Genomic DNA, 236,304 nt, shown 5'->3' on the forward strand with positions numbered 1-236,304 from the left:
GGAACAGGCTGCCCAGAGAGGGGGTGGGTGCCCCGTCCCTGGGGGTGTTCAAGGCCAGGTTGGATGGGGCCCTGGGCAACCTTGTGTAGCTCCAGGCCTGGAGGTTGGTGTCCCTGCCTGTGGCAGGGGGTTGGAGATCTATGAGCCTTGGGGTCTCTTCCAATCCAGACCAGTCTGTGATTCTATGATTCTATGACGACTTTCAAAAGCCCCCTTTCTAGTAATGAAGTAAGAAAAATCAGGGTCTGAGTGGCTCCACAACTGGTGGGCACACAACTGAGCACCAAGGGAGTTGTCACCAGTGGGATGTACTGAGATGGGCTCCACAGGCATCTGCTCCAGGACCTGGATGATTAAGTAAAAATGTGCATTTTAAAGTCATGGAAGACACCAAGTCCAAAGGGTCTGTTAACATGTGAAAAGACATACCTGAAATTCAAAATTTATTGGTAAACTTGAGAAACAAAAAAAAGGATAATACTCAGAAGTGCTTGGGCACCAGTAGTGCTGTGTGGAACATCTGGCTGGAGAGCAGGATTTAGGAAGAGATGGAGGAACACATGAGCAGCTGTATTCTGCTGCTACAGAAAGACCACACTACATACAGAATTCTATAGATGTGTGTTTTCCCTGCTAGATAGGAACCACAACCCTGATGTTGTTGTGTAGAACTGGGGGGGCCTCAGCCAGTGCTGGGATCTAGGCTTGGCCTCTGCATGTCAAGAAAAACATGGGACAGTTGGCACAGAGGAGAAATGAAGGTGACTGGAAGTCTAAAAAGCTGTGGGCTGTTAAAGTGACCTTAGAGAAGGAGGGAGGGGGACAGAAGCAGTAATGCTGAGTGCTTCTTCAAAGAGGGAGGATGTTGTGTGGTCTCTGGGGCAGGCAGGATGGAAAATTTGGGCTGGATTTGCTCCAGGGATGATTGGAATTAGCTGCTGGGAAAGTCTTCCTAAGGATAGCTAAGCACACAAAATGCTTGTCTTGAAGACTGTTAAGTGTGTCTTTATTGGTCTTACAGAAAGACAAACTTCTCTTGAGTTTCACATAGACTGAGATCATCTGTCCCTAGGGTATAGGATGGACCAGGCAGGTCCATAAGGACCCCAGTGACCTTCTGACTGTAATGGTGAAGCACTCAGTCATTTGCCAAAACAATTTAACATGAGCTTTGTGCTCCCAACCCTGTGCATAGATGAAATCATTCATACATAGTCACACTTGCATGGCTTGAGTGTTTGGCTCTGTATGATACCTGCCAGCAGAAAACCCTGTGAGATCAGCACAGGGACCATAAAGAAGGGTGGGGATGGTGCAGGGACAAAGAGCAGAGCTTCTGCCCCACTGTGAAAATGCATCCTGTGGTTCCAGGAGGTACCATCTGGCTGAAGCCCAGAGACTTTCTGAAGAGCTCTACACATTTCCAGAAAGAGTTGCATTTCTTGCAGTGCACAGAAAGGCCAAGCTGAATGTCCTTCACAGAGCAAGGACACCAAAGTATTTCAGATGCAGAATTTAAAGCATTTTTAACAGCCCATTCTTTACTCACATTCATTATTTAGATCTGACTCCTACAGAAACCTGACTATTTGTCCTTATTCTTAAAGACAGATACCAATGCTGAGCTGGAAGTTTTTAATCTCGTATGTACTTTGAGTTGACCTCTGTCTCTTCTCCTCATGTGAACACTGAAATACAGGAAGACAAATCCAGAGTCTGCATTCTGTTCTGCAGGGTACAGAGGCTAAACTCTTTCCTGCCATTGATAAGCCAGTGTAATGCAAGTTATGTCTTTATCTCACTGGGCATCCATATAAGGCATATCTCTTTGTATCAAGAGTACTTTATACCTCCTCAGGGTCCACCCACTCTTCCCTAATAGCACCCTCAGACCTCATCTAACAGTCAACTATTTTTGATAAAGAAAGGCCACCTCTAAACTGCATGCTGTTCCTCAGTGAGCATCCTGAGAGTTACATGGCCTTTACTCCCAGAGAAGGCCATGCCAGACCCATGCAAAAAGCCAGCCCAGCTCTGGAGGGGCTAAAGCAGCAACTGGCAGAGGAGCACAGTGGCAGCGTGACGGGCTGTACTTTGAATTAACCATCCCAGCTCCTTAGTCCAGCACACCAGCTAACTTGCTCTTGCTGCCTCAGTTTGCTCTTGGCAGGGTGTGGTGTGTGTCCTTTGCTCTGGCAAGGCTGGGTATGTCTGCACAGCATGGCACCATCAGACAGAGGTTCGTGCTGAAGTGACAGAGATATTCAATATCTCCTGCTCAGGAGGGACCCAGCTCAGCTGGAGACATTATTGTGTCCTGGTTACCATAATCATCACACATGCTGAAAGCAAATATTCATCTGTCAGCCTCCAAATTTTCTACAGCAAAAGCTCAACAGGCAGGGATGAATCCCACCCCTGGCTGTACCTCTGGGTTTGAGGGGGTTATAATGGTTTAAATGGGGCAGAATTTGATCTCTCATATGCTGCCTGGGGTGGGGGAGCAGATACAGGAGCTTTCCTGGGTTCAGCTAGTAGAGGGTTAATATTCACCAGCAGTTGGGGTGGGACACAGCCAGGAGAGGTGACCCAAACCACCCAAAGTGATAGTCCATACCATGAGGTCATGCCCAGCATAAAGGGGGCTGGATGTGTGGGTTGGGGATGGTCTGGCTTCAGGATGGCTCTGAGCTGTACTGCCTGAGCTGTGTAGTCTGCTGAGAAGCTGCATCATGTATCACCAGTATTGTGTATTTTGCTGTTGTTGCCATTTCCCCCTCCCTGTGCTGTCCCAGTAAACGGTCCTTACCCCAAGCCACTGTCGCCCCATCCCACTGGGAGTGGGGGTGAGTGAGCAGCACACGGTGCTCAGCTGTGTCTGGAGCTGAACCACAACAAGGGGACACTGAGGGTTCCAGGTAGAGCCAGTTGTTTAAGCCCATATTTCTTATTTGACAGCTTCTAATGTGTTTATTCTATTTTCTTCCTCAGGTAGAGCCTCTAAAGGTTGCAAAGGAGAATGTAGCCCTTGCAGAGTCTGTAGATCATAGACTCACCAAACCCCAGGCTGGCTTTGGATGGAACCTCACAGCCCCCTAGTGCCCCCCCTGCCATGGGTGGGGACACCCACACCCCCCTCAGCCCAGGGTGCCCCAAGCCCCATCCAACCCTGCCAGGGATCCAGGGGCAGACCCAGCTTCTGTGGGGACCCTGTGCCAGGGCCTCCCCATTCCCCAGGAAGGATTTCTGCTTCAGAGCACATCTAAAACTACCCTCTGTCAGTATAAAGCGATTACCCTTTGTCCTACCACTGCAAACCCTTGTAAAAAGTAAAATGTAATGGAGTAAAAAGGATGGAGACACTGTTTTCTGACCTGAAGCTGGGAGGGGAAATACAGGGCAAGTCTCATCCTGCATCTCCAGGTACCTAAGAAAAAGCCTTTTACCTTTAGAACAAGTCTGAGCTGCAGCCTGAATTCTGGAAAACAAAATGACTGATGGGGACCTAGGAACCTTTGGTATTTTAGTTCTCATTTTACAGTATCCATAGGCAATTAACATTCTGCAACCTCCTTTAGAAGCTCTCGTGCTCCTTTAGAAATACTCATGTTCTTTTGGGGGAAGCTGACAGGCTCTGCCAAGTCGCTGCGTCACTTCAATTCAAAATGTTCAGATTTGCTGTTATCCAGTCTGGAGAAAATAAACAAAATCTTCCTGTTTCTGAGGCACAGTCTAACTCTGGGGGTGTTTTTATAGCCATACTCCTAAAAAACACAATGGGAACTGGGGATTTCTACTGTAGGGTTGCTGTCACACAATAGTTCCTTGGCTGTTCCAAGGAGACATGCAAAGGGAAATCAATCCAATGGGGGGATTTGTTTGGTAGTGGTTTGGGTTTGCTTCTTCTGATGCCTCTGTTTCAATTTTAAATTAAGAAGTCAAGTTCTGTTTCCTCCACAATAACTCCTGGGGCACTTGGAAGTAGCTTAGTAGGTGTAACAGCCTAGAAAATGGAAGTTGAGTGATCATGAAGAGAAAGCAATGCTAAAAATACTTTACTATGTGTACAAATAGACTGAGGTGGCTACTGAACTTTGAGGCCAAAAAAAGAGAAAATATTTGGTAAAATAAAATATATTTCTTTAAAAAGCAGTCTCCCCTGCCAACTTGTCTCTCTGGGACTTGATGCTGCCAATACCCCTTTTCAGTGTCTGTGGGGACAGGACAAGGGGCAGTGGCTGCAAGTCAGAGCATAGGAAGTTCCCCACCAACATGGGGAAGAACTTTTCCCCAGTGAGGGTGAGGGAGCCCTGGGACAGGCTGCCCAGGGGGTGTGGAGTCTCCATCTCTGGAGAGATTCCAGCCCCGTCTGGACGCCGCCCTGTGCAATATGAGCTGGGGAGCTGCTTTGGCAGGGGGGTTGGACCCCAGGAGCTCTCCAGGTCCCTTCCAACCCCTGGGATTCTGTGAAAATCACGTGAAGAAAATCTGTGGATATTTTCTTTTCTTTTTTTCTTAGGCTTTTCTTAGGCTAAGTGGTCCTTCAGGATTAAAAGGTGCAGACACACTTGTCCATGCATACAAAGGGGAGATACCCCCTTTGACAATCTGGGCTGGAGAGGACCATGTGTGGGTGCAGGAGGAGGGATCAGGCTGCGAGCAGAGCGTGGGTACGATGGCATTCAGCAGCATGAACTGGTTGCTCCCCTGAGTGCTCCCCAAATTAGAAGATGAAGGGCTGCAGTACCTCCCTGATAATAGATTTTCTGAGAATCCACTATCTCTAAAAGAGACTGAAGCCTTCAGAAGCGTAGCTCAGGATGAGCTATGGCCTGCTGCTGTCACTTCTGAGTTTTGCTTAATTTTCCCAATAAACTTATAGACCTGAGAACCTGCGACTGCACACCTGGGGTGAAGGACTCCAAGGCTGTATTTCTCATCTCAGTCAAAGCTATTTCAGTCAGATCCATTTCAGGACCTTCAACTTGAAATGCTAGGGGGAAAAAAAAAAATCCATAATGATTTCTCCTGAAGAAATACACCAAAAATAAAATGAAAAATAGAAGACAGGCTTCACATGTGGTGCCAGGAGCTGAATGCTAAAGCCCCTTTAAACAATAAGCAAAATGTTGTGCTTGTCTCTTTCTCAGTCATGCATCTTGAGCTGCCTGGTGTCCCACCTTGGCGTGCCATGGTGGGGTTGTGTTTGTGTGAGCTGCTGAGCACCAGGTGACTATAGGATGCTGTCAGTGTGTGGCTCTGCTGGCACATGTCCCTGTCCCCTTGGATTGTTTGCTTTGTGCTATGTGACATGGAAGTGCCTAGTGTCCCTCTGCCCACCAAGCACCCATCCCCTGTGTCCCTAAGCTGTGTGTGAGCTTCAGAGGGGCATCTTCACACAGGGATCAACACCACGGAGACATGGGCTGCACCAGACAGCCTCTGGTACTGGTACTGGAGGCTGTCGTTACACTGATCTCTGGGGAAGGCTTCTCATGAGGGTAGGAGTAGATGTGGAGTCCAAGCACTCAGTGTCATGCAAAGAATGAGCAAAGTCTGGGAAAAGCTGTACAACCCTGGGCCAGGTTTGGTGCAGAGTGACTGACAGGCAGGACACTGAGCTGCCATCCAGAGAGACCTGGCCAGGCTGGAGAGCTGGGCAGGGAGACACCAGATGGGGTTCAACAAAAGCAAGTGGAGAGTCTGGCACCTGGGAAGGAATAACTGCTGGAATCAGGACAGGCTGGGGGTGACCTGCTGGAGAGGAGCTCTGCAGAGAAGGACCTGGGGGTCCTGGTGGGTGACAGGGTGGCCATGAGCCAGCAGTGTGCCCTGGGGGCTGAGAGAGACAATGGGATCCTGGGGGGCATCAAGAGGAGTGTGGACAGCAGGTCACAGGAGGGGATCCTCCCCCTCTGCTCTGCCCTGGTCAGGCCCCACCTGGACGCCGCCCTGTGCAGTATGAGCTGGGGAGCTGCTTTGGCAGGGGGGTTGGACCCCATGAGCTCTCCAGGTCCCTTCCAACCCCTGGGATTCTGGGATTGTGATTCTGTATGGCTTTGGGTTTAGGACTTCTTGGTCATGGCAAGGTGTTTGCCTCATATCAGGAGAAGAACCCTCTCCAACACCCCTCTGCTCTGCAGGTTTCCCAGCATTTCTATTTATGGGTGATCACAAATGTTCCTGTTTCTGGAGAGCTGCTTTTTCCCTGAGCTCTGCTGGTCTGCCCTACCTGTCAGAGAGGTGCTGGAGTCTGACAACCAGCAGAAAATTCCTGCCTGGCTGGATTTCCTTAGCCAGCTTTCACTTAATTAGGTCCTCATTATAGTGTCTTTGTCCAGAGAGCACCATGCACATCAGATTCCTCTCCTGACTCACAGATAGTGGGTTTGTAACCTTTAAGCAAACACTTTTATAGATATAGATATAGATATATAAGGAAAAATTTAGGAGGGAAATGACTTTTGAAGCAGAATTGAAGGGGACAGGGTGGCAAGAGGAGCATGCCAAGCAAATTTTGCCACCAGGCTCTCCAGAAAGGGAAACTGCTCTGAGAGCATCACTTGGTAGACAGACTAAATGTGCTGGGGAGCCCAGGAAGGAAGAAATCAAGAGGAAGAAGCTTTCACATGGCAAATTGAAAGGTCTCAGAGCAAATTCAGAATCTGCTGATCCTGCCTCTCACCTTGCAATTTCCACCCTGCTTCTCTCTTCACTGGCATGGCTTTTTCTGATAAATCAAAGGGTTTTGTCTGCTCCCCTGGGGGATTTTGGCTTGCTAGAAGTAGAAGGGATGTGACCCCAGCAGCTCCAAAGCTCAATGCCACACTGCAGCTCTGGCAGCATCTTTTTCTTTCTACCTCTGAGCTGCAGAAGGGCATCTTGGCAGCCCAGGGCAAAGGGAGTTAAGTAGGATTCAGGGATGCAGATGACTCTGATGGGTCAGAAGTATTTAAGAGCGAATTAGAGACACAGTCAATTCTAATTAAAGCATGTGTCTGTTTTATATGGGCACCAAAGCTTTTTGAGACCTCAGATACAAAGGGAAATTGAAGAAACGAGGAGCCAGGAATGTGAAGCATGTGCGACGTCAGGCAGAATGGTATTTCATTCCCTGGGCATTGGGTGATGCAGTTTGAGGCAAGAGGCTGCGACACAGTGTTTACTCTGGAGAGAGAGAGAAGGGTGGGAGGCAGAATAAGAGACCTCTCAGAGGTGGCAGGGGAGGGGGCAGCATCGTGGTCCTGGCCTGATGTGCAAACACCGACTGCCCTGACTGGAAACCCCCCGGGGTGGGAGGGGACCTGCTCCTAGCAAAGGTCACAGGCAGAATCTAGTTATGGTCAGTCCCTTCCCATGGGAGGAAGAGGAGCAGATCACCCCAGGGGATCTTCCATTGTGGGTGCTTCTCCCCACACCAGGCACCCTCTGAAAAACCTATGTATTTGTTGATGAGATGCTTGGGGGTCCTGGTGGGTGACAGGGTGCCCATGAGCCAGCAGTGTGCCCTGGGGGCTGAGAGAGACAATGGGATCCTGGGGGCATCAAGAGGACTGTGGCCAGCAGGTCACAGGAGGGGATCCTCCCCCTCTGCTCTGCCCTGGTCAGGCCCCACCTGGAGTCTTGTGTCCAGTGCTGGGCTCCCTGGGATAAAAAAGACAGGGATCTCCTGGAGAGAGTCCAGAGGAGGCTACAGAGATGCTGAAGGGCCCGGAGCATCTCCCCTGTGAGGAAAGGCTGAGGGAGCTGGGGCTGTTCAGCCTGGAGAAAAGAAGACTAAGGGGGGACCTTATTCATGTTTATCAATATCTTCAGGATGGGATGCAGGGGGAAATGGGCAGCCCCTTTTCAGTGTCTGTGGGGACAGGACAAGGGGCAGTGGCTGCAAGTCAGAGCATAGGAAGTTCCCCACCAACATGGGGAAGAACTTTTCCCCAGTGAGGGTGAGGGAGCCCTGGGACAGGCTGCCCAGGGGGTGTGGAGTCTCCATCTCTGGAGAGATTCCAGCCCCGTCTGGATGCCGCCCTGTGCAATATGAGCTGGGGAGCTGCTTTGGCAGGGGGGTTGGACCCCATGAGCTCTCCAGGTCTCTTCCAACCCCTGGGATTCTGGAATTCCTTTGGGGGTGCTTTTCCCCACACCAGGCACTCTGAAAACCCTATATATTTGTTGATGAGATGCTGCTCCTCTCTGGTGTGAGACCAGCATCGCCTCCCAAACCAGGTGCCATCAATGGCCAACTTCACCTTCACTCTGACAGGGAGTATTTGATTGCCACTAATTGTTGTGCCACGTTAATCAGGCATGTTTTGCCTTTCTAACAAACCTGCTAACTCTATTTGCCTGCCTGTTTGTCTTCTTCCTATTAAAGAGTTTAGCAGTCGTGCTTTCTAATTCTTACTGCTCCTAGAAAATAGATTAATACACAAAATAACATCAGAAGCAGCAGGGATCTGATAAACTCAATTGGCTAAATGACTGATGGCAGTGTTTGTTCCTAAATCAGAAATCATTATGTGAGGTACAGGATGAAATGAACACTGAGGTTCAATGGTGTGATGGCTGTGTGTGTGTGTGTGTGTGTGTGTGCAAACGTGTGTGTGTCTGTGTGTGTGTGTATAAGCACTCATATGTGTGTGTATATAAGCACAGTTCAGCGTGCCAATATATATTTCTTCTGAAATGATGTTCAAACAGTCAAAGTAGAGACAGATGTATTGAAAATATAAATGCAGGGCTTAATAAATATTTTATCATCAAATATTTCAAAAATGTCATCTTTAAAAACATGAAAATTCAGCCTCAGGAGGACCAAAATATTTAATCACTCTCAAGAAATTCTTAAAAGGGAATCTCTTTCTATCAGATTCCTTCTAAATAGAAGAATGAATTTCCAGGTGCTGTGAGCTATATTTATTTTAATCAAAATCAGTCACTCAGTTAAAGGAGATAGAATAATCAGTGAGGTCATTATTAAGTGAGATAACAACTTCTGAATGAATGCTCTCATTAATCTAATTATAAAATGGAATAGTATCTTACTAATCAGGCTGTTAATTGAATCACTGAAAATGTAAGGCTGTAATCACAGTTATTTGAACCACACCAGGCTCCCAACACCGATGCTGTGGGAAAGGAGGACGAACCACGTTCCCCGCAGCCATGTGGGGACAGCTGCCCCCCTGTGCAGGTGCACACCAGTGCTGCAGGGTCCAGACAGTGGAACGTTACCCCCAGCTTCACAGAGCTGAAGACCACTGAAAAGTTGTCTGAAAACCCAATAATGATGAAATCTGCACGTGGCAGCACTCTGCTCCTCGGGCAAGGTCTGTGTTTAGGGGATGCCCACCAGGTGAGGCTGATGGTTCCTTCTGTGTCTCTGCCTCATGCTTTACTTCCACTTGTTGCCACATGCCTTGGACATGAAGCAAGACCCCATGAGTGTTCCCAAGCACCAAGGATCACCAGGACCTCCAGCAAGCCTCATATCTGCTCTGCAGAGGAGGGTTCATGGCTGGGGATGTTGGATTCAGCACGTTCAGCTGGGTGCAGATGGGTGAGGAGAGCTCTGAACAGCCATCAGGACTGTTTCTCTCTGCAAAGCCTGGTTTGGGATTCACAGCCAGGGCTCCTGCCACTCCAGCTTCTGCTTAACACCTTTACATTATACCTGGGTGTAATATACCTGACATATTATACCTGACTTTATATTATACCTGGGTTTAACGTTATGACTTGAAGACCTTGGTGACCTTCATGCAACACACCAGGCATGTTCAGATCCTGCAGTGCTCCAGCTCCACCTACCCCAGGATGATTTGCTTCCATTTCATGGCATCTTCCCATCTTCTGTGTCTGTTATACATTGAATTAATTTCTCAGGGGGTTTCAATTATCCAGGTAATCCATCCCCTTGGCCTGCCCTCATCAGGGCATCAAACCCACCCTCCCCTGTCTTAGCAAGACCCACCCTGTCTGTCATTGTGAGAAAGCAGCACAGGGTCCTGGACACCACAATGAGCAGAGGCTGGCAGGACAGCAGGGAGTGGGTTTCTCAGGGGGTCTGACCCCGTGTTTCCTGCAGATCACAGGCAGTCTCCTTCACCAATTTTTCCTTCAAAGTTGGTGATGGCTGGTGATTTGCCAGTGTCAGAAGTCCTGGTCCATGTAACACAAGGTTGAGGGTGCACCAGTAAGAGCAAGCACACACACACGGGGTACTGACCTAGCACTGAGGCATATTGATCAGATATACTGAGTCTTCCACAACCTGAATTGCTAAAGGGACTTGTATTTCCCACTGCTAAGGGCAGGCTGGTCAATCATCTTGCAAAGTGCTGGCAAGTCTGGATTTTGAGGGTGCAAACAGCCAAGCTTTGTGGAAGTCTTTGTGTCTCAGCTCTAAAGCTTTCATCCAGCCTTGCACACAGGTATTGCTCCTCTTGGCAGCTCTGCTCTTTGCTGCTTGCAAGGCAGGACAGTCCGAAGCAGAAAATGCTGCCAGTGCATCTCACCCTAATCCAAGTCACCCAGTAACTCAACAGTGGTGGCTCTCTGAGCTTGCTCTGCTCAGGAGGGAGAGCTAAAAATTCTGCATCTCTAACTGATGCCAGGTGAATGAGGAATGCTTGCTTGTTTTAAAAGGTGAACTAACAAAGATACACACTGGAGCTTGATGAAAAGCTAAAATGACAGACCCCTGAGTGAGCTTTGCAAACAGCATAACAGGCTTTTAAATATTTTAAATATTGTACAAATGGTATAAAATCCCAGAATCCCAGGGGTTGGAAGGGACCTGGAGAGCTCATGGGGTCCAACCCCCCTGCCAAAGCAGCTCCCCAGCTCATATTGCACAGGGCGGCGTCCAGACAGGGCTGGAATCTCTTCAGAGATGGAGACTCCACACCCCCTGGGCAGCCTGTCCCAGGGCTCCCTCACCCCCACTGGGGAAAAGTTCTTCCCCATGTTGGTGGGGAACTTCCTGTGCTCTGACTTGCAGCCATTGCTCCTTGTCCTGTCTCCACAGACACTGAAAAGGGGCTGCCCATTTCCCCTGCATCCCATCCTGAAGATATTGATAAACATGAATAAGGTCCCCCCTCAGTCTTCTTTTCTCCAGGCTGAACAGCCCCAGCTCCCTCAGCCTTTCCCCACAGGGGAGATGCTCCAGGCCCTTCATCATCTCCGTAGCCTCCTCTGGACTCTCTCCAGGAGATCCCTGTCTTTTTTATCCCAGGGAGCCCAGCACTGGACACAAGACTCCAGGTGGGGCCTGACCAGGGCAGAGCAGAGGGGGAGGATCCCCTCCTGTGACCTGCTGGCCACACTCCTCTTGATGCCCCCAGGGTCCCATTGTCTCTCTCAGCCCCCAGGGCACACTGCTGGCTCAAAATATTTGCAGCTGTATCACCAAGGACTGCTTTGCAAGAGGAGAAAAGGTTTATTTCTTGCCTAGGCATTTTCATAAATCCCACCCAGCATCCTTCTGCATATTCAGTCTCTAAATTCCTTTAAATTCTGACATAATAATTTATTTCCTCGAGGGTGGAAAAAAAATGAAAAGAGAAAATATTTTTCTCCCACTTATTAACGCCTGCTAAGAATTTTCACAGCTATTAGGAAAAGCACAGAATTTTATTTCTCTTCAGCAGATACAGGAGTCAAGTGATGTCCTACCAGACATGTTTTGAAATTTCCAGTAAAAATACTTTGCCATAAATAATACAGAGAGTGTGGTACGTTACAACAGTCACTCTATTTTTTGTTGTCCATATTAATGTTCTATAGCCAGGTGCATTCAGATTTTGAAATATGATATACATTGAAGTTTAAATTAAATAAGAAAGGCTACTTAGAACCTGCTGCAGAAGTCTTCCTTCCTAAAAAAAAAAATGTCCTTAGGGAAGTGGAGCATGTGAGGAAAGAAGAGCAGAGGTAGGCTGAGGGATGAGGCTGAAGATAGAGCTTGTTTTCTAGAGCAGGAATAGACATCATTCATAGAATCAGAGACTGGTCTGGGTTGGAAGGGACCCCCAAGGATCACAGAGCTCCAACCCCCTGCCACAGGCAGGGACACCAACCTCCAGGCCTGGAGCTGCACAAGGTTGCCCAGGGCCCCATCCAACCTGGCCTTGAACACCCCCAGGGATGGGGCACCCACCCCCTCTCTGGGCAGCCTGTTCCAGCCCCTCACCACTCTCTCTGGAAAGAACTTCCCCCTAGTATCTAATTTAAACCTTCCCTTCTTCAGCTTCACTCCATCCCCCTTGTCCTGCCAGTCTCTGCCCTTTAACAAGCTGATTCCCCTCCTGTTCCTCTGCTCCCTTCAGGGACTGGGAGGCTGCAATGAGGTCCCCCCACCCCCTTCTCTTCTCCAGGCTGAACCACCCCAGCTCCCTCAGCCTCTCTCCATAGGGGAGCTGCTCCAGCCCTCTGAGCATCTCCGTGGCTCCTCTGACCCCTCTCCAACAGCCCCACTTCTCTCTTGTACTGGGGCCCCAGCTCTGGACACAGGACTCCAGCTGGGGCCTCAGGAGGGCAGATCATTATTTTATATGTTCTTAGATGAATAGTAAGAATTAGTCAGGTGGTTTGAAAGAAGTGCTTGGGTTTGAGACTGGCCAAATCCTGGAGGACTCATGTTAGCAAATAGAAGTGGCCACATGATGGGGCATCAGATCTGGTCCTGCACATAGAGCTCCTCCTCTCTTGGCCCCTGTTCTGCTTCCAAGCTCTTATTTGAATTTTCCATTAAGAAGAAATTTTCAGCCCTTCATAGCAGCTCTGCATTCCATAATTCCATGTGTGATGCCAGACTTGGACAACATCTCGATCACGAGCTCAATGGAGGATGAATTTGCTGAATGACTTTGGGAATCTTCATGAACATTTTTGGAAAGTCATATGCCTGAGTTAATAAAGGACTCGATGTCACCCTCCTATGATACTGCACTGATGCACATCACTCACTAATATTGAAGTCACTGTCACCCAGGCATTTCCAGAGGAGACCAAAGCTTCAGTTCAGGAACATTAGGTGCAGTTTCAGAACATTGAAATTCAAGATATGAAACCAGGAAATGGAACCATTAGCCAAGATATAGGCCTGATTGCCCAAATCAGTGCTAATATATAGAGAGGATTATAAGTGCAGGTTTCTCTTGCCAAGCTATGCCCCAGACCCTGCTGAAAGCTAGAATGTTTCCATGGAAAGCATCCAGAGGCAGTGGTCCAAAACCTAAACTGATTTCATTTGGCTTGTTGAGGGAATGGGCTTCCAGGCTGTGGTGGTTTGAGATGGTTTTATTCTTATTGCAGTCATCTACCACAATCACCTCTGGTCTTTGGGACTTGGTACCATTTGTGGGTTAATGCACAGCCCAGTATCTGAGGGTGGAAATGTCACCATCTCTAACGTGTTGGAAGATCTCACTCAAAGCAACCTGACTTGAACTGTCATCAAGGTGCCATGCAAACAACTTCCCCCATCTGATGGTGGGGATGAATAGATCACACAAAAGCTAAAGATGCCTCAGAAGGGATTGCTGAGGCTTGGTGGAGTCTTCATTGCTCATCAGGCTGGTCTTTGACTGTTGGAGTGAACAAATTCTTCTGCTCATTGCTTGGTCCCTGCAGTGTCAGAGCCCTCATCTAGCTAAGCCCTGATGCTTTTTGGTGTGTTTGCCATTGTGTCCCTTGAGTTCCTCTGCATTGCAGCACTCATGTGAAGGAAACTATGGATTTGGAATAGAGTCCTTCACCATCTAGCATGGCATTCACAGATGTTTCATTAAGGTCTAATCCAAGGAAGTCAAAATCCAAAGCTGTTACACTGATCAGGGGAGAGCATCCTTGGGCAGCACTATGGAGAAACACCCAGCTGCACTGTCTGAGGATGAACACAATGCAACACAACACAAACAAACCTTCCCACAGCGTTTTAGCATCTGCTTCGTAAGCAGAGGAACAGCACATGACCTGAACTCCAAAGCAGCAGCTTAGCTCAGGAGTGAAATCACACAAAACTACCATTCCCCTTGTGCAAAGGGGAAGCAGCACCCCTGTGTGCCTGTCCATGCCCCTGAACTGGATCACTACAGTGGTAAGGAGTGTCCCACCAGTACTCTCTACTCCCCAGCAATCAATGCCTCCAGCCCCACTGCAGAGCCCATCCTATACCTTAGCTTATCCCACTCCTTCACACCTCACCCCTGCCCCAACCCCACCCCACCTGCGGATCCCAGCCCTCCAGTGCTCCTGGCCTTCCCCTATCCAGGGCAGCCCCTTGCTCCAGGCCTCCGTGGAGATGTCCCCTGCCTGTCCAGCCCCTCACATCCCCTGGCCCCACCTCCCCTCACAGCAGCAATGCTCTGGCTCCTGCTCAGCTGAGGGGTAACCCAGAGGTGGGATGCACTGCAGAGACCCATGGAAACTGCCTAGAGCCCACAGCAGCAGCCAGAGATGCTCCACCAGCACTGGGCAGGCACCAGAGTACTGACACCACAGAAACATTTCTGCAGAAGGCACTGAAAAGGCACTCAGGGCCAAGTCCTGGTGTGTTTGCTGCCATCAGCTTATCTGCCTCACTGGAGTGGGTGTGTGTCTGCTAGATGAAGGGTGAAGCACTTAAGATAAAGAAGAAAATCCACCATTATTAAACATTCCCTTCCACCGTTTATCAAATCACATAATACTGATACTCTCACTATTTTGCCTCAGGAAAGGCACGGTGGGATAAAATTAACAGTGATTCTATATTCATTGCAAGCTCCTAATTAACCAGGCTGGGCCATACTGCTCCAGCCAGATAATTCCCCAATATTTAGCCATTAGTTCTTTCCAATTTGGCCTGCTGCTGCTTCTGGCAAGTTTTGTCTCATAAACAATTATGCTGAATGCCAGATGTCCCAATAGACTGCTCGACTTTCACTAGCAGCTGTCTCATCAGGCCAGTTTTGCTGGAGCTGGGGAGACAGTTTGACATTTGACATCCGTGTGTGTATAAAGCTAAGGGTCAGCCAGAATCCCAGCGAGGACTTTTAATTACAGCAGCCTCACAGGCTGAACACACACACACATCCATGTCACAGCTAGTTTCTGACAAGCCAGCGCCCACGTTTCGTGCTCCAAGGAGACCCACTGAGCATCCCAGCTCCCGCCATCCTCTCCTCCAACTAAAGTTTGATTCACACAGGAGAAGGATTTGGAGATGGTGACCTGGATATGTGGACTGGGCAGAGTATGTGTCAGTGTAAAGTTGGTATTTTGCTCTGCAGAAAAGTAAAATTAATATGCAGAAAGCAGAGGTCTGGGTGGTCAGCTCAGCTATCCACTGGTGAGGAAGAGCCTTGAGGAGCCACAGCTCTTTTCCCTGCAGATCCCCAGCAGACCCATGTGTAGGGTCATCTCGTGGGCAAGATTTACAGCTCCAGCATGGGATGTCCCCAGTCCACCTCCATGTACAGCGGGGCTGAAACTGGAGCTCTGGAGACTGCTGTGTGGGGCACAACAGCAGTGGATGTCATGGCATCATCCTTCCAAATGTCACACCACCATCCCAGCCAGGTGGATTTTGCTGAGAGTCCAGGACTTGCCTGATGGGCAGTTTACCCCACTGTGGGAATGTAAAAAGGTGCTGGGGTCAGAGGGATCCTCCTCTGTGCCCTCCCCCAGGATGGTCCACCCTCCATGCAGCTACTCTCAGATTTAGGGATCTCCCCCAGCTCAGGACCAAGGCACTCAGCCACATTTCTCCAGCCCTTCCTTGGTGGACCAGGGGATGTGACTGCAGCTCTTGCCCCAGGAACACAAGTGAGGTGGGCTGAAGAACCATTTCATTGTTTGTTTTAAGGCAAACTTCACTAAAGGGTTGTGTATTACATGAAAAAACTTTAATAGCTGAAAAGCCTTGACTCACATTAATGTGGAAGAAAGCAGTTGCCAGTCGAAATTCCCTGGAGAATCTCCTCAGGAGATTCAGAAGGGAAGCAAAGAAATGTGCATTTTAATATAATATTCTTTCAGATTCCCACATAAAACACTGCATGTTTTTATGCTCAGTGTGGCAGCTTACTTTTATTTTAAAATAAACAAGTGTGGGTTTAATGGAAGGGCACTTGTTGACAGACACATTAATTTCTCACTGGAGAAACAGAGAAAAAGCACAGGTAAATTCCTGAGACGAGTGTATTTTCAGATAAAAGGCTAATATGAAATGGTTCATATTCCTGAGTTGCTGGTGTAAGTAGCTGAGATGAATCGATCGAGGTGGAATAGTCCAAGCTGCCTCTAGGGCAAATATTGTGGTGGCACCAATGGGTACTGACTGTGGAGACGTGGGGGTGGCACACAGGAAAAACAAATTCTTATGAGATAGGGTTTGGCTGTGATGTTTTGCTGTGATTTTTAAGCAAGTTGAGAAATAGAGGAGCTTTTCTACTCTGCTGTCATTTCTAAAATACTCCACTGGTGCCCACCCCTATCTTACCTCATACACCCAGCAAAGAGAAGTTAGGAACACTTGCTCCTAATCATGAGCATCTCACAGTTTAGGTCCTATTCCTGCTTTTTGTTGTTTGCAGAAGAACACCAAGTCCCTTGAAATGGCCTGGGATGCACTTCTGAGAAAAGCTAAGTACACCTCTGTGATCCTTCCAGGTGATCATCCTTTCTCTGTCTCTTAAATGAGGGTCATCTTGGAAAGAACCAAAGGGACATGGCATTTCTTGGTCCTGACACTGGAGCTGTTTCAGTACAAGCAGAGAGGCTGGGCACCTTCCATCGAAGTCCACATCAGCCCCTGGCAGACAAGATGCAGTTCATGATACGTTTCTTCAGACTGGACCATTCCTGATGTTCCTGCCTGTGTCAGGAAACAGCTTCTCCACAACTTTTTTATTGACAGGGAGTGATCCAGCACTGTGCTTGGATTTGAATAGCAGAGCCAGTCACCAATAAATTACTTTATTTTCACAGAATCACAGAATCACAGGGTTGGAAAAGACCTTTGAGATCATCAAGTCCAACCATTCCCATCCTAAGCTAAACCAGATCCCTGAGCACCTCATCTACCCTTTTTTAAACACACCCAGGGACGGTGACTCAGCCCCTCCCTGGGCAGCCTGTGCCACAGCCCCACAACTCTGCCAGGGAAGAACTTTTCCCTCACATCTGCTCTGACCCTGCCCTGGCACAGCTTGAGCCCATTGCCCCTTGTCCCATCTCCTGTCCCCTGGCTGAAGAGATCATCACCCACCTCTCTGCACCCTCCTGGCAGGGCAGTGGAGGTGGGGAGGTCTCCCCTCAGCCTCCTCTTCTCCAGGCTGAACACCCCAGCTCCCTCAGCTGCTCCTCAGAGGATTTGCCCTCCAGCCCCTTCTCCAGCCTGGTTGCCCTTCTCTGGACTCACTCCAGGACCTCAATGTCCTTCTTATGGTGAGGAGCCCAGAACTGGACCCAGCACTCGAGGTGCAGCCTCACCAATGCCCAGTCCAGGGGCACAATCCCCTCCTCAGACACGCTGGCCACACTATTTTTGATACCAACCAGGATGCCATTGGCCTTCCTGGCCACACAAATGGAGGGCTAGTTCTGTTATCTGCAAATAAGGCTTTCAGTTTCAAAGGGCAGAGGACAATAAACCAAACAAACTAAGATGACCACCCTGAGCAGCTCAGGGATATAAGTGGGAATGTGTTGAAATCAAATATGCAAAAGTATCTGGCAAGTACCCGAAGCAAGTGGAAAAATCCTGGAGAATTGGGCTCTGGGTTTAACACAATCAATTACTTCATCCAAAAGCCTGTTAGGACCAAACAGAGAGGCTGTGGGGACAGGAAGAAAGATCTGAGCAGCAAATAAACCTGTATCTTCAATCTCAGAAAGTGTAGGGAAAAAGTGAGAATTGGTTAAAGTCAAGCTGAGTTAAAACTGAATTGAAGGAGATTGTAAAGGGCTCATTCGTGTCACGAATGAAAAGACAAGAAAGACAGGGGTTTGCTGATCAGTACCAGTGAAGATTAAAGATCTTCTGGATATAGCCCCACAGCCACACACATAGTTTGTGATGAAGAAAGCCTTGAATGCAGATGCAACAGCGGGATGCTGCCGTGGATGAGGTTATGAAACCGGAGCTGATCACGTCTGTGGAGGAGCAACTTTTGAACAACTCAATGCACTGGAGCCAGGGGACCTGATAATCTCAACCCTGGACATCTAAAAATAACCTGAACATCAAATTGCAGGTCCAGTAACTATTATTTCAAATAAATCTCCGAAGTTGAGGGTGGCACTGGAGGAACAAAGAGTAGGCAGGGGAGTTCCCAGGGCAAAGGAAAAGAGCGAACTGTCACCTATCAGATCCCTGCAGTATCTGAGCTGTTAGAGCCAATTTGGACAGAGAAGAATTAAAGATGTAGGTTAAATGAAAAGAGGTTAGAGCTCAACATGGGTTTATTAAGCTAGATGGTACAAGTCTAACCTGATAACTTTGAATAAAAAAGTGATTTTCTCTGTAAAGAAATGTAGTGCCTCTAACCACTCACACCAGAGGAAAGCTTTTGATTGTGCATTATATAGGAAACAATTATCTCAACTACAGTAAGGGACAGCAAGACCTGTCTGAAAAGGTATTTTGGAGACAAGTTAGGGCAGAGCTATGAGGGCTGGCTGGAGGGAAACGCTGGGGAAACTGTTCCCAATTCAAGTGTATATAAAATCTTTGTTAACAAATAGCACAAGAACCAGCACAGGACATGACTGTGGAAAAGGCAAATGTGAGGCTGAGATGGTGTCAAGCAAAGTCAAGAATTACAGGTGTGATGTGGCCAGACACCCTGGTCATCACCCACAGACTGGCTTTGGGCTCTCCCAGAGGCACAAGGGCCACCAACTGCCTGAAAAGAAGAGATGACACCAACTTCTGTCCCCACAAAGCAAGCTGATAAAGGGGGGGTGTGTGTCTGTGTTTTCTCTAGAGACAGTGGGGGGAAATAATCCCGTAGGAGAAGAGTGAATTTGGGGAAGGGGAGCAGATGTGTGTCAGATGTGTATTAGAAAAAGGTTTGTCCTGCAAGCAGTGAGCTCTGAGCCTGCCCCCAGGGCGATGGGGTGCACAGGGGGGTCTGAAGGGATATGTGCCATTCACAGGGGGCTGGTCCCTGGTGGTCTTTGCCCCATGCTTCCCAAACCCTCACAAATCTCATATTCACATCACAGTCTCCTCAGGATGTAGCAGCTCAGCCCTTCATTTAAATTTTACCTAGTGTTTGCTGATTCAGCAAAAGCCACTCCTGGGTGTTCTGACAGAAATTCTCTATGGTTTCTCTACCCTTTCCCATCCAAGCTGTGACATATCCCTTCCTTCTGAACACATATCAGACCACATATCATATGATGACATATATGTGTTCCCTCTGAACACATATCCTATATCTGGTCCACTCCAACCTTGCTGTAAGCTCACCCATACACCTTGCTCCAAATCCTCACCTTGTATTTTCCCAGCTGGTTCATCTCATTTGCTCACTGTGCAATAACTTTTCTGCTTTTCAGTTCTTTCTCACCACAAATGCTCTGGACATGTTTTCCAGCCTATTCAGCACATTCCTCAGCCCCCACCCTTCCCTCTCTGTCTTATCTTCAACTCTTCTCTGAAGACTCATGGTAGGGCTTCTCCAAGAAGCTCCAAAGCCTGTCCTTACTGTTCCTCAGCAGTCTTACACACACTTATTTTGAGACTGCCTTCATCATGGCAGATGAGTTTTGTGACTCTCCTTACATGATGCTGGTGTATTTGTCTAGCAAACCAAATGCCAGATTTATTAATAGTACCACAAGAAAAAGCTGATCACAGTTTTTACTGTATGTCTCCACGTGAAAAATCTTCTTGCTGCAGAAGTTGCTTCCACATGGAAAAGTCAACTGGATGGAGAAAAACTTTCCAGTTCTATTTCCAAATCTGTCATATTCAGCCTTCCAGTATCACTGTTGTAAATATTTTGTCTTCTAAATATCTCCCTGGATAGCTTGGCTAGCTGCAGTGCAGTTATACCACCTCCTTCCTTGACATACTCAGGGTGCTGGGTATTTTTCAGCTGGGCAAAATCCATCCAGCATTCATTGCTCATTGTCATCTTCACAGCCCTGAGGATATAGCAGTGTCCTGTTGGTGGAATTTCTTATGAACACCTCTTCAGCTCACCCAAAATGTGGCTGCTGGAACAGTGACTTCTGCAAAGAGGTGAATTAATCAAATCCCAGGACATCCTGGTGCCTGATACAGGGCAGGTTTCAGAACTGCCTTTGGTAGCTGTTGTCTCACCACCTGGCTGCCCAAGGCACTGCTTGCCAGGGGTAGATCCCTCCTTGAGCATCATTCATCTCTTTACTTCAACATTTTCAACAGGAGTCCTGGCTGATTCCAGGCTTTGGAAATACAAGTAGGGAAAAAAAACCTGAAACATTATTTTTTACCCTAGGATTGCTTTCTCCCAAAGTTTCTATTAGTGTTGGTCTTCTGAAATCTGTTACTCAGTTCAGGAATAACTCCCATTGCTCAGTCAATAGCTCCCTCATAAGTGGGAAGATGAAGGAGAGGGACCTGGAGAAAAGCCTGTGATTACAAGGGCACCCACCAGCAATGAGGACCAGCACCACCATGGTGTATCTACCTTCACCCCTGTTTTTTCTCAGTGAATATTATCTTCTTAATCAATTACATAAACTTTCTTTGCTTTTTATTCCAGTTCAACTTGCAATTTCAAACTGGCATAGTAACTAAGATAACACTAATTAGGAAGGCAGTCAGGTACACACCAGGGTTTCAAGATGAACTTTGTGACTTAGAGAAAAAAATTCAAACAGAGGCCCTTGTCTACTTTATCTGAGTCATTTCATTCTTATTCTCAGGGCTTGTGCATTATCAAGGCACCTGTATGGCTACAAGAGGCTAAATAGAGAGGGGACCATGTCTACCTTTGTGCAGGTAAACTCAACAGAGCATGTGGGAGCAGGATGTGGGGTGTATTCCTCAGTGAAAGGCTGGGTACCCAAGCTGAGTCCATCCCAGCAGGAGATCTCTGCATCCTCTGCACCCTCTCAGCCAGAACAAAAAGTGGCCCATTTACCACAGCTGGGCTACTGAGGGTCAATTTTATCCTGAAAATTTTCCTTCAGCATCTTGCAGTCTCAACCACTGTGGTTACCTTGTGCATGTTAAACATTTCCAATGTCTCTGTAGCTGGAAAAATGAAGGATTCCCCCCCCACAAACAAAATAGTTCCATGGTAGGTGAAAGTTCCTGCATGTCTGGTGATAATGAACCTATGTCTGTCACAACAGCGATCTGCTCAGAGCCTACTCACTGATTAATGTCAAAATAACCATCCCTGTGCTTTTTGCATGCTTGAAAACTTTTCAGGACGATGCTATCATCAGTAATTATTTTTTTTTACCCTTAGATTTATACAATGTATTAGAGTGACTTTAAAATTTAAATGAAGATGGAGCTTAGGACATAGGCCACTGTCTAATATATTCACTCATCTGCATATTACAATTCAGAAAGCAACAAATGATCATTTATTTTTATTACAGGAGGAGCTGGCAGAGCTGCTTTATGCTTCAGGTTGCCTGACAGCTCCGTTTTAAAACATTGTTCTGAATTGCTTAAAACCTTGTCAGATCTTGAGCATTTTGTCTGAAACTTTCCAAGCTGAGCTCCTGTCTCAGATTGATGCTTTTATAGATACTGTTTTGGAAACTGAATCTCAAATAGGTCAATCATTTCTTTGGCTGCAATTAAGGGAAATGGATTGCTATGCTGATGTTTAAAAGCTCTTGATGTTGTTTTGTTGAATAGCTCCTGGTTTGGAGCAACATATGAAGGTTGGGAGGGATGGCAACATGGTTAGGTATGTGTTTTCTTGTTCCTGTGGATAACAGGCAGATTTAGATGTATTCTGGACCACAGGAAAGAAAAAAAGACTTATTTCTTACAAGTTCATGATGATGCAGCTAAACTGTCTGAAACTCCATCTGCACTGTACATGCTGTCTGCAGAGCTGGAGCACACATCCACGATGGCAAATCTTGTCTCCATGTGCAGAGGTGAGGATGGGCATCCCTCCCCTGCATCCCCGTGGTCCTCATCAGGGGGTGGGACCGAAGGGCACAGGGAGGAATGCAGCTGGGATGTGTGTGGCTCCTGCATGAAGACTCACAGTGTTCCCAGGACACACAGGTCAGCAGTGCCTCAGAAAACAAGAGTGAGTGATCACATGATGGAGATCTTCTGCAAATGGGTGTGGGAAAAGGGAAGGTTTTAACTTCTGTAGCCCCAAAATTCACCAGTCACCAGTATTTCCAGGGCCCTGGTGCAGGTAGCAAGGGGAGGATTTTTGCTGGAAGATGTTAGCATTGCTACTAAAGCTCCATCCTGTTCTTTTCATGTGGACATGCAGCTGATAACTGGGTCTTCCCTGACAATGCCAAGGTCAGGCTGGGCAATCACAGCCATCCTTCCCACTCCAAGAACCACACAAGAAAAGGAAACATAAGCAGGAGGGTGCAGCTAGGGGCTCAGATCCCCACTGCTGTCCTGCTGCCACCTGGCAGGATGGGCATGGAAACGCCCAGAGCCCTCCTGCTCTGTTCTCACTGCTCTGATCTCCCACAGAAGGGAAAATCTTCATCAGCAGCCCAAAGCTGATTCCTTAGGAGGGGGACAGGGGACAGGATGGCTTGGCTGGATAGCCATGTGCTGTGGAGGGCATGGGAATTGCTGGGGTCTCCACTAAAAAATGTGGTTTCACAGAATCACAAGGTTGGAAAAGACCTTTAAGATCATCAAGTCCAACCATTCCCATCCTAAGCTAAACCAGATCCCTGAGCACCTCATCTACCCTTTTTTTAAACACACCCAGGGAAGGGGACTCAGCCCCTCCCTGGGCAGCCTGTGCCACAGCCCCACAACTCTGCCAGGGAAGAACTTTTCCCTCACATCTGCTCTCACCCTGCCCTGGGGCAGCTTGAGCCCCTTGCCCCTTGTCCCAGCTCCTGTCCCCTGGCTGAAGAGATCATCGCCCACATCTCTGCACCCTCCTGGCAGGTCAGGGGAGGTGGGGAGAAGGTCTCCCCTCTGCCTCCTCTTCTCCAGGCTGAACACCCCCAGCTCCCTCAGCTGCTCCTCAGAGGATTTGCCCTCCAGCCCCTTCCCCAGCCTGGTTGCCCTTCTCTGGACTCGCTCCAGGACCTCAATGTCCTTCTTATGGTGAGGAGCCCAGAACTGGACCCAGCACTTGAGGTGCAGCCTCACCAGTGCCCAGTCCAGAGACACAGGAGGTTTCCTCCTCCCAGGATCCTCCCAACGAGCAGGGAGCTGCTGGCAGGATGGGGAGCAGGGATGATGCTGGGGCTGCAGCAGGACACGCAGAGGTTTGCTGGGGGCTGAAATGCAGCTCCTGTGTGTTCCCTGCACTGACACACCTTGGTACTGAGACACCACAAACCCACTAATTAGAATTTTCTTTCTGCATTTGGCTTTGGAAAAAAAAAATTAAAAATGTATAAGCCCCTCTGTGCTGCATATGTATATTTTATTGCTGTATAATTGGGATCTTCATTAGTTCCCTGGGTGGTGAAGTGACAGGCTTTTCATGTGATACAGACACTAATGCATTGCGATACAGATCTCTCTGGTTTGGGGTTTTTTTTTCTTTCCAAGATGCTCCATCCTACACACATGCAACACTCCCTAAAAAGGGTTTATGTACAAAGGCCCTTTTTTGGGGGGAATGCTATCCACTGCAGCATCACTGAAAGACAAGCCTCTGATTGCAGCAGAAGCAGGGGCGGAGTGGGGGGGGGGGGGGGGGGAACATTTGGAGATGAGAAAGTATTAATCATGTTAATCCCAAACCCCAGGGTATAATTGCTGCTGCTCTCAAACAAAATGTTACTTTTATCTAAATTACTAAAGTGGGAAAAGTGCAATCCAGTTTAATTTAGCACTGGTGCTCCCAAGCAGACGTGCAGAGCCAGGCTGCAGGAGGGAAGGTGCTGTCAGGGCTCTCTGCAAAAAGCCTCTTTGCTTCAAGGTTTTCCAGAGGTGGCTGACACAGCTCCACCAGGGACAGGAGGGAGAGATGAGGGGGGAGTAAACTTCTAGGAGGAAGGCCACCAACTCTGTGAGGGAAAGGAGGTTCTCAGGTCTCATCTTTTCCCTTTTTTCCTGACAGAATTCAAGACCCTCATTCCCTGAGGAAGCTGAAGGAGGCTTTGCACTGCAAGCTGCTGAGAGCAGCTTTCAACCAGGGGTGCTTCATGTTCCTCCTGGTGGCTCAAGCCTTTTAGAAGCTGGTCACTGACTGATGATTTCTCTGCTCTGGGGCAAAGAAAAACCTGTGGCCCAGTAATGCAGCACTTTACTTTCAGGCAGAGTGTGCTGAAAAATTCACATCACCCTCAGAGGGATGTTGCAAGTCAGCTTCATAAGGCAGTCCAAACCAGACTTTGGGTATCAAGTCCCTGGATGCAGCAGCATCTCCCTGCTCATCTCCCTGTACGCAGAACACTGGTCATCTCCTCTGATGACCCCTCTCCCATTTTTCCTTCACTCTAGCTCATTAGCCTAGTGCCCCTCCAGGACAGGGCTGGTCAAAGCTGAGCTCAGATCTCCACAGATCTCATTTCTCACCTCTAAACACAAAACCTGTTGAGGGCTTTGCAGGTGGTGGAGGCACAACTTAGACATTCTGTGGGAGGAAAATAACTGACGAGATGGTCTGGTCGTGGTCAGAGGTGGTGAAGGTCATGGCACTGCACATGCACAAGCTACCTACACCTCTAAGGAGCTTCATCTAATAAACTGCTGAGAATGTCAGGGAATTGACTGGATGAGATTTGGATGCCTCCCAGATCCACAGATGACTGACTCACCATGCAAAAATCTGATCCTGTGTTTATTATTTCATGTGGGTTTGAGTTCAGTGGGGTTCTGGTGTCCTACTACATCAAATGTCTTCAATTCATTGTGAAAAGCTCTTAAAATAAAAGATAAAATATACTTATGCAAGACGTTGTTTTCCTGACCAGACCCATGTTCTCACCTGGACCAAACAGCCTGGTAGAAGGTGCTTTCCACTCAACAAACAGTATGAAGAGTGAAGAGGAAAGTCAAGTGACTGTGCAGACACTGTCCTATCCTCAAAGCATGTGTCAGTGATGATAAGCTCATTAGAACATGGATTTACTGGGGAAGAGAAACCTCCACACCAAGAAATATGCTCATGTCACTGCTGAATCAGATGTGACACCAGCATACATTTTAAAAGTGCATTTTTTAATTCTAAAAAACTCCTGACAAATACGTGTCCCAGTTTTTTTAAAGCCTTGATTGTATTTTCAGTTCTCTAAACAGAATAAAGACCAGCTTTTTCCTTTGTTGTAGGAAATTTTAATTCCCCCTGCCCACTACTGTAATTAGTGCTTCTGTTGCAACACCCAACAGAGAAACCCTACTCCATGGAAGTCCCCCAACTTGCATCAGAATGGGATGGAAGACAGGACAAACCCAGGTCAGACCCTCCCCATTACCTGTCCCTGCCAACAGTCACCCTGGCACACTCAGGAAACAGGACAGACACAGGGTGGCATTTCCCCTGTGAGTCTCTGCTGCCAGTGGACTGTGGCTCAAGGATGTTTGGCTGAATCCTGTTCTGCATCACTGTGTCTCAGGCAACATCCTTCTCATCTATGGATCAGTTTCCATGCTTTCTGAATCTGTTTGTACCTTTGGACCCAGTGACATGCTCATACCCCCTGCTATAAAGTGTACTTACTCATTCTCTAATCTTTCCCTTACTGGTTTAAAACTTCTGCCTGATAATTTGAGATGCTGATTGCAGAGGTTTGTTTCTGGGAAAGCAGGGAATCAATGTTCTCTTCTCACTGTTTCTATGCCACCCACAATTCTGCAGGACTTTGTCCACCAGAGTCTTAACTCTGCAACCACCCTTCCATGTTGAAGTGCAGTAACCACCTAAATTTTCCTGCTGCAGAAGTTATTCTCAATCTCTGGTTATCCTTCTTGCCCATCTCTGAAGCTCTTCCTGTTTGCCAAAGCATTTTTGGTGCAATTTCAGTAGGAATGTAGATTCAAAGTCAGGTCATTCCATGGATTTACACACAGAGGAAGTTGGTTTCTGCTCTCTCTGAATGCTTTCTTTGCTCCCTAACATTTCCTTTGTGAGCACCAACCAAGGATTGAACTGATGTTCCTGAGAACTCTTGATAAGGATTAAATCCTTCTACATCTTCATATCACATATCTTTATATCACTCTTGGCATGGCATGACACATGTTCATACCTTGTATTAATACTTCCCTACCCTCCAGCAAAGGCTCATCATACCCATAAATTACCCTGGAAATCCCCCAGGGCTGCACTGAGTGTCTTGTAGTGCCTGGGAATTGTTTGGTATGGTGAGACTTGGCTGGGGAAAATGAAGCCAGGCTAAAAATTTAATGTTGTAATTACTGGATTCCACTGCCCAGGGAGGTTTCCTCACAATTCCACTGTCCAGGAAGGTTTCCTCACACTGTTTACACTGGTAGCAGATTCCCCTGGTTCCAGCACTACTCTTTTGAGACATGAAAGTTTTTATTCCTGTATTTTTTCATGCCATTTAAGTGGCATGTAAGGACCATGTAAGGAGCTTTCATTTTACCTGATAACTGCTTTGGGGTCAAACTTCATTGAAAGCTTTTTGGAAAGCCAAGTACTCAGTGCTACATCTGTTCCCACCTCCAGGACCTAGGGGTGCTCTGTTGGTCAGTTTTGGATGAGACAGTATCTTGTTCTGCCTTATGTACCTGCAGCTTATTTTGCTCTTGATTATACTGTCTTCCAGCTTTCCTTGTAAGAAATAGCCTTCCCATTTCAAAGCCTTATATATTTCCCATTCAACTCTTTTTTATAAATTGGCAAGAATTTCTCCACCTTCTATTTTCTGGTGCCCAGGTACATTGAAGTGATGGGTTACCCAGCACAGTTAATAGAGTGGAATGTCAATGTTTGATTCCATTACAGCTCTTTGGGAAAACACCATCTGGTCTGGATGAATTTTTATTATTCAATTTTTAATTTCAAGCCTAAAATATAAAACTGTTCCTTAGACTCATCCCTTGTAATGAAAATTTCCCATGTGGGAACGTTACTAAATTCTTCTGTTTTTTAACTTTCCTGCTGTGCCCTTTCTTCCACAGTTCTCCCACTGAATACTCATCTTCCATGAACTGTGCTAGCCCTATAGCATATACTCATCTTCTAATGCATGAAAAAACCTGTTATGGTTAGTTTTAATGTCTTCAGCAAGTTCTTTCTCTAAGATTTTTGCCCACGTTGGTATAGTTTTACATTAACTTGCCAAAACTTATAATCCCCATTTGAAAGATACCCTTTTAGTTCTAGTTCCTTCTTTTATGCTGCAGTATAAGCATGGCCAGAATTATTTTTGTCCATTTAAAGTTTTCTAATAATGTTCCAGAGCTTCTAATACAATGTCTTTCAAAAGTATCCCCACTACTTTCAATCGTTTTACCCTTCTAGCCATTCCTTTCAATTCCCTTTTAAGTAGGCTCCTCATATTTTTTGTAGCTTCCCTTTAAACTTTATCAGAGTGAATTCTGCTTTTTTTCCCCCCTCTCCTACAGAGTATTGAACTTCAGTCTATTACGGTCACTCTTGTGGAGCCACTTTTTGATGGTTAGACCTTGAACCAGGTCTCCTGGACTGTTCCATACTAGATCAAAGGTTTCTTCTCTTTCCTATTCTCCTAAGAAAGAGTCACTTATGCTGCCTGGAAATGTAGTCTCAGCACCTCACCCCTTTGTAACAGTCACTAATCACCATGGGGGTAATTGAAGTCTACTTTTATTGTCGTGTTTTCTGCCCCGAGAGACCGATGAATATTATTCAGTGCTTGATGACCCCCGTGCACCACCATGGAGCTGTCATCTACCCACAGAGTGCAGCATACAGCCACTCATACAGCCACTGTGCCATCTCTTCAGACATATGCCTGGAATTTCAGGCTCTGGGAATTACATGCTACTTATTGAGACAGTCAAGTTCTTTACCTTGTTGACCTTTAAGATCTCTCTAGTCTTTCTTCTCCACTGATCATAGAATCCCAGACTGGTCTGGGTTGGAAGGGACCCCAAGGATCACAGAGCTCCAACCCCCCTGCCACAGGCAGGGACACCAACCTCCAGGCCTGGAGCTACACAAGGTTGCCCAGGGCCCCATCCAACCTGGCCTTGAACACCCCCAGGGATGGGACACCCACCCCCCTCTCTGGGCAGCCTGTTCCAGCCCCTCACCACTCTCTCTGTAAAAAACTTCCCCCTACTATCCAATTTAACCCTTCCTTCCTTTAGCTTTAATCCATCCCCCTTGTCCTGCCAGTCTCTGCCCTTTGAACAAGCTGATTCCCCTCCTGTTCTTCTGCTCCCTTCAGGGACTGGGAGGCTGCAATGAGGTCCCCCCACAGCCTTCTCTTCTCCAGGCTGAACCAGCCCAGCTCCCTCAGCCTCTCTCCGTAGGGGAGCTGCTCCAGCCCTCTGATCATCTCCCTGGCTCCTCTGACCCCTCTCCAACAGCCCCACATCTCTCTTGTATTGGGGCTCCAGCTCTGGACACAGGACTCCAGCTGGGGCCTCAGGAGGGTAGAGCAGAGAGGGACAATCCCCTCCCTGTCCCTGCTGCCACCCATATCTCATGCCAGTTAGTCTGCTGTTACTATACAAATGATGCCCTGTACAAATGTCCCACTGATTACTTGGTACTGTCAAGTACCAAGAAGGTCTGTTAACTCAACACCTTCCTTTGGAATTGTCTCTGGTTCATGTATCTTAATTTTTAAAATTCTAGCATTCAAATAGATAATTGCAAATATTTAGATCTTGGTTTCCCCACCATATTCTTAAACACCATCTCCAGCCAAGGTCTGTTTTGGCCTCTCACGGGCACATTCCCCTAATTCATAAAATTACTCAGTTTCCAGCAGGTCCAGCTCCTGATCCCATATGCTTTTTCTTCACATATGCTTTGAGGCTTTTAATTCATCTGCTTTATACTTGGTTTTGAAGACTTGGGAAAATACAGTGTTAAGATCTTGCTACATAAATATCCTCATTAGCAAATTAAACTTCGTGTCTAAAACATCTCTCCCATTCCTCCTGGGGTCAATGGTACTCACACAGACCACCACCATTGACTTCACTTGTCACCAGGAGTCCACCTTACGAGGTCTGCAGCTTTGTGTAATCACCCCATGGTTCTCCCAGAGTGGCTACCCAAACATCCAACAACATGATCCTCCCCACTGCATCCCCTCTCTGGGACACGACACCCTACAGATGACATTTGGTTGCATCCATTGGGCAAATGTCCCTCATCTCTTGGATTTTCACATACATTTCTCAGACAGCAGTAACAGAAGAAAAATCAAAATCTTACTGGAAATATGAAAATTATATGTGTGTTTTGCTCGGGTTGGTTTTGTTAGAAGTTATTAGGAATGAATGTAACAAATTAATCCTCAAAACCAACTAGCTGCAGCTTTCTCAAAAGCACTTGATAAGATTGCCTGAGAATTTTAATGTCCTGCCAATAGGTTTTTTCCAGCAAAAGATAATTTAGAAATTGAACCAAACCACTGTAGAAAACCCTTGTGCTATTTCTAACAGATTTGGGAAGATCAAAACCCTGACCAGTTTCACTGGGGAAAACACTTTTTTCTTCTATCTCTTTTTTTATATGTTTAATACTATAAGATGAACTGTTGGTTTACCTGAACCAAATCACCAAGGAGTAGAAGAAATTAAGCCTGGAGATCGAGTACCAGAAATGAGTCTGTGTACAGATGAGTTACTCCTGATACTAGGACCTCAGGAGAATCAGATGCAGAAGATGTGGTGGAGGGATTAGGAAATTATGAAAATTTCTTAATAAGCCACTAATGTTTAAAGGGGAAAATTTTACAATGGACACAAAATGTGAGCAGGTGGAAGGTTGGCTCTCAAAACATCTGTCATGTTTAAAACAGTCTTAGTATGTGTGTGCTGCCCTGACCTTGCTGCTGCCACCAGCAGCCCACTGCAATAGCTCAGTCTGGTGGTTAGACACTGCAGTGCACTACCAGCTTTCTGCAGAAATGGGCAAGGCTGGTGCCAGTTCCCTGAAGCAGCTGGAGCCATATATGATGGGCTGTTTATTCCATTAATGCTCAATTTCTTTTTCTCTTAGAAATTAAATCTGAACAGTTTGTTTTGTAGAAATGTGCTCTATGATTACATACCTACTTACCAGGGGAATGTATTCCTGCCCCTCGATGGCTTTTGAACTATTCACAGGGGTGTTTTTCTTCCCCCACTCATTATTTCTGGTGAATAAGCCATCACATAAGTCACTTAGTATTCCTTTGGCTCCATGACTGGGTGACTGAAATGTTTATAGGTAGGTGAAGGGACAGGCTGCCCAGAGAGGGGGTGGGTGCCCCATCCCTGGGGGTGTTCAATGCCAGGTTGGATGGGGCCCTGGGCAACCTTGTGTAGCTCCAGGCCTGGAGGTTGGTGGCCCTGCCTGTGGCAGGGGGTTGGAGCTCTGTGATCCCTTCCAACCCATGCCATTCTATGATTCTGTGATTTTCAAGCTGGCCAAGCAACCACACACAGAATAAATGCCAGTGCAGGCGTACTGCAAAGGGACTCATGGTAACATTGCTGCTTGCTGCTAAAGAAATTGGAAATACACTGAAAATCTCACAGCACCACACAAATGTAACATCCTGCATACAACTGGGGCAAAAAATGCTTCTTGTTTGTTTTGTTTTTTTTATCAGAGACAATTTTAACATTAACCAGTGTGGAATTCGAAGGGGTCATCAAAGAAAAACAAATCTGGATCTCCAGGTTGTGTGAATAAGCACAGTTCAGTCCATGGCCACATCATCGGACTGGCACTGGTTTATATACCTGGGAACACATCCTTAGGAGAGGATGTGTTCCTCTTCCTGCATGGTCCAGGAAGAGGTTCAACTTCAGAAGACGTGGGACTTCTGGGGGGGAGAGAATGAATCTGTCTGTGGGCCCTGACAGCAACATCTGTCAGTGTGGAGGGGAGGTGTGAGCTGGAGAAGGAATGTGAAAAGAGGTACCAGTGGGATGGGAGAGCATTCATGCCCAATAAGTGGTCTCAGATGCTGAACTGCATCGCTCCCACCGAGATGCTGGCCTGCCAGCTCTCCAGACACCTCTGGAAGCCCTGTGGAGCAGCTTGGGATATTAAAATATCTTTCCTTAGAAGAGATCCCTTTACCCTTGGGACAAACAGATGGGAAAGCAGTTCTCCACTGCTGTTTTCATTCAGGAGGTCCCATTGCCTTGAGACCCACCCCTCACCATGAGAAAGGGCTTTGCCCCTGCAAAAAGGCAAATCCTTAGTGTTTGGGTAGAGCATGTCTGCCAGTAAGGAAGCCTGGGCCTGAACAGAAGCTATCATGTGACAGAGGATACTTACCTTCCCTCAGGACTTTGTGCCAGTGTTTAATGACCTCTGTTGTTAAAACCTTGTGTCTTATTTAGTCTGAATTTCTCCAGCTTCAGCTCCCAGCCATTAGTTCTTATTATGCCTTTCTCCATTAAATTAAAGAGCCCTTTAGTACGTGGCATTTTCTCCCCATGAAGGTACTTACACACTAATCAAGTCACCTCTCACTCTTCCTTTCTACAATCTAAACAGATTGTGCTTTTTAAAATCATTCACTGTAGGGCATTTTCTCCAGTCCTCAAAATTATTTTGTGTGGCTCTTTTCTGAACCTTCTCCAGCTTCTGCACCCTTTCACAAGTGTGAACATCAGACTGGCATATCATAATCCAGGCTCAATATGAGCACTTGCCCATGGAGGGAAGAAATCTTCCCTTACTCATCCCTGTGTTAACATACACCAGACTACATTCAATCTTCAGGCAATAGCAGTTTACATTTACTCTCTTGCCCACAATAATCCTCATGAAATTTTTTCTTTTGAGCTCCTGTTTTCCAGGAGGTCCTTTCTGCCTTTAGATGGATAATCTTGAACTTGGCTTCACATTGATACATGGGAATGGGCCCCAGGGATCACAGTCAGGGGCATTGCAAATACGTGCTGCACCCAGACAATATGGTTCTCAAACCTCCCAGTTCCAGCAAAAAAAAAAAGGAATTTAGACTTGTTTGGCAGGATCTAAATGTTATAAAACTATGTGGGCCAAACATGTGCTGTTTTTTCTAGGTGTTCACTCTGTGGTGATACCATTATTTTGCTGAGGATCCACGCCAGCCTCACTTGCTGAGAAGTAATTCATGTTAACTTGCTACTCCAGCTTGAATACCAACATATTGCTACTGCAACATGTATTAAAAATCAGCATTAGAATAAGAATTTCCACTCAACTTGCTTTTTCAGGATGCTGAAGTATAAAGTGAGAGGTATGCCAGTGTTAAAATGTTTGCCTTGACATACATTTGCACCGGAGACCTGGTGCCTGCTCATGCTGTCTAGGTGCCATTCTGCCATTCAAATGCATATTCAGTTTGGGTGTCTGGAAAGGAAAATAGGCACCTGAGGTCATTCTCTGTGTCATTTATTTATTTATGAAACAAGGTTGATGTGACCACGATTGGGGCCCCAATACAAGAGAGATGTGGGACTGTTGCAGAGGGGTCAGAGGAGCCACAAAGATGATCAGAGGGCTGGAGCAGCTCCCCTATGGAGAGAGGCTGAGGGAGCTGGGCTGGTTCAGCCTGGAGAAGAGAAGGTTGTGGGGGGACCTCATTGAAGCCTTCCAGTGTCTGAAGGGAGCAGAGGAACAGGAGGGAAATGGGCTTTGTTCAAAGGGTAGATAATGGCAGGACAGGGGATGGATTAAAGCTGAAGGAAGGAAGGTTTAAATTAGATATTGGGGGAAGTTCTTTACAGAGAGAGTGGTGAGGGGCTGGAACAGGCTGCCCAGAGAGGGGGTGCGTGCCCTGTCCCTGGGGGTGTTCAAGGCCAGGCTGGATGGGGCCCTGGGCAACCTTGTGTAGCTCCAGGCCTGGAGGTTGGTGTCCCTGCCTGTGGCACAGGGGTGGAGCTCTGTGATCCTTGGGGTCTCTTCCAACCCAGACCAGTCTGTGATTCTATGACTAAGAGCACAATAGAGTGTATGTCACACAGGCTCATGTGAAGGTGATGGGCCGGGGGGGGATTTGAAACTACAAAGTTACTTGCTGGTTCTCAGCTGAGTAGCTCCTGGAGAACAGGGTTTTCATGCAGTGCTACCAGCTCAGAGTTTCTTTAGGCTTCTCTCTCTCTCTCTCAAAAAAAAAAAGTGTATGTATGAAAAGCATTTGTAATTATCATACAGTGCAGCACATTAGCACAGATACAGCTACAGTCCTGTCACTTTGTAGTGATAATAGTATATTGTTGGTGTTGTGTTTCTCCTACAATGACAGCACTAAAGGAACGCTAATGCCTGGCAGCCCAGATGCAAAGATACAGCATATTTTACTACAAATATGGGGGATGGGGGTAAATACAATGGATTTATGCTGTGTACAATAAACACTGTTGGAATAGAGCACAACACAGTCTTTCCTCCTCGTGCCATAAGACACGATGAACGTTCCATGAATTACAGATCCCAATTACTGCAGAATAACACAGCAGAGTGAGAACTGTATTGATCACGAATTCAAATTACAGAATAAACACATGTTACCATCTCACTATGTAAGGCTGACATCAAAGACCTATGGGGATGGCTGAACAGGAGAAAGAACTATCACAACAGAAGAAAAACCCCAGACTGACAAATTTGCAGCCCCAACTGCCAAGGAGACTCTACTAGCTTAAAGCTTCTTTTTGGGTCAGGAGGGTGTGAAGGAACCCCACTTTTCCTTTTTTTCTGCCCTTTGCTTGAAACTCTGGCCCCTTTTAGTGTATCTTTGAGCATTTGGCCACAGTTGCTGTAGGGTCAGAAAGTGGAAATGGTCCTCCTGTACACTCATGAGATTCCCTTGGGCCTAGATCAGAAAGACCACTTTAGAGATAATAGAATAATAGAAGCAAAGAATATCCTGATCTGGCAGGGACCCATAGTGATCTTGGAGGCTCCAAACAGTGCCAGCCAAGAAAGAGCATGGGACAGAGGGGATTGTCCAGACACTTCTTGAGCTCAGTCAAGCTCGGCGCTGTGACCACTTCCCTGGGGAGCCTGTGCCAGTGCCTGACCCCCCTCTCAGTACAGAACCTCTTCCTGACATCCAAACAAAACCTCCCTGGTGCAGCTTCATGCCATTCCCTGGGCTTCTATCCCTGGTCACCAAAGAGAGGAGATTGGCACCTGCCCCTTCACTCCCACTCGTCAGGAAGCCACAGCCACTGGAGCTGTGACAGCCCCACTGCATCCATGACCAAGCAGCAGAAGCCAGGAGACCTGGAGGTGACATTGCAGCCGAGTGCTTCTTTGGCCTTGTGCATGAAGTGCAGGGGCAGCCACCGGACCAAAAGTTGCCCCAAATCGAGCAGCACGGTGCAGGGAGCGACGTGTGTCCACAGCCCTGCAGCTCGGCCTCCCTCCTAAGGGAGCCCAGGTGTCCTGGCCGTGCGGGAGCACAACCGGCCACCCACTCTGGGACGATGCTGCCGCCTCCCTGCACAGCCTGGCTGGACGCTTGTCCCCCTGGGTGTCAGGGAGGGGCATTTCTTTGCTGAGTTCACTGACTCTGGTTTGCAAGGAGCAAGGGGTCGTGCTGCTGGGCTGGCTGCACAGCTGTGAAGAGGACACAAAATGTGTCAAGTGTGGTGATGCCCAGGACGGGCACAGAAGGCAGAAGACGCTGCAGAGCAGAGCAGAGCCGAGGCACGGAATACCCCCTCCCCCCATTCAGGCGCCAGCTGGAAGGTCAGGCCTGTGCGGGAGGTGAGCGTGACAAGCCACGCCATGACCAGCGCCGGCTGAGCACCGCCATGTCCCTGAAACCTGGCCACGAGTCCAAAGCAAAGGCAGGACGCTGCAGCAGGAAGAGAAAAGCAGCAGCTGTCAGGTGCCAGCAGGCTGTGAACTTGTGCTGCCCTGTGGGGAACAGGCGCGGGCTTCACACAAGGCCCAGGAGTCACGGCCTGGCTGAGGTTGGAGGCAGCTCCACAGGTCATCTGGGCCACCCGTCCTGCCTAAGCAGGGCCACCCAGAGCTACTTGCCCAGGACCGTGTCCCACTCAATGGATCCTGTCCATCACCACTGAACCCTCTCCAAACTCCATAGGGCTCCGGAGGTGCTACAGACACCGTCCATCCTGCACAGCCCAAGGCAATGGATCGCGTCCATCGCCGTAGCCCCTCTCCTGCCAGACAGGCCCCATAGGCCTTAGGGCCCAGAGGAGCTGGGAGGAAGAGATGGCTGAGACCCAGGAAAAGGGGGGGAAAGCAGCACAGCTGAGGGTAACGATGCAGCCACGCTGCTGATATGCTGAAACTACACAGGCTCTTACATTTTTATGTCTTTATTCTCAAGGAGAGGAAGGTTTTCCAGCACTGAGCAGGGTCTTCTGGTCCCCATGGGGCTTGGTACCCAGCCCTGCTGTTGTCCCAGCGCGCCTTCCACCAGCTGCCACGGCCGCCTTCCAGCATCACCGTCGGGGTGGCTTCTTGGTGGGTGGAGCAGAGTCCGTGGAGCTGCCAGTCTTCCTCTTGCGAGGGCGCCGGGGCCTCAGGTGGTAGCGGCTCTGGCCCTGGCTGGGGGCAGGGGCACCAGCCGCAGCCTCCTGCAGCTCCATGTCCCGGTCTTGCTCCCCTGGGCTGGGAGTGGGGATGGAGAGGGAGCAGCCAGGACCCCCCTGAAGAGCAGCGCTCGGTGTGCCCGGGAGTTGGTGGGCACCCTCTGCGACCGCCCTGCTGGGAAGGTCTGGTGTGGGCACCAGAGTCCCACCTCGGGAGACAGCCCAGCTGGTGCTGGCCACGGGGCTGAGCTCCTGGCTCCCTTGGAGGGCAGCCTGGCTGGTGCTGGCCACGGGACTGAGCTCCCGGCTCCCTTGCAGGACAGACCAGATGGTGCTGGCCTCGGGGCTGAGCTCCTGGCTCCCTTGCAGGGCATCCTGGCTGGTGCTGGCCTCGAGGCCGAGCTCCCGGCTCCTTTGGAGGACAGCCTGTCTAATTCTGGCCTCCATCTCCAGCTCCCGCCTGTCCCGGGGCCCAACCCAGCTGGTGTTGGTCACCACCCAGTCCTCACCGCTGACGTAAGCGCCAGTGGTGGTGGTTCTGGCCACGAGGTCGCCCTCCCGCGTCTCCTGGATGGCCACCCAGGTCCTGCTGCGCACAGGGCTGCGCTCCCCACGCGACTGGAAGGACGCAGAGTACTCGGGCTGCTGGGAGCTGCCATCCGCCCGGCTGCCCCGGAGCTGGAGGTACCCTGCTTCCCTGTCGCACCGCTGGACGGCGACGTCGATCAGGTCGCGCACGAACGGCCTGGCGCGGCTCTGGAGGTAGGGCTGCAGCGTGTGGGCCAGGCTGTCTGGATTCAGCCCAAAGACAGGCAGGGCGCACAGGATCATGTGCTCCAGCATGAGCGCCTGCGAAGGGTCTTCCCGAAAGAGGCGCCCCAGCTCCTGCTGCAGCCAGGGCCGCAGGCGCTCGCGGAGGTGTGGGTAGGTCAGGAAGATGTGCGCCCAGTCTGAGGGGTAGAAGTTGCCCACCATCTCCAGACTCCAGTCGCGTAGCGGCTCCTCACTGGGTTCCTCTGGCTCCTCTGGGGCAGCAGGAAGGACCTCTTGGAAGTGGTCCCCCCGCAGCGAGTGCCGGATGGCCGTCACAGGCCTCTTGCAGAGGGGGCACTCGGCCTTGATGTTTGTCCACTGCCGGATGCAGGTGAAGCAGAAGCGGTGGAGGCACGGCACGGCGCACGCCACGTTGTCCCAGGCGTCCAGGCATATTGCGCAGCGGTACTCTGCATCCGTGGCCATGCTCAGCACGCGCCGGGGTGGGCTGGGGAGACCTGCTGGGGATACTGGAGCCCTCCTCTCCGAGGCTGCAGCGGCGAGTGTCTCGCTGCAAGAGGAAGAGGCGCCACGGTCACTGCCTGGCCCAGGGAGGGCTGGAAGAGAAGCCCAGGTCCCTGCAGAAGGAAAGCTGCCCAGGTGCCCAGGGTTCCCAGTTCCCCCCAGAGCTCACCTCTGCTGCACGAGAACGCCTCCTGGGAGCCCCGGCTGCCTGAAGCAGGCAGGGCCGGGGACAAACCTGTGGTGTGTTTTGGGATGGGCGCTGGCGGCTGCCGCCACCAGTTCCCAGGGCACAAGCCCAGCACTACCCAAGGGCTGGCTCCGCACTCCAAGCCTCGCACAACCGCTCGGCTCGAGTGAAGGCACCAACTGACTGGGAGATGCTGTGCGCCCACCTGAACCACCAAGGCCTGTGATGTCACCGGGCGTGGCGGGGGGATGCCATTGGTTGTGGTGGGGTGATGTCACAGGCCCTAGCTGGGGCCATGGCCAATCACTGGGGATCTCACCCTGGTTTGTTGACAGAGGATGTTACTACGGCCCATCGCTGGGTGATGTCATCGTTTCTAGGGGATGTTCCCCCTGAATCCTGGAATCCCAGAATCTCCTGAGTGCAAAGGGACCCCTAAGAATCACCAAGCCCAACTCCTGGCTCCACACAGGGCCGGCCAAGCCAGAGCATGGGACTGAGGGCATCGTCCAGACGCTTCTAGAACTCAGTCAGGCTCGGCGCTGTGACCACTTCCCTGGGGATCCTGTGCCAGTGCCTAACCCCCCTCTCAGTATCATGGGGGTAACAGTGTTTCTCGTTGTCCACTGTTTGGTCAGCTATGAGATATGAAGCTCTGTTCCATCCCTCTGCTTTTTGGTCTCTCCATATTCACTCCACGTGTGACACTGTTTCATCTCCAGCTAGAAACTCAGACTTTGAGGAGTAGCCACTCACACAGAACATTAGATTCTGATGGGATTTATCCTTGGTAGAGCTGAAGGGAAGAAGGAAAACAAAAGCTGGTTCCCCTGCTGGGTAGTCCCCTCCTGCCGCCTCTGATGAGGAGAGTGCGTGGAGTATCCCTGCCCTGCTCACGGCCATGGGACAACCTGTCTCAGTTCGACTCAGCTAAGCAAACCTGTGGTGGTTTAGCCGTGGCTGGAGGCCAGATGCCCACCAAAGTCACAGAACCACAGAATCACAGGATCACAGGGGTTGGAAGGGACGTCCAGAGCTCATCGGGTCCAACCCCCTGCCAAAGCAGCTCCCTAGGACAGGTCACCCATGTCAGCATCCAGATGGGTCTGGGATATCTCCAGAGATGGAGACTCCACACCCACCCTGGGCAGCCTGTCCCAGGGCTCCCTCACCCTCACTGCTGTACCTCATCCATCTGTTCTGCCAAGTAACTGAGAAATACCAACCATACATTTTTACAACAGTTTGTAGACACTGAGAGTTTTCTACAGCACACAGACCCTGGTTCTTCTACCAAACATTCACCTTTCTCCCTCCTTCATCCTATTTCTACATTTTCAGCTGCCGGCAAGGTCATCAGGAGTTGTGAGGTGGGTATAGATTCCCTACTTTCTCCTGACACTTGATGCCAGCTGTGCTATTTTTGTAATACTCTCAGAGGAAACGCACCTGGGAGCAGAGACAGAGCCCAGAAAATATAAATCCCAAAGGTGTTCAGCTATGTCCAGCCACAAGGCCCAGAAACAGGAGGTTGGAATGGCAAGGTATCCTGATTGCACTCACAGATGGTCCAGCTTCCTCCATACTCCTTGGATTCTAATACCAGTGTTTTTCTTCTTTAGTGTGACACAAAAGCCACAATGGTCTAAAGAGAGCAGGAAGCAGTGAAGAAATGCCAGACAGCTGCTCTGAACAGCTTTGTACTCAGTCTTTGATGGCTCTACAAAAACACTCACTTAAGTGTCGCTGTTGTCTCTAGGATCTTCACTCTGGTGACTCTCCATTTCCCTTCAGCCTTGCCTGGCACACTCCAGCTGCTTGGTAACTCCATGTGCCATTGGCTATGGCAAAGGAAGGGAGCACAAGACATTTTTAAATGATTTGGCTCTTCTATCTTAGGTGAGGTCTGCCCTCTTGTGCTCTCTGAGCCAGGGGCGTCTCTCTGCACCTCACCTGTGAGGTGCACCATCAGCTCCTCTGAATTTCTTCTTCACATGAGTTTTCCTTCCTCAAGGATCAGGTGAGGTTGTCTTTTTAGGATCTAGGTAAAACAAGGTATCTTGGCATCCTCACCATCCCGTTGTAAAGGATGCATTTTTCAGTGGTGAATCAAGGTTAATTGTTGAAATTCTGGCATTTTCCAGCTGCTTTGTCACACAGGGTCACTTCTTTGGCACCCTCATGCTAAACCTTCATCTTGAGACACTGCTGCCAGGAAATTCATTATTTAACCAGTGCGTTTCAAAGCAAAGTCCAGGGTTCTCTGTGCCATGGCCTCTGACAGGTTTTCCAGCCAGCTGGTGACATTTTCCTCCTGCAGCTCCTGCAGCTCAGCTGAGGAGAGCTGCAAAGGGGAAAACACCAGGCAGCTTTCCTGACGTGGGCTGTCTGAACTGCCACAAGGTTTCCAGGTTCAAAGAGGACTGAAGAGATGGAGGAGCTCCATGTTTGCTGTGCAGATGTCCACTCTTCATGCTGACACAGATGAGCACCACAGTTCCTTTGCCACTTGTCTCAGCTGGAGCCTGCTGACCTCTGCATACGTTGAACATAAACATGAAGCAAAGAAATCTGAAATGAGTAGGTACTCAGTAGTCTAGTGCTGCTCTACATGGCCAGGGCAGGAGGAGAGGACATGACACAACAAATACCATGGCTATTGCAGACAGTGGGTGTGCACATAGGCTGTTACATTGGAGGGATGTCACAGAGACCTTGCCCACCAATGCCACCCCTTGCTGTTGCAAACTCAGGTCTCATTTCAAGGTCCACCAACTGACTCCTTTTGCCAGGCTGGGTGAAAATCGGGTCAGCAAATGTGTCAAATGTCAGTGTGCAATGCAGGTGAAACCAGCACATCGCCAGGGCATGTGGGTGCATGAGCTATGGGGGTGGCCAAGCACCCCTGAAGCATCCTGACCAACAGTCCAGATGTGTCCCAACAGGTCTTGCAAGCTTGCTGACCCCCACTTGCTTCATGACTCCCACGCCTTTTCCCCTACATGATGCAATAATCACTGTCAGCCTGTGATTTCTCCCTGCCAAGCATCTTAGTGCTGGAAGACCAAGAGCACCCAATCTCAAGTTAACATCTGGATCAAAATGACAGCTGTTGGATGCTTCTCACCAAGTGTCCTTGTACATTTTCCCTCCAGAAAGATGAGGCAATTGCAGCTGAGCTGTTGTAGGCAGTTTTCCTTAGCCCTGAAGTGATGGTCTGGGGAGTAATTGGCCTATATTATGTCTAACTGCTTGGTGTCTTTGTGGACAGGGTGGCCAACGGACATACACAGCCCTTTGAGGTCATGCCCTTACCCCCAGGTAAGGGATTGGGATTTGGGGAGCCAGAACACTCAAATCATGTTTCCTTCTACTGCAGACCTGGACTTCAACACAGGAGATGCTCTTGGCTGCTCTGTCCTCCTCTCCATGGGGTGTCAGGTGAGTGCCCACTTTAGGACATGTCTGTGCCAGGACCATTTAAAGTAGGGTGTCATGTCAGCACGGTTCACAGAATCACAAGGTTGGAAAAGACCTTTAAGATCATCAAGTGCAGCCTGAAGAAAGGTGCAGCATGGACTCATTTTTCCATGTCAGCCAGGCCTCTTCCAGCTTGCTGCAGATAATGAGAAAGAAGCTGAAGCTCCTTTGAAATAGGTCACTGCAACCAACCTAAAAATGCCTTTGCATTGGTTGAATTGCTTTAACTGGACCAATTTAACTCTACATGGTAGCAGCAACCTAAATTCTCCTAAGTGAGAATTTTTGTTTCTCCAAATGTCCCAGAAGATGAGAAAAATATGGGAAGCAACACATCTCAGTGATCTTCATTGAGATGTATATCCTGTAAGTACCCTGTAATCTCAGAGACTATACTGAGCCAGAGAATTACGGTGCCACATTTTGTGCTCCTATAATTAAAGTGTTTCCACTGTAAACTCAATTTTTAGGGCTTTATAACTTTTCTTAAGAGAGTGAACAGCAATGACCTGTTTCTGCATTCTAAGCAGGTTTTAAGGTCATTATGTGAGTGTTAACGTTCTGTTACAGTATATTGTAATGAAATGAGTCTTTCAGTGTAAAAGCATTTCACAGTACTGGCAAAAATGAGCATATTCATCTTAATTTTCCCATCTACTTAATTTCAGGAGCTTTTATAATTAAATGTTTGGTTGCACTCACAAAATAGAAGCAGCAAGTCCTTGTCATCATGAAAACAATCCCATCCCATCTGCATGCTCTGCTAGGGAGGAATGAAAATAGCTTTAGTGGGAACTTCTTAAAAGCCAAATGATGATTTTTCCCATGCTGGAGGAGCAGATGGGTGTTATTTTCTCAACATACTCACAGGCATTGGATGCTGCTCCCCAGCTGGTATCCAGCAATCACCTGCTTGAGAATCATGCACTCTCCAGGGTAATTGCATGTTTTCCTGCACTGCTGGGTAGAGTTTTGATACAGAACCAAGAGTGGACAAACAACCCCAAGGGAACTGCCACTCCTGAAGTTAAAACAGAGCTATGAGGAGGTGGTGAGCAAGAAGCAGAGTGCTGGTCACAGGGATCACCCTGCTTTTCACAACTGCACAGGTTGGACCAGGACACACAGACTCTTCTCTGCTTCCCACAGGTGAAGGGTGTGAGCTACCACACATCACATCACCACCACTGGCAGATGGCTCTTTTCTCTGGGTAACAAAACTGCCTGGGTGATCACAAAGGGTCTGGCCACAGATCTGGGTGATCACAAAGAGTTACAAAACACATGAGAAGAGTCTGGTTCATGGTCATTACCTTCTTCTAGAAGGACACCATCATATTTGGTAGGGTTCCCACTGGGATCGTTGCCTGGGGGTGTGACTGCTGTGGCATTTTCTAGCCTGAATTTCTTTTCCTTTAGGAAACCACCACTGCAGAGAAAAGTAAACTGTTCCCAGATATGGGTCTTGCAACACAGTCACCCTCCTGTGACTGGTGAGCCCACAGCTGGAAATCATATCTCATTGGGGTGCTCTGCTAGGAAAAAGTTGTTGACATACACAAGTGGGAGAGAATAAGAATGATTCAAAGGTTGGAAAATGGTGTTATAATTAAAAATAACCACTCAACCTTTTCTGTTAGGCCAAAGATGTAACACAGATTTCAAATTTCAAATTCTTCAATGGGGAGAGGAGCTCAAAGAGTGAATGACTTTTGGAGAGAGAAGGAAAAGGCAGACTGACAGCCAGCAGTTAGAAACCAAAGACAGACATGTTTAGGTGAGAAATAAAGTGCAATTTTTAATAGTCAGGTAACTGATCATGGAAATAGCATGCCTGGGGGCACAGTGCTTTTTCATCACTTGGGGCCCTTAAATCAAGTCTTGCCATCTTTTCAGGGGTATTAAATAGAAGTTATGGGTTTGAGCTATAAATTATTGGTGAGAGCCTTTGTCCTCTGTTAAGCAGAAGGTCTGACCAGCAGTTGCAATGGTTCCTCATGGCCTGAAGTCCATGAATCCTTGCCTTTCAGCTGCTTTCTCAGTCCAATGACGAGAATATTCACATCTTCCAAATCATATATCTGAGAGAAGCTGAAGTTCTTATGCACGGTCTTGAATTGCTCTGCTAATAATTAGGGCTGGATTAGCTGGGTCAAAAGTATCTGGCTGACCATCCAAGTCAAGGAGTTCCTTGCCACTGACAGGACTGTCACCAATGCACCCTTCCAGGATGGTGGTCTTGCAGCAATGCTCCCCCTGCACCCTGCACCTGGGGACCTGGTGAAGATGCTGCTCAGATGTTTGATGTCACCATGCCAGTTCTCTCTCTGTTTCACACACACCTATATAGGCACATGGTAAACATTGCAAAGGAGCTTATTATGACAGGACATGCATTCCAACATCATTAGAGCAGCCAGTCTTACTCGTTTTACCAAGAAAAGCTTGGAATATTTTGATGTGTCTTCTTGAAGAAGATAGAGCACTTCCTGAAAAATGAGGTGGTTTATTGACAGAGGTCAGCCAGGAGCAGGCAGAGAAATGGGGTTTATTCCAATGAGTAAGAAAAAGAGTGTGAGGCTGGGATGAAGTCACTGAACAACTCTTCTTTTCATCTCCAATTCTGCAGCCTCTGTGTTTGTGTGCACAGTGCCACTGAGGTCACAGCCAGGATTTCCAGAACAAGTGTCTCATGAGAATTAGGGGTTTTTTTTCAAGGAAAGTAAGAGGAAAGCAAATTCTGAGCCCTCCAACTCACTGCTTCCCCCAGCCCCACACCTCCTCCCTTGAGCATCTTTGCTCTCAGCAATGGGCTGGCTGGGTGTTACTGCAACCCAGTGAGAAATGCTCTCACGCTGAAGGAAGGCATCACCCTGTTCCCTGGGCATAGAGCAAAGAAAGGAGTAAAGGAGAGTTTGTATCCAAATGCAGGGGACTGATGGGTGCAGAGAGGGGGCTGTCTCAGGGTATAGTCCTGCCTGGGTCTGGAGAAGTTCACACTATTGCCCTGGGCTCAGATGGGCAGCAGTGCAGAGCGCAGCCTTCAGACATTCATCAGAGTTCACATGGTTAACTGAAATATTTCTGCTCCTACAGCTTTAATTCATTCAGTGTAGTTCAGAAGCTTCTGATAATAAGACCTAATTTATAATTAGGCTTTATCAGTAATCAGTTAATTTATAGAACCCTAATTCTCATGAAGGTATTTCAGAGGCTTTGCTTATTATATTGTGGAGCTAATGCCCATAGACAACCAAATCACAGTGATAGGATGGAAACAAATTTCAGGGTAATCCTGCTCCATAACGACTCCAGTTATTTACTTCAAGTCTCACTCAGTGGGTGTAACACTGGGGATCATTATGCAAGCAGCCAGGGACAAGGGTGGTTCATTTGAACATGTCAGGGGTAGTGTACCAAGAACAGGTACTCTTCCCTGTGTGTTTAGCCAGCTGTCACCTCCTGGGGATTTCTGTTCTGAAAGTGAGTCCCCACACAAGGGAAGATGCTGGATGGTGACAGGTATTATCACCTCCAAGATTTAATTAACAGCCCAAGGAGAACCACAGAGAGCTGCTCATAGGCTTCAGATCTGGTAGTTCCAACACTGCCAGTCTGGATCAGCAAACAATTCCCAACTGGTGGGATATTTCTAGTAGAGCCAATTTCCTAGATGGACAATACCACTCTTTTCTGGGTCCCTGGGATGCATTCCCAAATTGTTCCAGCCTTTCCTACAACCATATCACTCTGTGAACCCATCTTCACCTGCCCATCACCTCCACGCTTTCCAACCTGCCCACAGCTCTGACTCCTGGTTTCTTACCTGGATAGCACGCTGCTCTCACATTGTTCCCTCCAATGCACTGGGGAAAAAAAAAAACCCCTCCCTCTCTACCTCTCTGATCTCTTTAAAATCACATCACTGGCTATTCATGCTCGTTTCTCTTCCAAATGAAGCTCAATCCACAAATGCTCTCATTATATACTGCATATTAATATGCTTGAAATGTATTAGGGCCCACACCCTGACAAACCCAGACTGTTGCCTTGCAGTGCAACGCTCCTCTTGGTTCACTGACACTTCTCAGGCCCTTAAGCCCTCTGAGAGCTCCTAGCCAACCAGCTTCAGTGAAATTTCAATTAACATATCTGAGCAAAATCTTATATCCTACGACGTTGCCAGAAGGGCTGGATTAAAGCATCAACCTGAGCAGCTCACCCCTGGGCTCTGGGACTGAGTGGCCATGTGAAAACCTCACTGTGAGGAGTGTGGCCACCCCCAGCAGTGACTGGGTCAGTGGCAGGCTGGTGAGGGCAGGGTCGGTGAGAAACTCACCATCTCACCAGAGACCTGCAGAAGTCCTGCACTGGAGCATCGGGTGATGCTGCCCACATGGCACTGTGTGGCTGTTGCAGCACAGCACGGTCCTGCCTTCAGCTCCAGGAGGAGGAAGAGCCCTGGATGGGCGGTGAGCCTTGGTCTGCATCTTCCAGTCTATCCCTCTAGCTCCTGACTTGGGTTTGGTCTTGTCAGTGCCATCACTGTGTTTGTTTCACTCAAACTCCTCTGTGAAGAGAGATTTTAGTAAGTGTTTCATGGCCTGAGCTCCAGCAGCTGGGAGTCACCATCTACTTTGTCCTTCTTCAATGGGCACTTCTTTCCCCAATGTCCTTGTCCCATACCACTGGCCCATGGGTTATTTCTATTCCCCACATGTGCAATGTCAGTACAGCTCACCCCGTTGTTTCCCAGCCCCTGCCTTCTCCCTTTGAACTCCACCATCCCTCACTCTGATCCTTCCCACTCCCCAGTCCACTTCTAGGACAGGGTTCTTTTATCCTCAAATCTATGAGCCACCTTCTCCTGACACTACATCAGCCAATTCTTCTTCCTTGTAATTGCAGAGGAGCTGCAGTCTGTTGTACTTTAATTAAAGTGTATTAGTAGTGGCATGTTATTGATTTACTATACATTTGCATTAGCTGAGTACGTTACACTCTTATCTGATGGGCAAAGGATTGATACAGTGCACTGAGCCTCCCCAGTGAGATACAGATGCAGAAAGCCCACCTGAGTAGATCTGCAGAGTGCTGACTGGCTGGCAGCAGCCTGTGTAATTGCCAGCCACAAATCCAGATGATAAGGCATGAAGTTGGAAAAACAGTTTTATTTAGACTGGCAGAACGTTCCAGTCAAACTCTTCCACATTTCATGCTGCTGTCTTCATTTCCTTACTCGCAGTACAGAAAAATGCCTTGGCTTGTGCCCACTCACACAGGGTGGGAAGAGCCCAGCACAGTAAAGTGAACAGAAAAGTACAAGTTCATCCCCTCAGAGCAGGCCCACAGTGTGTGGGAACTGCAGGATTAAGGTCCATGCCTTATGGTCCTGTGACTGTTAAGATACCTTCTGTAGGCAAACCTGGTTCTGTCCCCATCCAGGTGAACAGGCAGGTCCTGTGTTCCAGCATGTTACTTCACCAGCAGCACAGCTTCTCAAGAGCCAGCTTGGTACCACACCAGAAATGGAGCTCGTTGCTTCCTCTTCCCATCCCAGAGATGGGGACACTTCAGTGTCTCCTCTCACCCAGTCAGTGTCCCCTCTCTTCTCCATCACATGCAGTACTCAGCAGCCTATTGGAATGGCAAAGGGAGGGAGGGGACATGGCACATCTCAGTGAGCTCAGTGCACCACATGCCACACAGATGAGACAGGTTTGGAAAGAGACAGTGCTGAGACTGGTCGTTCTGCTGTGATTTCAGTTCACAGCCAGGCTAGGGCATGCTGAGCAGTGGGTGGCAATCAGGGCTCCATAAAGGCTCACAGCTTAGCACATGGAGCTCAGCAAGCTGCATTTTACAGCTTTTGCTTGGTGTCATCGTCATCTGTTCATGCCAAGCCAAGCAGGAAGTCCTGCCCAACATGGGATGGAGCTGTAGAGTCGATCTGCACATCCTTGTGGAAGCATGAGGTGGAAATGCAGCTGTTGGCCTACCCATGAACATGTGGGCTGCCTCAGAGAGGCAGGGAGGAGCCCAGGATGCCACCAAGCTCCATCAGAGAGTCAGTGGGTCTGGCTTCCAGGGGTGTCTGAACAGGATGTTACCCCACAAGAGTCTGCACAGGGTTTCCAGTCCCACATGCCCTGAGGACGGGCAGCAACAGAGGCAAATCACAGTGACCCCCGCCCAGGAGAAGCACTTCTGCTCCACAGCAGGGTCTCCATGTAGTCTTTACCATCAAGGTCTCAGCACAGGGCTTTTAGCTCCAGTGTGCCAGCATCTCTGACTGGCACTTACACATCCCCTGCTATAGGTCAAACCTTTCCCTGCATGGCATCTCAGAGACAGCCTTCACATCAGTCAGAGCAGCAGCACATGGCCATGGTCAGCACGCTGCTCTCACAGTCCAGCAGAGCCACTTCTCTGCTCTCTGCTTTGCTGTGGAGATGCTCATTTAGCAACAGCTGCAATCACAGGAGGTGCCCTGGCTGCCCTGCTGTGGCTGACAGACCAGCACACAGGCTGCTCCAGTACTGGAATGTTCCTCTCCTCCTGGCTGCTCTGAATATCCCAGCAACTCTATGAGCAAGTACCAGCAGTGAAACCACATCTCCTGTGTGTGCAGAGCCCGGAATTCCCCATGCTTGGGCCAGCAAAGGCACTTCCCTGGAAAGAACCCTTAACCAGAGCAATGGTTAGTGTTAGAACTGATTGAAATTTGTATCCTAAAAAGCAGATTAATCAAGATCCAAAAGGGCCACAGAGCTGTATAATTTTCAAAAGATATTTAGGGGTTGATGAAGTACTAGAAGAAAATCCTAACTATATTTTCTGTTCAAATCTATTACTAATAATTACCACACAACAACATTTTTCATCTACTGCCCAAGGGTTTTTAAAAATTTTTAAAATTTTTAAAATTTAATTTTCTTTCCAGAAGGACTACTCATTTACAGGTTTATTTTATCCAGGTGGCAATATAGCATTCATCCATAGAATGCACCTTAGGAAATCCAGCATACACTAAATAAAAAGATACAGTAGCAATAGTCTAGAAATGTGCAGAATTTCTTTTTGCCAAGCTTACATGAGCTCACAGCCCAAGACCAGGAATAAACCCCATGTTGACTGAATGCTGACTGCTGCTCTGGTCCCTGCATGCATGGCAGAGAATCACAGCATCACAGAACAGCCTGGGTTGGATGGGACCTTGGAAATCATCTTGTTCCAGTCCCCTTGCTATGGGCAAAGACACCCACCACCAGACCAAGCTGCACAAAGTCCCATCCAGCCTGGCTTTGAACACAGCCAGGGAGGGACCATCCACAACTTCCCTGGGCAGCCTGTGCCAGGGACTCACCAGGAAAAAGTTCTTCCTGAGCCAGTGTTAACCTCATGAACATCACAGCCTTGATCAACAAACCCCTCAACTGAGGAAGCTTGACCTCAGACTCAGGTTTTAGGAGGGCTCCTAAAAACAGTGGGGCAACAACATCAGCTCCCTAGATTAAATGTATGAGGGTTTGTGGCTGGTCTGGGAGTGGACACCGGCTCTGTAGGTAACACTGTGCACTGGTACAGCACTTCTGCTTCTGGCCAGGGTGGTCTGAACATGAAGCTGAATGTTTGACAGCTTTAAATCTCCAGAATTTCACATGCACCTTCTGCCTTGGGGGAACAATTCAGCAGCAGAAGCAAACCCCACCCCACTGGAAAATCCCAACACACATTGGGAAGTCCCATGGAGCAGGTAAACAGCAAAAAAGCTCGTGGATCTGCCTGTGCGATGCCACTGTGTAGAGTCCGCTCTGCCCAGCAGGCACCCTGCCCACCCAGCCCACACACATCCACAGCATTTCCATCCTTACTGTGTGTCAACATTCCACTCAGTGGGCAAGGGGGGGGGCTTAAGCAGCATCCAGAGCTGCTGCCTGCTCCCTGTGGTGTGACTCGAGTCCTCACAGGGCTTCCTCACACCTTGGCCATCTCATCCCTGTGGTGGCCTCTTGGTGCCCAGCTCCTCCTTCCTTTTCACAGGTCTGTCAGTGCAGAGTCCAACTCCATCTACTTTGCAGAGATATCAATTAAGTGACAGTATTCTAATGCTCAGACACTTGTAAATAAACAAATCTCCAGGGTAATTCAAAAGAAAACTGAAACAAGAGAGAGTTGGCCTATATTAATCTCAACTAGTTCTGTATGTATGCAGAGAGCACATTTCCGTAGGGGAGCTGTTTCACTGGCTGACACAGATGAGCTCAATATCTCAGCCCCTGTTCTTCACTACAGATGTGGCAGCTCTTCAGTTTGGGGGAGTTCAGAGCTATCTGCTCCCACACCTTTGTTTAAATTGATTCACAGTGGTGCTTGACTGACCTCACTGCATGAAGAAGCTCAAAGAAAATAAAAACATTAGACCTTCATTAGAAGATCCAAAACAAGCATCCTCCACACCGTGAGCATTATCCATCCTACCACCTGCAGCAAACTTCCCCCTGTGCTTCACCTGTGCCCATTACCACGGAGTCCTGTCTGCTTTGTGGGTGCAGGGACACGTGTACTGCTGCCCCAGTGAAGCCCAGACCAGGAGCGCAGTGTGGAGCAGCTGTCAGGTTTGTGACAGACACAAAAATAGGCTGGGGGAAGCACCCAGCTAGAAACTCTGCTGGGACACTCATGCTTATAGAATTCCAGAATCCCAGGGGTTGGAAGGGACCTGGAGAGCTCCTGGGGTCCAACCCCCCTGCCAAAGCAGCTCCCCAGCTCATACTGCACAGGGCGGCGTCCAGACGGGGCTGGAATCTCTCCAGAGATGGAGACTCCACACCCCCTGGGCAGCCTGTCCTAGGGCTCCCTCACCCTCCCTGGGGAAAAGTTCTTCCCCATGTTGGTGGGGAACTTCCTATGCTCTGACTTGCAGACATTGCCCCTTGTCCTGTCCCCACAGACACTGAAAAGGGGCTGCCCATTTCCCCCTGCATCCCATACTGAAGATACTGATAAACACGAATAAGGTCCCCCCTTAGTCTTCTCTTCTCCAGGCTGAACAGCCCCAGCTCCCTCAGCCTTTCCTCACAGGGGAGATGCTCCAGGCCCTTCAGCATCTCCGTAGCCTCCTCTGGACTCTCTCCAGGAGATCCCTGTCTTTTTTATCCCAGGGAGCCCAGCACTGGACACAACGCTCCAGGTGGGGCCTGACCAGGGCAGAGCAGAGGGGGAGGATCCCCTCCTGTGACCTGCTGGCCACACTCCTCTTGATGCCCCCCAGGATCCCATTGTCTCTCTCAGCCCCCAGGGCACAGCTTTCAGCCCACACCAGCTTCTCTGCTTGTCCCTGCGCTGCTGACATCTCTCCACCACGCTGCATTTTGGTGTTGATTGTAAGGTGTTGATCTGCTTCCTCTAACTTGATACCTTCCTCCTTGTGTGATCCCATTCAGAGATATTCCCTTCCCTAATTTTAATCCCTGTGTTTCACAGGCCGGTTGTAACTGAAGTAACTATTTCAGCCTCCATGAGAACACTCTCTCTTCACAAACTTGTACCTTTTCCCAAAATTCTCTTGGAATGAATCTGTTTTATGTAAAGTTGGAGGGAATTCAGTTTGGCGACATCTGCATGAGGAGAGAAGGGGAAACACATACTATTTTCCTACCTTGGAAAAAAAAACCCAAACCAAAAAGCTCCTACATTTTTCATACCATGCAAACAGCTCTAAAATCCTGAAAGCCTGCATCCTACCTAACCTGCCACAGCTGGGACCCTACAGCTGGAAGACAGCAAAGATGTAGAGGAGGAAGAGGAAGAGGAAGAGGAAGAAGAAGAAACATGGGGCTGAGAGTTCTGATGTTGTTCATTGGCCACCAGTGGGATAAATCAGGAAAAGGGAAGGCAAGGCTGTGGAACAGATACAGAAACCCGTTCAGGCACAGGTAGAGCACTTTCCTTTCAGGTCCACAGTTTCTACAGTGATGTCATCCTGCACACACCCCCTACCCACCTCTGTATATTCCGTGTTTTAAAGGACCAGTTGTTCTACCTCAAGGCAAATAAGCAAGTGCAGGCAGATGATGATGATGGAAAGGGTGCTGGGGTGTGTGGAGGAGAAGATGGATTCAGAGGAACCACAAAGGTGACAAAACTTCAGCTAAGCAGTCACAACATGGGTGACTTGTGATGCAAACATTGGTGTGCCTACACAGCGGTGTTGGTCCAGCTCATCTTGGTGACACACACTGGTGTAGCTGGTTTAAGCTAAAGCTAAATGACATCTAATTGGCTAAAAACAAAGGAAACTTGGTCCCCTATTTAATGACAGGATTCACAGGCAGCCAGCCTTTCCTGACCTGAAGATGTTGGTTTTAAGCCACACAATGGCCCATATGATGGGTTCTCACCAGTTTGACACAGTTCAAAACGTTTTGGCGTGTGCTGTGCTTGGGAAAAAAATGGTTCACAAGATGTGACACTCCAGCTGAGATAAGTAAACCCAGACCTACCAAATTACTGCAGCTCCAGGAGTTACCACTCATCAGCTGAGCTCCAGGAACTGGCCTCGTGTGTACCCTCTTTGAAGTGCAATGTACTCACGTAAGCCACCCTAAGAGGCTTTAGGTAGGGATTCTTGTTTGGGCAAAGCTTCACAATGCCTGGTGCTGGGATTGTCAAGAATTAGCTGGTTGCTTTGCTAATATTTTCCTTCTGTCCTTGCCTCCAGTTGAGTCTCTGCTTCATAGACTAGCTTTAAACAACATCCCTGAGCTTTTATCTGCAGGTGACAAACAGAGGCATACAAACTGGATTGGCAGGAACACAAAGAAGGCTTTCATCTCATCACTGCACGAGGCACTTACAGTAACTTCTCAAGGAAAAAAGAGATTATGCATCAACATTGTGAGCATAAAGACAATTTAAAAGGGATGTTAAGAAACTTCATGTCAGGAAAATATAGAACATCTGCAAACAGATGAGTATTCAGTAATAAGCTACGTCAACAATCCTGGAGGAAAGAGCCCGATTTCTTGCAGTGACAGGCCCACAGAACATCCTGACAAGGATTTTAGCAGGCTCAAGTGCTCCTTGTGGTCAGAAAACTGAGCTGTCTGTGTGACACAGGGAGGGGTGTCTGGCTGGGCTTGTTTCACCTGCTCAAAGCTCTGTGCTGCCCATCTCTGTCCCATCTCACAGAATCACAAGGTTGGAAAAGACCTTCAAGATCATCAAGTTCAACCATTCCCATCCTAAGCTAAACCAGATCCCTGAGCACCTCATCTACCCTTTTTTTAAACACACTCAGGGAAGGGGACTCAGCCCCTCCCTGGGCAGCCTGTGCCACAGCCCCACAACTCTGCCAGGGAAGAACTTTTCCCTCCCATCTGCTCTGACCCTGCCCTGGCACAGCTTGAGGTCATTGCCCCTTGTCCCATCTCCTGTCCCCTGGCTGAAGAGACCATCACCCACCTCTCTGCACCTTCCTGGCAGGGCAGGGGAGGTGGGGAGAAGGTCTCCCCTCAGCCTCCTCTTCTCCAGGCTGAACACCCCCAGCTCCCTCAGCTGCTCCTCAGAGGATTTGCCCTCCAGCCCCTTCCCCAGCCTGGTTGCCCTTCTCTGGACTCACTCCAGGACCTCAATGTCCTTCTTATGGTGAGGAGCCCAGAACTGGACCCAGCACTTGAGGTGCAGCCTCACCAATGCTGGGTACAGGAGCATTTGGTTCACCCTTGGTGCAAGGTGATGGGAAGGTCCATCCCAAGACTGCGACAGCTGCTGTCCCAGGAGATTTCTGGACCTGACATGTAAGCTGCCATCTGGTTTCATGGCAACTTATGGTATTTTGCCACCTTGCTTGGCAGGGTTGGGTTTCCAGGAAGTGTGAAAGGAGCAGCAGGATGATTGCAGGCTGTACTGTACCCCTGGATGACACTGTGCTGGGCAGTGGTACACAGGAGCATGCAGAGGGATTGTTACTCTTATAATAACCCAGAATGACAAGGGAGACTCAACTACAAAATAACAAGCTGACTTAAATGTTTATTAGTCAACTAATTAATGGATAACTAATGGTAATACATGTTTATTTCCACTTGTCAGTAAACACAACTTACAGTTCTGCAGCTGAAGCTTTAGGAGTGCTGACATCCATCAGGGACGCACTGAACTGAAGTCATGCAGTAGTGCAAACGCTGCCAGACCTGCCAGGGTGCCTGGGTTTCCCTGCTGTCTTCACCTCTTCAGGGCTCTGTGCTCTTGCCTCTACCAGCTGGATACAGCCTGTGTGCCAGCTGGTGGGATTCTGAACTTCTCTGAGATGTGCCTCCAGCTCAGCTTGCTGCCTTCTGTCAGTGGCGAGCTGGCTCGGAGGTTCACCGTGGTCCAGGGTGTCATCACCAGGTCACCTGAGACATCCTGAGGTAACCCCAACCCTTCCCCACCACAAAAGGCATTTCGCTTGTACCTGCACCGATGTCCACGTGGGAGTCACAAGTGGCCTCCTCAGGCAGAGTCAGACAAGTGGCTGTGTGATATTGTTTGTAATTCACTGTTCCACACACCTCCTCCTGCTGCCCTGTGCCAGGATGCCAGCTGGGACAGGCTGTCCTGCACTTCCTGCAGCTGCTCTTCTAACACTGGGCAACAGGAATGTCCTGTCAAGGGAGCCTGGGGGAGCCAGTGGATTTTGACCTGTGCTACACACACTGTTTTACCTCCCAAGCCTGAGGCCAGCAGCTGCGCACTGTCACCGCTCCTCTGGCTTTAAGATGAACCCATGGGATGTTTGGGTCTTGGCACAGTCTGGAGCCTGTCCCACCAAAGAGCCTGGCTGCTGTCCTGAGGAAGGGAGTTCAGTCCAGCTCTTTGACATCCCAGTGTCCACTCAGTATGGTCCTGCCTGTCACAGCCCCAGAGCTCTTCAGTGTGGGCATCTAACCCAGGACTGCAAAATCCACTCCAAAGTCCAAGTGCTGAATTTCAAGCACTGGTTTAGCAGTGGTTGAAGGTGGATGCTGGGAGAGCCAGAAAATGACGTAAGGCAGAGTTAGGAACATTCCCTTGGTTAGGAAAGCCAGGAGTCCTGGCTCACGGGATATCATGAGATCTCTGGAGCAGTCCATGCCCAGGTTCTGTAGAAGAAACTCAGTGAAGATCCTGTCACCTCCAGCTACTTGTCACCCCCCATTTGTCTCTTCCACTGTTGCTCTGATGGTGGAAAGAAATGCGTTACCTCCCTAAGCCTGCAGTGGGTTTGATATTGCTCCCACTGCCCCTGAGACTAGCAGGGCTGGTTGATGGGCAGGAACAAGTTGCTGGGGAGGTGGCCAGATGTTTTGCCACTTCTTCTATATGAAGAACTAGCAAAGAGGACCAGGAGAGCTGGAGGAGCAACAGCAGGGAGGACACAGCTACCCAAACCATCTCAGTGCAAGCTGCTTCCTGCTTGAGTTGGCTCAGCAGAGCACAGTATTTCCACTGAGATGTTTTTAACTGCAGTGGGCATGAAGGGTGTGAATTATCTGACTCACAGCAGATGCCTGGTGCTGTTTTAAGCACCTAGATGTTTGGCAGTGATTCCTCTCGACTACCCCAAACACCAGCAAGATGCTGTTGCTGTGAGTGGCTGCGTTTAGCACACTCTGTGCAGAAAGATGTCTGCGCCGTCTGCCACAGGCTGGCTCATCCTGCACAGCCCAGGGTGAGACCTGCTGAGATTCACCTCTTCAAGATCTCTTCCAGTCCCTGCTGATTCCTCATCCACCTACTGCTACTTGTCAGAATAGCCATTTCTCCCCAGCTCTGGGGTTTTTTGTCCTTAAGGAGTGCCTTTACATGAGCTCACACTGTGATAAAGTGATGCACTGCCTGGACCAGGCTGGCTTGTGCCTTCCCAAGGACACACAGCTCTCCAAGAAGGCATGAGATGTATCTGTGTCCTCCAAGTGCGAGGGGACTCCAGCTGACTGTCCCCATCCAGCCTCAGCAGTGGCATGGAACTGGGCTGCAGGAGGGAGGGCTGCTCAGCACGCAGAGATAACCAAGCTGCAGTTCTGCTTTTGGCAGGGTCTGGTCCTGAGGGCCATGGTGCTGGATGGCTGGGGGTGAGTCCTGGGAAAAGGGAAGACCCCTCAGACGTCTTCTAGTAGAAGTGACTTGGGACAGGTGTGGTGGAAGAGGAGCAGTGTGTGCAGAACAGGGTATGCAAGAGACTTGCTTGTGCCTGTGTCTGTGAACGGGTTTAATGGCTTTTGGGCACCTTGTGAGCATCTTTTAGATGTACATGGCTGCTGATGTCCCCATGAAGCAGACTATTTGGTCTGCTTGGGAACCTAGACTGGTGAAAAGCCTTTTGTGGGCCAGCTAGTCAATAAATCTGGACAACATAAAGGCATCTAGTTTGGCAAAGTCATCTCTCTTCACTTGGAGAAATTCTTCCCAAGATAGTTACACATACAGGCACTGAAACACGGATGTTTAAACCTCTTCCCCTATGTTAATGGTTTGGGGCTCTTCCTTTCTAGACTGAAATGATACAGATGAAGATCTTAAGTACATGGTCCTTCCTGCCATCAACTGCCTTCCCCAAGTTTTGACTGAATTTCTACTTAATGAATCCAGCTTTGTCATTTAGGGGATGTTCCGGCAATAAGATATGACAAGGTGTGAATTATAGTACAATAATTCATGCCTGGAGCATTGTCAGGCACAAGGCTGAGAGCTGAGTGCCGTCCATGCAACTCAGCGTGAATTATTGCACCATAATTCAAGCCCTGAGGAAACAATAAGGGACCAGCCAGAGACTATCAATATGAAGGGGGGGGGGGGAAAGGGTTTAAATCTATTAATTTTATTTAGGTTGCCGGATTAAAAGGAAAAAATACCCCCTTTGCAACACTCCTGTCTGCCCATCCCCATGTTTTCTTTGCAGAGAAGTCAAATTAAAGGAGAAATAATCCCATCTTACCATGAAATGGGAGAGGGGACCAGCCAGGCTCCTGGAGGGGAGTGATCAGCTGCAGGCAGAGCAGCTGGCAGCTGGCAGCTACCTGCTCATTTCTCCCCCTTTCCTGCTTTAAATATTCAGCACCTGTCACTGGGTCCTAAAGCTCTTTACAAACTTTGCACAAAGTCTGAGCAGGGATCGGTTCCCTGCCAGGGGAACAAGGCTGAGCTCAGGGGAGGGTGCAGATGGGAGTCAAAGCAGAAGGTTGGTTGCACACAACACAGAGGTGCTGAGGGTTGTGTCTGCTGCTGAACCTGAAGATGAGCATCCCCTTCACCCAGAAGAAGGGATCCTGAGAGAGTGTGGAAAGTGAGGATGTCACAGCAGAGCCTCAAGTCAACCCTTGGGCTTCTTCCATTTCTTACTGCTTGTGACATGCAGCAGACACTCTAGAAAAGGGTTTGCTCAGCGTTTCAAAGTCTGGGTTTGCAGTTTTCATGGAGTCCATCCACAGAAGGTCACACCTGAGAATTTTATTTTATTTTTGAATCTGAGAAAACTGCCCTGAGTTTTCCTGAGCCTCCCCACAAACATGTTGCAGTTCAAAAATAAACCAGCCAGTTTTCCAGGGCTCTCTAAGAGGTGATCTGCCTCCAGGAGCCCCTAAAAGCAACTTTATTGTGCAGTAGACATGACAGAGGAGGTGGGCAATGGTCTCATCAGCCAGGGGACAGGAGATGGGACAAGGGGAAATGGGCTCAAGCTGTGCCAAGGCAGGGTCAAGATGTGAGGGAAAAGTTCTTCCCTGGCAGAGTTGTGGGGCTGTGGCACAGGCTGCCCAGGGAGGGGCTGAGTCCCCTTCCCTGGGTGTGTTTAAAAAAGGGTAGATGAGGTGCTCAGGGATCTGGTTTATCTTAGGACGGGAATGGTTGGACTTGATGATCTTCAAGGTCTTTTCCAACCTTGTGATGTGATTCTGTGGAGACAGTCAGGAGTGATGAGCACACTGAAGCCAGATAGGAAGGAATATAAAGAGAAGAAATAGTTGTGCCATCTTATCTGGCCATAAACGAGAGGAAGTGGTGGTTCTCCCTGTTTCAATAAGCTGTGACATGTGCACAGTACAACGTGATGACTAAGGTGGGAAAGGGCTGTTGTGAGCTGTAGGTGCCCTCACACCCCATGCTGGGTGCACCTGTCTGTAGGGTGTCAAAAGAAAACTTGCCCTTTCCTTCGGGACGTTGCTGTGGGAGGTGGATGCTGGAGACCTCCTGCAGGCAGCAATAAAACATCAGTGGCATCTCTAAAAATTATACATGATAATTTCCTAACACAAAAGGGATGGCACCTAACGTGAGGTAATTCTATTTTAGATCTTATTATGATGGATAAAGATGAATTGATCACTGAACTAGAAATCGGTGGTTGCCTAGAGACCGGTGATCATGACCTGATTACATTAATTATGGGATAATAAAAGACAGTCCCAACCAGTAATATATACCTGGTGCTCCTCCCTGGATCTGTGAAGCTGAATAAAGAGATGAGGGGAAACTCACTGGGAAGAAAAATAAGCATGTAAGTAAATGAGTGAAAAATGAAAAGTTCCCCCTAAGAATTGACAACCTGGCTAAAAAGTTGTGTTTCCACTATAATTTTGAAAGAATGGTGTTTGATTTGGAGATCTTGCTAGGTGAAAATGAAAGCAGCAATTAGAAAAAGACACACATAAAGAATGGGGAAAGAGGGGAAAAAAAAAACTAGTAATCAAGATAATTTAACATTTCTGAGTGGTAGAAAATTGATAAGGGAAGCCAAATGCATTAAAGAAAAATCTAGCTGATGAGTTATAGATAATAGGAGCTGTTATTATCAACAAGAAAAAGAACCCTAATTGTGGTATAGCCTGACTACTTGAAAAAGACAATAAAAGTGATAAAATTAGATAATAAAATTAATAACAGTGACAGAGAGAAGATCCAAAAATGTCAGAGTGTCATTATCTTGGTCAAGCAGCTCATAAGCTCCTCGGGGCATCGGAGGAAGCTGAAATGTAGAGGATCTACAAACCACCCTTTCCTTTGAGGGCTTCATGGCAGCGTGGCCAAGGGGACACTGCACATCGCCCTTCAGTCAGAGCCTCACCACTGACTCATGTTCTTCCTGAGCCTGTCTGTCCCTGTGCTTGTGGTATTTAAAAACCCAGGTCTTCAAAAGCAGGGCAATTTGCTGTCTCTGGCTTTGTATGGGTTCTGTGTGGGGACAGCTGCTGGCTCCGGGCCTCTGCTGCAGAATAGTTTGCAGAGAGCAGACAAAACTCGGGTTGGTTTTAATCTAAACCCCAGATTATTGGTGTAACTGCCATTCTTGAGACAGCTGAACCCCCTGAGGTCTCTGAGATATTGATCCTTGCACGAAGCAATGAAGCAGAGAGCAGGATTAGTGTCGGTCTCCGCTGCAGCTCACACGGACGCAACAGAAGGTTCTCTACACGTAGGATGGGTCCCACTCCCAGCAAAGCCACAGCCCTGTCTCCACCAGCACCCTGTCCATGCCCAGCTCTCTACCAGAACTTGTGAGCAGGTTTTCCACCCATGCTACTACAGCCATGGACACCAACCTCATCCCTGAGCTACATCAGCTCCAACACCCCACTACTATGGGCAGGGGGTGGGACGATGATGGTTTTGATGGTGTCCCTACACAGGACCAGCATGAGACAACAGCCCCATGGCACACAGGGAGCTTGAAAAATGGTTGGAACTGGATTCAATCTGCAAACCCACAACTGTGTCACCATCCCACTGGTGTGATTGTGCAATTGTCCTGCTGTGAATGAGCGAAGGTGGATCCTGCAACCAGCCACAAAGCTCGATTTAAAATTTTACTACTATTTGTTGTTTGCAATTCTACTGTTTCAGGAGATCCCTCTGAGGAACAGGGTGTCCTTGCCAGCCTTTGCTCCAACATCAGATAAGAAGGTCCCTGTCTCTCTACTAACTGGCAAAGGAGGCATGGCAACTGCTTCACAAATAAGTTCTATTTAGTAAAATCTGAAGTTGCTGATTTTTGCCAAACTGTTCAGGTCTGGATAATCCAAATGAACCCAAAGCATTTCAGAATCATAGAATGGTCTGGGTTGGAAGGGACCCCAAGGATCACAGAGCTCCAACCCCCCTGCCACAGGCAGGGCCACCAACCTCCAGGCCTGGAGCTACACAAGGTTGCCCAGGGCCCCATCCAACCTGGCCTTGAACACCCCCAGGGACGGGGCATCCACCCCCTCTCTGGGCAGCCTGTTCCTGCCCCATACCACTCTCCCTGTAAAAAACATCCCCCTAATATCCAATTTCAGAGCAGGCTTCAGTTCCACTTGCTGCAGGGGGAACTGGTAGCAATGCTGCATGCCTCAGATCTGGGTGCCCTCTGCCTGATGGACCTCTGATGGCTGTGGGACCCTTCAGCTTTCGGTGCATCCTGGAAGGTATCAACATGGGCCTGACTTTCTTAGCAAATATTGAAACACAGCAGTGCCCACATGAGCAAATTGATCTGCAAAGGCTTTTGAGAAGATTCAGAAGTCTTCTTCATAGAATCACAGAATCATTTAGGTTGCGAAAGACCTAATTAGGACCCCTATGAGGACAGGCTGAGACAGTTGGGGTTGTTCAGTCTGGAGAAGAGAAGGCTCCAGGGAGACCTTAGAGCCTATTCCAGTCCCTGAAGGGACCTACAGGAAAGCTGGGGAGGGACTTCTTACGAGGGCATGTAACGACAGGACAAGGGGGAATGGCTATAAACTGGAAGAGGGCAGATTTAGACTGGATAGAATGAAAACATTTTTCATTGTGAGGGTGGTGAGGCCCTGGCACAGGCTGCCCAGGGAGGTGGTGGCTGCCCCTTCCCTGGAGGTGTTCAAGGCCTGGTTGGATGGGGCCTTAGGCGGCCTGGGCTGGTGAGAGGTGGAACAAGATGGTCTCTAAGGGCCCTTCCAACCTGAGTCCTGTCCCTGTGTGCCACACTGACATGTCTTTAAATGCCCTTTCCAGGGGTCCCAGGCCCAAACATGGGGGCAGAGAAGCCAAGACTGACGCTTCCCAGCCACAGGCCAGCATATCCCCCACAAACACCACCCTGGGCAGGCTCAGCCGGGCCCACTCGGGCCCACCCGCTGCCATTCCTGAGCTCATCCCCGAGCTGTGGCAGGGGAGCCCGGGGGACCCCCAGGCCGGAGCCACGGGGCGAGGGCCAATCTCGGCACCCACGCAGGCCCGGTGGAGGCGGCGGGATCCAGAGCTCGGTTCGTGGTTCAGCCCCTAGGGGGGGCCGGGAGCCGCGGTGCTGCGGGATGCTCCGGGGAGCAGGCGGGGATGCTCCCGGCCCCCATCCCGCCCCCGCCGGGGAGCATCGTCGCCCGGGAGGAGAGCTGACCCTGCGGGGGGGTGTGTGATCCTGGCAGGGGGAAGTGTTTGCCTTGCTCCGGAATGTAAAATACAAGGTTTCCCGAATGCCAAAAAAAAAAAGAGAGGTAATTTAAATGTTAAAACATTTGTGATTGCATAAATTGCCTGTATTATTCCAATTGAAACTGTAGTGGGATTAATCTGACCTTAATAGAATACTACTAATAATTTATATTATTATCTTTAATAATATTAATTCTACTTAATTTTTTTCCCATTTACTTTGTTCATTTGAGGGCAGCTCCATTGAGCTGGGGAGCAGTTAGCTCTCGGTGTGCGGCAGTCACTTATCATTTGCACAAGTGGGGATTCCGGGAGGCAATTTTCAGAGAAATAAAGATCATCTTTCAGTGAAAGGAACTTTAAAAAAAAAATTATAGTATTAAATGAGTAGATATTAATGTGTCATATTTAGAATATAAAACAACCCATAATCTGCTCTGAAGTCTCTTCCACCTAAACATATACTTCTTTTTTTTTTTTCCCCTTCTAGAGGGCTCTTTTATTCTGCTGTTTAACTTATTAGGCGCTACCATTCCAACTGTTAAAATAAAATTGTTAAAGATCATAATGTCAGGGAAATAAAACCCTTGGCAGTGTGATAGTGCCTTCTGAGCAGAGCATCACAGTTTGTTGGTGATGAATCGGGATTGCGCATTTCATTAGAATTTATATCACAAGCCAAGGGATGAAGCATTATTTCATTAAGTATCTTGAAATTTCACCAACCTAATGAAGCTGTCAAAATTCTATTAATAAAGCACTGGAAATATTTATTTGTTTGTTTGTTAGTATGTGTTTGCTATTATTTAATGTTGTATTTGCAATTTGTTAATTTATGAGCACAGGCTCAGCGGCGCAGCAGGAGGGTGGATGTGGAGGGCTGGGAGAGGGGCTGGTGGTGAGGGGCTCCCAGCTTGGCAAAGGAACTGAAGGGTCCCACATGGGTGAGGAGCCGCTCTGACCCACAGCAGGATGGGGCTGCTGTAGGAAGGGGGAAACACCACATACTGCCAGGGCACGGGTGCTGGGGGAAGGAACGGGACTTTCTTGATCGAAGCCCGTGTTGTTGTGAAACCAGCACAGTTGGGTCAAGGAGAGCTACATGCTGCTGCTTCATTTCTAAAATGCATCTTTAATGTGCCTTTTTCTGATTAACTGAATTTTAGCAATTTTTTTTTCTCAGTAGCAACTTGAGCAAGAGCTGAGGAACTTTACTGGTTATTCCCATGAAAGATATCCCAAGTTTTACTGAGTGCCATGCCATGAGGACCCACAACTTCTGCCAGTTGCACAACGGGACTGGGCAGAGCCCAGACTTACCCAAAGAGGGCCAGCAGCTGTGGCAGGATTATGAATGACAACACATTACACTTTGGTCAGGCTCTTTGTCTCGATTAAGCCTGTGGAAGTTTACAGGTGGTTGTGAGAGGTGATGCTGTCTGTGTTGGTGCAGCACAAAGGGTTTCACTGGTGTGCACCTGGGACAGACACATTACTCATGCACAGTGAAGCCGTGAGTGGATCGTTTGGAGCACCCTAGATGAGTGCTAATAAAATTAATTATACCATCTCAGCCATGTATGTAGTATTTTGTAAAGAATAGGCAGAAAATCTGCCCCTTCTTCAAGCTCCCATCCCATGGCCCATGTGCAACACACTGAAGGTGTTGTAACAACTTCAATGGACAGATTACATTCATTATTCAAACTAACTCTCCCAGGTATCTCTGGACGCTTCGTGTTGCTCTGGAACATCCACAAACCTCCAGAGCTCGCTGCTCCATCAAGATCCACTCCAGGTGAGCAGCAAACACAGGCTGGGCTTGCACTTGTGATTTGGGGGGGCACGGGAACTGGATGGCAGGCAAATCCCTATGGGAAACGGAAGGAAAACCTTGCAAACCAGCCTTGCTTAATAACCCTTCAGTTATGAAGTATAATCTCGTAAGAGACCATGCATTGTAAAGTAAATTCTCTGAGTGAAATTTATATATAAGATTTCAGTGAATATTAATTACAGAAGAAGGTTGCAGGCTCTGCATTATTCTGTTAATAGGATCTTCTGGAAAAAAAAAAGAAAAAGGAGACAGGTCTGACACAATGCATTAGATTTGTTAAAGGGCCGTTTTTTAATTAGTTTTAACTGGTAAGTTAATTAATGAATTTGCAAATACATATCCAGGACATGTATTCGATACTCCAAAAGTAGATGCTGGGATTTTGCAGGGAATACTCTTTAACAAAGAGATCGTGTGCCTGCCTGAAGTGCAAAACCCAACACAGCCATAACTAGGGATCCCTAAATACTGATTTCCATAATTACACAATTAAAGCAGAAAGACTCAATTTAAGGCATGCAAATATTCTTAATTCTGCTCTGCCATGACACTGTTAGAGAAGAGACAGATGAAGCTGATTATGGGCCCAGAAAGCTACAATTCCTCTCCAATGCTCAGTCACTGGTTGAGTGTTAGAGCAGGGCAGAGGCAGGATCTCCTCGCTGAACCGCCTGCGCTTCTTTTAAGCACAACTTTAACTTCCAATTCCTTCCGTTTATACTACTTAGCATGGGGATCACTGCAAATCACTTTAATCTAATTTACCCCAAAATAGTGATGATACATCTCCCGGTATAAACTCCTTCTTAACATAACATCTCTCTAGGAATATCAATACCACATACGATTTTTCAATTAAAGCAGAAACTCAGCCTTTTCCATCTGAGGAACGCTTTGTTATCTTTCTCTAAGCTTACAGCACCTGATGTGTGGATAAAAAAATCTGTCTTCTGGGGATTTTCAGCTAAATCTATTATTTAAATCCTGTTTATTAAGGTTCTTCGCTTCAGTGTCTGAATTTTCTTGGACATATTTTCCTGCTGAATGCAATCCTTGGCATAAGGCACATGCTGAGCCATGCCCCAGGCATGCAGCCCTGCTGCCACCCGTGTGGTCCTGCCACCCCTGAACATCTCCTGGGGTTATCAGCCAGGCTGACTGCACCCAGAGTTTCCCTCCATGTGATGGGACGTTCTCCTTCAGTCCAGAGCGTATTTCCCAGATGAGGCAGAGCTGCTCAAGCCCTGCTTCCAGCCCTTATCATCTGAACATCATCCCCAGCAAAGCCTGTGGGAGGGCAGGTGGGCTCCAAACATCCTTCTCCCATAGCAGTCCATGAACTTTGAGCTGCTTCTCCATCTGGTGGACCCAGGAGTGGGGATCTGCTGCCATTGCCCCTCCAAATAAAGGCAGGGTGGATTCCTGCACTGGGAGGTGGCCATAGCATTATTTGTCGGAGGCAGAAGGAAGCTCTTTGTTGTAGCAATAAACCTCTCACCGTTGGCAGAAATGTGTTACATGGTCATTAAGGAGTGGGTAGGAGGTGCTGCACGGCCTGGGGTTTGATTGCTTTGCAGTTTGGTCGGGACAGCGTTGTGTTTGTACAATGTTAATGCTTTTAAAACCAAAGGTTTCTTTTTTACATAGGTAAAATACTGGCTCACGTGTTTATAAACGCTCCCACATCCTTGCCTTTGCTCCTGAAATTCAGCCATGTCCTGAGCTGCATCCAGCTCCGTCCCCTTCACAAAACCACTGTGAACAGGGGCAGCAAAGCACTGCATGATCCGAAATCACACCATCAGCTCTGCAGTCTGAGGCTGGGGCTTTCACCCGAATTTCCCCAGGACAAGGGCTTTCTCATCACCACACAAACAGCCAAGGAGGTTTTGATGTGCATGAAGAATCTGCAGGGAAAAGTGCGGTACCGAAACCCAGAGGGTCTGGGGGCTCCTGTCCCACACCGTTGGCTATTTGGGGTGTTACGGGTATGGACCCACTGCAGAGTGCAGCATGTGTTGGGTGTGGGATCCCTACAGACCCTTCAGAGGGACCTGCGGGCACCAACAGCACGTGGTGCCAGCAAAGGAGGCGACGACAGGTGCCCCTGTACTCAGCACTGGTGAGGCTGCACCTCAAGTGCTGGGTCCAGTTCTGGGCTCCTCACCATAAGAAGGACATTGAGGTCCTGGAGTGAGTCCAGAGAAGGGCAACCAGGCTGGGGAAGGGGCTGGAGGGCAAATCCTCTGAGGAGCAGCTGAGGGAGCTGGGGGTGTTCAGCCTGGAGAAGAGGAGGCTGAGGGGAGACCTTCTCCCCACCTCCCCTGACCTGCCAGGAGGGTGCAGAGATGTGGGCGATGGTCTCTTCAGCCAGGGGACAGGAGATGGGACAAGGGGCAATGGGCTCAAGCTGCCCCAGGGCAGGGTCAGAGCAGATGAGAGGGGAAAGTTCTTCCCTGGCAGAGTTGTGGGGCTGTGGCACAGGCTGCCCAGGGAGGGGCTGAGTCACCTTCCCTGGGTGTGTTTAAAAAAAGGGCAGATGAGGTGCTCAGGGATCTGGTTTAGCTTAGGATGGGAATGGTTGGACTTGATGATCTTAAAAGTCTTTTCCAACCTTGTGATTCTGTGAAGGATCACAGCTAGGAAAGGAAGGAGCCGATCAGTGCTGACAGGGACAAACACAATCCAGCGCTTCCTTTTGTATAACCGTGGGCAAACATTTCTGATGAGCTTTAACGCCTCGGAGTCAGGCGAACAGACAGCGCCGGGGTCAGGAGGGGTGAAGTGGGGATTTTATATTTCTCTTTCCTGGTCTCACAAATATCTTTGCAGATAGTGATGATTATAAATAGACCGTGTGCCAGTTCCCCATTGTGGTTTGCCGACTCTGCCTTATTTATGGCGGCGCACGAGGAGCACTCGGCATTTCACCCCAGCGCCCGGCTCGACTTGAGTGGCTCAGACATAGAGCTCAGACTTTGCAGTGGGCACTGAAACAGAGGGATCCCCTGCGTCCCCTCAGGACAACCTTTGGCACAGATGTGTGAGAGCTGTGGTGGCATCAAGAGGATCATGTGCTCTAGTTGTACTTGAGCAGACGGCTATCGATAGCTTCCCCCTCTGAACTACTGAGCACAGGGCCCTGGGAAGGATCCTCCAGTGAGGAACCTCATCCTGGTGAGAGAGGGCTCCCACCGGGAACCCTCCCCTGGCTCCTACCAGGATGAGATTCCCAGTCTGCTGTGACTACAGAGCTTCCTTGGCAATGGGGAAGCATTGCTGTTGCCTCAGTTTACAGGTGGGAAAGCCACCAAGTCACCTGTGACAGGAACCTTGCTGGAGGATCCTTTCCAGGGCCGTGTGCTCAGTAGTGCTCAGTGCCTTATGCAGAATCCTCCTCACCTGCCGGGCTTTGCCTCCAGTGTCATGGCTTCATCCCCAGCTGCACTGCTGCAAAACAGAGTTGGCCATGCAGTCCAGCACAGCATCTCCCCCCGACTCATTCACCCAACTGCCTAAACACCACAGCTCAAGCAGAAGTCTACCCTGCAGCACGTGAAGTTCCAGGGTGCTCCATCACCTCGTGCGAGATGCCCTGTGGGCTGCGACACTCATGCAGAACAGAAGCCGTTTGTGCTGCCTGACTTAAAACCACAATAGGGGGAGAGATGTGAAAGCAGCACACCAAAGGATGATGGAGCTTGCAGAACCAGCCCTTGTACGTATGTGCACTGTGGCAATCTTCAATCATATTACCACACTGGTTTATTGCACCTGGGCCCCGACCTCCTCTGGCACGTGGGAGAGAGCTCCCACCAGGAACCTTCCCCTGGTTCCTACCAGGATGAGATTCCCAGTCTGCTGTGACTACAGAGCTCCCTTGGCAATGGGGAAGCATTGCTGTTGCCCCAGTTTACAAGTGGGAAAGCCACCAAGTCACCTGTGACAAGCCCGGTGCTGCATAGATGCTGAGGTCCCAGGCTGGGAATTCTGCAGGGCTGTGAGTCCTGCCCAGAACGGGAATGAGAAGAGGAAAGAGATTGATCTTTATTGTAAAGATCTGCCCTGGTGAGGCCTCATCTGGAGTATTGTGTCCAGTTCTGGGCTCCCCAACTCAAGAGAGACAGGGAAATACTGGGGATAGTCCAACGAAGGGCTGTGAACATCACTAAGGGAATGGAGCACGTCTTGTATGAGGAAAGCCTGAAGTGACCTGGGTCTGCCTGGGAGAAGACCTGATCACTGTGTATAAATACCTGAAGGGTGAGTGTCAAGATGTCTCTTTTACCTGCTGCTGAGTGATAGGACAAGGGGCAACGGACATAACCTGGCACAGAGGAAGTTCCACCTCAACATGAGGAAAAAACTCTTTCCTGTGAGGGTGGCAGAGCACTGGAACCAGCTACCCAGAGAGGTTGTGGAGTCTTCATCTCTGGAGACATTCAAACTCCACCTGGATGCGTTCCTGTGTGACATGCCCCAGGTGAACCTGCTTGGCAGGGGCTTGGGCTGGATGATCTCTAGAGGCCCCTTCAACCCCAATGATTCTGTGAAAGCCAGTTTTGAAATGTGGTGGGAAGACCTGCCAGCTGGCACGAGCTGGGCAGAAGTTGTCACCCAATGAAGGTCTGAGGGCACTAAGAATGTGAGGATGTAGGTTTTCAGGCCCCACTGATCATGGGCAAGTTCTGAGAGAGAAAACAAAAGCAAGGCACCAGTGAGGACAGAAGAGCCTACCAAATGCTGCCAATGGCCCAAACGCCCGGTCCTAACACGCAGGAGAGGCCACCTCATCATGAGACTTCAGCCTGAGTGACATGATGAGTATCTCATCCCACCAGGATGAAAACACCCTCAGGAATTCCCTAGCCCTGCTCAACAGAAGTTATCTAAGCTGTAATATCCCAACTTGTATAAATTCTGTATTCAGCCTCCCCCTGACAGGACAGCGGTCAGTTTTTAGGCAGAAGGGTCACCTCTTGATGCTGTCATGTGCAAACAGCTCCAAACCCATGCTCAGCAGCAGCAGCACGCGCTGGTTGTAGAGGGACAGTTTCACCAAGCCAACCAGCAGCCAGATTCCCCGTGAGAAGAGCTTCAGACTCCAAGGTCTGACCAAGAGCTGGCACCTCTCTCCTGCGGGTCCCAGCACACAGCCCAGTGTGACAGCTGCGTTGGCTGGGCAGCCAAAGTGGACTGCAAGGCCATCACATGGGAGAAAGACCTGGCAGTGTCTCTGGCAGTTTCCTGCTTGCCACTCCATTCCTGCATCCCATGATGAGAAGAGATTTGGGTTGAGGAAGCCTGGAGAGCTCTAGAATGGGAATGGGAGCCAGGGGCAGGCTATAGGTGTGTTAGGGTTCTGCCTTTCAGTAGGGGGGGGGTGATGCACGCTTGGCCAAGTCACTGTGACTGGGGGTGGATCCTCCATAGGTGAAGGTGCGTAACAGCACCCTGAGGTTGCTCCAAATGGGCCCTGAGAGACCCAGGTACGCACCGGGGTGGGGATGTATTCTCTCCAGGCTTGGACTTCAGGAAGGAGGCACTGAGCCGGTATCCCGACGGCTCTTGAGGTTCTCCCTACGTGCCTTCTCATCCTGCAGGCTCTGTCAGAACAGCATTCCCCCCCAAACCTTCCTCACACTTCATTCTTAACCCCCCCAATGTGCTTCCACTGGTCCATGGGGGGTTCCCTCTGGCTTCTCTTCACCCCAACACAGAGGGTCAAAGCGCCTCACGAGTGGCTTTTGCCTCTCAACTCCCCACGTCCCTTCTAAGCTCGGTCGGAAAACATCTTCCCTTGCCCAACATCTCCACCAACTCCCCTGCCCCTTTGTTTTTATTTAGCTGGGTAACGACGTTACGTGGCTGCGCAGCGCTTTGGGATGGAATCTGCATGGGAGATATTAAGATAAATAAATCTGTGCTCTGCAAGATCTTCGAAGCTACCGGGGGTTTGGGCAAGGAGAACGAAGCCGGCACTCGACTGGCCACCAATTGGCTTTGTGGAGCTCTCGGGACAGCGGGTTCTACGGCCCAGGGCAGGGAAATACCCATCAGTTCAGGTTATTTTGTTAAGGGGAAGGAAAGTGCTGTCTGTGGGATCTTCCTTCATTTTTTGGGGAGGAAACCAGCAAAGTTTGCTGTGTGGCAAGGAGTGTGCCAGCACGTGCTGAGGAAAAGCTCTTTGCGGAGGGAGATGGGTGTCGGGATGAGTTTCAGATGAGGCTGGGGAAAGACTTTCCCCCCCATTCTGCATCGTGCTTAGCCAGCTCTCCAACATCTCGGGGGGGGGGACGACACACAGGCACCCCGCAGCTCGGGGCTGAAGACAGGCGGTGCTTCGGCCGAGGGGCAGGGGGAGGGGAGCGCAGGCTGGGGCGATGCTGCCCAGGCCCCACGGCCGGTCCCTCGCTGCTCTCGCACCCCGATTCCCCTCGCGTCCCGCTTCGCCCCAGGGCCCTTCGCCTTCCACGGCCGCAAATCGCGACCGTCCCTTCCCCAGAAGCCGGGGGAGAGTCGGGGTGCGCTGCCGGCCCCCGCGCTGTCGCCCCAGCGCCTGTTCGCCCCCTGCCCCGGGCCGGAGCTCTCCAGGCCAGGCCGGGGCCGCGCAGGTGAGGCTGGGGGCCCGACCCCGGCGCTTCGCCCGGGCTTCCCGGGAACCGGCGGCGGGCCGGGGTCCGCACCCCCCCACGCCCCCCGCATCTCTCGGCGTCGCCCGCGCGGGGCCACCCCACGGGGGGCGCCGCGGCGGCGGCCCCACGGCGCGGAGCGGCCCCGCTCCCGCCGGGCGGCGGCGGTGCCCGGCGCGGGGCCGGGCCGGGCCGGGGCCGCGCGGGGGCGGAGGGCAGCGCGGGGCCGGCCGGCGGCGCGGCGCGGCTCCCGCGCCGGGCCAGACTCAGCCCCTTTCTCCCGCCGCCGCTGGCTGCGAGCGCGCCGCGGCTGGAGCTGCCCCCAGAGCGGCTCGTGATGGCGGCGGCGGCGGCGCGGGCTCGGCAGCGGGAGGCGCCCGCCCAGCCCTGCGCGCCGCGCCGCTAGCGGCAGCGCCCGTGCCCGCGGCGGCCGCCCCGGCCCATGCCCCCGGGGGGAAGGGGGGCTGCAGCAGCCCGGCGAGCCGCCCACCCGCGCAGCGGGGGCATCGCCCCCACTCGCCGCTCCTGGGAGGGCGGGAAGGAGGCAGCGGCGGCGGCGGCGGCGCCGGCATTGTGCGCGGCGGATCGCAGGCCCCGGCGGCGCGGGGCTCGCCTGCCTCCCGCCCCAGCCTCATGAACCGGCCGGACGGCTCCGCTCCGGCGGCGGCGGCGGCGGCGGCGACGACGGGAGCGCAGGTACAGCGGCGGCCGGGCGGCGTGTCCCCCGGGGGGAGGCGGAGGGAGCGGGGAGGAAGAGAGGGAGGGCGGCAGCCGCAGCCGCCCCGTCGCGGAGCCCCCGCCGGCGGCGCTTTGGCGCAGTGCGCGGGGGGCGCCGCCGGGGCACGGCTCCCCCGGACCGCCGCGGCCCCGCCGCTCCCCTCGGACCGGGGCGGAAAACAAAGCGGCGCCCAGCGGCCATGTCGGCGGGGACGAGCCGCCGGCCGCGGCCCGGCCCGGAGCCCGCACCCCGGCCCGCCCGCCCCCGGCCCGGCCCGGCCCGGCGCCGCTCTCCGGCGGGCCCTCCGAGCAGCCTCTCGCCGCTCCCCGCTCCCCTTCCAGGGGCTTTTTCTTCCTCTTTTATTTTTTTTTCCCCTTTATTTTCCCCTTTCCCCCCCTTTAATTTTCCTCCCGATCGGTAGTTTTTTTTTTTTTTCCCTTTTTTTTTTTTTTTCCATTAAAACGACGCCACCTAGGGGAGGCTATTCCGCCAACCGGGAGAACAGGAGAAAATTAAAATTGGGAAAAAAAAAAAAGAAAAAAAAGAAGGAAATATTCTGCTATTTCTTATTTTTGAAGAAAGTTGAGGGCTGGCGGGGCTGGGGCTGGGGTCTCCCCCCCTCCACACACACACACTCAGCCCCCTTCTCGCCCCCGCCAATTCCATTCCTCTGCCTTGGGAGGCAAAGCCCGGCTGGGATGTAAATGAAAATTAAGCTGGAATTTGAATGAATTCAGGTTTTTTTTCCCCCCTCTTACACACACACACACACCCCATCCCTCTCCCCCTCCTCAAACCCCTGTATCTGGAGGCGAAGCGGAGCAGCAGAGCGCTGGGCAGGGAAAGTGATTCGACTTTGGGATGGGCACCCGGGATGGGCTGCGGGGACTTGGGGAAAGTGGGAGAGAATCGCTCTTTGGAGCAATTAGGAATTGTACTTCATTGTGATTCCAACTTGTGCTGCTGGCTGTGCTCTGCCAAAAACTGATGGCTGCTTTTTTTTTTTTTCCCCTCTTCTTTTTTCTTTCTCTTTTTCCCTTTTTTTCCCCCTTTTTCCCTTTTTGCTGCAGTGCCCAAACTTATTTGTTTCCACCCAGGAGTTTTGCAGGAAAATCCCAGTGCAGAAAATTTGCTCTGGACACACCCAAATTTTTTTTTTTCCTTTTTTTTTTTTCTTTCCCTTTTTTTTCTTTTTTTTTTTTTGGGTGATTTTGGATTTCATGCAAAACTGCCCTTAAACAATGAGGTTCCCCACACAGCCCGGGGAAAACACCAGGACAAGAGAAATTAAAGATGTCAGATTGATTTTATTTTTTTTTTTAGTTTTTTTTTTAAATTTCTTGGCTCTTCTGCTGGCTTCTGGCATAATTAAAACACACTTTCCAGCTTTTAATTTCCTATTTCTTTTGTAATGAAAAAAAATTTCCATAGTTGGTTTGGTTCCCCCCCCCACCCTTCCTTCTTCTTTTTTTAAACCCCCCCAGAACTCCAATTACTGAGGATCACACAACTCAAACACAGGTTTATTCTAAGGTCCGCCATGATATTATGAATATGCATAATTAACAATATTGGGAAAAAAATAATTGCAGATTTACGGATTTTTGATTTGATTTTTTGTTTGTTTTTTTTTTTTTTTAATGATTTTAAAACCAGCAAAACTAAACTGCCTTTAAAGGACTCAGCCCTGATATTTTTCACAATTTGAAAATCCTTTTTTCTCCTTGACTCTCCCTATAAAAACCTTCCTGGAGTTTTAAGAAAAATGAAAAAAAAAAAATTGAAAAATTATATTTTTTAATTTCTTCTTAATTTTTTTATTTTTAATTTTTTTATTTTTAAATGCTGTGATGCCCTTATTATTTTACTCTTAAGGGGTGCCTGCCAATTCTGGACTGTGCACACACTGGTTTATTATTGTAGGGTTGCCCTTGAATACTGGGGGTCTTGGTATTGATCTTTTTTTAAAAATAAATAACAAAAGAGCACTGAAACAGCCATTGTTTCAAGGGGAAAAAAAAAGAAAAAAGCAATATAAGAGAAATACATGGCCTTTCCACCCAAAACTGGGGGAGGGAGAGGGAGGGAAAGATTAGGTCAACATTGAGTTTTACCAACCTTGACACAGTCTCCTCTCTAAAATGGGGACAAAATAGCAAGATGGCTGGCTCACAGCTGCAGCAGGGCGCTGTGGGGGTTGGTTGTGTTGTTTTTTTTTTTTGGTTTGATTTTTCTTTTCTTTTCTTTTTTTTTTTCTTTTTTTTTCTTTTTTTTTTTTTTTGGAAAAAGGCATTTTTCAATTTGGACCTGAGAAGTGAGTTTGTGGAGGTGCCAACGCTGAAAAGGCAGGAAAGGAAAATAAATTTCAATCCAGGATGAATTTTTAAATCTGAAAAGTTTTAGGGTTTGTTTTTTTTTTTTCCTATTTTCTTGGGTTTTTTTAATTTTTATTTCGCTGTAACTTGATATTTGCTTGAAATCAGGCAGGGGGGGTTGGGGAGTTGAGGGGTCGGGGGCTGTTTTTCACCCTACTTCTCTCTATTAATTCCACGTTTTGGGTTGCTCAAGGGGGGGTTAAAGGGGGGGGGGGCGATGGAAAAAAAATTTCAGAGCAGGATAAGGAGAAAATACTCTAAAATATCAACTTTGTATTTTTATTTTTGAATTTTTCCCCCCTCAGTCCCCCCCCCAAAAGGACCCACCCTCTTCCTGAATCCCTTTTTTAGCAGATAATGAGTCCCAGGGTGCTGGACCAGCAGTGGTGCAGTTAGTGCAGGGTGGCACTCAGGGGTAAAAAAAAAAATGACACGTGATGCTCTAAATTGGATTGAATAATCCTGGAGAATATTTTATTCCTGGCTTCATCCAGGAAGCTTTAACCTGGTGGCTTTTCCATGCTTTTATACTCCCGAGGATTCCCCTCCTGGAGCTGCTCCCCGTAACTTCCACTCACTCCACTGTTGAACCCAAAGAAACTCTTGGGCTGTAAATTTTTAATTAAATTTTTTTCATTTGGTTTTTCATGCATTTTTTTATTTTTTCCCCCAAACTGGGATCTTTTGATGCTGCTTTTTCTCTGCCCAGCCCCACACTCTCACCCCGAGAGCTGGGGGACCAGCATCATGGGTGTGCTTTGGGGTGGGGACACACACACACACACATGCCTTTGATGGGGTGCTGCATTTTAATGACAAATAATTCCACATCTCTTCAATTTTGGGTCACAGCACCAACATTTCACCCTTCTGTCTTTAAAGTTTACATCCTAAAATAGAGGAATTGGAACTTGGGAGGCCCCGGGGTTGGATCTGCTCTAACCTGTTTTCAGCTGTTGTGGGGAATAGGTGGGTTTTCTGTGGCCACTTGAATTGCACGTCTGCTCTGCAGAGAGGAAAATGCAACGCCACAGTGCTGGGCTGCAACTTGTGGGGATGCTGTCATGCTGGAGGTGTGCGCACTGCAACCTTTACGAGCTTTAACTCTCTGTATATCAGTTTCTTTTTAAACAACGGCTTCCATTATACGTGCTGCCGGTGATGAAAAGCCCCGCTCGAGGTTGTAATGGGTTTCTGAATCTAACCTCTCTGCGTGCCAGTGTCCTTGCAGGAGAAACCTTCTCCCTCTGGAAAGAAAATTTTCATAATTTTTCATTGCAGGCTGATTTCAGGGTAATTGGGGTTTGCTTTTCTTTTCTTTTTTTCATTTTTTTTTAATCTTTTTTCTCTTTTTTTTTCATTTTCTCTTTTTCTTCTTTTCCTTTTTTTTCTTTTTTTTCCTTTTTTTTTTCTTTTTCTTTTTTTTTTTTTTTTTCCTTTCCCCTGGAAAGTTGATCAATATTTATCATTTTAAAAAATTGCTGGTTGGCAGCCTGGAAGGGGGATGGGGAGGAAAGGAGCCCAGCAGAGCAATACCAACAGATTCCTTCTGACCTAGCTGAAATACATTTTTATTTTTAAAAAAAGAAAAATTTCAAGTACCTTATCCTCAGTGAGGACGAAAATAGAAATATTTTCATCCTGGGATGAAAACAGACATAATATTATTAAAGTAGTGGATAATATTTGCACAAGCGCCATATAAAACCTGATGAGCTATTCGCAGAACTCTGGAATCATTTAAATATATATCACTGCCATAATGCAACGCTGTGAGGAGTTCAGTTCATGGGTGCAGTCACGTGGCCCTGGTGATGCACAGTCAAGTTTGCAATTGTGCACGTGAATTAGTGCTCTGAAAATTAGATTAATTTTTTTTTAATTAAGTTTTTTTGGGTTTTTTTGGGGGGGAGGTGATAAGGCTGTGTGTGAATTCAGGATTTGGGCTTCCTTCTTTGGGTGCTGCGCCTACTGAGGGGTCATTTAGACCTTCCCACTGCAGCGTGGTCAGGCTTGGTCCTTGGTCCTGGCTGCACGGCTCCCCACTGCACAGCTCCCCATGGCACAGCTCCCCATGGCACGGCTCCCCCATGGCACGGCTCCCCATGGCACAGCTCCCCCATGGTATGGTTCTCCATGGTATGGCTCCCCACTGCACGGCTCCCCCATGGCACGGCTCCCCCATGGCACGGCTCCCCATGGCACAGCTCCCCCACAGCACGGCTCCCCCACGGCACGGCTCCCCCATGGCACAGCTCCCCATGGCACGGCTCCCCCCATAGCACGGCTCCCCCATGGCACAGCTCCCCACGGCACAGCTCCCCACGGCACAGCTCCCCACGGCACGGCTCCCCATGGCACGGCTCCCCCATGGCACGGCTCCCCATGGCACAGCTCCCCCATGGCATGGCTCCCCACGGCACAGCTCCCCCCATGGCACAGCTCCACGCCTGGCACAGCTCCCCCATGGCACGGCACCCCCTGGCACGGCTGCCCCAGGCATGGCTTCCCCCCGGCACGGCTCCCCTACAGCACCGCTCCCCATGGGTCCTCGCTGGCTCTGGATGGGTGAGCGGTGCTGGCACTTGCACCTCTCAGGGTCCTTGGCATTGAGGGTTGAGCTGCTGATGGTCTCAGCTGCAGCATCTCAGGCATCAGTCAGATTTGGGTAACATGGTGCTGATGTTACCCAAGTGTGGTCCCCAGCCCAGGGAGCTTCTGTGTGGCTCCATGCGTGCCTGAGGTGTGTTGCACGTGCAGAAGGTTTGCTGGATCCCACCCCAACCTGCTGGTACTGTACTGGGTGCTGCGAGTCACTCCAGTTCCCACTCAGCTCCCTGTCAGTGGTTACTGGTGTGCTGGTGGTGCTGGGTGCTCTAGGATGGACAGGGCCAGTCCTGCCGGTGTGGGGAGCAGCCCACGGACACAGCTCCAGCCAGAGGTGCTGTCTGCAGGGACTGTGCGAAGTGGGGACCAAGAAAGGGGAGGAGGGTCTGGGCAGGGACCGTGAGCGTGGCTGGAGGCTGTGGCTGCTTTTTGGTAAGGGACAAGAGTAAAAGGCACCATGAGAGATTTATTTCTTGTCCTTTCTGAATTTCTGAGCATCTAGTGTTACGTATATTTAGACTTCCACGGTTATGGATTCCGTTTGGCCATACTGAGTCTTCTGGGGAAGAAGTTGCTAATTTTTAAAGGTCTTTTATGGATTAATTGCTAGTCATCTGCCTCCTTTTTGCTTTTGTTTGGTTTCTTGAATGTCTCTTGATTATTTTGTACTATGTGATGCCAATTTAGTGGTTAACTAGTATGCAAACTACATCTGGACGTGTTGACTTTGCATTAACAATCATTGATTTGTCTGGAGCGAGGGAATAGGAATGAATGATGCTGTTTACCCTGGATCCTATATGAAAAATAACCATTTGCGCTGTGTCTTCCATCAGTGGCACATGGCTCCGGTGTGACATGTCACAGGAGCTCTGCCTCATCAGTTTGAGAGCTCAGTTTTTAAGCCATGGCACCTGGAGTGGGAAGAGGGACCCGGGAAGGCAGTGGCACGTGATGGGTGGTGGAGGGGTTGGCTGGGGGTCTGGTGTGGGAGAGGCACCACACGTGGCTCCTGTGACCTTGGTTAGCTCTGGCCACAGCAGGAGTGGGGTGAAGTTGTAGCAGAAAGGGAGTGGAGAGAAATTAATACATAGAGCACATCATATAATCTGTGTTGTAATATGTAGCATGTGTTGGATAGAGGGAGAGCTTTTCCCTTGGGGATATAATCAAGAGGAACCCAAATGTAATAACTGTAAATAATAAGCAGTGGATTGAGTTGATGGGTGGCTTCAGCAACAGTATGTTCTATGTGAAGCCTCTGGCTGTGGTGGGCTTGGGGTCTGGATGGAGCAGAGTGTGGTGTCTCCTGTCCCCATCTGGTCTCGGGGAAGCTGAGATGTGCCCTAGCTACTGCATGTTCAGGTGAGCCATGGGCTGTAGGAGGCACTGCTTCCTTCTTGTGTCTTCTTCAAGAGAAGGGAAGGGCTGAAGGACGTGCCCTACCCGTGGAGCGGATCCCTTCCCAAGACACACGCATGCTGGAGGTCCCAAAGCTGCTGAGCCTTCTGCTGGGGCAGGGTGTCCATAAAGGCAGGGTTGCTTTATCTTGGTCGGTGTGGGATATTTAGACCTCGTATCCATCCTCTCCCAGTCCTGGGGCTGACTTGCTGTCTCCCATTGAGTGTGCTCGTTGGTGGTGGTGGGACTGTGGTAGTGGATGATGAGCATTGGTCTTCCTTTCAGCTGATCTTGGATGTCTTGGCTCTTCCCGGGCAGAAACTGCTTTGCTGGCCTCTGCAATGTGCATTTGCTGGTCAAATACCATGATAGGTAGAGGTTGATCCCTGTGATGTGGGATCTGTGTGCCAAATGTGAGTATGCAGATTTCTATGCAGTTTGAGTGTGTAAATGTGTGTGGAGGTGCTGGGCAAGTGGTGTGATGCCTTCTCTGAGCTACTTGGGTTTTACTCACTTCAGTGTCTGTTGCTCCCAACTGCAGCAGTGTAAGATGTGGCAGAAGAAAGGAGGTTGAGTAGAGCCAAGTCCTCTGCACGCTTTGGAAGCACAACTGCAGAGAAGTTCTGGTGCAGAGAGGTGCACTGGGGGAAGGATGCAGCATTGGGGTGCGAGTTGTGTAGAACTGCTATTAGCAGATTAGACTCTGTGCCCCCACTTTGGCCACCCCTGTGCTCATGGAGAACAGGTTCTGTGTGCAGTTGGTTGGCACGTAGCACAGTTTCACTGACGGGTCTGCCAGGGCTCGTGCCAGCTTGCTGGAAGCCTTTGCTCTGGCTGGGATGCTGTGTTAGGTGCCTGAGGGAGTAGGGGTGCTATTGGGGGGCACAGGGCACATTGTGCCTCCCTGGGGAGGCTGAACCAGCTGAATTCCCATGCTTATGCCTCTGTGGATGTGGATGGGCCTGGGTCAGGGCAGGTCACTTGGACGAGGTAAGGGCAGAATTTCATGGTCCTGCCAGGTGATGGAAGTTGGGGTTGGTGGGGCTGTGCTGCCAAGGCACTCTTCATTTGGTTAGTGTCCTGTAGAGCAGAGATTTCATTATATAGGCAAGGCCTTCCTCGCTTGTCAGGTCAGCACTCCTGCTCGTTGTGCAGCTGTATGGGGCTGGTGTGATGTGAAAAATAATGCTGGAGGTGGAAAACAGATGACTGGAGGTTTTGCCTCTGCTGGTAATGGGCTGACACAGGGAAATGTCAATGTTGGAGTGTGGAGCAGAGTCTGGGGGCTGCCAGAGACACCAAGGAGTCTGTTATGTATGTGAGGCATCAGTACATGTGCACGTTTGTGTGTATGGATGTGTCTGAGTCTGGGCTCCTCAATGGGCAGGGAGCAGAGCTCCAGTGAGTGTGGGATGCAGCTCAGCGCAGCTGTTGGTACCCTCCGTGCTGGTTTAGAGATAAGGGGGGGGGAGACACCTGGAAGATTCAATATCTCAGCCAGTAAGAGAAGTGGGAACAGACATGAGAACAAGTTTGTCAGACCTGTCCATCAGCAGCTCTTGCTCAGCAGCCACGATGGGCCAGACACGGTCACATCCCGGTGCTGGTGCCCCGCTGGCACTGCTGTGTTGTTCCCAGGGGGTTCAGCTTTTAATTCTCGTTGTGATTTCATTTTACTAAATGCACTCAGGCAGCAAGGAATTTTTTTGAAAGTTAGTTTTTCGCTCTGAGTGGGTGTAGGTATCCTTTCCTGCCCAAAAATAGCAGCAGAAGTGAGTTTTCAGAAGTTGGGTGTGCTTGCGTTGAAGGCCCGTCATTTAGGTTCTGCTTCCAGTATGCTGAGAACAATTTTAGTACGAGCATTTAATTGCTTTCGACCTATTTTTAGAAGCATTAAACCTCAGTTTTCAAAACTCTACAGCCAAAGCCTGGTGTGGGAGAGCCAGGAGGGCAAACTGGAGGAAAACACAGAGCGACGTGGGTTGACCATTTTGGAAGCAGAATGTGGATGTGATCTTCAGCCAGGGCTCGGGGTGCTGTGGGGCCTTTGGGGTGCACGTGTGAAATAGAGCTGGCTGTATTTTGGTGAAGGTTTTTTTTTCATTTATTACTCTTTTAATTGCTTGGCTGCATGAGGGGAGAATGAAATTTCAGATTTGTTCCATTTCTTGCGTTAGTTTGGAAACTGAGCTGGGAACATCCCAGGGAGCAGCGTGTGAACGGCCCTGGTGGGTTTGTAGCTTGAAACCCAAGAACAGCTACTGCTTTCTGGCTGTAAATCTGTCACTTGAGGGCCAGTGCCTTTCAGTCTGGGCTGCAAACCCTGAGCTTTTACCGGCATTTGTGATATTTGTAACGTTGAGGGTGGGAAGGGATGGCTGTAAGGACATGGAGTAATTATTTGCTGGAAGGAGAAGACCTTTTTGAACTTCCATATGTATTTTTGAAACCCGTGTAGTGAGACACACCTGGGTTTGGATCAGGCTGGTTGCAAAGGAGATGTGGAAAGTCCTGTGGGAATCAGCAGGATTTCTCTTGGCAGTTGTGTGATGCCATCAACATGAGCTCATGTTGGGCCCTGGAGGTGCTCAAGGGGGATGCTGGTGGCAGCGACACAGAGGGATGCAGTGAGACCCAGCACTGGGCAGTCCTGCTGGGGCTGCCGGGATGGGTGCTGGTGGGACCAGTGTGGGCAGGCAGGGCTGGAGATGGGCTTTGCAGTGAAGGGATTAATAACATCAGGAAGACTGTCTCTGGTGCATTTGATTGTCATGTGTAGACTGCTTTGGGCATGTGGCTTTGGCTGTCTGGTCATGGTTCATACCACCAGGGCATGCTGCGTATTAATTCAGAGAAGGGATGGTTTTACCTTCTTACCTGTCTTTTAGAGGTCTACAGATGTGGCTGGTTGATGGTAACAGCAGTTAGAATGTTTCTCCTTACTGGGGTTTGTTAGGACACTGCCAGAGACACAGCCTTGGAGCTGCTGTAAGCCAGGCAGGACGCTGGGTGAGAAATAAAACAATGTAAATACATCCAACTAATGGTGTGAGGTGGAGGCAGAACACATCTGGAGCAGGTTTGCAGGGTCCAAGTTGTTCACACATGGGCTGAGAGCAGCGATGCAATTCCAGCTCCCAGAAGAGGCTGGCAGATGTTGGAGGGGTGTTGTAGGAGTGAGTCCTCTGGAGCATCCTCACTGGAAGTAGCAGTGCTGTCCATCAGTGAGAAAAACCACCCATGTGTAGATGTGGCACTTGGGAACATGGCTTCATAGACATGGTGGCGTTGGCTTGGTGGTTGGACTTGATGACCTGAGAGGTCTTTTCCAACCTTACATGAAAATTGAAGCAAAAGAAGGGACCCTTTTCCTGAAATCCAACGCCTCGGTCTAAATTGGGTTTAGCTGGTAAAAAAGAGATTTGCTGAGAATGCTCCATTTGCTCCAGGTTCCTGCTAACATGGAGAAGATAGCATCCACCTTGTGGATGTGTTTGTGTGATGCATAAATGTTTGTGCTTTCCTCTTTCACCGGGAGCTCTTTGCCCTTCCTACTCCACACAAACAGTGTTTGTCATCGTCCTTCATTACGTGATATTTAAAATGTATAAAATGAAATGTTCCTGTCTACTTCAAGCAGACATATGTCTACGTTTTACAAATTAACCTAATTAAATATATATGTAGAAATTTATGATATTCAGCTCCTAGCATAAGGTAGGTAATTAACATCCATGGAGCCAGGGAGGAATTTTCCATTTGTATCTTGACTTTTCCTCATAGGATGTGTGGTTTGGGGTGGATTTTTTTGTTTTTTTTTTTAAATCTTCAATCCTTTAATTTTTGTTCTGCTTAGGAATTCATTTAGGGACCAGTCCTACAGGGATTTGGGCTTGTGGTTAAATTTCCCCACAAGTAGCTTTGACTGGAGTCAGTAAAATGGTACCTAATTCCTGTCCTTCAGCTCTCCCTTCGGACTCGGCAGGACAGAAGGATTTCGTTCTGTTCAGAGACTATTACCACGAGCAAAATACCATTCTGGAGGAAAAATGGCATTAGAATATTTACATTTTTCAAGCCTCTTCCTTCCTCCCACCCAAAAATAGCAAAAAAAATTGTCTGTCTCCTCTGGATTTATGTAAATTTTCAAGTGTTTGGCCAACGTTGTTTCCAAAACACAGCGTCCCTCCACCTTAACTCTCTCTGTGGCAAGAGAGCCCTTACACAGCAAGCACAAGGAGTATTGTACTTGTTGTGTAAGGATGTTGTACAAGGTGATTGTCCCTCTCTGCTCTGCCCTTGGGTGGCCCCAGCTGGAGTCCTGTGTCCAGAGCTGGGGCCCCAGTACAAGAGAGATGTGGGGCTGTTGGAGAGGGGTCAGAGGAGCCACGGAGATGATCAGGGGGCTGGAGCAGCTCCCCTACGGAGAGAGGCTGAGGGAGCTGGGCTGGTTCAGCCTGGAGAAGAGAAGGCTGTGGGGGGACCTCATTGCAGCCTTCCAGTGCCTGACGGGAGCAGAGGAACAGGAGGGGAATCAGCTTGTTCAAAGGGTAGATAATGGCAGGACAAGGGGGATGGAGTGAAGCTGGAGGAGGGAAGGGTGAGATGAGGTATTAGGGGGAAGATTTTTACAGGGAGAGTGGTGAGGGGCTGGAACAGGCTGCCCAGAGAGGGGGTGGATGCCCCGTCCCTGGGGGTGTTCAAGGCCAGGTTGGATGGGGCAACCTTGTGTAGCTCCAGGCCTGGAGGTTGGTGTCCCTGCCTGTGGCAGGGGGTTGGAGCTCTGTGATCCTTGGGGTCCCTTCCAACTCAGACCAGTCTGTGATTCTATGAATATATTCCATTAATACCTGTTTCTGTTTAGAAATACTCAGGAATAATACATTTTAGTTTATTTTCTACCAGGGAGTTGGGGTTTTGTTTTAATATTTCAAGTTTGATCCCATTGTAATAGCTTGCTATATTAATAACCATTTGGTCGCTTTTGCATATCAACAGTTGACTCCTTTTTATTCACAAAAAGCCTTTTTTGCCCCGTAAACATCCCCACTGTTCAGTCCCAGAAGGTCCTCTGTCTTAGCAAAACCAACAACATAAATGTTGTTCCCAGCTCAGCTATTTTAATGATCCCACAAACCCAGAAGAGCAGTGGGGATTTGTTCAGAAGCAGAGTGCAGGAGCACGTTTTGGGCAGACTTTGCAACTTGGAAACTTTTTGCCCATATTATTTTTGTTTGAATTTTCTCAGAAGGTTTTTGCAGCGACCTGTGAACCCAAAGAATTTGGGACTGTTCTTTCCAGAGGTGCTTTAAGAGTTCCAAACCTGACCCAAAGCTGACTTGAAGAGTCAGGAGACCCAGCGAACACCCTGGCTCATTTTCTGGTGTTGGTGTGAGCACCGTTAATAATTCTGCATGAGGAGGGTGAGATGTTGGATCAGAACTGCCTTTCCCCTTCTGACCACCTCTATGAAACCATCCTCCAGTGTTTACCTTCAACTTTCTGCATTGCTGGTTTGTCCTGTCTCAATATTTAAGGCAGAGGAAATGTTGCTCTAGGCCCTGGTTTCCAGCTCGGTCCCTGTGCACAAGATCTCTGGTTCTGTGCTGCCTCGGGTTGAGCCTCCTGGTTTCTCCCACCCTCCCTAGATGTTTTTCTGCCCTCTCCCGTACAGGGGATGCCTTTTTAGGTGAGGTGCTGAAAGCAGCAGCAGCTTTGGTTCCCATTCCTCCACCACCAGATGTTGAGTAGCGAACAAGTACATGTGTTAGAAGACAAAACCAGCACCACAAACTTCTTCCTGGTTTCTTCTGAGCCTGCAGCCTTGTCTGCAGGGCAGGTTCTGTCTTACACCTGTGTCCTGTGTCCCTCCAGGTGCAGGATAGATGATTTAAGATAGATGAATACAAAATATCCCTCCAGGATACAGGATAGATGGCCAGCAGGGACAGGGAGGGGATTGTCCCTCTCTGCTCTGCCCTCATGAGGCCCCAGCTGGAGTCCTGTGTCCAGAGCTGGGGCCCCAGTACAAGAGAGATGTGGGGCTGTTGGAGAGGGGTCAGAGGAGCCATGGAGATGATCAGAGGGCTGGAGCAGCTCCCCTACGGAGAGAGGCTGAGGGAGCTGGGCTGGTTCAGCCTGGGGAAGAGAAGGCTGTGGGGGGACCTCATTGCAGCCTTCCAGTCCCTGAAGGGAGCAGAGAAACAGGAGGGGAATCAGAATCAAAGGGCAGAGACTGGCAGGACAAGGGGGATGTATTAAAGCTAAAGGAAGGAAGGGTTAAATTAGGTATTAGGGGAAAGTTTTTTACAGAGAGAGTGGTGAGGGGCTGGAACAGGCTGCCCAGAGAGGGGGGGGATGCCCCATCCCTGGGGGTGTTCAAGGCCAGGTTGGATGGGGCCCTGGGCAACCTTGTGTAGCTCCAGGCCTGGAGGTTGGTTTCCCTGCCTGTGGCAGGGGGTTGGAGCTCTGTGATCCTTGGGGTCCCTTCCAACCCAGACCATTCTAGGATTTACTAATAAGAGCTTGATTTTCCGCTCTGGCAAGTACAGCATCCAGCTGTTTGTGTCTCACCTCTGCCTCACAGTGCTGTGCCCACCCTTCGGGGCTGCTCGTATCTCGTCCCCAGGACGTGATAGGGGTTCTCAGTGCATGGTGCTGTGGATTGTCAGTAGCCCAGCATTACCCACCCCCTGGGCAATGATTTGGATAATTGCAGCGTCTGGAATTTATTTAGGTAAATAGCAGCATGAAAAATATTTGCTTTCCCTTCCTTGCTTGTGGGGTTTATTTTAGGGGTATATTTCTGGGGTCTGGGAAGCAGCAGCCAGCCGCCCCACATGCCAGGAACCCCCGGTGCACCGCAGGCGATTGTCCCGCTGGGTCATCCTCCTTTGCATCCTGTCCTCCTGGGGTATCCCTGCAGTCCCATTCCAGTTGGGCACGCCAGGACTGGGCACAGTGCTGTGCCCACAGCTTTATGCATCGGCACATTTTCTGTTTCTTGACTCATAATTAGCCGCTGCCTTGCTGGCTGTCACCGCGCGCGGGCTGGCGTGCTGGAGAGGCGCCCTCAGCGTCTCCCCCATCGCTTTTCTGAATGCTGATGGTTTATTTAGGTACCCTGATTTAGTGTGTGTTGTCTTCTGTGCCCCCTCGGTGTGTTACTTTCTCCAAGCCTCACTTGGATGGAGCAGATATCTGCAGGACCCCACTGTGATAACGAACTATTCCTGCCCTTTATTTTCCATCTTCTAATCAGCTGTTAATCAATGAGATTATCCTGTGCACATGAGAGTGTTGTGAGGGTACTTGCTGTAAGAGTGTTCCTAGAGGAATCTTGTCTGATGCTCTGGAGATGCAGGTATGCTGTGTCGCCTGCTCGCCCTTCCAGCTTGTACCTTGACCCTTGCCAACTGTCCTCCCAGCTTAGCAGGAGCTCAGCACTGTCTACAGAAGCAGTATTGATGCCCAGTGGTTCTTTTTTTATTAATTTATTTTTAAAATTCCTGTTTATACCAATTTTTCTGCTGCAGAGATGCAGCTCCCCAGTTCACAGCTCCTTAGGTCTCTTCTGTAGCTCCTCTGTAACCGTGGGATCACGTTGGTTCCTTTCTAGTTCCTGGGCACTGGGGTGGATAGCAGTGATGTGGTGGTAGCTGGGTGATTTTAATAGCTTAATGTCATTCACACTTCTGGATGGCTTCTGTTCCACGCTGTAGATTTTTATTTCTTTTTGCTGTTCATAGAATCATAGAATCCCAGACTGGTCTGGGTTGGAAGGGACCCCAAGGATCACAGAGCTCCAACCCCCTTGCCACAGGCAGGGACACCAACCTCCAGGCCTGGAGCTACACAAGGTTGCCCAGGGCCCCATCCAACCTGGCCTTGAACACCCCCAGGGATGGGGCACCCACCCCCTCTCTGGGCAGCCTGTTCCAGCCCCTCACCACTCTCTCTGGAGAGAACTTCCCCCTAATATCCAATTTAAACCTTCCTTCCTTCAGCTTTAATGAATTCCTCCTTGTCTTGCCTGTTAATTTTGCTAGACAGGTCTACTCTCCTGGTGACCCCGCAGTGTGCAGCAGGGACTCTGCGTATTCCTGATGAAGGAAGAGTCTGGAAGGGGAATTCATGAGCACTGGGGCAATTTTCATCCTGTGGTTTTATCTTTCTTCAGTGCTTGATTTCTATATAGTGGAATCTGGCAGAGTTCTGGTGCTTGTGTGTGATGTTTCAAATTGGGTTTGGTTCCTTCAGTGACCAGTTTCTCAGAGTCTTTTTCTGGCTTGTTTTTTTATGGCTTTCATTAGCTTCCTTTGTAATCTTAATTTCTTTCTGAGGGTGTCTATTTGTTTCTAATGGCCTTTTTCAATCTCCAGTTCAACTATGGTTATTTACTGAACAAGCCCCCCTTGGTAGGTGATAACGATCTTCTCTTTTAAGGTCTCCACCTCACCTCTAAGTCCTTTCAGCTGCTCCATTAACACTCTTTTAACACATACTCCTATTTAAGTATCATTTTCTTTAGCTAAGTGTTAGCTTGGTGGACTCCTTGTGTGGCTTCTCTGTTCTTTGGGGTTCAGCAGGATGGGCTCTGCAGCAGGGTTTGGTGGTTACCTCCTGGGTCACACCTAGGTGTCTGGCCTCAGAGGGTCCAGGAGCAGCAGGTTTCAGGGTGGCTTGAGGGGCTTCACAGAGCCCAGACCTCCATCCTTGGTTTCCTCCTGCTTGTGCAAGGCTTGCTCTCCATAAGCAGAGAGGACTCAGACAGCTGTGGTCCCAGATGTGTGCTGGTGATGCGGGCAGAGGTCCTACATGGGTCCTGGACCATCATTGCTGTGCTGAACCTGGTTTCACACTTGCAAGTCTCTGTGGGGTTAACAGAATTCTCCTCTCACCAAAATTCCTGCCTTGGCAGGGGCATGCAGCCTCTCTGGTGTTCCCTGGCATTTGAGCATCCTTCCCTGCTCACAGATGCTGCTGCCCTTCTCTGCCTTCCTCAGATGGGCTTCTAGTCCATAAAAGTTCCCTGCTACCTGTTGGCATAATGATGGTGTTGAATTTATTGGGCTGTGCTTTGCTTTCCCACCACAGCTCCACCCTTCCTGCATAATTTGGGTATGGCCTGTAATGCCTTGAGTCTTTTGTTTCCTACCTGAAGTTTTATGAAGGTTTTTGGGGCTGCACTACATTTATGACCTCGTCAATCGAAAATGCTTCACATAAACTGGATGTTCTCCTACCCTTGTTTGATTTTATCAGGCTTTAGTTTAAATAGGCCTTTATATGCTGGCATCTGTTTTCATTTTGGTTTTGATGGCATCTGGCTTTCCTCGAGGGGCTCCATCCCCTTTGGTGTAAACCCTCCTTCAGATCACACCATGCATCCTTCAACCTGCCCCTGTCATAGAATCATAGAATGGTCTGGGTTGGAAGAGACCCCAAGGATCACAGAGCTCCAACCCCCTGCCACAGGCAGGACCACCAACCTCCAGGCCTGGAGCTACACAAGGCTGCCCAGGGCCCCATCCAACCTGGCCTTGAACACCCCCAGCGATGGGGCACCCACCCCCTCTCTGGGCAACCTGTTCCAGCCCCTCACCACTCTTTGTGTAAAGAACTTCCCTCTAATATCTAATTTAACCCTTCCTTCCTTTAGCTTTAATCCGTCCCCCTTGTCCTGCCAGTCTCTGCCCTTTGAACAAGCTGATTCCCCTCCTGTTCCTCTGCTCCCTTCAGGGACTGGGAGGCTGCAATGAGGTCCCCCCACAGCCTTCTCTTCTCCAGGCTGAACCAGCCCAGCTCCCTCAGCCTCTCTCTGTAGGGGAGCTGCTCCAGCCCTCTGATCATCTCGTGGCTCCTCTGACCCCTCTCCAACAGTTCCACATCTTTCTAGTACTGGAGTACTCCCCAGCTGTACTTGTACTCCCCAGCTGGAGTCCTGTGTCCAGAGCTGGGGCCTCCCGAGGGTAAAGCAGAGAGGGACCTCGTGAACCCTCACAAAAAGGTTCTGTGATGGTCCCAAGTTTTACTTCTTCAGGATCTGTTTTGGCCTGTGTCACTCGCAGGGGCTTTTTAGCAGAGGGTGGTTGCTGCTGTGATATGAGAGCTGTACTCTGGGTTTAACATTGCTCTGAAACTAGGATGCAGCTTGTGTGGTGCAGGACCCTGCGCTGCCTCCTGCCTCTCCCATGCCCACCCTCGAGCAGGGCTCACGTGGGAGCCGGGCAGAGCTCGGAGCTGGGTGCTGGTGAGACTTAGACAAGGCAAAGAAAAAAAGGGGGGGGGAATAATTAAAGGAAGAGATGACAGTTATCCTTGAGTTAGAAGTTATCAAGTGCAGAAAATTGATAGAGGAAGTTAAAAACACAAGGGAAAAAATTCTGTGGCTGTCAGTGCGAGGAACAGTAGGAAAGTATTTGTATTAGGAACAAAAGAAATTCTAATAATGGTTTGTGTAGACTTATCACGACTGAGGAGAGGTAAAATGCATAATAAAGCAGAAAAACTAGACATGTTTAATAAATATTGCTGTTCCCTACTTGTAGGGAAGAAGCATGATATGCTTACAGCCCCTGTGCCGAAGAGCTGCCAGGTCCAGCGTTAACCAGGGCGGGTGCTGAGCACCAAGGCAAGGTGGGAGCATTTTCCTGGTGGTGGTCCCTGGGGACCCCTGTGAGGTCTGATCCGTGGGTTTCCATCTTTTCTCTCCTCCTGTGAGACTTGGATATACTGGGAATGTTCCAGAAGAGAATTGTTGAATGTAGTTCTGTGCCATCCTATCCTGACATCAGTCTGGGGCTGAGGGCTGACAGAGGAGCGCACAGAGCGTCAGGGTGATGGGGATATCATGTTGAATTTGTCCTTAGTGATGGAGGATGTGTCATTCCCCAGGCTCGCAAAAAGTGTGGGTGTCAGGCACACAAACACCCTCTGGTAGCATCAAGCTGGTGTGAAACAGGTTGTGAAGGGGACTCAGGTGACCCAAGGATGGCATCGCCTTTGGCTCCACCGCTCCAGCCCCACAGCACTGGGTACTAATGGTCATGTTGCAGGCACCTGAACATGAAGGTGGAGTAAGGAGGGAGTGCAGCTGTTCAAAGGGATTGTGATTATTGGCTCATCCTGGATGCATGAGCTTTGTTTGACATGGTGGTTTGTAGGATCTGTGCCTCTGGAGAGCTGGAGGGAAGGGTCTTTGGGATGGGGAGACCAGAGAAGGAGCAGAGATGCCAAACCAGGCTTCAGGGTGGGAAGGGACAACCGCTGCAGCATAAGCAGTTCTGTGGGCATGGGGTAATGCAAACCACGGGGGTGCAGAGCAAGAGTGATGTGCACACAGCCTTTCTCCTCTTGCTCAGGCTTTAATACAACATCCCCATTATCAGCTTGATCGCTTCTGTAAGAGATGTTGAAAACTTGGAGAAGACACAGACCGTGTGAGTGGAGCAAAGCAATTTGAGGAATCAAAGGAAATATTCCTTGGTATTTGTTCCTGAACATTTGAGGATGTGCACCTAAATATTTTGGGAAACTCCCTGACAATAAGTCTGGAAAAAAAGCTCCTGCTTGCTGATTTTTATCTTCACAGAGTCAGTTCTCTGTGGATTTAATAAAGGGGAAAAAACATAGCAGGTACCAGAACCCTTCGTTTTACCAAAGTGCAGAGCAAGAAACAATACCTGGAAGCTGGATGCAGACATTCAGATGAGCAAATGAAGACACAGAAATTTTCAAGACTAGGAGGTGGAAATTTTGAACAGGGGGAGAGATGGGCTGTTAGAGCAAACTGCCACGGGAGGCTGTGGACACAGCTCAGTGCTGGTGCTTATTCTCTGTGTCTATGGAATATGTGTTTCAGAGTTTTCTGGCAGAGCTTAGCAGTTAGGCAGGGGAGAATTGCTGTTATGTGACAGAGAATAGCTATTCTGTGGTTTAAACAAAAGATCTCACTTTCTGTCTCGCTCTTTGGGTATCCTGTTTCCCAGTGTCCAGTAGCAGATGGTTGGGGAAGGATTATAAGGAGCGGAGAAAATACTGAGGGAGCCTCCCTTTAATATCCTCTCTCTCCCTCCTGAATGGCCCCTGAGTTAGTCCTGCTCACTTCCAAACCCTCAGGGATGCTCCCAAAGCTCCTCTTCCAACGCTGAGCTGCTGCACGTGCACACGCCCCCCCAGCATAAGCCCTTGCGTGAAACCAAAGTACTGGGGACTGTGTTTTTCCCCCCTAGTAGAGATATAACTAATGAAATTCATAGGTAATCTGCTGTAACGCTGAGCACAAAAGGCTATTTGTTTACTTTTTCAGGCAGGAAATGATAATGAGTAAGGTAGTTAGGGAACACATGGGACACAGTCATTAATAATCTGCTTAATATTCCTAATGCGAGAGCGATAGGCAGAGCGGTGCAGAGAAGGGTGCCTAGAGCAAGGGAGAAGAATATGGATTTCTCCTCGTGGTCTGCTGGAGATTTCGTTCCTGCTCCCAGATATGAGGGAAATGTGTTGTAGGGGAAAGGGAAAAAAAAAAAAAAGGAGGTATTTACAAAGTGCTGTGGAGATCAGAGAGGAAATTTCCCCTGGTTAACTCTGAAATCAGGCAAAAAGCAGAAATGGAGCTGAGGTGGCTAAGTGAAGATGTAAACAGTATTAGAAGCAGTAAGCAGTAGGCTTTTAAGAAGTATAAACAGTCTGGTAAGGAGGAGGATAGGAAGATCTATTAAAATAAGCAGAAGGCAGTTAAAAGGATAATTAGGAAAGCAAAAAGAAATAGAGAAGATCTAATTGCTAAGAATATTTTGACTTCAGAGGGTTCTTTAGATATATTTAGAGCAGACAGAAGCTGGCAGAGGAAACTCGTCCGCTGAAGACGATGATAGCAGTTGGAGGCAGGAGATGTGGGAGTGTTTGTAACAGAGCTGTTCAGTGCCTGTGTCCCAGACCCAGGTAGTGGCACATGCTGGCAACTCTCTGATCACCAAAGCTGGTGGTTATTGTTTTTAAAGTAAGAGCAGCTTGCCAAGAAGCTTGGAGTCTTCTTGATGTACAGCCAGTATGGTGTGTTGCCGCACTCACCTCCCAGGTGGGGAGGTGATCCATCCACCGACAGTCCTGAAGGGTTGACCTTCATGACTGTCAGGTACACGTGTATATATATGTGTGCTTATGTCTGTGTATGTATTGTGTGTGTATATACATAAATACTGTGGACAGAAACACAAAGCTTGTTGTCTAGAAGGGGATGTTCGTAGTAGAAATGGCCATCTTTACGTGTGTGTTGCGTGCTTTGCCTCCACAATCTTCCCCAAGTGCAACAGGCACGTAAATCAGAGAAAATATAAGGTAATGCCACAAATGAAAGGCGTTCTGGCTACAAGTTCTTAAGTCTTGTGCAGAAAAACCTGGGGACAATTGATGCAGTTACTTAGTAAGCTCACTAGATTGTCTTTTTTATGGTCGACAGAAGTGGCCTGGAAGCTTTGATCAGAGTTGCTTTTCTCAGCAAGCTGCCCTTGCAGTAGAGCTGTAGTGTTAGGAACTCCTTTGTATCTGTAATTAAAAGCCGTCTTCAGTCTTGATATCACACTGTGGTTAATGTTTCATTTAGAAAAGTGGGTAGACTTTAACATGCTGGGAAAGTTGGTGATTCTTCTGGTGGTTGATGCAGGGGCAGGCGGGTCTCAGGGCTGCTCTTTGCCTGATGTGTGATTTGGGGAGTAGGATAAGCAGTTTTGTTCTGGTTTTTGCATCTGAGAGGGAAGATTGCCTGTGTTACTGTGGTAGGTGAGTTGTCACAGCTTGCATCAGGGAGGTGGACAACCTCTCTTATGTCCATGCTGCATTCCTGGCTGCTCAGAGAAATGCCTGGAGTCCAGGGTCTGAATTCCTCCTTTTCACCCAGCCACCGTCATCATCTGAATTTCAACAAGTTTGGGAGGAAATCAGCGACGTTTCCAGCGGCAGCAGCTTGTGTCTCTCCAGTTGTGTTCCTGGGGTGCTGTGGTTGCAGGGGCAGGGCCTTGCCAAGTGCTGAGTCTCTGTGTGGGGAGCGCTGGGCGGCTGGTGTCACATCTTGACTGGAGGGCGGAATTCGCCTTGTCGGGAATGCGACCAGATCCATTGTTTGTAGATTATGGCTGGTCCCTTAACAACATTACAACACTTAGAGTGTTTCAGCCTCACAGCCTTGCCCGCCTGTGTTTAGCTTGGGGTTGCCAACTCCAGCTGCTTGAATGAGGAGTCCAGCTGTGGGCGGTGATGCTGTTGCTCTCCATGCTCACACCATGTGTCATGGTCCCCAAGAGGCCCTTGGCAACCTGGTCGCTGTTCCCTTGCACATCCTTTCCTCACGCTGCAGGCACTGAAATAGTGAGATCCTCCTTCAGCATAAAGGGGCTGGTGGGGTGGGCAGTGCCCTGGATTAATGGTACAGGCCTTGGACGTTACTGGCACAGAATCACAGAATCCCAGGGGTTGGAAGGGACCTGGAGAGCTCATGGGGTCCAACCCCCTGCCAAAGTAGCTCCCCAGCTCATATTGCACAGGGCGGCGTCCAGACGGGGCTGGAATCTCTCCAGAGATGGAGACTCCACACCCCCTGAGCAGCCTGTCCCAGGGCTCCCTCACCCTAACGGGGTAAAAGTTCTTCCCCATGTTGGTGTGGAACTTCCTATGCTCTGACTTGCAGCCATTGCCCCCTGTCCTGTCCCCACAGACACTGAAAAGGGGCTGCCCATTTCCCCCTGCATCCCATCCTGAAGATACTGATAAACATGAATAAGGTCCCCCCTTAGTCTTCTTTTCTCCAGGCTGAACAGCCCCAGCTCCCTCAGCCTTTCCTCACAGGGGAGATGCTCCAGGCCCTTCATCATCTCTGCAGCCTCCTCTGGACTCTCTCCAGGAGATCCCTGTCTTTTTTATCCCAGGGAGCCCAGAAGTAGCTAGCCCATTCCATGATGGCAGCAGGATGGCATTCTTTAAGCTGTTATGTTTCTAATGGAGTGGAGAAATGTCCTAAATACTGAATACTTAAGTTTTCAAATGGGATTGGAGAGGTTTCATATCGGACATTATTAGCCCAGATAAGAACTTATCGTCTTAGCAGGGAAAGAGCTTGTGTAGAGAAGGAGCTTAGCGTTGGCATTGGGCAAGTTCCAGCAGGTCCGGAGTGGATGTTTTCCATGTGCCTGTACTGTTACAATATTAAACCACTTTATTTTCACCTGCATTGAGTGCTAATGAGACCAGGGTGTCTTTGGGTCTGAATGGGGTATAAAGCAAGGCGAGAGCACACTGCATCTGTTGTCTTGCTCTGCTTTCCTCTTCTCCTCAGATCCGATGTCCCGCAGCATTCTGTTCTGTTCGACCAAATTGTGATCAGAGGGAAATGGCAATTTGGTTCAAGGGGAGAAAAATGAAAGATAAACCCTGATATGTAGGAGATATTTATGCAAAAACAGTGTAATACACCAGCAGGTGTAATTGCTGGCAAAGAAAGTTGTGTGTTGTACTGGGAATGAAAGGAAGGGTAGGAGTGCTGGAGCTGTCGGCCCAGACAAAGAAGAGATGGAAGCGAGAGATCTGATGGAGGGAGCGGTTTGATAAGGAGATGTGGTTACTGCACCAAGCCTTGCTTGTGCCCGAGCTGGCACCGCTGCTGTTTTCAAATCACAGCCTGCTTTGGAGAGGAAAGTGAACATATTGCTTGCGAGCCTGCCTGCAGCAGAGGACTGCTCTCGTTCCAACTTCTCTGAGTGTGTTTACGTGGTGCAAACTCAGTAGCAGTAACTCGTTTGGATGGAGGATGAGAAGACTTTGTGGTTGGGGTTCAGATGTGAGAGGACATGGAAGTACCTAACAAAAGTCCCTGGTCCAAGGTGGCTTGTTAGACCTAGGCTGCGTTGCAGGAGGATCAGAAGTACATCCTGTGAGTAGTGAAAACTGACATTTTGGCAGACATGGCCTTGAATTCCTTGTTTGCCCTGCAGTGACCCCAGGGTCAGCCGGACAGTTCACTGCGTCCACCTCAGTGTCAGTGCTGCAGCTGTCGAACTGATGCTGCCCAACATGAGATCAGTTCCTCTGCCAGTGGGAGCAGTGACCAGGACATGAGGGGTTTTGCATGGTGTGGAGATGTAGGTTGGAGTGGGAGCAGACCAGAAGAGGTGACTTGGTTCTAGAAGTGCAGAACTTAAGCTGTGGCAAGAGGTGGCAGGGCTTGTTGTGCAGCTTGGCTTGGCTGGGCTGCAGTGCAGCACTCTTCTCTATCACTTCTTCTGGCTCATTACTTGGAAAGTGAAGAACGTGAACAAACCCTAGAGAAAGTTTCAGATGGTGTGACCTGCCTCTGTTCCTCTTTGTGAAAGATAATTGAGCGAAGAAACTTGAAAAGGAGATTAAATCTGTTGTCTAGACTGTGAGAGCTTCTTCCTCTGTTTCTGTAGCCTCATTCTTGGTATTTGCTGTGTTGTGAATACACATCCACCATCAGCCAGAGAAGGAGGGATCTCACCAGGTGTGCTGAGAGGTTTCTCCTGGTATGGGAGCAGCAGAGATGGAGGCTGCTCCAGGTGACCCTGCTTTAGCAGGGAGGTTGGACTAGATGATCTCCAGAGGTCCCTTCCAACCCCTGCCATTCTGTGATCCTGGTAAAGCTGATTTTAACAATGTGAGCTGAGGCTGGGAGGTTTTATTCCCAGGCAGTAAGAGGTGCTCAAGGAGTCTGTGTGGTTTGTGTGTCTCAGAGTAGCCCAAACCTGTGTCAGGTGCAGGCTGGGCTGCTGGTTCGAGGTTCAGCTTGGGCAGCACACCTTGGCAGGACTGGTGCAGGAAGAATTCTCAGTATCCATGTTGCACATTTGCCTTAAGTGCCCTTCTTAGCTCTGTTATTAAGGCCCAGATCAACCAGGCCTTGCTTCCTGGGGTCCTGTCAGCGTGTTCAGATGGAGAATGGATTTCCAAAGCCTGCAGTTGCCACTGTGACAGTGCAAGAGGGACCGAGATGTACTGTAGAGTCTGAGGGGTATTTCAGCAGTGGAAGTTGTGCCGGTGATACAAAGCAGAAGACTGAAATCTGTGTTCTCCAGAGATGCTCATGGAATCTGTCAGGAAGATAAAATCTCTCTGCTGGTCCCTCTGCTCACTCCCCATGCTTCAGTGGGGAATGTCCCTCCCGTCAGCCCAGATGCAGATGTGGGGGGAAAGGAGGAGGCCAGAGAAGGGAGTCTCTGACAGTACCTTTGGCTGCAGCAACATCGCTCTGGGATGTAGGATGCCATGCTGGGATTCTTTGATGTCAGGGGAGCTTGCTCTGGGAGACACAGACACATCCCTGGACCTCAGGACCTGGCAGAGGAGAGGTAGTGAAGTAGGTACTTTCATTGTAGGACTGGTTGAGGTGTATGAGACTGAGGTGTTGCCTGAGGTGCCGGCCACGAATCATTCTGTCTCTTCTTCTTGTTGAGAGATTTTCCAACGCTCCTGTCCTTCAGAGACACTTGGTTGGAGGTCTTGCTGGTTGTGATCTGTCCCTGTGACCAGATTTGTAGTGAAAAGTTATTCCAAAAAATAAAGAAATTATATTCTTGCGTTTCTCAGGATCAGTCTTTTTTGCTTTGCCAGTTCTTCCATGGAAGGGTTGTTGGGAGTCATGAAAGGCTGAATAATGTAATTTTCAGTCAAATTCTCTCACCCCAGTGAGCTTTCACTCACTGACCCGTTTGCATCACCTACGGAAGCAAAGCGTAAGCCTGAACAACACCCAGTTCTGTGCCCAGCACGACAGGCACTGCACCAGAACAGCCATCAGCGCTGCTCTGGGTTGTGTTAGTGGTTTCTGACCTCCTGCAAACAGCTGGTGTGTCCTCTGGAGATCCTCCTGCCATGCTTCTGGCTACACTCTTGTGTCTTTTGGCATCCACCAGCAGGACCGTGGCTTTGGCCAGCGCTCCAGCCTCGTTCCCTGCTTGGCTGCCGCTGCTTGAACGGCGTAACGATGTGGTGTCAGACTACCAGATCCAACCCATCGACTCCTTGGCTTGACGTAGCTCTGCAGCTGCCTGCTGCCTTCACGTTCAGAAGCCTTCAGGATTTCCTTTACAAACAGCCGTGGGCTTTTTATGAGGAGTGTTTTCCAAGCACAGTCTGAGGACAGAGCAGCAGGTTGCAGCCTCCCTAACTCAAGGAGGTGTGAACTCCCTGAGCCCTGGTCTCTTGGGTGTTAGTGACACTGCTGGTCATCCTGTGGAAGGGAGGAGTGGGTGGCAAAGGGAGCCTGCATGATGGGGTTGGGAGCCCAGCCAAGAGCATGTCATTGCCAAAAGATGGAGGTGCTTGTCCTCTGCCTTCTGTCCCTGCTCTTCTGCTGTGTATCTCATGGGCTAGTGTTTGCTGGAGCCTTCTATGAGCTGATTTATCTCCCTAAGCCAGGAAAAGCACATTTGGGAAAAAAAAATACCAACAAAAAAGCTGTGGAGAGGAGGGAAAGGCAGGGCTTTCTGCCAGGCTGATGAGTACATTGGCTTATGGAGGGGTGCAGGGTGTGGGGGGCAGGCACAGGGAGAGGAGGAGGGTGGGTGGGAGGAGGAAGGCTCTCTGTACCATTAGAAAATTTCAGCCACTCAAGGGCTCACCTCTGGTGTGGTGTCAGAAGCTGAAGGTTGTGGCATTAGAAATAAAGAGAGGATTGAAGTTCAGCACCGGTGTGAATGTGAAGGGAGAAGTTTCCTTTAGCAGCATGGTCAGAAGCTCATGTGGATGTGGTTGAATAGGCTGTAATGCAGCTCATGGGGTTGCTGTGACCTCAGCAGGGATGTCTCCACAGCATCATTCAGCAAAAGCCAACATCTTCTGCCCTATTGACCCAGTTCTCAGGTAGGCTCAGCTGTCCTTGGACTTGCTGCCTCTCCAGGTGTGCCTGCCAGTGCCTGCTGCTGTCGGGGAACAGCTGCCCTGCCCAAAGCCTGCCCCAGCCACCATGGTCGTGCTGCAGAGCAGAGGCTCAGTCAGCTCTGACCCTGCCACGTGCTTTAAGACATGGTATGGTTCAGGCTCAGCACTGAATCTGGAGTCGTCACCCTTCTGTGGTCACGACATGAGATGTCTGATGCCATTTTCTGGCATGGTGTGATAGCAGTGGCTCTTTGGCTTGGGTTAGATCAGCTCCTCAGCACTGCTGGCTGAGCACCATAGACTCATGCAGCTTCTAGCCTGGTTACAGATGATTAAAGAATAAACCATTCTCCAACCAAGGGACTGTCAGAGCCATGGGCACGAGCAGGACCTGGGTTGTGGAGCCCTGGAGCAGTGGCATGCTCCCTGGGTCGCCTTGCCACCCTGCTGTACCCACCTCCCCCGGACTTGGACCAGACCCTGTGTGAGTTCCCGTCAGGCCGCGGAGTTCTGGGACAAAAACACCTCCAAGCCACATGGCCACCCTTCCAGCTGCTGCTTGACCTCCACTGGAATTTTACCACATCAGCTGTATTTTGTGTCTGCAAGCTTCACCTCAGGGTTTGGTAAGCTGCCACGGTGCAGAAAGTCAGCTGTAACCGTGGAGCAGCCGCTCCAGCCCTTGCTGTCCAAGAAGCTGGTGGATCTTACTCTGAAGATGAAGTCAAGTGGAGAAATTTGGTTTAGCTCATGCTGTATAAAAACATACATGTCTCAGTATCTTCCTGCTGCCTGCAGTCACTGACATGCCAGGTATTGCCCTCAGCTCCTTTGCAGCCCTAGGGCAGTCATAGAAGACTGGGAGAAGACACTGGCTTCATCGTTCTTTCCAGCCCCCTGCCCTCTCTGGACATCTTGCAGCCCTGCTGCAGCCTTGGGATGCTGGTGTTGGGCAATTACACTCGCTCACAGAAGTGGTGCTTGAGCAGGTTCCTTCAGACATTTGGTTCACTTGGAGCAGTGGCTTGTGCCGGGCAGCTCATCCCCATGGGTCCAGCACCTCTGTCCTCTGGCACTGGGTGCTCTTCTTGCAGGACAACCCACTGCTTCAGAGCCCATGGGATGAGGGTCTTCATGTCCTGTGGTCTTACCTGCCTGCTCCCAAGGGACTGGGAAACAAGGGATGCTCGGGCCAGCTCCTCTGATGCTGATGTTGGAATGTTTCTCTTATCTTCCAAAATCTGCAGTGACTTCCCAAGCTATAGCTCACCGGAGTGTAGAAAAGGTTGGTAATGTGAAATGAGATGAAAGCCACCTTCTCTTCCTGCCTTTGGAGGATGCTGGTGTGCAGGAGCATGCTGTTGGTTGGTAATGTGCCTAAGGAAAAAGGGCAAAATCCCTGAATCGAGGGATCTGGTGGTTTTCCTCTGACCCAACACTATTCTTTATGCAAGACTTCTTTATCAGGAAGGTGTCTGTGGAGGACAGCACCTAATTTCACCAGGGGCCAGACTCATTTCTGATCACACTCTGCTCTGTGATACTGCAGGGGTGGACATGGACAAATCAGCTGTTTTTTCTGTTATGATGAGAATTTATTACGCTGATCTTCTTAGCCTGGCTTGCAGTGTCACATCTGCCTCATGCTTTCCCTGCAGTCCCCACTGTGCCATGAAGTTGGGGACTGCTGATGATAGAATGGTCTGCAGGAGCTGGGGATAAAGGGCCTTTTGCCTCCTGAATTTTGAAATGAGGTGCTCTACTTTTATCATTTAGAGCTTTTTCACCCCCATAAAATGCTGGAGGTGAGAGCTACATGTGGGCACCCTATGTGTATGGTCCCTTAAGCATTGTGTCTGACACACTGTGCTGCTTAAATTCCTGTTAAGATTTATGGGGATTCTTTTCACCTCAGCTGAAAAATGTGGGAAAAGGTTGGTTGAAACTGCTGCTGTGTAAAACATCCTGGGTTTTAAACATTCAGTAACCAGCTTGGATACTTAAGAAAACACACTTTGCACTTCTGTGTTCTGCTGGCCAAGTAGCAAATACTTGAAGCTGCTGCCCAGGGTGCCATCGGCGTGTCCTCCCGTGCCTCTGCACCAGCCTCAGCAGAAGCCTTGGCACTGTGGCTGGCAGTGATGAAGTAGTGAAACTCGATGGGTTTCCGCTCCTGAGGTCAAACGAGGCATAATTCATCCCCCACTTCCTGTCCCTCTGACTCGAAGGACGTTCCCCAGCGGGGCGTAACGGGGCCGAGCGCGGCGCGGTGCTGCACCTCTGCGGGGGAACCTCTGCGTGCTGGATGGGGGGCTGAGGAACAGCTTCTGAGGCTGCACCAGTGCTGCTGTGCTGGTGCTGGTGCTGCCATGGCCCCAGCACTGCCCTGCCTTGGCTGGAGGCTGCTGTTGGCATCGCTGTTGTGTGCCAAGCTTGGGTCTTGGCACACAATTGTGTCTTGGGTCCCATCCCTCCTCGTTCCATCCCTGCTCACTCATGCAGCGCTGGGGGATGCATTTAAGCATCTCTCACCTCTTTGAGGGGTCCCATCTCCTTTTCCTCCCCTTGGCTGAAAGGTTTGTGTTCATTTTGGCTCTTCCTTCCCCAGAGGTGGTCTTTTTTGGGATGGGATGGCCAAACCTGCGGGCTGCATTCAGAATGCAGGTGTGGTGGGGGTGTGTACATGGTGCAGTGGGTTTGGTTCATTTTGCCTTTTTTAATGGCTCCTTATCCTCTCTTTTCATCTGTGACAGCTAACCAGCACTGAGAGGGTGTTTTCCGGGCACATCTAACACAGAAAGTCCAACTGAGATCAGTTTGACCCTTTCCTAACACAAAGCACAGATCTGTTGCTTATTATTATTATTCTACTCAGATTTGAATGGTTTGCTCAGTTTCAGTGGTTCCCTTCTGTTCTCCCACTGCAGCCTTCAAAGCTGGTTGCTCTCCAGTAACTTGCTGGTTTTGCTCTGTTGAAGACGTAGATCATGGTTGCTCACATTCAGGGGGTGTCCACCCCTGTTGGGGAGTTGGTGAGATTTACTATGGACAATAGACCATCAGCGATGTGGGTTCTGGAATTACTACTTGGATATTTTTATGAAGTGTTTTGCTTTGAGCAAGTCCCAGAACCTGCTTGGGGGAGGATGCAGCCCCACAAGCCTTGCCTGTTTGTCTTTTCCCACCTTTGGCACCTCCTGCATAGTTTTGAGGCAGCATCTCATGTAGCATAGGGGTTGAAAGCTGGCTTTGCTGCCTTGATTCCTAGCTGAAGCCACTGAGACGGTGGATGGATGTCTTTCTGGAAGCACCAATGCCCCAGAAGAGCTTACTTCACTTATTGTAGGCCAAGTTACCTGCATTAGCATCTTTGATTCCTGTCCTGAGCAGTTCCCCCAGCACGGTTGTGTGTGCTTGGGGTTCAGCTCCAGGCCTGAGGTGTGTGACTGTCACCCCTCTGCCTGTGCATGCCTTGAGAACCTTTGGAAGGGACTGCTGGAAGGGGACACATTGCCTGTGTCACCTTGCAGCCCTGTATGGCTGAGCTGTCACCATCAGAGGTAGCGCAGCACAGCAGAGCTGCTGGCTTCCACGTGAAATGGGTGGGCAACCAAAGGAGAGAACCAGCACTGTGTCACCAGACTGCATCCCCCAGGAACCCCGGTGCCCTCTCCCCCAGGCGTTGCTGGGCACAGACCCCTGGGAGGAGCTGTGCTGCGGGCAGCGAGCGAGCCCCGCTGCCTCCCGTCTGCAGAAGGGGCTTGTCTGCAGCATGATGCTCCCACCACGGCCAGCGCTGCCAGCAGCCGGCCGGGCGTGCTGGGCAGACATGGTGGTATGTGAAAGTACCTTCTTGTTAAGCATTAACAGATCGGTGCTCCTGCCCCCCGCTGCGCGGGTGAGGCTATTCCTGTTTTCTTGGAAGAGCGGATGCCTGTGCTCACTCCCCCACGCTGCCCGTAGTCGTGTTGCTGCTTGTGGTCTTGTGTTTGCCAGGGCTGGGATGCAGCTTGTGCTGTTGGTAGCTAGGCTGCCTCTGGTTGTATTCATCTGCTTTCCTGTGGTGGAGAAAGAGGCTCCTTGGATCTTGGACATCCCTTGGCTAAGGGGAACGATGCTCTGGCCTGCTGATCTAGGCTGGACAGCTTGCTCCATCCATACTAGCACAGCTCCAGCCATACCAGCAGAGTTCCAGCTGTACCAGCACAGCTCCAGCCTGACCAGCACAGCTCCAGCCTTACCAGCACAGCTCCAGCCATACCAGCAGAGCTCTGGCTGTACCAGCACAGCTCCAGCCTTACCAGCGCAGCTTGCCATGTTGGACACGCATGCACAATCCTCCTTTGAGACATCTAAGCCCAACTTCTGTCCTGTTGATGCTGGTGCAGGCAAGGGGATGCTGCAATATCCATAGGACTGGAGGGACCTTTCCCAGTGGGAACCACCTGCCCATCCTCAATTTGTGACTGCACTCTGACACACGCCCTTTGGCCATGAGCTTACAGAGGGATTTTTCCCATCTCCTCCTTGCACAGGGGGATGATTAATTAGAAGAGTGTGGTGGCCATCCGTAGGACGTGGCTCAGATGGCAGCTGAGAGGCAGGGGATGCGGGCAGGGGATGCAGGCAGGGAAGGAGGCATCCTGCTCCAAGCAGCTGCTGTTTATTTAGGAAGGGAAATGCTCCACGTCAGGTCATGCCCTTTAGGAGTGTAGCCCTGTATGGGTAAAGGAAGCTGGTTGAAATGTTGGATTTTTCTGGACTGTGCTGTAAGTGGTTTGAAACTGTTCCTGAGGTTTTATTTGACTGGAAAGCATTTAGGAAGTGATTTTGAATCCATTTGGTTGATTCACTGCTATTCCTGCAGTAGGATGCAGAGCAGTGATTCTGTAATTAATTTAATTACATGCTTATTCAATCTTTCCTAAACTAGTAAAATTTCAGAATGCTTTTGAATTCAATGAAATGTGATTTTCAGGGACAGGAGGAAGGGAAGGCAGGGAAATTTCAACTGCCATTTTTTTGCCCTTGCTTGGTGTGCCAGCCCTCTGTCCCTGCCACCGCAGCCCCTCAGACACACAGTGCCTGCTGTGGTCACCTCTACCCCACGGTGAGGGGCACCCCAAGGCAGATTGTGTTTTTTATGCCTGAATTCCTGCCCCTGCTCAGCACTTCCCTGCTGAAGGGAAACCTCCCAAAGACGCTTCGTGAATAAAATCATAAAAAGCCATTTCTTTTTCTCCTGTCCCCACCTCTTCCATCTTTCCTGTTACCTAACCTTCCCTTCTCTCGCTGCTTTTATTGCCTTCAAATTTGGCCAAAACAATATATTATGTAATTGGGCTAATGAGTTCCAACCCACTCTCCATCTTCCCATCACGGCACAGCAAGCAGCTAATCTCTTCCCCGTTTACCTCTTTACCCTTTTCGGTTGTTAATTTGAAAGTATCATTTCCAAATCTGCCGCTGCTCCTCACTAAGTTGCATTTCTTAGGTTTTTTTTAAACTCTGCAGGCCTTGAATGAGTAACCAAATATCTCCTGGGCTCTGGAATTTAACAGTCTTTGCCCTTTGTTCGGCTGGGTCAATGCATGAATTCACAAGTTACTAAATTAAAAAGGAGAGAGAGAAAAAAAAAAAAAAGCAAATATCTGATTGTGGACTGGATTTGTATTTTTTTTTCCTCTGAAGAAATGAAACACAAAGAGGAACTCGTATTTTCAAATAGCTTCAAAAGTAGCAATTTATTTTTAAAATGCAGTTGTACCAAGGCAAATCTTTACTACAGAACTAAACATTGAGCTGTTTCTCTACAGGGAAGGTAGCGACGTTCAACTTTCTGTATTTAACAAGTTAGAAACTGTAAATCTACTGACAGCATAAGCATGGAGAGACTGGACAAAGGCTTGATGGGCAGAGGTTGGAGCTGGGGCAGAAAATTGCCATGATGTTAAGGTGATTTCCTTAATTTTTGAAGGAGAAAATAACGTCAGGTGTGCTGTATGTGTTGGTGTAACGCAGCGGAGCACCGAGCGTGTGAGGCCCTGTTTGCAGGGATGGGCTGCGGCCCCTGGAGCCGCCTCCTGCCTGGTAGGCCTCAACAGGCCTCCATTCCATTTTATATCAGTGTGTCTTTATAAGAAAATTAAAAATAACCAACCTAAAAACCCAACCCTACAATGTTTCTATTAGAAAAAGAATTGAGGGATGCAGTGCTGGCTGGTCTGGCCTTGGCCACAGCTTTATTTCAAACACAGGAGTCATCCCCGGGCCAGGATGGCTCCTGGGGTGGGAGGTGGTCTGGGGCTGACTGTGGCAGGGAAGTGAGTGTCAGGATTGCTCCGTCTTCACTGCTGCTGTTTGTAAACTTGAGGGTGCCTTTTTGTACCTTCTGATGAAGAGCTGCCCAAGCAGAGCTTCCTTGGGAGGGATGGGAGGAGCTTCGGCCTTTTCACAGGGCTCCTGTGCTTGCACGAGCTGGGCTTTATAGTGCTGCCAATCTACACAGATGTCTTAGTTACAATTAACAGTCCAAATATGGACTAAAGCTGAAGGAGGGAAGGATTACATTAGATATTAGGAGGAAGTTTTTTACAGAGAGAGTGGTGGGGGGCTGGAATGGGCTGCCCAGAGAGGGGGTGGGTGCCCCATCCCTGGGGGTGTTCAAGGCCAGGTTGGATGGGGCCCTGGGCAACCTTGTGTAGCTCCAGGCCTGGAGGTTGGTGTCCCTGCCAGTGGCAGGGGGTTGGAGCTCTGTGATCCCTGGGGTCCCTTCCAACCCAGTCCAGTCTGTGATTTTATGATTCTGTCACTCAAATCTGCAAGTTGATCACTGGACTTGGTATTTTTTGTGAGGAATCGCTTAAACTTTCCTTGTCTTCTTGCTCCAGTGTGGTGATGTGAGGTGGCTGAGCCTTGCGTTAGGCATCGCGGTGGCTCTTTGAGCTCCAGCTGTGCCTTTAAGGTCGGGTTCGTGCTTGGCGGTTTTGCAGTACTTCCCATGTTTGTGGGAGACAGCTCCTACCTTCCTCCCGGCGGGCTTTGAGTCAGCTCTGAAACATGCCTTCCTCTGCTCCAGCTGCTCAAGAATATGATGTCCATGCAGTCTCCTCCTCCTCATCTCTCAGTATTTTTAAGCTCTGAATGGAGTATCTCTAGAACTTGAGCTGGCTGATGGTGGTGAGAAGAGCTGGTGACATTAGTGTTTGGCACCGGTATGAGCCCAGACGCATGGCAGTGTGACTGGAGGACTGTTGGGTCTGTCATGGGATCGTTCAACCCCAGACTTGACTTTTGTTCATGGAGCAGTGGCAGTTGATGGCTGGCAACATGCGGCAAGAAGAGACTTGAAGCCTGAGTTGTCTCAAACAGCAGCACTGTGAGTTTGGCTGTTGGCTCCGTCAGCGTTGCCTTTCCTTTGAGAACTTTTTGCATTCAAAATGATAAATGCAACTGGAGACCTTAAGTGACCTTAATTTCTCCAAATTGGATGCCTCATGCCCAGTGTGACAGCCTCAGAGTTAAAATTAATATAAATTTTGTAAATCAGTAGACTGACCTTTTGGTGAACTGGAAAGAAATGTCAAATTTCTGTTCCCCCCCCCTGTAATCAGCAGTCTGTAATGAATGAATTATTCCTAATTTCAAGATCGTAGCTCAAAAGGGCACTCAAATGGCTGGAATCCCATAAGAAAGACTGACCTTCTGGTTGTCTCTGATGAAAATTCAAGATTTTCCCTGAACCTAGCATTTGGTAATGGACTGCAGAAGCTGCTAGTATAGCTTGGTGGAAGCGTCTACTTGTTTCTTTTCTTAATTTATGTATACTAACACTGTATGGTCCCCCAAAGTGCTTTCCCAGTCTCTTAGGAGCATTCGAGGCATAGTTAAGATTCGGTGCCAAGGCTTCTCTTTAGGTACAAAGCAACTGTGAAATAAATAATTCCCCTCCCACTCCATGAAGAATTGATTATTTGTCATCCCCTGCCTCAGACACAGCAACTGTGTTTTTACTGTCTACTGCAGGCTTTGCTGATGCTGGGTACGTGCAGGAGGGTCCTTCAGCTCTCTATTGCTTGAGATAAGAGGACTTTGAGATGTACAAGGAGCAATAAATCTACAATAAATCTGTGTTCCTTGCAAGGTGTTACCAGCCACTGTAGATCTGGTTTTGCTCAGAAAGTGCTGGGGAGAGTTCTGGGTTTGGAAAAGGAGTTTATCTGGTGGTAACATCATGTGCTAGCAGGACTGCTGGCCGGCAAAAGTACATCTGGGGGCTTCCTGCCAGAGGGATTTTTGTTCTGGGTATTAGGTAATAAGCATCCATGGAGCTGGGTAATACATTGTATTTATATATGGCATGTCCTCTGTGCAGTGCCCAAGGGTGCTTTTGGTTGTGACGAGCTACCTGGCTTCTTGGCTGCTCCCACCAGTCAGGTTTATGGGTGGTGGAGAGTTGAGGAGTGGCATGTCCTTTGTCTTTGGGGCTTTTTCCACCATCAGTGAAGTGGTGGCTTCCCTTTAGGTACAGATAGAGGTTTTGTAATGGAAAACAACTGAGTGTAAGTTGGGGAGAGGAGAAGTTTCAAAAAACCCACTTGTATTGTGAAATACATGGGGTTGGAGGAGCTGGCTGGCTTCGCTGGACTTGTCCATGCAGTAGTGGTCCTGCTGCTGCCTCTCAACACCCCACAGCCCCAAGCCCCCCTGGGGGAGTCCGAGCCCTCCCCACAGAGCCCCATGGTCGCTCTGGAGTGTCTCTGCGCTGGTGGTCCCTTCCTGGGGCCTCGGAGCCCCTGCTGTGGTGAGCGGGAGGCAGCACAGAGCTGTGGGAGCTGGGCATCTCTGAACCCTTAAAAAAACAGGAATCACCTTTATTTGGGGAAAAGGCAACACTAAAGTGGGCTGGAAAACTCCTCCTTTACCTCTCTGGTAGAGAAAAAGGTTCCTAAAACTTAAGGAAGCAACTTATCTGTCCTATAAAACTCACCTTTGCATCTCTTCTAGAGGTGAAAGCAGGCTGAGGCAGCTTTTGCTTTTCACTTTCGCTTCTGTTCCACAAGCACAGCACAGCACCGTTTACAGAGGTGGCAACATGAAAGCAGTATTTAACCCTAGGCCCACTTTTCATTTTAATTTTATTAAATTGTGAAAATATTTCTAGTAGAGAGAGATTTTGCAGATTGTATGACCAGCAGCTTTAAAATAGGAAATGTCAAGTGTTAAATCACAGAATCACAGAATCCCAGGGGTTGGAAGGGACCTGGAGAGCTCATGGGGTCCAACCACCCTTGCCAAAGCAGCTCCCCAGCTCATATTGCACAGGGCGGCGTCCAGACGGGGCTGGAATCTCTCCAGAGATGGAGACTCCACACCCCCTGGGCAGCCTGTCCCAGGGCTCCCTCACTGGGGAAAAGTTCTTCCCCATGTTGGTGAGGAACTTCCTATGCTCCGACTTGCAGCCATTGCCCCTTGTCCTGTCCCCACAGACACTGAAAAGGGGCTGCCCATTTCCCCCTGCATCCCATACTGAAGATAGTGATAAACATGAATAAGGTCCCCCCTTAGTCTTCTTCTCTCCAAGCTGAACAGCCCCAGCTCCCTCAGCCTTTCCTCACAGGGGAGATGCTCCAGGCCCTTCATCATCTCTGTCCCTCCTCTGGACTCTCTCCAGGACATCCCAGGACATGATTTTGGGCTGTCTGAATGCTGGTTTAACCCTGATGTTCTGTTGGCCTTTGCAGCTTTTCTCTCAGATAGTTGAGTCCATGAGCCACTGAGCAGAATACCTTGCTTGGTGAAGTGCTGTCATATCGGGCCTTAAAAATAATAGTTTAGAAAAAGCACAGAAGGTTTGATGTCCTTAAGTTAGTGTAGCTCATTTTAAAAATCCTGATGTATTGTTCTGAGCCTGCTGTGAATTGCAGGGAGGTGACAGGGCGCAGAGGCCTGGCACCGCTCGGCGCATGGCTGGCTCTGAGGGCTGCCGCCGGTCCACGATGGTCCCTTAAATCTGAACATTTGGTTCACAAATTTTTCTTAATAAAACTCTGTGCTCTCCCCTTAACAGTGCAAAAAACCCCGAACCCCAAAGCTCCCCCCTTTTCCCCCCCCAATCCCGCAGCAATCGGGCAGCGCAGTGCGTGGCTGTGGTTTGCACGGCCTCCCCGTATGCCAGCACGGCTTCTATCCCCAACCTGCACAACGGGCCTCCTTGTGCAGGCCTCCACACTGTGCTCCTGCTTAATGAGTTAATGCTTCTAATTACGCTCCCGCTCAGGGGTGGGGGGTTTGGGTGTTGAGTGGGATTTGTCAAGCCGTGCCCCAGGACGTGGGTTTGATGGCTCTGCTGGCTCCAAGTCGCCTTTTCAGTAGCTCCTTCTGGTTTTTGTGCGCGTGATGTGTTGACACTTCAATGAGCAAAGCATGCTAAATGGTTTTAATGGGAATGCTTCAAACTCCTCCTGTCTGTCTGTCTGTCTGTGACAGCCTGGCGTTAGGGTTTATATTTGTAAAACAGCAAAAAAGCAGCAACCAGATCAGGTTCATGAAAGAAATTTCTGCCAACAGTGGCCAAGCACAAAGGCAACACCACCTCTTGCCTGTGAAGCTCCTGAACCTCAGTTCACTGGAGGATGGAAGATTACTCTGGAGACTTAGCACCTGGGCTTTTCCTCATTGATTTGCTTTCCTGATCCAGACGCTGCTGGGGCCAGAATAGTGGCTTATACAGACCACGGGCTGAGCCTGCTCAGTCTTCCTACATAGGCCTCCTTACACAAGGGTGGTCCAGCTGCTTTTCAGATGCATTTTTTTGAGGGGTTAATTCTGCAGGATGTTGAGTGAGAAACGGAGAACACAGGGGCCAGAGCGAGTTTCCAACTTGGGACCCGAAGACAGGCAGGTCTGGAGCAAGGCCAGGACAGCTACCTGCACTCTGTAAGGACAACAACGATGCTTTCCTTTCTGAGAAGGGCTCTTCTGAGAAATGCTAGAACATCCAGAGAGGTGTTTTTCATCCAAGCGTGCTGGGATGTGCAGCTCCCGGTGCTTTTGCCTGCTCTGCTCACAGCACTCACAGAACATAGCTGGGATAGGGTGAACAGCCTCTGAGCCGTCATCTGCACCCAGGGCTGTGTTAATGCTGGGGCTCGTGGTGTGTCCACAGCCTCAGCTGGGCCCAGCAGGTTTCGTGCTGGTACAGGATGTCTCCGTTCATCAGAGTCATGGGAGTAATCCTGGTTATGGAGTAAGTCTGTATGTGCCACACATCCTCTGTGGTATTGTCCAGCTGGAAGTCTCTATCTTCTCGGAGGTGTAGATGTGGTGTAGGGGGTAAGATGTGCTTGGGGAGCTGAGGAGGTGGGTGCTGTGCAGGAGGGTGGAGCTCTGAGCAGAGGTGGTCTCCTCTGTGCACACTTGAGATGCAGTGTGGTACCCTCCCTTTCCCTGAGGTCCTGCTTGCTGCAGAAGTTGGGAGTTTTGAACATGATCTGAAGTTGCCTTTATCTTCTGGTTCAGGGAGATACTCACAGATCCCAAATTCATGTTTCCCTTTTCCTGTGCCTCTCTGGGCATGGGGAAGCTCATGTCAGGAAGCTGCTGTCCCTGGCTGCTCTCAGACCCATAGTGTAACTTTGCAAATACTCTGTTACTGCTCCACATTCTCCAGGCTCAGTTGGCATGGAAATGCTGCTCTGAGCCCTGACCCCCTCTGCCATGTTCTCCTCAGGTTTCACTGGGCACTGCAAACATCTGAGTCCCCAGCAGCAGGGTGGGAGCTCTGGTCCCCATCCTCCTGGGCTGATTATGAGCAAAAAGTCTGAGCAGTGTCACTGGTCTTAATGGGTAACTGGTCTGTCTGAGACAGCAGTGGTGTGGATGGACCTTTGGCTGCTTCTCAGCTTAGCCTGGATCATCCCTGCTGTAAGCAGTGATGTTTGTGTCCCAAGTCCTCATGTCTGGTGGGGAGGGGATGTAGTGGCAGCACTGGTGGTTGCTGGGGTGGGTGTAGGCACTTCTTCAGGCTGTGTGTGGCTGAAGGTTGCCAGGAAAGGAAGGTGGTAGGAGTGTGCACACCTGCTCAGCGAGTGAGAAGACTGAACAAACCAGTGGGCAGAGTGGCTGGGGGAGGCTGGCAGGAGCTCCTCCTCTTCAGAGAGCAGTGGTCTGGGTTTAGAAAGCCCTTCCCTGGTACCCAGCAGCTTTCTGTGCCTGTCTGTGGTAGCACTTGAGTTGGTGTCATTCTCTCCTGTGCATCAGAAGCTCTCAGCTTCTGTGGAGGGGTTCTGGGTGAACCCCCTTGTTCTAATTACATCCTCTGTCTCTGCATTGGCTAACAGGTCCCATCCTGCCTTTCTGTTACCTCCCCTCAACCTCATCTCTGGGGAAAGATGCAACTGAAGCAGCTTGTGTGACTGTCTTGTATTTCAGGTGTGCCTGAGCATGAGGAGCATCTTCCAGGGTCACACAGAGGTCGGAGGCTGGTCCTCTTGCCATGGGATGGCTTGGTGCATGTCCTGAGAGTGCTTGGCAGAGCACTCTGCAAGTGCAGTGATGCCTCTTTTGGACAGTGCTGAGTTTTGCTTGGATGCTTTCCTTCTCTGTAAGGGAGAGAGTATGTCCTGGAAGGCTCGTGTCTGCGTGGGAGGAGGTTTTTCCTCTTAACTATTGGGAAAGCTGAAGGTGCTCCCACGTAACACTTGTATTGTCTGTTCCAGAAATTAAAGTAAATTAAAGAAAAAAGGATTAAATGCCGTTATTTGGAGCTTGCAAATGTATCTCATGATAAAAAGCTTTTGCTCTCCAGCACTCATGCTCTAACATGGGCAGCATCCAGTTCTCAGGAAGGGAAGGAGGTTTCCTGGGTGAGGGCTCTGCAGCTCACCCCTGTGCCTGTCTGAGCAGCCACAGGGTTACTGTGGGGAGGACAAGGACCACCATTGGTACCCAGTAGCCCAGGTGGCTGCAGAGTGATAGGTTTGAATGTTAAGAGACAATAAAGGCAAAGGACCTTTGAGCTGAAATGTCTCATTTTGAAAATACCTTCTGATCACAGAGCCTGTGCTGGTTTTTGTAGGCAGTCTCATCATAGAGATCCTGGCCATCTTCATCGGTCTGTCTCAAAGCTGCCTGGCATGGGGAGTTTCTCAACCAAATGGCCAGTGTGCCATTGGAAGTAGGATTTGCCAGTCTGTAATCAGAAGCTTTAAAGACAGGAACTGGGCAGTGCTGGAAGTTACATACCTTACCAAAACTACCCATGCAGTAAGTATTTACTTTAAAGCAAGTGTGTAGGTCAGATGTTGCAGAGTGTGGGTCTGTGTGGCAGGTGTAGTTGCACTTTGCATCAGCTTGGTTTGGTTGGTTGGTTCTGCAGTCCATTCAAATAGAGTTAGTGCTCATGCAGGCTGACATCAGCAAGTGACACCAGAGCTTTGTGCCCTCAGAGCTGTGGACAGTCACAGAGAGTGGGAGCTGTTTTCAGGGCTCAGCAGTGTTTGCCAGTCAGCTCAACACGATAGAAGATGGTCAGAGAAAGAGATCTTGTTTCCACTTTGGTGTTCAGAGGTGAGTTGAGGTTTATGCTTTGCATCAGACATCGTTTTCCTGCATGTTGCTGGAGCAGGATGGTTGTGTTAGTTTGGAAGGACATTGATTAGAGCTTTAAGACCAGTTTGCAGGTCCAGACACGTGTGCTGGCCAGTGCTGCTTGGTGCCTGGCCAGCGTGCTGGGATGCTCAGCCACCTCTGCAAGTGTCCGTGCCTGATGTTTCCATAGGAGTCCTGTCACTGCTGTCATAAGAGCTCTACAGTTGCCTTGTATGGATGGGCAGGAATTGAGGATACCTCTGACTGCCTCAACTAGCACAGGGTTTCCAGAGAGGCTGTGGAAGCCCCATCCCTGGAAGTGTTTAAGGCCAGGTTGGATAAGACATTGGAGCAGCCTGATCTAGTGGAGGGTGCCCCTACCCATGGCAGGGGAATTGGGACTAGTTGATCTTTGAGGTCCCTTCCAACCAAACCCATTCTATGCTTCTGTGATTCTCAGAGCAAATCCACTGGGTTAAATACTGGAATGGGGAGGGAAGTGTCACTTCTGTCACAAGAAGTTACTGTGTCAGGGGGTGACCTGGGGCCTTGGCCTTGGCTATGTGAAGATTGGACCCCTCATTAGAGAGCCAGAGATTGCTCAGTGGATGGGTTGGTGGGGATAGAGTAAGCTCTGGACTTTGATTTGATGCTTAACAAGGAGATGCCAGAACAGGCTTGTGGATCTGGGGCATTTAGGTGTTTTTGCCAAGCCCAAACATCCTGCTCGGCAGAAACAGGAACCTGTGGCAACTCCTTGATGTTTCTGATTGTTGAGTTTGTGTTTCTGCTCAGCAGCTGATCCTGCTGCCTGGTTGTGTTACCTGCCACATGGGAACACTTCAGGAAACCTTTCCTCAAAGAGATTGTGTATCTCAGTTGCCTGGGAGTCAGTCTGCATGTATGATCTTAGGATAGCACTGTCTGTCGTGGAGTTCACCACCTGGATCCCTCCATCCTGGAACACCCTTCTTAGGTTTGGAAAGCAATCAAATTACCCTGTTCTCATTTAATAATAACTGCAGTAGCAACAAGCCTTTGGAGTGCTCCTAGTGTTTTTCCTTTCTCTGGCCAGGTTGTGTCTACTGGCTTCTTGATGTTTTGACTGCCCAGGAGAGGCTGGGGATGACCCTAGGCACTCAGATAACCTCTCCAGAGCAAAGGAATGATTCCATAGCTGGAATGTCAAGAAATAAACGTCTGGTTCTCACAAAATCTTTTCCTGTGGCCTTGGGCAGGTCTGTCTTAGCTTTCCCAGCACAAGAACTGAAGAGAAACGACTTCATCAGCTCACATCATAGTATCTAGTGTTTGGGAGGCAGCGTGTTTCAGACATTTTGGTTGGTGCTTCTCATAGCTTTGAATGGTTGGAGTGATGGGATGAGGTTCACTTGAGCCTCTGGAGCCCTCTTTCTGCAGAAGCTATCTTCATTTGCCTGGTCTCCTTCAGAGGTGGGAAAAAAAAGGCCATCTCACAGCTTGGAGGTGGCTTTGTTCTGGTAGACTTGGCCAATTCTTTTGTGAGCTGTAGATAAGCCATGAGTTGGCCATCAGCCAGGAGGCTTAGCAGAGGTGCTGGGGATTTTGGTACGCAAGGAGATGAGTTGCTGTGCCCTTACAGAGGCAGTCATCTCCAGGCCAGAGCTGAGCTACCCCAACAATAAACTCTCAACACCTTGAGTATGTTATGCCCAGTCTGTGGATAAACTCCTGCCATATTGCTGTCAGCCTCCCATCTCTCACTGGTGTTGAGTTTTCATCCAAAGTAGGAATAAATAATAATAAAGTTGCTTCTATTTTGGTTTTCTGAGCTCTGACAATGGCCTTTGGAAAAGTCCAGCTTTCCTTCCCCAGAAGGTCGCCATGGCTACTCCCTGTGCTGCATTTAACAGCCGGGCTGGCTAATGCAGCAGAAACAGCTCTGGCTTTTCCTTTTGGATGTAATGAATAGCAAACTGCTGTGGATTCATTAAAAGAAGCAACTTGGGGAGGTTAAATGGTTCATTTCTGGAGCTGCCATCTAGGGCAGTAATAAAAAATAAATTGGGCAGCCAAGGAGGGAAAGGGGTTTATAAGACATAAAGTGTGAGGAAAATAATTGCTGCCTCATTCCTTGTTTTCTTGCCTTGGGTTCTGCAACCGTAAGTCAGGATCCCCCAGACCAGGAACCGCGATGAGATTTGCTGGAGAATTAATTACCTTTGGTTCTGACAGGAACCCAGCTGAGGAACTCAGTAAAAATAAACAGGCTCCTGGGCTGTGGCCATCCAGTGCAGGAAGGACTGAGGAAAACAGGGCTAGCTTTAACATCCCAGTGGCACTGGGATGAGTCCAGAAGATGCTCTGTCCCCCATTCATGGACCTGTAGGTGTCAGGGTGGAAGGGCTCATGATCATCCAGCCACAACCTCCTGCACTGCCCAGGGCAGAAACTCCAGAGTCAATCCCGGGGTGTGGGGGGGTGTTGTTTGGCCTGAAGCTTATCTTTAGGAAAAGGTCTGTAACTTTGATTTCAAGGCTCTGGAAATGGTTTTAGTCTCTCCCAGTTGCTGTAGGGTATGAGGGGTTGGGTGGTGGCTGTGGTTCTTTCTCTCCCATCTCATTTGGGACCGTTACACAAGAAATGGAAACTACAATAGAAAGATGTCACTGGTGGTGTCCATACATCACACAGCCTTGCTGTCCTCTTCTGGACACCCCTGACCTCCTCCTCTACAACTGTACGTGGGCAGCCGGACTGCCTTTGGTCTCCACCACCACAACTGAGAGGTGTCCAGCTGTAGTTGCAGGAGAACTGTCCATCTGCTGCATGTCCAGGCTGGGGAAAGGGCTGGGGGGGAAATCCTCTGAGGAGCAGCTGAGGGAGCTGGGGGTGTTCAGCCTGGAGAAGAGGAGGCTGAGGGGAGACCTTCTCCCCACCTCCACTGCCCTGCCAGGAGGGTGCAGAGAGGTGGGTGATGGTCTCTTCAGCCAGGGGACAGGAGATGGGACAAGGGGCAATGGGCTCAAGCTGCCCCAGGGCAGGGTCAGAGCAGATGTGAGGGAAAAGTTCTTCCCTGGCAGAGCAGTGGGGCTGTGGCACAGGCTGCCCAGGGAGGGGCTGAGTCCCCTTCCCTGGTTGTGTTTAAAAAAGGGTAGATGAGGTGCTCAGGGATGTGGTTTAGCTTAGGATGGGAATGGTTGGACTTGATGATCTTAAAGGTCTTTTCCAACCTTGTGATTCTGTGTTGGTTTGTTGTGTTTTTTTCTCTCTACTTGTACAGTCTTGGGTTTGGCTGCATCAAAATGTGTCTTGTTGAAATGAGTCCAGCACACCCATCGATCCAGATGGCATTGGATTAGTGACCTGTCCTCTTTAATTATGTGCAACTAATTTTTAATTTTATGTTCTCTGCAAACATGACTGGGAATGATTTTCTGGCTGCTTGTAAATCATTGATAGATATCGAATCCTTTCAGGGGCTGCTTTCTCTGGAAGAAATGAGGATTCCCCTATTACAGTTAGTTTTCAGAATCTATCAAATAGCTGTTTTTTAATCCACTTAGTTTGTGTTTACATTGATTCCTCTTCTAGGGTTGATTTTCTTTTAATCAGCATCTTGTGGAATAGTAAACCCTGCAAAAATCTTAAGCCTCCTATGCTGAAATAGTTGTGTCTCAACCAACACCATCAGTCTCACCAGGAAGGGATGCCAGGGATGATTGAGGGGGCTGGTTTTCCTTCTTCTTTACCACAGGAAGACAGGCAGGTTGCATGTCTGGCTACAACCTTCTCAGCCAGGTTGGCACAGGGTGTTCACACCTGCAGAGAAGTTATTTTGAACCCTTTCCCCAGGTTTTTCTGTCTGAGGTGTGTTTGTTGTATCTGTGTGGATAAGGGAGTCTCTCTCTCTTGGGTGATGTTTGGCAGCATTGCACAAGAACTTCTATTTCTTCATAATTACATTTTTCCCCTCCTTTTTCATTAGGGGGGACAATGTTATGTGCTATTTAGAGAAATACACTGAACTGTGAGCTGTTGTGAAGCTCCAGCGATGTCAAAAGTCTGTGATACTGTTTCCTTGTGACCTGATCTGTTGATATTTGCTGTGGTAGGACATCAAAAACCCAGTCTGAAAGGAGTCTTGAGAAGGAGGATCTGGACCTCAAAATAGTCCAAGGGGAATGAAGGGGTGGGTGTTCCTCCACCCTGATCCAACGTTGTGGAGCAGGTAGCACTTGTGGGAGTCAGCTGGGTGCAACCAGGATGTTCCATGGTGGGATTTTGGTGCCCAGGAATGAGTTACCCACCTCCAGCCATGCTGGGAGCGCCCACTGGTTGAATGGCTGGGAAAGTCTGTCTCCCCAGGGAATTTTCCCTCTTCAGAGCTGGTGTTTGGGAGTCAGTTGCTTCTCCAGGTAGACCAGGCAGTGTTTTCTTGAAGAACGTGGTCGGTGGGTAATGTCATGGCCCAAGCAGGCAGGGTCACCCATTCCCCATGTGAGTCTGCAGCAGACCAGGGTCTTGGGCAGAACTGCCCTCTTTGTTGGACCAGAGTGTTGCCTACAAAGGGGTTTGTTGTGCAAGAGCTGTGTGTGCATCAGTAGGAGGCTCAGTGAGCCTGTCCAGGAGGCCACCCCAAACCAAAAGAAGGGCTTGATGAGCTGAAAAGCCTTGAGGCAGGATTGACAGGGGAATAAGAGCTTCTGAGTGTCTGCATGGGTTAGGGGTTGGGGAGGGCTGGAGGGGTGAGACCTGTTGATCTTCTTCCCTGAGCTCTGGGGCAGGAGGCTGTGAAAGCAGAGAAGGATGCAGTGGGCAGTAGGGACCCTGTGGATATGGTTGAGGAAGATGAGAAGGTGGAGAGAAGGGGGACCATGTCTATGCTATCTGCTGCTTCTGGCATCAGGTTCCATGTTTAACTCATTTCAGGTGTTTCTCTGGTGATGTTTTGGGCAGGTACTATCAGTGTGACTGCCCTTGGCAGGTCACAGCTGTGGAAGGGATGGAGAGCTTGGGTCTGCTGGGGGATTCCAAGGTGAGAAGGGAGAGTCCATGTGCTGGAGCAGGGGTCTGGGCCCTGGGGGAGTTCTGAGTCCTTGTAGGCCTCAAACACATGCCAGGAATCAGCACTGCAGCCTGATTTCTAAGTTTAAGTAGAACCTTAAGGCAGCAAAGGGTTTGGCAGTGGGGACCAAACCTGAGCACAGGGCACATGGTGTGAAGAGCTGTGAATAAGCCTTTGCTTTTCATGTGTTGGGCTTTGTTGCCTTCATGGGCAGAAGGAAGGCTGCTGTTGTATCAGTCCCTTTGAAGTGACATGTGGTGCTGTAGATGTGGAGCCTGCTGCTAGAAGTCAGTGATGTGTCAGAACATGGAAGCATCTTTATTTGGCTGCTGAAAGCCTCTGTGGTTAATAGAGCTTGGGTGTGAGGAGTTGATTAGAGAGAGAGGCCCCTGTCGTTTGGGGTATCAGCCAGCTACCGTCCGATCAAGTAGAGCAGGAGCATCCTCATGCACCATGAGATGGGCAGTGCATGGCTCACTGCAGAATTCCTCCACCTCTTTCTGCCCTTCAGCTGCTGATGGCTCTGCCACAGTGAGGACACTGCTGCTGCGATCCATCCCCACAGTCTGGCGGGGCTGAGTCGCCAGAGGTGAATTCTGGTGATGCTCTGAAGGAGATCATTGACTCCTGGGCATAGTGAAAGAGAGGAGTTTGGGTCTGTGGAGGTAAAAGTAATCCTTGGTTTAAGGAGAGGTACTGGGAACACCTTGAACGAGCTAATGCAGAATCCACATGGGCAAAATGTCTGTGTGATTCTCGAGAAGAACCAACAGATGGGAGAGCTGATCCATGGAGTGAAGCACCCATCCGTGTAGGAGTTATTGTCACGCTCCTTGGGACCAGAGAGGCAGACTGGATGGTAGGAAAAAGGGCTGGAGAAGGATTCAGAGGCAGTCATTGAGCAGATTTTGGATGGAAAAGAGGAAGACACGTGACAGAGTTCAGGAGAAGGAGGGAAAAAATAGCCATGGTGTGACATGATGCAGGAGAGGGACAGTGGCCTCTTGCAGGAGGTGCTCAAGAAGATGCTGATGCTCAGTGATTTCCTAACTCACAGCTGCTATCTGTGGTGACACAGCCTGGGAGTCACCTGAACGTGCTCATCTCCTGCCCAGTCGCGATGGAGATCTGTGCACAGGCCAGTAGCTGTGCTCTTACCCGAGTCGTGAACAAGACTCTGCCATATTCAATTTTTACTTCACTAAAATGAATATCATGGGCTTCTTAATAGTCATAGGAGCATAAAAATCTCAGTGTATCACAATTCATCATCCTTTAAAAATTGAATTTGTGTTGAATTATGCCTTGCCGTTGTAGTGCTGTAGAAAAGCTCTTATTATTCATAACTATAAATACAATGATGTCAAGATTTAACTGGTGCCTGAAGGCTTTATGCTGTACTTTCCTATTGACAAAGCAAACAGTCTTATGGATCAGTTTAAGCTTATGGGACCGGAGGCGGCTGAGCCCTTCCCTACCATTGGAAGTAGCAATCTTCCTCCCCAATCCTGAGCCATCTTTGGGTGTGCAGGAGGGTTTTGAGCCATTTTAACCCTTCAGGACTGAGCAAAGTGTCCACCAGACAGAGACATAAATGAGATGCCCTTTGGGTGGATGCTTGTCCTTCTGGGTACCAGCTTGGTCAGGCTGCTAGAGGACATGTTTCAGGACCAGCACCAGCTTGGAGTGAGTGCTTGGGTTTGTGACAGCAGGAAGGATGTTGTGTGGGGTGAAGGATGAGAAGGAAGAGCTGGAGAATGAGAAGGATTCCCAAACCCGCTTGCATCATCCAGGTCTTCATCAGCACAGAGGAGCAATTGGACATTAGAGACTTAGGAGTGTGGCCAGTGGGTCACAGGAGGGGATCCTCCCCCTCTGCTCTGCCCTGGTCAGGCCCCACCTGGAGTGTTGTGTCCAGTGCTGGGCTCCCCTGGCTACAGAGATGATGAAGGGCCTGGAGCATCTCCCCTGTGAGGAAAGGCTGAGGGAGCTGGGGCTGTTCAGCCTGGAGAAAAGAAGACTAAGGGGGGACCTTATTCATGTTTATCAATATCATCAGTATGGGATGCAGGGGGAAATGGGCAGCCCCTTTTCAGTGTCTGTGGAGACAGGACAAGGGGCAATGGCTGCAAGTCAGAGCATAGGAAGTTCCCCACCAACATGGGGAAGAACTTTTCCCCAGTGAGGGTGAGGGAGCCCTGGGACAGGCTGCCCAGGGGGTGTGGAGTCTCCATCTCTGGAGAGATTCCAGCCCTGTCTGGACGCCGCCCTGTGCAATATGAGCTGGGGAGCTGCTTTGGCAGGGGGGTTGGACCCCATGAGCTCTCCAGGTCCCTTCCAACCCCTGGGATTCTGTGAGTCTGTAGGAAGGTTCTCACATGCTGCCCTTGGTGGGCATCACTAGGGACTTTCCTCTTCGTCCTCATCCCAGCTGAAGGTTTAAACACACATGGGGCCAGTCATCTGATTGCTGATGAGGACAGATCTGGCTGGGTAGAATTTTGCTCGGGTTTACATTTTGCTTTGTGAGCATCTATTTTGGGCCCAAAATGTGGAAAAATCCTGTAATTCAGTGCTGAGACAGGACTGAGTGTGAGCCCTGTGCATGGGTCGTGCTGCAACACCAAGGAGAAGGGAGTTGATCTTTTACAGGAAACAATTAACATATGGAAATCATTCTTAAAACCCTGATTGGGTAAATTTGGTCCCTGGGGACAAGGTGGGAAAGGTTCTCATTGGGTTGGGATGGATTCTTTTGTTGTGTGGGGGGGTTATAATTAGAAATTAACACAGAGCAAAAGCAGTCTTGCTGTGGGATGGTGGCTGTCGTGGCCGTAGCTTGGTTGGAGTTGTGTTTGGTTTATGATCTCTATGCTTAATATAGCGCTCTGGCCCTGCAGAGCTTTGGCACTGGGCTCTTTCACTTTTGCCTTAGTTTGGACATTCAATATTTTTGTTACAAAATAACTCTGCTGCAATTTTTTATTTTTAAATTTTTATTTATTTATTTAATTTTTAAACAAAAATTAATAATCTCTGGGGAGCTGAAATTCTGTCTTTGAGACATGGCACAGCCCCAGGTTGGGCTTTCTTCCACTGACAGCACGGCAATGAAATGAGTGATTTCTGGGCAGTTCTGTTTTCTGATGTGTTTCAAAACTTGTTTATATGAACATGGAGACATCCAGAGTGGTGGGAAAAACCAGGTGCCTCAATGCTTTGGCCTACAGCTGGCTGAAACAACGGGCAAGTCATTAGGTGATGGTTGATAGGGAACCACAGACTGCTTGAGGTTGGAAGGGACCTTCAAAGGCCATCTAGTCCCACCCCTGTAGGGACACCTTTCACTAGAGCAGGGTGCTCAGAGCTTCATCCACCCTGAGCTGGAATGTCTCCAGGGATGGGGCCTCCAACACCTCTCTGTTCAACCTGGGCCAGTGTCTCACCACCCTCAGAGGGAAGAACTTCTTCCCAATGTCTCACCTGAACCTGCCCTGCTCTAGTTTAACCCATCACCCCTCGTCCCATCGCTCCCTGCCCTCACCAACAGCCCTGCCCAGCTTTCCTGTGGGTCCCTTCAGGGGCTGGAAGGGGCTCAGAGGTCTCCCTGGAGCCTTCTCTTCTCCAGGCTGAAGCAGCCCAACTCTCCCAGCCTGTCTTTGTAGCAGAAGGGCTCCAGCCCTTGGATCATCCTCGTGGCCTCCTCTGGACCCGCTCCAAGAGGTCCATGTCCTGGTGCTGAGGGCCCCAGAGCTGGATGCAGCACTGCAGGGGGGTCTCACCAGAGCAGAGCAGAAGGGACAATCCCCTCTCTCAATCTGATGGCCACACTTCTGGTGATGCAGCCCAGGATGCCACTGGCCTTCTGGGCTGCAGATGCACATTGGTGGCTCCTGTCCAGCTTTGCATCCATCAGCACCCCAAGTCCTTTTCCTCAGGGCTGCTCTCCATCACATCCTTGCCCAGCCTGTCTTGGTAGTGAGGGTTGTCCTGACCCAAGTGCAGGACTTTGCACTTACCCTTGTTGGACTTCATGAAGTTTGTGGGGCCCACCTCTCTACTCTTCTGTTGAGTTTCTACAGATGAAGAGGCTCAGCCCTGTCTGTTTGGAGTTAGGAAGATCTCACTGGGTCTGCTGGAGGGCTGCTGCCACCACAGGACCTGTGAGATGGAACTTGTGTCCCCAGTCGGGTCTGACATCCCATCCGTGCTCCCTGCATGGGTCAGGGTGGTTGGGATGCATTTGCATGAGGATTTTACCAGTGGCCAGGCAGGGATTCATCTCTTCTTTTTGTGCAGATGTTGGGTTTTGACTGGAAATGACTGGGACCTGAGCAGGAATCATTACCATGGAGGATCTTCTTTCCTAGAGAAGACCTGGAGACCTCCTGGGTGCCGATTCTGTAATTCTCACTTTAAACTGATGCCACACAAACAGGAGGAGACTCCTGCACATAGAAGCAGCCTGATGTGTCCAAGTGCAGCTGGCTGGGCTGGACCAGACCTCATCCTCCTCCTCCTCCTCCCTGATGAGGCAGCGCTGCTGGGGAGTGGCACCAGCACCTTGCCCAGGCAGGCTCTGGGGACTGCAGGCACTGATTTGGGGGGACCATGGGCACTTCCCTGGGGAGATGGGTCACTGGGGCTCCTGGAGGCTGCCCACGTTGGTGTGGGGACTTGAGGGGTGGCAGTGGCAGGTCCCAGTGGGCGCTTTGGTGATTCCTGTAGCATTCCCTGTCACAAACCCTTGGGAGATGCTCCACTGTGGCTGGTGCTTTTTGCCAGCACCCTGCACTGTTTTCCCTCTGGTGACCATTAATTTGAAGGAAAACAGGACAAACTGGTTCAGTGCACTTGGAAACTTGAAAAGGAGAGGATGGAGGTACCTGTGCCTTTAGAAATGGCTGAGGTAGGGAGTCCCCATGCCAGCTGAGGGGAACCTGGACCTTCCCTGCTCCCCCGCTGTCACACCCAGCATAGTTTGGGCAGTATGTGCACAGGCTGCACTCAGCCACCCCCATGCTTGTAAAACTGAGACCAGCTGAAAGGGAAAGTCCTGCTGCAAACAGGCTTCTGGCTGCTTCTGAAACTTGGGGCTTGCTCAGGGTATTTTAAAGATTTTTATTCCCATCCTCCACGAGGCTCCTGTGGAAGGGAGACGTTCTGTTTCCCCTGGACAGGGTGCTGCAGCAGCTGCCAGGACAGGGACACCTCAGTCGCTGAAGTGCTCGCTTCTTGCTGCCAGCACATCTTTTGGATTTGGGAGAAGGCAATGGGTTTGTGTTCTGTGTGTGCTGATTAAGGTATTTCCATGGGGATGGGTTAGGCTGTAGCCACTTCACTGCTAGAGCTGCCTGGGGATGGTGAGGGTGCTGGTTCCTTAGGGGTGTTACTGCACCAGACTTCCCTCAGCAAGGCAGGAGCACGGGCTGGGTGCCTGCTAGCCTCCCTGGTTAATGATTGCCCTGTCACTGCTTGTAACATGCTAAATGCCTGGAGCCAGCATGGAGCTGAACCTGAGCAGGGGGACCACGTCCTGGCTCTCATCCTGCACCCTGGCACAGCGAGCATCGCTCGGGCAGGACCAGCACACCTGGATTTTACCCCTCACACTGGTGTAGCAGGACCCAGAGCTCTGCTCAAGATTCAGAGTCTGGATGTGAAAGGAACTGAGAAGTGTTACCTGCATCCAGAGCCGAGCCTCGGGAGGTGGCACCTGTGACACCACCTCGGTCCCTGGGCTGTCAGCAGGTGGATGGGGGAAGGTACATGCACAGCGTGACTGGCAGTGTCTAGCTTAAAGGCAAATCTGCTACTTACAGGAGAAGGAGACTGCAGCTTGGAGGGTCAGGCCTATAAGCAGATCTTTGATTTATTTTAAAATCACAGAATCCCAGGGGTTGGAAGGGACCTGGAGAGCTCCTGGGGTCCAACCCCCCTGCCAAAGCAGCTCCCCAGCTCATATTGCACAGGGCGGCGTCCAGACGGGGCTGGAATCTCTCCAGAGATGGAGACTCCACACCCCCTGGGCAGCCTGTCCCAGGGCTCCCTCACCCTCACTGGGGAAAAGTTCTTCCCCATGGTGGTGGGGAACTTCCTATGCTCTGACTTGCAGCCATTGCCCCTTGTCCTGTCCCCACAGACACTGAAAAGGGGCTGCCCATTTCCCCCTGCATCCCATCCTGGAGATATTGATAAACATGAATAAGGTCCCCCCTCAGTCTTGTTTTCTCCAGGCTGAACAGCCCCAGCTCCCTCAGCCTTTCCTCACAGGGGAGATGCTCCAGGCCCTTCGTCATCTCCATAGCCCTCCTCAATGCTTATCACTGAAGAGAACCTTCTAATTTCATCTTCCTTAGATAGCTGCATCCATCTCAAGGCTCTCAGAGGGTGCCCATGTGTGCAGTGGGGACGCAGCACAGCTTGGTCACCCTCCTGTGCTGGGACCCGGCGCGTTGCTGGGCTGAACCCAACCCCAGCTCTGGCTTCACTTTACATCCACCAAAGACAATCTTATTTTTATCGATTTCCCAACAACCCAGTTGTTCCAGCAGTGCCTGCCTGCCGCCCGTGGGCATTGCAGGATGGCCAGTTGGCTTTGTGTGGTGTGGTTTAATGATTGCAGACTGTGTGCTGGTTAAATAGTGCTCAACAAGGAAACAGGAGAAAAAAACCACACTGGGCTAATCTAAGAAAAACAAGGATTATAAAAATGGCTCTGAGGGGCTGACTGCTGGAAGTGAAACCTATTTTGTGGGTTTGTTGCTGCACCTTTGCTTCAAAAAAAAACCCCCAAACCTGGAGCAGTTGTTGTACTTCAGCAGATGGGTGACTCCATCGCCGGCACGTTCACCCGTCTGGAAAGTAATGATGTCCCTTGGCCCATTCTTGATTTGTGCTTCTATTAGTGTGTGCTTAACTACTGCTGCCTTCAGAAGGCTTCAAAGATTAGTTCCCCTTTAAAACAAAGAATTTAAACTAAAAGCAGTGATGCCCTGCTGGAATGTTTCTTTAAAAAAAAAAAGGAAAAAAAAAGAGAAAAGGGCAATTTTGAGTGCAAATGTTTCAGAAACTGTTGCAAGATGACCTTAAAATTCAGGGTATTGGCACCACTGCAAGAGGAGATTTAAAGCACTGTGAGTGGTTCCTGCCTGCTGTCCCTGCTGGCTGCTGGGCAGCGGGGTCGCCCGTGGGAAATTCTCCTTGTGTAGGTCAAGAAATTCACTGTTAAGTGAATTGGGTTCTTAGTGAAGTGACTTTAGTTCTCATGATAGGGAAGGACGCCATTCGTGACGTGGGGTTCCCTGTGCTGCCCACGGGAGCTGCTGCAAGGAGCTCCGCTGCCAGCGTGTGCGGGGCTCTCCGAAACTGGCCGGGGATGGGCACAGGCCCTGCTCTGCTCCCCATCGTGCAGCACATGCTTTCTCCCCAAAGCTCTCTAGGTCAGCCAGCAAATCAAAGTCTGGGTGGCTCAGTAGATGGTTGTACCACGAGGGAGAAGCTCCCAGTCACTTACTTTAGTTTTTTGCTAAAACTTTTCATGGGAACTGGGCAAGAACAGCCTGATAAAGCGCTAAGTGGGGGTTTTGTTTGGAGTTTGGTTTTGTTTGTTTAGTTTCTGCAGTGCAAAACTGCATAATCCCGAGGTATGAAAGGCTTTCCCAAAACTCAGCTGCCTTGGTGTACAGGATGGGGTTTGCAAAGCACCTTGGCAGCAGCTGCCGGGGAGCGGAGCGGCTGCCGCTGGGCACGGCGGTGGGACGGGCGCCTGCCGGGGTGTGGGTTTGTGCTGGGGCTGGTTGTTAAATTCTTCCCTACTTCCTTATTGCCCAAACGTCTTTTCTCCTTCTCCTCCTGGCAGCAGCGTTGGGGAGGACACGGGCTGACGCTGCTTTTGTAGTTATATCCCCGTTCTGCTTGAAAACGAAACGAGCGGGAGTTGCTGGTGACTCCGCAAGGTCACTGGGCACGTGATGGGTTTGTTCAGGATTCATTAATGTTGTTTCTTCTTCACTTCATCAAAAAAAAAGGGGGGGGGGAATGCAAACAGCCCTGAAAAGAACTGTTTGTACTCAGTTTGCCTGATGCGTGCTGTCTTGTGCCACCGGTTAGTTCACCCTTGGATCCTCCCGTTGCCCCTGGTCCTGCAAACTTGGAAAGTGAATTGAATTAACTGCTCACGTGTGCAGCCTGGGTTTGGCTTTAGCTTCATTTCCTTGGCTAAACTGAAGTGCAGGAGGAGGCGTGGTCCAAGCTGGGGCTTGGGCTGGGTGAGGGAGGGTCAGTGCCAGGTGCTGGGTGCCTGGGGAGAGCCCCGGGCTGGCGGCTGGTGGTGGGAGGACCCCTCTATTTTTGTGACTAGTAAAAACACTACTTTGTTCATTAGCCCGGGAATACAGGCCATGACTGACAGCCATTTTGCTCATCATTAATAGCTCTACTTAATCTCCAAACAAGACTTTTCCTGTGATATATCTGTAAAACAAAGCAAAACAAACCGACCTTTCTTCCTGCAGCATCTCCAACGCACCGCCCCCCTCCTGAACAAACAACACGAAACCCCCATTCCTCCTCTCTGACAAACAATGACTCATTCAGCTTATTCTATTTTTTTCCTTTTTTTTTTCCATTTTTTTTTTTTTTTTCCTTTTTTAATTTCTCTTCTTGGCCTTTGCTTCCCCTGGGTGGCTGCGTCGCAGGCGGAGCTGGCAGCGGCGCCGCCGGTGAGGATTGCCCAACTCCTGACTTTGAGTCTTTAGAACTCTGCCAAAACTTCTCAAGTGTTTGGGATGAAATTTTCTGAGCCAGGTGTCTGCCTGCAGTGGAAATTTGTTTGAAGAAGTCGCAGCACAAAGCTACTGCTGCCCAGGCTGATGAATGAGGCTCAGAGGAAGGCGGGTTTACCTACAGTGAGCCCCAAAAATTGCTGTAGGTGAGGAGGAAAGGGTGTTGTGCCAGACCCAGGCAGTTTGGGGTCCCTGCTCCTCTGGGGTCTTTAATCTTTTGCTGATTTTGAGGATTTTTTGTGGGTTTGTGAGGACTTTCCTCCTAAATATGGTGAAATGGCCTCCTGGGCTTGGGTCGTGGGTGCAGGGCTGGGGTGGTTGCCCAGCGTTGGCTTCTTGGGAGAGTTGAGAGGAAAAGTAGGGGGAAGCTTTTCTGTGTCCAGGATGGGGCACTGTGGAAAAACGCCCTGGCCCAGATGAGTTGTTATCCTAAGGAGGTACTCGAGCTGCAAAATGAGTCTGAGGAGAAGGGGGCAGGTAGGGTGACACACAGTGGGACCAGGGGCTGGGTGGAGCATCCCCCCTGCATCCTTGGTGTCTCTGCATTGCCCAAACCTCTGTTAGGAAGAAAGCACACATACAGGAGTGCACATGTAGCTTGCTAAAAAACACAAACATTTACATTTTAAATTAAAAATAAATAATTAAATCCCAGAATCCCAGGGGTTGGAAGGGACCTGGAGAGCTCATGGGGTCCAACCCCCCTGCCAAAGCAGCTCCCCAGCTCATATTGCACAGGGCGGCGTCCAGACGGGGCTGGAATCTCTCCAGAGATGGAGACTCCACACCCCCTGGGCAGCCTGTCCCAGGGCTCCCTCACCCTCACTGGGGAAAAGTTCTTCCCCATGGTGGTGGGGAACTTCCTATGCTCTGACTTGCAGCCATTGCCCCTTGTCCTGTCCCCACAGACACTGAAAAGGGGCTGCCCATTACCCCTGCATCCCACACTGAAGATATTGATAAACATGAATAAGGTCCCCCCTTAGTCTTCTTCTCTCCAGGCTGAACAGCCCCAGCTCCCTCAGCCTTTCCTCACAGGGGAGATGCTCCAGGCCCTTCATCATCTCTGTCCCTCCTCTGGACTCTCTCCAGGAGATCCCTGTCTGTTTTATCCCAGGGAGCCCAGCACTGGACACAACACTCCAGGTGGGGCCTGACCAGGGCAGAGCAGAGGGGGAGGATCCCCTCCTGTGACCTGCTGGCCACACTCCTCTTGATGTCCCCAAGATCCCATTGTCTCTCTCAGCCCCCAGGGCACACTGCTGGCTCATGGCCACCCTGTCACCCACCAGCACCCCCAGGTCCTTCTCCTCAGAGAATGCTCAGCTATTGCAGACTCAATGACCTGGCCAACCCTCGGTGGCCCCTGCCTGGTAGAAATTCTCTTTATTTCCCCCCAGTATTTTTTCCTAAATCAGACTGAGGTCTGAAGAGTTGAGTGTCCTGAGGAAGAAGCAGCATCTCGGGGCTGTGTCAGAGCGTGGGGCAGGCTGGTGGTGCAGAACATGGGGTGCTCCACCAAAATTTTGGCATTTTCCAACTTCTGGTTTGGAGATGTGTTATTTTACACTGTGGTTTTCATGTAACCATGTGCACGGGGTGAGGTTCCAGTTGGTGCTTGTAAAGATGGTGCTGCTTGGTGGCTGCAGTCAGTTGGCCTTGCCATGGGCTCCCCAGGCTTTACGGTCCCGTTGGGTGATGTATCCTCTTGCTTCGTTTCTCTCCCTTTATCTGCTGATTTCCAGACTCTCTCACATTTTTCCTTTCAGCCTGATGTCTTAATTCTGGTGCTTTATTAATCCCTCTAATTATGTTGAGTTCAAGTTGTTTGAAATCCACTTATATCGGTATAGGAAGTACTTACTATATTAATCAAACGATCCAAGGTGGCTTCTTCTCTGAAGTCCTTAATTTGTGCTATATATATTCCTCCTCATAATATCGAACTTTGGAACAATGCACATTTCCTCTATGTTCCCAAGGAGACACTGAAATACAGGAATTATGGGATTGCTGGGGTTTTTTTTTCCTGAGTACACCAATAATTTGTCCAGGAGTGTGATGTTCCTGTCCACAGCCACATCAAATGCCACCAGTCTCCAAAGTCCCAGCAGTGATCTCTCTGGGGTTGGAAAAGGGAAAGGGCTGCTTACAACATAAAATAGTTTTCAAATTTAATAATGGTTGAACTAATGCATCGAGTTCTGGCTATTTGAAAAATAAAGAGAGTAAGAAGCTTTCTTAGAGATTTCAGATTTTAAGTAAGCTTTTGGGAAGGACATCCTTGGAGAGGGGGCTGGAGGTTGGAGGGCTCTGGTTTTGGGTGGAAATCGTCTCTTTTGCCATCCCCATTTGGTTTCTGGGAAGGTGCTGGTGCTCGGTTTGGTTTGGGGTTCATTTCCGAGCCGACGCTGTGGGTGACAATTGGCTGCTGGAGTGAACGCTGCTTCCTGCCTGTGTGGATTGGATTTTTAGGGGTGTTTTTTCTCTTGCTGGGTCATACAGGCAGCAAAAAAAGGTGGTGGAGGGGTTTTCCCCCAAATTTTGTGTCCTCTCCATGCCCCCAGCTCTGCGGTGACTGCTGGACTGGGGGAAAGTCATTGAAAACCTGCAGAGACTGAGGTTCTGAGTCAGTCTGGAGGCTCAGAGCGTGGGGTTTAGCTCTGGTTAGAGCTGTGCTTTAAATAAAGCAGTTGAGCCAGGGAGGGGAGGGCGGCACAGAGAAGCACTGAGCTTAATTCTAGGTCTGACAAAACCCGGCTCTGGAGAAGCTAAATCTATAGGGTTTAGTTAGCAGAGCCCAAAGTGCTCCAGATGCAGCATTGCTGCCACTGCGATAGCGCAGGAGATACCAGCCATGGCGAGTCCATGGGCACAGAGGAGAAATGTAGTAATTAGAGGCAGTTAGGACCAGGAATGAAAAGAACCCACCAGTTTTTCCTGATGCTTTAGGGAGTCCCACCCCTTCCAGAGCCATGTGATGCCACAGCTACACCCCAGGGGGTGGTGGGACCATCGGGAGGTGGTGGGACCATCGGCATGGCATGACATGTCTGGCTGCCCAGCCTCGGAAGGCGTCACGCTCTGCTCTGCTCATCAGGCTTTGCCCTCTGGGGTTTTATGGGTCTGGAATGAAATCGGTTAAAAGAGGCAGCGTAAACATGGCAAAGCTTCTTTGAAGGGCTGGTTTGGTGTTTCTAAATAAATAAAGGAGATGGCATATGCATGAGTGTGTGTGGGAGGGGAGGGCTTGGTCATAGGGGCGATGAATCACAGTTTTAGGGGTTGGAAGGGGCCTCCAGAGCTCATCGAGTCCAACCCCCTGCCAAAGCAGCTCCCTAGGACAGGTCGCACAGGTCGGCATCGGGACGGGTCTGGAATATCTCCAGAGATGAGCATCCTTCCGCCTCTGCATATTGGCAGGGTAACATTTTAGACACTGGTTGCCAGACTAAGGCCCAGGTACTTTTTTCCCCCCTCCCCTTGTCCTGTTTGTGCTCCTCAGGCTGGTGGGTGATTCGGGAGGGAGAGTTTTCCCAGTTGGACTGGTCCTTGTGGCATCAGGCACGTACCAGATAACAGCCCCTATCCTGAGCGTAAGTGTGTCAGCCAATAATAGCATTAAGGTTTCAAACTGAAGGAGGGATACTTTTTTTTTCTCTCTCTCTCTCTTTTTGTGGTGGTTAATGATTAATTAGGTCAAATTCTCCAAAATTAGACTGCTGGAGAAGGAATGGGCCAACGATTTGAATTTTGACAAAACCTTACTACAGAAACCTTTGGGGGCTGATTCCACCTCCCCCCTGCACGCTCTGTCCCGTGCCCCAAACTCACTTCTCCCCAGAAGAGGTTCATTTTTAAAATTGTATCCATTAATATCCCAATTTCCTTTCCCCCCCCTCTCCTTTTCAAATCTTGCATTAAACCCCTGTAGATTCTGCTTTAAGTAGGCAATTAAGCTAACAACATAATTATATCCCTTAATGCTCATTTTAACCGGTTTAGAGAAGAAACAAAAGGGGAAAGCAGCTTCAAATATATGGAAATAAAAGCCCCGTTGTAAAGATATTTTTGATACTCGTGATAATTTGTGCAGAGTGTGGAGCTGGCCTGTCTCTGCCCGTGGGGAAGGCTGGAGGTCACGGTGAGGGGCGTCACAGGCACGGTGGGGCTCTACCTCCTCAGTGCCCTTTCTCTGAACCCTCTCACCGCTGCAGATTTCGGGGAATCCCAGGAGAGTGCAGAGTGTGTCCACTTCCCATTGCAGTCGAGGGGCTGCAGAGCTGTGGCCTCAGAGGGGTTTTTCTTTTGGGTTGGGTTTTTTTATTACCCAGGCAGTTAGTCACCAGAGAGCGATACGGCGAGTCTGCACGCTGCTGCCTTACCCTGGGCAGGGGGAGAACAGGGAGCTGCAGGAGAGCACTGACGGAGGATCCTCAGAGCGACGCTGTGCCCGTGCTGCAGAGCAGCTTCCTCTGGTGTGCAGGCCGAGCCAGGGGCTGCCGTGCCCGTGTGGGGCAGCCATGCCCTTGGTCTTGCGGAGCAGCCGTGCCCTCGTGCAGCAGTCGTGCCCTCATGTAGCAGTCGAGCCCTCGTGCACCAGTCGTGCTCTCATGGAGCAGCCGTGCCCTCATGGAGCAGCCATGCCCTCATGCAGCAGTTGTGCTCTCATGGACCACCCATGCCCTCGTGGAGCAGTTGTGGTCTCACAGACCAGCCGTGTCCTCATGCAGCAGTCATGCTCTCGTGCAGCAGTCGTGCTCTCATGGGCCAGCCGTGCCCTTGTAGAGCAGTCATGCCCTCATGCAGCAGTTGTGCTCTTGTGGAGCAGTCATGCTCTTGTGCAGCAGCCGTGCCCTCATGCAGCAGTTGTGCTCACATGGAGCAGCTGTGCCCTTGTAGAGCAGTTGTGCTCTCATGGACCAGCCGTGCCCTCATGCAGCAGTCGTGCTCTCATTTACCAGCCGTGCCCTCGTGCAGCAGGCACAGTGACTGCCCTGGGGTTCTGCAGAGCACGTGGTGTCCACAGGAATCTGTTTGCAGGGCACAAACTTTTGTGGAGACCCTTCGAGCTTAGAGCCAGGGAGCTGCTTTGGCACCCTGGATCTTGGTGGGGAACCCAGATCCTTGGCTGGAGAGTGCCAGCCTGGTGCTGCAGTAGGGGCACAGGGAGCTGTAGGCACTGGTGGCCTTTGCACAGGTGTATGTTCGTTTTCACGCTCTTTTGCCCACTCCAGCTCCCAGGACAGGGAGGTGCTGCTGAAGCAGTTTGACCCGTGTTTGTGGATCCTGGGACAAGCTGAGATGCTTTGGGATCCTGTGCTCGTGTGCAAGTGGCAGCTGAGAGCTGTAAGGGTTCTGCCTCAGTGTACAAGTGGCAGTGGTCATCTGGATGTAGTGAGGAGCACCAGCTTGATCATCTTTTCTGGATCATTCAAGTGGTTGTAAAACAGTATTTATCTTAAATACCTTGTCTTAAAAGAGCTGGGGATAACCTGAGCTGCAGCAGCTGGGATCCTTGGGCAGAGCCACGTCCATGGTCACAATGCCTTCTGCTCATGTTGGCCATGATGTGCAGGCACCTTGGTTTGTGTCAGCAGGGAGCTTAGGGAAATATTTCCATGATTCCTTCTTCAAGAGCTGCCATTAGACCCACATGATGCTTCTCATGTGTTCCTCAGTCCCTGGAGGAAGCAGTGTGGGTTGCATCACCGAGTAGTCCCCTGGATGCTCCACTCTGGCTTCTCTGCAGACTTTTCCCACCAGGAGTGTGGTGAGCATCTCTTGGAGCTGTGGCTTCATGAACTGGAGCCTCTGTTAGCTCAGAGGAGGCGGTGGCTTATAGTTTAGTTTTCTTTACCCCAATAGATAAGCATTAATTAATAAGAATTTCCCATTTTTGCTAAAGAGGTCTGGTGTGAAACCACCCAGGTCGGAATGAAAAGCTGCCTGTATCATTCCCAGTGTGCAGGGAGACGGTGTCCCTTGCATAGGGGCTTTTTGAGTGGTAGTTGGCAAAGAAATACAGGATAATTACCTGGATATTTGCCTTCAGTCTTTAAACAAGTGCTGGATAAAGAATTAGAGGCATTGAATGGAAGGATGGGTGTTCCTCTGGTTTGAGTAACGTCTGTCATGTGGGAGGATATGAGAGAGAGAGACTGTTCTCAGTGTAATGTCCAAGGTGATCTCCAGTGCCAGTTCAGTCCCCATCCCAGCAGGTGTTCAGCTTGTTTTGGCAGCTTGAAGTTGACCATGGGCCACTTACTGGTTGCTGAAGCTTGTGCCCTGACACGCTGGAGCAGTTTGACTTGGCTTTTTCTCTGAGCCTGGATGAGGGTAACCTGTTTATTTCCTCTTCACAGAAAATGTGCTGTCATGGTTTATTGCCAGGGTCTGCTGGTCCAAAGCAGTTCTCTGACCTGGAGTTTAGGCAGATGTGGGGTGTCTGCTTACTCCTTCAGGGGTGTGTTTCAAGGGCTGAGATGTATGGTGTTTTTGAAGAACTGGAGATGCCCCAAGTAAGTTGTGAACTTGACAAAACAGGAAAGGCTGGAGTGAAGATGCTTTTGAGTATTGAATGGTGAAGCTCTTCAGAAGGCTTTCCACACTCTGCCCTGCCCTTGTCTGGGGGTTGAGTCTCTAGCATGCCTGTCTTGCTCCAGCCAACCTTCTCCTGGACTCAGGAATGTCCTGGTCCTCCTTTGTATTTAGGCCAGTGTGAGGGCAGCGTGTGTCACAGTAGAGGTCCCTCACCTGGGATGGAACTGGAGGATTTAAGGACAGTCTCCAGTATTCACTGGGCTTTTACACAGATGTCCTGAATTCTCACAGCTTCCCCTACTTTTAATCCCACCCTTGCAGTGTCATGTGCAGAAAACAGTTCTTGGGCTGAAGCAACTTTCCAGATGTTCAGCAGAGTAATTTACTGGAGATGATGTGCTGTAAGCCAGCCCTGAAGTTTGTGGTCAGCTCTGTTCCTTGGGTGCTGAACACTTCACATGGGGAATATCCACAGCTGCTGAGGATGTTGTCTGTGACCTGAGTGGCAAACGATGCTCCTCAGGTGAGTAACTGTGGGGCTGCCAGAGTGTGAAGTGTAGCTGAACATCATGTGTTCTTCTTCAGTGGAAGAGCTTGTGGAAGCTGGGACATGTGAGCTTTTGGGCAGTGAGAAACCAAATGAGGTTCAATAAAAGCAAGTGGAGAGTCTGGCACCTGGGGAGGAATAACCGCTGGAATCAGGACAGGCTGGGGGTGACCTGCTGGAGAGGAGCTCTGAGGAGAAGGACCTGGGGGTCCTGGTGGGTGACAGGGTGGCCATGAGCCAGCAGTGTGCCCTGGGGGCTGAGAGAGACAATGGGATCCTGGAGAGATTCCAGCCCCGTCTGGACGCCGCCCTGTGCAATATGAGCTGGGGAGCTGCTTCGGCAGGGGGGTTGGACCCCATGAGCTCTCCAGGTCCCCTCCAACCCCTGGGATTCTGGGATTCTCCCAGCCCAGTGTCTTCTGCTGCGTTGGTTCTCACTGGTGGCACATCTGGAGCAGGAAGCAGCCCTTGTCCTCACATTTTTTTCATTGGAAGGACCACAGGGCCTTTTCAGTGGATTCACTGATCCTCTCATGACCCAGAGGTAGGACCAGCCCTGCCTGGCCTGGCAGCAGCAGCCTGTGGTGCAGGAAACCCAGGGGTCATTTGGGAATTAGGCTTCAGCACTTGGGCTTGGGGAATGCTCTCTAGTTCTTATAGATGACCCAAGGCTGCATCTGCTCTGATCAGGTGATCACACCTCCTGGCTTTCCTTGGAAAGGCTTTGCAGCCACTGCCCACCAGCAGAGCACTGATGATTCAAACATTCCACCCCAAAGTGGATCCTGTAGGAACCCTGGTACCTTTGTCACATCTCGGCGGTGGCTCTTCCCGTGCTGTGCCGAGGAATCTGGCTGGCAGCAGAGCTGTGCCAGTCATGGGGTTTTTGGTTTCCTTGAAGCTCTGAGAAATTGAAAAATTCCTTTTCAAGTTGAGCCAAAAGAAAACCATATTGATTGTAATGTTTGTTGTTGACCAGAAAATAAAGAGCATCATTTTGGGTCACACAGTTTCGAGTTGAACAGAACATGGGGCTTCTGAGCACTTAGTTCAGATTTGGAACACGTCTCCCAGCTCCTGCCTTACAGGATAACTGGGATGGGGATTTTCCTGTATGAATCAGAACATTTCAAATGTCAGATTGTGTCACTTCCACTTTGAGCAAATGGGTGTCACAGGCTGTTGTACGGGCGGCTCAGCAGAAGCGACACGAATCCATGCGATGGTCGGGCTCGCTGCAGCTCCACTTTTGGCTGGAAATAATTCCCCTGCAGCTCTTTGCCCTCGTTTTTTTCAGCTCCATGAACTATAGAGAATTGAAGGTCACACAGATCAGGTCCAGGTGATGTTTGTCCCATGCAAACTGCTCAGAAACCGGATTCTTCAGCCCAACCGATAGCTCGGGGGTGTCACTTTGGGAGTGAGGAACTGGAAGGGCGGTGGTACGGGGTGACATCCCTCTCTTGCTGCAACAGAGGAGGTTTAGGTTGGATATTAGGGGAGGTTCTTTACTGAGAGGGGAGTCAGGCACTGGCACAGGATCCCCAGGGAAGGGGTCACAGCGCCGAGCCTGACTGAGTTCACACAGCATCTGGACGATGCCCTCAGTCCCATGCTCGGGCTTGGCCGGCCCTGTGTGGAGCCAGGAGTTGGGCTTGGTGATTCTTAGGGGTCCCTTCCAACTCAGGAGATTCTATGACTCTTCCCAGTCCTTATGCCTGGTTTGAAGGACTTCTGGTGAGCTTTGTGGGGTCACCATGCCCTCTGCCCTGGGGCAGTGGTTGGGTTATCCAGCATCTCAGCAGCTATTGCTGCCACTGCCTTCACAGGTTTCAGTGTGCCCAGGAGAAGCTGCTTTTCCTCTTCCCTCCTTTCCCAGCCCGTTCTCTGGAAGCCACCAAACCCACCCGTCCTCTCTGAGAGCAGCAGCAGCTTTTCGCTCTTTTTTTGGACTTTCTGTATTTTGGTTTCTTTTTTTTTTTCATTTGTGGAGTTTTGTTTGTTTATTTATTGATTTATATCTGCTCGGGGAGCCGATCTGGGGATATTTATAGGCTTTGTGGTTGGCTGATGGGAGTTATTTTGCAAGCAGAATTTCTAAGATTTCTACTTTAAGCCTTTTTTTTTCCCAACTTCCCTCGTTTCCCCCATTCCTTTTTTATTTTTTCTCTCTCTCTTTGCTATTTTTTCTTACATTTTTCTTCTTCTTATATTCTGGAGGGAGCCAGGCAGACTGAGCTCTTTCTGAATTTCCCCCCTATAATTATAGCTCTTTTTTTAAGTTTAAAACCTGACCCAACTCTGTGTCCCTTCCCCCTTTTTACTTTTAGGTCAGTTTGGTTTGACTTTTTTTTTTTTTTCCCTTTCCAAAGCCAAATTACCACCATTCCAATCGTGTGGAACTGGGAGAGAAGGTGACATCCCCTAGATAGCCTCCCAAAGTGATGTTTGGTTAGTTCCAGCCTCTCAGCCCACCTTTACTCACTATGAGGGATTCTTTTTTATAGGGATAGAAATCAGCATTTTGGGAAGGGACAGGCTTCCCACCGGCGTTGGGAAGGGGCATTGTGTAGTCTTGGGTGCCCGTCTTGCAGGGGACCCTTGGTCAGCGCTGGACCTCCTCATGGGTCCTGTTCCTGACTCTGCCCCACTCACTTGTCAAGGTTTCCACTTAAAAAATGTTGGATACCCAATGGATTCTCCAAAATTTATCAAAAAACCCAAGGTAACACCAACTCCAAACTGTGCCCAGAGATCACGGTGCTCCCACTGAAATGCAGATGACTGAACCCCGAGCTGGAGCAGCTCCTCTGGGAAATGCTTCCCAGCCTCTGCAGAGGGACATCAGCAGAGGGGTGGCAGCAGGGACAGGGAGGGGATTGTCCCTCTCTGCTCTGCCCTCGGGAGGCCCCAGCTGGAGTCCTGAGTTCAGAGCTGGGGCCTAATACAAGAGAGATGTGGGGCTGTTGGAGAGGGCTGGGTTCTGCAGCTGGAGGGTCCCTGGTGATCCCTGCCAGGGGGTAACTCGTGCTGTCACAGCCCCATCAAGGGCGGCATTGCAGGGCCAGGAGATGTGCTGCTCGCACAGTGCTCCTCATTTGGAGGTTGGTGTCCCTGCCTGTGGCAGGGGGGTTGGAGCTCTGTGATCCTTGGGGTCCCTTCCAACCCAGACCAGTCTGGGATTCTAGGATTCTGTGGCACCTCTGCAGCCACACGTGTGGGATTCCTTGTGTCAATAAGTCCTGTTTTAATGGGGTTTTTATTGCCATGGCCATTCGTGGCTTGTGGGACACGTTTGTTCTATCAGCTTGGGAAGGTCCCTGCAACAGGAATTTCAAAAAATTGATTTCCTGTGAATTTCCTGTGAAATTGGAAACCTGGAAATCTGAGTGGATTTCTGAAGGGCTGTTGCAGGGATCCTTCTTCTCCCCTTCCCCCCTGTGCCCCACGTAAAAAATAATAATCCCCTCCTCCCCCCCAAGGTTTCATTCCATATACATTTATTCTTTAAAAATATTTCCAGCTGTTTCTTTTGCTGGGAAACTCATACCATCTGTAAACAACTGCTCGGTGCAGATAATTCTGTTGTTTTGCCCGGTCACTCTTATTTTCCAGCTTTTATAATATGAGAGTTCAGAAGTAATCAGTAATGCCTTTTCTCCTCTTCACCCTCAATTTGATTATTTTTCTCATAAAGAACGGAGTAAGGAGAGCACCGAGCAACAGGAGATGGGAAAAATATTTTGATTACTTTTCAGTTGCTTATAATCAAGGAGTAACTCTTTAAATCCAGCCCATTCACTGCATTGATTTAATTCGTAATTTTAATTTCATGACTGGTTTTTTTTGGAGGGGGGAGTAGAGAAGGTGCATCAGGTTGAAGCTTTTTAATTCTTGTTTGTACATTTGTAGTTTTAGGTTAAAAATTATTGAATGTTCCCTTTCTTGGATATGCCTGCTTGAATTTCCCTGGGCTGCCACATGAGAAATACTGAAATTCAAAGCCCAGCTTGTGCCAGCACCTCGAGCCAGTTCACAGAATTACTCCTGTGAATGTTCCCTTGGCTCGGAGGCGATGGCTCGTGGGCCAGAAACGTGGCTGTGGCCACCTGAAGTACCGAGACCCGGAGTGAATGGGGGGTGACACAGACAACGAGGGTCCTTCGAAGGTGACTGTTCGCCCTTTCCAGAGGAAGGAGTCCCGGTGTGGTTGGTTCAGTCCCGCTGTGGTTCAGCGCCAGCACAGTTCAGTGCTGTCATGGTTCAGCGCCGTCGTGGTTCAGTGCTGGCGTGGTTCAGTCCTGGTGTGGTTCAGTTCTGGCATGGTTCAGTGCCGGCGTGGTTCAGTCCTGGCATGGTTCAGTGCCGGCATGGTTCAGTGCCGGTGTGGTTCAGTCCTGGCGTGGTTCAGTGCCGGTGTGGTTCAGTCCTGGCATGGTTCAGTCCTGGTGTGGTTCAGTGCCGGCATGGTTCAGTGCCGGTGTGGTTCAGTGCCAGTGTGGTTCAGTGCCGGTGTGGTTCAGTCCTGGTGTGGTTCAGTGCCGGCGTGGTTCAGTGCCGACGTGGTTCAGCACCGGTGTGGTTCAGTCCTGGTGTGGTTCAGTGCTGTCATGGTTCAGTGCCCGTGTGGTTCAGTGCCGGTGTGGTTCAGTGCCGTCATGGTTAAGTGCTGGTGTGGTTCAGTGCTGTCATGGTTCAGTGTTGGTGTGGTTCAGTCCTGGTGTAGTTCAGTCCTGGTGTGGTTCAGTGCCGGTGTGGTTCAGTGCCGTCATGGTTCAGTGCCCGTGTGGTTCAGTCCTGGTGTGGTTCAGTGCCGTCATGGTTCAGTGCCGGTGTGGTTCAGTCCTGGTGTGGTTCAGTGCCGTCATGGTTCAGTGCTGTCATGGTTCAGTCCTGGTGTGGTTCAGTGCCGGTGTGGTTCAGTGCCGTCATGGTTCAGTGCCCGTGTGGTTCAGCCCCAGCGTGGTTCAGTCCTGGTGTAGTTCAGCACCGGTGGGGTTCAGTCACGGTGTGGTTCAGTCCTGGTGTGGTTCAGCCCCAGCGCAGTTCAGTGCCGGTGTGGTTCAATCCCAGTGTGGTTCAATCCCAGTGTGGGACACTCCCAGTGGGGTTCAGTCCCGGCGTGGATCAGTCCTGGTGGGGTTCAGTCCCGGCGTGGATCAGTCCTGGTGGGGTTCAGTGCCAGCACAGTTCAGTGCTGGCATGGTTCAGTCCCACTGAGCAGAGCCCCACATATGTGTTTTCCAGCAGGAATCCCACCTTTTCCAGCCCAAAATTCCTTAGAAGAGCTTGTGATGAGGAGTTGCAGAGACAGCTCAGAGGTGGAGCAGATGCCAGCAGCACACCTGAGTTACTGAGATTATAAACTGGGAAGATGATGAACAGCAGACTAGAAGTAAACACAATGGAACCAAATGAGAAGAAGTTCTAGATTTTATCTGTGGAATAATAATAATAATAATAATAATAATAATAATAATAATAATAATAATAATAATAATAATAATAATAATGGCCTCTTTACAGTTTTTACCTCTGTGCTGCAGCTTTCTCTGCCCAAGATGAAGATTTTGGGAGAAATTCAAGCAAGCCCCATCCCACTGTTCCCAAGGAAAAAGGAGAAGTTAAAAGAACAATAATTCTGCCAATCCAGAATTATTGTCAGTGCAGAGAGGGCCCTGGGCAGAGTCAGGAGGGAAACTCAAGAGCATAGGGGATCCTTCCCCTTTCAGGTTCTTCACCCAAATCCTGTGCTCCCGCCTGAACTTTGTGTCAGGCTGAGCAACCTTCTGGCTGGTCTTGTCATTAGTGTGTGTCGCTAATTAGTATTTGGGAGGCAACTGGTGGATTTACAGCGACCAGGAACCTGTGGGAAAGTAAGTGGTGAGAAACGTCATCCCTGGGACCATGGAGATGGGCACTAGGAGAGGGGGTCGCTCCACAGCTCCATGGGGGGTGACTGCAGGAGACCTCTGGCTTCAGCTGGGACAGACAGACAGATGGATGGGGGTGAGAGAGTCTTCTGTGCAGCTGGAATGTTCTTGTGCTGCAAGGTCCATGGCTGTCCTTGCCCAGGCCTGTGGTACCACTGCCCTCAGTGATGGTGTTTGCTGGCTCAGGGTCGACCTTGACGTGCATCCTCTTTGGGAGGTGGGTCACTAGCAAGAGGGGACTGTGGCCAGGGGCTTGGCCAAGCTTGGGTGGTGCTCTATTCCCAGATGTCTTCTTAGGCTGAGCAACCACCCCCAGCAGTTGTCTCTGTGTGTGTGTGTGTAAACGTGGTGGAGGTGCTCACATGGGTGAGGTGGCTGCTCAGTAAACCTCATGAGTTTTGGTCTTCTCAGACATGCTCCAGAGGGCTTCAGAGCAGCAGCACGGGGAATGATGGGCTCCCTGTGTCCCCAGGCGTCGGGATGCTCCATCTGTCCAACATGGGGGGTCCAGGGACACATTGTGTCCCTACATGTCACAGTCGCCTCAGCATCTTCCCGTGAGTGAACCTGGGAAACATCAACGCTGCAATAAGCCTTTCTAAAGCTTGGTTTAAGTAATGTGTGTGGCCAGGAGTAACAAACACCCTCCTCTCACACTGGAGGCTTCCCGCTGTGCTGCATTAGAGCCCAAATGACGTCACTGGTCTTCACAAAGATGGGTGGTCGGTGGACTTTTGGTACCACTGCATCTCAGACATCCCCATGGTCCAGCAGTGGAGGTGTTGAACATGTTGTGTTGTGGATGCCCCCTCCCTACTTGTCTGCCCCTGGATCCTTGGCAGGGTTCAAGCCAGGTTGGATGGAGTTTTGGGCACCCTGGACTGCAGGGGGGTGTCCCTGCCCATGGCAGGGGTGACACTGTAGGAGCTCTGAGGCCTCTTCCCAGCCAAACCAGTGTGGGGTTCTGTGATCACCTGAGCTGTCCCTGGCAGATTTGGTTTATACCCATCATCAGCAGCTCCATCCTCCACCTCACCTGGCAGAACACTCATCCCTGGCTTGGCAGGAGCTGCGTGTGTGTTTCTGTGGCCGGGATGGGAGTCACTGCCTTTTTCTTCTGATGCCTTTAAGTAGAAACCACTCCTGCTATTCTCACTTTGGAGAGTCCAGGAATCTCAGATCCTTTTCCCATCAGATCCCCCTTGCCTCAGGACAGAGCTCTGACCTCGGCTCATCTGCACACTGTTCTTCCTTGCAGCGTGGCTGCAGCAGAGTAAAAGGCCAGAAGTCCCCCAGATGCCCACGAATAATTCTGACACTACTGTTATTTAAAGCTGCCTCCAGCATCCCTGGCCTGTGTCCTGGGGGTGTTGCCCCACGGTCAGGACAGGGGGTGTCTGCAGACCCCACAGTGGGCACAGGGCACTGTCACTCCTGGGGCTCAGCTCTGCTGCAGGACTGGAGAAGATGCCTTGGGTAGAGCTCACATTTCCTCCTTGGAGAGAGATATTTTTTTTAGTAGTATTATTATTATTTTGGTTGTTTCTTGAGGGGAAGCTGCAGCTGAGGAAATAGGCAGCACATTCCTCCGGCCCAAGGAGCTGCCAAGGTGAAGGATGAGGACAGAACGAGCCCCAGCAGCTGAAAGCATTGGAGATCAGGGGATGCCCTGGCTGTGGGGAGCACCCTGGTCCTGCTCAGCTCATCCATTGGCCCAGTGTTGCTCCCTGCTCTTTATAAACTTAGGGGGGAACATACATCACTGAGCTTGGGTGGGGAAGGACAGCACAGGGGGTGGCATAGGGGAGCACAGTGCCATGCAAAAGCCAGGCCCTTGGGGTTCCTTAGCACCCGCTATATGGGCAGGAGGAAGCAAAGACCCAGAAGTAACAATGGGGCACGGGCATATCCTGGGTCCTCGTGCTCTCAAAAGTGTCAGCAGTGTGGGAATTCTGTCTGTTCCTTTTTTGCTATTTAATGAAAATTAAATAAGAAACTGCCACTGTCTTACCCTTTGCTTAAGGCAAAAACCATCTCCTGTTACCCCGAGGTTAATGATAACAATGCAGGTGGGCAGCTGGCAGGTATTGTTATGGCACGTTCCTTCATGAGACCTGTGTTTGGGTGCTTCTCCTGTTCCCAAATTGGAATTATTTGGGGTGAAGTTTTCCATGGTGGGTGCTGCTGGCTTGTTTTTAAACTATGTGCAAGTCTTTGCTGAAAACTATGGAGTGTTCTTCTTTGGGAAGACATTCAGGGAAAGTTGTTTGGGGTATTTTTCCCCCTTTTATTGTTCAGGTCAAATAAACAACTCATCTCTTTCACAAAGCCTGGGGAGAGACACCCATGGCCCCACTCTGGGAGCAGGGCCGGGGCAAGTGGCTTCTGCAAACCTCAGGGAGATGTTGGGGCACCTGCCCCCAGCAGAGTTGGGATGGAGTTCGGAGGCAAATCATGTCAGGGGGTGGCTGTGTAGAGAGAATAAATGGATTTTAAACCTTTCACCCCCTGGGGAGGGTGCTGGCAGATGGGGGGTGATCCTGGCACCCCTGTCCCGCGCTGGGTGTCAAGCCCATGGGAGCGAATCTGCACACGGTGGATGTGGATGCAAATCCAAATTGATTTGAATAATTGTTTTCAACTGTGGTTTAAGTGATCAGGCAGAAAACTCGTGCTTAAGTCTTCTGAAATCTCATTTAACATTTCTATGGTTTGTAGTTATTTTTTCAGTTCACAGTCACTGTTGAAATGTTGGGTTTTTTCCCAATACAGTGTCGCCCTTTCTATAAACATGGATTTCTCAGGTCACTTATACATCTGCTTGGATGCCTCATTTTTGACACTTCATCCTGCTAGGAGATGTTGACTGATACATTTCTCATCTATCACATGATCCACTTCCCGCTTACGACTCGAGGAGCATATGGCCAGAAACCACATTCTGCTTTCTTGCATTTTAATTTAAAAGATATTTATTAGCATTAGTTAAACAAAACTACCTTAAACGTACCCGAGACGTACAGCAGCAGCTTCAGGGAGTCATATTTTGAATTGTAAATGATTTTACAGGAGAGATTGTATGACTAATTACCCAGCCCGCGTTTCGGGGCCCCGCGTCCATCCTCCCCTGCTCGCCCACTGGCAGGCAGATGCACACCCTGCTCCTCTGCTTTTGCAATTAGGAATTAAGGAGTCACTGAATTAAATTAACTGGGCAAACTGGTGCATGGGAGGTTGCGCCCTTCCCAAAGACGCTGCCTTGTCAAGAGCTTCTCTGACCCATTTCAGCCCGTTCTGGGTGCTGGGATTAGATGGTGACTCCCAGCAACTCACTGCTTAGACTCTCTTGTGGTATTTGTTGTCCTTCAGTACCAGGTTTTAGGATTTAAATGTGATGTGTGGTTTGAAATGGATCACTGGCCCAGCCTGCAGAAGGCATTACCCCTTCATGTTTGGTTCCAAATGGGTTTACGACAAAATAAAAGGAAAAAAGCTCATTTCAGCCAGATTTTTTGAACTGTGTGGACACAGCTCCCTGTTTTCCCCTGAGCTGAAGGTGAGCCCTGAGCGGGAGAGGCAGAGGAGGTCACCTTTTGGGTAGGGTTCAGACTGGGGCTCACCATGGTGCCAGCGCGGGGTGGAGATGTTGTGCTCAGTGCTGTGGTGGCCCCTGCCCAGGCTGCTCCAGCCGGGTCTCATGCGATGGCCAGTTCATGGGCAGCCCCATCCCGCAGCGCAGCGGGTGCTGCTCCCCGGCCAGGTGGCAGAGATGTGGCCACTGATCTGAGTCCGTCGGTCTTTGGCATCGAGGTTGGTTGTGAGATTTGCTCTGTGACCGCAGAGGGTCGGAGGCACCAAACAGGGTCCTGGGCATCGTGCCATGGTGACCCTGCCTCTTGCTATGGAGTGCTGAGGGACATCCCTTGGCTCGCTCAGATCAGCTATCCTGGAGTAGAGTTTTTGTAAGCTTATAGTTGTGTTTGACAGACCCATGGCACACCTTTAGTCTGCCTTTTCACCTTGGCATACTGTGTATGAGGGGAGGAAAACATCTTCTCACACTGCAGCTGGACACGCTGGGGTCTGGGGCAGGGCAGGGCTGGGGGTCGGTGGTTAAATCAGCCTTGGCTGGGATGTGCTGTGCCTGGTGCTGCACTAAACAGAGCTGCTCCTGAGGAGGTTTGTAACCAGGACACACTGCTGGCACAGAAGAGCACGAGTGAGCTGGTTGCATGTCTGGAAGCGAGCAGTGTGTGACGGTGTCCTGGTGACACCTTTGGCAAGGGTGGCTTGTTTAAGCATCCAGGAAACAGACAGTTAAGACTAAAACTAAGACTGATTTCATTCAGACTTGGATTGGTGTTTAGGTATTTATCCAGATGTGGGTTTGCAGCAGCCCAGCACCAAGGGGGCCAGCGCTGCCCATGCACTTCAGTGGGTTTTGGGGATTTTCCCCATGGGCTGCCTGGGAGATGTAGGAGACGGCTCTGCTCAAGAGCATCTTGGCTGGTGGGAAACCATCTGGATTGAGCACTCTGATTTCTTGTAGCTCCTGTTTTATTCTTTTATTTTTCTTATTCTTAAATAAAGAAACCCACAAATGCCGGTGGCAGCATGGCAGCTCCCTTCCTGTGCTCCTTGTGGACCCCTAGTTCTGTGCAGTGGTGTGTGCAGCATCCCAAGAGAGCATGGTCCATGGTTTGCTTGTGAAGAGAGGTCAGAAAGCCAGAAAATTTGCCTTAAAAAAAAAGGGCAGAAAGGGAAAACCAGGCAGGACAGAGACACCCGGAATGGGGAAGGGAAGCAAAAAGGGAAGTAAATAATAACATTGCATGTAGGCCCCAGCAGAAGGTGCTGGGATGGGTGGGGAGCACAGAGAGTGCCTTCACCACCTCATTTATTCCCAGCAATTCATTTATTCAACTCCAAAAAGACCATAAACCCACGTGTGATCCATGGCAGAGTAACGCCTGTGTCAGGCTGGGTTGTAAGTCCCATGGGAGGCACCAGGTAACTCCTGTGTGTGCCCAGGAGTAATCCAGGCATTGGGATGTTGGCACGTGGTGCATCAGGATCCCTGCTCAGTGGGTTCCTGGAGTGAATTTAGTTTTCAAGAAGTCTTTGCTTACATAGAGGCTGAATAACTCTGTGATCCCTGACAGATTTCTGAAGGTGAGGTCAGCTCAGTCTTTCCCAACTGGAATTATTTTCATTTTTGGTGTGATTTGGGTAGTCCCTGGTGCTGTGGTGGGAGTGGGACCACAGTCTCAGCTCTACCTTTGGCTTTGCCTTCTGAACTCCAGAGCTTTGCCCAGGTGACCTTCAGATGGAGTCACATCAGCTGGAGCTGGGGCAGTTCCTGTGAGGTGGCTCCAGGGGCTGGGTCCCACAGGGAGCTCATGGAACAGAGGGGATCAGATGCAAAACCCTCTTGGGGCACCTCAGATAACACCGTTACCCAGCACCCCACAAGGTTTCTGCCCTGGCTGTACATTAGATCCCTTTTTTTCCTTTTTCCCCCCTTTTTTCCATACACACTGATCTAATCTTCTAGAAAATGCCCCGAAGGTTTGAGCAATCTACCAGTTGCAGGAACCCATAAAGCTTTTTTTTTTTTTTCCCTTTTTTTCCCTTCCATTGTGTAAGCATGACAAATCATTAATTTTTGATTGATTGCTTTGAATTATGGGTGCTCTGACATCCTTTCTGTAGCTGAACAGCTGTATAACAAATGAACATATCAGTGCTCACAAAAGATTGGAGATCTAACAGAAGCAATTACATTGTCAGCTCCTCCCTTCTGGCTTTTCCCAGGCAATGGAGGGAGGAAATTTTTTAACAGAAATTCCTCAAGTGGCTAACAATAATAATCATCATCAAAAAATACCTTTTTTTTTGTAATTGAATTAGATTTTTATCTCTTCAGTTCCAGTGGTTTTCCTAAACCTTGCGAGGCCGGGATGTGTTTGTGCTGTGTGGAACTCAGAGAATCCCTTGGAACAAAATTTCACATGAAGAATTAAAAAAATAAAACCCCCCAAAAAAATCAAATTGCAATTTTTTGGTTGCTATTCCTTTAAGATTTCAGAATTGCACCAGTGCACTAAATGTGACCTCCATAACTTTTAAATTAAGAATTTATGCTGGCTTCAAATTTATGAAATATTTCAGCATGAAAGAAAGCCTTTTTCCCTCAGGAAAATTGAGCAATAAATCACAGCACTCTCGATTTACTGCCCTACAGCCAGCCAAAGATAGGATTTTTTTTTTTCCTTCCCCCCTTCGTTCTGAAAAAAAAAAAAAAGTAAAAAAAAAAAAAGTAATCATATAAGACAGCTTAGCTGCTATCCTCCCACTCTCTAGAATTTTTAATTTCAGCTGTTTCTGCTTGGATTTATTTCCAATATTCCTGCTCGGCTTTTCAATTTCCTCAGTTATTAAATTTTAATTCAGTGCATTAGCATTTAAATTAAAAAAGGGTTTATTTTATCGAAATCGTTGGCTAGCCCCCATCCTGCTGCACACGAATTGCCTGTTTCTGCCATTTGCACAAAATGGGAAATGCAGCTAATATCTTTTAACTTGTATTTGCACAAATTCAGAAATAAAATTTCTGGGTTTGGAATAATATTGTCTTTCCAAGGAAGCCTCTCAGCGCAGCGCTGGGGGAAGGAAGGAGGCAAAAAAGGAGGAGCCCTTGGTTACTCCCTGCTTTGTCCTACCGAACAGCCCGAGGGGGCTCAACGAGGCTGGCCAAGGGGGGAGCACTGGGCCTGCCCCTCTGATCCCGGAGCGGGGCCTTCTCGGCCTGGACGCAGCACTGAATTTGGCCATTTTTGCCCTATTTCCTTCCAGCAAATTGCATCTTTTTGGTTACTCCCTGCTCTGTCCTATCTAACAGCCCGAAGGGGCTCAATGAGGCAATTCACTGCTGGCCAAGGGGGGAGCACTAGGCCTGCCCCTCTGATCTTGGAGTGGGGCCTCCTAGGCCTGGATGCAGCGCTGAAGATGGCCATTTCTGCCCTATTTCCTTCCTGCAAATTGCATCTTTTTGGCACGGGAGGGATTGTTACTTTAAACATTGTTAAAGCCCAATAAAATAATTGTGTGAGGGTGACTGGGAGGGGTCGGCCCAGAAAGCGGCCTCGCTATCTGGAGCCCCATGTCAGCCTCCTCCAGACCTGGGGTGTGGTGCCTCACGTGTCCCACCTACGTTGACCCAGGGTGTCTGTAACTCAGAATGGAGAAAATTCAAGGAATTTTGGTGCTGGGCACTAGCAGGAAGGGTTTGGAGGGCAGCCTTGGCTTTCTTAACCTAAACAGCTTTTCTTTCGATGTCTTTTGCTCCTTTAGGCCGACGAGAGCAACAGCAGTGAGCGGAGGAGCTCGTCCAGCAGGTAGGCGGCTGGTTTTCTCTGAGGGGGTGGGATGTGGTGGGCAGATGCGGCTCGGATGTGGCTCTCCATCTCGGGTGTGGGTGGTAAAGGGTGACCGCGTGAGAGGGATGGACTGGGTGCTGTTAGAGCACAGTGACACCTGGATTTTGCCAGAGATGCAGGAAGGATCGGTGAGGCAGTTTGTGCACAGTGCAGGGTGATAACAGCTGAGTCCCCCAGCCCCATGCCCACGCCGTGGTGCAAACACCATTAGTTCCTGGAGACCTTGGGCTGCGCTTGGCAGTTGGGTGCAGATTCTCCTGCTCCTGTGCAAGAGGAGCGGGGGGATGTCCCCCAGCCCCCTCGTCTTGGGTATAGGACATGTCCCACATGGGCACTGTGCTCCAGGTGTCCCGTTGGCTGCCACCCCAGTGCAGTGGCAATGGGCAGGGTGCTGGGGCATGTGGCAGCCCCCCAGCTGTGTGTCTCGGCAGCGCAGCGTGGTGTGGGAAGGCAGTACTCAGCCCTGGTGTGAGCAGCAGGTAAGCCCAGCTCTGCCCTCTCCATTGATGCCGTAGGACATTTGGCTTTGCTGGGAAGAGCTGAAGGTGGTGCTTGCCCATCCCTCTCCATCCCCAGAGGAGCAGCTGGCAGCTGGGGCTGAGCACGCAGTGGGGAATGTCCAGTCCTGGCACTGGTGCTGGTGAGCTGCACCAGTGCTGGGGATACGAGGCAGCCCCAAAACCCTACAGCATGAGGTGGGCGGCTGCCTTCCCCTACCCCAGGGTGGCTGCATTTCCAGGGTGGGTGGGCAGTACTCACATGGGTGCTTCCAGCAGTCAGGGGTACCTGCTGGAAAATTCTCCGGCAGTGTCCACTGTCCAACATCTGTATCTGCTGGAGTCAGTCGAAAGCTTTGAAGGTACAGAAGAAGCAGCAGTTTTCCTTCTGACCAGGAGCAAGCTGCTTTTAGCTGGGTGTCCTCTGCAGAGCAGCGTTGATGTGCCAGATGATGTGGGAAGGTGGTGGGAGCCGGGAGCAAAGCGTGGCTTTGGTGACAGTCAGACTTATCCAGTCCCGTGTGTGCTCAGAGCTGGTTCCTGGTTGGTTGCCATCCGCAAGCAAAGTGACAAACTCATCTCCAGGGTTTAGAAGGTTTTGTGGTTACAAACAAGTGGTGATGTGTGAGATTAGAGATGCCAGGCTGGAAACCAGGGGCACTGCTGAGGTGCGGGGAGGAGAACACATGGCCCGGGAGGAGGAACTGGCTTAGTGGAGCTTAAAACATCCATGGGAGTTGGAGGAGATAGTAGGAAGGTTGGGGAGGTGCCTTCACATAGTGGGATGATGCAGTTTATTGAGGGCAGCACGTAAGGCATATTTGTGTGACATCAGCATGGATGGGGAACAGCGCACACCAGACATCCAGAGCCAGTTGGGCTGGTGCTGAGGGCTGCTCCTGTCCTGGCATCATCCCCACTGGCATCACCTGCCCCTTCCTTGGTGAGGGGCACAGTGGCACAGGAGGTGGCACGAGCAGTGAGGCTGTGGTGGTGTGGCCGATGCCACTGTCCCCGCATTGTCATGGTCTGGACAGAGCGAGGCCACTGCTGGCACACCCAGAGAAGGTCTGCAGTGACCACAGCCCTGGAGCAGACCCTGGTGACACATTAGGCTTTCCCTTGGTCACCCGCAGCCCTTGGCAGTGAGCAGTGGGCACTGGTGCTCCCATCCAGTGCTGCCCAGCTCCAGCTGCACTCCATGTCCAGCACCAGATTCACACCACCAGTGATACCTTCTGAGCTCCACTAACCATGTGCCACAGCACCCTCCTCTTCCCTCCAGAGACTTGAAAGAGCTGCTGAAGCTTCATCCCTTGGGTGAAGCACATCCTGCCATGTCCTGCTCTGCTCTTATCTCCAAAACACTGTGGTGCAGGTCCTCCCCCACCTCGCGCACCCAAGTGCACCCTGAGTGCTCCCCACAGCAACAGCAGCAGTCCCTGCCCAGCACCCCAGCTCCAGTGCAGCATCTCTGAGCAAAATAACTCATAATAGCTTCTCTTTAGTACAGCAGCACTGACAGGGGGAGCAGCACCAGCGTCGGGTGTCTTATGCAGAGGAGAACTTGTCTTTCCCCAGTTTTGAGGTGGCTTGGCCCTGCGGTGGGCAATGCTCGCTCCTCGGGCATCCATCCAAAGCACTGGGAGGGAAACTGGGCATAGGCTGGGGGGCATGGGGAGAGGAGTCAGGCATTGCTTCTGTCAAAAATAGTGTGGCCAGCATGTCTGGGGAGGTGATTGTGTCCCTGGACTCAACATTGATGAGGCTGCACCTCAAGTGCTGGGTCCAGTTCTGGGCTTCTCACCATAAGAAGGACATTGAGGTCCTGGAGCGAGTCCAGAGAAGGGCAACCAGGCTGGGGAAGGGGCTGGAGGGCAAATCCTCTGAGGAGCAGCTGAGGGAGCTGGGGGTGTTCAGCCTGGAGAAGAGGAGGCTGAGGGGAGACCTTCTCCCCACCTCCCCTGACCTGCCAGGAGGGTGCAGAGAGGTGGGCGATGGTCTCTTCAGCCAGGGGACAGGAGATGGGACAAGGGGCAATGGGCTCAAGCTGCCCCAGGGCAGGGTCAGCTCAGATGTGAGGGAAAAGTTCTTCCCTGGCAGAGTTGTGGGGCTGTGGCACAGGCTGCCCAGGGAGGGGCTGAGTCACCTTCCCTGGGTGTGTTTAAAAAAGGGTAGATGAGGTGCTCAGGGATCTGGTTTAGCTTAGGACGGGGATGATTGGACTTGATGATCTTGAAGGTCTTTTCCAACCTTGTGATTCTGTCCCCCCAGTTCATTATTCAGGCTGGTAACTCAGTTTTCCATGGGGAAGCTGACCCTTTGGAGTGTCCATCCTGCCCAGCCGTGGTGGGGCTGCCCTCAGGGCAGGTGTGTCAGCATCCCCCTGGTGTGAGCCACCCCAGGGAGGGAACCCCAGCCCGGCAGGGTTGCAGGACAGGCTGTGTGGGGACGGAGCGTGACGCTGGCTGTGCTTCTTTCTCTAGAAAAAGTGGAGACAAAATCCACCTCAGCATCTACCTGAGTGCACAAAAGGTGGTCAGAAAAAAGGAAGGGGACTGAGTCTGTTGAAAAAAAGTAAAACCGGATAAAAATGTGATGTTTCAAGAAGGCTTTAGCAGTGACTGAAGGAGGAGATGTGGCTTTGATGAAGTTCGTGAGGCCATGAATGGCTGGAGGTACAGGGGGCTTCAATGTTGGTTTTCAGAGTTGTTGCTGTTGGAAATTCTGGGTAATTGCAAACTCTTGAGGACACTTCTAACAATTTATGTCAGGGCAAAGTAAAAGCAAAATGTGGTGGTCAGGACAAGCTTTGCCTCTCTGCAACTTTTTTTTCCGTCTCATTCCTGTCATAGACTGGTCTGGGTTGGAAGATCACAGAGCTCCAACCCCCTGCCACAGGCAGGGACACCAACCTCCAGACCTGGAGCTACACAAGGTTGCTCAGGGCCCCATCCAACCTGGCCTTGAACACCCCCAGGGGTGGGGCATCCACCCCCTCTCTGGGCAGCCTGTTCCAGCCCCTCACCACTCTCCCCATAAAAAACTTCCCCCTAATATCTAATTTAAACCTTCCTTCCTTTAGCTTTAATCCATTCCCCCTGCACGTCTTCTGTGACTGTCCTCCAGCTTCACTCCATCCCCCTTGTCCTGCCAGCCTCTGCCCTTTGAACAAGCTGATTCCCCTCCTGTTCCTCTGCTCCCTTCAGGGACTGGGAGGCTGCAATGAGGTCCCCCCGCAGCCTTCTCTTTTCCAGGCTGAACCATCCCAGCTGAGAATTGGTGGTGGGGAATTCTATACAGTGAGGAGAATTATCAGGAGCACAGAAAATCCCTTTCTTTAGGAGACCCAGGAGGAAGGTGGCTCTTTGCCTTCGAGAAGGTGACAACCAAGAGACAGGGTGACAAAGCTGTGTGTGTTTTCGAATGCTCCAGAAAAGGAGAGTGGAGACTTCTTCCTCCTCCTGTGAGGGAAAAAAAAGAAGCAGTCAACAAAATCAAAAGGCAGTGAATTAGAAGCACTGAAAGGCAGGAGTTTTTCTTGTGTGGTGGGCAGTTGGCTGCTGGAGCCTGTTGCCAAGAGTTGGGTGCTTGAGCGGGGCTCAGAGGGACCCAGCTGGCAGGTGGCATCCGTAGGTGATGGGAGCTCTTGCAGAGCAGTTGCCATGCTGGGGATCCACAGCCCTGCTGCTGTCTTCCAGGAGGTTTCTTAGAGCTTCTTCTGAAGCTCCTGCTGCACGTGGTGGACCACTCACTGGTGTGAGCCTGTGTGACAGCCCTGGGAGGCTTGGAGCGACCAGAGGACAGTGTGGGAACAGCGTTGGGAGCTCAGACCTCAGGCTAATCATCGGGAGGCTCCGTAATGCTATTGTAAAACTAACTACTTACCAATAATTAATGTCAGCATTCAGATGGTGGGCTCTGGATCTTGACAAGAAATAATTGAAAAACCAAATGTGCAATTATGTCTGACAAGCAGCGTGTGCTTTTTTTGGTCACCAGAGCCTTGTGTAGTCATGTGTTAGACACGGTTTTATATAATTATTATTGTTTATATGGTGGGTGTCAGAGGAAGGAAGAATTTGAGTTTCAAGCCCTCCGTTGGCTATTTATTTTAAAGTCATTAGATTTGTTTTCAGACTTAACTACGCTTAATGTGCGAGACTCCTGCTGAATAAATCAGACCCTGATATAGGAACTGCATCTGTTTGCTGAGGGAACGGAGCCAGCTGGAAGCTCAGCCCCGTCTGCACCAGGGCTGTCACCAGCCGGGGAGCCCGCTCGCAGCACAGATGTAGCTGTGTGGAAAAGCATGTGCTGCTCCCCAAACCCAACGTAGAATCCCAGAGTTTCTGGGGTTAGGAGCTGGCTGGGAAGACGTGGATGGGGTTCTTTTTTATTGCAGCATTGACAGCACTGTGGTAGAGGTGATGAAAAGGGTGGGAGGTCTCCTAGAGGTGGAGGTCCAGGGCTCTGTGGTGCTGCTCTGGAGGAGGAGGCAGGGTTCTGTGCAGGCAGAAGTGTTCCCAGCAGGTCCTTCACGCTGGCACACAGAGGTCTCCCGGCCCTGGCATGGTGTGGTGTGTCCTGATATCCCAGACCATGCTTAGGTATTCTGGTTGTTCCAGTCTCTGTCTTCAAAGATCACAGAATCACAGAGCTGTAGGGGTCAAAGCCAAAGCAGGGTCCCTAGGACAGGTTGCACAGGTTGGCATCCAGACAGGTCTGGAATCTCTGCAGAGAAGGTGACTCCACACCCCCTGGGCAGCCTGTCCCAGATCTCTGTCACCCTTACTGTGACAGATGTGACTTTCCAGCTGGAGGAGAAGGTACCAAGAGGTGTATCTACCTACTTTCCTCCTCAGTTCACCCTTCTCCAGCTCGCTGGTGGCATCTTTCCTTCTTCTCCCCATGTTTCTTGCTCTGACCCTTGCAGTCATGTCCTCCATAGCAGTTCCTGTAATCTCAGAGATGCTCTGCCCTGGGGTGGCACCAGCTCTTCTGCAGGCTCCTGTCCCAGCTGACCAGTCCTCCCCAGGTCTGCAGTGTTTGGGGAGGACAACCTCCATGTGTGCCCAAGCTAAAAGCTGTGGTTCTCCAACCCTCAGGAGATGGCTCCACACCCCATGGGGGGGACAGGCTGAGATTTTCCAGGAAGCCAGATGATTTAAATTGTTTCCCTTTTCTTTAAAAGGCCATCTGTGGGATTTTCAGTCCCAGAGCATGAAGAGTTTCAGACTCATCCTGCGTCAGAAAGAGAGAAAATTACTAATAGTCAGGCAAGGTATTTAAGCTGTGGCGCTCTCTGAAGGGTTCTCACCAGCCTTCTTCAAAAAGAAACCAACCAACCAGCACGGCCCTCTGCAGAAGTCCCCTCCGCCCAGTGCTGGAGAAGCAGATGGTTCAGTTCTGTACTGTGGCGAGTGCAGAAGCTGTGGGAAACACAGGCAGGGTCCTTGAAAGCCAGAAGAAGGTCAAACATCCATGTATGAAGAGACAACAGTGCTCAGACACATCCCAGTTCCCCTGGGACCAGCATACTTTCTGTGTAATCCACACCAGTTTGGCAGACACCAAGGACTCAGGACTTTGGTTGGGGTGAGGTGGAGAGACATCCCTTTGTGGAGCTGTGAAGTCCTGAGGTGTGGGAGCTGTCAGGTCTTCAGCAAAGCTGAGTTAACAGGAAATCCTTTTCCTTGGGTCTCCTGCCCAGCTCAGGGCTGTTCTGGGAATGGCACACAGCCTCAGTGTGTGTGTCCCTCCCACAGCAGGACACCTGCTGTGCGTTTCACTCCCTGTCTGGGGGGTTCCCAGTCTCCTGCCTCCTCTCCTGCCCATCTCTGCCCCTTGCTCCCCTCATCCCATTCCTCCTGAGCCGTGCTGAGCCACTGTGGCCTCGATGCGTGGGCTCCTCGTGGCGCGTTGGGGGACCCGTGGACGTCTGTCACCCCCTCAGTCACTTCTTAGTCTAGCAACACAGAGCTCTTTCATCGATATAAATAAACCCTTAATCTATTCCCTTTGTTTTTCCCTGAATTTCTTTGTCTCTGGTGACATTTGCACGCTTGAAAATTTCAAGAGCCTGGCAGCTATTCCCTTCTCATCTCAGAGTCAGTTTTTAACCTGCATCGTTTGTGTGGCGTGGTTTCTATCTGCCTGGCTTCCTTTGCTCCTGGCAAGCAGCATGCCTTTGTTTTTTGTTGGAGAAGCCAAATTTTTGTTGTATTTGGTTAGACTTTCCTCTTCAAACCATCCTCGAGATATTCCTAATAAGGACTGAAGGGAATTTGTTTTGCTAATACCTTAGGAATTCTTCGTGGCTCTTTTGTTCTGGTTTGTGTTTTAATGTTTAATTTCTAGAGGAGAGGCAGCCTGATTTGGGCCTGGAGTTTACCTTTCCTGAAGGATTTGGAGCTGCTGAGCATCCCTGGAGGAATGCACGCTCGATTAAACTCCTCTTGCATTTACTGAAGCGGTGGCTGTTGTCAGGAAAGGTCGCCTGGTTTAGTCAGAAGAATCTCAGTGTGCTGCTTGGTTTGTTTGTTTTCCCTGGATTTTAGCACTGACACCACACCACACCACAGCACCAAGTGCTGCATTAGTTATTCTGGGATTCTTCAAAGCTGTTGACTCCCTGTTCAAGAGCTGGCTGCCCTTAGAGGCAGGTGAGGATCCTACTTGAGGTATCTCTCTTCTAAAAAGCCTTTAGGTCCTTCTAAATTTATGAAATCCATAACAATATCAGTATTTATTGAGCAAATTTCTTCCAGGAAAACATAAATGGCAGTTCCTGTGCACCACTGCCTACAAAAGGATGTGGTCTTACACTCCCATGTTAGTTTATTTTGTGGGGAGACAGGAGAAAACTTCTATGTGTCCCAGATAAGGTCAGGATTTGGGGCTGCTTCTCTTCACTCAAAGATTTCCTGTGTGATCCCCTCAAATCTCACTGCTTAATTTGGAGCAGAGGCCTCACAGCCTTTGAGAGCTGCACATTCCAGGGGGCTTCAGGTTCTTTTGCTGAGTTTGTAGGTGATCGATGTGTTCCAGAAAGTCATGTGTGGCCAAGGGTGGATCCACCAACCTTCTGAAGGAAACCAACTGATCAACCAAGTGTATACAGCCTGTAGGACCCTGGACAAAACACATAGAGAGATTTGAAGTAAAACCTGTGGTGTAGCAGTGACCTTGACGTTCCTGAAGCACAAGGTTCACCTGAGCACGTGGAAGATGCCCTGAAGCTCTGACCAGCTTTTTCTTTTATGGTGTTCTTCGTGCCTACTGATGGAGGAAGGAGTTCCCATTCCATAAAATCACTTCAGAGAAAGAGGGAACAGATTTTTCCTCCACTGTGTGCTCTCAGAGAGGAAACTCACACTTGAAGAACCAGCATCTTGGAAAGTGGCAATTGTGAGGAGAACCGAAACCTCCTGGTGGAACACAGGTGATGGCAAACTCCTTGTCCAACTTCTTGAGCAAGAGAAAAATTGTATTTTAGGCATTTGCAGCAGCATGTGCAGCCACCCAGTGCTGGGCAGAGCACTAGTGGCTTACGGTGTCCTGCTCCAGTGTCTGCCCATCAGAATGTGCACAGGTTCCCCAGCCTTGTGGAAAGAGTCAAGGAGTAGGAGGCATATTTTAGTGTGTGTGTAGTAAACGTTAAGGAAGCCTGTTTGCTTCATTCTAGAGACATCTATAGAGGTGGTTCCCTCCTATGGAGGAGGATTCCTGCTAACAGCATCTCTTTTCCAGCATCCCAAGGGGAGTGTTGCTCAAGAGCCATCCATGCTGCAAGTATGGTGCCTGCTTTGGAAAAGCAGTGATGCAGAGGGAGGGACCCAGAGATGTGATGGTTACTCCAGAACTTTATGCATCAAATCAAGACAACTCATCACTCAAGCTGCAGGTGTAGATTTGAGAGAGGAACAGCTCTGTGAGCCGTGATTCAGGAGGTCGGGTTGGATGACTTATGTTGGTCTCTTTGGCTTTCAAGTCTGCAAAGGAGCATCTGACAACTGAAGGAGGAGGCATGGAGAGCAGAAACAAAGTGCTCAGCTTAACACTGGAAAAACAGCTCCCATCTTTCCTCTCTTTCAAGCCTGAACTTGAGAATGTTTTTGCTGAGAACTGTCTTTGAAAAATGCCCGATGAAGGACACTAGGCCATGTCTTTGCTTCCTCACTCATTCCACCTCCCTCCTCCCTGTGTCAGGCTTGGTGCAGCTGGACTGCCCCAGGGAGCAAGCAAGAGCTGTGGGGAAGGGGTAAGAAGGCCACCACAAGTAATTTATCAGATTTAAAATGTTCTTTCTTTTTCTATCTCTGCATCATCTCCATGTAAAATGACTTCATTTAAATCTGTGCTGTCCATTCCATTTCTCTAAGCTCCAGTCATGGCAGGAACCTTCTGGTTCTTTTAAAAGCATGGAAGGCATCTCTAAGTTGAGCCCAGTTTCAGCCTTTCCTTTTCTTCCTTTCCTTTCTGGCAGCTGAGGCACCAGCAGCACAGGTTTCCAGAAGACAAGTTGTATTGCACTAGTGATGTCCTGGTGGACTCTGCCAAGTGTGTTTCCCCAGGTGTCTGCTGCACAGTCCCCATCGCTGTGCTCTGCTGAACCTCTGCAGACCAGCAGCATGTACCAAGGACTGCACAAGAGTGTGTTTGAGGAGTGTGGAGGGGCACACAGCTTCCTCTGCCAGGGCAGTTGGGTATCTTCATCATTGATATCGTCAAGGCATTAGTGATGTGTCTCTGGTTCTCCCAGCTTGAGCAGTGTCCAGGAGATACCTGAAGATGCTCCGTGTTTGTTACTGGGGTGGAAGAGAGTTGTTTGGAGGTGTTGATTCAGAGCAGCCTGTCCTCATCTACATTTGTTTCCCTTTCTTCTCTGTTTGAGAAGATACCCAGGAGCTGACATCGAAGACTGATCCTCCACTGATCTCACTTTGCCCCTCCCCAAAAGCTCAGCAGGATGTGTGCTATAAAAATAGCCTCATTAGAAGCCATCGGAGTACATATGCAATCACAGATCACTCAAAGGGGAGCACAGAGCACGCATGTTTCTGTTGCTGTCTGCAGAGAATTACATGACAAATTATTCCTAGCTGGAAGAAATGTCCTTTTATAATTGGGGGTTTTTCTCATTCCTTCACAAGGGAGGAGCGTGTGTTTTTTAAGTAGCTTTTAGTCACTTTCATTATTTATGAGAACGCTGCTCCAGATCACAACAAGCAAACTGCAGATGTGAGCTGCTGCTGGCTGCAGCGCCTGACGGGCCCCGTTCGCTTCCAGCCGCTGCCGGTTCCACTCACAGCACTCAGAGGGAAACGCTCTCCAAAGAGGAAAACTGCTTCATATCGCAGCTCTTTGGTTTGCAGCCCCTTCTCCTCCTTGCCTGGGCTGGCGTCGTGGGCAGTGTGACCCTGCAGAGGAGAGGGCTGTTTCCTTTCTGTCCTTCCATCTGGAAGAGCTCCTTGCATTGCTCCTTACGCTGGTGTCGGTGGGGGCATCATCCAGGCTGTTGGGCTCTATAGCCAAAGCCAGTACTTCTGGCCTGGTGGTTTGTCCATGTTACCTTGCTGTGTCATCTGTGCTACAGCCTTAGGCCTTCATGAACTGCCATGGGTGTAGGACTAAGTGTGTGTATATTTTAGTGTGTGTGTAGTAAACGTCAAGGAAGCCTGTTTGCTTCATTCTAGAGACATCTATAGAGGTGGTTCCCTCCTATGGAGGAGGATTCCTGCTAACAGCATCTCTTTTCCAGCATCCCAAGGGGAGTGTTGCTCTAGAGCCATCCATGCTGCAAGTATGGTGCTGGACCTAACTCAGTCCAGGAACCCATTTTTCCCCCTGCCTTTCCAGTTCCTCACTGTGAGTCGTCATCAAGGCCTCCTTAAGTCTCTCCTGCCTTCACATGCTTGTGTTTGACATGAAAGTGGCCGTAACGTCATTGGGAGATGAAAGTCTGATGATCAAAGCAGGCAGCAGTGTTGAAATGAGCATTGTGAGATGGCAGAGCTGGTAATACAGTAATTGGCTACATGGCCTACTTAGCCAGAGCAGCGGTACCTGCGAGCACAGTGCTTGTTTGCCTCTGGAATGTTTAAGATCCATGGAGTCTGTTCTGGGAAGTGAAACAGCACCTCACCTGTGGGAGCAACCAGGCACACGCCGCTGAGTGACGCTGTGAGCTTCTGTCTCCACTCCTCTGTAAGGAAGAGCCTCTTGGATTGCCAAGCTCCACACGTCAGTAAAGACAAACCATTGCACAGTAAAGGAGGTTGGTATCCCACAAGAAAGCTCAAAGACATAGAGAAGTCAGATGCACCCTTGTGGAAGAAGGTAGGGTTGAAATCAGATGTTCTTGTGCACCTCTCCCATCTCTGGTCTGATTTCTTTGAGACATATCCTACAGAAGTAGTGCTGGGTTTGAAGATGCTCTTCCCAGGAGCATCATGCCAGGGATGTTCAGTGCAGTCGGACCTGCAGAGGCAACTGGAGCTGATCCCTGGAAGGTCACACTTGAGCACTGCAAAATCACCTGTTTCACCCAGCAGTGCGATGGCATGAAGCATGAGGCTGGGGAGGGATGGCTGCAGGTACCCAGAGGGGGAATCTGACTCCTGGCAGGTTCTCCCTTGTTCTTTGTGCTGCTGTCTCCACCAAGTGGAGGCTCTGGCCCAGCCCCTGGTGCCAGTGTGTTACCCAGCAGTGTCCCACAGGAATGCAGAAGGTGGGGCTGCCCTCAGTGTGAGTGCAGGTTTGGTGCTGGGTGGTCACAGTGCTCCAGGACCTGGTCACCTCATTTGACTTAGCTGACGTCCCAGAAGCTGCATAGTCTCTGCTCTCTGTATGCCCCCACCCAAAACCAGTAAGACTTGCTTCCAGCTTGGGATCTATGGAGCTGAACATTCATTCCTGTTCTTACTCGTCCTCTTCTTGACGCCTTCCCAGCAGCAGCACATCAGCTCCAGTGGTGCTGCAAGCAGGGAAGGAACAGCAGAACCAGGTCTTGACATGGTCGTGGCTGGGCCAAATTTCTTACCCCCCACCAGGCAGTATGTTCTCTGTGGCTGGCATGGGAATTCTGGAGAAGTAAGTTCTGGATCTGCTGCTGCTTTTTCCTTGTCTCTAACTGGAGGCTGCTCATCAGCAGGGGAGGCAAAATTTGACACCAGTGCAGCATCACAGGCTGGGAAGGGATGCAAGGACTGAACGGGTGGTAGAGAGATGATGCTTTACTGGGTCACCTTCAGCACATGGGTTCCTTCCTGACTAGATGGAGACTGCAGTGAATGTTGTCTTCTACATGACATCAGTTTGGCTGTGGCTGTACACGTACCCCTTCATCCTGACACCCCTGGTGTCAGTAGTTCCTTTGTTTCCAGTTCTGCTGAGTGGTTTTGGTACTGTTTACCCAGCCAAGCCAGGAGGCTTTATGCTTTGCTGTCTCATGAGGACTGTTCCTTCAGCCCAGCTTCCCCCTGCACCCTGGGACAATTATATCCAGTTTGGCACAGCATCATTTCAGCAAACTGGGTAACAGCTTCAGGCCCAAGAAGCCCAGACTGGTCATGATCTTGGTTAGGTCGCAGGAGCACAGAATGGATTTCACATGGGACAAGAAGAAAGTGATGCTTGTTCTTGCTAGGAGAGCTGTCTTCTACCATTGCTGCCACCTTCTGCTCTCCAGAGCTGTGCAGTGGAGACACTGAGTGGGCTTTTGGAGAGCTCAGACCTGCTCCCAGGCAGGGTGTATTGCTGTATGTCAGCCCTGTATGTCAGCCCTGTGCCTCCCAGCCTGGAAGGGGTGGTCATGGTTTAACCCCGTCAGCAGCTACACAGCCACCCACCTGCTCCCCACAGTGTGATGGGGAGAGAATGGAAAAGGGTAAAACTTGTGGGTTGAGGTAAAGACAGTTCAGTGCAACAGAAGATGAAAATAATGATAATAATAATAGAATCTGTGGAAGAAGCGATGCCCAGCACAGCTGCTCACCACCCAGAACTGATGCTCAGCTGCTCCTGAGCTGCACAGCCTCCCAGCCAACCCCCAGAGCAAGACATCATATGGGATGGAAAATCCCTTTGGGCAGTCTGGGTCAGCTGTCCTGGCTGTGTCCCATCCCAGCTTCTTGGGTGCCCCTCACCTTCTCAGTGGAGGTCAGGATGAGAAGCTGAACAGCCCCTGACTGCTTGGCAAGAACTAAAACCACAAGTGTGTCATCAACATTATGTTCATCCTAAATCCCAAACACAGCACTACAGCTCCTGCTAGGAAGAACTGTATCCCCGCTAAAACCAGGACAGGTGTCCAAGCAGAATGAAAGGCTGAACCATCTCTGAACACCTTTGATGATGACTGTGGTGCTGGGCTGTTGGGCACTGCTTTCTCTGTCACTGCTACCAAGAGGCTGGTAAGAGTCCAGGATCTGGTTCTGTAGTCTTCAGACAAGTTCTCCTGCGTAGTCTCCTTCAGTGCTAGCAAGAGGCTGCAAGGATAGTGATGTTGAAGATACTCTCCCTGTGCACAGAAGGTAGGAGGGGTCCATTGTCTTCACCTGCTGTTAGCAGCAGCTGTGATGCTCTTCTCATGCATCATATGAATAATCATGGGCTCCTGGCTCCTCTGTCCCCTGCTCAGCACATCCAGAGGAGATGGAAGGAAGGCTGGGACTCTTTTCCTGTTTGATTACATTCATCTTAAGGTATTCTGCAAAGCCATAATGTTCCTCAGGACAGCGAGCTGGAGGCAGCCTGCAGCTGAAGTTTGGCTAAAGCTTGAAAATCTCTGGGAGATAAGAAATAAAGTGCTGGGAGAACAGAGCTCCTTCTTCTTAAGCAAAACAGCGACGGCCATGAAAGAGGTGACTACAACTGCTCTCCGGTGGTGTGGGACTGCTTCCAGCCTGGTGTGGGTCAACAGCAAAGCTGGAGTTCAGAACAGCATTGACTGTCTTTTGACATGCAGAGTCTGGATGCTGCACCCTCGGTGCCCTGGAACAGGATCTGGCTCGTGCAATAAAACGCCGGCACCTCAGGGTGTCAGCAGAGGGTGTGAGTCCTGGAGCTGCCCTGGCCAGGAGCCGGCTGGAGACACAACTGTCAGCCCTTCTTCTGTGCACACGTGCAGCACACACAGCTATAGGTACATACGTGTGTTTGTGCTGATGCACATCAACTGAAAATAATAAGCTTAAGGCTTGTGGTTCATTCCTTTCTCACTGCTGTGGAGCTTGCCTGGGGTCTGGGCAGGACCTGGGGCTATGCAGGTGTCTCTGCTGGGTCAGCGGGCAGTGTCCGGCCTCACGTGGTGCTGGGGTGTGTGGCAGGGAGCGGGGGGGCTGTGGGTGCACCCCTACCCACTCTCTAACCTCGGGACATCTGGCTGCTGCCTTCCTCTCTCCTAGAAAGTGTTCAAAGACAGAGAAGGTCTCTGGTGTGAACTCGTTGCAGGGCTGTGTTACAGGGCTGGCAGTGCTCTGTTCATTACAGTTCTGCTTGTTTTGGTTTTGAGGGGACCTGCAGGCTCCTTTCGGGGCTTCTCACTAGGAATCCTGCAGAAGGCAGCTGCTCACATATTTGGAGCTGGTGTCCTTCTGCACACTGAGGAGCCACTGAGGACATCCGGGGCCATGTGGGAGGAACAGTATTGCTGAGCTACAGTTTGGAGGCTTCAGTCCCACCTACGAGCAGACAGCTCAGCTGGGGAGTTCCTTTCCTGGCAGAGAGAGATCCACAAAGTCAGCGTGTGTGAAGAGCAAAGCTTTTGGTGTGGTCTAATGGTTTATATATTCCTACAGCTTCGGGCCACCAAGTCTGGCCAGCACTGAGCCCAGTGACCTGGGGCTGGCCAGATGCAGATGGACTCGCAGACTGGGAGAGATCTGTTCTCCCTGAGCACATCCTTTGGCAAATGGTTGTTCCAGTGGACCACCATCCATGCTAATATGATATGCCTCATTTCAGCTGGTTCCAGCTTCCAGTGATGAGCTTGTACTCTACTCTTCCCTGCCAAATGAAGGGAAGACAGTATTTTCTCCCCATGAAGATGATAATATGCTGCAATCAAATCATCTCTCGGTCTTCCTTTTGGCGTGAGAAGCCAATTGAAGTTGTTCAGTCTCATAAAGTCATAAAGGGTCTTTTCCCAGTCTCAAAGCATTTCAGTGCCTCTTTTTTGAACCATCTCCAGCTTTTCTAGCCACCTTTTAAAAACGAGGGCGCTTGGTCTGTCCGCATCACGCTGGGACTGGATTCCCCTCGGCTTCCTACGGGCACAGAATCACCCCTGTGTTTAATCTCAGGTGCTTCTATCTGAAAATCACCTTAGTCCTTAGGTCAGAGCTGGCTCTCTGTGGCTGCAGGGTGACCTAGGGGCTGTTTGTGGGTGCACCCACATTCCTGGACACATTTGACCATGTCACAACTGCTGAGCCAGCTTACAGATATGATGGACCCTCTGGTAGTGGTGGCCCTTCCACAGTCATCACTCTCCACCCCTCCCTGGCTCACCCATCATTTATTAGCAGCAGTGAGGTTACATTTCATTCTGGAGCATTAATAAATGCCCCACGTCAGGCAGTTCAGGAGCCACGTGGAGAGGCCTCAGCTGGGGAGCAGCGTGGGTTGAGGGCAGCGTTTTGCCTGGCAGCACGTGGCCGGTTGCTCACGGCGAGCGGCATACGGCTGCTTGTTCAGGGTCTCAGTGTGGCCTGATGCAAAGCTGGGCACCATCAAAAGGTCTCTTAGATTCTTACCCAGTTCATAGTCTCTTCAGGAAGCCATATCTGTACCCTCACTCTGAGTTGTATTAGCATTTAATTCCACATCCCTTCGCCCCTGCATTGATGTTTATGTTCTGTCCAGGATGGGCAAGTACAGGTTGCTGCACCATCTATCCCTGAGGCATTTCACCTTCACTTCAGATGCAGAGCTGTCTTTCACTGCTTCCTGTCACCTCTCTGCCTTCCAATGGGAATTGTACTGGTTTGATTTTGATCTTCCTCCTCAGTCCTCACCAATGGAGGGATGGTGCTGTCTGTGTGTGTCCTGTCCTATCTGGTCCCCCTGCACATTGCTTTTGCTCCTTTATCAGCGTTTTGCATTTCACACTTTCTCTGTTTGAATCATAGAATCCCAGACTGGTTGGGGTTGGAAGGGACCCCCAAGGATCACAGAGCTCCAACCCCCCTGCCACAGGCAGGGACACCAACCTCCAGGCCTGGAGCTACACAAGGTTGCCCAGGGCCCCACCCAACCTGGCCTTGAACACACTCAGGGACGGGGCATCCACCCCCTCTCTGGGCAGCCTGTTCCAGCCCCTCACCACCCTCCCTGGAAAGAATTTCCCCCTCATATCTCATCTAACCCTTCCCTCCTTCAGCTTCACTCCCTCCCCCTTGTCCTGCCATTATCTACCCTCTTAAAAAGTTGATTCCTCTCCTGTTTGTATCCTCCCTTCAGGTAGTTTGATGGATTTGTGATTAATCCCCCCCTTCCCTATTCCCTTGCTGGTTTGTACTGGTGCTCCTGGCTGCTGCCTTTCCCTTGGCTTGAGAACGGGTGCTCAGCCGCACCACTGTTGGGTGAGATTGATGGAATTCTTGGACATCCAATAATATTACCATAAAGATCGCCCAGCTTTCAACCACATTTTCTCTGTCTTCATTCATCTTTCTCACTTGTAAAAGGCCTGTATGATTTTGGGAGCGTGGGGGGAGCCTGTGTGTGGAGGGTGGCAGAGTGAGTGGGGAGGCAGGTCAAGGCTGATCCCCGCTGTTTGGGGTTATTAATTGTACATTTCATCCTGTAATGAGACTGAAAGGATGAATAATAAAAGATCTGGCAGGATGATGTGACTGACCCATTTTGAAGTAGCAACTCCATGTCGGTGTAGGAGGCTGTGCAGTAATTGCTGCAGAAGATTGTTCTCTCTGTTCATCTGCTCCCCTCACCACCATCCCCCCAGCATTACCGGCCGGGCACTTTCGCCTTCAGTGGCACCAGTTTGTTTTCTCTACCAGCTCCCTAACCAGTATCACCAACCATCATGGGTGTTGCTTCTCTAACATTGCAATTCATACCTTGCTATAGAATCACAGAATCCCAGACTGGTCTGGGTTGGAAGGGACCCCAAGGATCACAGAGCTCCAACCCCCTGCCACAGGCAGGGACACCAACCTCCAGGCCTGGAGCTACACAAGGTTGCCCAGGGCCCCATCCAACCTGGCCTTGAACACCCCCAGGGATGGGGCACCCACCCCCTCTCTGGGCAGCCTGTTCCAGCCCCTTACCACTCTCTCTGAAAAGAACTTCCCCCTAATATCTAATTTAAACCTTCCTTCAGCTTTAATCCATCCCCCTTGTCCTGCCATTGTCTACCCTTTGAATAAGCCAATTCCCCTCCTGTTCCTCTGCTCCCTTCAGGCACTGGAAGGCTGCAGTGAGGTCCCCCCACCATTCTGCAGTGTTCTGAGCAGTAGGATTCCTCTGCTCTCACTCTTGCATGGTCTGATGACTCTCAGCCATGAGTTCAACCTATTTTTCACTTTATTTTGCCTATTACTTCTGTTTAAAACCTTCTCAAACACCTTTGGCTGTTCCCGGTGTTGGCACAACTCTAAATATGTCAGAGTCTTTACAGTCCCTGTTGCTGGGATGTCTGAGCTGTTGTTGTCTGATTCTTGGATTACTTTACCTTTGCATTGCATGCTGCAACTTACAAATAACCAGTGTTAAAACCAGGGAGCCTGTGATGCGTGGTGGGGTGGTGTGTTTGGAACAGCTGCAGTGGTGTATTCCCCAGTCCTCATCTGCCATGGTGCCACCCTCTGCCTTTTACTTGTTGTTTCACAGCTTTGGGGTGTCTGGTTTCCTTCCTTCTCTGAAGGGGTTTTGAATATTTATTTATTTAGATGGGTTTCTCCCACGGATTTCCAGCTTTCTCCTTCCAAGATGAAAAGACACATGATTTCCTTAATCTGTTCCTGAACAGACCAGACCCCTCCTTCCTTCCCTCTGTCCTTCCCCACCCATCACACTTTCTCTGTCATCTCTGATAGTTTTATCTAGCCATAAAGTAACAGGCGCCCTAAATACCATCACACCACAACCCATCCCCTTTGATCATCACCACATGTGTGTTCAGTGGGGCCATGCCAACACCCTGGGCTGCTTGGAAGGGTTGAAAGAGTGGGTGCTGAACCCAGGGAGGGGTGCACAAGGGTGGAGGTAGATCCAAATCAGAAATGTCTGGAGGACATAAGGCTTCTCCTTTGCATATATGGACTAGTGTTGGATGGAGCTGTGTTTGACAGAGCTGTGTTGGATGGAGCTGTGCTGGATGGAGCTGTGCTGGATGGAGCCATGTTCCTGGCCTGCCAGGAGCCAGGTGAAATTCTGTGCTCATGTTTCATGGTGTGTTCCCAACTGCTGCTGCTGTTTGTGGGGATGAAGGTTACTGTCATTACTAGAAAATGGGTTTCTTATTTTTGTCTGGTTACATTTTAATGACTTGCCATGTCTGAGAGACACATGTACCTACCCACACTTCCTTTAAATAACAAACTAAAGGAATGTCCTCTCAATTGTGATTAGAGGGTGAGCACTTGGCAATGAGGATTCATGTTTTCTTCTCTTTTCCCCCCGTTCAGGGAGTGTTTGAAGAGGAGCCCGCGGAGCCCGAAAGCAGAGGGCTCCGACTCGGTGACATCTCAGTCCTCACCCAGTGAAGAGGCTGGAATGATGACTGAGGTGAAGGTGAAAACAGAGGTACCAGATGACTATATCGAAGAGGTGATCTGGCAGGATGACACCAAAGATTCCAAGAAGAACATAAAAGATGGGCCAGGAGACGTGCCTGCAGAGATCTGTGTGGTCATAGGTGGGGTCCGGAACCAGCAAACGCTCGGTAAGCTGTGGGGTAACACACCCCATCAGTCGGTTCCCTGGGTGTTGGGAAGAGAAAGCTCTGGAGAGCTGTTCCTGGAAGCTTTGCTCTGCCAGAGGGACTGGAAGGGCACATCGATCTCAGGGTCCTGCTTTGGGATTACTGACCTGTAACTTCTGTTATCTATTTGCATCTGGTCAACCCTAAAGACTCAAGCAAGATCAGGGTAACTGAGAAAGAGCTTGTTATCTTCTTCTGATGTGTTCAATGACTTGCCCATCAGCCACTTGGAAAAGTCATGGTGACCCAGAGCTGATGGTAGGTGTGTTGGGCATAGATCAGGAGGCATTCTGGAGGAACACCTGAGAAATAGTTGAAATGTTTTGAGGAAAGTGGATGCTTTCTGTAGATAATCAGATTTAGCTCAGGAACAGGTTTTACAGGTTGCTGTTTGGTTTTCTGATTGCTACTCAAGTTGTGGGAATAATTTTCTCTTGGCTGGCTGTGGTGTGCCTCCAACACAGCACTTCCTATCCCCACCCCAAATCCAGCAGGGATGAGAAGAAGCTTTTTCTTTTTTATGTGAACATCCGACTGTCCTCTCCTCCTGCTCCAGGGAAAGGGCTTCCTGCAGGATCCTGGAGAGGCACCACTGAAGGGACTGTTGGCTCCAACATGGAGCAGGTCCCAGCAGAGACTTTTGAGACCTTCCCAGTGGAAGTTGCTGATAAAAAGAAGAGCAGTTGGATCATGTGTCTTTCAAGGGACTCAAGAAAAAGCTTATTTGAGCTGCCCAGTATTGCTGATAGGGTTGGTTTGTCTTGTAGGGAAAGAGAATAGAATTATTGATGTTAGGTTTTCTCCTGGTTTTTGCCTGATCATTATTCACACAGTTGGAAAGAAACCCTGGAGGGTGTCGTCAGTTGGTGATTGTATTGGGAGCATCATGGCCCTGCCTGTCCTTCCATCCTCAACACAACAGCCACTGAGAACAGCAGGGTGGGAGGGAACTGCTCTTTATGCAGGGTCAAAAACATCTAGGGGAAGCCTAAGAAGTCTGTAACTGGTTCCAACTTACATATCTTCTAGTTTGGTGGGCATACTTCGTGTATGCTCGGAGTGTTTGTGTCCCCACAGCTCTTTAGAGGTTGATGCATGGGCAACCCTGGAATGCAGAGGTGACCCAGGTATCCCAGGAGGGATGGGTGAAGAGACTGCTGCTGATCAGAGGCAGTAGGAGCTTCTCCTTCAGCTGTAGTCACCAGCCCAGGGCAAAAACACCTGCAGACTGAGTGTCAGCCATGGGGGACCCTCTTTTCCCCATGGCTTCTGGCTGGGCAGCAGCAGCTGATCTGCAGAGAATGTCCCCTGAGTAGACTATTGCTGTGCAAAGTGGGGAGTGGGCTTTTGCTGTTGGGCTGCTTGGATCTACACCATCATGTTGTACCTATGGAGAGTGTTGGGGTGGGGGGACACTATTGAACGTGCAGGCACCGTGAGGAGAGGGACAGAGAGTTATTTACTAGTTAACAAGTGGTGCTTGAACGCTGTAGAAAGTAAACTGGAGAACTTCTGTCTGGAAGGGCCTTTTCAGATGAAATGTGCATCATATTTGTTATTTTATAGCCTCGTGCTGGGTCTCTTTAAAGGCAGCTTGGTCCTGAGGCGATTGGCAGTTGGCGGCTGATGCCTTTGTGAAAAGAGCCCTGTAAGTGCCCCCATTCATCCGCCACTCACAGGACTCTGGCCTGGTGGGGAGGTGGCTCTGAATAACTTTTCTGTTTGGCCACCAAATAACTGTGCTCTGTGTGGACTGACCGTGGTGCCCAGATATCAGTTCCTTGTGGTTTCTTGAACTGGCTCCCAGTCAATTCTCCTGGTCCCCTCAGTGCCCACAGAAGCCACAGACAGGCACTATTTCCAGCTGCAGACATCTGGGTGACTCGCACAAGAACCCTCCCGTGCCGGCTGCTGCGCTGGCTGCTGCTCTGGAATGGCTCAAGACCCCAAACAGCTGAAGATGTGGGTACCTGTCTCCGGAGCAAAGGCTTTGTGCTCTCTGCTGCTGCTCACCGGTGCTTCCAGGAACTTCTTCTGCCTGAAGCCTTTCTGTGGTGTGATCTGCTCACCCAGTATGTAGATGGTGCAGAAAGGCAAGGCCTTGGTAGGACGTTACTCACCTTCCTCAGGGAAACTGAGATTGGGGGTGTCAAGTTATTTTTTATAGTAATTCATGATGCAAGATGAAGTGGTGAATCAGGAATGCCAACCCCCAGACTGTCTCCTGTCACGCTGTGCTGGGGACGGTCAGCTGAGTGTCTGAGCTGGGGCCACGGTGCTGAAGGCTTCAGGGCACACGTGGCTCCAAGTGACAGACAGTTTTCCTGCCGGGCTCAGCTCCGGGACTTGGCTGAAATTCCCATCAGAAGATTGATGTCTGTTCCCTGAGTCACACAGCTCCTGCAGGAGCCTGCTGGATTTATGATTTTACTTGGAGCAGTTTACAGCAGGGATTCCCAGCTCCGCTGCTGCTACTTGCTTGTGGTGTTTTCATCACAGAATCACAGAATCCCAGGGTTGGAAGGGAGCTGGAGAGCTCATGGGGTCCAACCCCCCTGCCAAAGCAGCTCCCCAGCTCATATTGCACAGGGCGGCGTCCAGACGGGGCTGGAATCTCTCCAGAGATGGAGACTCCACACCCCCTGGGCAGCCTGTCCCAGGGCTCTGGCACACTCATTGGGTAAAAGTTCTTCCTATCCCCAGCTTGCAGCCATTGCCCCTTGTCCAGTCCCCACAGACACTGAAAAGGGGCTGCCCATTTCCCCCTGCATCCCATCCTGAAGATATTGATAAACATGAATAAGGTCCCCCCTTAGTCTTCTTTTCTCCAGGCTGAACAGCCCCAGCTCCCTCAGCCTTTCCTCACAGGGGAGATGCTCCAGGCCCTTCATCATCTCCGTAGCCTCCTCTGGACTCTCTCCAGGAGATCCCTGTCTTTTTTATCCCAGGGAGCCCAGCACTGGACACAATACTCAGATGAGGCCCGGTGTACACTGCCTCCTGTTCAGCTACACAGTCACATCTCTCATCTCTCCCTCACTTTGAACTACTCCAGACGCTGTTTCCATACCTTTGGAGCAGCCCAGCCCCTGCAGTGGACTAAAGCAGGTGCAGAGAAGCAAGGTTGGGTGGTGGCAGTGGCTGCGCTCCCCCAGCAGAGGAGCTTTGTGGGTTTGAACCATTTTCCTTTCAACTGCTTTGCCACTAAAGTCTTGCAAACCCCATGGGGTTCCCCTCAGGGCATCCCACGCAAGGAGAGCCAACAGAGTGGTTGGCTGCATCCCTGTGCTGAGCACTGTGGCTTCAGGTCCTGTTCTCCTCCCGATCCACCAACCTGCCCTCCCGCACGCTGGGTCTCCCTGCCTCAGAGCTGGCCCTTTCCTGGCCCTGCACAGCTCAGGGACGTGATGTTTCCTGCTCTTTCCTTCTTGGCTCTTGCTGGCTTCACATGCTGGCCTTGGGCCAGGGTCATTTGAAGAGCTCCAACACATGAGCATTTCTCAGGGCAGGGGTGTTGGGGAGAAGGGCAGAGAAGTCCACGGTGAAGCTTCCTAGAAAGGAGAGGAAGAGAAATGGCATTTGTGTTGTAAATCAAGAGAAAGGGGCAGGGAATGTTTGGCTGGTGGTGTTGGATCATCTTCCAATGTTGGGAATGCTGTCAGGACAGTATTTGTGTTTTGGAGGACAGAGTTGATCAGGAAAAGCTTTATATGGGACTGTTGAAGCTCCCAGCCTGGTCTGTGCTTTATGAAAAACAGTTTGGAGAGGATTTTTCAAGTAATGCATTAAATCAGAAATGTTTCTGAGGCAAAGTGGAGAGAATCCTTCTGCTTTGAGACTGTCAGCCTAACATGCCCATGCCTGATTCATGCCGTGAAGCTGATGTCTCCGTTGCTGAGCTGCTCAGCACACATAATTCAAGAGCACTTTGGATTTTCCCTAGTTACATGAAATAAAATAGTGTTGCAGAGGCCTTAAGAACTTCTGTGTGACCTGTGGCATCTTGTTACCAAGCCACAGGGACAGATGCCTCTTGGGAATTTTTAATAGGCTTCAGCCATCGTTAGTCTTTTGGAAATGCATCCACTTTAAGGGCTCTTTTCTGATTTTTGTTTTGCACAATTTAGATGGAAAAGCAGTGGAACGTGGCTCTCCCGTTGGATATACACGAAATCGCTATTCAGGGACCTGGATTTTTGACCATGCATTGAGATACACGTCCGGTATGTGATGGAAGGGTGTGAAAGTCTAACCAGGGATCAGGGAGCAAGGGACATTACTGATGTAATGCCTCTGTTGCCCAAATTCCAACCGCGAGGCTGGGCAGAAGCCTGGCAAAACTGAATGCACCAACTAACCCAACACCTTCCCCATCTCCCCACCTACTAGAAACAGCTCTAACTTGCATGACACATCCTGATATGGAGAATGTCTTGACATAAACTATGGCCAGTAGCAGTGTCCAAAGCAACAAGGGCATGTTCTTTGTAAGGCCTTAATCCATAGCCATGCTTGGGTTTTTTTGCCACGTCATCTTTCCTCCACTCTAACAACATCCTTACTGTGGCGAGTCATCCCCCTTTGCTCTAACATGAGGATCTGTGCCCCCCACATCGTGGTGTGCCGACTACACAGTTGTTGCTGTTGAGTTGTCTTGGTGCCTGCAGGGCTTCAGATCCTCCCTGCACTCTCCTCAAACCCACTGTCCTCCTGGAGCAGTGCCCTCCCATCCGAGCAGAGGAGGTGGGGAGTGGTAACCCCTTTTGAAGGAGACAGCTCCATCCGATTGCACTTGAGACCTGGGTGCTTCAGGACATCCACACACAAGCACTGGCTGTGGGATGTGCTGGTCCCTCCCCTGCCTTGCTTCCCAGGCGTGAGGGCTGTGGCACCGGCTGGTTTCCTATCGGAGAGAGAAGGCATTGCAGTTACCTGTGCAGGTTATATTCTTCTTGAAGAACTTCCACATAACCAAATGCATTGTGCCATAGACCTACTCTAGAGGAAGGGAGGGGAATATAAGAAACATGAGGGAAAAAATCAACCTGGAATCCCTCGCTGCTTCTGTCTGTGCTGCCAGTGCTCTGTGTACACGCAGTGCTGTTCGGGGTCTGAGGGGGCCTCAGTGGTGTTTTGCTGTTGGTACAGCCAGGTTGGTGGTTTCTAGAGCCCAAGTGATGTGGGTGTGTTCGCCTTCTGGTGGTGCTGCTTTGGGGCTCCAGCTGGGATAGTTTTCAGGAAGGGGTTTTGGAGGTTGGTGATGAGTATCATCAGTCCTTGAGCCGGGAAGATGAAGACTGGCAGCTGCTGCTGGTGTCCAGGATTTCACTGGGAAAAAGCCTGTGTGGACTGGAGTGACCATGGGTGATGGCTGTCCCATATATGTTTATCTCTAATAAAATACAACTCTCTACAATAATTAAAAGGCTATGGAGCAGATCAGACATAGTCAACTTACTATAATATCAGTATTTTAGAGCATTTTTTCAGATGTGTACTCATGTGTCGGACTGTAGCACATTGCCACCTTCAGCATCGATGACAAAGTAGCCTCCCAAGCTCCAAAGACAGTCCCAAGTGATGTTAACAGTGATGGGCAGGGAATTCAGCACTCTTACTGGAAGGAGGGTCATGTTCTTCCCAAGCTGTGACCAATAGGGCATGGGAAAGGAAAAAAAAAAGAGAGAGAACATGGGTATGGAGTGTTCAACCAACTCAGTTGGTTTTGTTCCTGGAAGGAGCTCACTTGGAGTAGCACCAGGTAAGTATGGCTGCCAAACGCTGGCTGGGGCTGTTATTTGGATGTGTGTGTGAATGTTTGTTCTTGTTTGTGGCTCATCCCCGAGTTTTACTGATCTGCATGGTCAGGAAGAGGTTGTTTCAAGGTTGCCTGAGGAAGCATCCAAGGAAATGAAATGCTCTGTCCACACAACGTGCTGTTCCTCCCTCCTTCCTCCCACCTCCTCTCCCAGTAAGCGCTGCTCTCGCCCGCTGAAGAGCGCAGATAGGATCCCAGTTACTTAACTGCTGATGGACACCTAAGAAATGCAATACATTTTGCACATGAGAGCTTGAAAGGTGAATTTACAGCCTGTTCACCGAGCTGGAGTGGGAAAAAATAAAGGTTGAATCAAATAACTAAGGGAATTTCTGCCTGTCTGTCCAGCAAGCAGAGGAGGCAGCATTCATTGCGTAATTCCATCACTGCAAATGACTCTCCCAGCTCTGTTCCTACGGTTCCATTTCAAATGACTGTTTGCAGATGTGTGTTTGCTGGAATTAGAGACACAAATTGAGAAGAGAGACTACTGCGGTCACGCGTTTCTTCCTTAAAAAGGTCACAAGTTCTATTTGTATCTATTTGGTTTCCTCTGGGTGGATATTTACCAAATCTCTGTGGGTTTCTGGAGAGATTTGTACCTCCTGCATTTCTTGAGAAATTCTGAAAACTCGGTGCCTCAAGATAACATATTGCCTTCTTATTTCAGTTGAAAAGCTTTTTTTTTTATTATTTTCCCATTCCCCACTAGGAACTTACTGAAAAGTAATTCAAGGTTATTTCTGTCCATAGGAAATATTAGTCATTATTATGAAATTATAAGTCAGGCTATTTTGAGAGTGGCCCTTTCATGTTAGCAAAGTTAGAAAGATATACTGAAAATGTAAGTTCAGGGTAATATGCCAAGGAATCTGAAATAAGGCTGAAAAAAGAATTGAGTCTGGGATAGTGATTTCCTGCATTTATCTCCATGAACCTTCCAAAAATTACTTTGCTGCAAACTGCATTCTTTTGTCCCCAGTTTATGGATAAGTATGTGGTGAGGTTGTTTTTCCTGATCTAATATGGTGATGTATATACTTCTCTCTCTTGTTTTTCAGGGTCCTACGAGTGTGGAATATGTGGGAAGAAATACAAGTATTACAACTGCTTCCAGACCCACGTGCGAGCGCACAGAGGTATCTCACTCCTGCTCGAATCCTGGGGAATCCTGGGGCAACACTGAGGTTCAGGGGGTTATTTTTGGGAAGGCCTTGAAGTTACACTTGTGTCCCCCTTTCCTAGGATAAATTTTGGGGCTGTCTGAGCTGTGTGGCTCCCTACTCCAGCAATATTTCTTCTGAGGTCAGGAGCAGCTCTGGCATTCCGCGTGGTATTTACTGCACGGGGCTCTCTGGGGGCATCGGGCTGTGTTGGAAGAGCTGCAAATCAAAACAGTTTCTCCTGGCAAATGATACCACTTGTCAGCAGGGTAGTTCCCTCCGTAGGGGTGGGCATCTCCACAGAGATCCATGTCCTGGGTGCTTCTGCCCCATCAGGTGCTTTAGCTCATCCCTGTTAAGTCAGGATGAGAGGATACCAGCTCAGGTGGTGGCATCTTGAAGTTGCCCAGTATCCCTGCTGTTGGCTGAGGGCACTTTCCAGGTGTGTTTGGATGAAATACCTGGTGCACAGTCAGGAGTGGGTTTATTTGACTTGTCTGTGAGACTCCCCAGTTTGATGTTGCTGAATTGCAGGAATGGGAAGTTGTGTGTGGTGTTTTGTACTATTAGTGTAGTTTGTATATCTGGAGAAACACCTATCTGAAAGAACAGAACAACAGGGACTCCAAACTAGCTCATGAGACTCTCAGTGAGTTTAGTTTCTTTCACAACTCAGTTGAGTGCTGAAGTCTGTGTCTCAGACTTGTAGAAGCTTCTGCTTTAGCTCCTCAGTTGAAACTACCACTATAGATGTGGACTTTGATAAATGATTGACTGGAGCATAAAGGAAACTCCCAGTGAAAAGTTTTAGAATCCAGGACTAATGAAGGTGAAAGCAATGCTAAACTCTAAGTGTGTAAACGTTCTGAAGTCAGCAGATGCAGGGCTGAGAAATGAGCACATGTCCTGAACTGCTCAGAGCTTCTCACAATCTCATAATGCATCCTTTAACTGCACAGTTGCATATTCCTGCAGTGCTGTTACACATCACAGCGCTGCTTCTGTGTCCTTAGATACATGCAGAATTGTGTTTCAGTGCTGGTGTTCCTTTCTAAATACCAACAAAATTCCTAAAAATCCTTTAAATGTAACTACAAAATAGCTTCACTCTGCAGCTTAAGGGAAAAAATCCCCATAAAATAACAGTGAGCAGCAGTTATTTGCTGATGTGCAGAATGTTCTACTGTTGCATCACAGCATTGCAAGGATTTTGCAATAATAATTGCACTGTTTAGATTTGGGACAAGGATTGCTTTTATTTTACTTCTCTTCCCCAAATGCTATTGGGATTTTTCAATTCAGCTGGAATTTTAGGAGCTATGTTAGTGTGAGATCACCTCCTATTGTGTCATCCAGTTGATTTGTGTTTAGACATCAATTTGCTGTACAGCTCGATTTCACAATCAAAATAGAAATGATCTGGATGCATCAATGTACACACATACAATTGATACCTGTAGTTTTGTTCTGAACTCAGCAGAGATGATTTTACCTATTGCTTCCAGAGTCTTTTTAATGTGTAGTTAGAGAAGATGGAAATTTTCAGCGTTTTGAATGTGGAAATTTATTAGCAATTTTCCCATCAGTGGTGGAGAAGCACAATTTATAAATAGGAAACTTAGGAAATATTGTTTTGTGTAAATTGATGCATGCTGTAGGAACATTTAAAGTGCATTTGAATTGCTTTAAGACAATAAAAATCACAATGAGATATTTATTCATGTGCATGCCTCAACAAGAAACTCCAAACTGAAACTCAGGCCAGCTCTGAGAATGTGATTCTCCCAGAGACAGAACCAGAGCTGGCAGAGAGCACTCAGCCAGTGCACCTGCCTGCAGAGGAATAACATGCTATTATTAAATGTGCACATTGGCTGTAGGTAGGAAGAAAGAAGAAAGGGTTGTAGGGAGCAAAGCCCTCTGTGATATTCTCCAGTGAGAATGGGATTGTACTGGTAACAGTGCTGGGGAGAGTGGAAGCGTGCTGGGCTGAAAGAAACCTCTGTGAGATGGGGGTTTGGCTGAGGATGTGACTGGTGTTGCACCAAAGGTGAGGTAGCTCGGTGGTTCCACACACTCTGCCTGTTCACCCTGTGGATCCTCAGGCTGTGCCTTGGATACTACCCCAGTGTGTTGGCAAGGCAGCTCTCCTAGCTCTGCTTGTCCTGGAAACGAGGAGAATTGAGCTGCCTTGGCCCATCACGTGCAGTTCTCAGGTGCCAGAAACTCAGACCCTGAGTCTCTTAGTCATTTCTTTTTGGCTGGGCAAGGGAGGAGCTGTATTGCAGTGGCAGGACCTGGCAGTCCCTCTTTGCCTGATGCTTTTTCCAAGCATCAGCCATGGTTTCCCTGAGGTCTGGGCCACCCATCAGTCACCTAACGTGTGCCTTTCCCTAAAGGTCTGATTGATCCTGGCTCAATTCACCAGCTTGGCATCAGAGTAGCAAGAGCAAACTCAGACCCCTTTTTCTTCTCTTCAGGTGGTTTCTTCCAGGGCTTTTTGGGCATTCAGGCAGAAGTACCTGCTTTTTGTGATTTGCTGAAGGATACACCCCTTGCCCATGAACTGCCCACTGCTTTTTGCTCTCTTGTATGGTTCCTGTGTCATTAACGGTCCTCAGCCAAGCTGAGGGCTGGTCCTGCAAGTGGACAGAGCTGGTGATGCAGTGCAGGACAGCAGACAGCATTTGTGTGGATGTGGACCTTCAGGGCAGAACAACTGAAAAACCCAGCCAGCCAGCCCTGCTGTCATCGTTCAGTGGCAGCTCTTCTGCCCCTGTGATGGGTGGTTTGGAGACCCTGAGTTGTCCTTGCTTTGAGCTGGGTTATTTGTACACCTCAGTCCAGGCTGTACCAGAGGAGCTTGGGGCTGGTGGCCAGTGTCTGCAGGAGGTCTGCTGCCCTCTCTGCTCTTGCAGTCACCCCTTAGTACCAGTTGCTTGATTTATCCCACACAAAACTTAAGATTTCTTCTCATCCTTTGACCTGGCCAGGTCTACACTAAGACTCTCACACTGGCAAAATCACATTTTGCTTTGTAATGATCCTTTTTGGGAGAAATTTCCTAGATTTTTATTTGATTCTATAACTGCTCCTGTCTGCTCTCTAGCTCTCCATGGTAGAGAAGCTGTGTTGGAGGTGACCTGTGTTCTTTAAACTGATTTTTTTCCTGACTGACTTCAGGAACGGGTATTTTCTTACTGGAAAATGGGACGTTTTCTTAGTTTCTTGAGCCTTCCCTGTGGTGCTCAGCATTGGCTGGAGAATTTCAGGGAGTGATTGATGTCCTGGCAGTTTGCAAGTGCAAAGGCTTGAGGCAGCTCTTATTGAAAGCGTGCTGCCTTGCAGGGGGCAAGCTCCCTTTCTGCTCTGCTCCCAGAGCTGAGATGCAGGCACGGAAACCCCCGCGTAGGGGGTTCTGCAGAGAACCAGAGCCGCAGGTGAGACATTTACTCACTCTGTGTTATCAAGGAAGAAATGAAAAGGTTCTGTTCCTTTCCCTTCGCCTCCCTGAAATGCACAAATAAAGTAAAAATGAAAACCCAACCAAAAAAAGTGGTGGTGTTGAGCTGAAAGGCTCCTCTGAGAGCTGCTCTGCAGCCCCGCGGGATCGCGGCTCCTTCCTCCCGCAGAGCTGCTGGGGTTCCACAGGAGCAGAAAGGCTCCGTGGTGCCGGTGCCGATGGAAGGCTCTGGCCCAGCAGGTTGGAGAGGGGTCAGAGGAGCCACAAAGATGATCAGAGGGCTGGAGCAGCTCCCCTACGAAGAGAGGCTGAGGGAGCTGAACTGGTTCAGCCTGGAGAAGAGAAGGCTGTGGGGGGACCTCATTGCAGCCTCCCAGTCCCTGAAGGGAGCAGAGGAACAGGAGGGGAATCAGCTTGTCCAAAGGGTAGACAATGGCAGGACAAGGGGGATGGAGTGAAGCTGAAGGAAGGAAGGGTTAAATTAGATACTAGGGGGAAGTTTTTTACAGAGAGAGCGGTGAGGGGCTGGAACAGGCTGCCCAGAGAGGGGGTGGGTGCCCCATCCCTGGGGGTGATCAAGGCCAGGTTGGATGGGACCCTGGGCAACCTTGTGTAGCTCCAGGCCTGGAGGTTGGTGGCCCTGCCTGTGGCAGGGGGTTGGAGCTCTGTGATCCTTGGGGTCCCTTCCAACCCAGACCATTCTAGGATTCTGTGATTCTATGAACTCCAGCCTATGATTCTATGACTTAGGATTCGCCTACATGCAGCCCAGGCCTTAACAAATGCCTCACTTGCAGCGCTTTTTGTTGAGCTGTGTGGGGTTTTTTCAAGCCATTAGAAGGTTTGGATGCTCTTCAGGAGTTAGTCAGTTAGAAAGTTTTGTTTTGTACAGTTGGGTCATATTTAAGCAACATGAGCAGCAAAACATCTGCGTGTTTTGAGTCAGGAAAATTATTTCACTTCTAGATTAAAAAAAAAAAAAAAAAAAGAGGCTGAAATTACTTTATTAGACTTTCAGAATATAATTTAAAAACCTCTGGGCTGAGGCCAAGGAAGGGAGATTTTTACCCAGAAGAGAATTCAGAAAGCAAATGAAAGAAAATAGCAAGGCTCAAGTTTAACCCTCGCAGGATATATTGCCTCTGGGCTAATAATTGGTGGAAGTTCCTTGTTTCCAGATAAGCATTTCTGGGCTGAATGATGGTTTTGCTAAAGTTGTTTTTCCTTATTATTTATTCACATGATTTAGTTGCTGCATTGCCTTGCTCTGAACCTCTCTGTTACCTTCCCACACGGCTGTGCCGGCCAAGAGGCTGATCTACCATCATCCAGATAGGTGTGGAATGAGCTAGAGAGGGATCTTCAGGCAGAGTTCCTGGTTTAACCAATTGTTAAAAATCTTCACAAAGCTTTTAAAGTTTCATATTAATATTTTCCAAGAGTGGATTCTGCCTGATTCCAAAAATATGAGACGGAAGATGACTCCTTCAAACTGGGACTATGGAAAAGTGCATTTTTTCCAAAGCACACATTTTTGGAGTCTTGAGTTGGAGCAGTTCTGTGACTGAAATGATTTTGAGGTGAGAAGTTGAAAATTAATAGTGAAATTACCATTCCTGAGGAGAGATGATGTTTCTGAGCTCAAGACAATTTGGCTTCATTTGTATGATTCTCTCCTACTAAAAAATCACAAGATTTGGGGGGGTCCATCACCCTCTGTGCTGCATCCCAAACATCCATTTTTTTTACTGCACCCATTTCCCAGTCTACAGCAGATTTTTAGAGGAGATGCAGAAAGTTACTTGAGACACAGGAGTTAATTTCCTTATTTTCCAGCTTTCCTGCTGATCTCCCGACTCACTTCTCCAGCTTTCTCAGAAATTGCTCTTTTGTTTTAAAGCTGGAATCACTTGGTCTCAGCCCAAAGGTGGTTTAGAGTGGGCTGTTAGGGGATTTTTAGGTTGGATTTTTTTAATTTGTGAAGACTTGAGTCTGTATTATGACTAAGAGTAACACAATTTCTTACCCCAGTTCAGAAATGGCTGCTCCTTAAACCTTTGTGTGTTGCTTGGTTCATGTTAAGTTTGACTAAAGTACTTTTTAAAGCTATTTAAATGACAGAAATGGCCTGGTGCATACATTGTACATATCTTTTATGGTGTATTTATGCTGTTGTCTGTGAACGCCAGGACAGCATTTTGCAGAACTCCATTGTGCCACAGCTAGCTTTTTCCTTGAGTGATAGGTGGTAATTCAAACAAGTAGCAGCTGTGGAAAAATACAGGGGGTTTGACTGCTGAGGTTTTGCAAATGATACTGAGGGTTTCTGATCTGGCCCCTCAGTTTGTGAAGTTGGGCCAAGTTAATATCATCGCCTAGAAAAGTGATCTAATCAGGCAGGTTAATCAAGTAGAAATGTACAAACTCACAAGTCCACTATCATTTGTTTTTGTTGGTTTTAAGAAATAAGGAGATTAAATGCAAACTGTTCATTATTTAAGGCTGCAAATTTTAAATGCAGAACTGCTGTGACATTGTGCAGCTGTGGTTTCCAGAGCAATGTGAGCCTGATTCCAAGAGACAGACGGAATATTTTGAAACCTAGTTATGTTATTAGATAATGTGACATACAGTATATGCAATTTAGGATGAATATGAAACACTTCAAAATGGCTTGGAAATCCTAATAATTTACGATCCTTGACTTTGTAACGTTGGGTTTTGTTTTCCAGCTTGCAGCTTTGCCCGTTGCCTTCATTGAGGGCTTGAGCGTGTGCTTCTTGCAGTCCCATGTGTTGTAGCAGAGGGAGCTTTTTCTCCCATCTCCTCCCATGAGCCTCACCTCATGGCCCATCTCTTGCAGGGGCTCTGCTGTCGGTGAAGGGGAGACCCAGCAGTGGAGCAGGCTATCCCATCTCCCACAGAGGCTGAGCTGGGTGCTCTGTTCAGTTTTTTGCACTGAAAGCACTTCCCCAGGAATTGAGCCCACGAGCAATGTAACAAAACCCTCAGTAGAAATGATGAAACTCATCGTCATCGGTTCCGTTAATGACAGTGGGGCTGGGGGGATGCAGCAGTCCAGTCCCTGTGCACCTCAGCCAGGAGGGCTGCTGGGTGGCAGGGGCTTTCCTTGGGCAGAGCTGCCAGGGTAAGGGGAGAATGGCAGCTGCTGTGAGCCGCACTAGCAGATATCCCCTCATACCCTGCGCTTCCCCAGAGCCCAGTCAGGGCTCCCTGAGGCTCCTCAGAGCAGGCTCACTCTGCCCGACATGGTGGGGGTGTCCCTTCTAGCCATCCTGTTTGGAAACCAGACACCTGCAGCAACTAGAAGGAGATCCCCAGTTTCCGAGGCTCTTCCCAAGGCCTGTGGCAGCTGCATTTAACAGCAGCCCTCGAGGTGGCTGGTTCTGCCCCGCAGCTCACGCCGGCATGGCTGGGGGCTTCTCAGAGCCTGTCTGCCAGCAGCTGCCGCCCTGCCGAGGGAGCCCAAGCCTTTCACAGAGGCAGCCACATCAGGGAGGTGCCCCTGGCCAGCCTGCGATGCCGGGTACCATGGCTGGAGGAGGAGAGCAAGGGAGCGAGAGAGGCACCGGGGATGGCCGAGGCGCAGCCCCGCACTGTCGGACGCGGGGCAGAGTCGGCCCTCAGATCTAAGTGCAGCTCTTTCTCTTTGCAGACACTGAAGCTGCCTCAGGTGAAGGAGCCTCACAAGGCAGTAAGTACTCCTGGCGCTGTGGGTGTATAAAGGGGGGACGGGGGCCTGGTGTGTGCAAAGTACTGTGGGTGTGCTGCGGTGCCCAGGGCCCGTGTGCAGGTGCTTTCCCCTCAGGGGTACGGTGCGGGACCGCAAGGCCCCAGCCATCCCTCGCCCCCCCTCGGGGGTCGGGGCGGGGAGCGGGGTGGCGGGTGGCTCAGGAGCCGGGGCCGGAGGCCGAGGGGCCGGCGCGGCCCTTCCCCACAGGCCGCGGCTGCGGCGCGGCGGCTCGGCCGGCAGAGGGCGGCCGGCGCCGCGGAGATGGCGGCGGCGGTGGGCGGGAGCCGCGGGGGTCGGGGCGCCGGGGAGGCCGCCTCAGGGCGCGGCCTCCGCGGGGAGAGAGGGGCCGGGGCGTCCCGGCTGGACCTCGCGGGACTCCCGTAGGGAGCGGAGCGCGGTGCCCGCCGCTGGGCGGGTTCGGCCCCGGCGCCTCAGGGAGCTGGGCAGTGAGCGCGGGAGGACATGGAGGGCGGCTGTGAGCTGCCAAACGCTCCAAACTCTCCAGTGCCATCGGGGCTCGTAGGAGTTTTAAGCCTGAAACTTTGTTATTTGGGGGGCTGGGGGTGTCTCTCCACAGAGGGAGGATGTTACACACCAGAGCGGGTCCAGCCCCGGCCCCTGAGCAGCCCTGGTGAGGAGCTGCAGCAGCAGGGCCTGTGCAGCAGGGAGGAGGAGTGATGGGGAAGATGGAGCCAGTGGGTTCACAGTGCTGGGGGAATGAGAGAAAATGGGCATAAAGTGGTAAGAAGAGAGCTTCAGGCTGCATTGAAGGAAAAGCTTTTCCCCGTGCTGTGGAGCAGGCTGTCCAGAGGTTATGTCTTCTGCTTCCTCCAAGGCTGACAAAACCAGCCTGGCTCAAGTTGCAGGTAACGGGGTCTGAGCTCAGAACAGCCCCTGCTTTGAGCAGGAGGTCAGACCACAGACCTCCTGAGGTCTCAGCAGACCTGACTTTGCTGTGATCACATTAGGTAAGAGCCACAGGCTCCATTGGAAAGGTAAGTTACCAACCTTGGTAGTTACTGAGAGCAGCTTGGAAGCACCAAACTCACCCTGGATTGATAGGAAAATATTAAATAGTAAATAAATAATTAAAAAGTACAGTGATACCACCTTTTCTGAACTGAAGTTGCTTCAGGCCTGTTCTGTGGTAGGTGAAGAGTTGGGGTTAGCATGGGGGAGTCTTGGTTTTCTATCTGCAGAAAGAAGTAGGACTGATTTTCACTGCAGGCAGCGTGTGAAGAACCTCAGCCCTGAGCTGAAATGTCCCAGTAGCAACCAACCATCATACAGTGTATACCCACTCCTGGTGCCCACAGCAGGGAAGATGCACTCTGCAGCTGGGCCCTTTCCTTTGAGCCAGTGACATGTGGTGTCCAGCTCCATACAGGGGATGGAGATGTCTTCCCAGGCTCCTATCACCTCCTCTGTTGTCTGTTTTTTCAGTAGGTGCTGTGCTGCCCATCAATGTTTTACTTACCCTGAGTCTTTACAGGCTCTGAGTTTTGGCACGGGGACATACTTTGTTCTGGGCTAGGTTTTGTGCATCCTGGACTTGTTTACCTGGGTGTTGGACATGGTATCCTTTTTCCCAGAGCTTGGGAATCAACTGGTACACAGGGATGTGTTTTGGATTGTTTCTTTAAGTCAGCTTTTCCCCTTCTTTTGGCTGAGGACAGGGCAGAGTTGAGGTATGGAGAGTAAAAAGGACAAAACCTATGAGGATTCATCCCTCTGCTGGACAAAACCCGTGTCATTCCAGCCATAGAAGGATTTCTGTGGCCATAAATGCCTCTTCTAAGTCTCTGGGAGAGGATAGGGACAAGCAGCTGCCTTGTGCACCAGGCTTCAGAGCTGCTGTGGTAGCAGTGGGGCTGGAGCAGGGAGCAGTAGGAGAGGCAGGGACTGCTTCCATCTTCATGCAGGGCTGTACAAATCTCACCCCCTCCCCAGTGCAGGAGTTGAACCCCTTTTTACTGCCACTCCCATGGCTATCCCAAAACAGCCTATCTGAAAGAAATGGAGGGAAGACTGACCCAGCAGAGCAAGGAACCAGTGTGTGGTGGGAAGGTGATGGGGAGGGCAGGACCACCACAGCCATCCCCCTGTGCAGGGACTGGCTGGGTGTGTCACCTGTCTTTCAGGCTGCCCGGTCGGTGCTGCCATTCCTGAGTGCAGATGGTTGTAATTTCCTGACAGAGTCACCTTCCCCTTCCCCTCCTTGCTGCTGCAGTGAAACAGTTCAGCTGTCTTTCCTGCCTGTGCCTTCCCCTCTGGGGCTGGATTAAATCCCTGGCCTTGCCTGGTTGCCTCTGCACGGCTCTTCTCCTTTTCCCACTCAATGGCTCTCTTGTTTCCTTCTCAGTCTGTTTGCTCCTCGTATATTTTAGGAATTTTCTATTTATCTTTCCTTTCCTGCTATTTTTGTTTTGCCTGCTGCTCCACTGCTATTCCTCTGTGACCCGGGCTGGCTGTTTACACCCTTCCCATTACAGATGCCTGTATTGTTCAGGTCTTCCTCTGCTATTTCTATCTCATTGGGAACCTCTAGGTTCATGGGCTCTGCAGGCACAGCTTGCTGCCTCCTTCCAAAATGTCTCAGTATTCAAGGGATACAGCAAGACTGTTTCCTCTCCTGCTCTTCTCTCTGGGGTGTAGGTTGCATCCACCCCAAACTGGTGCAATGAGAAGCATCCTTGACCAGCAGTGGGTCCTTGGCATTAGTTAGATAACTAGAGCTGCAGACTTCTAAAAGCTGTTAGAGTTTTCTCCTTGATGACTTTCTGGAAGCAGCTGTATGTTACTCACAGCCACAGCAGGCACCTGAAGAGTTCTGGTGAAGTTAAAACTTTGTGTGTCAAGTGGGGAGGCATCTGAGCTGCTGCCTCTGCAGAGCACAGCAGGGGCACCTTGGGCTGGGTCTCAGGAGTCACTGAGTGTTGGTGTCAGTTGGCTGTGTTGTGCTCCAGAGACCTACCCTGAGACAGCAAGTTGTGTTGGTGCTTGAGAGGTAGGGTCTGCACTTTGCCATACTGGATCTGGGAGCAAGTCATGGGTGGCCTGTTGGGAGGATGAGTTACTGATGTGGTGGGTGAAGCAGCGTTGCAATGTGCCTCAGCCTCCAGGTCTGAATGACAGTGGTAAGGAGGGGCTGCCATGGGAACAGCTGGCCTGGCCTTGTTTTCCTGGTAAGAAGGAAGCCATGGGGCAAGCTGGGATGCACCTGAGGCCAGCTGGATGCTGCTTGCTTAAAGAGGAGACAGTGGTTGTTAGATTTTCCAGCTGGGAAGGCACTTTGAAGACTCCCTTGAGGAAAAACTCTTACACTTGGTTGTTTTCAGCCTTTGGGGTTTTTAGTCTATAGATTTTGTTTCAGAAACTCCCCCCACCTTTTTTTTTTAATCCATTCTTGAAGGGACACAGATCTGTTGTGTTGAGGAGAGGATGTGCTTGTGGGGACACAGAACCATGGCTTTGGGAGCTGCTCTTCTAGCGCTGGCTCAGGGTCCAAGACCAGAATTCCCCCACATAAAGAGAAGAAGACAATGCAACCCACAGTGCTAATGTGTTAATAAAAAGCCTTGTCTAACTGCTACCAACTTTCACTGGCAGGGAGGAGGAAGGGAAGGGAGAGGCTTGAAATTAAAAGAACCCTTCCCATTTTACAGTTTTTCCCAGGCAGAGGTGGCCAGTTTGACACCCAGGGCACTGACTGCTCCTGGGGAAGAGTCTGGCAGCCTTTCCAAGATGCTCATGCACCTCTGTGGTTTCTCCAGACTCTGGAAGTGCTGGGGAAGGTGGTGTCATTCCCTGTGGAAATTCCAGTCATGCTTAGGGGGGTTGCAGCCTTTGGTAGAACAGTCTCCCTCCCTCCCCTCACATACCACAGGAAATTCTTGGCAGCCTGACAGATCACTAAGTACAACCAGTGGCAAGCAGGGGTCCACGAGCCCTGCAGCAGCAGGGACAGGGTGCCAGAGGCCTCACCTCAGAGTGAACAGGTCTTTGCACTGTGCTGGGGGATGGAGCAGGTTTGTTCACTGGGTGGTGGTCAGTGCATGTCACAGTTTGGGGACAGTAGTTTTAAGAGCCAAGCTGGCACCATGGTTGGAGCAGCAGGTCCTGCCCATGGCAGTGCCTGTACCCAGGGCTGTGGTTGGGTTAGGAAGAAAACCTGAGCTGGTCTCCATGCTGACAGCTTGTTTCTGGGCTCATCTCCAGGAGGTAGAGGAGAGTAAGAGCTTCCACTAGCAGAGTCCCTGTCCTAGAGCATGGTAACCTTCATTGTGGCTGGATCTGTAACTCTGTTACAGACTATGGATTGAAATACTCAGGCTAATGGATTCTGGTATTACTCTTTCCTGAGGAAAGAGGAACTTAAACACCAGAGCATCTCCCAAACAGCTGCAACTGGCTCACAGAACTCACAGCTGGACTCGTTGCCCATGAAACCTTAATTCTGCTGGGAGTGCATGGGCACCTAAACTTTGGTCTACATGTTGTACTGCTGCATCTTCTAACAGTGTCTCTGCCTGTCTGGACCAGTCTAGGTCAGAATTAATATTTCTCTGGCAATTGTTAATATATCACTTGCCCAAAATCCTAATGGCCTTTTAACACCTGTTTGCAAAGTACCAAATGTTAACAAATAAGAGTAAATAGTGCTTAGTCCCTAGTACGTCCAGGCCTTTTGCCTGGATGAGCCTCAGCTCACTTTACAGAGGAGTTTGGTGTTCTGCAGGTAGGTGGGGAAGCAGCAGGATGAAGAAAATGACTTGGCAGAAGCAACCAGTGGGCAAGTGGCAGAGACTGCAGGTCTGTGGGCTACCAGCCCAGTCCCTGTCCGCTGGGCACAGCCTTGTGCTGGTGGATTGCTTTTCTGTGCCCTGTGAAAGACAAAAAATTGCACAGAGAAATGGGAAGGAATGTCTTTAAATTGCACCAGGAGAGATTTAGGTTAGATATCAGGAAGAATTTCTTTACTGGAAGGGCTGTCAGGCATTGGAACACACTGCCCAGGGAGTGGCCACCATCACTGGAGGGATTTAAAAGATGGAGTCATTAAGGATGTGATCTAGAGGTGGGCTGGGCAGGGTTAGGCTGTGTTTGGACTTCTCACCTCAACCCAAGTGATTCTATGAAAGAATTGCTAAAATATGAAGGTTTCTTAAAGCACAGCTGGTGTATGAACTCCATGTGTGTGTGGTTGGCTGTTGGGGACTTTGTGAGTGTTCCTCTTCTCAGTGGAGAAGTCCTGAGCCTGGTGGAGCAATGCTGATTAATGTTGTGGGGAAGACTCTTCCCATTCCTGGAATCTTTAACTAAAATGCTGTTGAAACAGGGAAGAATGAGGAAGAAGTGATGCTGGGGGCTTTGAATTCATCTCCAGTTTGTCAGTCAGGTTGGTGGAGTTCAGGGGAGTTTGTGGGTGATGTGCTTTGCTCTGTTCTTCTCCCTGGTAACAACTGCTTAGAGACTCTGAGAAGCCAGTTGCAGTTTCAAAGCAGGGTGTGCATGCAGGCTGTGTTGGCCATGAGTGTGGAGTGTGTGTGTGTCAGACTGTTGGGGTGTCACCAGCTGGTTACTCTCTGGTGTGCAGGAACACAACATGAAAAAGCAGTTCCACTGAGCCAGCCTGGTTCAGGTGCTTGTTCATTCCTGGCAGTGTTGCAGTTTGTTCCTGTGGCAGTTCACTGACACAGGCTGGAGGGCTGGAAGACCACTAATGGTTGTTTTCTGGTAGATCCTGTTCTTTCTGTCTCCATCCCCTGCTTTCTGTGTACAGTTCTGTTCAAGAGGCAAAGCTGGGTTTTGTGCTCTTTCTCAGAGGCAGATCCCTTGCTCGTGCTGCCAGCAGGTTACTCCTACACAGCTCCTCAGTGCTTTCCTGCTTTCCACCATGTGGGAGGCTGCTGAGAGCCCAGCAAACAAATCCTGTCTGTAAGCCCATGCCACCCTTCCCTAGGAGCACCCAACAGCCTCCTTCCCTCATGCCTTAAATTCCAGCATAAGTGGGAGCAGCTTCACTGTACATTTGGGCTTGCTGTGGCCAGCCCCACAGACTGAAAACTCCTGGGCCAGATCCCACTAAATCCCAACACTGATCCCATGTAACACAGCCTGTTTGCCTTGTGTCTGTTGCCCTTCCTGTTGGGTTGGAAATCCTTTTTCCTGTTTGCAGATGATGGTTGAAAATCAGCCATCTCACAGGTGTTGGTACTCACCAGGCATTTCACAAGCCCTGTTGTGTTACCAGGTTGCAGGAGGGGCAAAAAGTGGTCTTTGGATATTGGGTGTCACCTCCACACACCCCAGTGAGTGGCTTTCCACAGACCATTGTGGTGGGAAGTTTTTCTGGAGTGGTTGGGAAGTTCTGGCACAAAAAACCAGATCAAGAGAGGGGATTCTGCCCCTTTGCTCTGGGGAGACCTCAGCTGGAACACTGTATCCAGCTTTGGAGCCCTGAACACAAGAAGGACATGGACCTGTTGGAGTGCATCCAGAGGAGGCCACCCAGACCAGCCTGGGATTCTGTGATTCTATGGGTGCTGGGCTAAGGTAGGACATTGGGTGGGAGGGAGAGGACACTGACTTTCCTGTGGATCTAAGGATGTTGTAGGCTGCAAACAGAATGTTTCCAGTTTCTTAACCAAACGCATCCAAGCCCATCACCCAGGTGCAGCACAGCACCCACGAGGAGGGTGTCTCCACTGTGGGACATCATTGAGTTGCAGGAAGAAAAAGAAAAAAGAAAAAACTAGCATTTTTTTTTTCCAAAATGGAATACATAGTAAATATTTCACAACTCCATAAATAAAAAATGATCAGCCTGATCTTTTAAAACCCTATTTCCCTTTGGGCTCTGACTAAGCATGAGAAAGTTCAGCCTAAGAGGGAATTTATTTTAAAAAGCAGTGAAAGGTTGGAAGCAAGGATGTGGGCTGGAGGATGCCTTGCAAACATGAGCTGAGGAGGCAGAGTGCTAATGCCTTGCATGTGCAAAAACATTCTGAGGGCTGTGAATTTAAACCATTAGATTAATATATTCAGAGTTTAAAGTTTTCTTGCCCAGACCTTACACAGACAGGGTACGGTGATTTTAATGTTCTGACCAGTGGTGGAAAGATACGTAAGGGGTTTGCTGGTGTTAGGCTAAGGAAGAACATTTAGTTTTCCCAGAATCCCAGAATCCCAGGGTTGGAAGGGACCTGGAGAGCTCATGGGGTCCAACCCCCTGCCAAAGCAGCTCCCCAGCTCATATTGCACAGGGCGGCGTCCAGACGGGGCTGGAATCTCTCCAGAGATGGAGACTCCACACCCCCTGGGCAGCCTGTCCCAGGGCTCCCTCACCCTCACTGGGGAAAAGTTCTGCCCCATGTTGGTGGGGAACTTCCTATGCTCTGACTTGCAGCCATTGCCCCTTGTCCTGTCCCCACAGACACTGAAAAGGGGCTGCCCATTTCCCCCTGCATCCCATACTGAAGATATTGATAAACATGAATAAGGTCCCCCCTCAGTCTTCTTTTCTCCAGGCTGAACAGCCCCAGCTCCCTCAGCCTTTCCTCACAGGGGAGATGCTCCAGGCCCTTCATCATCTCTGTCCCTCCTCTAGACTCTCTCCAGGAGATCCCTGTCTGTTTTATCCCAGGGAGCCCAGCACTGGACACAACACTCCAGGTGGGGCCTGACCAGGGCAGAGCAGAGGGGGAGGATCCCCTCCTGTGACCTGCTGGCCACACTCCTCTTGATGCCCCCAGGATCCCATTGTCTCTCTCAGCCCCCAGGGCACACTGCTGGCTCATGGCCACCCTGTCACCCACCAGCACCCCCAGGTCCTTCTCCTCAGAGCTTTTCTCCAGCAGGTCACCCCCAGCCTGTCCTGATTCCAGCAGTTATTCCTTCCCAGGTGCCAGACTCTCCACTTGCTTTTATTGAACCCCATCTGGTCTCTCCCTGCCCAGCTCTCCAGCCTGGCCAGGTCTCTCTGGATGGAGAAGCTGAACACAAGCTGGTGGCTCCATTCCCTCTCACTGGTCATGTAGCCCCTTGCCAGCCTGAAGGTGAGCTGACATCTTGCACCATTTTGGGGTGATTTGAAGGGACTTGGCCCCTCTCTGTGAGGGTTTGGGATTCCCTCTTTCTTGGCTGGGCAGTTTGTAGCCTGAAGACCCCCCTTTGAGAAGCCTGGGAAGCACCGTGCCAGGTCAAGCCAGCGTGTTCTTAGGTGTCCTCCTGTGTTCTGAGAAAGGCCAGATGGTTGTGGGGAGGAAAGAAATGCTCATGAAATAAGGGATCTTGGACTCCTTTGCACATGGGAAATTTTTTCATAACCCCCTCTTAGGAGCTGGCTTGTGCCCTCGTGTGTGAGGGTTTCTGTGCTTTCCAAATTTCTGGATTTAATTATTATTTAATCCTTACTAATATAAGTCTGGATACTTTAATCCTCTTAAGGGGTTGCTGCTGCTGACTTTGGGCTTGGTCCTGCTTCTTTTTCAAGGAATTTTGCCATCAGACACCTTTAAGTTGAGTTCTGCTGTACGTTGCACCTGATTTAACTGGCTGTAAAAGGCAGTGGCAAAGCTGTAACTGCTGTCCAAGAAGGCAGTTGCAGTGAGGAGTAGATGGAGGTCTGCAGGCAGTGAGCTCTGTGTCTATCAAATGGAATTTCATCTCTCTCCACTGCCAGTCCAGCATCTAGCAGGAAGCCCCTAAAAATGCTGAGGAGTTAGGTCAAAGGAATTGTCTGTGAACCTGCATGGGGAATATCCAGGTAGCTTAGGAAGCCATAAATAGAACCCTGGCTGGTTTGGGTGGGAAGGGACCTCAGAGAGCCCCAGTGCCATGGACAGGGACACCCCCCACAGCCCAGGGTTCCCAAAGTCCCATCCAGCCCAGCCTTGAACCATGCCAGGGATCCAGGGGCAGCCCCAGCTGCTCTGGGCACCCTGTGCCCCCCTCCCCAGGAAGGATTTCCGCCTCCCAGCCCCTCTCCATCCCCCTCCTGCAGCTGAAGGCAGTTCCCCTGGGCCTGGGCACCAGCCCCTCTCCAGCTCTCTTGGAGCCCCTCAAGGGATGGGAAGAGGCTCAGGGCTCTCCCCAGAAGCAGCCTTCTCTTCTCCAGGCTGAACCCCAGCTCTCCCAGTAATATGTTCCTTACCATCTAGCTGCCCCTCTGGCTGCAGAAAGGGAGGAGAGGCCTCTCTCCAGAGCTCTTTGTGCTGCCCTGGGTGGAATCCCCAGAAGAGAGTGAGGGTCCCCAATGGCTTTTTTCCCTGCTCTCTGTTGTAGGGAAGCTGTAGCTGCACTCTGGGCCTGTGGGACAGGCTGCTCTGGTGGTCTGGGCACTGCTCAGGAGGGTGTTCCCAGCAGCAGGCCTGCAGTTGGCACAGTTAAGGAACGTGAAACTGAGCAGCAGAGCATGTCATGGACTGTCCCTGGCCCTGGCTGGAGGGGTGGTGCTGATACTTCATTGTCACATAAGCCTGGCTCAGAAAGCCTGTTTGGAGAAAGAAACCACCCAGCTTCAGACAGAGAGGTGACATGGATTGGAACAGGCTTAACTGTAAGACCTCCAGCCCCCCTCCCCTTTCAGAGATGCTTCTGGACTTAAGAACTATTTGGGAACCTTGTTTCCCAAGCTCAACCAGGAACATGGAATTCCTGGAGTCTAGTGCTTCCTTTGCTGCTCTCAGACCTTCTGGTATAGGAGTGCCACCCTGACCATGGAGGAGGACAAGTGGTCTCCAGGCTGTCCTCTTTTCTGTTTTAGTTTTGCTGCTTTTTCTGCTGACTGGGACCTGGAACACTGCTCAATTCTACAAATAATTCAGCAGCTATTGCAGTCTGTTTGCACTCAGCAGCTTTACCCTTCCACATTTGGAGGCTGTCCCTGCTAGCCAGCTATTTCTGCAGTGCTCTGTATGAGTGGGACCACTTAGGATTCAAGAGTATCTGCAGAGTGCCTAGTTGCTGTGGGAGGTCCCCTATCAAGTGGCTTTTGTGGCTTCTTCCATTGGAAAGGTCAGTGTGAATTCTGGGTCAGGTGAAAGTTGGTTTTCACCTTGAGAAGCCCTTAAGAAGCTCCAAGCAGCCTGCTGTGTGGAGACCCCATCGTTCTGGACCCTTAGCAGGAGGATGTGCTGTTGTCACTGCAGGGATGTCATCTGTGTGAAGTATGTAACTGCTCCCAGTTGGGTTCCTGGGACGCTGCACAGAGCTCTCTGAGCCCAGTGGGAACTGGTTTGTACAGTTTTTGTGGGCTCAGATTCCTCCACTTGCAGCATGAGTCAGGTGACCTGTATTTTAAGTAGTGAAACAGAAGTCCTGACCTTTCAACAAGTTTCTGGTTGCTCTTATTCCCTTCCTGGTCTAGTAGAGGAAAATCCACTGAGGCCCTGGGCCAAGTGCCCTGAGGAGAGAAGCCTCCTCCTCCTCCTCTGCCTGCCACTGTTGGGCACGTGTCCTCTGCCCTCCCCTTTCCTAAAGTGTGTGCTGCTTCTGCACTGAGTATTTGAAGCAAAACAGCAATAAGAAACCCTCTCAAAATATTGAATGCAACATCTGGGAAGAAGGATGACCTGGCTGACATCCCTGGGGCAGCTCCAAGTCACTGCTGAGCACAGGGGGCACGACAGGAGCCAGCCAGCAGCAGCCCCTGGGGACAGGCAGGAAAGAGCAGCACCTTCCCTGTCTTCTGCAGGAGGAACACTCACAAGCAGAGTGGTCTAAATGCTTCCAGATCCCATAGAGCTGTTTCTTGGGGTGCTTGAAAAACCTGCTTGTTTGCCATCTCAGTCTCACTGCTTTATACCTGAGGAACCACCTTGGGGGAGGCTGTTGCTTGGGGGTTTGGGGTGTGTGTGTTGCTCCAGATTAAATACGAGCTGACTGTGGGTCTGAGGCTGCAACTCCTTAGACTTCCTGGAATCTTCTGCCCTTGGAAAGTCTCTTGAGCATGAAGAAGGGGTTGGTTTACTTGCTGGGGGTTGGTTTTTAACTAAATGTCTTTTAAGCATTTTGAAATTCATGGTTTGCAGCAGTGCCAGGACACTACAGTGACTGCTCAGCTTGCAGCAGGGATGTGTGCTGCACGACTGGTCCCTGACTACCCAGAAGGGACCTCTGTGCTGCTGGGCTGATTAGTGTCTTGCCCTGATGTTTTGCTGAAATTGTAATAGTCCCTGTTCACAGACTCACAGAATGTCAGGGGTTGGGAGGGACCTCTGGGGATTATCCAACTCCCTGCCAGAGCAGGATCACCTAGATTAGGTCACACAGGAACACATCCAGGTGGGTTTGAATGTTTCCAGAGATGCAGACTCCACAGCCTCTCTGGGCAGCCTGTCCCAAGGCTCTGCCACCCTCACCCCTTGTCCATCACTGAGCAGAGCCTGGCTTCATCCTCCTGACATTCACCCTTTACATATTTATAAACATTAATAAGGTCACCCCTCTGTCTCCTCCAAGCTAAAGAGCCCCAAGCTCCCTCATCCTCTCCACATAAGGAAGGGGTTCCACTCCCTTCATCACCTTGGTGGCCCTGCACTGGGCTCTTTCAAGAAGCTCCCTGTCTTTCTTGAACTGAGGTGCCCAGCACTGGACACAGTATTCCAGGAGCAGTCAATTCCAGATGTTGGGGCTGTTGTGCTGTGGGTGGAGCTGCACCACGTTGATGTCTGCCTGGTGACAGCAGAGAGCTTGAGTCTGAGCAGACCTGCTTATGTAGCAGTAGTTGGGCTGTGTTTGGTGCCATGTCCTCAGAGGTTCAGGCTTTCAGCAGGAAACTTGCCAGCACACCTCAGTCCCTCATAGCTCTTCCCACTGGAAACTTGTTATATACAGTCCCTGGCTGGAATCTGCCTTGGTGTAGTAGGTACAACCTGAAGCAGGAAAAGCAGTGTGCAGGCTAATTCTGCTCAGTGAGCTTCTTGCAGAAAGTATTTGATGGCCATCAGCAGAGACAGCTTTCATGGATAAGAAGTCTGGCACTTGGGCACAGCCCTGAAGAGTGACCATTGGCTCAGAGTGTAAAGCAGAGCTACACATCAGCAGTCTCCTGGGTACACTGCTTGTCCCCTGGACTTGGCACCACTTGCTGGGTGTTACCTCCTTCAAAGGGTCGAGGAAGAGCTTAGGACCAGTACCAGCTGGAACAAATCCCTACATCTCATAACAACTTCTCTGGAATCTCTGGAGATCATTCTTCCTTATGGAAAAGGGTCCCCTAACAAAACAAGCAAACCCTGTTCTAAGGGGGTGAGCTGTTGTACTTCTGTCATGGTTCCATTTTCCCCATGCTGCCCCAGCACGTGCTCCTCAGGTCCCAGCTGCTGACAGTGAGATCCCCACCATCTTCCCTAAGTTCCAGTGACTACAAACAGCCATTTGAGTCTGTGAGGTGGTGTGCCTGCAGTTAGCTTTGTTCTGTTCTAGCAAGTCTCCTTAGTTATTGAGCACTTCAAAACTAGAGGCCATAGTAGTTTTCATCCTCCAAATGCAGGTATTGAAAGTGCTTGGTATTTGCTACCTGCTGGAAAGAATTAGTCTTCAGATCATCTCCCACAGGGCTCATTGCACTCCAAAAAGGAGGTTGGTCTCTTGTCTTTGGGATGCCCAGTGATGTGGGACTCATTACTGATGAGACATTAGGAATTTTATCTGCTAATAATTGATTGCATGGGGGTTTTGCAACAGATACACAGATACTAATTAGCAATCATGAGATCCTCTGATGTCAAAAAGAGCCCAGGGTGGGCTGAGACCCTCAGCACTGTTGTATGACCACAGAAGGAGACTGCATAAGGTTCTATATATAACCTTCTGTGTGTATATGAATGTGTGTGTATATATATAATGAAACATCATTAAATATGACTCACCAGCACTTTTATCATTGGAATGTTCTCACAGTTGTGTTTCCTTCTCCTCCTCCTCTTCCCTAAGCAGCACGCTGGCTGCAGGAGCAAATCCTTTTCATCTCAGTAAATATCTTAAGGATGGGATGCAGGGGAAATGGGCAGCCCCTTTCCAGTGTCTGTGGAGACAGGACAAGGGGCAATGGCTGCAAGTCAGAGCATAGGAAGTTCCCCACCAATATGGGCAAGAACTTTTCCCCAGTGAGGGTGAGGGAGCCCTGGGACAGGCTGCCCAGGGGGTGTGGAGTCTCCATCTCTGGAGAGATTCCAGCCCCGTCTGGACGCCGCCCTGTGCAATATGAGCTGGGGAGCTGCTTTGGCAGGGGGGTTGGACCCCATGAGCTCTCCAGGTCCCTTCCCACCCCTGTGGTTCTGGGATTCTATACACCTGGGCTCTGTTTTGCCTGTTCAGCCCAGTCTTTAAAAATCCCCCAGATGGAGCTTTGCATCGCTGTGCTCCGATTAGGAGACGAATATTTTTTGGTAGTGGGGCCCAGTTCCAGCACCCAGCTGTTTAAAACCTTTTATATTTGGCATTTTTCTCTTCTAGATCACCACAGCTTCTACTTTCATTCTGCCAAGCAGAATAAAGGGTGGAAAATGACTCTTCATTTAATGTTGAAACCCCGTGTGCTGCTGGGCTGCAGTGGTGACCCCAAACGAGCGCTCAGCCTGTACCAGTGCACACTAACTTCACATGGTTATTTACTTTAAAAATAGAATTATGGAGAAGTAAAATAAAAGCTGACTCAGTGGGCATACTCTGGTGTTTGAACACAGTATGGAAGAGGTAAAAACAGTGCTTTCACTAGTCATACAGATAGTTGGATACAAACAGCTGAGCTGCTGCAGGGAGCTTGCTGAAGGGCAGCTCACACCCCTGGCTGGCTCATGCTGTGAAGTAGAGCACATTCATTCCAAGCTCGTTTGTGGCTCCAGGAGCTGATGAGGTGTACTTTGCCTGCAGTAGGCTGGTAGCACACAGCCCATTGCTACGGTGGTTGGCTGAGGAGCACGATGCTGCAGGCTGCAGCGGGGACCTGGCTGTCAGGCTGTACCCTGAGGTGCCTGTCAGACATCAGAGCATGGTGAAACCCCACCTAGCTGAGAAGTGCAATTCTCCTCTTACACTCATGTGCAGCTGAGCCAAAGACATTCGCTGTCCCTGGTCAGAACAAAATTAATTCATGAGCATCTTGAGCTGGTTTACATCTGTCTGTCTTCCCCAGACAGCTGTGGTGAAGGGGCTCTGCTGTTGCTGGGGTGAAGGCAGGGGGTCCCAGATAGACTCCTGTGAAATCAGGCTCCATCAGTGCTCATGAGCCCTGAGCACCTTACTGCCCTGTGCCTTTGGATTGGTGGTTCTCTTTGGCCTTGTTTGGTGTAACGTGCCCATGTGGGATCTTGGGTGCAGTTAGTAAGCAGTGAGCAGCACGTGTGGTGTGAGCCTGTAGGCACATCCCATCTGTCTTGTCTTTGGCCTACACTGACTCTGTGTTTAACTCCGCTAGTGTGTCCCCATCCTGGCCAGTACTTGCCTGCTGTAGCCCTGAACTTCCAGAGGAGATTTCAGCAGGGCCTGCTGCTCTGTGTCTTCACTGGGGCTCAGGGGGGCTGTGCTGCAGAGCAGAGCTGCCCAAATGGGGAGGAACAAGCAGGATGTGCCCCAAGCCATAGCATGGGGCATGTGGCCATTGTCTGTGTGCCTTAGAGACTGGGCAGAGCATGTGGGGTGAATGTAACTGCATGGGAGGGGGGGGCTGGTGCAGCAGTGTTGCCTGTTACCTCAAAGTTTCTGAAGTGACCTGTTTTCTTCTTCCTACAGACAATTTTAGGTACACGTGTGACATTTGTGGGAAAAAATATAAATATTATAGCTGCTTCCAAGAGCACAGAGACCTCCATGCCGTGGATGGTGAGTACAGCTTTGACACTCAGAGCCCCAGACCAGAATGAGAGCTCAGTGGGGAAGGCACACTGCACAGCATGGCTCGCCCGCCTTTGCCAGTGGAGCCACAGGCACTGCAGGAGGACCTTTGCTGCACTTGATTCTCTTTGTGTTCATCAGAATAACACCTTCTGCTGGGACCTGTGGGCCTTGTGCTCCTGTCTGTATCAAGGTTCTTGGTTAGGGTGTGCCAGAACTGAGGGCTGCAAGGTACATTGTCAGTCTGGCTGCTCACTGGGCAAGAGTTGGTTGCCTTTTGGTTTCTGAGCTCACAGCGCTGTTCCAAACCTGCTCCTCTGGGAGAAACCACATTTCAGAGTTGAGAAATGTTCTGTTCCTGTTAATCACTGTGGTAGTGAACTGATGCAGTTGTCAGTGGATGTTACAGGCCAATTTGTCCTCTGTGAATACAGCTGTGGCCAAGGCTGGTGACACTCAGGCAGAAGCAGACACGTGCCTTCTGAAGCAGGGTTTCTTTCCTCTACACTGGGGGGAAATGGAAGTAGCATCATGCTGTCTTTGGCTTCCTCCCATCTTACTGGGCATCTAAAGCTCCTCAACTCAGAGCCCACAGATACTCCAAACCCTCACTGGGTGTGCTGCAGTTTTGTTGGTGCTGCTCCTCCCTTGGCCAAGGAGGGGGCCCTGGCAGAGTTTTAGAAAGAGGCTGCTTGGAAAGCAGAAGGTTTTGAATGGCTGGACTTCCTCTGGAAAGCAAGTGAGTTTTCACATTATGTGGTGTCCAAAAAACCTGCTGGTTTTAACTGGAACATGTAGAGTCTGAACGTGGTCTAAGAGCAGCCAGCATGCTCCTGCACTGCACTGCTGCAAGCTCCCTTCCTCCCCTGAGGAGCCAAAATTAAACCACTGGAGCAGAAAGCCACTGTGAGATGGATGTGTCTGCTTCTGTCAGCAGTGTGTCTTCATAGCTATGGTTCAGGGAGCTCTGCCTAGGGTTACAGGAGGGCTTTGGACTCAGCTTCCACTCGTGTCGTGGAAGGACACGTAGTCTCAGTTCCTCCAAGGGGCTGGTTGTGTTTTAGCAGCTGTGCCTGGACTTCACCTGGGGCTGTGTCAGAGTCAGAACAAAGGCCTTGAGAATCTGTGTATATTAGGGCTGGGCATGCCCAAATAGTTCCTGTGTGGATGCTGCTGGGAAGAGGAGGGACTTGGGGCACACAGCCTGGTTTATTCTGTGGGGCTGAACTCTGTGTGAAAATACAGGAGGGGAAAAAGGGCCGTTTAAGAGGATTTAATTTCTGTTTTGTTTCTTCCCCTTCTTTTATTCTGCGTTAGTTTTTAGTGTGGAAGGGGCCCCAGAAAACCGGGCAGGTAAGCTGAGATCCTTTGTGTGCTTTATTTCACAAACCTTTTCCAGCATTCAGTAGCTCAGGTCCCATTCTACACTAGAAAGAGTCAAGAGAGTTTTGTCACTCATTGCAGTGGAAGAGGGAGCATCCTCTCTCCCTCTCTCCCTCCCCCAGTGCCAGTAGGTTGATGCCCAGCCCTAGCAGATACCAGGCTTTTGTTGTACATACAATTGATCAGGCTTCTGAAGATGAAAGAAGCAGGTGTCTCATGTCTTTGGTGATTCAGTGAATTGTTCAAGGCAATTAAATTACTTTTATAAAATGGGTTGGGTTCTGATTTGTCACTAGCTGTGCTGTTAGATGGCAGAAAGCCACTGGTCAGTATTTGTTAGCTGACTTGCTTGCAGACTGCATTGCTGTGCCCACCCTCAGACAGCGTAACGGGTTAGATAGATGCACTGGAAGAAGATCAGCAAAGGTGGATCAGCCTTTGCAGTGTGTTGGTTCAATCTTTTCCTGTCTATTTTAAACATTGTATTACCTACAAGGCATGTTCCTGGGCTGGAAGAGGGACTGATCCTGGGGCAGCTGAGGAGGGGGAGGAGGAGGAGGGACAAGTCAGACAGAGGGGACACTGGGGTTGTAATTCCTGGCCTGAAATCTTGATGCAGATTGAAATGTCATTACAGGTGCAGGAGCATTCAGTGCCCATGCAGCTGTAGAAGGAAAACCTGAGGGTGTTGTCAGCTGTCTTGCTGGTTCTGTTCTCTTGCAGACCCCTATGACCAGGCCGTCATAGCAGCAGATGAAGTGAAGGAGGAGGAGCCAGAACCGTTCCAGAAGATTGGCCCAAGTATGAGTTCTTACACAGCTTCAGATGGGAAGGAGAAAGCATGAGGGATTCAGATCTGGCCTTAGCTGGAGTCCCTCTAGGAAAACAATAAAGCACTGTGTGACACACAGGTGTTGGGGCTTCAGGGGTGCTGAAAGATGTTTAGGTTCAAGTGAACCTGGCAGGCATCAGAGAGGGCATTGGCAGAGCTGGCAGGTGTCTGCACTTACACTGCCTTTGTGGTGGTTCATTACACAGACCAGAGGGAAGCAAGGAGGACCAGGCTTTGCTGAAGCATTTCTCTGGACTCTGTTTTGGCAGTAGTTCATTAACCCTGGGGTTTCCTTTAGCTTGCAGCTTGCTGTTAGCTCCATACTTCCCAGCTCTGGCAGGAGTGGGAGGTGTTCATGTGTGGTTACACTACTTCAGTTTTTCAGGTACCCCAAAGCAGGAATTAGCAGTTATTCCAAAGAGCCCCTCCTCCTGCAAGAGCAATCTGCAATCCCAGTAGGAAAGTTCTGTAATTAAGACTTAAACTTGACAACTTGTTTTCTAGTTTGACAGTTTGTGTTGTCCACACATCACAGCCTGTAACCAGAAGACAAAACTCTGTCATCTGAAACACAGACTTTAGAAATGGATTTGCACACTCACTTGCTGTAATTTGTGATAATCTCCTGCAGCTTGTTCAGTTCTGCTGGACTTTTAATGCATGGCCCATCACCCTGGACACTGCCTGTAACTGTTTCCTTTGCTGGGAAAGGGATGTCTGGATTACAGGGCAGATGAGTTCCAAGTGCATGAGAAATAGGCTCTAGTTTTTGTTCACCTGGCCAAATTGTATGTAAAAAGTCAGGGTGATTGTGTGAGAGGGTGCTACACTCCTGTCTGATCTTTGTGTTTCTTTCATCCTCACAGAAACTGGGAATTACACCTGTGAATTCTGTGGCAAGCAGTACAAATACTACACTCCCTACCAAGAGCACGTGGCGCTGCACGCACCTATTAGTGAGTATCCTGCTGGAGGTCTCTCTCCTTACACACCCTGCTGTGTAGTGGGTGGTGGTAAACACAAGGGCTGCAGGAGAGACTTTAGTTCTTGTGGATCCTTCCACTGGGCCAGTGGGATTGCAGCTGGCAGGACGTAGATCAAGAGCTGAGCAGGGCCCTGTAAAGCTGAGCTGGAGTCTCCTCTCAGAGGGCCCCTGTTGCTGTTAGGTCTGTAATGTCACTGATGTTTTACCAAAGCCTTGGCAATTCTACATATGTTTCTTGGGGCTTTGAGATTTTATTTGCTTTAACAGAAGTGATGCACAAAATGTCCTGACTTCCCTGAACAATGAGTGGCCATACAGCCTAGGGAAGGAGCATCTTTCTTAGGAGCTGCTGAGGAATTATTTCAGACAGTGAGGTAAAGGTGGCTTTCAAACTCCTGTGAATGACCTTGGCAGCTGCTAGATCAGGGCAATGAATAGTTACTGCAGGAGCTGGGGAAAAGGCAGCTTTCAGCATACCACACAGCACTGTGAGCTGCATTCTGGGGGGGGACACTATGATCTGCACTCCCCAGACAAAGGGGAGGATTTAGTGAGAAATTAAATGCAATTCAGTGCAAAATTACAGTAAAAGTCAAGAGAAACTCTTGCTACATGCTGGGTTTGGACTATTTAAAGGTATGCTGAAGAAGTTCTTCCCAGCTGAAGTTCTCTCACAGCCTTGCCCTGAGCTCTGCTGTGATTTCAGTGCTGTGAGCCAGCACAGTTGCTCCTTGCCCACGTCTGTCTGTCTGGCTGCCAGCGTTTCAGCTGATGATGAGGAAGGATGAGCTGGGCTTAGTGGGTTTCTTCAGCCTCTCATGCGCAGCCAGCAGAGGGAGCACACACTCCTTCCTCACCAACTCCAGCTTTATTTAGAGTTTTAAGTTACTATAATGAGGCAGCTTTGGGTTTAGACAGATAAAGTGATAACTTTGGAACACAGTCCACCAGACTAACACTTCTGTGGTGGGTCAAGGCTTGATGGTTCCCATGCAGGTTCTCTGGAGCACAGAGATGGACCAAGATTGTGATAGAAGGTGTAGGGTATAAAATACCTCTACTGCTGACAACACACAGTCTAATCTTCCATCTGCCCAGGGGAACTAACCAGTGCTTATACAGCACACATAGCAGTTATTCCTAAAGATCCCTGCACACCCAAACTCCACCTCTTAATTTAGGTGTTTCTGGGTGCTCAGAAAAGCCATTGGTAGTGATGAGCAGTAGGTCCATCCCTAGGGCAAGTGGGCCCTCAGACACCAAGGCTTTGGTGTCTCTAGGTCACCCCTGCACAGCTAAGGACCAGCATGCTCTAAGGGCTGTGCACTGAGTCTCAGCCAGAACAGATTCTTCCCAGTACTTCCAGTTTCCAGGGGATCTGTTGCTGTTGATGTCTCTCCATCTGTAGGAACAGGCTGCAGATGCTGGTCCCAGTCCAGGGTACCCAGTGCAAAGGAAAACCACAGCTGCTCCTCTCTGAGGGGTGTTTTCCTAGAACAGGCCCAGCAGGTCTGGCTGCAGATACCAGTGGTCCACAGAGATCCCCCCCCTTTGCTCTGTGCAGAGGGCAGCTGCTGGGCCTGGTGCCCACTCTCTGAGTACTGGCAGCCAGTTTGGTGGGGGGGAGGCACATTCTTTGCTGGGGATGAAGCTGCTTTGCCACCATGGCTTCTGCAGCAGCTCTGCAGCCGAGACCAGCAGTCAGAGACCCACAGATGGGTCTCCAGTCTTTTCAGCAGATATCTTTAACTGTGAGGACACCTCAGATCAGATCAGGATAATATTTTCCTAATGTTTAACCCCTCCCCATAAACTTTGATTTTTCCTTTTTTTAACCTTTTTTTTTTTTCCTCTCCTAGTTCCCATGACCAGTAAGATTTATGATGTACAAAGACAAACCACTAGCCCTGATGAGCATACAGGAGAGGGCATGAGTAGCTCCCAAGGCAGTACATCTTCCCACCTTTCTACTGCTCAGACTCTGCTCTTCCTATAGACCAAGGCAGCTGTAAACACCAGACTTTTGAAAAGCACAGCTGGCTTTTCTCATGCCCTAGCAGTTAGACAAAGCTGAGACTCTGCCTTTACCCTCAGCTTGTGGTTACAAGGCAAATGCCATAGTTGGAGTGGGTAAGGAAACCACTTCAGCATTCCCAGTTGGGCTTCCTGGGGCTCTCTGCTTGAGTGCAAGCTTCCTTCCATAGCCTGTCTTTCTGGTTTTCTGTGATAATGGATAAAAAGTTACTGAAAATGGGCTAAAACAAGGACTCATATCCTGCAGGGTCAGTAGGACTTTGCAGGATGGTTTTTGGTCAGTGCTGCTGGATACCTGCTGTCTGGAAAAGAGCTCTGCTGGGGGCTTCCCTGGAATTGTTAATGCCAAATGTCTCCTTCCAAAGTTCCCTGTTGTTAGGAAGGAATCTGGGCTTTTTCACATGCTTAGAACTGGACTGTTCCTCTTTTGAAGTACATATTGCTGTGCAGTTCTGTCAGCCTCTTCCCCTCTCCTAAGAAGGGTGTCAGGGGCTGTTTCCAAAAGCAGGGCATTGTAGGCACCTGCACTGTCCCAGTTTCAGAGATGTCTCTGAACAGACGTGCATGGAGGAAGGTTCAGAGGTTTCTTCCTGCCCTTCTGCAGGCTTGGAGGGTTGAACTGATTTAACCTGGTTTGCAGGTAGCTGAGCTGTTGTGCTTGCTTAGATGATGTGTTTACAAGTGCAGAGAATACCTAGTTCATTTGGGGGGTGGACTGGCTAGAAGAGCTACCAAGAGTGGGTTTTCCCCTGGTAAGTCCAGGCTCAGGAGTGTGCACTCACCACATCCTCTTCTGGTAACTGCAGACAAGGCAACAGACACTCTGGTCCTGTAGGTATGTGGTGAGAGAGTGAAAACCTGCACAGCTGTCTGGCCATCGCTTCCAGGATGGAGATGTGGGGTGATCCCAGGGCCTGAGTGCACTGCTGGGTCCTGGTGGCCCTGACCATGGGGTCTCCACCCACGCTCCAGCCCCTGCTTCAGCTCAGCTCTGGGTCATTGGTCCTTGCCTGAGCTACGCTGTAGGACGTAGGTCTTGAGCTCAGCTGTAGACATGCCTGTGCTTAGCTGTAGATCCCATTAGTCTGTACCACAACCTGTAGACTGACTTCCCAGCTCGACATCAACCCTGTCTCCTCACTCTGGACCTCCCTGAGGATCACTGGTACGTGTCTGGCTCTGGTTATCCTCACCAGAGCTGATCCTGCACCTCACCTGTGGATTGACTTTCCAGCTTTACCACGGACCTGTTTCATCACCATGAACTTCCTGATGATGATCTGGACTCTTGGTTGACTCTGGCTCCTCTGATCCTGCCTTGCTCACATCTCTCAGGGTCTGCAAGATGGGTCCTGCTTGTCAGAGACCCTGCCCTGCCTGCCCTTGGATTGTGCTTGGCTCCACAGGGTACAGACAGACAGACCCACATCCACCCTGACACCTGAGATGCTTGAGGAAGTTTATCAAGCCTCTCTGCTCAACTCCTTTTCTTAAGGACACAGGGTACAACGTGTTCATCAAAGGTGCTGAAGCCCAGTGTTTCTTAAAGGCAGCTGCCACTGTGGCTTTTTCCTTGGGGGAAGGGGATCCTTTTTGGTAGCACCTCTAGTTTCCACATAGTCTAATCAAGAGAAGAACAGATCCACATTCCAGATGGATGGTGTGTCTTTGCTTCCTCTTAACTCAGTGAGTGACATCTGTGAGTTCAGATGTTCTTCCCACTCTGATCCCACAGTGCCTTAGCAACAGGCTCCACTGGCAACATTCCTTTGTGTGGATAAAGCCTCACATTAAGAATTTGGAAGACTGAACTCTGGGTTTTTCACATGGAAAGACTTCTTTCCAAGGGCAGAGGTTTCCATTCAGCATATTGAATTTCAGGCCATGGTTAAGAAATCACTTTCCATCATATGACTTAAGGTTGGGTTCTTCTGCAGAGGTGATGGTATCATTCCAGCTGCACCATCCACATGGTTCTTTGTCCATCCTGGTACAATCTTTCTGAAAATATGCCACACTCAGGTGATTGCCCAGAATTTTAACCTGGATACAGCAAAGTTCCTGAGAGAATCTGGTCTTTGTTCTGTGTGCTGGTGCATCGTGGTAGTGTGTGGATTTACATCTCTTCCTGCTGCAGCTCACCATTCACAGGGCTGGAAGGTCTCATCAAAGACAGGAAAGCCAGGAGGGACCCCTGTGATCTTTGGACTGGCCAGAGTAATGCATGCTATAGGAGTGCCTTGATAAATTGCTCATGTACATATCTTAAAGAGATACCTAATCTTGCAGCCTCTTAAGGTAATTAGTTTGATGATTATCCGCACTAAATTAAACTAAGAATATGCATCTGTAGCTTGCAGCCACTGAACCCTATTTATAACTTCTTCTGCTTGGGGAAGGAGAACTCAGCTACCAGATCTCTGTCCTTTCTAGACCTTTGTGCAGCCTGTTTTCAGGTCACCTCTTAGTGACCAACCTCCCAGTTCAGCCAGAGGAATGACATGAGGTGTCCATGGTGAGGAATGCTGTTCCCATCCTCCCCTTCTCACCTGAATCTCCAGCCTGTTAACCACCTGTGTGCAGGGTGTGCACCAGCACTGGGTCCAGTGAAGGAACTGAGAGCTAACATTGTCTTCCTCATCCTCTTTGAGAGTGCCCTGACTGCAACCTGAAGAGTGCTTGAGTCATCTGTGTCATTGCCCTGGAAGCTCCTCTACAGCCATCATGACCAGGCACAACAATGGACAAGCTCTTTTTCCTGCTGCCAAGGTGGAGCCCCCCCATCTCTTAAGTATCACCTGCATCATCCATACTCTGTCACACCCTGTGCCGTTCTGGGGGCTGTAGCACAGTCACTCAATTCACCAGGTGATTTGAGGTCGTTCCATGAGACTTGCCCTCTACCTTGCTTCTCTCCTGCCCTCCCTTCACCAGGAGGTCAGCCTCAGCTGGGGCACATCTCTGATGCTTTCTGGGGAAGTTTAAATAACTTCCTAGCACCAGCTGTGGTACGATCTGTCCACGATGCTGTCTCCAGCCCTGCTGTCCAGCTGCAGGTTTTGAGGCAGGAGGGTTCTGTAACCATTCAGCACCTCAGCAGTTTCCTTTCTGGTAACATCTTGAACTTGGCTTTTTCATCAGTTGGAGGCTGTGGCTTCCAGAGAGAAGATGACTTCTCAAGAGCAGATCAGAGGAGCTATGCAATCATCTCTACCTGTGTTGCTTTCTCTTCAGAGGGAGTTTGTCACCAGATTAGTTTCAATGAACTATTAACATCCTCCAGACTGCTGGAACCAATATTCTTTTGTCTGTCTTGCCTTGCTGGCTCAAACTGTCTCTTCCTAGTGTCAGGTGGAGCAGCCTTCTCTCTTGCACCTGAATTTGAAGACTGTTTGGTTTAAGTCAGGAGGAGAAAGCAGTAAGTTTGGAGGTCTTCATAACATGGGGACTTTTTTCTTCAGTCTCTGGACTGCAGAGGGTTCCCAGTGATGCTCTTTGTTCTTGTCACTGAACAGTGGGCTGGTTGCTGCTTCTCTTGGTACAGATTGGGAATGAAGCAGCCACTGGGGGCAATGGGCCTTGTGGGAAACCAGAAGAAACATAAAGAGGAAATTATCATTTCTGACTCCATTTATGCTGGCAGTATTGCAGCAACTGGAGGAGGATTGTCTGTGGAGAGTGAAAGGAAGCAAAAGCAAGCCTCCTGACTATTCAGCTGGCCAGAGACCAAGCAGAAAAGAAGTATCTTGACCTGACCCTGGTGCAGAATCTCCTGCAGAAATGTGCTGGCTTGACAGGAGATGTCATTATGTGTCTGTTTGCAGGCAGCTTGGAATGCTCACACCCTCACTCTGGTGCTGCTGGCAGGGAAGGTGAGAGCAGTTCACATCCAAGGTGTATAAAGTCCCACTGGAGTTTGGAAATGAGCATCCAGCCCCAGCCTGGGTGACTTTTCCCCTCACCTGTTTCAGAGACAGGCTGTTGTGCTGCCTGCATTCTGTGGTGGAGCCCTGCACAGTGTGGTTAAGTGTTTCCCAGTTACCCTGTACAGGATGAGCAGGTGCTGGTGCTGCACATCCAGTGGCCTAAAATACAACTCTCCAGGGATTTCTGGCAGTGAGCTTGGGCTGTGGGTTATGTGACCCTTGTTTCTTTGTGATCCTCCATGGCAGAGGCTAGAGTGGGACCTGGCTTCAGGAGCCATATCCAGGTTTCCATGGAAGAAGCCACTGAGGAAGGAAGGAAGGGGGTTGTTAGGTTGTTTCTCTGTTGTCGTAATGGTTTTGGTGATCCACAAGGTGAAGGGCTGCTTTCCTGAAGGTTTTTCTTAGGACTTTTGGCATTGAAAATTCCTGGTGATCCTCACTGTGCATCACAGAGACCAAAATGTAGCTGAGTTCAAAGAGCATATCCCAGTAACACTCCGAATTTGTCTGGAGATGGGGGCCAGAAGGCCTTTCCTGACTTGCAGGATGAGAACTCTGCCTCCTAATTCCCTTCCATTCCCACCAGCCCCCTCTCCTTTGTATTTGGTTAACGAGTCAGGAATGTAGCAGAAGATCTCTAGGATTTATGCAAGGCTCAAGTAACAAAGATGCAAACTTCTCCCTGTTGAGAGCTCTGAGTATCCCATTAGAAACCTGCTCTTAACATTCCAACTCTTCCATAGGTTGAAAGGGAGGACAGAGGTGCAGGCAGACCCAGCCAGGCCCTGGCAGCCAGAGTGCTCCTGGGTTGGATGGGGTGATTCCTGTTGGAGGAGCCATGGGTTGGCCTTGTGGCAGGGGAAAGTGTGGAAAAGAACTAACAACAAGCTCCAGAGATCTGTCCCTGTGGGTGAGTGGGGGAAACAGGTTGTTACCTGGGCTCAGTGGGTCCACAGCCACTGCGGGTGCCCGTGCAAGGGACTGGTGAGCGTGACTGTTAGACAGCCCCGCTCCTGGAAGGCCTGGGAGCTGGCTCACTGTCCAGGCACTAGTTCTGAGTGTTCATATCCAGAGTTCTCTCGATCTCCACTCTTCGTGGCAGTGAAGACACAGACCAGCCAGTCCAGCAAAAAAACACCGTCCTCAATAACCCGCTGCTCCACCCTCCTGCACCGCACCCCCTCCGGCGTCCCACCAGCATCCCAATCCCAGATGTTCCGTGCTCCAAATTCTGGATCCCCAGGAAGCAAGGCCATCACAGGTACCACAACTGCCTTTCTACCATTGCCTTTCTTAGTGTCCAGTCCTGCCCTGGCTTGGCTTTTGACCCTTCCTGGGCTCAGTCTGCTCCATCCATGACTGTCCCAGCATAGCTACTCCTGGAAGCATTTGAGGGAAATAATAGATCCTTTGGCACGTTACAAATCAAAACTGACATCAGCAGTGGGGCTTTATAACCTCTTCCCAGGGACAAGTTGGGTTTTTTAAAGCACCATGCTCACCACAAGGTACAGAAGACCCTGTTTGAAATCCTGGTGTCACAAAGGGAGGGGAGCTTCCTGATGAGGACTGGCAGAATGGCTTGTCAGGTGTGGGGAGTTTTGTTTGGGTTTCAGCTTTGTTGGGCATTTAGAGTGTGTTTCCCTCAAGGCTCTATATTCAGAGCTAGGCCTGTGCCTGAGAGGGTGTTTTTACAGTGCTCCACTCCACAGAACCACCAAGAGATAAACTGGGCTCCAGCAGCAAAATTAATGGTACAGAACCATTAGAGGTGTCAGAAGACTGAAGTTATAGTTGATCCTCCCATAGTCCCTGTTTTCTCCTTCAAACAAGATCAAACCATTTTTCCCCCCACTTCTCTGATCAAAAAGTAGATCCATACATTGGGTCAAAGCTCTGAGCTGCTGCCTTCCTATATGGAGGGAGGGTTGAGTCACCTCCCCTGGGTGTGTTTAAAAAAGGGTAGATGAGGTGCTCAGGGATCTGTTTTAGCTTAGGATGGGAATGGTTGGACTTGATGATCTTAAAGGTCTTTTCCAGCCTTGTGATTCTGTAATCACATGATCCTTGAACCTGGGAGGTTGATCTTCTAGAGACAATTATGAGTCTGAGGCCCTAGCCTGCCTGTCTGGTGGTGGTGGTTTTGCCCTGTCTTTCAAGGCAGTGTCCTGTACCACTGCAGTCTGAGCTGCCTCCTGAGCTCCTGGTACAAACTCACTGACCATAGCACCCCTCAGGAAGAGAGTCTGCAGAAGGGGGGATGCCTTCCAGGTGTCTGGGCAGAGGTGTTACATGTAGCCCTGAGTAAGAGCAGAGGTGGTGGAGCACCACTGCTTGGTAGTGTTTGCACACACCTGAGCAGGGTGGCACTTCCCCACTTCTCTGTGCAGGTAACTTTGCTTTGCATGCAGGAGGTTCAGGTATGAGGAGCAAGAGAGACAGGTTGTGCCACCTGCCCTCTCCTGTGTGGGAAGGACACGTCCAGCCCAAGGAGCTGCACTGAGCTGGCTTTTCCTTATTGCCAGACTTGAGGGGGGAAAAAACCAAACTAAAAGATGAGGACAAAACTACGACACAGATGTTTCTCCAAACATTTTTGGAGACCTCCAACTCACTCCCACTTGTGCCTCAAGCCAGGATTTCAACCTGGGTCTCCTGGGGGATAGGTCATAGTCTCTTTTTCCTTCTTCCATCTGATTTTCTAGTTACTTATGCCTCTTATTCCCTAGTATTTATCTGTCAAAGGGAGGTGGGGAGGAGAACAGATAATCTCTACAGTTCCTTTTCAGCCCTCCTTTATGTGACTCTGTTTCAATTGATTTGATTCCCAAGTTTTCCTGTTCTCCTGAATGTTAGAAAGAGACAGGAATGTAGTAGAGACTTTGAGAAGCCTGCTCAGGACTTGGAAGATGTGGTGGTTTGGCCCTGGCTGGAGGCCAGATGCCCACCAAAGCCACTGTCTCACTGCCCTTTTCAGCTGGACTGGGGAGAACATAGATATTGAGAGGCTGAGGAGTGGAGCTAAGGGCAGGGAGAGATCATCCTGCAGTGAGTGTCACGGGCAGAACAGACTCAACAGGGAATAAAGGACAGAAACTCTCTAATTGATGACCCTGCCCTGCACCCCCAGTGACACCAGAGTTGGGTGATGAGAAGTGGGACCAGATCTCAAAGCAGCTCCCCCCACCCCTCCCTTCTCAGCAGGCTGCACCTTATCCATGATCTCGCTCCCTTCTTCCCCCCACTGTGGCACAGGGAGGGGCAGGGGCTGGGGGAATGGGGGGTTGGGTCAGTTCCTCACCAGATATTTCCCTTCTTGGTTGCACCATGGGTGCCAAGGGTTCCACTAAGGGTTGCCTGGGCCAAAATTCATGGGCTGGGAAGCTGACAGAGCTGAGGTGGTTCCCAGCCCTGTGAGGCATAAAGCCCATCATGTGTGGGGGCACAGGGAGGCCGTGGCACGGGCAGGACAGCAGCTCTGACCACTCCAGTGCTCCCCAGGAACACATAATGAAATGGTGATGTGACACCAGTTCTGAACAGCTCCTGTCACTCCCAGATGAAACACTTGTGGCCCAGAGTCCCCTGTGCTTTGAGAGCTGCTGAGCACAGCAGAGCCTTGCCAGGCTGAGCACAGATGAACCCATCAGGCGACTGTGGGCTCCATGAACGGGTCCCCAGGCAGGAGGTCTGTGCAGCACAGAGCAGACACAGCACTTTGCCTGGGTCACCTTCATTTATTTCTAGTCCTTCCTGTGAGTCACAACAGCAAATACCTTCACCCAGCCACTGCAACCTAATGAAGTGAGAGGAGACCTCACGCTGTTTGGACTGCTGAGGGTGGGAGACACCTCAGCTGGGCTGCACAGGACACTGCAGGGTCAGGACTCCTCCTGCTGCCCTTGCTGGGACATGGCCCTGCACTGCTGCTGGAGGAAGGGAACTGCCCTCTGCAGAGGAGCAGAGCCTGCTGCTTGGCCTTGAGGAGGGTGCAGGAGCAGGCCCAGGGCTGGGAAGTGTGGAGGGCTAAAGGATCTGCTGTAGCTTTGCCAGACTTCATGGGCAGGCGCTGAGACAGCCCCTCAGCCCTTCACCTGAGGGAGGGTGTTGAGGAAGGGAAGGCAGGTCACTGGGAAGCACAGGGAGCACTGTAGGTGCTTCTGTAGGTGACAGTGTGTTGTGGTGAGGACTCCAGGTCAATCTGCAGACCTGGGCCAGCAGCTTTAAGGGCTCTTTATTGCCTTAAGGAAGAGTAAGATAAGGGTTGGGTTTCTTTGCAGGGGAGGAAGCCATGACCCTTCTGGTTCAGTCAGGACTGGTGTTGATGGCTCCCTAAGAGCCAGTCCAGGCCACCTCAGCCAGAAGGCAGTCAAGAAAAGTATCTGCCTGTTACCCCTTCAACGAGTCTGGCCCACTTGCCTCCAAAATGAGGTATTGACCTTTCTGCTGTATTCAGGGTATGCGGTTGTGCGGTGCAGGAGGTCGGTCTCTTGCCTCCTGTCTGTGTGGTTTTGCATCCAGTATTGACCAGTCACCATCTCTACTTTGTTCTCCACCCAGCAGAAAGTGCTTTCGGCAGGAGAGTGGAAGGCAAAGCCCAAAACAACTTTGAAGAAACAAACAGCAACTCTCAGAACTCCAGCGGTAAGTGTGTTCGCTCCCTCCTGCTGTTGCTTCCCCACGTCTCTCTCCAAAGCAGGATTCAGCTGGGACTGGTGATTGTATATTTAGGGTATTTATGTTAAGCTTGCAGGTAGCAAGCCTTCCTGGGGTAGTACCCTCTTCTCCAAGCTCCCCACGTTCCTGGCACTGCAGAGCCTGTAGAAAATGACGATGTGGGGATGCTGCTCCCAAGGTCCACGTACTTTAGCACAGATTTTTCAATGGGAAGCAAAGATGTAGAGAAAGGGGAATGTGGATGGAGATAAACCACTGCTTGTTCTTTGTCTGTGCATCAGTGAAGCAAAGCCCTTCCCAGGAGAAGTGTGAGCACTGGGAGTGGAACCTCGTATTAGGGTGATGCAAAACATGGGGGTTGGTTTGCACCTCTCTGTAACCAGAGCCCAGCTGCTTGTGGGTTTGATACACAGAGTCACAGTGTGCCAGGTGTGTAACTGTGGAACCAAAATACACCTGCTAGAAGGGATTAAAATTCACTTCTGGAGATTCCTTTGAGTTTGAACTCGAAGTGTTAGTTAACTCCACTGGCCCAGACATTTTATTTAGGTGCACCATTTATAGAGTTTTCTTGACAAGATTTTTATCCTGCCAATGTATCCTCCTGCCTCCAGGTGGGACACTGCCACTCCCTTACGCTCCCTAACTGGAGCATAACAGACCAGATGAAATGTCATTTCAGCATCTCGATGCAGAGATGAATAACATGCCAGCAGGAAAGGCTGGCCTCCCTCCATTCCCCATTTAAGAGTATCAGAGTGTGCGGTGTTGCCACGCTGCCAGATGGAGTAGACAGGTAAGGGAAGGGATTTCTCCCTGGAGCAGGTTACAGAGTGTCTGGTGGGAGGGGGTGTGTCTGCCTCTGAAGGAAATAAGGGGCTTTCTGGAACCACGTTGGAAGGGAATGAAGTGGTGGTGGAAAACCCATGTGCAGTAGCAGAGTGGGTGACAGTGAAAGGGGAAAAACCTTGTTTGTTGCTAAAATACTGTGTGTTGTGTTTTGGGGTACAATCTGTACTAATGCAAACATTCACCACAATTACAGCTGTTCATTCGGGGACAGAAAAACCTAAAGAAAAGAGGTGTAAGCAGAACCCATCAGGTGAGCTTGTCTCTGTGTTTCAGGACCTTGTGCTCTTTAGTCCTGTTCCAGCTGGGTAGCAGCGGGCAGGAGTCCCAGGGGCTGGCTGAGGCTGCCTTCACTCAGCCCAGCCAGGCTGTTAGATGTGACACAAGACTGTCAGGGGTTACTAGCCCGACTTGCTGCTCTGGAGGTGGCCACTTGCTTCTCAGCAGGTCTGCTCCTCCTGGCTTGTCTTTTGTGGGTAGCAGAAGTGGTTTGGCTGAAGGGTTTCAAAGCATTTAACTTGCAATGCCAAAATGCCATTTGGGTTCCTGACTCCTGGGGGGCCCTTTGAAAGCAGCAGCCTTGGATTGTTCCTTTTCTATTCCTGTCAAACCCTGTGCAGCCCAGTGAAGAGGGACAGAACTGCCTGCCTTCATCTCCAACAGCCAGTAAAGCTGTACTGGAAAACCTCTGGCTGCAAACCTCCACTTGTAAGGTTTTCAGGGAGGAGAGGTGAACCTGTTGCATGGGAGGGAGTCTGGGGACCACTGGGAAGAAGCACCCACAGAGAAACAGAGGCTGTATTGACTAGTCCAAGACTTCAGCTCTGTCTGAACTCCCAGTAAACCCTGACCTGTGGTGGCTGTGGCACATCTCCCAGATTCTCCCTGCCCTTTCCTTGCACCAGCTCCCATCACACTCATCCTTCTGAACCTGTTTCTATCTGAACTGCACCATGTGAAGGACACAGGTAAAAGCTCACAGTGGAAATGAAAACAGAGCTGGAAATTCTTACAAATTGAGGAGGAAATTTCTTCTTTCATGTAAGAAGTGTTTCTGTCTGCACCACATGTAGGGGCAGTTGCTGTAGTGGCTTAGTCTAGGGCCTGGTGGGCTGTGGGAGAGGGGCAAGGTGATCACCTAAACTTTCATTTGAGCCAGGAAACCTTGTGAGCTGCTCAGGACTGGTTTGGCAGGAGTAGGGCTCTGGTTGGAAGTAGTTCTTTCCTGCATTAAGCAGCTGACACACTCCTCAAAGCCAGACCGGTGCGTGGGGATTTATAAACCTTTTCCCTCTTCCCTTATCTATGCTGTGTCCTCTTTTCTTCCCCAGCCCTCTTGCCTCCCATCTTTGTGCTGCTTCCTGTGTGTCCCATTCAGTGCTCTTTTCCAGCTCTTGCACCAAGCCATTTCTTCTCTTTTATTTCTTCTTGATCTCAGGAGTCAGGCTGAGTGTTCTCATTGCCAGCAGCCTGCCCGAGCATCACCGCGGCGCGCTGAATGGCACCGGCGATTAGAGGAGCTGTGGAAAACTCTGCAGGCATCTGTGAGCTCAGGTGTCCCAGCAGAGCTCCCAGGAACTTCATTTCTGAAGAGCTGACACATCCTTACCTCCTCATTTTCCATCTTTCCACAGCTGTGTTACAGTAGGTGGGACAGACTCTGTGTGGCTCAGAGTTCATGTGTGTGGTGTGAACTCTGGGGAGTAATTGGGGCACTGCTGGCTTGTCCTCTGCTCTGCTCCAGCCAGCAGAGTTCACACAGGCAGGGAAGCAGCTGGTGAAAATGAGAGCAACAGAAGCACAGACACTTCAGGGTAGTCACTGGCAGGACAAGGGGGATGGATTAAAGCTAAAGGAAGGAAGGTTTAAATTAGATATTAGGGGGAAGTTTTTTACAGAGAGAGTGGTGAGGGGCTGGAACAGGCTGCCCAGAGAGGGGGTGGGTGCCCCATCCCTGGGGGTGTTCAAGGCCAGGTTGGATGGGGCCCTGGGCAACCTTGTGTAGCTCCAGGCCTGGAGGTTGGTGTCCCTGCCTGTGGCAGGGGGGTTGGAGCTGTGTGATCCTTGGGGTCCCTTCCAACCCAGACCATTCTATGATTCTATGATTCTATCCTCCCCATTCCCATCTGCTGCTTAACACCCAGCTCCTGCTGCTGTGAAGAATAGTCCTCAGGTTTGGGAGGTAAATAGGTCCCACTCAGCCTGAAAACTGGGTGGCTTTGCCTGGTGAAGTGCTTGACACCTTGTAGTGCTCACGTTGTGCAGATCGTGTCACAGGCCCAGCTACAGTGATGACAAACAGAGCAGCAGGAAGTTTTCTCAGCTGCCAGCTGGGTGCATTGTCCTGGTTCCCTGTGTCACCATTCCCACTCACAGTGCCACAGATGGCTTCATGTCTGCAGTGAGGGGGAGGACAAGCAGGGCAGGAAGGTCAGCAACTAAAACCACCTAAAATAGGCTTGGATGCAATGCTGTAGGGAGCACTAAGTGGGAAGAAGGGAACTGGGCTGGAAGATGTTGGATTTCAGGTGTGTCTCCCTGTGCAGAGCCCCAGTCCTTGTCCTAGTGGGTGCAGGTACCTGGCATCTTGATCAGGGTGATCTGGCATCTTCCTGGGCATATGATGGAGCTGCAGAGTGACAAGGACTGTTTAGCTGCCATCTACCTCTATCACTGAGAGACTCTCCTTTGTGTTAATGGGAGTGAGTCTCCACAGCCCTTTAAACTTGCTCTTTGATGAAACCTGGAAGTTTCACACTGCTTTAGAAACAGCCTGTGCTAAAAGATGCAGATTGCTGCCTCCTTCCACCTCTGGAGCACAGCCAGCCAGCACAGGGCCCAAACCTGGTGAAGCTTGGGATTATTCACTGCTGGACTAAGCAAGGTCCAGAAAACAGGGATGTTACCTGATCCTGGGAGCTGGAGTTGGCTCCTTGCAGTGTGTAAGCTGTTTGTTATCTAAGGTGTAGTAAAGCTGCTTTCAAGAAACCACCCTTTGCTGCTGGTGGTTTTGCTGCCTCGACACGTGCAGGGGTTTCTGTGCTGAACTCTCAAGAGACCAAACACTTGTGAAACACTCTTCTTACAAAAGCTGGTGACTGTCAGCCTGAGCAGGGGGAGGAAGGAACCCCAGAAAGGTGCAGATAGGTGTATTGTGTTCAGTGGTGAAGGCTCACTGCCTTCCTCTTCCTCCGTGTACAGCTGGAGTGGGTAGAGCGGCATTTGTCCAGGGCTCTGCAGACTTGGCCCTGCAGTGGGGTGGGGTGGAACCATGTGTTACTTCCCAAGCTTTTGGATCTCTCTCTTGTCTCACTTTTTGTCTGGCTTGGGAAGCCTCAGGGGCAGCACCCAGCTCTGACTGAGCTTGTGCAAAGCACTGACACTGTCCAGGGCATCTCTGAACTGGAGAACGTGGATCTGACAGACAGAACACGTGGTGGATGAGAAACTGGCTGGATGGTCACACTCAGAGAGTTGCAGTCAGTGGCTCCATGACCATGTGAGATAGATCAGTCAGGAGTGCTGTTCCTCAGAGGCTGGTAGTGGGACTGGCACTGTCTGACCCCTTTGTCAGTGACACAGACAGTAGGATCATGTGCACCTTCGTTTGCCAACACCACCAAGCTGTGTGCTGCAGCTGACATGCTGGAGGGAAGGGATGTCATCCAGAGAGACCTGGGCAGGTTGGAGAAGAGGGACCATGCAAATCCTATGAAGTTTGAGAAGGCCATGGGCAAGGTCCTGCACATGGCTCAGGGCAGCCCCCAGCACAGCCACAGGCTGGGTAGACAGTGGATGGAGAGCAGCCCTGGGGAGAAGCACTTGAGAGTGTTGGGGAATGAGAAGCTCAGCGTGGCCCAACACTGTAGCCCAGAAAGCCAACTGTGTCCTGGGCTGCATCCCCAGCAGCAGGACCAGCAGGTCAAGGGAGAGGATTCTGCCCTGGGGAGAGCTCAGAGCCCCTTTCCAGCCCCTCAAGGGGCTCCAGGAGAGCTGGAGAGGGGCTGGTGCTGAGGGCAGGGAGGGCCAGGCCCAGGGGAACGGCCTTCAGCTGCAGGAGGGGGATGGAGAGGGGCTGGGAGGCAGGAATCCTTCCTGGGGAAGGGGGAGGCCCTGGCACAGGGTGCCCGGAGCAGCTGGGGCTGCCCCTGGATCCCTGGCAGGGTTCAAGGCTGGGCTGGATGGGGCTTTGGGCACCCTGGGCTGGGGGTGTCCCTGCCCATGGCAGGGGTGTCACTGGGGGACTCTGAGGTCCCTTCCCACCCAAACCAGGCTGGGATTGTAGGAATTTAGTGTTTACAGCATAAATCAGCCTTGATCTCTTGTTTTGGACGTTATGACTCCTTAGTGAAGTGAGGAATTTGCAGTTGCAGCACCTGTAGGTCAAGAGGGATGAAGGAAATTGGGAGACTCTTAAGAAGGAAAATAAAAAATGGAAAGAAGAAAGATGTGGAGTGTTGGTACTTTAAAATGCAGCCATCAGGAGGATAAACTAATGGGAAATGACAGTATTTGTTCCTGTCTGAACTTGCTAGAGGTCATGAATGTGAGAGAGACAACACTGAGAATTATTTAGGGAATTGGGAGATGTTTTTAACTTTCAAGGTTGAATTAAGCTGTATAAATATGTCTCAATTCCATCTGCTGCCTCAGGTAACTGAGACTCTCAGAAGATCCAGTGGAACAAATTTCAGCATTTGCAGTTTGGGAGCTGTCAGAGCTTCTCCTTCACCTTCACACAGGGAAACTTCTGTCCCAGCAGCACCTTTCTCAGACTGGGTTGAGGGGCAAGGGAAGGATCTCCCTTCTTGAATCTGTTCATGCCACGCTGAGGTGAGATGGGCACCAAACCAAGGAATTCCTTTGGGTTTGGAAGTAACAACAGTTGGAAAACACCAAGAAGTGCCAGTTCTCAGTGTTTAAAGGACATAGGACAGATTTTTAACCCCCTGCTTAGTGGTACCCCTAGAAGTGACAGACCTGTTAGTCCCCATCTCCAGGTGCTCCCTGCTGCCTTCTTGCCATGAATCAGTTCTAAGTGCAGGATGGTTTCCAGCACCACGCTTGGGTTCCCCTGTGTGGGGGGTGCCTGCAGACAGGTGCAGTTAAGCTGCTGAAAATCTACATGAGCACCACTCTGCTGTATATACTGGGGATCCCAATGGCCATCCAGTTGTAGCATGAAGCTGTTTAAAGCTGGAGGCTAATTAGAAATGTCTCATTTGCCACACAAAGCCAGTCCTTGTAGTGTGTGGAGAGCAGGGTAGTCCCTTGGACAGGAGTAGGCAGTTTCTTTCTTGCTCAGCAGTGAGCAGCCCTCCCTTTGGACAGGCAGAGTGCCTGTCAGCATCAAACCCTGGATTTGACTCTCCCAAAGTGCTGTTTGGGGGGTGGGAGCAGACAGGACACCTCAAGTGCCCCGTGCAGTGACAGGAGCTCCCTTCCTCTCCTGCCCTTCCCAAGCCAGGTCCCGTCCTGCACCCAAACAGGGGAACCAGCCAAGGGTCCCAGCAGCAGCTGCTGCCCCTTTGCCCCCACACAGGCTGTGGCACTGAAGGTGCAGCTGGTACAGGAGGAGTCAGCTGGGGGTGTGACAGACACTGGGATCTCCCCCTCTGCTGCTGACCACACATCCTCTCCCCTTTCTCCTGGCTATGGTGATGGTAGATCCCATCTGGTTGGATTCTTCTGGAAAGACAGGGCTTTGAGGCTGGGATTTTTGGTGGGTGAGTGCAGCTTTAATGCTTGGGGCTCAGTACTTCCTGATTGGTGATGCCAGTCTGATGTTAGCACAGCCAGCCCCCTACACCTCTGCCTCCTGAGATGTCCTGCAGGTGATGTCAGCCAGAGCAGAATGCAGATTGCAGATCCTGCTCAGGTGGTTCATCTTTTGGGAAGGTGGCTGGTGGATGACCTGCTGGAGAGGAGCTCTGAGGAGAAGGACCTGGGGGTCCTGGTGGGTGCCAGGGTGGCCATGAGCCAGCAGTGTGCCCTGGGGCTGAGAGAGACAATGGGATCCTGGGGGCATCAAGAGGAGTGTGGCCAGCAGGTCACAGGAGGGGATCCTCCCTCTCTGCTCTGCCCTGGTCAGGCCCCACCTGGAGTGTTGTGTCCAGTGCTGGACTCCCAGGGATAAAAAAGACAGGGATCTCCTGGAGAGAGTCCAGAGGAGGCTACGGAGATGATGAAGGGTCTGGAGCATCTCCCCTGTGAGGAAAGGCTGAGGGAGCTGGGGCTGTTCAGCCTGGAGAGAAGAAGACTAAGGGGGGACCTTATTCATGTTTATTAATATCTTCAGTATGGGATGCAGGGGAAATGGGCAGCCCCTTTTCATTGTCTGTGGGGACAGGACAAGGGGCAATGGCTGCAAGTCAGAGCATAGGAAGTTCCCCACCAACATGGGGAAGAACTTTTCCCCAGTGAGGGTGAGGGAGCCCTGGGACAGGCTGCCCAGGGGGTGTGGAGTCTCCATCTCTGAAGAGATCCCAGCCCCGTCTGGACGCCGCCCTGTGCAATATGAGCTGGGGAGCTGCTTTGGCAGGGGGGTTGGACCCCAGGAGCTCTCCAGGTCCCTTCCAACCTCTGTGGTTCTATGATTCTGTGATTAGTGCTGCACACAGAGCATGGCCTCAGTGGTGGAGGACGCCTGTTCCTTCTCCACTGAAAGCCTGAGGAAGGAGTGAGATCTTGGTTCAGAACACCCGAGTTCCCTTTGGAACAAACCAAATTAGTGCCAGCAGGTTTAACTTGGGTGATGCACTCAGGACTCCCCTGTTCAGAACATGCTCTCTAGGTACCACTTCATCTATTGCCTGAGATGGGTGGGAGTGAAAGTAGCCCTGTCTGCAAGACACCTCCCCTTAGTTTGGTGTGTGACAGTGTTTCCTAGGTGACAGCTGCCGAGGCGAATGCATCATGTCATCAGTTCAGTGGGGAGAGGCAGTTAAAACTTATTAAAGCCAAAGCCAGAGGAAGCATTGGGTGCTAACATGGAGAAGTTGCCCTCAAAATTCTTGCTTCTGCAGTTGGTTTTCATCAAAATGTGGCTGGAAGTGTTGACATGTGGGTCCGTTCTGGGGAGGAAAGAGCTGCCCAGGGCCGGCTCCCCGCGCTGCCAGCGGCTGTGCTGCCCGCTGGGTTTCACTCACACACAGGCTGCGCAGAGCTCTTCTGTTGAGCTTTCTGTTGGAAGCTCTCAGCTCCTGTTCCCTCCTGGCTGCAGCCCAGGCTCAGCTGTTTTCTCTGCCTTAGATGTGGCAACGAGAGTTAACAGGGGAATTAGAGTGATTTATTTAACCCAAGCACAAGTGCTGGTCTTTCTGTGTCTTGGCTTCCACAGCCCACTGCCTTACACTGGAGCCTCCCTCCTTCACTGGGTGTGTATAAAGCACTAATAAATGTGCTTTATATAATAAAAGTGCTATATATAATATCCCTGGGGAAAGGTGTTTTAAACTGTTAAAAGTGCTGTATATAATAACCCTGGGGAAAGGTGTTAGTTCTGTGTGCCTCAAGAGCCCTGGGAGGCTTCAGCAGTTCCTGGTGTTTTAGGTTTCTGGAAGGATGTTTTCAGAGAGGACCTGGGCAGCCAGTAAAGGTGATGTAATGGTGTGTCTTGTTCAGAGCAGAGAGGACCTGGCTGGCAAAGGAGGTGAGGTTTTCTGGGGAGAAGGGGTGAGTTGGGCTCAGCAGCCAAACCCCAGTGCTCCACAGACAAATGGGGAGGAAAACTTTTGTTCTTGATAGGAGATGGAAATGCCATTGCCTGGGGATGCTGCAGTGCTTGAGTCTCAGACAGCAGGGAGGAGGCTGCTAGAAGTGCTGTGGGATGGATGTCCACAGTTCCAGCAGCACTGCTTGCTAGCAGTGGGTTTGTCTGTGCTCTGCTCAGCTCTTCCATGTGGTGGGAGAACTCTGGAATGAGAGTCTGACTCCACTGAGACCGGTTGGCTGTAGAGGAGCCCTCTCCTGCTGGCAGGCAGGATGTCTTCAGAATGATTTCCCCTTCCTTCCAGATTTTCAGGTGGTTTTCCTTATAAGAGCTGTTTGAGTCAGGATCCTGGCTCAGCCCAGTGGGATCCTCAGGTTCCTGGGCAGAGGGTCACACTGCTGGGCTGTGCTCCTCACCATGGCAGGCAGTGGATGGCATGGGTGGCACAGCCACAGCAGCCACAGTGTGAGAGCAGCCTCCTGGGTGTGTGCCCTGAGCTGAGGGGAAGGGGACAGGCAGTGAGGAAGGAGGGACTGGAGGAAGAGGGGGATGGAAGAAGATGTGGGCAGACAGGTAGTGCACAGCATCGTAGGTGCAGTGTGTGCAGCCTGTCATGCACTGGGTGTTGCACCCTCTCCCCTTGGTGCTGTGTGGACAGGTCTGGCCTGTGCAACACTCACTGTTTCATACCTGCTCTCCCTTGCCAAGTTCAGGCTACAGGGCAGCAACAGCACAGGCCAGAGAGGCACCTGAACTCTCTGAGGGTCCAGTTCATGATTTCTTACACTTCCATGAAGATTGAGGGCTCGTTTCCACCCCTTCTGCACCAAAGTCTTCTGCATGCAGTTGTGTGCAAGAGGCAGAGGGTGGAGGACAGGAGATGCCCAGAGCCTTACTCTGCAAGGTGCCAGGCACAGCCACATGTGTCAGGGCTGAGGCAGAGCCGTTTCCCTGCAGCTGCACTGGCTCTCCAGCTTCTGGAGGAAAGGGCATTGTAGCCACGGCCAAACACAGACCTGTGGGAGAGCTCAAGCTGTATCCCAAGACCTGCAGAACGTGCAGCACCTCTGTTTGCTGCCCTGCTCTGGTCTTGGCTGTGTGAAGAGTTTGCTCCCTGGAGGTGAGTCAGGGAGGGATGGTGGGTGTTCCATCATGTGTGAGAATGCTGCTCTGCAGGTTCAGAGTTGAGTGTTGCAGGTTTTTCTTTGCTAACATGACATTTTTGGAGGATGCTCTAGTGGCAGACTGCAGGACCTTGTGCTTGGGCCACTGCCTGACCAGCACAGTAAGAGCAGCTCAGGATGTCAGACTGTAGTGAGGAGAGCTGTCTCCAGCCTCAGTGAGCTCACTGCCTGTCTCCTTCCACCTGTTGTGGATGAGTTGGGTGAACTTTGGGCTGTTTCCACACCCTTTCCATCACCCAGCTTCTTTAGGTGGAGCAGGGGCTACTAGGGGCAAGCTGTGGAAACAAGGGGAAGGAAGGGAAATCTTCCACTTGCTTGAGATACAAGTGGGAAGGATGATTGTGTGAGGATGTCCTGCCCCAGGCTGGGAAGGCTCTGGGAGCTGTGGTTACAGACTGGGAGCTGCAATCCCAGCTCGCAGCCTGAGCGAGCCAAGTGCAGGGCAGGAGACCAGCTGGCACCAGGCTGTGTTTAGCATCTGCCAAGGGGGATGCAAATAAGAGGAAGCCTGGAAACAGGAGAGCACCCTCCTCCCCAGCCCATGCCAAGGGCCTGGCCCTGCCCCACATAAGAGCCAGGAGCCTGTCTGAGCACCAGGGCTGAGCGGCTGCTTCTCACACCGAACAGTACTGCTGCTCCTGTTGTGACTTCACCCCCTCAGATCTGGAGCAGCAAGAGGAGCTGATTCCTGAGAAGCAGTGAAGGGTGTGAGGGGGTGAGGGAGAAGGTTTCCAGCAGTGTGAGACAGGTTCCCTGGGCAGTGCTGCTGCAGAGTGGAATGGGAGCCGTTCCTGAGCTGATGCACGGCCACTCTCTGCTCCTACATACACAGAGCCTGGCTTGGCCACCCAAAACAGTTGGAGCTGTTGGGGAGCCCTGCTGTGAGAGAAAGGACAGGTTCCTCGTTGGGACCCATCACACCTGTGGGTCCCTTGCCCACCTGATGGAGAAAAGATCCTCTCCAGATCCTGTAGACCTCAGTCCAGCCAAGGAAGTGGAGAGTGGAAATCCCTCTGGGGAAGGAAAGGCAGGGGCTCTCTGTGGCGTGGCAGGCTCTGTGCTCCCAGGAAGGAGAAAGGGGCACACAGGGGACTCACAGGGGTCTTTGTTGTAACTCTTGCAACTCTTCCTTTAAGTTGCAAGCAGAAATCAAAGGGAGGAGGGATTTACTTGCTGTGTGTACCAGCCCAGGTGAGCAGTTCTTTCCTAGCAGTAGCTTCTGCCTGGTTTCAGATACAGACTGGGACCTCCTTCTCTCCACTTTTCAGATCCCTTTGCCTCTCCTAGCACTGAAACATCCCCTGCTCCTTCCCCTGGCCTGGCTGTTGGCTCCTCCCAGCTCTCTGTGCTGTGGTGTGTCAGGGGCTTAGAAGATGAAATCTCAGAAGGAAGAGGGGTGAGAAAGCCCAGGGAAGTAAAGCCAGTTCATTCACCCACGGGGCTTCTGCACACCCTCCCAAGCATCCCTCCCCTCCTCTCCAGAAAGGCTTCTGAATTGTTGGATGTTGTTAAATTTTATCCCTAGTTTTAACTTAGCTTGTTTCTGGCAGGCTGTAGGCTGCTGAGACTGTCTCAGCAGTGTTTCTGGCAGGCTGTAGGCTGCTGTGACTGTCTCAGCAGTGCTTAGAAACTGTGTGGACGTTTTCAGGATGCAGAATTGGGTTTTGAAAGCAGGCGGTGGTTTTGTTTCCAGGGGTGGTCATTTCTGTAGAACAGAAGGGGGGGCTCTTGGAAATGGGATGGAAATCAACAGGGTTTTTCTGAGGGCACAGTATGTTGTAGTGACAGAGGGAGGAGTTTCAGATGAAGAACTGCAGATACCTCAATGCATGATGGATGGAAACTACTGGGAAGTGGAGTCAGGCAAGGGGAGAGCCAGAAGAAAGACTAAACAGCTTTATGGTGGTAAAATAGCTGAGGAAAATTGCTTCTGTGGTAACTGTAGACTTGGTTCACACTTGGTCTGCTCTTGGGAGCAGAGAAGAGCCTTGGACTGCAGCAGTGAACGTTGGGTTGCTGTTGCTCCACCACCACAGGTTCCTGCAGGCAGAGATGGCAGAAGGTGGTGCATGTGCCTGCCCATGTTTCAGTGGCACACAGAGACCTGAAAGCGTCCCAGGGAGCTGTGGTGTGACACCTCTAGATTCCAGACCCCCTGAAGCACTGAGATGTGCAGCACACTCTGATCTCCCCACTGTGTTGTAGGCAGAGGGGCAAGGGACAGGGCTGGTAGCTCTGCAAGCTCTTCTGACCCTGCCAGGACCCTGCCAGCAGCACTCAGCAGGCTCTTTGCAATGTGACTTCTTTCATCAGATTAATCAGGGGTTAATTTTGACACTGAAAGGGGGAGTCAACCCACTTGGTTTGAGACGTGTCCATCTGAGCAGCTGAGGCTCCATAAGCAGCAGAGGCAAATAGGTGTCTGAGACTCAGGTCATCTGACACTGGAACACGTGCCAGAGAGTGATGGTTTGGACTTGTGTGGGGTCTTCTCTCTGATAATCACAAGAGGAGCCTGGACAGTGAGGTTCCATTGTGCCTTTTGTGACATTTCACCATAACTGAGTATTTCACTGCTGATGATTTCAACAGAACAACCAGCCAGGTAATTCCCTGGTCCTGAATTCCCAACTCATCCTGGTTTTCACAGGCACAGCTACTTCAGTACAGTACTCCCAAACTTCCTCCCCACAGCAACACCCAGGAGTAACATCCCCAGAGGGTGCAGGGGGTTCAGTCCTGCAGCCCCTGGGATGGAGCTGGCCTCATCGGTTCGGGGAGCTGGGGGGTCTGTGAAAGGCACCACCAGGATCCAGCCTCATGGTGTAGGAGTGCAGCTTGTGTGAACAACTCCTGGGCTCTTCTGTCTTATTTCCTCACAGCTTCTGTAGCCATCTGATGAATTCTGGGCTTGCTACCTGACACAGGCATCCTACAGATCGTAGCCAAGTCAGGGCTGGGCTTCCCTGGGTTTGGTTTCTTCCATCCTGGATGCTGGTGTTCTTGCTGTGTGCAGCAGATGTCTCGTGTTCCATTGATGCAGAGTGTGTTTCTCCCTTCAAACACAGGTGCAGGTTGCAGGTGTATCACAGCACTGGGCCTTGCAGTGTCTGTACACCCTGTCTCACATCTGTCCATTCTGCTGTTACAAAACACAGCGCTGCAGCAGAAGGTGTCCATGTGCTGGTGCATCCAGAGGGACAGAAGCAAGCTGCAAGGGGAACGTGTTGCAGCCACTACACTTTGATTTTACAGCTGCCAGCTCATGCACTCAACTAATACTGTTTAAATGAGCAACAGCAAACATTTGCTGTTAGGTTAATTCAGTGGAAGAAAGGCACTTCCAGCACACGTGTCAGGCCAGAACTAAACGTATCTTCCAGCTCATGAGGGAGCTCTGCACCCAGCTCTTCCTTGACTCCAGCTCATCCGTATTACTCTGGCAACATGGCTCTCCTGCTCTGCTCTCAGCCTTCTGGCACAGCTCTGATTTCTGGGCTTCTTCCCCTCCACCTCTGCTTCCCCCAGCAACTTGCTGCTGCCGAGCCCAGCGGCGCTCACCATTCCCCAGCCTCGCTGCACTTGTTGACAGCCACACAAAACCCCAGCTGAGTTCCCCCAGGGCACTTCTCCATGCCCCAACTTCTCAACAACAGGATTTCTCCCATCCCAATGCTCCTTACTTGGGAGAGGCAGCAGAGAGACTGGCATTTGACAGCACTGGATGTGAAATTCATTCACCACGCTTTGCTTTCAAGATTAAAAAGAAGGAGGAGATGCTTAGAACAGCCTGCAGCAGGTGTGAGCTGGTAAACCCCAGTCAGGGCTGTAGCCTCTGAAATCTCTGTGCAGCTTCACTGAGATGCCCCAGACACACAGCGGCGGGTGCTTCGCTTTAGTGCACGAGTGTCCGTCTGCCATCCTCGGGCTTCTCGGGGCAGTAAAGTGAAGCACCTGGAAAAATGCCTGATCCCAGCCCTGGAAGCAGTGACGTGCCCCAGCACTGGCCCAAATCCCAGCCCAAGCCCCGTGGCTTCAGTTCTAAGAGCCTCTGTGCTGTGCACACGTGGGCTGAGGTGACAAGGACCCGGGCCCTAAGGCGCTGCCCCGCTACCCTGCGAGCTCAGGTATGCACGTGTGCTGCTTCCCTGCATACTCTGTGTAATTCTTCTGAACTGATTTCTCCCAAACAGAGCCTTACACCTGTGGAGCTTGTGGAATCCAGTTCCAGTTTTATAACAATCTCCTGGAGCACATGCAGTCCCATGCAGGTAAGCTGGGCACTTCGACTCGCTGAAAGCGGAGGATTAACCTCTGCGCTGCTGCCTGGTGGTGACCCCGTTGTGTGTCAGTAGAGCTTCCTGTGCTCACGGCTTCCAGAGCCCCAGTGATCACCCCTGCAGCAAGAGGTTGCTCAGAGGCTAGAGCACGTAGCAGTGGCTGCACCAGCTCAAGGCTCAGGGCTATCTGAAACACGCTGCTCCTTTCCCTAGGAAGACAGGACATGTGCTGTGCTGGCACAGAGCACTTCAAGCTCCTTCCCCTTCCCCAGAGGTTCCCAGGGAACTCTCTGTGCAGAAGCACTAACAGGTCGCTCCTGCAGCAGATGAAATCCCTCCTGCAAACAGGGTAGTTCCCACTGAAGCAACCAAAGCACAGATGCTTGCCAGGCAGCAGAGCCTTTGCCCACACAGGTCATCTTCTGCTTGTGCCTCCTGGAGTTCTGCAAAGGACTGAAATGTGTTCTCAGAAGAAGCAGCTGCTGTTTCAGCAGCTTGTTCATTTCATTCTCAGCTCTCTTCCAAAGAAAAGTCTGAGGAGCAGTTCTTCATCTGTAAGCCACCCTCTTTGCTTTCTATCTCAGTACATAAGTGGCAGTTTTAAGATCTCAAAGCCAAAGCTGTGTCAAAGGCACCACTCAGAATATTCAAAAACGTATAAACAGGATTTTTTTTAATATATTGGGTTTTTTTTTCCTCTTGAATGGAAATCAAAGAGAATTAACAAGGTTCCCAAACAATTCACCTGTGACAGCTCTGTGCTGTCTGACAGACAGCTCTGTTGAGGTCCAGGTCCAGTGCTTGTGCTGGTCCGTGCTCTCTGCACAGGTAAGTCCTGGCTGGAGTGGCATGAAGGTCCAGTGGCTTGAGGAGAAGCATCTTTTCCATCCTGTAACAGTAATTCCAATCAAAGCTCTTACCTTGTTCAGTGTTTTAGTCCTAATTTTAACGAGCATCCCTTGAGTTCTTCACCTCTGGGGTTCCTGGGTTCCCGTTCACATCTCACTGGTGATTCTTAGTGTGGGCTCTGTGCATTGCTCAGCAGCTGTTCTATTCATCAGCTTTGTAATGAGCTGCAGACACCTGCAGTGGGATCTGGTAAAGATGGTGTGAGTTTTATGGGTGCTGCTTTCTGTTAGAGCTGTGGCTGGTTAATGTGGAGTACTTGGCGTCCCCGTGACAGGGGGGAGCTTTGCTGGGGGCAGAGGCTGCTGTTGCTCTGTGGCATTGGGTTCTGTCCTGGCTGTTCTTTGGCAGGTCCCTGCCAGCCTCCAAGCTGTGTCCTGACCAGCCTGTCCTTGTCCCAGCCTCTGGTAGTGACATGCAGCATTCTGAGTTACAGCTCTTGTGACACTGAGTAGAGGAACTGCAGAGGAGGGACCAGGGTGTCCAGGGGAGAATGGTGCTTCACTGTCAGGCTGTGAGCTCTTGAAAGTGTTAAGCTAGTGCTGCCTGCAGATGCTTCTTCTCTCTGCTTTACAAACATCCCATGGTCTCTGGGCCTGGTCACCAGGGTTATACTGCAAACACAGAAGAGGGCTGGGAGATACATGAATGGGTAACTCCCCTCTCCCCAACTCAGAAACTCCACTTTCTCATCTCTCCCTGCTCTGGTTGTAAGCCACTGTCTTCTGCTTGGTTGCTTCCTTCCAGATGTCTCACTGGTACAGTGACAGCAACCTCATTTATGTCCTCAAGTGCTTTCTCCAGGCACCCCAAGGCTGCTCCCTGTGAACACAGCCATACCCCCCCCCCCATTCCATCTGTGTGTGGAGTTTGCCAGTCCTCTGCACATGCCTCTTCCTCTTTCTCTTCAGGGAGCAGCCGCCTTTCCCCACCCTGTGCAGCTGGAGGCAGGTGTTTGCTGCTGTGGGGTGAGGGCAGAACAAAATGAAGAGGGGTGAGAGCTTCAGGCAGCTGTGGTGGGTGTCTGGTTCTGGGTGCTGTGCTTGAGCAGAGCAGCAGAGGGGATGACTCGGGACCTGCGGTTACTCCGGTCAGTCTGTGGCCTTGTAGCCTGTCAGAGCTTTTGGGGGTTTCCATGTCCAAGGAACAGCATCAGCACACCACCTCTGAAGTCTGGGGGTGCAGCAGCCTTACAGTACTCAGCAGAACTGGTGGCATGGGGTCCACACACTGGGGACACTGGCATAGCAGCAGCTTGCAGCAGTGCATGTGCCTGGCTCCAGGAGCGTTACGTGGAGATGCAGAGATCTAAGCAGCCTGTGTGGGTCAGATTCTCACCCTGTTCATGAGTTCAGGAGTCCAGTTTGGTTTATCATACCTGATGCAAGGGACATCCAGCTAAATCTGATGCATTCACTGAGCACCTCTTGCCAGTGACTGAAGACCAGGAACGTGCTGCTGGCCTCAGGGAGCCAAGCAGGGACACTAGTGGCTCTCAAGTCATTCAGAGGGCTGAGCCTGGAGGCTGGAAGGTAATAAGGAGAGATTATAGCTCCATAAAGGAGCTACACAATGAGAAGAAGCAATTAGAATGTAAATTGGAGGCTGAAAAGCAGAAACAGAACAGCAGAACACCAGGCAAAGGAATTGGTTCTGTAATTACACTGTACAATATCCAGCTTTGACTCCCTTTAGAGCACTTTGTTCAGGTCGAGTGGCACCATATAATGCCCTTCCCACATCTAGAGCTAAGAAAATAAAAGGACAACCAGGCTGAACCTGGATTAAAGGATTGGAGGCATGAAGAGAAATTAAAGAACCATGATCTGTGTGGTTCACAGGCTGCCTGATAAGAAGATGAGGCTGAAATGCACAAATCTCATTAATGCCATCCTGAATGCCAGCAGATATTTGTATATAATAAATCCCCTATTATTATGAAGTAGATAAAAAAGTTGAAGGCAGGAAATATAGAATGTTTCTCCCCCCACCGGCTCCTCACCAAGACAAGGAAGGCCTGAACCATGAGCAAAGTTAGTAGGCAACAGTCCAGCATTTTCCTTTGGCTACCCACAGGTGTTTGCAGTTGAGGACACTGGTGGCATTAGCTCAAGAGCAGTTAGGCTAGGCAAATGCTGGGGGGAAAGTGGTGTGTCCTGTCTGATCACTGGCATTCACTGGAGCATCTCCTGCTCCTCAGGCCTCTTCCACACCTGCAAAGACTGGCTGCAGTCCTGAGCAGGGCAGTGCTCCCCAGGTACCAACCACAACCAGGGAGATCCCTGGGCACATGCAGCCCCTGAGGCAGTCCCAACAGAGTCTCCCTGGTTGTCCTGGATTGCTTCTAGGTGTTGATCCAGTCTGTGGCCAGTGCAGGGTCCAGGTCTCATAATACCTGTGCAGTCTGGGGCTGCTGATCAGCCAGGTTTGAGTGCCCCAGCAGTTAAAGGCAGAGCTGCTCAAATTTGGGAGGGCTTGCTCATAAGGAATAGGGCACTGGAGTTCCATCACACTGCTTGTCTGTAGGTGCTTGCTGACCCTTCTCTCCCAGGTCATTGGCACACACAGAATCCCAGGGGTTGGAAGGGACCTGGAGAGCTCATGGGGTCCAACCCCCCTGCCAAAGCAGCTCCCCAGCTCATATTGCACAGGGGCTGGAATCTCTCCAGAGATGGAGACTCCACACCCCCTGGGCAGCCTGTCCCAGGGCTCTGGCACACGAAGGAGAACAACCCTGCCCTCTCTGCTAGCTGCTCTGTTCAGCACCACATCAGCCTGCTGCAAAGCTCCTGCATGTGCCTTAATAAAGCATTCCTCTAATTAGTGCTCTGCAGCCTGGGGCACTGGGGCAGGATTCACTTCACCCCATGCTGCTGTGCCTGGGCTGTAGATCCTGCCACCAGCACTGGTCAGCTTGGACTCCCCCTGTAATCCGTGGAGAAGTCACTGGCTTTGGGTGAGTTTGGGTGGCTCTTGGACTGCCAGAGATGTGGAGTTCTGTCTGTGTGAAGGAATTGCATCCTTCAGCCTGTTGTGCACTGCTGAGCATAAAAGGAGCCCCAGGGGGCCACTTTGCAGAGAGGTCTAATAGAGATGGCAAGAACTAGGTGAGATGAGTCCAGCAGTGAAGAGTCAAGGACTGGTTTTGTCATCTTTGGCTTGAATTCCATCCTCCTCTGTTCAGCCTGGTCAGCAGTCTCTCCATCTTCCTCCTTCCTCTTCCACTTCTCTTCATTGTGCACTTTAGTGTTGCTTCACAGCTATTCCAGAGCACAGTTCCACAGTGAAGCATACCAAGAACTAGAGGATTTCCTCTGGAGAGTGGGAAGTTCTTGGGGCACACAAGAAGGCAGCACATGGATATAGAATTCCCTCATCTTGACTGCATTTCCTTGAAAGATCCCATCAAACTGGCAGCTGGAGTGTTTAGCCCAGTTACACATGAGCACAGGGACCCCTGGGGCAGTTGGTATCCTGGCAGCTGTAGGGGGGAGCAGCCTTTGGGCACAGTCCAGAGAACTTGGTGGGGGGTTCTTCTTGTTTGCAGTCTGAGGCAGCAGTGAGCAGCCCAAGAGACTCTGCCCTGGGTAGAAACCCTGTGTGGAGGTTGTACTGAGGTCTTCAGATATGGGGGAGCTGAGCATAGCTGGAAAAATGGAGTGCTTAGGGAAGGACAGGGAAGGACAGGGAAGCCACCTGTGGTGCAGAAAGAGGCATTAAGGCAAAAGAAGGCTCACTGGTTGTTCCACCTGCTTTCATTGTGAGATGCTTTCAGAATGTGCAGCTTCACTTGACCAGGAGACATCTCTCACAGAGTGAGGTGGCATCAGTGTCGCTGATGCTCAGGAAAAGCCGCTGTCATTTCAGCCATGTTTTGGGAGGTTGTAAGTCCAAGGTCAGTTCTCAGGGTTTCCAACAGCCCTGTGCCTTCTCACAGAGAACTAAAAGCTACAGAGAAGGGAGTAGACTGGTGTCACCCAGCTAAGGGAACCATGAGAAAACACTAAGCAGATGGGTACCACATCCCCTTCTTTGTCCTTCAAGCGTTACTACCTTGTGCTTCTAACACCTCCCTGTCTCTTGCCCTACAGCTGACAACGAGAACAATATTGCCTCTAGCCAGCCCAGATCACCTCTAGCTGTTGTGGAAGAGAAGTGGAAACCACAGCTCCAAAGAAATAACACCAACAATAGTACGTAGCAACGTTTGCTCTTCTGTCCCAGGCTTAACCCAGGCTCTGAACAGGTGACAGCAGTGGTGGGTGTTGCACAGGCCCTTGTCCTCCCCAGACTGCACTTGATTGCATCTGTAATCCATGTGCTGTCCTGCAGAGAGAGCACGTGTTCCCAGTACAGGAGTGGTGGTAGGAAAGGTGTGTGAGGAAGATGCATTCAGGAGCTCCTGGGAAAATGTCAGACTTCCCAGCTGGGGTTAAAAGATTAATCCACTTGTCACGGTGGGACATAGGAATGACCTGTCACTGCCTGTGTCTGGCTCTGTCCCCAGCTTGTCCAGTGAGCTTGTGCCTCACCAGAGGAAAAGTAAAATACAGCCCTGAGGGAAATCAGTTCCAAAGTGCTTGAGCCAAGCAGCCTGGGGGAAGGGTGAAACAAGGGTGAAACAAAACCACAGAGCTGCTGTGTTCTGTTAGGGCCAGAAATGACACTCACGTTGCCCAAAATCAACCACAAAAAGTGAAGTTGCTAAAGCTCAGAGGAAGAAATGGAAACTTGGGTTTCAGCACTGGTTGAGATGGTGGAGGAAGCAACTCCCTAAAATCACTGTCTGAAAGAAAATACTCAGATCACAGAGATGGCCAGAAGCTGAGCTTTCCAGCTGGGCTGAGCTGTGACCACCAGCCCACAGACACAGACAGCATACAGCACACAGGGGTGTAACTTACCTGGGCAGCTCCTCTGTGAGCACCATGGAGATGCCGTTAGTTAAGGCACTGGATTGTGAGTAGGTAGAGTGTGCTCATGGGGAGAGCATGCAGCTGAGCTCCTGGCTGCTCAAACCCTGGAGGTCCCTCTGCCCAGAACCCCCTGGGGAAGGAGCTCAGGGTTGGAGATGTCTCTGCCATCGCCTGGGCATGTGCTGCCTCTTTGGGTCTCAGGATTGTTTTTGCTCCTTCCTCCCCTCTCCCCTTGCAGAGGAGCCATTCTCACCTGCTGCTTTCTCTCCTTCCTTGTGTCCCACTGCAGCGTCTGCCAGCGGGTCGGTAGGGAACAGCGCCATCCCAGAGAAGGAGCGGCAGAACATTGCCGAGCGGCTCCTGAGGGTGATGTGCACTGACCTGGGGGCTCTGAGCGTGGTGAGTGGGAAGGAGTTCATCAAGCTGGCGCAGACCCTGGTGGATAGTGGAGCTCGCTATGGTGCCTTCTCTGTCACCGAAATCCTTGGCAACTTCAACACTCTGGCTCTGAAGCATTTGCCTCGGATGTACAACCAGGTGAAGGTGAAAGTCACCTGCGCCCTGGGCAGCAACGCCTGCCTCGGCATCGGTGTCACTTGTCACTCGCAGAGCATCGGCCCCGATTCTTGCTACATCCTGACAGCTTATCAGGTGGAAGGCAACCACATCAAGAGCTACGTCCTGGGAATTAAGGGCGTGGACATGCGAGAGAACGGTGACTTTATCCACCACTGGGTACAGAACGTGCTCTCGGAGTTCGTGATGTCGGAGATCAGGACGGTGTATGTCACAGACTGCAAAGTCAACTCCTCTGCGTTCTCCAAGGCGGGCATGTGCTTGCGTTGTTCGGCCTGTGCCTTGAACTCGGTAGTGCAGAGCGTGCTGAACAAGCGAACGCTACAGGCTCGCAACATGCACGAAGTCATCGAGCTCCTGAATGTCTGCGAAGACCTGGCGGGATCCACGGGCCTCTCCAAGGAGACCTTTGGCTCCCTGGAAGAGACCTCTCCCCCGCCCTGCTGGAACTCGGTCACCGACTCCCTCCTGCTCGTCCACGAGCGCTACGAGCAGATCTGCGAGTTCTACAGCAGGGCCAAGAAGATGAACCTCATCCAAAACCTGAACAAACACCTGCTCAGCAACCTGGCAGCCATCCTGGCTCCGGTGAAACAGGCGGTGATCGAGCTGAGCAACGAGAGCCGGCCCACCCTGCAGCTGGTCCTGCCCACCTACGTCAAACTGGAGAAGCTCTTCACTTCCAAAGCCAACGACGCTGGCGTGGTCAGCAAACTCTGCCACCTCTTCTTGGAGGCGCTGAAGGAGAACTTCAAAGTTCACTCGGCACACAAAGTAGCCATGATCTTAGACCCTCAGCAGAAGCTGCGGCCCGTCCCGCCCTACCAGCACGAAGAGATCATTGGCAAGGTCTGTGAGCTGATCAATGAGGTGAAAGAGTCTTGGGCAGAAGAAACTGAATTTGAACCTTCAACCAAGAAGCCTCGGGCAGCAGGGGAAGCCGCAGCAGCTCAGGAAGAAGATTGGTTTGGGAAAAATGAAGTCTATGATTATTTGCAAGAACCTCTCTTCCAGGCCACCCCTGACCTCTTTCAGTACTGGTCGTGTGTTACCCAAAAGCATACAAAACTAGCCAAGCTAGCCTTTTGGCTCCTAGCAGTGCCTGCTGTTGGTGCCAGAAGTGAATGTGTAAATATGTGTGAGCAGGCTCTCTTAATCAAAAGGAGACGGCTACTCAGTCCAGAAGACATGAACAAACTCATGTTTTTGAAGTCCAACATGCTTTAAGACTGTCTTTTAAAATTAAAACAAAACTTTAAAACACTGTTCCAAACAAAGAAAAAGAATTTTAAGTTCTAAACACTGTGGACCTCATTATGAATGCCCCTGGAAACCAAGTGCTTTTTTATATATATATAAAAATATAAATATATATAAAATTAAGTTTGAAAGGAAAGCTGAGCACGTGAGAGAGACAGCCCTCTGCCAGGAACGTGCTCCTTTCCATAGATAGTGTGTGGACTTGACAGACTTTCTAATGTTTTCAAGTGGGCAGACCAATGGGAGGCTGATGTTCTAAAGTCTTCAGGCAGCTGAGATCTAAAGTGACTTGAAGTTTCTTTTGTTTCTCCTCCACCCCACCTTTCCTCTTGTCCCCTGGGCCATCTTGCCATGGATAATCAGACTACAGTGAACAGACCAGTTCTGCACTGGACTTTGCTCCTTTGAATAACTGTACACCTTGAGGGCATTTCTCTGCAGCCTCCTCCACACTCGGGGCACTACCAGGTGTTTCAGGAACACTGGTACCTTTACAAATCAGGGAGGGAGACTTGAAGGGGGGGTAAATTTTCTTTTTAACTTTTTCCTATCTGTTTTTTTTTTTTAAAAAAAAAAAAACCAAACCAAAAGTTCCTTTCCTGTCTCCACTCCCAGCTGTGAGCTTGATTCAAAGCAGAGAAGTGGCAGAAGGTGTCTGTAATCCTTACGTTTCTGGGATTTATTTTCTTAGAGCGTAACTTCTTCTCTGAATCCCCAGAGTTAAGAAGCTTCTCTGTGAATTTTGTCCATCAGGGGTTCTCATTCTCATTCAGAGCAGCTCGTTTGCGATTAATTGATCCCCTTATGGGACCTGCAGCAGTTGCTGGGAACCAGGCAGAGTAAAGATGCCTGTGGGTTGCCAGCAAGCTTGCCAGGGTCTGCCAGCTGCCACTGAGAACCCCCAGCTGTACCTGAACTTCCTGTACAGAAGTTTCTTGGTACACAAGCTCAGAACAACCTTCCCAAGGCCAAGGCCAAACCAAGGTGTATGATTCTTCAGGGGAACAAAGATCATCAGTTTTGCCAGACTGGGGTTTGAAGGAAGCTTAGAGAAGTGCATGGGCTCAAAGATCCTTCTGAATGTAAGTGCTCCTGCTTGAGTGCAAAGAATATCTTCCTGTTTTATTTGGAATGGTTTCCTCTAGTAGCACGAATGTCTTTTTAATACCTACAGTGCATTACACTACTTGTTATGTTGCTGAATCGTTCTGGCTAGGAAAGGCCACCTTAGGCGTTCACACTTAACTGGCTCACCCCACATGCAATTAGAGATCATCATAGTGCAGAAACATCTCAGTCACTCTGCTGTCCCCCAGTGCTCTGCCCTGTCCAGGGCCCGTGGGCACAGGTCATGGGCTGCTGGATGGGGTCTCTGCAGGCTCTTGGGTTTGGTGCCTCATGGACAATTCCCAGCTCCTGGTGCCAGACTCTGAATTTCTCATCCCTGGGACTCGTATCCCAGAGGCAAATTCAAGCAGATTCTGATTTCTGAAGCAGCGTCTCCTGCTCCCAGCAGTGTGCTCTTGGGCTGCACTGACTGCCACATCAGAGCTTGTGGAGCTCCAAGCAGGCTGGCTGGAGGCTGAAGCCCTTCAGCAGTGCAGGGGTGGCTGCTGTCAAGGCGGTGGGGAGACCAGAGGGTCTCTCTGGAGTGTGCTGGGCACAGACATCAAACCAGGGTCCCACCTGCCCCTCTGGTGCAATAGAAGTTGAGTCAAGAGAAATGGGAAACCTGCACAGGTCTTGAATCTGAGGGGCAGTAGCTGACAGCCTGACTGCCACAGGGCTCAGGTGGGAACAGTTTGCATGCTGGAGACCTTCCTCAGTCAAGGTCCCAGGACAGCTCTTTGCACCCAGCTCTCTTGCCCTTTTCAGCCTGGAAACGAGATCTGTTACTGAGTGTAGGGTTTGGGGTTGACCTCTTGACACTGTTACTGGCATCAGGGCAAAGCTAGTTGTCTCCTAACTGTAAGTTCTGCATGTGATTGTCTTAAAGGACACAGGCAGCAGCCCCACTGGCAGCTGCAGGTGTAGCAGCACTTGAAGGTGAGCTACCAAGGCAGAGACACTTGGACATCTCAGGTCTCTGGCAGTCACTTTCCCAAATGGAGATGCTGATAGTACCTGTTCCTCCTGCTGGCTTTACTCTCTCCCACCATTGAGCCTGGCCTAACCCCTGTGTTTGCACTTGCTGTGCAGGAGGAACCTGTAAGAAATGACTCAACCTCCCAGTACAAGCAAAAAGCCAAGTGAGGTGTGTGCTGATCACAAAGTGTTGGTGCTGTGCTGCTGCCCCCACTGAAAGCACAAGGTATCTTGTAGCAAGAAAACTTGGCTGACTCCAAAGTTAGATTAGATGTTAGGGCTGGGGTGGGGTGGGGGGATGTGCTGTGCAGCTCAGCTGATGGGCAGAGCTGGGACAGGATTTGCAGTTCTTTCTCCTCATGGCACTTACACCTTTGTGCTTGGTCCACCTGAGGCTCTGAGAGCCCCTCTCAGGCTTTTGATGCTCATGGAAACAGGCAAAACCTTTGCATTCCTTTGGAGGGAAAGCTCCAAACCCCAACACTCCTTTGCTGAGGGACAGACTGACAGCTCCTGTGGGAACTGGCAACTCAGGCTCGTTGTGCTGCCTGTCTGCAAGGCATGAGGGTGGGAAATGGACCAGGCAGAGTCAGCACAGGTCTAAAGCCCTGGAATTGAGACTGGGGTAACATCACCTTCAGCTGTGCAGCAGTTTGCTGCCAGGCTGAGCAGGGCAGTGAGCTGGACCGTGGCTGCACAGCCAGGGCATGCAAGCACAGAGGCCACAACCACCCGTAACTCCCAGCCCATCTCTGGGTTTGGCATCAGGTCTGATGACTGAAGAGGGGTTTGACTGCCCCTCTCCCCTGTCTGAGTGTCACCTCTGAGGCAAGTGCAGTTCCAGTTGTGCTCAGGATGGATGCTGAGCAAACAGGTAGTGTTGTGTGGTGCATGAGATTCTCCCAAAGACTTACAAACTCATCTTAGCAGCTGAAAAGGCAAAATAAAACCCTAAAATGGAGCAATCCGGAAAACAGGTGAGAAGAGGAGCTGAGCTGGTTGGCCAGCCCCCTTCTCCAGCAGCTCTGTGGAAGAAGCTGCAGCTTGTCATGACACTTAAATGTGGTTACAGGGTGTTCTGTGAGGAGCTGTGTCTGCTCACTCAGTGACTTCTGTCTGATCCATTTCACCATTCACAGGCCAGAAGCCCATCCAGAGGGTGTGTATTTACCAGAACTGCCAAGCTGCTCTGCTCCTATTTCTCCTTCCCTTCCAGGACTTGGATTTACACTCTAAGGAGCACAGATAACTTCACCAAGGTCTGAATTTTGGTTATGGCAACCCAAACTGCTCTGTGGTTCTGTCCTATGATTCACTGGGTAGAATGGAGCAGCACTTGGGATGTAAGGGGCACTGTCCATCCTGCAGTGGGAGACCAGGGAGGAGGGAGTCTCGTTTGGCTGAGCTGTTGTGAGGTTCTTCTCCCTTTGAGTTAGGAGGAGAAGTTCTCCTCTGGTAGATCATCTTGAGAATTTGCCCTCTGCTCCTTTGTTTCCTTTACTCACACTGGAGAAATGTGTAGGGATACAAAACCTGTGTCCCCTCAGGCTGGGATTCATTCCTGCTGCTCACTGTGAGCCTGGCTCACAGGCTTCTGTTTGCTGTGGAGGGGTTGTGATCTTCAGGTGGGGACTGAGCACCAACAGAACATGAACTGTAAAGATGAAGGACCTTCCAGTACAGCCTGAAGGTCCTTGTGACTAGAAAACAGAGAGAGTTGGGTACAGAGGCAGAGTTCTTCAAAGCAGAAGGTGGTTTCTGTGTGAGTGCAGCAGCCAGAGGGTCAGTGGGGAGCGTGAAGCCCAAACTGCTCTGCTCTGCCTGTCTCTCCTGCCTGTGGCTGGCTGCTGACAGCAGCTGTGATCTGGCTTGTGAGACAAGCTTGTGCCAGGGTCTGTCTTGTGCCAGGGTCAGTTCCAGATGGGAGTGAACCTCTCCTCTTGTCAGAGCTGCACGTCTGTGCTAAGGGAGCTGAGTTGGTTGTATTTCATTAGTGCAGCCTGGAAAGGTTCCTGTGCAGCCACTGTGGGCTCAGGGTTTGTCTGTTCATCGCTGGTTAAACCAGTGGAGTTTTGAGATGAATTGGCTTCAGCATCCACATGAAACTGGTGTAACTGCACTCGCTGGATGCTCTCCCCTGCTCATGGGAGAGTGTGTCCAGGAGCAGCTCAGGGAGCCTTACAAGACCCTTACAAGGATTTGGCTAGCAGAGCATTGGCAGATGCCCTCAGAGCTCAGGAATGACTGAAAGCAGAGGGGAGACACGTGTGAGAGTGGCTTGAGCTCTGACATGTGCTGTCTGAGGTAACATCAGTGGGCTGTCTGAGGTTGGCTGGTTTGGTTTTCTCCAGCAGCTCACAGTGACACGGGAGGTTCAGCATGAGAAGAAGTTGTTGGGATACATCTGTATCCATGGATGAGCCCACTCAGCTGTTCCCAGTCTGAGGGACTGTGTCCAGCTTCTGCATCCCTCAGTAGGCAAGCCAGGGTGTGGTGTGGCACAGGAGCAGGGTGACTGAGGCGTGGTGCTACTCAGGGATGCTGTGTGCACTTGGGGACAGCACCATGTTACTGGAGCAGCCAAAGTGTTCCTCAAAGGCTGGGAGTGCTGCCTGTGCTGAGGAACAGCTCAGATCTCTAATTGCATCTCTCTGGCCAAAGGAGGTGGAGAGGAGCTCCTGGGAGCACTCAGGGCACACGCAGGAGGGGACAGGTGGTTCCCTATGGAATAATTAGGAGCAATGGGATGGAAATGAACAAAAAGACACTAAAGGCAGATTCTGGGAAACCTTTTCAGGGAGGAGAAATGTGTTCATCGGGGGGGAGGACTGTTACAGGAATGTTTGGGGCTCCTCTCATTTGAAACCAGGCTGTGCTGCTACATGGGGCACACTCCATGGGGCACAGGGCTGATTTGGACCTTGCTGAGAGAGGAAAGACTGGATGTAGAGGTGGGAAATGACACCTGCAAGTGGAGTCCAGTCCTGTCCCATAGGTCCAGGAGGGTTCACAGAGCATCTTCCTCCACATCCTCCCATGCACCAGCAGCACCAAACCCCTCCCAGCACCCCCATAAATACATCAGTGAGGTTCCATAAAGGAGGGAGGTCGCTGACCAGCAGAAGGGGCAGAGGAGAAAACACCAGTTGAGCAGGTGTCTTGTCAACCCTTGTGCTGCCAAGGTGGAAGAATCAGGATGGGGGAGAGTCTTAAAACTTTTTGCTGCTTCTGCTGTGCATTTTCTGTGCTGCACCCTGATCCTGATCCCGTGGGATCCGTTGGGAAAGCCCAGAAACATCATCTGAGACTCCAGGTCCTGTTGGGTACTCCAGAAGATGTCGTAGCAATAAGAACTCCCTTTTCCCAGTGCGTGGACCTGTCCCCATGGCACAGGTTATCCTCTTCTTGGGGCTTCTGGAAATGTCACTGAATGAGAGAGTAATAAAAAGATGGAGAAGTCAAGCCCAGCACAGCTCCTGGGTGAAGGGCCCATCGGTACTGTGGGAGTTTGCTTATGCTAGGCCAGAAATGGTGAACCAATGAGAGTGTGTTGAGTGTATTGCCCTGAAGTCTCACTTCATGTACTGAATGTCTGGGGGACTTGGTTGCATTTTGGGTTTTGTTTGGCTGATTAGTTGGGTGTTTCACTACTCCTGTCAGGGTCCTTTGTTGTATAACTCAAGGTAGAGTTCTGCTCACATTAGACACCGGCGTGTCCAGAGGCCCCTTCAGGGTTTATCTGATCCATAGGCAGCTGAGTGAGTTCTGTAGAAGAACTTCTGAAATGAGTCGTGTCTGTGGCTCATTGAGGCACGTCAGCTGCTGGCTGGAAGGATTTCCTTCCTTCCTTCCTTCTTTCCTTCCTTCCTTCCCATCGTTGTAGCGGCACCGACAGCGGTCAGCAGGTCTTGGTACCTGGGTGAGCAGCACAGCCTTAACCACAGGGATCTTACACAGAGGAGCTGATGAGTACAGGCATGTCAAACCTTTGCTTTTCACAACCAAAGTTCCTTTAAAAAGACACTTCCATCCTCATCAGCCTTGAATGCTTGTGTTCAGCCTTCTGGGGCTTCTGGTGGCGGTCTCTGTGGTGGCTGGGGACGGGGGGGTTGGGGTTTTCCAGCGGGCTGGGGGGTGGGAGGAGGGGGTTTTAATTTCTCTTACTATCTCTGGAGAAGGACCTTTCCGCCCAAGGAAGGAAGAGTATGTTCTGGAAGGAGAAACACTCTTAGGAGCTGTTTTCCATGGTCCCTTTAAACTCACTGGGACTTGAATTATTATTATTATTAATATTTTCTTTAATTATTTAAAAGGAAAACTGATAATGAAATGAACTGAAACATTTGTGACAGGTGACTAGCCAAGGCTGTATGTCCAGGAGGAGGAGGAGGACTGTGAGGATTCTGGTCCACGCCGTAGCTAGAAAGGGTCACGCCGACAAACCAAACCGTCAGGAAATCCTTGTGTGCGCAGCCAGTCTGAACAGAGCAGCTGTTCCTCAGCCCTGTGTCCGTGTTCTCACCCCTCCTGTGGGGAGCTGAATCCTCCTTAGAACCCGGAGCAAACGATTGATGTTCTCCTTTTCCCCTCCTCACCCCTCAGTAACTCGTGTGCATTTCCTCCCTCCCTTAGATGCAGATGTTCTAGGCAATACCACAGATGCACCTGCGCGTGTCTCGACCTGCGAGTGCAAGAATCTCATGTCATCCTAAAAAAAATACAAAAAAACAAAAAATATACAAAAAATATACAAAAAAAAAAAATATCTTTTTTAGGCCAGAGTTTTCTACAGGTATTAATGAATATTTTTCTTAATCCTTATAAGTTTTATGTGTTTAATATTTCTTAATACCGGTAGCATTAATTTATACTTTTGTAGCAACACAATATTTTTATAAACCGCCACCGCTGGCTTTGTCTTCATAATGGAGAGAAGTGCGGGCAGCTGGCCCCGTGCTGTACCATGTACTGTATTTAAAAGGTTATCTAATGTCACACTTGCTGTGTTAATAAACAAAACAAAACCTGTTTGAAGTCTCATGTATTGTTGGTGTGGATCGAATGACTCAATAGAGAGCAATATTGCACGGGGTTGAGTTGCTGATTTTCATTGTGATATAGGAACACTTGAGGCCAACTCAAGTTCTTCTGATTTTTATTTTGATTTTTTTTTTTTCTTTTTAGGATTTTGGTTTTGGTTTTGGTTTTTTTGTTTTGTTTTGTTTTGTTTCAGGTTTTTTTTTGTTTTGTTTTTTTTTACAGCTAAATAAATTCAGTGCTGTTTGAAACTTAGACTGACGTCAAATGAAAAGGATTATTAAAGAAGAAAAAAAAAAAAAAACCCAAGGTGTTTAAATGTTGCTGTTTTTACAAGTCTGTTGCTGTCTGAATGGAAATATTCCACGAGAGAGGAGGAATAGTTCCACTTAGCTTCCAAACGAGCCGAGCGCTCCAGGCCAGAGCTCGGCTATTTGGAGATTCCTTAGAGACATGTTTCTGCAACATTCTTTTCAGAGTTGATGCCAAGGCAGAAGACAAACTGTAACTGTAAGAAAGCATCCGTTGCTTGAGGATTTTCATGTCAGTGTTGTATTTATGGTTTTACAATAAAACAACCTTTAGGAAAAAAAAGAAACAGTGTCTGGGGTTTTCTATTGTCCAAGCACGTGAAGGGAACATCACCCAGTGCTGAGCAGCTTCTTGTGTGCACTGACCTAAATCTCAACAGCTTTCTCTTTGAGGGACCTCTTTGGCCATAAAAACTCCACAGTGGGCTTCTCCTTCCATCCCTCACGGATCCAGAGCTCCCTAAAGCATTGTCCAGAGCATCTTCTGCCTCACGCTTGGTTGGCAGTGCAGTGAACCTGCTCCTCTCTCCAGCAAGACATTGATGTGTAGCCCAAAGTGAGCTGGTTCTGCTCGGCCAGCTGGAGGGGTGTTGGGATGCAGCACAGGTCCTCTCCTCTTCAGCTCAGGTGGGTTTTTTGGCTGCTGAAGCCTTGTGAGCCCATACAGGAGAAAAGAGGCACTGAGCAGGGCCCGTCCCACAGGACAAGGGCCTGGACAGCTGTTGGCAGTGATGGCCAGAAGAGGAGAGGGGGCAGAAAACCCTGCTTAGAGGCTCTGCCAGTCTTGACCTGCATCACAGTGTCTCTCATAGGGTGCACCAGGGTCGCTGGCAGCTCTGCATGTAGGGACCCAGCCTTGCTGGTGCCTCTGGAGCTCCCAGACCCACCAGAAGCGACAGGAAATTGCCCCAGGTGGAACAAGTGCATAGACAGGGCTCAAAGGAGACCAAGGCTTCCACTGGAAGATGCAAGGTAGGTTTTTCCATCACCCTTCATGTATCCTTTTCTTTGACCAACTGTTCTGATACCCTTTAGGCTTTTCTAACCCTTGTACCCATCACCCATCTCCCAAAAAAGCAACCAAAAAAACCACTGAGGATTTGTAATGAATTTGTTAGCTGGGAAAACACGAAACCCAAGGGCACAGACAGGTCTGGCAGTGGGATGAACTCTCCTGGCTGGCAGTCAGGGGTGTAATAAACGCAGCTACCAGAATGGAACAGGAGGAATGGCTGTAGCTTCGCAGTAGATTTGAGGTGAAAGTGATCCCAGCAGTGTGATTAGGTGTCCCCACATCCTAACAATAGGAGTTAGGGTTTGTTTGGGAAAATGTCAGTATGTGAAGTGGAGAATGTATGGCCAAAGGCAGTGAGGCTGGAGGACAGGAGGGGTGCCTTGGCATGCCAGGGATTCCTGGCACTAAATTGCTAAATTGGGTCTATTTAAAAGGATAAGATTGGGAATGGAAACCTCAGAGACTTAAACTAATCCTGTCTTACTTCCCCATTCTCTAATTTCTGCCTGAACTGGACTCAACTGCTTAAACCTGAGTAATAAAGAAAAAGGCAGCTCAGGTTTCAGGGTTTGCTGGAGGTGTGCCCTAGTTTCCTCTGATTTCAGAAAGACTGATGAATCCAGCAAAGTTAATTCAACTCAGTGTCTCTACTCACTTTGCCTTCACTAGCACATGGCTGAGATCTCATGCTGAGATCCTGCATGTGGGAGCACAGGGAGGAGAAGGGAGCAACAGCCCAGACGTGTTCCACAGCAAACCTTGACGTGTGCTGAGCAGGAAAAGCCTTGTGCCTCTGTGTGTGTGTGTGTGTGTGGTGGCCGTGTGCCCCCTTGAACATGTCAGTGAACATCTTGACCCACACCTGTAGTGTAACATCTCTCACCAGGTAGTAACAATTTCTGCCTCTTGCTGGTTCTCCATCACCCATCAGCACAAGGGTGGGTGTTCCCTAAGGAATGGGGTGCTGGTAGCCAAGGTTTTTCCCACCACTCCCAATTGAGACAGGGTAGTCCCAGAGATCAGGGCCAGGCTCAACCACTAGTCCAGATCACCAGGCAAGCTCATGGTGATGAGACAGGTCTGGTGTCAGGCTGGGAATTCAATGTGCAGCTCAGGATTGGGATCTTGTGAAGGCTGCAAGGGTCAGGCACAGACCAGCAATCCCTGGGCAAGTCCATGGTGGTGGGACAGGGTTGAGGGAGGTCAAGCTGGGAAGTCAGTCTGTGGTCAGGGATCAGATCAGCCAGGCCCATATGGGCACATCTGCAGCTGAACCAGGGAATCCCTACAGCTCAGGGGTGCTTAAGGTCCAGAGCTGAGCTGAAATGGGGTGCCAGGGCTGTGGGCAGGAAGGGGATGAACACCCCAGGTGTGGGCAGTCAGGGCCACAGAGACATATTCACGCTCTCAGGTCCCTGGGATGCTCAGGCTGTTCAGTTGGGAAATGCTGATTGTCCAAGCTCCTGACTCCTGAAGTTCCTTGCTGGAGATCCTCTGTGGCTCCTGAAGCAGCACAGCACAAGCCAGCTGCAGAATCCCTTCCCCCACACAAGAACACCCCACAAAGCAATGAGGAACAGTAAACCAGGAACATGAGAGCAGGGGGTTTTAAAATTTTAATAGTGAAATATTGACAGCTCAGTAGCCAGATGTGACAGGCAAAGGCACAGCAGATGTTACCAGGGATGCTGCTGGGGTAGGTGATGGACTCTGCACTGGTTGGGAGCTGTGATAGGAACCCTCTCACAGCCCCACTCTGTGCATCAGTGGTGAAGGAGGAACCAAAAGCCTCAGCAAAGTGCAGAGTTCACAAGGTACAGGCAAGCTCAGACTGTGTGAGAGCAGCAGGCACCAGCCTCCTGGGACAGGTCCTGCATGTGAGCATTTGCTCTTGCTGGCTCTTGGCAAAGTCCTACCAAGCTATATGCTGGAGACTATGGGGTTATCCAGGGTATGCAGCAAGGCAGAATTCAGCCCTTTATCTAGAGCATGTAGGCACAAAGCACAGGAGAATCTATCAGTTTTCACCAGGTGTGCAGCCTGGTTTCCATGTGTCAGCTTCACTTCTGATCACAGTATGTGAGCCTGCCATGAGACAGCTTTTACAGCTGTGTACACAGGGTATTGCTGGAACATGGGGGTTACCCAAGCAGGATCTTAATCACATCTTTGCCCTGCAGAGTTGCCAGGATAGTCTCTCTGTCAACCTCTCTCAATCCTTGGATTGCTTCCCAACTAGGTGCAGTATCACTACATGGAACTGACTCGTGCAAAAGCTCAGCAGGCTCAGTGAAGCCCAGGTAAGGACATGGGGGGCAGATAAAAAAATCCCAAAAATGCAAAGCCTTTT

General features: G+C 50.2%; 1 protein-coding gene across 1 annotated transcript; it reads left to right on the top strand.

Moving 5' to 3' along the window:
* Positions 1 to 69,260: 69,260 nt before the first annotated feature.
* ZNF618 (zinc finger protein 618) lies at positions 69,261 to 225,473 on the top strand (the record flags this gene model as incomplete). Its single annotated transcript, XM_084272315.1, is given in 18 exon segments — positions 69,261 to 69,323; positions 142,419 to 142,462; positions 160,656 to 160,912; positions 165,079 to 165,174; positions 167,831 to 167,908; positions 175,072 to 175,110; positions 184,311 to 184,356; positions 184,358 to 184,392; positions 189,886 to 189,975; positions 191,305 to 191,340; positions 192,094 to 192,171; positions 193,069 to 193,158; positions 200,220 to 200,408; positions 203,708 to 203,791; positions 204,870 to 204,926; positions 217,762 to 217,839; positions 222,846 to 222,947; positions 223,960 to 225,473. Coding segments are annotated over 18 exon segments (2,976 nt in total).
* Positions 225,474 to 236,304: the final 10,831 nt, after the last annotated feature.

The sequence above is a fragment of the Gallinula chloropus genome (assembly GCF_964237585.1).
Source record: "Gallinula chloropus genome assembly, chromosome: 18".
In the NCBI taxonomy this organism is placed as follows: domain Eukaryota; kingdom Metazoa; phylum Chordata; class Aves; order Gruiformes; family Rallidae; genus Gallinula; species Gallinula chloropus.